The 288,358-nt window shown below is 36.7% G+C and overlaps 1 protein-coding gene, 1 long non-coding RNA gene and 1 pseudogene across 3 annotated transcripts; 2 read left to right on the top strand and 1 right to left on the bottom strand.

The window, feature by feature from the left end:
* Positions 1–8,612: 8,612 nt before the first annotated feature.
* On the bottom strand, positions 8,613–50,861 carry LOC119872361. Its single transcript, XR_005360433.1, has 3 exons — positions 50,727–50,861; positions 49,126–49,251; positions 8,613–12,626 (listed from the first exon to the last, which is right to left on the bottom strand). It is a non-coding gene; the product is annotated as an uncharacterized LOC119872361 (long non-coding RNA).
* A 49,808-nt stretch (positions 50,862–100,669) lies between these two features.
* On the top strand, positions 100,670–102,040 carry LOC100684278 (annotated as a pseudogene).
* Positions 102,041–146,465: 44,425 nt separating this feature from the next.
* PKN2 (protein kinase N2) lies at positions 146,466–276,541 on the top strand. 2 transcript variants are annotated; one of them, XM_038541458.1, is made up of 22 exons: positions 146,468–146,748; positions 194,572–194,872; positions 212,101–212,255; positions 220,520–220,637; positions 220,952–221,097; positions 221,183–221,396; positions 236,910–237,095; positions 238,244–238,353; positions 254,533–254,676; positions 254,973–255,048; positions 255,859–256,033; positions 256,271–256,397; positions 257,093–257,223; positions 257,306–257,381; positions 257,459–257,550; positions 261,643–261,819; positions 265,189–265,251; positions 266,181–266,257; positions 269,851–269,993; positions 273,171–273,278; positions 273,493–273,573; positions 273,659–276,541. In XM_038541458.1, the coding sequence occupies exons 1-22, from the start codon at positions 146,701–146,703 to the stop codon at positions 273,860–273,862; spliced, it is 2,952 nt and encodes a 983-aa protein (XP_038397386.1). In that variant the 5' UTR covers positions 146,468–146,700; the 3' UTR covers positions 273,863–276,541. The 2 variants fall into 2 exon arrangements, with proteins under 2 accessions (XP_038397387.1, XP_038397386.1); XM_038541459.1 differs by lacking the exon at positions 254,533–254,676 and having other exon boundaries at positions 146,466–146,748.
* Positions 276,542–288,358: the final 11,817 nt, after the last annotated feature.

The raw sequence follows: 288,358 nt of genomic DNA, 5'->3' as shown, positions 1-288,358 counted from the left end.
AAATGAACCAAATCTATCAGTTGGCCAATTGCACACTCACTGCCTCTAAGTCCCTTCCTGTGTCCTAAGCACTCAACAGACATAATTATTTTCTGTACATAACTTTTTTTCATATGACAATATTGGTTAATAAAGCAATATCACATTAGCTATGTGCTAAACACTAGATATTACACAAGCACTTGAGACATATTTTCTGATTTGCTTTAAGCACAATTTTGTTTCAGGATTCCATTATAATATCTCACAAATTTTCACACTATTGAACAAAACAAATTCATGGAAAATATTTTCTTGTTAGTTATTAGCTAATTTAAATAGGTGTCTCTAAAACTTCTTCCCCAGTCCAATTATGTCGTGTTGACAAAGATCCATGCCAGAGTGCTATAATGGTATTAAGGATACACATGCCCAGTTGGACTCCTGCCATCATTCTATAAATCATTGCCAATTATGCCAATAAAGCAGCCTGGGCAATGATTGATTTCTTAGTTATGCAGTCAGCTGTTCTTCAACACTTTGTTTTCCTTCAAATGTCTCAACCATGGCCTCATTTCCTGAAATCATGATGGTTTACATACCCCCAAAAAAGAGACATTTGTACACATCTGTTGGTGAGAAAGAGTTTAGAAATTCAGTGAAACCTCAGTAATTCCATCTAACTGTTGGGGAGGATAATCCAAATTTGTGAAAACCGTGGATTGTGAAAGATTTTTTTTTTAAATACAAAGTCTTTTTCTTCCCTGCTTTTATGTATCTATAACAATTCAAATTAATCTAACAAAGAATCACTTTTTGAAGGGTGCAGAGTCTGTGACATATATATAAGTCTATACAAATATAACAAATATTTAGAATTACGATGACAGTTTACTGTTAACTAGGGTCACTCCTTCAGCAGCAAAGAAAAGCATATTATTATGGAATCTTTGAAGCAATCGGCTTTTATTTTTAGTAGAATTATTTGCCAAAACTTAAATGTGTTTTTGATCAAATATCATGGATCAAGCCTGGATATTTGATATTTATTCAGATATTAAACACTAGACCCAGCTGGAAAACAAAGTGATCGAGCAGAAAGTGCATAGACCCTGAAGCCAAACAGACTTGGATTCAAATCCCAGCTCTATCCTTCACTAGGTCTATAGGATTTATCTGTTAATTCAGTCAACAGATATGTATTATACAGCTACTCTGGACTTCAGATACAGTGGTGGTAACTAGACTAAAGTCCCCATTTCATGAAGGCAAAATCCTCTAGGTTAAATTCCCTCTAGTGGGGAGAAGAAAATAAATAAAGGAGGAAAATAATTTCAAATAACATTAAATCTGTAAAGAGTGAGTAGAGGGAGGCTGCAGTGGGATAAGATGGTTAGGGAGTTAGGGAAGAGCTCAAGGAGATGATACCCCAGGAGACATCTAAATGACAGGAATGCAAAGGCTAGGAAGGAGCCGATTATTCAAAGCAAAGGGAACAGCACAGTGATCCTGAGTTGAAACCAGTTTGGTGTGTTGAAAAAAAATGAAATAAGGCCACAGCACTGCTCTCTGAGTGACAACTGTCTTCAGATATGAAAAGGAAATAGCAATAATGCTAATTTTGCAGAATTATCATTAGAGATTTTCTTCTCAAAATCCCTCAGGAGTGCCTAGCGCATCTTAGACACTAGAAAAAAAGTAAATGTTATTAACATTATCATTAATGTTTAGGGCCTCTGAAATCCTGTAACTAACTCAATATCTGCAAAACCACAAGAGGTTCACCACTCAGAATTACGGATAATTTCTAAATAATGCCAGTGAACTGTGTTTATCTAAAGTGCCCAAACTGAGTTTTGCTTTCTCTCCTCAAAGAGGCAGACATTCATATTTAATTTTAAATACCCATGAATATAGCTTTTCATTTTAAATACCCTTGAATATTTGTCCACCATGTTCAAAATATTTTGATAAAAAACAGCATTGAAAGGTGCTCTGCAAATCTTGTGGATATGCAGTAAAAATTGATATTGATAAACTGGCAATGTGACCACCTGGGTCACTTATAAATACACATATTCTCTATATTACCAATACACAAATGTTCAAGCGTGTAGACTGTGTCAGAATTGCATCACTGTGATTAGAATGAAGTGTTTGTAATATACTTTCTAAAGTGGCCGCTTAAAATGGTTAATTGTCCTAAGCATAATCAAATGCATACACATTCCTCTTAACATTGAACTTTAAGTCACCTCTGGGTGATAACTGACTCAATCATACTACTTCATAATTATTACCCTAATATTTACTGAGGCCTAAGCTACTGAATTTTTCCAAACAATAAAAATGTCTGCACACCAAGGAAGCTACTTTCAAATATGATTCAAGTTAAATAGGCAACACCTTGGAGCTCCAGAGAAAAAACAATTCAGTAAGTAATCCTAATTCAGTAAGAAATATTACCAATTAAAAGAAGCTATCATCTTTATTTAAAAATGCTAGCTAGTTGTCTAGAGATTAAATGAAAACTTGCCAATACGCATTATCTTCCCTATCTAGGTTCTTTGAGACTCTCAATCCACAGAAAATATAAGTCATCTCAGTTCCACTTAAACATCTTTGTCTTAAAATCAAAAAAGAAAACAGGGGCACCTGAGTGGCTCAGTCGGTTACACATCCACCTTGATCTTGGCTCAGGTCATGATCTCTTGGTTGTCGGATAAAGCCAGATGCCAAGCTTTGCATGTTCAGCAAGAAGTCTGCTTGGAATGCTTTGTCTCTCCTTCTGCTTTTCCCCCTGCTCGTACTCTCCCTCTTTCTCTCTCTCTCCACCTCCCTCTTTCAAATAAATAAATAATGGCACCTGAGTGGCACAGTCAGTTAAGCATTGGACTCTTGGTTTCAGCTGGGGTCATGATCTCAAGATCATGGAATCCAGCCCTGCATCAGGCTCCATGCTGAGCAAAGAGTCTGTGAAGTTTCTCTATCTTCCTATCCCTCTGCTCCTCCCCACCTCACACATTCTCTAAATAAATAAATAAGTCTATCTTTTAAAACAAAATAAATAAATCTTTAAAAAAACGAAAATAAATTTGGGCAACAAAATAAATGAAGTACAATTGGATTATAATCCAAAATATAAAACAGATATGCATGAATCCATATTGGTATAAATAAATGATTGAATAAATGAGAGAGAATATGGGGCACCTGGGTGGTTCAGTCAGTTAAGAGTCTGCCTTCAGCTCAGGTAATGACTCCTGGGTTCTGAGATCAAGTCCCACACCAGGCTCCTGCTCAGAAGGTAGTCTGCCTCTCCCTCTACCCCTCCCCACTGCTTGTGATCTCCCCCCACACACACCTCTTTCTTACTCTCCCTCTCTTAAATAAATAACATTTTGGAAAAAATAAATGGAGACAAATCTCCTCTGCAAAAAATTTCCAAATAATTTACGTAGATATTCCATCCTCAAGAAGATGAAGCATTACTCTGCACTTCTTAATTGTGGGTTATACATAGCAACATCCTTCCAAAGAGCAGAGTTTGGAAAGTGGACAAAAGAATAACATGTTAGTGGAAAGAGTTGACAAACACTACCTCAGCCAGGTGATCAAGGTGAACATCAATAGTGATGATTTATGTTAATAGTATACATCTGAGAGATGATGTGTTGGGAATGGTACTTTGTAATCTTCTTTCCAAAAATCTATAACCCCAATGGAATTATGAGAGAAACATGAGACAAATCTCAATGGAGAGATGGCCTAAAAAATACCTAACTAGCACTCCTCAAAACTGTCAAGGTAAGTCTGAGAAATTGTCACAGTGAAGAAGAGCCTGGGACATAATAACTATATGTAATATGGTATCCTGGATGGGATCCTAGAACACAAAAAGGACACTGGGTAATAACTAAGGAAGTCTGACTAAAACACGGGTTTCAGCTTAAAAAAAAAAAAAGAAAAGAAAAGAAGGTACATTCACAAGTCTCCTAAATCCTTTGAAATGAGCTAAAAGAACCAGGAGTCAAATATACTATTTTCATTCATTGATTTTCCTTCTAGCACAGGTGGTTGGCTAACTCAACAGAAAACCACTACCAATAACTGAGAGGTAGCATTTGAGGAAAACATCAGAGCTATTAATACTGTATCCTCATAAATTGTTTTAAAAGTTTACTGATTTAAATAACAATGGTAACATGTGTAACTGATTTGGGAAAGCAACAAAAAAAACCTCAAGAGTCTCAACTACCCCTTAGAAATTGCTTTTTTGTGAAATGCTGCCCAGTGTGAACACAAAATAAGTTTAATTATTGGCAAATTTTTACCTATCTCATACTATCTACAAGGAGTCATTATAAGCCTTTTATATATATTAAGTCATCTAAGTCTCATGACATCATCATTATTATTATTTATCTCCATTGTACTAATAAGGAAATTGAGGCACTGAGAGGATAAGTAACTTGCCCAGTAACAAGACTAGTAAGTGATAGAGCTCCCCCCCCCCCTTTTTTTTAACTGGGGCAGGATGGTTCCAGAATCTGGGCATGTTCTAAATGGGCTGCATATCATCCCCACTTGGTTCTTCTGAGGGCTCTTCCTGAACTGCTGGAAGTCTGCCCTGAGCACCTCCCTTGCCCTGCACCGAGTGTCCCCTTTGTCGGCCACCACCGCCACTGCTGGGAAAATTCTGCAGGATTTCTGAAGAGGCAAATCAGTTTCTTGTCCATAGTAGTTTACTTCTCCAGGAAGCACATTCTGAGATAGAGTTTTGCACACAGAGTGTTGATTACAGAGGTCCCTCAGTGCCTGGAGAAGAGAGCTGGAAAGCACAAATAGGCAGAAGGAGAAGTCAAGCTGTCATGCAGGCCCTACCAACCTCAGCAGACTCACAGGGGCTCTGGGTATAAAATGGCCCTCAAAGCCATCTCCAGGTGGGCCAAGATAGCCAGGCTTTCATTAATTGCATGATAAATAACCTAATGGCCCTACCTAAGACTTGCTACACTCAGCACTGAAGAAACCAACACTTTAGCCCTCTCTGTAGGCATGCCTATTCCAAAGCACGTGTGCTGCAATCCCTGTGGGCAGCTTTGCCCAAGCAGAGCCCATTTGGAGTAGGTAGTAATCAGAGTGATTTCATCTGACAGGTATCTCTCTCTCTACCTGTCAAGCATGAAGTTTGAAATTCCACCATTAGAAATTCATTCTTTTTTCTATTTTGAACCTCTTTTGTCATCAAAACGCTCTCACTAAATTGCAAAAAAAGCCCTCCAAAAAGGCAATAGAAAGCATTTGCAGCTACTTCTGGTGGAACTTAATTGATTGTAGCTGTAAGCAAAGAAGAGAACACTTTGAAAGAGAAATGGGACACTAAAAGAAGAAGTAAGAGGGTGCCAAAAATAAATACTACCTTAATTCACAGGTTTACTGACAGTCAACTCTGCCCCCTAGTAACAAAGAAGTTACTCCCCTTCTCTTTACCTTCAGGTTATTTTAGTGCCCTCAGGATTCTAGGAAATAACATAAAGATATTTCATGGAGCATCGTATGTTTCATAATTGCATTGTAGTGCATAAACTAGACTCTAATTATTTCTCTGAAACCAATCTCTTCCCAAATGGACAATGTTTATTCCTACTTAGACCTTCTTGATTTCTATTGTGTAATGCCAGGGGGAAATATGCCTAGAGATCTCCTTAACACACACTTTAGTCCTATCAGATCATGGGTTCCCACAAATATAACTAAGGACTTAATATATACCCTTATATTTATGGATGTCAATGCAAGATGAAGATGTAAAAATTACTACAAACCAATTTACAGCAGCTGAAGCAAATTAGGGCTTTAGGGCTCATTGCAAAAAAAAAAAAAGAGAGAGAGAGAGGAAAGAAAGAAAAAAGAAAGGAAATAATGAAACAACCAGCTCTAGGCAAACCATATGTGCCATCCTGATTCTTTATTAATGGAAGCATAGCTACACGTTAAAGGGAATTTAGTTCCTAGGGCAAAGATGCCAGTAGTGATACACATAGATCGTAACTTTTCTTAAGGTGAGGTACCAAAAAATTGTACAGTGATTTAGAAGCAGTTTCGACAGCGCCATTCTACTCACATGTGTGAAAGACCTCTACATTATTCTTGACAGTGCCCCAAACTCAGTGCAGTCTTTGAAATTTGGGGAAATAATACATTTTATTTTGCCAGTATTGGAAAACTTAATTATCTACAAAGAATACTCAAGATAGTTGACATATTATGTCTTGACTACAACTGAGATCTTTACCAATTACCACAAAGATACTAAAGCTTGAAACATCGGTCATAGGTCAAAAGCTACCTTCTTCTAATATTAGTAGTCTATATGTGGTCACAATTTCCATAAGTTATGAGAAATTGGTTGGAGAATGTGGCATCCCTGAACAAAAAATGAAGACTGAAAGGAACTTTCTTCTCAGATGACACCAAAAATGAAGCTTCAAATGAACAAATCATGTATTAGCTTTTATCAGTGTCTAACAGAGATAAAAAAAAAAAAAAAGATATACAGCAAACATGTCACAAAGGTCAACTTGACCTCACCAAGTTTTAAGGAGTTGGATTTGTGACTCATAAGCCTTGCTCAACTCTTGAACAGATCCACCCATTTCAGAGTTTCTCTGAAAGGTTCTCCATCCCCAAATACTCACATCTTGCAAAAGTTGGTTCAGTGCAAAAGCAAAAACATGGAAACATCATTGTGAACAAGAATTGGGTCAAAACCTACTATGTCTTTGGCTCATCGGTATGATTCTCTTCTGATTCTCAACCCATGTGCACATGCTTCTTCATTTCTCCGGTTGACCTTTTTAGCTCTCCAAATCACCAAGTGTCTCTTAAACTTACCCAGCCAGTGACTAATCTTACATTTCAAAAACTTTATTATCAATTACATTGCATTATCATTTTGAATTAAAATATCATTAAAATAATATTGGAAAAGATCCAATTACCCAATTATCCCCATTATTTATAAATTGCTATTATGAGTAAAAACTACACTATAATTCTTATAATAATGCCCTAATATTAGTAATATTAGTACAAGTCTGTGTTCTTACCTACCATATTTGAAGTGGACTTGTTGATATTCCTTATCATTACCTACAATTTAGGTAGGTAACTATGATAATGAAACATTATCAGAGTTTGACCCTATAATTCATTTTTTTAAGAGGAATCAGCTACTCTTTGATTCCTCCAACTGCTAGTGATCAAGGTTGCTCTTTAACATTTGAAAATACCAGAACAAAACCCACCAATCACTAATCATCCATATACATGTCTCTCTGGAACACTCCATTACCAAGGCAATAAAAAATGATGGTGCTTTTGAGTACAGCATCAGTATTTATATACTGTAGATAGTTTTACAGTTGAACATGTTATTATGTTTATGCCTAGCAGTTATAGCCATGTTCCCTGCTTAGTGATGACACACTATAGGTAAGTACTCACAGTAAACTGACTAGAAATAATTCATATGCTATCATCATGAGATGGACAGCCTGACACTAAAAGTCCTATTAGCTATAACATTAAATGATCCTTTGTATATTACTTACTCCAAGATTAAAATACTCTGAGGTCAACTAATTCAAAAATTTGACTGCCTCACGATTATGCTAGCCCCTTTTTCCTACTTAATATGTTGATCTCAATGTGTGGCTTTCATTATATTGCATTTTTAAATGATTAACATGTAGTTTGTCTAAGTTATTATGAAACCACAGAAGTTTTGATCCATGAGGTATATTGATCACATAATTGCCTAGTCATGTAATTCCCATAGTAGGTGTCTCACAAAGTTCTCTCAATTCCTTCCTTTCTTTCAATGTGTGTGGTACAGAATTCTTTCAACACGTGGTATGCACCTATCAGAAGTTGCACTACTCTGTTTTATTAAAAGGATGGAGGGTGTGATTTCCAATCCTTTATAATTTCCGGATTTACTAATTAAATTGCTTCAATCGTGTCAAAGGCACTTTTTATCACTTAGAATATTAAAATCAGCCCTTTTTGGAGAACAAAGTCAATCAGAAAAACTCTAAAAGCATGAAAAAGTGTTTCCTGTGTTCAGATGACTTAAAAGGAGCTCAAAGGAAATTCACCAAATTTAAATAAAAATTCATTATCCTAAAGAAAATAAGCCTGCAAATTAAAGCCACAGCAGCCAGCACCCTGACAACAAGCCTAGGTAAGAGGCAGCCCCACCTCCAACGGAACATTCTCCTACTATTCTTATTGCAATCTTTTTTCCATGCCTCTAATCTGTTTAGATGGATAGCAAATTCTTTATCTGATGTGGTCAGCAAATGGAGAGTTTTGACTAATGTGTTGGACAAGGACAACAGGAATTAAACATTTTTGACACCTATATGTGGCAAGCATGTTCCACTTTATTTTACATCATTTAGTTCTTACAGTGTTCTGCAAGGTAGATATTGTTATGTCCATTTTTTAGATCCAAAGACCAAGGGTGAGTGATGCTACAGAACTCTTCTGAAATCACTGGGCTAGCACATGAAGAGCCATGATATAAATCAAATTGTTTGATTCCAAAGCCCCTACTTTTGCATTTACCATGTTGAATATATATGTCATACTATATACAAATTACTACTACTTCCCAGGGAATTAGAATATGATAAAAATAAATTTGGGTCCTGGGAAATGTAACTTATTCTCTTTGAAGATTCAAAAAGCATTTAAGAATTTTGTCATGCCTCAGGGTCATCATTAGAAACATTAGTCATCCTTTCATTATCAATATATCAGAAGTGCCTATTAACAGAAGTTTATGGTTAATGGCATGACAAGGAATATATCTGCATATGTGCCTGCTTTCCATAGGAACATGACAAATTTCAGACTTCCAAGGCTATCTAAGTAATCATTTCATGATTATACATTAAAATATGATTTCTCATTAAGCATGATTGTACAGAGCTGTTTGCACATTGCCCTCACATGAAGCCTTTGGAAATTACTCAATGCACAGAGCATGATATGCCCATCATCATACTTACCCTTTAAACTCCGTGGCACATTAAGTTCAGGCTTAACATCCAAATCCCCAGAGAGCTACTGCTTTTAATCCCTAATTAGGGAATGATCTCAAGTAGCCCCTAACATCATCCAAGGGAAAGGATTGTTTCAATTGTTTTTCCAATTTGTCAGACTAATAATAACCCTAAATAAAGTCACTTTCATCACATTACCACCATAGGGCCAAATACTGCTCAGCTCCTCTGAGGATATTTTGGGTTTTTGAAGAAATTTTTAATGATTAAAAGTTTTCCTGACCCAAAACATAAATTCTCTAACAACAGCCTTTTGAACCATGGCTTGTGGGTTGAAGAAAGATTGGGAAAACAAAGGCCTCCCTGGGCTTCCTTCACTCTTCATAGCATTTGGATGGCCTCCTATTCTACCAGGCTGATCTTGATTCATTCCCTACACCCCAGACTTGAATCTCAGTGGACACCGGATCCCATGCCAAATACAAAGTTTGAATCATCTGTTTCAGTGTCTTTGTATTTCTTCATTGCTATGGAATGTTAGAATGGGCAAGCTTATGAGAGAAAAATAATAATGTACAGCCTATGCATATTCATAGTCTAAATGAATCTAGGTCTCTTGGTATTTCCTCCCCAAGTTCCATTTTAAATGATACAGCTCCCTGTCATAGATGGAAAATATTCCTTTTCAGATGACTTAGCTAAAACTATGATAAAGAAACCCTTTCTGATTTATAGTAACTTCCTAAAAGATCTCCTATTTGATATGTTGCAAAAACTAGGAAATATGTAACTGTTAATATCAGAGAAGGAGGTAATCTGGGAAAAATCATATGGTTAGATTTATTGGTGGTCTAGGAGATGCAAGGAAAGCAAACAAACTTGAAAGTTTGCATAAACATGAAGCTTAGAATATATTTCAAACTTTCAAGGGCCAGTGATACTTGGGAAGGAAGAATAAAAATTTAGAAAATCAAGATAGTTGCATTAGTTTGCTGATATAGCAAAGTAACACAGAATGGGTGGTTTAAACAACAGAAATTTATTTTCTCACTGTTCTGAAGGCTTAAGTCTGAAATCAAGATGTTGCAGAGTTCATTTCTTCTGAGGCCTCTCTCCTTAACTTGTAGATGGCCATCTTCAACCTGTGTCTTCCATGGTCTTCATCTGTGCATATCTGTGTCTGAATTTCTTCTTATAAGGATACTAGTCATATTGGATTAGAGCCCATCCCAATGGCCTCATTTTAATATAATTACCTCTTTAATGACCCTATCTCCAAATACAGTCACATACTTAAGGCCTAGAGTTAGAATTTCAACATGAGGATTTTGGGAGGACACAAGTCAGCCCTTAACAGAAAGGACATGAAAAATATAATCCCATTCCAAGACTGCCTGTGCCCTCAGATGATTTCTGTTATGAAAGACGCAGAGCAAAGTGACCCATTGTGGAATGAAAGACCAGGACCTGAAGTATAGATACCAAAGATGTTGCCATGGTTACATGAACAAAGGCAATATTAAAAGCAGCCTGAGTAGATGGGGCAATAATTTAATCATGAAAACTCATAATAAAAATTGTGAGGTTTGATATAAATTTTATAGATTTTTAAAGAAAAAGCACATATGATCTTCTATTCAAAATATGGTTCTTATGTTCAAATATACATTACAGATGCTTTCATTAATTTTATTCTATGTTTATTATTGACACCCTACTACATGCTGTGCTATAACCAAAGCCCAAATAATAGCCAGTGTTTTGTCTTCTGGTGAATGATACCAATTCAAAAGTGAGCCTTTTGTCAAGTCAGTGTTAAACCAGTTTGCCTTTTGCTTTTATTGTTTACTTCTTTTAGTTTTTATCAAGAGTGGGCAACATAAATTTTAGCTAGCTTTCAAATGAAACACATAGGAAATAATTACATAAACATATGTATGCCATTGTTGTTTGTAGTCAAACATACCATGGCTAAAGCAAAGGTTTTCCTGGTGCTTCCATGTGTTTAGACCAGTAATTAATGAGTGTCCTTTCCTCAGTGGAAATATTTGGATTAGCAACAGTCACTATCAAGATCTGGAACCCTCACTGGTACCATGAAATTTATACTCAGATTGTGCCACTTAATGGCTCTGAAGATTTATATCTGACTTTTCCCTTAGTTCTATATTTGAATAGCATTTCTAAGGAAATAACAAAAGGATGTCTGTAAATCAAGACATCCTCCTGAAGCAGTTTATCTTTATACTAAAAAGAAGTAGTAAGCAGATAGTCATGACTAAGTAAGGTCCTTCCAGGCTACCAGCTGGCTGCTGGCAATTCCGTGTCATAGGCTTTCAGGTAGTTAAATCCAATGTTCAAAATGTCATCTTAAAACACCAGAGCTTGGTAGGAAAGTTATAAAATCCACAAAGGGAGAAATCACTATAATATAGGATATCTCTGTTCAATCTTAATGGATTCCTATTACTCAAACAGATCATGTGACTTTAGAAAGTCTTTGTCTGCATTAAATTGAAGGATGGTTTCAACAAACTACAGATGCCATGGAGAGTAAAGATGGATATTTTTTTTTTCAATCTGAAAACATGTAATGGTTGCCTAGTACAGACATAAAAATCTGGCTGATCAAGTGACCCAAATTGACTTGTAAAACTCTTGAAAACAAACAACTTTTCATTACACATCTCATTTCTCATCTTTAAGCTTTGCCAGTGAGTATTCTTTCTTTGGAGAGCTGGTCTGATGAAGAACGCTTTTACTGCTCCATTTCATGAAAACCATTGTTTGTGTTTCTGAGTTCAGTGAAAGTCAAAATTAGCCAGAGAGCGGGAAGAGTTAACATGCCAGTTCCAAAAATCCTCTAGAGATTATTAATCAGTTAGATGAGAGCACTGCCTGTTCTCCATGGAATCTTTTTCTTATAAGTGAAGCAAGTCTGGCATTGCCAGCAAATGTCAATGCCATGCAGAGAGAATAGATAAATTTAGAACAAATGATTTCCCAGTTAAATAGGGACCAACAGTGAGTTTATAATAAAACAATTTGCACACAGTTCGGAATATGACAATGGCAATTGTTCTTATGTTGAAAACAAATCTCTATTGATGTGTGCTTGTGGCAGAGTAGAGCATGTCCTAATATAGTCCTTCCCACATCTATATACAGTACCAGGAAGGCCATTTATAATTTGTAACACTTGCCCAGCTTAGACAAGATCATAACACATTGGGAGGCATGATTACACACAAGAGTTTTCAAACCCTTATTTTGAGCTGGAAAAACAGTATTCAGTACCAGACATTTGAAAGCAGAGAAAGAATGGAATGTCCTTTCATCTTCAGCTGGTGGTTGATGTTCCTGTTATCTGGAACTTCTGAAGATGTTTTAATCCTGCCAGAGCACTGACTCTCAACTGGCTGGACAATGAAACCAACTGAGGAGCTTTAATAAACTGATGTCCGGAATCCACCTCCAGAGAGCCTGATTTAAGTGATTTGGGGTGTGGCCAGGCATTGGAATATTTAAAAGCTCCCCCAGGTGATTCTAAAGAGCAGACATGATTCAGAAATTCTGTTGGGGAAAAAAAAAAAGAAGGAAATTATCCGATGGTGTTTTGTCATTTATAGCTATAAAAGTTAAATCTACCTAAATGGTTCATATCCCATCTTTACTAGCATCATAATAATCATCCAAATCATCATAGAAACATGAACAATATAATATCTGAAACCAGAAGGGACCCAAGAGGTCATTTAGTCTGAAGATTCTCCAACCAGGGGTTCTTGGGTTCCTGAGAGTCCTTTAAGTAGTATGTCAACCTCTTAAAATTGAAGCTAGGTATGGTTTGTTTTTTGTTTGTTTGTTTGTTTTGTGAAGAGTATCCATAGATTCCATCAGCTTCTAAAAGAAGGCTCTGGCTTCAAAAAGGTTAAGAACCAGTTATGTAGTCTAAGTCCTTCAATTTGCAGACAATGATACTGAAGATCAACATGAAAACAGAAAAGAATATATTTCCTCATCACTCCATCTCTCCTCTCAGAACCAAGCTCACGACAGTCCATATGTTTTTGTACAAAACTGATTAAAAGCCAAACCAAAAAATGAACCCCTTAAAAAGACTGACATTCGGACTAAATAAAGATTTCAATCAGGTAGCTGAAGTGTCCAGAACTGCAGAAGTGGTAATATTTTGGAAGACTTTCTTAGACTTTACAGAGAAGAGTTCCACAGAATGAAGCCCCTGGCTAAGAACATTCCCCTCAAGGATTTCTCAGATTAAATATGAAGTCAAGAAGTGAGCAAATGTTAGCCAAGCCCAACCAGAGATTATGTAATGCCCTCAATGTAGTGTTGTAACCTCAATGTGATTTCTCCAGAATTTGTATCATGTTTAATTTATACCATTCCATAACCCTAATCAAATGCGGTTTCTATGTATCTTCATCGATGATGACCTCATCTGAGTCCACAGCCATTCACGAGAAAAAGACTCTTCTCTAAGGGAGGTTACTGATATGTCTGCATTTCACTTACATAACACATTACAACTTTGGGTAGTAAAGATGAGAGGCTTTTTCTATAACAAAGACCCCGTCTAGACAGAATGATCATAGAAAGTAGAACTTTATATGACATTTCTTTGTCTTTAGCTGTTGCTGAGACTATTGGGAATTACTCTAATATTTAATGTCTTCAATTTTCTAATTGTGGCATATGCTGGCAGAATTTTTTAGTTCCCTCTGGTAAAATATACATAATATTAAATACATATTATTAAAACTATTCTTCACTCAGTATCAATATACAGAGAAATCTATCAAATGAAACAGGTATAAGTTAGTAACTTTGAAGGTTGGAGTCAAACCTGTCTACCTAACTCTAGTTATGACTATGATACACTACAATGAACATGGGTTTTAGAATCATACTTTAATTCTCAGTCCTACTTTGGGGCAGCTAGGTGGCTAGGTCAGTTAAGCATTGGACTCCTGGTTTCAGCTCAGGTCATGATCTCAAGGTTGTGAGATTGAAGCCTGCATCGGGCTCCATGCTGAGTATAGAGTCTGCTTGAGGTTCTTTCCCTCTCCTTCTACCCCTCCTCTGGCTCAAAGTCTCTTTCTCTCTTTCTCTCTCTCTCTCTGTCTCTCTCTCAAATAAAATGAATAAATAAAATCTTTTAAAAAAATAAATCAGTTCTGCTCTGTACTAGCTATGCGACCCTAGACAAATACTGAGTCTATGAGACTCAATTTTGCTTCCATAAAATAGGATTAATTGTACCTCCATCAGAGAGTTGATGTTAGGTAGAGGCACTAACTACTATAGTGCCTTGAATATTACAGATACTCAAATGTGATTCACCTTCTCCCACTACCTTCTAAAGCTCATGTTCTTTGCACCAAACCAGGTGACTTTTAAGAAATTTTCCTATTTCTCTTCCTTACTACTAAAACTGAGCATTTTTTTTTTCATTCCTAACCCATGGCAGCCTCACTTAAATGGTCTTTGATTTCTTGATTGTCTTTTAGATAGTCTTTACATTTATTCACTGAAGCTTTTAAAGTACTAAGCAGAAAACATTGCATTAATGAATAAAAGATGTTGAATACTTTTATTCCCATGTGCTTTGCATTCTTACTCCAACTGCAATAACAGGTCAAAAATTAATATTATGAATTGAAAAAGGAAAGGGAAGAAGAAAAAAGAACCAAATCTAAGGGGAAACAAAGAAGAAATTTAGGAGAGAAAGAGGCATTTTGGCACCTAGTCATAATTCTGAGTTGAGATTTATTTACAAAGTGGTACCCAGTTTGTTCACTCATTCACTAAATATTCTCTGGAGAAAGTAAGTATTAAATGGAAGACTAAAGGATCAGAAAATGTCAATCTGTGAAGCAAAGGTAGGAAAAGGATCTATGCTAGTGGGGTAACATCCTAGGGTTGAGACTTGCTCAAGGAGCGTTTAAGAAACTAATGTCTACCAGCTGGTGTTTTGGAGTCCTACGAGATAAAGCAGTAAAAGGATTTCAATGTCATGACCATGTCACGTAGCCCTTGGACATTTTCTAATCTTAGTAAGTACATCTAGCGATAGAAGAAGAAAAAATAATAGAAATAAAATGCTTCAGAAGTACCCTAAGAACCTAAAGAAAATCGAAATAAAGAAAAACCTAAAATAGGCCCATTTTAGGTTTTCCTCTGCTTTTTCACATGTAGTAACTTCCCAATAATTTGCAAAATGCTTTAGAGTTCCAAACAAACCTCAGACTATACACAAAAAGAATGGACAAGCCTATGCTTCAGTTTGGTGATTCCAGACTTGATGTATAATTTCTGCTCAGCATTCGACTGCTCAAGTCACTTGGATGTATTCTCTTATCTTTTAATTTATCCATCATTTTTAAAGCAGCAGACACAAAATTGTTTGCCAAAGCTCACAGGAATTTTTTTTTCTAATGGTACATTGTTCCACCTGGCAAAAAGAGAAGCCGGTTACCGACTACCTCGTCCATAGATCTTAAGGATTGTCAGACCTCCCCGGGGACTCCCATCCTTGAATGTCCTACACCAGTAACTCCCTAGACTGGAGACGTGGCTTAGGCCTCGGAACACTGTCAGCGCCTACAACGCCGTTGAGGGCTCATTTAAACTTGCACACTAGGACTTCACACGAACGATCCCGTGTGCGCAGAGAAAAAGGAACTAAATGGCCTGTTGCTCTCGGCCTCGGGCCTGCGGCGGGCTGCCCAGGACACCGGCCCTCCTCCGGTCCCCGGGGACTCGGTACACACTTGACGCCGAGGGATCGCCGGGCCCCAGCCAGCAAGACCAAGGGTCATGACCCCGGGAGCGCCAGCCTGCCTGGCTATGGTCGAACTCGGCGGGCAAGGCCCAACGTTGTGACGTGAACATCCACCTCCTTGTAGGTGGCAAAACCAGGGGAGCAGGAGCTAGTGAACGAACGAACGAAATAAATAAATGCAAGTGGGAATGAGTAGAAACGATGTTAAATATGAAGAGAAGGAAGCGAGTGAGGAGGCATAAGCGATACAAACCGTATGCTCCTAGGAACAGAGCGGGCGTTGGGCTGGTGATGCTAGGGATGCTGGGATGTTAGGGATGCTGGGATGCTGGGATGTTAGGGATGCTAGGGATGCTAGGGATGCTGGGATGCTGGGATGCTAGGATGCTAGGGATGCTGGGATGCTGGGATGTTAGGGATGCTGGGATGCTAGGGATGCTGGGATGCTAGGGATGCTAGGGATGCTAGGATTCTAGGGATGCTGGGATGCGGGATGCTGGGATGCTAGGATGCTAGGGATGCTGGGATGCTGGGATCCTAGGGATGCTAGGGATGCTGGGATGCTGGGATGCTGGGATCCTAGGGATGCTAGGGATGCTTCCAGCAGCGTCAAGCACTACTCCCTTTTTCTCCTTTTTTTTTTTTTAAATGATATTGTGAAATATCTTTTTTTTAAAAGATTTTATTTATTTATTCATGAGAGAGAGAGAGAGAGGCAGAGACAGAAGCAGGCTCCATGCAGGGACCCCAGGATCACACCCCAGGCAGAAACCACTGAGCCGCCCAGGGATCCCCTCTTTTTTCTCCTCCTTAAACTACCATGGGCACCTCTGCACAAACTGCTATCTCCCTCCGAAGCTGATCACAATATATCTTAAAGGCGTCTTCCCGGTTAATGCATCTTTACAATAAACTCTCCGCAAAGTGTAAAGAACTGAAGACATAAATTGAAGTGGCTTTTAGTGGTGGCCGGGGGCGGGGGCGGGAGGCGCGGATTGACAGCTTTGGAGATAGACGGCTTCTCTCCTCTCCCACGAGAGATACAGCCTGAGAAGCAGGAGTGTAGGGTGTCCCCGCCTGCTTCCCCTGCCTTCACCCTGACCAAGTAAGGGCTGCGAGAGGACAAGTCCCCTCTCCCAGCCAGCTCTCGGCTGACGCCGCTCAAGAACTGCCACCAGCACCCAGGCGACAGGAGCCTTTCCCTTCCCGCCGGCAAACCAGAGGCACCGCTTATTGCGCTTGGAACAGTGAACAGTGAAATCAGAGGGTACTAACTCTTGATACCCTCAGCCCCACTGGATCCAAGGCGCAGAACCTAAAGTGGAAACCAACTTGAGGTTCCCATTACGATTTCCCACGGCCATCGAGCCCTCCGACGGTCCCCAGCGTTCAATCAGGTAAGGCAGGAGAGTGTCGCTGTTTTATCCGGTTCTCCCCAAGATATTTGAAATGAGTACTCTGCCATCCATGAAATCAAATGAATCTCAGGGACATTTCTATTTATGCAGTGTGAGGGGGATCTTTCAAAAGAGAAAGGAAAAGCATAAAAAAGGATGGAATGTTTCCAAGAGAACAAGTAATGTACATTCTCCCTTCGGAAAGAAAAGCAGCAAATACGTATGAAAAATTGAGGGGCCTGCGTTAAAGTGGAGTCTTCACATCATTTATTTATGTACTGAACTTGAGAACCACTAAAGTCATCTTCATCACATCACCTTAAAATGAGCAGAGACCAATATAACAAGACTATCAGATTACAGTCAGTAGATGTTAGGAAACATACGCTTTGTTTATCTTACACTTTCCTAAACAATCATGCGCAGCTTTCTTTTGTTCCAGGAGTCATTCAAGCATATAATAAGGGTTCCAGCAAGTTGAAACCCTTGTATCTGGTTATTTTCAGGCAGTTGTAAACTTGCTGCCTCCAAGTCAGTAGTTTTCTTATGTTGTCAGCAAGGATTTAAAAAAATGCCATCATCCCAGTTCTTGTTAGTAAAGAGCTGCTCCATCTTTAGTCCTTCCCATTAACCCTCATTAACAGTTTGCACTTACTTTTAAAATAATTTTAAACATCTCTGATGCTTTCAAGGTAAAAAAGCACTTATACCGCAGTGTGCAGTTCTCACTTCTTGCTTCCTTAGCTGTTATAATTTCTCACCCCGGCTTTTTTTCTTCTGTACCTCGAAGCAAATCTCCTACCATCCGCCTTATGGACCCTGAACTGGTTTTCCCATACATTTCAAACTTTGCCTTGTCTTTGGTCTTCTGTTGAACGTGCATGCATTCATTCACACAACAGACATTTCCATAACACCTCCTCGTGTCCTTACTTGTCCTACACATGTGTTGGATCGAATTCGAGATAAAATATTATGCAACTAAAAAGGCACTAGAACAGAAATCCTGGATCCTAGTGTTAGCTCTGTCATCCATCAAGTATGTGACCTTGAACAAATCACTTTCCCTATATATACCCCTGTCAATAGGGCCTGGGTTATATCATATCTAAAATCACTTACAGCTCTGAAATCCTACAATATCATTGTCACCCCAGGAGTCAGTGCAAACAGACAAATCCATACCACCGTGTCAGTAACTTTGAGATACCAATTTAACTTTGAATCCAGGAGCTCTCCTAAAAGGAAAGTAAGGAAATCCTGACTTTGGTATTTGGGGCATATTAATGAGCGAGTGGAGGAGTCCTTGAAGACAGAGTGCTCAAATCCCATTTCAGAGACTAGTCTTGACTCTCTGCAATTCATCTACTTGCGATCTGTAATTCATCTCCAACCGTTCTCCCTTAACCCTTCACTTCCACACAACCAATGACTGCCCCCCTCAAAGTTACCAAAGGACTTTCACAGAGTTAGATCCACGAGTCTACTGTTATTCTTCATCTATCTTGACATGTCATCATCATCATCTGACATATTTGACCACTCCTTTCTCTGTTGGGCACCCACCTCTCTCCCTACCTCACTGATCACTCCTCATCCTTCTTTTCTGATTTCTCTTCTGTACCCTGAGCTCCTAATATTGACTGCTCCCAGCTCTGAGCTGTTGGCCTTTTCTGTATGTGCTCACTCCCTTGGTGATCTTATCTAATCCCTTGGTTTTAAAATCTATCTATATGCCAAACCCAAGACCTCTTTCCTGAACTTCAGACTGGTATATGCAGATGGCTAATAGACTTCTAAAAAAAGGAGTCCTGATGTTCTTACCCAAATCTAATCCAGACAGTCCAGTTGATGTAAACTCCATCTTTTCAGACGCTCTGTCAAAAAAGTCTTTGGAGCGTTTTAGTCCTTTTATTTCTCTTATACCCTACATCTAATCTATTAGGATACTGGCTCTAGTTTAAAAATGTAGCAGAATTGAATCACTTCTGGGACACCTGGGTGGCTTAGTGGTTGAGCGTCTGCCTTTGGCTCAGGGCATGATCCCAGCCCCGGGATCAAGTCCCACATCGGACTCCCTGTGAGGAGACTGCTTCTCTATCTGTCTGTGTCTCTGCCTCTCTCTCTGTGTTTCTCATGAATACATAAATATAATCTTAAAAAAAAAAAAAAGAATCACTTCTTACCTCTACTGCCATCTCTCTCCTCGAGCTGCAATAGCTTCTAAACAGGCCTCCCGGCTTCTAGACTGGCTCCTTAGAACCTATTCTCGAGACAGAAGTCAGAGTGGTCTTTTGAAATACTAATTCAAGCCCTCCATTGGATCACTAATGTTTTCACAATGGCCTACAGGCCTTCCATAATCCCTCTGACTTCACCTCCTATTGCTTCCTCCCTTGCTCACTCCACTGCCATCAAGTAGCCCTTCTCACATCAAACACAACAGGCATAGCCTTGATGCCAGCTCTTCTGCCTACACACATCTGTACAGCCAATCTCTTCACCTCCTTCAAGACTTTGCTCAATTTTCATCTTTTCAGTGAAACTTGATCATTCTACCTCAATCACGTACTCCTGATTTTCCTTATCTGGATCTATCTTTTCTTTTTCCATAGCACTTACCACCTTCCCATATTCTATATAATTTACTTCTATTTTTTGCTCATTTTCTGTTCTCCCGAACTAGAATGTAAATCATGGGAGGTCAGGAACTCTTTCCTGTTTGTTCATCGATGTACCTCAAGTAACTGGAATCATATTGGGCACCTCAGAAGTGTGTTATATTTATTAAATAAATAAATAGATCACTGAGTTATGGGTAAATAGGAAAGAGTGGTTCTATAGCTATCAGATTATAGCCAACATCTCAAGAAGCTACATATGAAGTAATAAGCTTAATATAGCTTCATTCTAATTATTTAATCAATGCCCAACCCTGCTGTCCCTTCTTGATCATTTGATACCCCTGATGGATAGAGAATGTTTGGAGTTCACTTCTCACTCTGGAGACCCTTGTCATTTGTCCACCAGAATTCTCAGAACAAATTACAACTTTGGGCTGAAGAGACCTGAAGAGTTCTATACTCATCTGGCAGACTTAGAATAAAGCTTATAAAATAACTATTGTATATCTGCTGTGAGAAGTATAAAAGAGAGGAGTAGTAATTAACAGGTATTGATATCTAAGCCTATGACAGACATTATTCTAAGGTTTCACAAGTATAAACTCATTTCTTCCTTGCAACAACCCCTATCTCTTGACCTCACACCTCTCTCCCCATTATTGGATGTGATCCATCTGGACAACAACCAGAAAGTGACAAAAGTGCAAGTGGGTTAAAAGGGAAGACACAAAACTAAAGAAATAGACCATGACCTTAATAACTCCTAAGAAAAATGTTATCTGTTAAGCACAGCTTCCATATCTCCATGAAGCCAGGTTGAGAAAACATTCATGTTGACACATTGAAGGTCGAATATTCAAGGGTAATTAGATTTCTCCAAGGTGAATCATGGAGATGACCTACTTAGAAGTAGATATAGAACTTTCGCTGTCCAGCCATAAATCAATTCTAACATTCTTAAGCACATTTCTAAGCATTTTTGCTTGTAGCTTCATCAATTATTTTACATATTTCCTGTTACTAGTCTTTTACAAATTTCATTAGGATCACAAAAAAATTTACTAACTTATCCATCCTCATCTTAGTATTATTTCTTATTTTTTTATTTGAGAGAAAGAGAGAGAGAGCATACGAGCATGCACACATGCACAGCGTGTGAGTGGGAGGTGGGGCAGAGGGAGAGAAAATCTCCAGCAGACCCCTGGGCCCTGCAGAGCATGGAGCCTGACAGGTGGCTCAATCTCATGACCCATAAGTTCATGACCCAAGTGGAAACCAAGAGTCAGAGGCTCAACTGACTGAGCCACCCAGGTGCCCCTTAGTATCATTTCAAGTAGTTTTTTATTACCCTACTTTCCCATATCCATAAATACGAGGGGAAAAAAAGGAATTTCAACTAACTTCTTTGGCATTACCCTTTACCTGCTTTCAATCGTGGTAACCTTCTCAGAGTTGAAGACCTCCACTTGCTCAGACATTTTCATCAACTCGTTCAGCATACATTGGTTGAATTGCAATGACAATGCTAAGCATAAAAAGGTGTGATCCACAGTCCCTGAATCAGGGAATTTAGTGTCTAATAGTAAAGGAAAAACCAATACACTGAAATAGCTTCCTATAAGAACCTCAATGTCCAGAAGCAGAGGATTAGAGAAATAAGATATTTATGTTGGTGAAATGGAATACTACAGTTTAAATGAATAAATTAGATTTCCATGCACCAATATGGCTAGTTTTTAAAATATATTGAGTGAAATAAGGCAAATTTTTAAAAGATACATGCAATAATTACATTATGTTCTTTAACAAAACAGATTATAAAATGACATTTGCACTGCTTACAAATATACGGTGTGTAACAAAAAATAAGAAACAGAGCTTGAGAGGTTAGGAATCAAATTCAAATTAGTGGTTACTCCTGGAGAAGGAAGAGGTGAATGGGATTGGAAAACGTGTAATGTGAACCTCAACTTGATTGGTAAGGTGCTATTTTTTTATTTAATGAAAAAATATTTGAAGCTAGGATTTTTAAATGGTAAACTTTATTTATTTGGGGTAGTAGGATATATGGTATTTTTCTATACTTTAATGATTTTTCCCCCTAATGTCTTCCAAATTTAGAAATGAGAGAGAGGGGAGAAGGAAAGGTGTCACACTGAGAACACTACTCACAAAAATGGGAAGTGACAAAGGCTACAGAGAACATACCAGAGATATATAAGCAAGCATCAACAAGGGAGCAGTACTAAGAAGGGCTGTGAGGTGACAGAGGGGAGAAACCAGAACGTTCCTGGGAGTCTTCCTAAAAATGCCTAGAGTGGAGTCATGCCTGAAGAATGACCATTGGGAAAGTTACTTAATCTCTCCAAAACTTGAACATGGGATAATATCTCCCTGGCTGCAGGATTTGCACAGGCTAGAGAAAGTATATTCAAAGATGCCCGTGTATAGTAATATAGTAATGCTCACAAATGAAGATAGTGATTAATGATTATCACATGGGACAAAGACTCAGGTCTCCTGATTCGGGAGTCAGTGATCTTTTCATAACACCACATTGCTGATTTTGCAATTTACCGTTATTCTATGTTCATGTGGCCAAAACTTTCATGGTAATAAAGCAAGAGACCTCAGTGGAGTCCTGGGCAGCTCGCTGGATCTCAGTTATAAATTATGCCTCTTTAAAACAGCAGGGAAGTTCCTCAAAAAAATTAAAAATAGAACCACCATATGATCCAGCAATTCCACTTCTGGGTATTTATCCAAAGAAAATCAAAACACTAACTCAGAAAGATACATGCACCCTCATGTTCACTGCAGCATTATTTACAATAGCCAAGACTTAGAAACAACTTAAGTGCCCTTCGATGGATGAATGGGTAAAGAAATTGTGGTGTATATATAGCTGACCCTTGAACAACACAGATCTGAACTGAATGGATCTACTTATACGTGGATTTTTTTCAATAAATACAGTACAGTACTATAAATGTATTTTCTCTTTCTGTAGCTCATTTTATTGTAAAAATACAGTATATAATAGTTTAACATACAAAAATACGTGTTAATTGACTGTTATTAGTAAGGCTTCCAGTCAATAGTAAGCTATTAGTAGCTCAACTTTTAGGGAATCAATAGCTATACATGGATTTTTAACTTCATGAGGCGGGGACAAAGGGAGGATAGCAGTGCCCCTAAACCCTACATTGCTCAAAGGTCAACTGTCTACAGTGGAATATTATTCAGCTATAAAAAAGAATGAAATCTTGCCATTTGCAATGCAGATGGACTTTGAGGGCATTACGCTAAGTGAAATAAGTCAAAGAAAGACAAATGCCATAGGATCTCTCTTATACGCGGAATCTAAAAGAACAACAATAACAAAAACCCCAAAACTGATCCTACAAATCTGGAGAACAGATTGGTGGTTGCCAGAGGAAGAGGTGGAGTATGGAAGGTGGGCAAAATGGGTGAAAGGAGTCAAAAGGTACAAACTTCCAGTTGTAAAATAAGTAAATCTTAGGAATTTAATGTATGGCATGGCAATCATGATTAATAATATTGTATCGCATACTTGCAAATTGCTAAGAAAGTAAATATTAAAAGTACTCATCACAAGAAAAAATTCTATATGTATGGTGACAGATGTCAACTAGACTTATTGTGGTGATCATTTTGCAATATATACAAAGATTGAATTATTATGTCATACACATGAAACTAATATAATATTGTATGTCAGTTAAACCTCAATTTAGAAGAATATCTCTTTTTAGTGTGCAAAACATCTGCAGACTCTACCTCTCACTCCATGCTGTTGATGGTTCTCTGGAATATTTCTAACTATTTTTGTCTGTCCTATATATGATCGTGAAACAGTCAAAGGTGGAACTTTTGGTCGATTGGCTTCCCAATTGTTGAGTCAGCTGCTGGCTGAAATTTGGAATACCAAATTTGTCTCAGCCAGGGAGTTAAAATAGGAGGTTACATGTTTCATGCCTTGGGGTCCCTGGTCTCCGATGTTTACAAAAAAAAAAAAAAAAACAAGTGCACAGTACTTTGCTCGCATTGCTTTTATTGATAAAGCATTCACAGATTTCCTCAAAAGACTCTAACATATTTTTCATTTTATCTAGGCTGTTATGCTTGTTATGAAAGCAAGTTTAAAGAGCATTTTTTTAAAAACACACTTCATAAGACTTACACAATGCTGTGTTATGTGAATGGTACACATTACTCTGAAAGTCCCCAGGCCTCTTTTATCATATCCAGTATCAGTAAAGGGAAGCTCCATCCACATGATTCCCAAGCACACCTCACTCCAAAGCAGATTGATGGTCCCTTGCCACTCTACTTAGCCAGCTGCAGCATGAGCTAAGCCCAAGTTTGGGTGATTGAATTATTTTTCTCAGTGAGGTTTTAGCAACCATTATCACTATCCCAGGAAGTTGTCCTTTCTTGGAGATAAATTGCCATAGGAAACTGTGTTCTCTCTTTTAGCACATATTTCCAAATTTCATTGCTCTGCATGGAGGGGAGAAGCATATGTTCCGTCTCAACACCACTCACTTCAAACAACTGAGAAACACAGGATTGTTTAGGCCACAGGAGCCATGGACATACACCATCCAGAAATCTTCTTTTGTCTGACAAAATGCCACAAACTTGCATTGATAACATGCTATTTTTGTCCACCATCAACCCATTACCATGGCCACCAACCCTTCAAAACAACATCAGATTTCCAATCTCCCACACTTCTCCTATACCTTTTCTTTCATCTCCCAAAGAACAAAGAAACAGTTCTGTGATCTTATCGGGGTTAGTTAACAAAATTAATTAAAGGTGCTAACTCTATCACATTGTTTTTGGTTGCAGTAATGTGGTCACAGAGGGGATTTGAAATGGTCTAAGATGACATCTCAGCCTTTGAGAAAAATCAACACAAAGCCACAGCCAGGATTGGTTCTAGTGGTTGACGTTTGGGTCTTCATTCTAGACAAGGAAGCCAGAAAGAGGATAGGCCAAGAATCAGCAATTCTTTTAACTCAATGACCTTCCAAAGCAATAGGGAAGCAATAGGGAGCAGAATATACCACCCCAAAATGTGCCTCTTTGGCATAGGATTATTTTCAGCTTAAGGTAACTGAGAAGAAACAGATACAAGAAAACCTCTCTGTCCTCCCCCATTCACCTAAAAGCAGGATACACATTTGTAAAGGCATCCGCTCTTCCCTCTACCAGGAAGGACAGATATTACCAAAGACAACTCTAGACCCTTACCAGCCTAGAGAAGGCACCAAAGGATTCTATATAACAAATTCCACTAACTAGAATTTATCTGCTATGAGTTCCCCATATATTAACCTCACCACAATTTGCTACCCTAGAAATTGAGTCCTTTTTCTTAGTCTTGTGCCTTAGAATGTTGTTCTTTTCTTAAGAAGTTATATATGCTCAAGTTCTAACCACTCCTTCGAGTTACTCATTACTGAGTACTCCCATGTGTACATAAGATGCACTTGTTAATAAACCTGTTGGCTTTTTCTTGTTAATCTGTCTTTTGTCAATCTAATTTGCAGGGCCCTAATCAATGAACCTAAGATGGGTATAAGGAAAGAGAATTATTTTCCTCCCCTACAAGAGCATACTAGAGGACAAAATGGGATGGTAAATTGCCTTTTTCTATTTGCTCTAAAGAGATTGCCCTTCACTGGGTTTATTGGTCTAGTGTCTTCTATGATTATAAAGCCTTCCAATAATTACAGGTAAGGGATAAATGAACATAGGAAAAACCATGATTTTCTTTCCACTTCCAATCTTGGAAACTTCTGAAATTAAAGGTATCTTTTCTCTTTCTTTAAGAGAAGCAGAGACCAGTAGGCACAGTATCTCTGATAATGCCTTAAAGGTAACACTTTGGAATTCATCCCCACAGATGGGCTAGGAAACAGCAGAGAAATCTGTGTATGGGACTTCGATTAGCCATCATAGTTTTTCATTTTATTTTTTGATTAACTTTTCTCATGCATAGCTGAAAAACACTAAACAGAATGAAAGGCAAGTTTTGTAATTAGACTAGATTGCCCAAGGCAAGAGAAAAAGAGAGACAAGCAAATCCTGTAATTCAGCTCCTAAGTAACATCCTCCACATGAGTTTCTTCATACATTTTTTAATCAGCTTTTAAGGTTTTGCATGTATACATTGAAATGAGTGTTTCTTTTGGGAAAATGCATTAGTTTGCATCAAGGTTTTCATTTTCTCTTAAGCACACCTTCTCCCTCATATTTTAAAACATATAGTACATCAAGATGTGTGGAGGCAGGGAGGAATGGGAAAATATCATGAGAGAGAAAAACATGATAAAGCTTACAAAGATGGAAAAATGTGGACTATGTGATAGAAGAGTTGAAGGAGCATACCCAAAAGAGTATTGATGGCTCAATGTCACCCTGGCGCAAGGTTTCTCTTTGCCTTTGGCCCAAGAACCTTTCTCATCAATAAGTTATGTAAAAGAATAAGCACAGCCTATTGGTAACGAGCACACAAACTGAAAGGAAGAGCAAAGATGGTAAAATAAACATATTAAGATACCAGAAGGATTCAAGAAGTATAGACCAGAACTAAAAAGATGTAATTTAGTAAGGATAATCCAGTAAGGTATCATTCTACCCTGGGATAAAAACCTCAGGTGCAAATTCAAAAAATGGTGGAAAACTAGGAGTTCGTGTCTGTATTAGAAAAAGTCCTGAATACGGAATTAGAGAACACCTGTGTTTTAAGTCCATTTAACTCCTTTATCTCCATCTGTTTTCTCATGGAAAAACTGGGCATAACAGCATCCACCTCTGGGGATTGTTAGGCCATTAAAATGAGATAACATGTGAGACCAAATCTTAGAGCCATCTATGTGGACCAAGGACTTGTGAGCCCACATGCAAAGTCAGGATCAGGTCAAGCGGTATCACAGCTCTACATGCTCAGAATTGGTCAAACCAAGGGAATAATAACACTGTGATCAGGAATAGGGGCCTTGATTTTAGAGAAAGGAAAGTCAGAAAACATTTATTGTGCCTCCATTTATGTGTGTAAGAGGAGGCTCTGAGGATATTCATGAGAAGCCCTGATCTCTACCCTCAAGGGGCTCTTAATCTAGAAATGAAGGACAGGAATGTTCCAACACACTGAAGTTGGCCAGTGTGTTGCCAGTTCGGTAAGCAAAGTCGATGAGAAACAGTTATCTGAATCACCCCAATGTCACCCACTCCATCTAACCCAGTGTTTGTAGCTACACAATAAACATTTTTTGAAATAATGAGTGATATAAATTTTGCCTGGAAAGGTGAAGATATAGGGAGAACAAGAAAACTCTCTTTAATATTTTGAAATTCTAACTTAAGAGAAACATGTGATAAAGCTTACAAAGATGGAAAAATGTGGACTATGTGATAGAAGAGTTGAAGGAGTGTTCCCAAAAGAGTATTGATGGTTCAATGTCACCTTGTTGATCTACATTTCATAGCTCCAGAGAGCAGAAGAACAGAGGCAAAAGGTTGGGGTGCAAGGAGGTAGATTACAGTTTTCTACGGAAAAACTTTCTGCTAATGAAAGCTGCTGAAATAGAAGGGACTAGATTAAGAACTGGTAAGTGCCCCATCACCGAGTGGGTCCGACAAGGGGTTACGCAGGATTGTCAGAATGCTATACAAGAAATTCCTACACTGGGCCATTGGCAGCTGAACCATGTGAGAAAAAATTACTTTGCATTTTAAAAGGGCTCATCAGAGGATTAAAAGGCTATAGTCTTAATATCCTTAGTGCCTGTTTGCAAAGCCCATCACATTAAGGGCTGGGAAATTAGACTGGGCAATATAGCACTTGGTTCAAACAGTCACAAAAAGCAAGAGAGATGACAACTTAAAAACTACCTTAGGTTATGATGAGGACTCCACTAACTGTGTGGCATCTGGTATTGGTATGTAGAGAGGTACAGTCCAGTCATCATGCACCACGACAGAAACTTCTCCTGGAGTCCTTGGCTCCATCATGGAAGTTGGAATTAGAACAGCTGTTCCATAGCTGGGCAAGTCCATAAAAAGGAATTTTTGCTAGTGGGCTTGCCAGAGAGTGTCATTGCTTCCAATGTAATAGCTCATGTAACAATTTCCAGATGCAAATTCATGTCCCCCAAGACAATAAATTCTCTATGTCTACCTTGAATGAAGTGATCCAGTGGAATTAACCCCAGACCAGAATGAAAGGTACACTCATTCATGTCTTCCTTAGGGGCTGCCCTAAGTCCTTATACCTGGACACCTTGGGCTGAATCACCCATAAGAAAATTACTAAGACTAGCACTACCGGTACTCACTCATGGCAGACACCGTGAAGATGCTACATGAATGTCCTATATTTGATAAAAATCACTCTATAACAGTAAAAATATTTATTGCTGTCACATTAGTTAAGGTTATGTTATCTGGGCCTGAGAATCCTAAAGCTTGGACTTCTTTGTGTGTCTCTGTTCAAAGATCACAAGCTGTGGTATCTTTTGTGAGATATTTACATACACAATTAAGACAAACTCTCTGAGAACTTAAAGTAAGATTTGAATGGTAGATTTAAATCACCCCTTCAGGGAATTTGTATACTTGTCTTCCTGTAAAAGTTATATTTTGTTCTGTTGTGAAAAAAAAAAAAAATCCCCTTAGGATACAAGAAGAAAAAGAGAAAGGGAAGGAGGAAAGGAAGGCAGGCCGGCCAGCTAGACCTTTCTCTTTCCAGGCCTCATACTTGAGATCCAGGGTTTATGGACATCTGACAATGTAGGATCCTTTGACTGGCCCTGCTCTTTTACGTTTGATACCATATCAGGGTCACCGATTGTACATTAAAATTAATATATCTGCTTATGATTCTTAATGGCTGTTATGCACTGTTGCTTCACCTCCGGGCCTGCTGACTAGAATCAAGGTAAAAAGACCAATCCCAAGTTTTCTATCCAGAGTCGACATAGAAACAAAACCGAAGGCTTAACACAAAAGGGAAGTAAACCTGTGAAAGGTCCATTCCCAAAATTAACAGAGAAAGCCTGAAAACCACCTACCCCGGGGCCCCATTTTGTCTTCAAGAAAAATCAGGATCTCACTTTCCACTCGGAAGTTTCCATCCCAGGCCACTGCGGCAGCACAACGTTTCAATTCCATTATTGAAGGAATGGTTTGAAATATTCCCCGGTTCCGTTTAACACATCCCCAAGCACATTTCCACGTGGGTAAGTGTGCTGCCAAGACAGCCAGCCCTGCTGCACACCAGGTGGGGCGGGGAGGCCAGCAGGGGAGGCCAGCAGGGGAGGCCAGCAGGGGAGGCCAGCAGGGGAGGTTTGTTTGGCAACTTCCCTGAGGCTGTTGGGAGTTGAGACCAGGAGCCACTAAATGAGAAGTGCCTCTTGACGTTGGCAGTAAACTGAGCAGGACAGCAAAGGGCACAGCCCAGGGCCGGGGACAAAGGACAGAGTGGAGCCACCTGAAGCTGCTTCCGCTCAGCAGGGTCCCCCACCCAAGGGCTGCCCCTCGCCCCTCCCTGGCCTCCTGGATGGAGGCCAGAACCCAGATCAGGGAGCCACACAAGGCCCTGCCATCGCCTCCCCGGCCTACGTTTCATTGTTTCAGTAAACACGGTGAAAAATAAATGAGGTCGTGCTTCAGCTGTCCAAGGCCGCACAGCCTCACCTCTCTGGAGGAAGTTCTGACTGCGTGGTTCCACCTTCCCGCCACCTCCGTGGGCCACGAGTTGTCGTGATAAATTCAGGCCCATAGCCGCTCAGGCTTTACCGTTTCTCATTTAACTTCTTTTTTTTTTTTTTCTCACTTAACTTCTAAACATTAAGATAAACAGAAACCTCATCAGTAAACATTGTGACAGTTATCTTTTTAACTGTCATTTATATAAACTTTTGCACACCCCTTTCTAAGTCAAGCTCAGATGTATCGGTTGTTCAACTATAAACATATTTAGCAGAATTCTGTTATTTCCCCATATGTATATTCATTTGTGGGTGACTCATGTCATCCATCCTCATAAGCCCGAGAAGCTGTCTGTTGAGTCATTCACAGATTCAGGCGGTGATGCCGGTGGAGTGGGAAGCAGGTCAGCAAGGCGGGGGACGGGGCCCAAAGTCACGGTTCTGGGCTCATTGTACTCTGGCTTCGGGTCCAGGAAGTGGCACAGAGCTTCTCCTGAAATAAAATCATCCCTTTCCCTTCGCTTGTTTTGTACCACCTAATCCTCTGACTCTTTATTAAACATGATCTTTCCCATCTGCTCTGGTGAACGCTCAACACCTTGTGGACCAACTCTAGGCTGATAGGGTTTTGTGGGCAACATGATCTCGGTTTTATGCACACACTTAGGATTATCCCAAGGACAAAGAGGATGAACAATCCATTAACTATAATAAGCAACTAGGCATCTCCAGGTAGCTACAGCATATATTTGATTTCAAAAGAAAAGGCTGAATTAAAACATGTCCCAAAACGTCTAACCTCCAACATCTAGAAAGAGCGTTTTCTGTTCTCCATGCTCTGGTGAGCGGTGCCACTAGAAATCACGGCTCAGTCTCACTCAATCAGACTCTCCAGCCCTTAAATCTTATTTTAAGATCTGACACTACAGCAAGAAAAAGATCCTCTTGAAAGCCCTCTTCCTGATGATCTGTGGGCAAAGCGTGCAGAATGTGCACGCACGCACACACACACATGCACTCTTTTAAAGGAAAAATGCATTGTAATTGCTTTATGTAGGAAACTTGGTTCTTCAGTAACTTTATAATTACATGTATCCCGTTGCTTAAATTTATAAAACCTCAGTCATTACAATTTAGTCAAATATTCAGTTATCTGAGTCAATTTATATACCTAGCCAGTGTTGATTACAGACATTGGAAAATCATTGCTATTATTTACTCCAAAATTTACTGCAGTGCAAAGTAATCTACCAGGACCTCGTTTGCCCGCATTATTGTAAAAGTTTTTCCTTACTTGATTTTGATAAGAATTCCTTCTAAGTACTCATCTTTGTGCCGCTGTTTTATTGATGAGCTCAGCCTACTTCTTTGACTGACCTTTCAAACAAAGATACTTGCTTTTTCTGTTACTTCAAATCTTTATGATCTTGTAATAATAACGATTATGATGGCATCTGATCACACTGTATATACTAATGACAAGACATATCTGGCCACATGTCTTCACAGCTTACTGATCTCATTGATGAGAGCTGTCAGGCTGCCTCCTTGCAACTCGCATTTCAAGGTAATTAAAAACTAGCTTTTTTAGCAGCTTGAACTTTGTTTTGCAGTGAATTGGAAATATCTCATGCTGCAGAAATCGAGAATGTACCAGTCACCTGCTCGGCTTTATGCAACGGGAGGTGTGAAAACCAGGTACAGGAGTTAATCATGTACCCAGAGTGAGGGGCTTTCAAGCTCTTGCAGGTGTTTCTTTAGTCATTGTTTTCACTTTAAGGAAAGAATGCTAAAGTGCAGAGCTGAGTGTTATCTTCAGATTGCAGCATAGGACCTTACTTACCAGGTCCAAGCCAAGGTGATGCCAAGATGAAGAACGAGACAGGTAGGCATACATGAGCACAGGCTCCGCAGAAGAATGCACAAGCCAGCAGCACTGACCTCCGGGGACAGAAGAGGGGTGGGGTGGCAGGAAGAATGATCCTTCACTGTGTTCTCTTTTGTTCCATTTGAACATTTTACCTGATGTTCATATTGCCTTAAAAACAAACCAACCAAGCGCTGGCTAAATAGTCTTTGCCCCTCACCCTCACCACCACCCCCCCCCCCAGCACTGGGACAAGCCACACTCATCCCCAAGATCAGCACTAGCAAATGGTGCCAGGGCCACCACAGCTGTCTCCCAGAGGCCCAGCTCCTCCCTTCGTTTCCTCTCCACCTCCCACCTCAACCAGTGTCCTCAGACTCTCACCCGGCCAAAACGAGTATCAAAGAAAACACCTGATTAATGAATACAGATGAAGGATAGCAGTTGTGCTTTCAGACATGCACATTAAAAAACAACGACAGAGAGAAATCCATGGAAGTCTTCAGCGTTGAGAATGTCAGAAACAAATTTTCCTAGATTATACAATCGATCGGGGAAGATGCCTGTGGTGTGTTCTGGTTTGGAGGGAAGAGGAGTATGTAAGCAGGGAAGAGGAGGGCTGTGATCATTGTGATCATGAGCAGAAGATGGGGTCCTGTTCTGGAGGATGGCCCACAGGGCACTCAGCTGGGCCTGACCAAACACACCTCTGTGCAGAAGCTGGACAAACGGGGTCCTTGATCCCAGTCCCTCCAGATGCTGCTGGTGTCTCCAAGAGCCCTGAGCACAACGATATGCACAAAACCCTACCACTGGGTACCTTCAACGTGGTACAGCAATTCCACCTGCAGAACCATGGGCTAGTGGAAATATTTCTGCAGGGTTCTTTTTTTTTTAAGATTTTTATTTATTTATTCACTGGAGACACAGAGAGAGAGGCAGAGACATAGGTAGAGGGAGGAGAAGCAGGCTCCATGCAGGGAGTCTGATGTGGGACTCGATCCCAGGACCCCAGGATCATGACCTGAGCCAAAGGCAGACGCTCAATCACTGAGCCACCCAGGTGCTCTGCAGGGTTCTTTCAACTCTCTCCATGAGATTGCTCTAACCTTGCTTAGCTGCTTGCTTTTAGTCCGTTCTGCCTTTCAATGCTCTCTTTGAACCCAAATGTTCTCCTTCTAGTCACACAAGCATGCATTAGAACACAGTAAGACAAAAAATTGCCTGCTCGAGGATTAAATTTTTCACCTCTAGGCAGTTAGCAAGGCCAAACTCATTAATCTCCTATTTGCTGTTTCTTGCGGTAGAATTTCATGGCACCGGCCAGTGAAAATGCTGGTAAAAGGCTTGTGTTCTGACTCTGTGGCTACACTGCATGCCCAGGTTATTCTGCAGAGAAGTTGGCATGGGAATACCAGCTCCTATAGCTGAATATTCCATGCAAGATCTACTCTAAGACATCTGCTTTTGCCTCCATATGGGAAATTACTACATTGAGATTAAATATCATTGACCTTTTTTTCCAAAATGAAAACATCTTTATCGCTTTTGCTGGTTGTAAAATAATAAATACCTTACCTGCTTTACAAAACTCTAACACCAGAGAACAGGACAAAGTTGTGAATGAAAGTCCTCTTCATAATCTTCCCTGGCCGGATATCTACTGTTACCAGTTTGGTACATATTTTTAGAGAGATCTGTTATATACAATCATTAATGAACATGCTATGCTAGACTTCTGTTCCAAGGGACAAAATCTAATGCAAACTATCTTCAGCACAAAAGGTTTCACATAACCTAAAAACTCCAGCTAGCTTCAGGCATAGCTTAATCCAAGGACTAAAATGATATTACCAGGATACACTTTCTATCTACCTCTCACTGTTGCCATTCTTCATGATGGTAGTATTCTTGGGGTCCATCTGGTGTCTACCAGCAGCTCCAAGATCAACTGTCCTAAGATTAAATTCTAGCAACAAAAGGCAGAGACTCTATTCCTACTATTTCTTACACAAGTCGTAGGATCTGTATGGATCAACGTGGCTCAAATGATCATCTCCAAACCAATCAATATGCCCAGGAAAATGAAATACTCTGATTGACCAAGCCTGAGTCTCACATGAGCCCCTGGAGCCAGTTGTGAAATCAACTACTTCCTAGTCACATGGACTAAGGACAGATGCCTCCCAGAAAATCATAGACTGTTGACAGAAGAGTGCTGTCAACAATGCTAAGAAACAACAACAACAAATGTAGCAAATATATTTGCTTCTTTCACCATCAGCATCAGGGCCAGCTAAAGGATTTGTGAGGTTCAGTTCATCTGAGGGGATCGTGTTCAAAAAGTAGTAAAAAAGTGACATTAAGTACTAAAATATAAATCCGTTTCTGTTCTTCTGCAGTCTTTCCATCAACTGATCATGGGGGGTTTTTGTTTTGTTTTGTTTTGCTTTTTGTTGTTTTTTTTTTTACTGTGTGATATTCTAAGCAAAGAAAAATTAAAAATTAAAATTATTAGCATGGATATGACCATTCATATATTTTCTGTATCAGTTTCAAATGGAAATATACAGCTTTTAACTCATGTATGAATTACCAGAATTATACAACTTGCATTTTACAGCTCATACCTGTACATGTATAGGTGGAAGCTAACTCAACTGTATTAATTTCACCCCTGGATAGGTATACCTTCTACAACACTGTCTACCTTCAGCTTACCAGTAAGTTAGGGAAGACTTAGAGGAAATGTAATTATGTGTTTCTCTTCTCTCCCTTTACTTCTATGCCATCATTTCAGCACAAGTGGTTGGCAAATACACAGGTGTAAGACATTAAAACATGTATGAAAGGACATGATAGGGTTTCTTGTCATTCACCTTTCTTAGAATGCCATTATATCTTTCTGCACTCAAAGCAAGTTTTGGTTTCCATGGAACACAATGGTCTCTTGGAGCTGTTAGGGCCCCCACCTGCTCAGCTGGAGATGGAACTCCCTTACCTTGTACCCACTTGAGTCTCACTAAACTCCACATGTGGTGGCTTAACTGGAATTCTGTGCTCAGAAGCATTGAGAATGCTGTGTGCCAATGGGATGGGAAAGGAGGCCAGGTGCATTCACTGCATTTATCTTTTCTGCTCATACACAGGTTCCATTATCTTATCAAAGTTCACTTATGAAACACAAATTCAAAAATAAAATTCTTGGGACACCTGGTTGGCTCAGTGGTTGAGCATCTGCCTTTGACTCAGGGCATGATCCCAGGGTCTGGGATCGAGTCTCCCATCAGGCTCCGCAGAGGGTGCCTGCTTCTCTCTCTACCTATGTCTCTGCCTCTCTCTGTCTTTCATGAATAAATAAATAAAATTTTTTTAAAAAAATAAGTAAAATAACATTCTTAAGAATGCCAAGACAGCAACAGCCACATACTAAATGAAGTTCAGGACCTTCTGAATACCAGACTTGTACAACTGCATGGGTCACAGACCCAGGAAGCTGACCTTAGGTCTCAATAAACAGAATGAAACTATTTAAATGACCAAAAGTGATTGAAAAGTTCCACAAACAGACTGAGATGTGGTTAAGCGAATCTGCTGCTCAGAAAGAAAAGGGAGGTTCCACAGAGAGCAGTGGTAACAGCTATGGGGAAAAAAATAGAAGCCATTCAAATATCTGCCCTGCAATTTATGACTACTCAATCAAACCCATTACACATGTAAAATTCATTCATTTTTAATGATTACGTAGTATCCCATTGTATGATTGCACCATAATTTATTTTAACAGTCCCATATTAACATTTAGGTTCTCTACAATTTTTCAATAAGACTTTTATGAATATTCTTGAAAATTCATCTGATTATTTCCTGAAGATAAATTTCTAGCAGTAGAATTGCTGAGTCAAACAAGACGCATGTTTTAAATTTTTATATACATTACCAGACTGCCTGTCAAAATGGGATACCAGTTTATACCAGTAGTAGTGTATAAGAAAGCCTGTTTCCCCAAACCCTACACAGGATATTACCATTTGTTTTCTTACTTGCCAGTCTGAATGACAGAAAATGGTATCATTGTACTTTTTTGAATCATGGTTGAGGATAGGCATCTTTTTAGGCTTACTGTTAGATTTCATTTTTAACATTTCTGAACATTCAAATTCTACGAGGCACCCCACCCCCATCTCATATTCAATGAGAGATGAAGGAAAATGAATGGACTGAAGCAGTATGCTATTATTTCCTACCAAAATGAGGGATGATAATAATAGACACCAGGGGTGTCTTGTGACTTCAGTTGGTTAAGCATCTGACTCTTGGTTCAGCTCAGATCATGATCTCAGAGTCTTGAGATGGTGCACCCACCCCCTTTCCAGGGCTCTGTGCTCAGCAGGGCATCTGCTTAGGATTCTCTCTCACTCTCTCTCCCTCTGCCCCTCCCCTCCTGCTCTCTCTCTCTCTCTCTCTCTAAAATAAATAAATCTTAATAATAATAATAACAGCTACCATTTATTAAGTGTTTACTACACACCTCATGCACTTTATACACATCATCTCTTCAAATCCTCACAATTTCATTGAGTCCTAGAAATCAAGACAATGGTTACCTCCATTTTACAGAGGAGAAAACAGAGATTTGGAAGTTTTAAGTAACAGTTAAGTGGTAAAATAAGGTCTCTATTGGAATGTGGTTCTGTCTGAAACCAAAGACCTTAAAATCCCCCCTAAAGCCCCGCTAAACAGCTAGATGCTCCGAAACTCCATCTAATGTTTCTGTTTTCATATTAATATGGCAACTGTTCTGCATCTGGTTGAATTAGAGCATAAAATAGTCCTTAACCACAGAATGGCATTGTCTAATACCTAGCAACTCCTGAGGATGTTAACCAAAAGGAAGAATGTTACCTAAACTCTATCTGTCTGGCCAGAAGCTGAAAGGCAACTAGGAAAGCTGAGTGTGCATCACTCATCTTGAAGCCTCGTAAAAGAAGGGAAATTGTATTTGCAAGTCCAATTTCTGAATGTTTGAGGAAGCCTCGCAGGAACACTGCAGTGAGGAGTTAAAATGAGGACCCTGAGAGGGGATGTGGATAATATAGTATGTGGGGCTCTCCACTGCAGGGTATGTAAATACTTTATACACTAATTCAATTACATTTTCAGATTATGCAGGAAGACTGATTTAAGCAACAGCCTGCACTGCTGTTCCATCACCCATGCATACATGCAGGAGAACAGAGTTAAGAGAGCTGGGTCGACCTTAACTCTGGATTTCTTGACTTTTATGGGCTTAAGTTGGAACTTTAATGTTTTATTAATGTCAAGTTTTTGGAGTTGGAATTCAAAATGTTTCAAGCAGAGATAAGATAGGTCTCAAAGACCTGGAAACTGTTCATACTGGCAGGTAGTAAAAAAAAAAAAAAAAAAAAAAAAATCCACTATGTTAGACAAATTATCAACCACTCAAAGAAATCAGTGGGATTATATTTGCATAAATTATTAACCCTGCATAAACTGAAAATATTTAACCTGCCATTGTAAATGCATGGATGGTGTATATAACTATGAACTTTGAAAGTCCTGTTCTAATGTATAACTAAATACATTCTTAAATGAATCATCTTCAGATAAAGGGCAAAAAGAAACCATAAATAAAGAGATTTGCTCAAAGCACAAAAGAAATGAGTGAACCTTTGCAAATGCCTCAAAGAGTCAAAAAATTCTAGGTATCTTTCATATTATTTATATCTCATATTGATTTATGCAAGAAGTCCCCTCCAAAACCTTAAGGCCCAGCCTGATTCTATGTATGATTTTCTAGAAGGAAATTCAAAGATGACCCAAGGTTGCAATCTGTGGTAATAAAAACTTTCCTATCAGACTGGTTCTCTTCTTTTTCGAAAGGTTTGGCCTTTGGAAAAAAGTGAGATTTATGTAATATATTTTTGAGGGAAAAGGAAAGAGCTATATTGAGGGTTAATTTCAGGGAGTTTTTTTTTCATCTGAATAAATAAATATATTCGATCTCTATATTTTCCTTGAAAATATTATTTAATGACAGATTACCCTTTGAGAGACCAAGGATCAATGTGCTGCAAGCATTTTAATCAGATTGCTATCATTAATGAGCGTTGGCACTTCTCCTCAGTGTTACTTCTGTGTCTACTGTTGTTTCTATGACTTGCTTTACTTCTGTCCCAGTTCATTTGCAATACCCACAGGTTTTATTGGGGGGATTTTTATTTTTCTGGAAATGGAAGATTTGGAGTTACATGGTTTCATATTCATAAATGTCTTGACTATGAAGAATAAAGGGAAAAGAGATTTAAACTGGGCAAAAACACCACTTATAAAACACTCACGAATAATCATCTCAACTAAAACAATTGTTTGTGTGAAGACAAAAGGGGCCAAATTCTGTCCTTGGATGTGCACACACAGCTCCCATTAGCTTTTGAAAACAGCTACGTGAGTATAGCCAAGGACAGTATTTAGCCCAATTTGGTCTAATTTATCCAGACCACCGCAGCCATGAAAGATAAAGACAGATTATAAGACATTTTGCATGTCAGTGCAGTAGCAAGCTCGGGGTTTTTCCAGTCCTCAGGGATACCTTCATCAGGCCAAATGTCAGTGATCACATCTAAGAAGTTTTGAAAAGCACAGAGATCAAATTTACTTGCAATGCTGCTGGCCAGAGTTGGCAGCCCTATCTTAGAGAATGCCATTCTTTCTGTGTTGGGGACCAAACTCTCGCGATTTAAATTTACTAAAAAGAAACAGACTTAGTCATATGCAAATGAAATTAAATGCTAAGATAAAAATAAAAGGACATTGATTTTAAACAGTTTTTTTTAAGGTCAGTCAAGAGATATTGAATCAATATGTTTTAGAAAGTCTTAATGCCCTAGTTTACAAGATATATTCCAAGAAGAGTGTTTTCTTATAGTTTGCTAAATTAAGTTTCCCTTAGAAATGCTTATACCTCTATACATGGCAGTCTACACTGGCCATTTACTACACGATGGGGCTGAAATACTCTGAGCCAGTGCTTAGAAGGTTGGTCAAAGAAGTGTCGATTGCCCTGCCAAAGTGCTGCCTTTATGCAGCAGACATACCTTGACTATCAGATGGCCCATTCTCATTATACAATATTACACAATTATCCAACAATGGGACTACCAGCCCCCTCTTTCTTCTTTCCCTGACATTTTATATGGAAAAAAAATAGTTTGGCAATCTATTTGATACATCCATGTTGAAATCAAACTGTCAAATGCACTCTGTTTATTACAGCTAATGGGTACCCAGACATATTTGCTTTCATGGTGGCCACTTATTTGACACCTCTTGATTCTTGGGCACCTTTACAATGCTTTTTGTCTGAGAGCCTGATCCAGGCCTTTTACATGAGTTAAATTCCTATTGACTGTCAATAGAATGTTGGAAGGAGTGCAAGATGTATCACTCAGGCCATCTCAGAACTTTTCAGGGCATTGTAAATACGGATTAAGGAGACAATACCTGGCATGTTCTTACCTCTGTGGCTTAGGAACAATGTTCTGCATATTTTTGCCAATTTCTTAATCTGTGTTTCAAAGCTAATAATAAATGTACCAAAGTGTTTCAAACTTTGGGGGAGAGTTTGAGAAGTATGTAGAAATGCTATTTTTTTTGCAAAATCAGTCATAATAGCAATGATAGTTTCCATTTATGAAGCACAGATCATGGGCCAATTAAGATACTAGATATTTGACACATGATTTCATACGTGTAGCATTCTAGAAAACAGGGTTTTCCTGTTTCAGTTGTAAAATTTTTTTCTAAAAAGTGAGGGTTCAAAGAGGGTAAGAAACTTGCCCAAATTCATACAGCAAATGATTCGAGACAGAAGTGGCAGGTTGTTCTTCCTGCATGAAAACTGGACTCGGTTTGTGCTGGTCAGATCCTGGGGTAATATGGATCCAGGGTGAAATCCTCATCAAGAAGCACACTATGCTTTACTCCTATGCCTGCCCTTTTCTACAGTCATCAGAAAGATTCCTCGTTTCAGAAATACAAATTTATCTGCTGCCTTTTCTCAGTATCTTCATGGCTACACATGTTTTCTGCTCCTTATAACAACAATAGGTGTTGTGGATTTCTCTGTTTTTGCTTTTGTTTTTCGAAAAAACAAAGAAGAAATGGAGAAACACTCACTACAAGTTTATATCCACAAATAAAGCTGAATTGAATTCATAATAAATGACCTCTCAAGCATTGTTTTCATTTGCTAGTGCTGTACCTAATGACTGACAATTTCCTCATCTTTATTCTCAAACAAGCTCAATGGCATTGGTGTTCTTTACTCTGTAGCAAAGAAAGACAAAGTCAGGAATTTGCTTTATTTGACTGTCAAACTGATTTTTCAAGATTGGCAATTTGTGTTCACACTTTGATATTGTTTGGGAACTCATCACGGGCCTCAGTTACACCAAACAGGTGATAACACAAAAGCAAAGAACTATTAACTGTTTATCATGTCACCAGCTATGTTCTCAATATGCCATACAACCAACTGGATCTTTGCCAGCTGAATATTTAAAGTCATCCCTGAAACTTTCTCCTTAGGCTATTGTTTGTGATTTCTCCCTTTCTTAACGCCAAACCTTTTGAAAAATGAAAAGTCACTAGTGTTTAATCAGAATAATTTTCCAGCCCTATCTACCCCTAGTCCTATATCCCTGATGAGTCAAACTGGTAAAGGCTAATTCTTTGGAATCTCTCCTTGAGCCCTCAAAATTCAAGGCTGCTCTTCAAGAAGAAAGGAAGATTGGTATGGGAAGCTCTCTGAGTACAATGATCCATGAGAAGAGATGACCACTCCCTGTCTCTCTTTTTTTTTTTTTTTTTTTGTCACTTTACTCCTTTGATCATTAAAGTATAAAGCAACAAGAAGTCCTGAGAAGAAAGGAACTTGGCATGCATTTTACACCACTCTATTCTTGATGCATAGAATAGTGCCTGAGAACCTGGTAGATGATCATTAAATACTTAGCTGAATAAGTGAAAAGGCATTCTGAATATTAGGGTTATCAGGGAATTTTGATTATCCAAAAAGTCATGATTCTTTATCCCTCATGAAAACAAAATCATGTAATTAGTATGATTACAGCAGGCTCATACTGCCTGTCTCCTTTCCCCTTCCCCATAACTAAAAATCTCCTCCAAATGTTTCAGGTCACAAAACCTGATTTTCTTCATGATTGGGACATTCCTATCTAGGCATGCTCCTACCGAAGATCTGATCCTTGCCCCTTTTAACACAGTAGTTTCAGACGGAAGGGTGGAAAGATTAAACAAGTAAATTTAAAATATCAGTAGGTAACAAATTTTATGTATTAAAAGAGATGGGACATCTCTTACCCAGAAAAAACCATGCCCAACACTACTGATTAGTTTACATAAAACTGTATAGTGGTTTCTATTTATAATTTTTTCCAGTTTAAGATAAGCATGTAGAGGGAGACAAGATGGCAGAACAGTGGTCATCATTTCATCTGGTTCCCCAAACTTACCTAGATAACTTTCACACCATCCTGAACACCTCTGAATTCAACCTGAGATGTAAAGAGAAACCGTTAGAAAGCTACAGAGAGAAAAGTGATCACTTCTTACAAGGTCATGGTTGATATTTTTGACTCTGCTCACTCATACAGCCATTCTGCACTGGAAAAAATGACTAGATGGAAGAATTCACCATAGAAGAAAGAACCAGAAGTAATACACTCTGCCACAGATCTATGGATATGGATTTAAGTAGCATATCAGAGATACAATTCAAGGGTACAATTATAAAATTACTGGTGGCTCTTGAAAAAAGCATAGAGACCTCTAGAGATTCTCTTACTACAGAATAGAGATCTAATCAGGCTAAAATTAAAAATACTTTAACTGGGATGCAGTCTAAACTGGATACTCTACCTGCTAGGGTTAATTAGGTAGAAAAGAGAGTGAGTGACATAGAAGACAAGTTGATGGAAAGGAAGGAAGCTAAGGAAAAAAAGAGAAAAACAATTAAGAACCCACAAGGAGAGGCTTTGGGAAATAAATGATAGTTTGAGAAGGAATCATATTCATCTTATTGGAATTCCAGAAGATGTGGAGAAAGAGAGATTGGACCACAAAGTCTATTTGAACAAATCATAGCTGAGAACTTCCTTAATCTGCGGAAGGAAAAGGCATTCACATCTAAGAGATAGAATGGACCCTCCCCAAACCAGCAAAAACCGATCAACACCCCAACATGTAATAGTGAAGCTTACAAATTTCAGAGATAAAGAGAAAATCCTAAAAGCAGCTTGAGACAAGAGATTCCTAACTTCTATGGGGAGAAATAAAATAAGGATGTAGTAGAGAGAATTTCTAAAATGACCACCCAAAGATGCCCCACCCTAGTCCTTAGAGTGTGTTTATGATGAAACACCACACCCATGAATATGTTACAGTGCATGTCAAAGGGGAATCTGTAGATGTAATTCAGGTTACTAAGCAGATGTACTTAAAATAGGAAGATTATTCTGAATTATCCAGGCAGCCCCAATATAATCAGATGAGTCCTAAGAAGCTGAGAGCAAGATTAGAAGGGTAATTCAGAGAAATCCAAAGTCCACAAAGGACTTAACTGGGTAGGAAAACAACCTAAGTGTTCATCAACAGATACTGAAATGAAGAAAATGCGGTACAAATATACAAAGGACTATTAAAACAAAGACAGAAATCTTTTCATTTGTGACAACATGATGAACCTGGAGAGCTTTATGCTATGTGAAATAAACCAGCCTGAGGAAGACAAGCACTGCATGGTATCACTTATATGTGGAATCTTAAGAGAGAGAAGAAGGAAAGAAGGAAAGAAAGAAAGAAAGAAAGAAAGAAAGAAAGAAAGAAAGAAAGAAAAAAAGAAAGGAAGGAAGGAAAGAAGGAAGGAAGGAAGGAAGGAAGGAAGGAAGGAAGGGAGGAAGGGAGGGAGGAAGGAAGAAAGGAAGAAAAAAGAAAAGAAAAGAAAAGAAAAGAAAGAAAAGAAAAAAGAAAAGAAAAGAAAAGTTTAACTCCTAGAAACCCAGAGTAGAAAAGTAGTTGTCGGGGGGCGGGGCTAGGGGTGGGGGTAGGGGCAGTAATAGGATAAATAGGGAAAGGCTGATGAAAGGTTCTAAACTTTCAGTTATAAAATGAAAAGGTGTAAGTATCTAATGTATAACACGGTGACTATAGCTGATAACACTGTATTGTATAATTGAAAGTTGCTAAGAGACTAGAACTTAAATGTTCACACCAAAAAAAAAAAAAAAGTGATGTGATGGATGTGTTAATTTACTCAATGGGAAGAGTTCCTTCACAATACATATATATTTATTTATATATAACGTATACAAATATAAGAGTGTGTAGACATAAAACATACAAAAATATAAAATATATTAGAAATAAAAATATAGAGAATATTAAAAACATATTGAAATATATTAAAATATTAAAATAGATAATATATCAAATATATTTATATGTATATAAAATCATCATGTTGTAAATATCTTACCATTTTATTTGTCAACTACACCTCAATAAAGCTGGGGGTGGGGGGAAAGAAGGACCTGATTTAACATTGCTGTTTGAAGATGTAAGAGCCATATGAAAAGGGAAGGAGGGTGGCCTTCAACAGCCATAGGAGCATTCCTGGCTGACAGCCAGCAAGGAACCCAAGACCTCAGCTCCACAGATGCAAGGACCTAAAGTTGGCCAACAACCTAAAGAGCTTGGAAGTGAATTTTTTCCAGAGCTTTCACATAGAAGTCCAACTCAGCCAACACCTCGATTTCAGTTTTGTAATACCCATAGCATAAAACTCAGTTAAGCCTACCTGGACTTCTAATCTCTGTGTTTGTGGCAATTTTTACTTCAGCGATAGAAAGCAAGTAAAAGGACAATAGGATATTTGCCTTCACATTATTAAAAATAAACATTTCTAAAGAGTTTCAATGGAAGAGAAAAGTTTGATTTGCAACTTTTTAAACTTAAAATAAATGAAGCAGTCTCCTCCGTGGAGACGTGCAGGAGGGTGGCGGGGTAGGGCTGATAACCTGGGGAGAAGTGTACACTAAAATTAACAGTGAGCATTACCCAGGGAAGTGGAGTCACTCAAGTCGGATGGCACTTATGTTTTACCTGCTAGCCACAAGGTATCATGCTGTGCAAAGGGGATTGAAATTAATCAGACAGAATCCTAGTAAAAGATCTGGTAAGTAATAGAAAAATAAAATTAAAAGTGAAAAATGCTATAGTTTCTATAGGTTAAAGTGCCATGGTGAGATAGCAAGGAACTGAAGATAATTACAGAGGATAATTCGATCAGCTGCCAAGCCTTTTCCATTATTCTCCTTAATACCATTAAAATCCATCACATCTTTTTACCTTTTGCTGTCCGCATTACTGCTGGCCTGTATGAGGCCATGACCATCTGGGCTAGATTTCCATCACAGCCTGTCAACCAGCCTCCTGTCATCCCTCCACTACCCCTTGACTCATTATTTATTCAGCAACCTGAGTGATACTTCTAAAATATGACTCAGATCATGTCACTCTTCTGTGTACTAATTTTCAATAGCCTCTCACTGTCTTTACATAATTTCCAAACTCTTTCAAATGGCTCTCATGGCGCTCTATGACCTGGCCCCTGCTCTGTCCAGGGAAGAGCTCTATTTCTTACAACACACTCGCCAAACTTTCCACTTCAATCACACCAAACAGATTGAAGTTATCTGAACATTCATGTTTTCTCTCTTTTGGACTTTGGGCCTCTTATCCTTGGCCCCATCCTACCTAGGTAGCTCCTAGTCAAACCTCAGTTCAGAAATAAGTGAAGTCCTCTTTGGCCGTTCAGGCCCAGGAATGAGTAATCTTCCATGCACAGACTTTATTTACTGATTGTACTTGCCTATTTGCTTGTCTTTCTTCTCCTTACATTGTAATATCTTTGGGGGCAGAGACCACATATTATGCCCCTTTGTGTCTCAAAGATTAGAGCGGTATGGGATGTCTCAGTGGCTCAGTCAGTTAAGTGTCCTCCTTCAGCTCAGGTCATGATCCCAGGGTCCTGAGATTAAGCCCTACATTGGGCTCCCTGCTTGGCAGGGAATCTACTTCTCCCTCTGCCTCTTCTCCCTTGTTTGTTCTCTCTCTCTCTCTCTCTCTCTCTCTCTCTCTCTCAAATAAATAAATAAAATCTTTAAAATAAAAAAAAAACCAAGAGCAGTAGGCATTCAGTAAATATATGTATACTGATAGGTGTTCTGGAAGCATCAAAAAGTCAAAAGGGTCAACAGTGTTGAAAACTGAGAAAATGTTGAGGCACCTGGCTGGCTCAGTCAGAAGAACATGCAACTCTTGATCTTAGGCTCTTTGAGCCCCATGCTGGGTATAGACATTACCTTCTTTTAAAAAAGCTGAAAAAATGTGGAAAATTGGAAATGGGGCCTTGGATCTACAGGAAGTCATCAGTAACCCTAGCAAGACTAGGTGGTTCAATGGAATAAGAAGAGAGTGGGAGCTAAGGAAGTAGAAACAGTTTTCAAAGTATTTCAGAGTTCAGGAGAATGTCTGAGACCCCCTTTTTTTGGTAGAAAAGGCCAAACTTTAGCCCATCAGGTATGATTAGGATCCAGGATAAATGAGGAGGTACACAGAAGCAACAATCAGGGAAACAGGCAAGACTAAAAATTGAGGATCCAGAAACAGGTCTCTAAAATGGGGTTGAAAACAAGGAAATAGCAGGAATGATGGGCTGGGAGAGGAGAATGAGGCAAGATGGGCAAGAACTCCTAGGTGATTACCAGAGGCAGGTGTGGGCTTTTCTCCTAATGCCCACTGCCCAGTGAACAGGGAGGAGGGTTGTAGGTGGAAAAGAGAGTTGGCTGGACACAGAGGGCCAAGTGTAGATAAGAAGGGAGCTGGGAGAGGTTAAGGTAGTAGTAGAATGTGATCATGTCTGGAGGCCAAAGAGAGGGAATCTGGGAAGAAGGAAAGAAAGAACTTGACATGTAGAAGAGAGGCCAGAGGAGATGGAAGCCAATGCACCCCAAAGGTTGACATTGGAATGAAGGTAAAACCCTCTTCCTTCAAGACTGAGGGAGAGACAGGTTAAAGTCTGTGTCCTTCCGTAGGTGAGTCTGTAGGTGGAAGCAAGGAATGTCCAAGGAGACTGCTCAGAAACTGCTATAGTCCCTGTGAATCATGAAGCCAGGCTAAAGCTGAGAATGAGAAGAATGACACAAGTTTAAAGGTTAGGAAGAGCTGCCTCACAAGGAATTTGAGGAAGCCAACCAGGGACAAGTAAGAAGATTGCCAGGTTGCACTGAGAACCCAGCTGAAGATTAGATCATTAAAGAATGATATTTTTCTGAATTTTAATTTCCATACACATGCAGGAAATATTGTCCTGCTTGTGTATGTTGCCCCTTCCACAAGAGAAAGAAACTGAGTTTGAAAGCAAGCAAGCCTGATGGAATTACTTTTTATTTATTTCTGTATTAAAACAGTTTTATAGGTATCTGTGGTTAATTTCCAAATATTGGAAAATGGAGCATTTTTGTAAATCACAACCATATGTATTTTCCGCTTGTGTGTGTGCTTCTACCTTTTCACATTTGGTTAAAAAAAAAAAAAGAATTACAGGTGGGGGGGGGGGACATCAGCCAACAGGGTTTTGTGGATCACACAGCCCCATGCAATTAAGGCGCCATTGTTAATTTTCAAATTGTCATAATCCATTTGAGAATTTAAGACAATCCAAAAAACAATTATGACTGAATGAAAAGTGAATTGGGCAATCAACTGAGATGAAATTCAGCCCAGAGAAACAAAACGTTGAGAAAAAAAACCTCGAATAAGGGAAGAATGAAAGGCATATGGAAGTGACTGATTATGTAGGGATGGTCTTTAAAGACCAAGGTTACTTGACAAGAAGGTGGTAGGGGTTTGTTTTACACTGAACGAGACTTAGTTATTTTGCTAAGTGCAGCAAATCTGGCTTTTTCATGCTTAAGTTGCATAATAAATATGTTGAAGCCTGCCCAGATGCACATGGATCTAGCTATATGTTGTTTACCTCAGACTCTTGTACAACAATAACTAAACAAAGCCAGTCCCCACAGACATTATGGAGCAGTTTGCGGCAAATCAGAATTTCAATTTCTTATTCTGATGCCATGAAGGGATTAATTTGTGGTGAATGTAAATGAATTATTTTACCCTAAGTCAGCAAGTTCAAATTATCACATCTTGTATCTTTTTGTTTTTGAATTTGAAATAAATGTAGGTAGCAGGATCACCTTCATCAACAAACCACTTGAAGACAGCCTGGAAATACTGTCTGGATGACTAGAGTAATGTGTGCTGAATGAATTTTTTTTTTAAGTGTTGATCTCTACAGTCTTACATTCCACCCAAGTAAATAGGCCCATGTGGAAGAGTCAAATATTGCATTATGGCTCCTGCCATTTTAAATTCTTGCTAAACCTTTATTCCCCACCAAGCCATTTCCTACTATTCCAATCTTTAGTCTATGCCTTTTTTAAAGGCATTAGCCAAGATTCGTCTCCAGTCTGATGCTTTCCTTGGCAAATCACATCCCATCATGATCTTTCTCAAGGTTTGAATTCCCTCTGAACTCATTCATTCATTCACTCACTCATTCATGCATCATTGTGCATTTACCATATGAGACCCGGATAGCATCAGGTCCAGTGTTCTCTGTGCAATCAAAGTGCATATATTCTATGCTTCCTTGGGGCCCTGGACCTATGCTAGGCACCATAAAGTTTATAGAAAGAGGAATATGTAATTATCTATTTCTTTCAAAAAGATTTAAAGCAACTGGCTGTTTAAAACAAATTACAGTACAGTAATAGTCCACAAAATAAAAGAAAAAAATCAAGTAATAAAGAGACAAAGAAAATTATATTAAAACTTTCCCTTGAGTTTCCAGCAGCTAAAAAAGGGAAATTAAATGGATCATAAAGCTCTCATTCTCTAATAAAAGAAATGCTACTACTAAAAAAAGATTCTGAGTTGAGCCAGGATGACAAAAACATAGCAGTATTGGTTCTATTACACAACCTCAGAATCCCTCTTTACACAGCATTCCAATGAGGAGCTACTAATTTAGCAGAGCCACCACTCAAAATAAATTCTTCTCCCCATTCTTTATATAAATGATACTCTTTTGCCTCAAGAAATTTGCCATTTAAAAAAATAATAATAAAGCACAGATACTGGTAAAAAAAAATTAAAGCACATTTTAGAACTAAACTGTGTGGTGCTAAGTCTTAATATTTCTTTGTACCCCTCGTAGCACCAAATGTAGTCCTTCCCCAGAGTGAAGGTATGAACACCCTTTGCCTGATTGACTTATTAATGTAGCATGAATCCAGAGGAGGAAGACCCTGGTGGGAGAAATCTGCATTGAAGACCAAGAACTGAAGCCAAACCTTGAAAGAGGAGTGTTTGTTGAACGAGCACACTAAGATTTTGAGTCAGTTAACCTTTTGAATAGATTTTCTTTAAAATCATAAGTAAACTTATTGAATCTCTACTCTTGCTTAGTGACTTTTCCACTGAAGGTGCATTTTCCAATAATCCTCTGTTCATCTCATACTGACACCCCACATTCTTCTCCTTTCAGCCTTTAATACATCAAAAATTCATGGTTAACAATTCAATTCTCTAGCCTCTATTAACCACCAACTCAAAAAGTTAAATGGGCACTTCATTGATATCCTCAACTTTATCTTCCTGAGATCCAAACACGTTCTATGTCACCTAAGGAAGGAGACGTTCCTTGTAAGGTTAAGTACTCTAGGGGCAGAGCCCCTGAGTGGCTCAGTTGGTTAAGTGTCTGACTCTTGATTTCAGTTCAGATTTTGATCTCAGGGACATGAGTTCAAGCCCTACACTAGGCTGTATGGTGGGTATGGGGCCTACTTTAAAAAAAAAAAAAAAAAAAAAAGGAGCTCGAGGAGCAAGAAAACCATTTTAATTGTATCAGTAACCCACTCAACAGCACCTACTAGATTTGTCTACAAAATCATCCTTCCAGTTTTCATCAAAAAAAGGAACTCATTCTCATTTCCTCCTGTTGCTTGTAGTTAGAGTTTGCAATATGCAAAAGCCTATATGCTGTGGACCCCCTCAAATCAGTAGTACTCAAAATTGTGTGCAAAATATGAATAAAATATTGATTTCATTAAAAATGTTAAGGACTACTTAATTCAAAAACATTTTATATGTTTGCATATTTATTTCTGAATTTGCATATTTGTTTGCATATAACTTGTAAAGATGAATGTTAATTATACTTTAAAATCATTTATAAATTGTAACTAAGAATGTTGTATGAATTTTTAAAACTGCCAAATTCTCAAGTACCACTAATTATAAAGTGTCATGTAAAGTACACTGGAGCAGACCTCATATTGAAAAAATATTGAGATCTTGACAAATAGAAAAGCAGAATTATTAACTGTGCTCGCTGATTAAATGATACCTGAGGCGAGTGAAACGTAAGTGACACTCTGTGCTTTTCCAAAGCATCCACTTACCTTCACTGAATTATGATGAGAAACCCATGCTCCGAACCAGACAAATATTTTACCTGGAGCCTCCATATCATCCCACATTTAAATGTGAGCTTCTGAGAGCTGTTCCACAGTCTAGCTGCACACCTTCTAAAAATGACAAAGAAAGTTAAGTAAATAAGAATCACGATAAGCGGTAAGGCTACTCTGCAGCACCCTGTGTCAAATGAGGTGGGCTGAGAAGATCTGACTGTGCACTAATTGGATTTGTAAAATGTTTCAGAGTCATTTAAAAAACATTTACACAAGGTCAGCTCTGAACTGGTTTCTGAAAAGAACCATAGAGAAGAATGAAATGTCCAAGTAATTACACTGGACATGTAGATCTCACACTCTCTCTATTAAATTGGGCATGAAATTGGACTTTTTAAAAGTACAGGAGGTCTTGCACAATTTTCTACATTTTTGATAAAATGTTTAATTATCCTGAGCACAGATATGCCATAGATGGGAGCTGCTGCTCATGTATTGTTTTTCCTAAATTAGCAACTACTGTAAGTCAATTTCTTTTGAAAAAGTTTTAAAGAGTTGCAGCTTATTGAAAATTGACTGGGTTTCAGAATATTACGTCACCTAGAGTCCTGCCAACAGAAAGGGACATTGTTACCAGTCTGGCCTCCTCTACCACCACCCGGCCCCTGTCTCTATTAGTCTGGGGTTGATTTGTAAACGACTTACTACAGGAAATAATTATGCTAAATTATTCCACGTTGTTATATTATCAGTATCCTATCTGAATCCATACTAATATAATTAGAGATAAAGTCGACACTGAAATAACAAGTAGCTCTTAAAGTTCCATGCATGTTAAGTAGCATTTACTGTGCTGGAAGAACAGAACTTAGATCTCGAAAATAATTTGATATTAAAAGACAAAAGTAAACAAATTAGATTGTAAGTTTGTTTTTTTCCCCTGGGTATTAATCAGCCCTAGTAAACCTTGTATTGTACTCTTCAAATCTGTGTTAATCAGAATTTAGGTTTTGAAAAGCAAAAGGAAAAAAATTGTCTCCCTCTGGTGGGGAATAGAACAAGTTTTTCTTTCTTTCCTTTTTTTTTTTTTTTTTTGGTAATTTTTTTCCCCTGTAGTCAATGTCAGATAAGTTTCATGATGCTCTAAAAGAATACTCTTGAAAAACAAGATTTCATCATCTTTTGAACAGGGCCAAGCATCAGAAAATCCAAATTCAAAAATGATCTTTACTTCTTTCACTTTTTTTTTCTGAAGAAAATAAAAGAATAAAAGAAGGAAAATATAAAACCAGCAGCAAGAAGCAGAAAGGCTTTGTATTTACATGAAATACTCAGCTTCTAATTGGATCGGGGTGCAAAAGTTCACTGTAGAATCTGTAGTTTTGAAATAATGCTGCTAAATAAGTAGTTTCATAAAAGGAAACTCCTAGAAGTCCCCTTTCTCCCTCACCAGATCATCTAAAGAGTTCACTGGCCTTTTTCCTGTCTTTATGATCCTGAAACACTTTCCCATTACATCACCTGTGATTTTGTTCAGATGTTAGTCTCTTCAGTAAGACTAGTAAAGTCTACCCCCCGGGGTAGAGACTAACCTTCTATATCTCCAGGTCACCAATGTTCAGCGTGGTATTTCACACAAAGTAAAACTTATGTTGTACAGGGCAGTGTCCAAAGCCTCAGACATAAACCATGGGCAAGATCCACCTGGTTCCTGCCTTGATGAAACTACAATCTAATGGAAAATAACGGATTAATCAAAAGTACATTTTACCATAGAACCCATACATTAAATAGGAGACACCAGCCACAAAGCCTACGCAATTCATATTGCAGTTGAAATGAATTAAAATTCCCCTTTATGTAGATTCATGCCTAAAAGCTCTATATTGTTATTCTTATTGTAATGTGTAGAGAGAATTTTGAGCTACAAAAGTTTGTAGGCCTGGATCGATGCCTTCAACAAACATTTATTAAATGCCTACTATGTGTCAGGCACTGTGCCAAGCCATGGAAACACATTCTGGTCAGGAAAGCCAGATTATAAATAAGTAAAAACAAACAAGCAAACAAAACAAAAACAACTTAAGTTGAAGATAACTTGTCATTTGTGCTATGAGGGGAAAAAAATAAGGCAACAGAAGAAGGGTATAGTGATCAGGGTTCAAGCAGGAAATTGATTTTATACTCGATGGAGTAACTGAGGAGAGTTTAATAAAGGTACTGTTTAAACGGTGTGTGCAAGGGCACCTGGGTGGCTCAGTCCATTAAGCGTCAGATTCCTGATTTCAGCTCAGGTCATGATCTCAGGGTCATGGGATCAAGTCCTGCGTCAGGCTCCATGCTCAGCACCAAGTTTGCATGTCCCTCTCCTTCTCTCTCTCAAATACATACATACATACATACATACATACATACATACATACATACTTTAAAAAACAAGCAGACAGTGTGGGCAAAATGAAGATAAGCCAACACAGAACAGTGAAGTACCTTGGGACTAAAAAAAAAAAAAAAAAATGGCTCCTTAAGCCAAGACCACCCCTAGATTTGAATGGACAAAGGAAAGGAGCAGTTAACCAAACCTGAAGAGAAAGTTCCACCTGAAGGAGGGTCTCCCAATAGGAACTGTGGCTTTTAGTAGTGAACAAGCCACCAAAGGCTTACAGTCATATTGCCAGGCCACCATGATAATAATAAATGCACTGACCTCAATGTCCTCCTTACTGCTAACACCCTGCCAAGTATCCCACTGGCTATACCCAACGAGAAGCCAGAGGGCAATGGAACTATTGATACTGTCTTTATAGGTCAACTCACTGGGGCAGGTAGAAAACAGTTCTAGAGGAGAAAACTGAAAACATGTCTATAGAGAGTCATTAGGTCACCCAATGTTGGAAGAGGTGACATTTGGAGCTAAAACCAGGATACATTTGGGTGGGGTTCTTTTGTTTGTTTTTTTAATGGAGACCAGTGCCAAACAGAGGTTTTGAGGCAAGAAAAATATTGGTTGTCTAACTCTAGAACTAACTAGATAAGTGATCTTGTACCAGTCACTTCATATTTGGGACCACGTCAGTAAAATGGACAGGCTGGACTATGATGATCTCTAAACTTCCTTTCCACCTGACCTATTTGAGGATCTCTGAATTTCCTGATTCCACTTCCTCTTATTATCTCTATCATGATGCTTCAATGGCATGAGCGTAAATTCAATGTTTATAAATTAGGACCTACTCAGATTTTCTAAGAGTTGACAGTCTCAGGGTGAGGGGAAAAGAAAATTATAAGAACTGCCTATACTGGTCTTACTCATAGGGTTTGGAGTACAATCTCTGGCTCATGTATGAGAGTCAATTAGGAGACCTGGCTCACATCACAACCAAAGTTGACACCTTCATGGAAAATGTTTTAATTAAAATTATCCTGAGTACAAGTTTTACTCCCTTTGAATAATTAAATAGTTTTTCCATTTTTAGTCAAAAGTCTTTCTAATCTGTATTTTTTTAAATATACATTTTTTTTTATTTGAGAGAGAATATGTGTGTGAGCAGGGGGAGGAGCAGAGAGAAAGAAGGACAAGCCGACTCCACACTCATTGATGAGCCCATTGCGGGGCTTGATCTCATGACCCTGAGAGCATGACCTGAGCTGAAATCAAGAGTAAGACGCTCAACTGACTGAGCCACTCAGGTGCCCCATAAATCATATTTTAAAGTTAGTGAAAGAAAATTCAAATAACATGGGTCTTTTTCTTATAACTAGAATTTTACTGTGACAGGCAAAAGTGAAGTGCGTTCCATTAAATTATTATTCTCGTCTCAACTGACTCCTTGGCTGCAAATGAGTTCATACCCCAGTATGTGGGCTGACCTGTATGACTAGATCACCTGACTACATCACATCAATTAGCATGATATTTACATACCAACTGACTGAAAACTGGAAGACTTCTTTTTTAATTTTTTCCTATTTTCAAGGAACCTATACCTGGAGTTCTACGTAGTATGTCAGAATTCAGCAGTAGAAACGTAGACATTTGTCAGCTCAAACTTTACACATTCATTCACTTATTCATTCAGCGTTGACTTACTAAATGCCAGGCACCAATGTTTATGTGTTTAATGGTAAAGAAGAGCCAGTCACTTCCTGTCTTACTGGAGCTAATTCATCTAGTGGGAACTGCCACCACCAGGTGTCACTAACTCCACCCCTTACCATTCACAGCTTTGGTGACCATGAGAACATCTTTCTAACACTGAAAAGCTTCGTATTCACTCATATTCATTCAAAAATAGATATATTTTATATTTTAATTGAAAAAATAATGGCACCTGGGTGGCTCATTCAGTTAACTGCCTGACTCTTGATTTCAGCTCTGGTCATGATCTCAGGGTGGCAAGATTGGGTCCTGTCTTGGGGTCTACACTTGGCAGGGAGTCTGCTTAAGATTTTCTCCCTCTCCCACTGTCCCTTCCCCCACCCCTGCCCTCTCTCTCTCTCTCTCTCTCTCTCTCTTTCAAAACATATTGAAAAATTAGGATGCCTGGGTGGTTCAGTGGTCAAATGTCTGCCTTTGGCTCAGGTCATGACCCCGGGATCCTGGGATCAAGTCCCATACCAGACTCCACAGGGAGCCTGCTTCTCCCTCTGCCTGTGTCTCTGCCTCTCTTTCTGTGTCTCTCATGAGTAAATAAATAAAATCTTTAAGAAAAGTAAAAAAAAAAAAAAAATTGAAAAAATGTGTATTGACACAGGTTACTATGAATTCAGTAATTCCTTCAATAAATTTGTATTTAGTCATCATAATAGTTTCTACATACTTCTGTGGGTTTTTTGTTTTGTTTTGTTTTAATAATAAATTTATTTTTTATCGGTGTTCAATTTGCCAACATACAGAATAACACCCAGTGCTCATCCAGTCAAGTGCCCCCCTCAGTGCCCGTCACCCATTCACCCCCACCCCCCGCCCTCCTCCCCTTCCATCACCCCTAGTTCATTTCCCAGAGTTAGGAGTCTTCATGTTCTGTCTCCCTTTCTGATATTTCCTACCCATTTCTTCTTCCTTCCCTTCTATTCCCTTTCACTATTATTTATATTCCCCAAATGAATGGGACCATATAATGTTTGTCCTTCTCCGATTGACTTACTTCACTCAGCATAATACCCTCCAGTTCCAACCACGTTGAAGCAAATGGTGGATATTTGTCATTTCTAATGGCTGAGTAATATTCCATTGTATACATAAACCACATCTTCTTTATCCATTCATCTTTCGATGGATACTGAGGCTCCTTCCACAGTTTGGCTATCGTGGACATTGCTGCTAGAAACATCAGGGGGCAGGTGTCCCGGCATTTCATTGCATCTGCATCTTTGGGGTAAATCCCCAACAGTGCAATTGCTGGGTCGTAGGGCAGGTCTATTTTTAATTCTTTGAGGAACCTCCACACAGTTTTCCAGAGTGGCTGCACCAGTTCACATTCCCACCAACAGTGTAAGAGGGTTCCCCTTTCTCCGCATCCTCTCCAACATTTGTGGTTTCCTGCTTTGTTAATTTTCCCCATTCTCACTGGTGTGAGGTGGTATCTCATTGTGGTTTTGATTTGTATTTCCCTGATGGCAAGTGATGCAGAGCATTTTCTCATGTGCGTGTAGGCCATGTCTATGTCTTCCTCTGTGAGATTTCTCTTCATGTCTTTTGCCCATTTCATGATTGGATTGTTTGTTTCTTTGGTGTTGAGTTTAATAAGTTCTTTCTAGATCTTGGAAACTAGCCCTTTATCTGATACGTCATTTGCAAATATCTTCTCCCATTCTGTAGGTTGTCTTTTAGTTTTGTTGACTGTATCCTTTGCTGTGCAAAAGCTTCTTATCTTGATGAAGTTCCAATAGTTCATTTTTTATTTTGTTTCTTTTGCCTTCGTGGATGTATCTTGCAAGAAGTTACTGTGGCCGAGTTCAAAAAGGGTGTTGCCTGTGTTCTCCCCTAGGATTTTGATGGAATCTTGTCTCACATTTAGATCTTTCATCCATTTTGAGTTTATCTTTGTTCTACATACTTTTGAAAGGAAGTACAGCATCCATTTGGGAGACATACTGGTTTGCTTATCAACAATACATCACATGTACGTGGAATTGTGGTCCTCTTGCCACAGAACTCAACCGTTCCCCCAGAAACCTACAGACTTCAGGAGCAAAGATTCTCTGTTGAAGCCTGTGATGAACTGATCATAGCCAGACTGTGATCTCTGAATTGATCTCCTACTGTGTGATGCTCTAAGAATAATGCCATGTACACATAGTGTTTGTATGTCAGTCTCGAGCAATTCTACTCTCTTGCCCCAGACATCTCACAGACAGTTTGTATGAAAACAGTTTCAGATGTTTCAGTTATAACCTCTTTCGTGTCCCACCACCTTCTGACTCAAACACGACTGGAGATGGGCACAAGGAAGGCTGAAATCATGAAGGAAATCCGTCCTCCTACCATAAAGGTGCTATGTTTTGGACAACGTGTGTGTTTCTGATTCTCTGTTTTCCCAACCTTACCCCCAACACCGGAAGACAATTCTCCATCCCTCAGTTAAGTGGACTACTAACAGGTCCACCTTGCTAGTATGGCAGACATGCCCAAAGACATCCATATCCCAAAGGAAAACACAGCTTGACCTGTCATCAGGATACTCCACCGTGCTAGGCAGTAGGTAACAAGTACCAAACAGGTATATGACCAAAGTGCTGGCAGAAAAAGAGAAGGTAGTACTGATTGTGATGAGGGAAGAGTTCCCAGAAAGGGAATTTTATTTTGACCTGAAAGAGGATAACTTCAACACTCCGTGGAAAGAGAAGGAAGATGATCCAGGCTGGGGGAAGATGGGAAGGGATCAAGAATACAGCAAGTGGCCTAGGGACTGGGGGGTTTAGTATGCGACAATTACTGGTTCACGCAGGTTATAAAGTCAGTGTTGACCATTGCCTGTAGAAAGAGAGGGCATGCCATTTGGGGAAAACAGCATCCCCCAAAAAGCAGATGGAAGAAGAAAAGAGAAAAATTCATGAGGACAGAACCTCAGGCAGAAGGGAGCTTCTCGTCATCCCAACCCTCTGGTATGATTCCTTCTGTTCTGATATTTATCACAGACTACCTTGCCGTCAGTCTTTTATGTTCTTGTCTCTTCTCTGCTGGACTATAACTAAACTCACCCAGGAGCAGCAATGGGACAGAGTAGAAATAGCAAAGGATTTGTAGATAAACAGTTACGTCCAAATCCTAACACTTCCATGTATGTGACTCCAGACAAGTCTCTCAGCCTCTCTTAGCCTGCATTTCTCATAAAATATGGATGGCAATGCTTACTTCTAAGGGTTGTTTTAAAGATGAAATGAACTAAGTAATAAGGCATGTGAAGGTCTCGCTTATATTAGACAAATAAGAAATATCTTTCTTCCCCGATCACACTTCCATCTTATGTCCTTAATGCTTACTTTCCTGTCTTCCACATAGTTGGTGCTCATTATGGGCTGAGTACAAAGCAGTTGCGCTGCATTCCAGATCACCCCAGATTATACTGCTTTGAATAATTTTGTTTGGTTGATAGTCTACAAAAAATTTACTCCAAAAATATTTATCAATCACCTTCAATGTCTGGCACTGCTAGGGCCCAGGGCCATAACTGCACATTCATCATGGGCCCTGTTCTCAAGGAGTTCAAGATTAGTGAGTCCTTCCTATGATGATTCATCCCCATAGAGGGACTTTTTAGGAAATAAGCCAATAGTACACTAAATGAAGCCATTAAACCTGAGTAATCCAAGAACATAATGTGAGAACCAGGTAGCTCCTGCATGAGAATGTTTTGCTAACATTATGAGGGTTTTAGGCCAAAATAGTGCCACAGTTAACATCAAGATTCTTAAGAAAACTCTGAGGAGAAAAGGTTTTATTCTAGGCTCACGAAAGCATGTTTGATCTTATTAGTGAATTGTCCTTTAGGTAGGATATTGATGAACAGATTTAAAACTGGTTCAAAGGCATAACCAAATGCTTGTGTACATACTTTTGTGTAACTTCAGCAGCTAGGAAATGGCAGCTGGTTATGATCCAAGACGAGGTTATGATCCAAGACGAGGTGACTTTATGTAAGGTAGCGCCAGGCAAGGTAGAAGCTTAGAGGAAAGAGGCCCAGTGACAGACAGCTGAGTCAGTGGCCACAGTCACCCCTCAAGGACAGAATTTTCCACTATCCCACAGAGAGTAGGACTAAGTAAGGTGTAATTACAAACACAACAACCTAGAGGCACATGATAGCAGGAAAAGATACGAAATCATAAGCTTGCCTTTGATCATCAAGACTAATAGACTGTCCCCTTAGAACTGAACTAGAGGAGCTCAAAGATCAACTGTATATGAAATTAGGGAGAAATCCTCTCCCTCACACTGTCAATAACCCTATTCTCTCTCCTTGGCTTCCCTCTTCAGGATCTCAACCCATTCTTTTATCCTGCTCTCTATCTGCATGGAGAGAATATTCATAGAATCCCTCATATTGGGGCACGAGGGTGGCTCAGTTGGTTAAGTGTTGGACTCCTGATTTTAGCTCAGGTCATGATCTCGGGGGCATGAGATCAAGCCCTGTGTCAGGCTCTGTACTCAGTGCAGAGCCTGGTTAAGATTCTCTCCCTCTCCCTTTGTGTCTCTCCCTCTCCTGTTTGCTCACACATGCACGTGCACACTCCAGCACACTCTCCCTCTAAAACAAATAGATAAAATCTTTTTTAAAAAAAATCCCTCACATAGGCCAGGTACTGTGCAAGATGTTTCACATACAGCATCTATTTCATTCTGTAATTACTCTAGGAATTAAGTACCACTGTTAGCTCCACTTTACAAATGAGGAAATCAAGTCTTTGAAAGTCTTCAGGTTCACCCACAACTCAATGTAAGAGCTGGGATATGAACTCAGGTCTGTCTAAGGACAGTCTATGGCTCTCAGATTGTTCATGCTTACAATTTTTTACAAATTTCATTATTTGAAATAATGAAAGGTTTGAACTTGAAGGTACTTACCTTTAAGTTACCTTCAAACAGGTACTTAAATTTTTAAAATTCATGTTTCTGCAACTTTCATTCATTAGAGGCCCTTGATAATGAAAATTCCTTTTGGACCCAAGAGAATTGCATTTCTAGTGGTGAGATTTCAGCTAAGGTCCAGAGATAACCAGAGGCTAGAGAGGGAAGGTGGACAGTAAAAAATCATCCAGGTTGAACGTGAATCATACACCATCAGTGGCTATCTCAGCCAAGTCATAGGGCTACACGTGAGTAAGAAAGAAAATGTTTGTGAACTTGCAACAGAGCCTCACAGTGGTTTGGTTGAAGGTGAATGATAGGGTTAGACAAAACTGTCTCCAGCTTAACCTCAGGTAAGGGAAAAAAGATAGGGATACTTTTTTGAATGGGAATGAGAACTGGTTGTACTGGCGCTGGATTTTCCTTCTTCCTAAAATACATCCCATGACTGTACTATTCAGGAGTATAAATGTTGTATAGCTTATTCCCAGTTTAAAAAAAAAAAAGCAATTGACCATATCCTTTCACCATTTTAATGTTGAGCCATTATAATCTCACATTCCAGTGGCCTTCTAACTGCATGGTTATAGTCTCCTTACACTTACTCTGAAATTGTTTTTCCATTGTTATCTTACATTATAGTCGCATCGTAATGTCATGTTTAAAGGTTCCCCATACACTTGTAATGAAATCGTTTTGCAGTTCAGAATGGCATCATATTGGCACTTTAAGCAGGGTATCCATCACCCTGTATTGATAGTTTTCACAACAAAACACCCTATTTTAGTGGCTGTGAAAGTAAATAGCTGTTGCCAGTGATCTGTTCTTCCATTTCAAACTTAAATGGTCTCATCTGTTTTATTTTACCTTGCAATTTTCACACCCACTCTGGTATGGGCCAAATTTATACTGTTTGCTTTCAAATGAGGACTGCCATTCCATTGGCTCATAAATGTGCCTATGACGAGCCACTTATCTGTTTTGGTTTGGCCTTTGTGCCATAGACAACTCCTTACAGTCTGAGAATCAATATGGTTTGGCCACTCCATTGGCAAGGCTAATGTGGATAAGTCTTCTGCTAATTGAAATCTGGAGGCAAATTATTCAGCAAATGTTTTCAAATCAAACTAACGGAGTATCGAAGTTCTTATATGTGATTCCTTCATCACATAGTAACACCAAAAAAAAAAAAAAAAAGAACTCTATTCCCAAACAGCCACATGTGAAAAATTTGTGTCATGTTTTGAGGCAAAGGCTCAAAGACAGGAAATCTGAGAAGAATACATGTTGCATTATTATAATTATTACCAAGAATTGGGCCTTTCTATGTAATTTTTTTTAAGTGCCATCATCACCTGTGGGTGGTTAAACTTTGAGAGGTTAACAATTTGATTTAAATCTCCATTTCAGAAATTAAATGTTACCCAACCCAAGCCTAATCCAAACTAACTCTCACTTGGAAGTCGGCCAGGGCCAGTGCAAGTCTCCTGACAATAGGCTTCACTTTTGAGATCTTTCTATTCCCTGCTGTTAAAAGAGCCATTACTGCCTCTGACACCACTCCTCTATGGCTGTTCTGACGTTTTTTCACATGTCCAGCCAGAAGTCGGAGGAGGAAAAAGAGAATAGAAGCGATACATTTTTCCAAGAAAAGATTTCTGCTAGCATTTTCATACTCAAAGAAATTTGGCATTCAGTTGGAGCTGGGAGCAAAGCTTCAGATAAGCCTTTATTTTATACAAAACTACTTCTCTATCTTTAGGAGCTAACACAGATAATGAGGATGACGCAGCCAGCAGATCAGTCCGGCCCAAGTGTTAAACACTGTAAATCCTCTTGTTTTAGGCTTTTTTTGCCTGAGCTAATGCTCGAATACATTTTCTGTCAGGAAGAAAGCAGAAACAGCCACAGCAATGATTTTGATTCTTGGATAACCCAAGGTGCCCAAGAAGTGATAGCAAATTCTTTAGCATATCCCCCTGAATTTGAATTTGCTTTATGTAAAAAAAACAAATACATGCGCTCTCATTCCAAGAGATTATGGCATGAATGGGAAAGCCAAACAAAATATGAGATAGGGTTAAGAATCCCTCCACAGCGTCCAGCCCAGGCCACCAACTCAGTGTGAAGCCCTCTTGATTCTCATTTCAATGCATTCAGAATGAACCCGAAGAGAACCATGCGTACCCGAATGACCACGCATGAAAAACCTGAATGCAGTTTTAAGATATAACCTTAATTATAAGCAGCTGAGCACTGCCTGAAAAAAATCTCCTATAACCTTGCAGAAGGGCATCACTACACATTCATGGTCTCTGAATTTCTCTGGCTTCAGGCTCTGATAAGCATTTTATCACCTTATAATCAGCTCCTTCCCCTACTCCTGAAAGTAACTGCTAATTCCAGATCTTCTCCGGCCTCCTTAGAGGCTCAGCCCCGCACCTCTCACTCACAGGAATGGACACTGCCTCCCTCCTCACCAGGCAAATGGAATCCACAGGCATAATCTCACCCTCCAGCTTTCCACCCCACTGCAGCCACATTTCCTCAGGAGTCTGCCTTTCAGACTCATCTCCCTCCTCTGGGACCTCATTTCATCAGTTGAACTCTCCCCCACTTATATCTCAACTTAAGCTCTTCTCTCCCTACAGTCTCCTCTTTTGCCTATAAACATATTCAAGTTGCTCCTGTTATTTGAAACAAAAAGCAAAAAAAATCTACCTCGAATCTTTGTCTCCCTTGTTCCCGTACCCCCTTCAGCTACAGTCCCAGCCTCTCTCCTCTCCCCACCATATCTCCAGCTAAACTTGTCGAAACAGCAGTGTCCATTCATTTCCAGCCGGAGCTCCACTGCAATGTCTTCTAACCCCTCCTTCCTACTGGAGCCACCCTAGTCTCAGAAGTCATCTTTCTCTGTCCACCGAAACACACCGAATTATGTTGATAATTCCTTCCTCCTTAATGACCTCTACCCTCTCTTCAGAGCGATTCTACTATCCTCTCCTGACTTGCTTTAGTGCAGTCTAACTATCCTTTCTCTCCTTTTGACATGGGCTCCTCTTCCTCTGCCTACCCTTCCAATGGTGTTTCTTCCCTTCCTGAATGCTAGTCTTCCTCTGCCCTTCTGTAACCTCTTCCACCCTTGTGACTCCAGCTACCACATAAAAGAGATGTGTTCTCTGTTCCCAGCACTGATTTCTCCCCTGAATTTCATACGATACATATAACTGCCTCCTAAACAACTCTATCTAGATGCCATGTAGACATCATAAACAGCACGTCTAAAATGGCATGTACCATCTTCTCCCAAATCTCTCTCTTCCTCCTGAATTCTCTTTCTACATTGTTATTACCACAGTCCCCTGAGATACCCAAACTAGAAATTTAGGAATCAACCTTGACTGCCCACTTCATTCTCTACATTAACCAAGTGTTTCTGACTTTATTAAAATGTTATTGAATACCATACCCTCCTCCCCATTTCTACTGTCACTTCCTTATTCTAAGCCCTGGGAATCAGAAACTAGTCTACTTAGTAGTTTCCCCATGTGTCTCCCTTTAGATAGCCTTGTCACCTGCAAATGATCTTCCACAAAACCACCTTAGTTTCTGTCCAAAAAAAAAAAAAAAAAAATTAATCACATCATTTCCCTTCACAAAAATTCTTTAATGGTTCCCTAAGCTATAAGATATTTTGTAGACTCCTTCTCATTTCTTACTTGGCCTTAAAGAGCTTGCCCCAGCTGACCTCCTCAGCTTCATCTCTCCCTGACTCATATTTTATGATCTAGGAACACTAAATCTTTCACTATTTCTCCAAATACCACATAGCTTCACACATCCATGACTTTACTTGGGCTCTAGGGAAAATACCTAGGGTCCTTTCTTTAAGTTGACTTTGATCTATAGATCAAACAATGTATTTATTGGACTTTTTGGATGATACACTCAAATTACCTCAGTTAAAGGGGATTTATTATAACATAACTAGAGAAGTGAGAGACAGGAAATCCTATAAAAGCAACATAGAACCAGGTTTGTGAGAGAATGAAAATATTCTAAGTACAATAGCAACTCTAGTAAGATTACTCATAGGAACACTCCGCTGATACTCATGGAGATTCTCCTCCAGAAGATGTGTCTATGGCTCTTGGCTCAATTGTTCCACCATAGTAGCCCAGCTTTTTGTTTTACTGCTTTTGCTGCAACTTACTTGTTTACCATTACCATATTATGGCTCCTCTCTACTCTTCTTTCTAGCCCTTAAATGCTTGTTGCCTTCTCTTCTGTATGTCTTTCTGCTTTTACCACTTTCCTGCCTTATCAGTTTCTATATGCTAGAATTTAAACTTCTCATAGAGAGGATCAGATTAGTTGGCCAGATGCCATCGATACAGATACCATAGATACTTCTTTGAGTAGTATTGTCTCCCTTGACCATTTTATAAATGTAAGTTTCTTTTCCTGGGTGTGAGAGTCACATAGAGAAATTACGAAGATTCCTGAGGAAGTTGCCACCAAGAGGATTGTAGATGTAAGCGTACCCTGAGATTTCACAAAAGGAGGTAACAACTGGCAGAAACTCTCCATGACTCATAAGTTCACTTTTTAAATCCTTACAATAATACACCATCATAATAACACCACTTGTTGAGCAACTACTATATGACAAATAGTTTACATACATTATTTTTAATTCTTACCAAATGCTGGAAGATAGCCACTCTTAACACTTTGTTGAGTATCAGCAGGGATAGCTAGCATGCTTGGGGGTGCACAAAGGACCTAATAAATGGTCAAACCATTCAAATCCAAAAATACCTGGCTCCAAGGAAAATGCTATTCCCTCTGAACTTTGCTCTGTCTAGACGATATTCCTCCAGCCTCATGTCTTGAATTTATTACAGACCACTCTGTAATACCAGCTACCTCAAAGTTTTTCTTATTCCTTCGCCATTTCTTTGTATAATACAAGAATGAATTTGCATCTTTTGACACATGATAACTCAGTCTCACTGTCTAATATATGTGAGAACCTCTTCTCCGAATTTCTGTCTGTATCACGCTCAAAAATTGATCAAAGTTCAAAATTGACAGTACGATGTCCTCATTAGTCCAGTTCTTCTCTCGAGAAGATGGCTTCAGTATAGAAATAGCCCAGCAGCATTTTTTCTTTAGAATGTGGCTATACATTAAATATACAAATATGCTGACATCTAAGTAATTTTAAAAAGAGAGAAATGAGCATGTAGTTTTAACTTCTTTTGGCTCAGTAAGGAGGATAGAAGAGTTCATACTTTCAACAAATGTATGTAAAATAGACATGTGCATTTGAACAGAGTAGTAAAAATTTGTTTGACGGTGGGAATGCAAATATTCCCTTCTCTTTTTTTCTATGTGGAGTTTTTAAAACTGAAAACCTAAACACCATGAACGACTATGCACATCCCAGCTTAGCCCAGTTCAAATACCACTCAGAGGTGCTGAGCTGAGATCAGGGTTCTATTCAACTAAATGTGATTTCCAACATTTTATTTCCACCTTTCTTTTCAAATTGCACTATTCCCACAACTGCTCTCTTCCATTAAAGGTAAGGGCAATAACATTTCTACTTTTAAAACTACAATGATATTACAAAAGAAAAATAGTCAAAATTTGCAAAGTTCTTTTGGAATTCTCAATGGAAATGGAAACCAATCTCTGTTTAACTTGTCCTATAGCTGGCATCCCCCAAATCACTACCTGAGAATAATAGCTTACAAATTTTAACATTAAATAAATGTAAAGCATTAGAACTGATGTAAAGTACCATTATTGTGACATACTCTAATTTGAAAAGGGTAAATCAATTTAAGCCATTTTTGTTTCAAATCAGCTACTTAAACTGTATACTCATAGTGGTTGCCAAGTTTCAACCCAAAGTGAATGTTAAGGTCTATGTTATTAACCCTTGAAAAATGAGCTCTATCATGGAAACAATGACAGACCAGGGGACTACCAGGTGCAGCTGCTGAAGCTGACAGTCAGTCAAATAAGAGTAATGCCTGGTTTCTTCATATGCAAATCACATAATATGTGCTTACCTTTAAAGGGCAATGTCAGATTATTGTAAAAAGTGTTTAGATATAAATACCTTTTTTTAAGAAACCAAATTCATTTATACTGAACTCTCTATGGCTGACATACCATGATAAATCACCTCATTACACAGAAAGCCACAAAGATGGCTATTGAGGATGAGTGTGATTGTAAATGAGCCTGCTGGAATTCTACTGTGGCTTGCAATGACCCTCAGTCAAAAGGTACCTGTAGATCATGGCAAGAGTTTCCCTTGGAACTATCTGGAAATGGTGAGCAACTAGTACCCACACTTACAATGCTATCCAGATAAGTTTCCTAGGTCTTGGATTTTGATTCTTAAAAAGAGGGTATTGGGATAGATTTTTCTTAGCAACGCCTATCAAACAAATGTAAGCCTTCTTCTAAACGTGTTTTCAAGAGATTGAGAAAAGCACTTCAGTGAATCTGTATGTCAGGAAGAGTCACATGGTAGCCTCTGGATGCTGATATTCTAAATCTTTATCTAATAGTCATTACAAGGAGAGTGTGCATGCAATCACAGAGCTGCACACTGGAGAGCTGTGTACTTTGTTCTCTATCAATTATTTTGTGACTTTTTAAAAAGTCAAAAAGCAAAACAGAACATTCTGACATCACTGTATCATTTTTTCAAGTGACAGCCTAGGACGAGAACTGCTAATACAAACTTTTAAGTGTCACTTCCCAAATTGGAGATCTGCTCGGAGCTCTCCTCTCCTGCCCTTGGCTCCTGAGCCTTTTCATCTTCTTCCTATGGAAAGATGTCAAGGTAGAATTTTCCCTGGTGTGAATTTACTATTCAAATCCAGAATCGTGCATGCTAAAGTGAGATTTCCAAAAAAGACTATAGTGTTCTTATAGAGAAGGAATAAGATGAGAAGTTGTCCAGACAATGGGGGGTGGAGGGGAGAAGGGTGGGGGACAGAGAAAGAAGGGGAAAAAAATAAAATGTTCTGAAGGACATACAGAGCTGGAGATAAAAGATCCCTGGTTTTTCCATCCTCAGGAGTCTTGATCCTCAGTTCACCTTTCCCACCACTATTATAGTCTTATAACTTGCACCTCTTGCATCTGCCTCCCCCCCTCACCTGCTCAATCGCCAGCTATAGGACAAAAGGAACTGAGAAGTCCCCAGCTGTGCTGTCTGCCCGAGACAATGGGTGCGGTAACAATAGCTCAGCCTCATGTTTAACCATCAAATCATCCCTTTGATTTTCAATTTATTTTCAAGTTAGGAACTTTTCTGGTTCCTGGTAAAGAAAACCCAAAGCATATTCAACACCTGTGTTTATGTATGTATGCAGACACTTGAGTGTATGCTAAATGTGGCTTCAGGAGCACACGCTGTTCCCTATTTAATTCATCCAGCCCGACAGAGTTGGTAAGAATGAACGCAACAATAGTAATGTTTCATTTAGATCCACTGGCAGTTCTCATGATGTACACTAAAAAGATGTAATATATATTACAAATGTGAGAGCCAGTAGATACACAAGCATGCGTTTTACTCCAAGGTACATTAATAGAATGATAAATTCCATGTATTCAATCTACAAGAACCAAAATACTCTGAGTGAAGACATCTGTACAGAATTAGGTGCCAAATGAAATGTCACAATCAAATAAAACATCCTTTTATGAGAATCATAGGAATCTTTAGAGCTGGAAGGTTTGCTCTAATGTAGAGAAAGATTTGCTCCTTGACAGGCATCTAACCAATGTTTAAGAAAGATTAAATGACTTACACAAGGTCACACCTAGTTAGTGGAAAAGCCATGACAAGAAATTTCCTTCTGTAGGCAGTGTTCCTTCTGCTACACTATTATGGCAACTGCTTGTGAAACAAAAATTCACATGGGCTCACCATAACATCCTTGTGTGCTCATTCAGTGTGCCCATGGCTGTTCTTTGTGATGCGTGTTTACAGTGTGTCACACTTCAGCTAACTTAGGCACACTCTTAAAGACTGAGTCTGGAACCAAACTGGATTCTTCAGACCTTTGAGTAGGTAATACAAATCCACAGCCCTGTGAGTACTCAAATGGTTGGTGATGGAGCCAAACATTGGCCATTTATGTCCTATGTGGACATACAGGGCCAACTTCTCCAAACAAGCAAGATTAAAATTATATTTATTTAATGTAGTACCTCTGTCCCAGCGAGACCAGCATAACATGAAAGCTAAAATTAAGAGATATGTTACAACTCAGAACATTCCCACATAGAACTCAGAACCAAGGTGCACAGATGCTAGGGCATCAGGGAGTGGGAGAAAGTGACCATTTTAAGTTTCCAGACCCAGAGCACATCGGGTGAACCCCCATCAAGCCACAGCCACCAAAAGAGCTCCAAATTGAATCACAGTTTTAAGGGATGGTCTAATCGCTGCAAAGAATATGGATTTTGAAGGATATCTGACTGACCCAGTCAGTAGCATATGCAACTCTTGATCTTGGGGTCATGAGTTCAAGCTCAACATTAGGCATAGAGCTTACTAAATAATAATAATAATAATAATAATAATAATAATAATAATAATAAAGAATGTGGATATCAAAACTGCAATACTTCACCAAATAAATATATGACATGAAATTACCAAAGTCTCAAGCTGAAGGCCAGAAAGAACATTAAAATAAACATCCAGCGTTGCTCCTGCCCGGTCTGCCTTTGAGAAATTAAGTTTGAGTAACACAAACCTCAGCTGACCTTCTGTACAGTAGCATACAAGTCAGAATCTATGACTGTATCTCAACAAAAATGTTGCATGAGCCAAGCATATGGGCTTAGATTCCAGTTTAGACAATACATTCTTAAAACAACTCTCAAGGACAGTGGAATACCACAGTAGGAGGTTGCTAACTAATACAAATGATTACAAGAATCGGTGCAAATAATTGCATTTAGGAAATTATCAAGGAAGCAAAAGAGAACCAAAAAAGCCAGGTTAACCCAGGACAGGTTGTCTTTTGTTCTTTTGTAGAAACGTGTAGCTGGGAACCACTAGCTGCACTGCCTTGGACACTAGTAAAATTCCTGTAGAGTGTTTTATAAAGGTAATGAACTTGTATGTGCCTCACTGAACAGGCCTGCTATTAAATCTTCCCTAAAAAATGGGATGAGATTGCTGGGGTGTTTTGTGAGCAATGTGAGCTTTGCCTGTAGCATAGTCAGGAATTTTAATCGCTGGCCCCAAAATTATGATTTTCACTAAGTAAAATAAAATTGAAAATAACCCAGTACACACTCCATATCATCAATTTTTAATCTGCCTTATTTTTAAGATTTCCCTTGTTAGGAGTAGATTTGGGGGGAAGGAGTAAAGAAGAAATCTCAAATGACAAATGTCCAGCCCTGACAACCCAATCGCAAACAAATTAAATGTCCATCTCTGTCACAGCTGGCAACCCCAGCCTGGCCTGGGGGAAATCCTCTATGTTGTTCAGAACAAATGTATTGGAGGCTAATCAAAATCTAATGAATCCCTCAGGAAAATAGCTTCCTTAGTCCACATCTAGGAGAATTATACTCAATTTGGGGGAGGTGTCTACCAGTTGTTTTCTGATACAGCGATTGTTTTGTGAATAACAGAACTAGACACCCCCAGAAAGACATTTCAGCCAAGTCTATTATTCAAATCTATGCTTCACTCACCGAAGTGTCAAGGTGATGCATTTGCTGATCTGTCTCACAATACATTTTATTACTGACATGTACAGAGTAAAAGACCAGAGGAGGAAAGTCGGGCAGGGCAAAAGAAGCAATTTTTGACTTCCAAACAAAGCCCGCCTATAACTACTTGGACTGACCGGCTCTGCCAGTTTCTTTTGTCTAAAAGAATGAGAAAGAAAAAAATAAAAGAGAGGGGCAGATAAGGGTGAGTTTGGAACATTAATGTAATCTACAGAGGGCAAGAAAGAGGCACCGGAGAGTCATCACCAACATGAAGCAGATTTGTCCTGCATCCTGATTCCTTTCTGGACCTCTCTCACTGCTGGGAGACAAGCTCTTTCCATACAAAATAAAGGCTGTCGTAACTGTGTCAGATATTTCTCACATGCCTCCTAGGTCCCAGGCACTTTACACACTAAATCTCACAATCACCTGGCAAAGAAGGAGTTACTATTCCCATTTTATAGATGAGAAAACCAAGCTTCAGAGAGCTCAAACCTTGCTGAAGGCCAACCACAGAGTGATGAAGTGGCAGTGCAAAATTCAAACCCAGAGCCTAAGCCACTACCATAATTGAATCCTTCCCCACCACCCCACCGCCCCAAGCTTCTCAGCAGTTCTCTCTCAGGAGGTTCCCATTGCTTAGAGTTCCATGTTCGAGGCAGATTCAAAGCTGCCTCATAGCAAAGCATCCCTACTTACAAACCATGTCATCAGTAACATAGGTAAAAATCACTTGCTTTCCTACTTTGCAGATTATATAATTAGTCAAAGCAAAGTGGGGCAAAGGCATGTGGAAGCAAAGAGCAATTTAGGGTTACACTTCTCTTACGTATATTCAGCCTTTGCACAAAGACTTATTGTTCTCACCTTTCTTGGCAGATGGAAAAGTGCTGGGTTCCAACATCATTTTAAGGTTTACAGTCCCTGGAAGGGCTCAGATGAAAATGAGGCAACATCCATATGGTTCTAGTTTTTTATTTTTTTTTCTTTTGGTTTTTTTCTTTAACAAAGAAGCCTACTACATACCTCTAATTAAAGTATATACATTAGCATTGGAAATGGTAATTAAAGGATTTAGACATATCTAGAGTCTTCTGACAACACACTCATTCATGACTATCTAAATGGTCGATTTGTTTCCTTGGGAATTTATAATTTGCATGCTATTTTATGGTCCATTCCAAAGACATGTTTTGAAGGGAGTGGAGACATCTCTGAAAAAAAAATCTAGAAATTTAGCTTTGGGCTGATATGAATTTCTTTCTTAGTTGCCTGTAATCTTCCCAAGTACTGTATTAGTAATCTTTGTTAAGAGCCATGTGGCATCCACATACTAGCCCCCTTAGGAACCATGTGGTATTGCCGAGTGGCACAGTAGCATGGGAGAAAGAATCTGGGAGCTAGAGTCAGAAACACAATGGCCTCAAACTCTAACTTCTCTTCTTGCTGGCTGTTGATTTAGGGTACATTATTTTAATCCTCCCCCCCTCCCCCAGTCTCAATTTCCTCCTGTGTAAAGTGAGCTCAATAAAAATCACAGGGTGATCTTAAGGATTGAATAAGGTGAAGTATATAAAGCCCAACAGAATGCCCAACAGCAAGGTCAAAGGCTGTTCCACTCTATACTTTTTTTCTAGATTCTAGTAATATTCATTCAGTCAGTGTTCAACAAAGTTTGCACTTCTCCTAAGTAACAAGGCACAGGTCTAAGATTCTTAAACAGGTCTAAAATTCTAACTAAAATGAGTAAGTTACTGTCTTTTTTTTTTTATTCTTACAGAGCTTATGGACTAGCAAAGGACTTATTTATATACTACTTACACATATATAGAAATGTTTCTCTTAGACATGTGATAAGTAAAACTAATTGCTAATATTTATTGCACACTTTCATTGTGGCAAACACTGTGCTTTATACTACATGGTTTAATGCACACAACCTTAATGTTATGGAAGATAGAAGTAAAATGCTATGAAATCCCAGAGAAGAAAAGTTATTCATACTAAGAAAAGAAATAATGAAGTCTCTTCCAAAACATTTGCGATATTTAAATCAGGTCCTAAAAGATGAGTCAGACTTTAATAGCCTGACATGTTTAATAGTCTAAGAGGGGAAGTCTGTTCCAGGTGGAGGGAATAGCAAGAGCAAACGTAAAGATCATAAAAGCATTCAGAAAACCACAAGGATCCCAGAGTGGCCACTGGACAAGGAGACGAAGCTGAAAAGATAGACTACAGAAGGCACAGAAGCCATGATAAGGACTTTAGATCATTCCCCGTGGGAGAAACTGTGAATTGCCTAATTGGATTTAACTTTAGAGAAAACCTTGGCAGGGATAAGGCAGATAAGAGAAGGGACTAACTGGATGTAGGAAGCCCCAGCCTGGGCCTGGAAATGAGGGTTAAAAGAGTGCATATGTTCACCGCTGTCTCTGCCAAAAAGTGGGGGTGAATACAGTTCCTGCCAGTGGTGTTGGTGTAGAGAGGGGGAAATAAATGATTTGCACTGAATTTGTACCTGTTACTGTCTTCCAGAAAGATCAGATTCCTAATAGCCTATACTTTGGATTTCAAAGGCCTCCTGTGTGAAATCCAGTAGGCAAAGAAAAGGTGTTTTAATAGAACTTAGGAACCAGAGAGTAGATATGAGCCAAGTATAGGCCTTATGAAGATTCATACTGAGATTTTTAAACTTATCTGAGGCTTTTTAGTACACATCCCACTAGTAAAAAGCCAATCACTGCAAAGCATTACCTCCTCAAGACTTTATGACTTTTTTTTTCATGTTTGCGGTAGGTGGAAGGGTAGTGGATATCATTTACATGTTGAATATCCCTCAGCTCCTCAAGGAAAGGTTCTGTTTATTGCTATTCTTGGTACCCCAGCCCCTACACCAGACATGGGACACGTGGAGAATGTTGCATAAGTCCCCTAAGTGTTTAATTATTTAATCAATCAATTCAAGATACGAGACAGTTATAAGTTCCCCCAGACTTCACCTGGATCTAGTAACATGGAAACCACCCATTTAGCATTTCAGACGAGGGGACTCGGTAAGGTCCATTTCTAGGCCACCTGCATCTCTGAAAAGACAGTTCCCAGGAGAAGGCTATTTCCTCCCCCAAAGCTCTGTAATATGCATAAGACAGTACAAAAGCAGTGGAACACTTGTTCCTAAATATTAGCTATTTATTCCACTCCTGTATACCTTCTAAGTATTGGCATTTGTGTGAATTGGTCTCTCCTAAACAAGTAAATGTCTGATGTATGGTAACATATATGATTTGTATATCTTTTTTGATAAGCAAGACATGTACATGAAGTCTAGAAGTTGTTGCAAAACTCATTTGCCTCTTTGAGTTTTCTATCAGTCTATAAATGAGTCCCTCCTCTTTGATGTCCCTCTATCTTCACCTTCCATTTATGCCTGACCCTTCCACACAGTGTCCTGGCTTTTCTTCTCTTTACCTTGGACATGGTGTTTCAGTCAAGTGGTTCCATCCAATTTTCTCTCTACTAGACCTATGTATGGCTCTTGTGGTTCTAGGGTAATGGAGGAAATGAAGGAAAATAATCATGCCTAGACCAAGCTCAAAGTTAAATATGTAAAAGACAAATCTCTCTTTTAGTTGATTGCATATTAAAGCAGAACTCCACTGTTATGTATATAGAGTCTTTCTGATTTGTTTTTTTTTTCCAAAGAATATCTTTTGTCATCATCAGCAGGTATGTGCCAGGGTTCCAGCAAGTACGATTAGAACCCCAGCTCAAGAAACGGTTGGAGGAGAAAATTTGGATGCAATAGTATAAAGATATAAAGTAAGCAAAAATAATACAATGTTTTGTGATCTTATGATGGGATTGCTCGTATTTTAAGATTAAACATCTATCTAACAAATACCACTCAGTGGCTGTACCTTAAAACTCAGCTTAACCAGCTGGGATATACCATGAGCAGTGCTGGCATGCTTCAGCTAAATACATGGGCTCTGATGTGGCCTTAATTTCTATAAAAGGACAAAAAAAGAGCGAGGGCACAGGAGACTTTGGGTAAAATTATGTTCCATGAAGCACGGCATTACTTTTAACTTTGCCCTCACTGGATATTTTACAGACCAATTTTTTTTAACAAAGGATAATTGTTGATTTATCTCCATATTTAAAAGAAAAAAAATGAGGAAGTGAGCTAAATTTCAACTGAAAAAGATTTAAAGTTTTAAGTATTTTAAGTATAAGGTAAAATTTTATGGCTGAATTTAAAGGTTCTTTAAAGTCTAAGAAAAAGAGAGGGACTAGTCACAGAGAGATAAGACTTCAAGGCTTGTAAATACCTAAATCACGTTGGAGGACACAGAAGATTAATCATAAGAAACAATGCAAGGAAGGCAGTTCCTTGAGCACCCTAAGCTCCTGCCCATTCCATTCCTACTACTTAAAATGCCTTTCCCACTTGGCAAACTACTGTTGATCCCTCAAAACCCAGAGCAGATGTCACCTTCTTTAAGAAGCCATCCTTACCCTTTACCCTGGTCCATAGTTAATCACTCCTTTCTCTGTCATCCCTGTACTGTGAACATAGTTATGTTATTGCACTTCGTCTACTAAGTTGTATTTGTCTGTCCATATGTTGACATCTCTCCCAGAAATATTAATCCCTTGAAAGCAGGCCAATCCCTTATTGATCTTTGAGGAAGTAGAATATCTGAGACCCAACAGGTATATTTTTCAAATTGTGTAACTGAAGAAGCAATAATTCAATATGCAAAATTGCTAAGCAGTTCTTCTTGGAACACACTCTGCACAGCCTGAGAAGTCACAAGAGGTTTGGTCTTCAGCACCCTTAGTCTCCTTTGGCAATTTCTTTCAGTCCTCTGATGTCAGCTGTTTTTCTTATGATTACTACATCTCCATCTCCAGCCCTGAACTTTTCTCCAAGTTCTAGACTCACATCTCCAACAGCTCGCTGAACATTTATTTCCACACGAGTAGCCCATGAATACCTTGAATTTCACTATACCCAGAAAAAAACTTTTAATTCCTTTGCCACAAATTGACCCATCTTGCTGTGCTCTCTCGCTACTTGGGTTCATTTCCCCCTGGATGACAAGCTGAACACCCAGAGTCACTCTATTATCTACCCTCTTCATTCAATCGCCAAGTCCTTTCAATCTGCCTGTCCCTTCTCCGTCTCTCTCTTACTTGGGTCTTCTCTTTTCCACTTCTACTGAATTACTTCAGGCTCTCAATATATTTCTCCTAACCAACACGCAATAAACTACTCAAAGTCTTCCTGCTTCCAGTGTTTTTAACCCAACATTCATTATGCTGCAAATTACTTTCCTAAAACAAAGATAGATCCAGTCAGTTCCCTGCTAAAAACATCACTGATGGCTCCCCACTGGTACAGCTACTTCTGGGGCCCTAAGCCCCTAGCGGTCTCTCCTCTTCCTGTCCATCCATCATTTTCTCATCCTTCTCTACACAGTGTGTGTCCCCCCCACACACACACACCCCACGGCCATACCTACCTACTCTTCAAACCCTCTCTATGCTCAGGCCCCAAGGTCTTTGCTCAGGCTATTCTACTGGACAGTCCTCCCTCCTCTCTATCTCCATGTTCCTGTCAATGTTCTACTCATATTTCTTTTTGTAAGATTTATTTATTTACTTATTTGAGAAAGAGTGTGTGTGTGTGTGTGTGTGTGTGTGTGTGAGCAGGGGGAGGGGCAGAGGGAGATAAATAGACTCCCCACTGAGCACAGATCGCCCATCTCAACCCAGGACTTGATCCCAGGACCCTGAGATCATGACCTGAGCTGAAATCAGGAGTCAGATGCTTAACTGATTGAGCCACCCAGATGCCCCCTCTTTCTCACATTTCTAAGCCACAATTTCTTAAACTGTACTCTGGATCCTCAAAGGGGCCAGAGATCAAATTAAGAGGATTTATGAACTTGGATTAAAGAAAAATTACATCTTGACTTTCACTAACTCCTAACTGAAATGCAGCACTTCCTTCTATTATGAATTTAGGGGACAAACTATAGAAACACTAGAAGTACATGTGATTTTGTCACAAGGAGAAATCAGATATATCCATATCACATTACAGTCACTGCGAATATCTTGAATTATCAACTTATGCTCATCACTACTTCAAAATTACAATAGTTATTAGATCTGCAACTGGAAATTTTTATTAATGCCTTTAGAAAGAAGTGTACTTATTACAACTTCACAATTTTTTTTGATATTTCAACAGCTGTGTTTCAATAAAATTGGTTTCCATTATAATCTTTGTGTCTTGTTTAATATGTTTCAAAACATTATTCTGGGAATGGTCAATAAGCACAAGAAAAGGTTAAGGAGGCCTCTCTGGGTTTCTCTCAAATTCTACCTTCTCGAAGAAGTTTTCCCAGACCACCCCACCCCCACTACACACACGATTTAAATTAATATTTCCTTCCAGCTTAAACCCAACAGCTAGTTGAAACTCCCTCTGGGGCACTCATCACCCTGCCATCCTTTGCAGTTATTTATTAGTCATTTACTAGGTTTTTAAGGTCCTGAGAATAGGAACATTTATTTCCCACTTTTGAGTCTTTCCTGGAGTGTGTGTTCATGGTAGGTGATGAAACTGAATTGCACTGAATGCGTTCCTTTTTCAGGGAGCATTTTAGGTTAAAGGAATTCAAATTGAGAAAATAGATATGTTGCTGATGTATTTCTGTGGCTGACGTGAGCTTGCCAACGTGTAACTTGAACCAAATAGCCTATCCCCCTACCTAATTTCTACATCTCAAAGCAAAACAGGGGAACATGGGCAAGGACAAAAAAAGGTGACTCCAGAAATTCTCTTTTAGTAATCCAGACACATGACAATGAATTATACACACACACACACACACACACACACACACACACACACACAATGTAAGGTTTTCTTTCCAGTTCCATCACACAACTAACAGTATAAATGAGTTGGATTTGGACACTCACAAGATAACAAGAAAATATTTGGTATATAGACCATTCAATGGCCATCTATACTGCAGGGTCAAAAAAGTATTTTTGGAACAATGATTTTTATTGTTACTTGCTATTGCATGGCATAAGGTCTTTGTGTGAGGATATAAAATATTTCCTCCCCAATGAAGATATTTTATGTTCAGTGATACCCAAATCCATAACCTTAATCATGCGGTTTAAAGAAATAATGTACCATAACACAGGCAAGGGATACTCAGCTCTGAACAATTAAATGAGATTGATAAAAATCAACACCAGATAAACACCTTGATAGGCCTTATTATATGATGCTTGAGAGAAACAGAAGTTGCAAATAATAAAGCAGATATTTAAAAAATGCTGTGAAAGGGGGATCCCTGGGTGGCGCAGCGGTTTGGCGCCTGCCTTTGGCCCAGGGCGCGATCCTGGAGACCCGGGATCGAGTCCCACATCGGGCTCCCGGTGCATGGAGCCTGCTTCTCCCTCTGCCTGTGTCTCTGCCTCTCTCTCTCCCTGTGTGACTATCATAAATAAATAAAAATTTAAAAAAAATAAAAATAAAAAAAAAATAAAAAAAAATAAAAAATGCTGTGAAAGATTTCAATTTAACACAGAGATAAATATTACAACTATGTGTTTAACCAATCAGGAATTTGGTCTTTCTTGTATTGTGTTACTAGTACAAAACCTAAGACATAACAAATGGTCCCAAAGCAGTGTGCCAGGAATATACATTTGCATATGCTGATATTTTATGATTCACAGTTTGTCCTTACTTGTGCAAACTCCCTGCTCATTTTCTTCTTCCAGTTTCATCTATTTTAGTGTTCCCTGACACATTCTTGTTTCTTCTGATGAATGGCAAAGGAATTACTAATACTGGTATAATAATAATAATGACATTAAATACCCCATGTCTGTATAATATTTTATAGCTGTCAATGCTTACCTACTAATATTTCAGCTTAAGTCTCACAAGAAAACTGTGAGCAGGACAGGATTATTATACTAAATATATGGATAGAGAGACTAAAACTTATGGAAGTCAAGTCGTTTGCCCCAGTTCCCACAGTTTGTAACACACAGTCAAAGCATATATCTAGGCCTACTGAATCCAAATTCAGTTTTTTTTTTTTTCATGTTTCCATTCTAATTCAGGAAAGAGTTGAAAATCAAATAACTTTATTTGGATGATTTTTGAATTGAATTTCAGCCTTTCACCAATGATTGTGGTTAAGGGTGTGATAGACCAGCAGGCACTTAATCATTTATTCCTCTACTTACATAATGAACAATTTCTTAGTACTTCATATTTGCCAAACATATAAAATCACATGGCAGATCCACTTGTCCTTAAGAACTTAAGGCATTGACATTATATGGATACAACTTAGATTGGTGTATTTTTAACCTTTCAGTATAATTTTCAGAGGGAAGTCAGCAAATATGTGCTTCATGTTTGCACCCACTGTAACAGGGAGAAGGTGGAGAAGCATAGCACATGGAAAATGAAAGGCTGTTGTAGTGAAGACCATGGTACACAACCCAGATGCCACAGTCCTCCCCACACCACCCCCAAGACTGATATACTCATTGACCCCGTTGTTAAGAGTAATGACAACAGACGGCTTGATGCTGAGTGCCTCAATAGTGGCTGCCCTTTGTTGACCAAGGCTAACAGTAAAAGATTCCATTACAAAACCAGACTCCTTGATAGCAGATGTGATAATAAGACACCAAAATTATAGAGGCCAGGTGGTAGAAGATAATCATCAAAATTAAGGTGGACATAGGAGCAAGATTGGAATGGCAGTCCAGAGGGTTTGACCCACAGACCCACAATAGAGATGATTATTAGAAATGAAATTATTAGGGGCAAGATAGATGGGCAACCAAGAAAGGTACTACTCAATCTGTACAATTAAAAAAAAAAATCAGAGACAGGTGATCAGGAGACTGATGACATATAAAAAGTTGCAATCCCAGGATCCCTGGGTGGCACAGAGGTTTGGCGCCTGCCTTTGGCCCAAGGCGCGATCCTGGGGACCCGGGATCGAGTCCCATGTCAGGCTCCCAGTGCATGAAGCCTGCTTCTCCCTCTGCCTGTGTCTCTGCCTCTCTCTCTCTCTGTGTGTGACTATCATAAATAAATTAAAAAATTAAAAAAAAAAGAAAATGTTAAAAGGTCATTAAAAAAAAAAAGTTGCAATCCCTTACCTAATTTTTGTACCTGTAGCAGACACAGGGTATTAGCAAATATTTTGAAGTATTTTTGATCCAGGATCCATGTTGACATCTATATCAAGGACCCAAGATATCATTCACAGCCATCTATTAGAGTGGGGTTGCCTGAAGACCAGGTAATTTTAAAAAAGAAAAGAAAAGTTCCATTCACCAAAGGTGTAGTGGGTTCATAGACCCATAAATAGGTCCTCTAATTGGAAGAAACTTTCATGGTGGTTGGTACAACCCCAGATTGGTTTCTTGGCCAGCCAAAATAGTAAACCAAAAACAACTTTACATCCTGAGGGAACTGGTGGAAGTTGGTGAAGTTGGTGCCACCCTTAAAGGCTATAGGACTAAAGGGGGGTGGTCCCCACCCTACCTCTATATAATTTGCAAGTCTGGTTCCTCCAAAATCAGATAGATTCTGGAGGCTTAACAGTAGATCACCACAAACTCAACGAAGCAGTCTCAATTGTAGTTACTGTGCCAGGTACATATCTTTGCCAGACCAGATGAGCACAGCCTCAGGCACATGGTATGCAGCCATTGATCTGGCTTATGCATTCTTTTCCATCTCTATCAGAGGCAGTTCTCACAACAGTGAACATTCACAGTCTTGCCCCAGGGCTATGCTAACTCTCTCACCCTATATCATAAAGTGATCTGAAAGGACCCAGATCATCTGAGATGCTGCAGAACATCACATTTGGCCTTCTATATTAATGATAAGTAAATTGAGCTGGAATATTGACAAGCAGCAGTATGTTGGAAGCTTTAGTAATAAACAGAACCCTCAGGTGGGTAAAGATAAACCCTCCAGAAATTAAGAGATCTGCAACATCAGTAAAAGATTGGAGGCCCAGTAGTCTGGAAGCATGCCAGGATATCCTCCCAAAATAAAGAAGAAATAATTGCATCTCCTACCTCCTACCATGAAGAAGAAAGCTAAATGTCTGGAAGGCATTTATGAAGGCCTGGAAAAAGCATATTTATTCTACACTTACACTATTGTTCTGACCCATATACCAGGAAACATGAAAGACTGCCAGCTTTGAGTGCACCCCAGAGCTGCCAAAGTGTGTGTAGCAGGTCCAAGTCATGGTACAAGGAGTTTTACCACATGGGTTAGATTTAGAGGACACAGCAGACTTTGTGGGCTTACAGGTAACTGGTGGAGTGGCAGAGGGGAAACACTGTGTCACACCACTAGCAGTGAACAATTAGACACCTTTCAAAAACACAGACACACACACACACACACACAACACAGCTCTTAGTGTGCTGCAGGGCCTTGGTGGAAATAAAATGCTTGAACATAGGACAATAGGAAGCACACTGTTAGGACTACCCACCATGAGCTAGACTCTGTCCAGCTGCAACAGTCGGAGCTATGGTTCATCTCATTAACCTTCCTCTTGAAAGTTTCCATGATGAAAAGAGGGCCACCAAAACCCTGAAAGAGCTATCTCTAGAACTTCTACAAGACAAATGGACCTGAGTGGCACAAGGAATGGACCTCAACTTGCATTCACTGACTGGTCAAAGAAGGTATAAAAAGCTCAATCCCCTTGGCTCGCAGCCATTTTAGATTTGGAATTCTAGTAAGGGTCAGCTGAGGTCTGTTTTTGACATTAGAGTTTTCATTTTCCCTCTTTCTCATCCTGCATTCTTCACTCCCTTACAGGTGTCAATTCAAGAATACTCCCTAGTAAACTTTCTGCATGCTAATCTCAGAATTTTTTTCCCAAGGAATCTGACTTGGAACAGCTGTAATTAGACCAGTGATCTTTCCTTGATATACTCTCTTTAACAAGAAAATCATTCTTATAATACGAGATTTAAGGAGAGTCTTGAAAATCAAAACTCACATAGCTATCCCTAGTGGTCAGTCCACAATTCAAGAATTTAACCTTGAATTGAATTGTCTTTACAAAACTAAAGTTAAGATTAAGAAGTCAGGGGATCCCTGGGTGGCGCAGCCGTTTGGCGCCTGCCTTTGGCCCAGGGCGCGATCCTGGAGACCCGGGATCGAATCCCATATCAGGCTCCCGGTGCATGGAGCCTGCTTCTCCCTCTGCCTGTGTCTCTGCCTCTCTCTCTCTGTGTGACTATCATAAGTAAATAAATAAAAAAAAGAAAAAAAAAAAAAAAAAAAAAGATTAAGAAGTCATCTAGAACATATAAATATTTATACTTTATGTTGTTGTAGCTCTTTATTTAAAAAGCGATTTCATTACTTTATAAACACATTTTCCATTCTATAAAATCAGCATCACTGCTACATTTTCATACCTTTCTTCTTTCATAAAAATATAAAACCAAAGACTTTGATTTCATTCAGCCTCTAAATCTTTCTTTTGAGAAATAACTACAAATGCCTAAAACTCTATTTGCCAATATTACCAATCCACCACTAGAGCTTTTGATGAAAGCAAACATTAAACAAATAATGACATAAATGATTATTTGAATAACAATTGTGATAAGTGATTTTAAAAAAGTATGTTGTATGCACATGCAAAGAAGGCCCTAACATAACTTGAGGTATCTGGGTTTCCTTGGGGCTCTGGTATTTAAGTCTATCCAAAGAATGGATGAGATTAGTAAGATGGAAGAGGGGAAAAGCGATGTACAGCAGAGACAAGAGAATAAGATATAATAGAATTTCAAGATGGATGGAGGAGATGAATATCTTTCTTAGTGCTTCTTTCTTAGCCCTTCACAGTATGTTTCCAAATACACTGAACACTTAGGGTTAAGCGGCCTCATAAAACTAGTGACAGAGTATTCCTCAGTCTTTGGCCCCATGGGCAAAATGGTATGAGTCACCATTTCCTTTTGAAACACAGGAAATATCCCCATCTTTTTGGGTTTTAAAATATCATCACCACAGACCACTTTGAACATGTTACAATTTTGCAGCCACAGGGTTTAATTGCTTAATAGAAGAGCCATGGTCTATACTCTAGCAGTTTAAATGCCAAGGAACAAAGAATATACATTATACAAATGTGGAGATGCTCCATCACATTTGCTTTTCTGTATTAAAGCAGAATCCCATTCCATCCCCTCTATATACTCTGTTCCTTAAGGACAAGAATCACACAGAAACCAGGTCTCACCCATCTCTGTATCACCAGCACTTAGCACAGGACCTGACACATAGTAGATGCTACATCTAATGAATCAATTAAATCAAAGCTTTAACAATAGTCATTTGTAATGAATCATACATTGAAATACTAACAGTGATAGAACATGGCAGGGACATTTTATCAACTCCAAAACTTAAAGAATCTTTAGAACATTTTTTAAACTTAATTTACAAATTTAAAAAAACCTTCTATGTAATAATTTGTGATTAGCTATTGCTTTTGTGTATAACTAGTAACAGATACATAGACAATGCTTTCACCTGAAATCAATCTCTTGAAATGAATCCAAGCTAAAATAATCCATCCTGTTGATTCCTTAGCAGAGATTTCAGTAAAGAACTCCTGGAAAACCTTCAGTGTCAAGTTATGCTAGTGGAGGCCTAGAATATCTGGATGATATTTCAGCTTTTCACCAGCCTGTCCATCACTCCACTCTCAGATGACAGGTGCGTATCTCCTGAAAGTGCCACCACACCTTTTTGTTAAAGTATGGAAACAACTGCTACGTGATTTCAATCATTGTCCTGTCATCACATTCTCAGCAGGTTATTTGGGCGCCAAGTGGCATTTTGTACTACCATATATATTTCAGCAAAGTGTAATTCTCTTTTTTAGTGACTGCGTACTATAAAAAGGGTATCACAGAAGCCATCAGTATGATATTATGATAAAAAGAGTTTTATTTTAAGGGAAAAAGAAAAATCACTGCAAAAGTGAATACAAACTTTCTTTAGAACAAAACAAAAAGTAATTAGGACAATAAAAGCATGGCATATTGAAGAGAACTTCAGGCAGGACAATTTGACAGAGAAAAAAAAATATCCTATATCAAAATTAACCCTAAATATGTGTGTCCTTCAAATCAACTATTAACAAGTGATCCGGTAAGCAAGCAAGGTCAAGTTCTCTCATGGTTCTTAGGAGAGACTGTGAAACATATTAAAGTTAAATGATGTTTTAGACCATGGTTCCATGAATGTGTACTAGCACTAAAATCATGGACAGGAAAAATACAAGCATAGAAGTTACGGTGGTCTATGCCCTACTTAACAAAATAACTGATAAACGGTATTTCTCTCTCTCACTCAACTGTAGAATTATACATACTAATACGTATAATGTATTGTACATTATATGTATGTACACATAATATATACATACTGATTTAATAATAAATGAACAACTTGAAAACAAATTGGAAATTGATTTAGGCATTCTGTTTCAAAACTTGAACATAACATACTTTTAAGAGTGGGGCACTTACCGTCACACAGGAATACTTATTGAAACACACATTTTTAACACCAGGGCAGAGCAGACAGCTTCGATTACGAAACCTAGAGGATATTTCATTTGATTGCACCAAAAGATGAAAAGGCAAGAAAGAAAAAGGATGAAACAATTTCAGATGCTTTCAATGGCATTTATCAAATCGGAATGAACTGCTTTTGACTGTGGGTGTAATAAGTCAGAAGGTATTCACTAAACCAAAAGGCAAGAACTTCTGTTCCACTGTGACTAATTCAACTTAATGAAATTATTTTTTTAAAAAAACTATACATACGAGATACAAGAAGAAAAGGGAAGATGATAGAAAGGCAAGCAGCAGCTAGTATAGTTCATGAGAAGACAATGGCCTCAATTTTGAACCGATTAATGTTAGAATTTCTGCCTGACCTTGAATTTGACAAAATTCAATATAAAGGCCAAGCTTATAAAAGGACTTCAATTATAAGAGGTTATCTAAAAAGTGCTTAAACTGGTTTTCAAGATGAAATACTAACTGAAGTTTGTATTTATTTCGTAAACAACCATGTTAACCTTGCTATTTGCACTGCCAATGACATCTTCCCAAGACTATAGAATCCCTATGCTATAAATCTTTATAGATAAGCAGCTCATTCCTTGTTTGTCAAAGTGTGGTAGGAAGTTGTACCAAGAAAATAATATAGAAATGAATCAAATGCAATACTGTATATTACAAAAACAAAATATAGCACATGCCATATACTTCATAATAATCCCTTATTCCTTAGAAACAAAACTGACATCATAGTAACCAACACTTAAACCTCTGAGAATGATCTTAAGAACTAATAAAAGTTAACAGTATTAATCATTTCTTGCATGTGCTTATTGCTTTATAGTTTAGAAACCTCTTTGGCCAGTGTTCTCTGAGTTGATCTTTGCAATGGCCCTGTAAACAGGTAAGGCATCTAAGACAGAGAGGTGACTTAATTTGCTCAAGGTCATATGGCTAATAAGAGGCAATCTTAGAATTCAAACAGAGTCCATTTTTTCCAGGACAAATGAACTATTTCTCTGCAGTTATTGTGTCTCTTCCGGGATAGGAGATATGCAAAAAGAGAATTTTGTAATGTCAACACTCGTAAGATTTAATATGATCTGTTATAAGGGAACAGAAGACCACAATTCTTTCAGCATTTAATATTTCCTCAAATTACTTCTACAGATTTAAGGTTTCAACCAAGCAATATTGCATAGAATTTCTTATATAGTAGGAGACTTCTTATGAAACATAATCAGGGCCAGTATTAAGTTATTAACTGAAGAAATCAGTGAAAGTATGAAATCATTAAAAGATAATACTTTAAATATTTTATTTTGTTAAAAAATATAAATGTTTTACATGTTTTATATAAAACATGATATAAAATATTTATTCACCAATTTATTAAAATGTAGAACCAGAGGCTTGTGTTTGAGAATGGATGGGCCCAGTGATTGTCATCCTACATATCTGTCTTATAACAACTCCATCTATAATTTATCATATACAATTTTCAGTTTCAATTTATTCAATTTTGAAGCAAGAACTTAATTAGTTGAGGAGAAACTAGATTTGCCTCGTCTCAAAGTATCTCACCTGAGACAGATATTACCTAGAAAGGGAAAGATAGAGACTTTATAGAAATCCAGCAGACACCACCTTAACCAAGTGATAACAACATATGCCAACATCATGAACTCTTTGATGTGATGCACTCAGGATGATAGAACATCATTTTTGTGGTATTTTTGCCCAAAAGGCCCCAAATCATTGCATCCTGAAAAAACATGAGACAAACCCAAATTGAATGACATTCTACAAAATAACTGATTGGTTCTCCTTAAAAGTATCAGGGTTACTAAAAACAAGGGCAGATTGTAGAAAAGTTATAGAGTGGGGAAGATTAAGGAGTAACAGCTAAATGCAATGTAGGATCCTGGATTGCATGCTGGAACAGAAAAAGGAAATTAGTGGAAAAAGAGGTAGAATTCAAATAAAGTCTGTAGTTAGGTTAGTAGTTTAGTAGTGTTGTGCCAATGTTAACTTCCTGATTTTATAGATTGTACTATGGTTATATGAGATTAACACATTAGAGGAAGCTGGTGAAAGGTACACAGGAACTCTATGTACTATTGTTATAAACTTGTAAGTCCAAGTCAAAATAAAAAGTTCAAAACAACCAATGCACAAAAACATTTGCAAAGCAATCTAATGGCATACCAACAAGAAGGCAGCCAAAACCCCAGGAGAAGAAAGAAACAGAGTGGAAAATGAAAAGGAAACAACCAGACAGTAGTAAACACAGAGAGAAAAGATTCTAATTCAGTAGTTGATCAAAGTAATGCAACTTAAAACAATGAGATATTTTTGTCTTCATATTGGCACATTAGTTTTACATGTAAAATTCAGTATTTCATGTGTACTGTTCAGTGTGTGAAGATATGGTGAGAAAGGGATTCATAACCACTACAGGTGAGCATGTTAATTGGTAAAAACTTTACCGGGAGAAAAAATTAAAATTTAAATGTGTATATGCTTAGGACCAGCTTTTCCATTTCCTAAGACTTTATTTTGAAGAAATAAATGTCAAGAATACAAAAGATGTTCATTGCAGGGCAGCCCAGGTGACTCAGTGGTTTAGCACTGTCTTCGGCTGGGGTGCAATCCTGGAGACCTGGGATCGAGTCCCACGTCGGGCTCCCTGCATGGAGCCTACTTCTCCCTCTGCTTGTGTCTCTGCCTCTCTCTCTCTCTCTGTGTCTCTCATGAATAAATAAATAAAATCTTAAAAAAAAAAGATGTTCATTGCAGTGTTATTTATAATCATGAGAATTTTTAAACAACCTAAATTTTATCAATAGGAAAAGGTTAAATTATTACAATGTACCATATAATAGAACATTATGCAATAGATTTTAAATATCTAGATTTATATTCATTGACATAAGGAGAGTTACATGAATTATTATTATGTGAAATATGATTATAAAAGAACATTTATTATAATTATCCATTATAGTTCAATTTACAATATAAAACATTAATAGTATGTATGAATATATAGAAAATGTGAGCATGTATATGTACGTGTGTGTGTATGTATGTATATGTATGCACATATATACACATATGTATGCCTGGTCTTTTTATTTTTTCTTTTGTAATTATATCTTTTATCTTTTCTGTAATTGACATGTATTAATTTTGCAATAAACTTTTTCTTAATTCATGGCCCACCTAAGCTGCAGTTACTTTTCAAGGATCTAGGTTTGTGTGAGGTGGATCACCATTTCCATTTAGGGACAGAAGGGAAAACCATCTATGGGATGTGCTTAGGCTTTCAGGAATTGGCACTAGGTGGTACACTGTTTCTCTAGCAGATATTCAGACTTTAAGACTTTTTTTTTTTGAGTAATTTTTACACCCAACGTGGGGCACAAACCTACAACCCTGAGAACAAGAGTTGCATGCTCTAGCAACCAAGCCAGCCAGGTGCCCCCAAGATATTTTAAGTTTCTAAACATGCTTAGTGCTGTGACCTCAGATATAATAACCAAGTTCCATATTTGTCTCTTTCATTTAAAATTTATTTTACCTTCTTCCAAATTACTTTAACTTGAGTCAATTAAATTGACTTACAGTAAGTACTCCATTGCCTTACAGTTGGCACTCAAGAATTTATTTGTTGGAAAAAATAAGGCATAATTAAAAATAAAAATGACAGATATGTCAAAAATTGCAGTTTCTTCACATCATTTTGTCACCTTTCTAAACAAAGTTGGACTTGTTTCATAGGGCCTTTAAAATGATACTTTGCATTGTGAATCCAAGGAGAGGAGCAGCATTTCCCAAATGTATTTCAATTCCTTTTTTTATAAAGCATCTTTGAAGGAATGACATTCCAAGGAATACAATTTGGGAAATCCTGTCCTCAACGCTTGTCTGTCTTATTTAATGTAATCACCCTAGTGTCAACCCAGCTGAAGTTTCAATCTTCCTCACTCCTTGTTGTAGACTTCATCTTGGCTGCATCCGTATTCCCCACAGCCACCCAGTCCCATATTGGCATTGGCTGTTACATTGCCAGCCAGGTGCTGGAGTCTGTCAAATACAAATTCTCTGTACTTAAAGCACTTCTCTCTGACTGTCACCAGGCTCCTTGCAGGTGCTGATTAAGTAGATCTTGTTCCTATTCATACCTGATTTCCAGTCTAAACTGAACTCAATTTAAAGGCAGAAACATGCCTACTCCCCAGCTTCTAGTTCATGTGAGATAATAAAATCTCATTTCTCTGGAATGCCTATGAAGTAGAGCTAAGAAAGTTGATCTACCACTCATCAAGGCACACAATGAAAATGTTCTCATTATCTAAAGAAAAGAAAAAGTCAACCAGGAAGATATGCATCCTATATTACACATCGGGTAGTCTTATCACTACTAAGTAATGGTTTGCAGAAGCATGTATTATTGCCCAGCTACTTGTGTGTCTCTTCCATTAGACTGTGAGCTTTTGGGGAATAGGAAATATGGGTAGCTCATCTCAGTTCCCCCGATAACTAGCATGGCATCAAAAGATTATAGTCCTTATTAGATATTTGAAGAATGAATAAAGTAATTAATAAGTGAGTAAATGAGTGCATAGAGTGATATGCTTGTTAATAAATATTCAAAGGAGCAGCTTCGTTCTAATAATACCAAAATTAAAAATCTGTATAAATATATGCTAACATTAAAATGGTTTTCTCATTCATTCATTCATTCATTCATTCATTCAAAAATGCTTATTATGTTCATACTGTATTTCAGACACTGGGCTAAGGCTACCAAGACGAATAAGAATTAAATCTGTCTTCAAGAAGTGCACAGTGTAGTGAATAGAAATAACTTGCATTTACCAAATGCTTTTTCAAATACTTTCATGTTTGGTATTATAATAATCCAATGAGACTATTATCTTCCATAACTGCATTTTAAATCTTTTTAAAGTCACCTGTAGGTACAAAAGAATCCTTATAAAAATGTGTAAGGCAAAAGGCATAATGGTATAAAAAGCTTTTTTGTAGACACCACTCAATTTAAGAGCAAGAATATTTAGGTCTTCTCTGTCTTATTTCATTTCCTCTAAGAGGAAATACAATCCTGATTTTTCTCTTTATCTTTGCCTTATTTTTATTTATACTTAACTATGTTTGTATTATTAAGAAATGTATTATGGAGTTTTGCATGGTTTTGTACTTTGTTCAAGTGGAAACATACTGGAAACTTACTATTTCCGTTCAACATTATACATTTTGCCTTGTACATGTAAGTCTTAACCCACGTAGATTTGATTTTTTTGTATGTGGTGCAAGATAGGGTTCCAATTTCATCTTTTCACATTCAGATAACCAATTGTTCCAGCAGCATATACTGAAAAGGTTATATTCTTCTAAGCAATTTGCAGTGTCATCTCAGTCATAAATAAAATTTCCATTTTTGTATTGTTCTGTTTCTGGGCTCTCTTCGCTTTTTCATTGGTCAGCCTGCATAGCTCTGCACCTAATCCCAGGCCTTCTGAAGAAATAGAACTTTGTAATAGATTTCTAATTACTGATAAGGAAGTTTTTCCACCCTGTACTTCTTTATTAGGAATGTCTTATTTATTCATAATCATCTGCTCTTGCATATAAATTTTAAACTCAGTTTGCCATATCTCCTTTTACATGTAATTGAGCTGAACCTCAAAGTAGCTCAAAGTGAATTGTGGTGATGCCAAAATTTGAACCAATTCTAGGGCTTTTTCTATATAATACTCAGAGAACTACTCTTAAATATCCCTATCAAAAAATAAACTAATAAAGCTACTTCAGAATGTATCATGCAACTAACTTATCAGGAGACCCATCAAAATGCAGTATTCTTTAAAGTAAGAGGTTCCATGGCCCATTCTAAGGTTCTTTAATGGACTGTATGGCAAGATTGCTAAGTGTTTATTCAACATCCATTAATTCTCACATTGTTACTTACTGATAGAACATATATTTTGCTGGACAATGAGGGCAAAGTGCCCAGCTAATAAAAACTAAATTCCCCAGCCTCTATTGTATAGTTGTATATATGAACAGAGGTATCTGTATGCCAGAGTTTCTGGCCAAGGAGATATAAGCAGGTGTCTGAAGGCAGGAAAAATAAAAACCATTTAAGAAGAGGGGACAGATTCAGCTGGCATGCCCTTTCTGCCCTTTGTGCTCTTTTTAATTTCTCCTTCATGCATCCTCAAGGGCGGGTATGATGGCAAGTCCCAGAACAGCCGCTTGCATTTGACCACAAAGGAAAGGCTAACAGGAATTGCAAGAATCTTAGAGACCTGATATCTTTGAGCCTCTGTACCATCCATAACTTCCTCCAGAAAAATAAACACTCTCTTGCTTAAGTCACTATTGCCTGGGTTTTCTATTATACATAGCCAAAGGTAATCTCTACTTGATGAAAGAGTAATCAAGTGCACATTTACTCAAAATTATATCTACTTAGAGGTATCTCGTCAATTCTATATATTACAGAGCTTTAAGGCTTCACTGGCCCATCATATCAAAGCTCTTTTCCAGAACACAAAGGAGGCTCCACCTACAAGCCCTCCTACTACTTATGCGATGGGTTACTCACCTATTGAAGTGAGAATATATGCCTCACATAAACTTCCATTGTTATTCCCTTTCAATTTCCCTTATGCTGGGTTTCAACATATATGACTATTCTAGCAAGCACATATCAACACTTCAAGTACCTTTCAGAAAATTTGTAAATCCTTAGAGGTCGGCAGAATGGTAGAAGGCATTTAGCCTAACTTCCCTTGCAATGCGTGGAAGCACAGATGTCTGTCACTGTACAGACACTGACCATCTGGCAAGACATCGTGCTAAGGATGTAAGGGATTCAAATGTTAAGATATAGCTCCTGTTCTGAAAGACTTGGTAATAAATGTGATAAAGAAAACAGACCTACTTGGTGATTCAGCCTTCTGGGGTTAGTACTCAAATAACCTTTGGGATAAGAAAATGAGTGCCAAGGTCGATGGGAACCTGTTTGTTTCTACCAGCTACCCTGGGCTCAAAAAAGAAAAAAAAAAAAAAAGAACTGTGGTAACATTTTGCTTATCAAAAATGTCAGAGAAAACCTATGTCCTTAATTTTATATACAAGATCTCTGTTCTCTTTTATCCCTATTCACCTTATTTTGCCTATGAGTACTCCCCACCTCATTCAACCTGTAATTTCTTTTGAAAAAAAGAGCATAAACTGATTTATGTGTTACATTAGAGAGACCGTTTGTTTTTGAATCCCAAATATTGGTTTCAAGACTCATTAGCTACATGATCTTTAGCAAGTCATTTAACGTCTCTGAACTCCATGTTTTCCCCCACAGCCTGAGGTTAAAGCCGCTTACCATGCAGTGTTCTTGTGACGGTCAAAAGATAAAAATGTGAATTCAACAAAAAACAATTAATTACGGGGCTATCATGAACAAATACTATGCAAAATACAGCAAAAAACAACAACAACAAAAGTCCCTATAGTCCCCACACACATGTAATTAGAATATAGTGACTGAAAAAGGTATGTATAATAGTGTCAACAATGAGTGTTCATAAGAAAAGGGGGTGTGTAATTATCATCATAATCAAAGACAGGGCATTAGGAGGTTAGGTGCTAACTTTTCAGTAGGCTCAACAGAGGAGCATCATCTGAGCAGTCCTGTATGAACTGAGGGAGTGACCTTGCAGGTATCAAGGAGGAAAACAATTTCAAACAAAGAGACTAAAAAAAGCAAAGGCCTAGAGGCTAGAATGTGTTCAGTGTGTCAAGTACCAAGTGGGTATCCAGAACGTGAGTTCCTCTGCAGTAGTGATATTTCCAGCTGCCAAAGCTGCACCATCTCTCCATCTCCTTTATTCTAGATTCTGTGGAGCATGTCACAAGTTCTCTTTCTTCTAGATTCTCATAACACACTTTCTGTCTTTCCTTCTCTTACTTTTAGCCCCAGCCTAGATTGTCTTTACATATGCTTAAAGTTTCTCTTTTTTAAGTTAACAGGTTCTGAGAGCTAAATATGTGTCAAATATTTAGCTAAACAGTTTGTGTATCTAATTTGATGCTCATGAAAATCCTACCATATGGTTATTAATCTTGCTCCAAATGTGGAAACAACTTCGGGGGGTTAATATGGTCAAGTTTGCAAGGCTAATGAGAGGCTGAGATGGACTTGGAACCCAAGCCATCTTAAATTATGGCTAGCAGATTAACCACTATCATCTGTCCCTTCCTTGTTAATTGAAGAAGGACCCCACAAACCTATCAATGAATAGATTTAATAGAGTCTTTTTCAGGGAAAATCAATTTTCCTAAAGGGATGATTCCCAACCCCAGCCTTCCATAACTTCTAGATGTTCATCTTCTTTCCTTCTCCCTCCTTTCCTTCTTTCTTTCTTTCCTTCCTTCCTTCCTTCCACATTTGTTGAGCATCAATTATATGCAAGGATTATGCTAGGTTCTAGATATACAGTAAGTTGCTAAAAAAGAAAAAAAGAAGAAAAAAAAGGCCTCTGTCTAGTGAGTTAAAGGGATACGAAGACCCTGAGAATGAAATTTATTTGCTCTGTTTTAAGAGCACATGATGTCATACAAATAGAATAACAAAATAATTATAAATAAGCCATTAATACCAGCATCCCAATTGCATAGAGAGGTTGAAAATCACCTCTCTGAAGAAGAGGCAGTCTAAAGTAGTCTGCCTCTGACATAATCAGGTCCTGTTTACTACTCCCATGAGAGTTCTCTCTACAATAGATTTCCAGGTATCCCATCCTAAGAATTAAGAGGCATTAGGTCCAAATGTGTTATTTATTGAAGGTTTCCATATATGTGCATTTTTACTACTTGGTGGTTGAAAGGCTACAAACTAAATTTCCAAAACCATAAAAATTTAAAATGCTACTAACTTACAGAGAACTTACTCTTTCATTTCCTGCCTCCTTCAGCCTTATTGGAGTTTTATCTTTCCTCTTTCCTCTGTGCATACTGGGCTCTGTGTGCCTATGTGAGTGAGTGGCTAGCAACCAAGACTGTATTGGAATGTTCTTATGCTCCACAGAGGAAGAAGTCTTGTCCTTCAAATACAGACTGCAGGCTGTCAAAACCAAGAAACATTCAGGATATCATAATCTGTAAGGCAACAATGAATTTTGTAACGTTTAAATGATCTCTAATGACTTTGGGGGAGAAAATTCCAGTTAACACAATCAGCATTGTAGAACAGAATTTTCTGGGGATGATGGAAACATTCTGTGCCTGTACTGTTCAATATAGTAGCCACTAACGATGGCAGTAGAGCATTTGAAATATGACTGGTGTGACTGAGGACTTGAATTTTTAATTTCATTTAATTTTAATTAATTTAAATTTTAAAGCCAGCATTTGGCTGGTGGCTTTCATATTGGTCAGCGGAGACACATTAGAGAAAGATTTTTCATTATTTTTAAATATACTTAATGGCTTTAAGAACTCTAAATTTCTAAACTGATTTTTTTCATAAAACAGTAACTTCATAATCCCATCTTAGGGTTTCTACTGCTAATAAAAAGGTGGCAGTAATTTGATTTATTGTAAAATTACATTTTCTTCTTGAATGGCAATTGCAGATTTTATAGCTTGTTCGTTAATGTCACAGAATTAAATGCCCTACTTTAAAGTGTTTACATTTACCAGAGCAAGATTTGGGGGGCACACAGAATTTAGTATTAAAGATGAGATTCCACCTAAAAATCAGAAAAAAAAATAAAAGCATTTCAGTCCACCAATGAATGAATAACTAAACAAAATGAAGGCTATACATACAATAGAATGGCATTCACCCTTAAGAAGGAAGGAAACCCTGACACATGCTAAAATGTGGACGGACCTTGAAGACATTATGCAAAGGGAAATAAGCCAGTCATAAAAGGGCCATATGATTCCACAAATAGGAGGATCCTAGATTCATAAAGACAGAAAGTAAAATGGTGGTTACCAAGGGCTGGATTGAAGGGGTAATGGGTAGCTATTGATCAATGGGGACAGGATCTCCGTTAGGGAGATGAAGAACTCCTGAGATGGATGGTGGTGATGACTGAGCAACAGTATGAATGTAATTAATGTACACTTTAAACGGGATAAAATGATAAATCTTATGTATATTTTATCACAATAAAAAATTTAAAAGATTTTATTTATTTGAGAGAGAGAGAAGGAACATGAGCTAAGGTGGGGGGTGCAGAAGGAGAGGGAGAAGCAGACTCCCCACCGAGCAGGGATCCTGACGCCGGCCTCAATCCCTAGACCCCATATTATGACCTGAGCTGAAGGCAGGTACTTAACTGACTGAGCCACTCAGGCACCCCACCATAAAATCTTTTAACAATTCTAAAAAAACAAAAAAGCATTTCAGATTGTGAACTCTTGCAGAGCAAGTGCACGTTACAGGGTAGTTACCCCTCAGTCTGACTAAAGCTTATGAAGAAAAAACAACTACTAGATTTAGCAAATACTAGAAATCCAAGATTCCTGATAATTCAAACATTCTTTTTTTAAAGATTTTATTGATTTATTCATGAGACACACACACAGAGAGAGAGAGAAAGAGGCAGAAACACAGGCAGAGGGAGAAGCAGGCTCCATGCAGGGAGCCCAACGTGGGACTCGATCCCGGGTCTCCAGGATCACGCCCCGGGCTGAAGGCAGCACTAAACCTCTGAGCCACCCGGGCTGCCCTAATTCAAACATTCTGCTTGAGAGTTTGTGACTGAATAACTTTTACTTTTTGCCTCAGAAAAATCTTCACCAGTAGGATTGACCTACACAAATATTGAGTTGCCTGAGTACACACCACTGGCAGCAACTGGGTGGCAGAGAGATTCTGATCTAACTTAAGAACTTCCGAAGAAAGAATGTACAAAGTACCCAATTCACAAATTGATAATGTGGAGGAGGAAGAGGGAGCTGTCACCGTAGCACCTGTTAGATCTTGTGAGTAGGGTCATGTCAGAGGTCCTCACAGTGGCAACTCTAAGACCCAGAACATACCTTTATGTAGTGGACATTCAATAAAGGTGTGGACTGAATAAATAAGTGAAAATAATGAATGATTGAGATGTATGACTGAATCAATAAATAACAAAGAATTCCAATTTGAGCCTAAACTGGATCTCCACATGTTTGGACTGGTCAAGAAAATTTATGGGATATTATACAGGAAACCTATTTATATATGAAACTGAGAAATAGTTCTGGGAAATAATTCTGCTAAGCATTAAACATACAAGCTTGATTCAATAATAAAGTTTCAGGGGCGCCTGGGTGGCTCAATTGGTTAAGCATCTCCCTTCAGCTCAGGTCATGATCCCGGGGTCCTGGGATGGAACCTTGCATTGGGCTTTCTGCTCAGTGGGGAGTCTGCTTCTCCCTCTGCCCACCCCTCCACGCCACTCTTGTGCTCATGCTCTCACTCTCCCTCTCTCTGTGTACCTCAACTAAATAAATAAAATCGTAAAAAAAAAAGTTTCAGTCATCAGAATGGAAGAATGATTTTGAGAACATCAAGGTTTGTGTTACTCAGAATTGTTTTCTATCCCAACACTTACAATCTTTCCATGAGTCTTAAGGAAAGAAGAAACCATGTTGAAAAGTCAGATTTACTGAAATGTCTAGAACATGTTGAAAGCCCTCATCATGTCTAGAACATGTTGAAAGCCCTCATCAAGCCCTAGAACATGTTGAAAGCCCTTTGCCTGATACATCATCAGGACCAAAGACTGAGGATAGGAAGAGATTTATAATGAAGTTGGATGGCCAGTAGTTTTAGTTAATGCCAATCGCTTTAGCATTAATGGCAGGCATAAGGGTGCACCAACAGCTTTGGAGAAAACGCTTTGAGAGTGACTAGAAATTACATATGTCACAGACTTTAGTCCCCTCAAAATGGACATCAGTGAAAATATTATTTGTAAGACACTTGCATATAGTTTCATGGATTTCAAGTTTCTATTGTCATAGTCTAAAAGAATATTCATAATTATGAAATACATCCTAAAGAGTTTCAGAAATGTTTCAGGGATTTTTTGTGGATTCCTGGAAGTGGATAAATGCAAAAGTTCAATAAGTATTCTCCGTTATCATATTGTGCCCTGGATTGATATTGACAGAAAATGGGTAGTTACTTGAGCACTGACAAAGAACGTTAGTGGTCCCATTTTTGATGGCACATAGCCATCAAGGAAAAAAGAAAAGGACCACACTTCCCAGTCTCCCTTGCAGCAATGAATGACCACATAATTCAATTATAGCCAAAGAATGTGGGCAGAAGTAAAATATCCCCCCCACGGGGAATATTTGGCAAATCTAGAGTGATTTTGGTTGTCACAGCTGGGAGAAGGAAGATGCTACTGGCATCCCGTGGGTGGAGGCCAAGGATGTTGCTAAACATCCTACAATGCACAGGACATCCTCCCTTCCAACAAACAATAACCTTGCCCAAAATTGCAATAATCCCAATGTTGAGAAACTCTAAATTAAAGAGGAGAGACATTTTCTCCCCTTCTTTACCCCTGTCAGGTTGGAATTGGAACATAGTAGTGACCCATGTTGGACCATAGAGATGGAAGCCACACCCTGGAGATGACAAAGCAAGGCAGGACTCTGGTCCTTTAGAATTTCACAGGGCAGAGTCACCACACTATCTCAGCTTTAAACAAGAGTGGGAGTAACCTTTATTCTTTTTAACCTACTGTTGTTTTGAGTCCCTATTTCACACACCTGAAGCTATATGCTAACCAATGGAAAAGCTAAACTTTACTGAGAGTCCTTTTAAGTGGAATGCCAAAAGAGAAGAAAAAAAAAAATCAAGGGTAACAAAAATCTTTTCTTTGTTATCAAGCATCCATTTCCCCATTCATTTAGTAGCAGAACTCTCTTTGGGGAAATCTTCCCATCTCGATTCTCTGGCAACTCAGTTGGGTAGGAATGGTCCCACTCCTCACCTCCATGGAGGACCTTGGTTAAGTTAAGCAAAATCTAACAACCCCAGCTCCTTGGCCATGGTTATTATCTCTGAGAAAGACAAGCCTTCACTGTTCCATTGAATTTTATAGCTGAAAATATGCAGCTCAGAAATCCTGCCACCCTCTCATCTTATTAAAGAGGCAACCCACAGATGAAGCTGGCACACAAAGGAAGAAAATTTGAGAAGTAATAAGAAAACCGTCTTTCGATTCCCTGGATAAAACTGCATCCATGACAAGTCCTACCTCTGGACCTTTAAATGTATAAAACAATCAATGTGATATTTACACAAATTTGTACTAGGTATTCTGTTCACTTGCAACTGAAAGTTTCCTAAAAGATATAGAAAGGTTTATGGTAGAAAAAGTTCTGATAAGAGAAGGTTCACATTTTGGGCCTTTTGATTTCAAACTCAAGGGTTTGAACCTCATCTGCAAAATTTCCTGTGGCAGGAAAATAATTACAACAGAAGTTCTGCTGTTGCCTGATACATCTTTACTAGGGGAAGTGTGTATGAAGATATTTGAATCATTAATGTCTCTTGGCATGATATACATCTCTTAGACTTAAGAAATAGCACTGCTACCTTTACATGTGACATAACAGCTTCGCTTCACCATACCTACCTACACAGGTATTCAAATTGGAGAGACTATTTCCTTTGCTTTGTCATCCTTGTGATTAATTGTTGGCCAAGGCTGGAGATGCTTAGCAATTATTCTGATTATGTTTACTCAATTTCCCTAAGGATCATAAATTGTCAGCCCTACATAAACAGAAGTTTGTACTGGGGTTTCTTAAACTTCCACTTCATTTGCCCTTTTCTTATTTCACAGTTCCAGGTTTCCAACCATTGCCTAGGACCCTGTTTTGAGCTCTACTAGTTGTCAACTTCAAGGGAACGCGAGGAAACAATTCATGCTTTCAGGACTCAACTACTCTAATAATAGGACTTTAGGAAGAGGTCATGGCAGGTCATATCGACAATGATTTCAGACTAGAGGACTTGATCCATCAAATGAGACAAAGAATATGCTTTTGTCCATGATAAGAATTTGAGTAGCCTTGTTATTCTGTATTGTTAAAGGTAGTAGTCAGCCCGCGTGTTTGTTCTTGATCTTCACATATTCTAGTGGTTATGTTGCTCCTGAGGGACTCAGGACCACATATTAGAATCAGGTCTAGCCTGTATTTGCTTTAGCAGCTGTGATTTAATAGCTGTGGAACCAGGAAAAGGTATTTGGCCTCTCTGCAACCCAGTTTCCTCCTCTTCAAAATGAGAAGAGATCGGATTTTTTTTACTGAGTACTCTGACAATTGCAGTGTTTCAGTTCAAATGCCATGCCTTAAAAACCAAAAGCTTTAGATTCTTAGCAATCCACTTTCCAGAGGTTGGGGAAAGGAAAAAAAAAAAAAAAAAAGACAAAGATTGCTGCCACGCATAGTACAATTCAATCTAAGACTTGAGGCCAAAGAACAGCTGCAACTGTATAAACTGCACACCTTTCACATGTCGGATATTCTATGGAACTAGCTACTATACTGTTCATAAATAATTCAGATGAAGATTTCTCACCTGGCAGAGCAGCTACCTTGAAACTTCTGTTGAACTACACTGACTCTTGCCTCAGGGCCTTTGCATTGTGTTCTTTCTACTTGGAACATTCGATCACCTCTCTTTGTCCTACTACCCATACTTCCCATGATCCTTAACATATTTCCCATATTTTCTCATGAGAGATAAAAGATCAACTCTCCCTCCAGGTACCATTTTTGTGGAAAACTTTCCCTAACCACAGCCCTACTTGATCCAACCATCCCACAGTTCTCTTCTCAATTATAGCCTTTATCAATCTGAATTTAAATGATCTATGTAAAAATAATAATAATAATAATAATAGTAATAATAAATTGTCTATGTACTATTTACACAAGAGTAAGTTCTATGAGGGACAGGGAACATGGACATTATAGGCAAACATGAAGTACTCAATAAATACTTGTTGAAAGAAGGAAGGATAAGACAGATGGATAGTTGAATAGTGGGAAGGATAAATAGATTAGTACAGTGAATCTCCTCACTCTTGCCCTTTGCAAATTTAAAAGGTGACAGGCCAACCTACAATTGGAAAGCTTGTTTCATTTTTGAAGTATTTTCACACCTGTTACTTTATTTTACCTTTCTGACTGAGAAAGAAAACAAGGGAAGACCTCTCTTTTAAAATAGGAGTATAGGATACCATCCTTGGTGCCTCGGTACCATGTCTTCTTCTCCACTCACTGTCAAGGAGGAAGAAAAGCACCCTCTGGACTTAACACTGCCCTCTTCAGATTTCCCCACCAGTGTCTTGGGAAACCAATGAGCAAACTAACATGGCTTCTTACTCCTATGAACCTCTAGAAGATTTCAAACTCCTCTTCAAACAACAATGAAATGTCTCCCTGCTTGGTGCCCAAACTCCATCAATATAATGACTTCACAGTGACAGATGATCCTATCTACTAAAGGAGGTTCATATATGTTGTCCACGTTGGATTCAGCTGCCTCTGCCCTTTGTAACTCCTCTCTATGTTTCTCAGCTGACCAATATTGACCCATAGATAGGGACATCTCTATGCCCCTATTCAGCAGGAAGGAATTACAGAAGATAAGACCTTCCACCTTCATCAACTCCTAAGGATCAAAATTGTTCAGGGGAGAAATGATGAGAGGGCAGAAGGTAAGCTGAGGACAAAGCACAAGGACCCCATGGATGAGGAATGTGAAACATTCTTCCAGGAAACTTCCAACTATCTTAACATTAATGCTTTGCTAGAGGGAAAAACAACCTTGATATAAACAACCTGATAATAGCAAGGCCTCCAGTATCCTGAGGGTCTGCTTTAGTATATGAAAGTCCTTTTGGACATTATCTCTCCCCACCCCGTATTTTAAATCAGCCATTCTTCAAAACCCCAGTGCAGCAGCTCTTTCTGCCCTGTCCTGTCCCTGCGCTTTAATAAAATCACCCTTTTGCACTAATAATAATAATAATAATAATAATACAATGTGAATGTAGGAGCACCTGGCTGGCTCAGTCAGAAGAATGTGTGGCTCTTAATCTTGGGGTTGTGAGTTTGAGTCCTACATTGGGTGTAGAGATTATTAAAAATAAAATCTTTTTTAAAATAAATAAATAAAATAAAACAATAAAATAAATTGTGAGTGTAAAGATTGTTTAAAAAATAAGAGAGTGCAGAAAGCTTAAGATGACTTAAGAAAATATAGCTATGTATATGGAAGTCTGGGTTTGTAAACTCTTTATGTGTTTTGTTAATCCACATTCCTCTCAAGTCTTTGAAGCTCAGGGGTTCTGGCACTAAAGAAGGCCACTGAGAAACCCAAGTGGTGTGACTCTCTGTATACAACATAAAGTTATTCTACTGCCATCTTAAAATCTTCAATCATTTGTATTAGTAAAAATGAAGATATATTCAATGATGTTATCAAGAAAACAAAGTAGGTTAATTGAATATAACCTACCTATAAATGTACATGATTGCCTGGACTTACACAATGGTCATGTGTTTTGCATATTGTTGTTTTCTAAGGGAATGTGGATTGAAGTTTTGATTGATTGTACTAATTCTCAGATTCAAACTGAGAACTATGTAATTCCTAGGCCCCTTTCATGTCCTCTATAAGCCTTCCTTGGACGTCTTGAAAATGACTTTCAAACACTGAAATTAGTTTTCTTTCTAATCCCCTAGAGACCAGTGCAGTGAATTTCATCATGCCATAATGATTAAAAATGCTAAAATGAGTCATGATATAATTAGGAATTTCTTTGTCCAAATCAAGCCCCATGAACTCCATCTAACATCGGTTTCATTTATAAACACAGTCCGTCATCCATCTTAATGCTGAAGATGAATTTTTGCAAGGCGACATAAATATATTATAACTTTAGGTATATTTATTAGTCAGCCAAAAAATTTTTAAGGTAAATGATACTAAAGTATCTCAGGTGATTTGGCAGCTTAAAAAAAAAAAAAAAAAACATAGTAGGAGAGAACAAGAAAAGCTATAATAAGAACTACAGGGAAGCCAGTATAGCCGAAACACAGGTGACAAAAGGACGAAAGGCTTACTGTCTTAGCAGCTGGTAGAACAATTTCTCTAGGATTGTAGCACCATATTTTTCAAGAAATATTTTAACAAGCTACTTGGGATGAGAGGTGAGACTCCACGAGAAATATTCAAGCTAAAAATGATAGCACTAAGCAAGAATGGAATCTCAAAATAGAAGGACACTTTGTTTTGTTGAACCCTTGGATAGAGTTGGGAATGTACATTTATAAACAAGAGCTGGAGCAAAGCCAAATCACTCAGGATAATAAAGAGATGAGTATAAAGAGCTTGGTGCGGGGGCGAGGAAAAGGGGGAGTAGATCCAGGAAGGCTGTATACCTTGGAGGAAAAGTAGAAACAAAGGGGGAAACAATCCTAGAAGTGTCAGAGCTGAAAAGGAACTTTGAAAAAGAGATGTCAAATTTTGAATTGGGGGTTTGTTACTATACCATACATGCTAGAAGATCCCTTTCATCTTCTCTGTGAATTCTGTGTTTCTTACCAAGACTTTTGTAGAAGTGGACTTAAGATAATGTGAAGATATGCAAAAGTTCTATGTCCATGTGGGTGTAAAATTAAACAAAGGTTGCTTTTGTAGAGGAGACAGCTGGCATCTGGGCTTATAAGCCCAGAGGAAAATGTAAGAGGGATGAGCCTTGAAGAATAAGTAGAATGATTTCACGAGAGGTTGTGTGAGTCATTTTAAAATGTATAACCCTTGGAATACCTGGGTGGCTCAGCCAGTTAAGCATCCAACTCTTGATCTTAGCTCAGGTCTTGATCTCAGGGTTGTGAGTTCAGGCCTCGTATTGGGTTCCATGCTGAGCATGAAGCCTACTTAAAAATATATATATATGCCCCTTATCTTAGGGCAAATAAATTTCAAATACTTAAGGAGAAAAATAATATGATCAGGATTATAATTTAGTAAGATGACTCTAGCAGCAATTCAGAGAATGGGTTGGAGGAAGCAATGGTAGAGGCAAAGGAAAGTTGCAAAGCATTGCAGCTGTTGAGGCAAGACATGTTAATGATCTATGCTGGTTAGAGTAACCAGCATAGGGATCCCTGGGTGGCGCAGCGGTTTGGCGCCTGCCTTTGGCCCAGGGCGCGATCCTGGAGACCCGGGATCGAATCCCACATCGGGCTCCCGGTGCATGGAGCCTGCTTCTCCCTCTGCCTATGTCTCTGCCTCTCTCTCTCTCTCTGTGACTATCATAAATAAATAAAAAAAAAAAAAAATTAGAGTAACCAGCATAGAGTGGAGATGGGGAGAACTGGACAATCTAGACACATTAAAAAGCTAGAATCAATAGGTCTTGATGATTGATAGGATGTAAGTAAAAGATTATCAACCTCACAGTTTGCCCAGGACTAACAAGGTTCCCAAGACATGAGACTTCCAGTTTTAAAGGTAAGACAGCTCCAGGCAAGCCATTCAAGTTTTCATGAAACTATGGGGATTTCGTACTAACACCAAGAAAGCTCTAGGAAAATGGGGATGAATTGGTCACCCTAATGGAGGTTGAAGTTATGGGTGAGTGAGGGTGGCATCTAATTTCTGGCTAGGGAATGGAGGTACCAATCACTGAGATAGGCAAGGCAGGTGGGAAGAAAATGCTCAGTTTTATTTGGACATGTTGAGTTCAGGGGCTTATGGAACACCAAAGGAGAAATGTCTAGAAGACAGTTAGGTCCTTTTAAGATGCTGGTACCTGGCAGTTTCTCTTACATTGACCACCTAATAACCACCTAAGAGTCATACTGTAAGAAGCAACAACCTCTTCTCTTCCTCTCTGCCATCTGCTTGGCAGCCACAAAGCAGCAACCATGCATGAATGCATCTCCATCCATGTTGGCTGGGCTACTATCCAGATTGGCAATGTCTGCTGGGAGCTCTATTGCCTGGAACATGGCATTCAGCCCAATGGCCAGACGCCAAGAGACAAGACCATTGGGAGAGGAGATGACTCCTTCGACATCTTCTTCAGTGAGACAGGTTCTGGGAAGGATGTGCCCAGGGCAGTGTTTGTAGACCTGGAACCCATTGCCATTGATGAAGTTCTCACTGGCACCTACCGCCAGCTCTTCTACCCCGAGCAGCTAGTTCATCACAGGCAAGGAAGATGCTGCCAATAACTCTGCCGGAGAGCACTACACCATTGGCAGGGAGATCACTGACCTTGTCTTGAACCAAATTCAGAAACTGGCTGACCAGTGCACAGGTCTTCAGGGCTTCTTGGTTTTCCACAGCTTTGGAGGAGGAACTGGTTCCCAGCTCACCTCCCTGCTAATAGAATGTCTCTCTGTTGATTATGGCAAGAAGTCCAAGCTAGAGTTTTCCATTTACCCAGCCCTACAGGTTTCCAGAGCTGTAGTTGAGCCCTATAACTTCACTCTCACCACCCACACCACCCTGGGGCATTCTGTGCCTTCACAGTAGACAATGAAGCCATTTATGACATCTGTCATAGAAACCTCAATATTGAACACCAACCTACACTAACCTAAAAAGGTTGGTAGGTCAAATTGTGTCCTCTATCACTGATTCTCTTAGATTCGATGGAGCCCTGAATGTTGATATGACAATTCCAGACCAACCTGGTGCCCTATCCCCACATTCACTTCTCTCTGACCACATGTGCCCCTGTCATCTCTGCTAAGAAAGCCTACCATGAACAGCTTTCTGTAGCAGAGATCACCAGTGCATGCTTTGAGCCAGCAAACCAGATGGTGAAATGTGATCCTCGCTATGGTAAGTACATGTCTTGCTACCTGTTGTACCATGGTGACATGGTTTCCAAAGATGTCAGTGCTGCCATTGCCACCATCAAGACCAAGTGTGCCATCCAATTTATGGATTGGTACCCTACTGGCTTCAAAGTTGGCATTAATTACCAACCTCCTACTATGGTACCTGATGAAGACCTGGCCAAAGTACAGCAAGCTATGTGCATGTTGAGCAACACCACAGCCATTGCTGAAGTCTGGGCTTACCTAGACCACAGGTTTGACCTGATGTATGGAACACATGCCTTTGTTCACTGGTATATGGATGAGGGCATGAAGGAAGGAGAGGTTTTTGAGGCACATGATGACAAGGCTGCCCTTGAGAAGGATTATGAGGAAGTTGGTGTGGATTCTCTTGAAGGAGAGGGTAAAGAAGAAGGAGGAAAATGCTTTTTATTATGGGTACCTTAGCTCAAGTCTTTTGGGAAACACACCTGAAGTGAGGACTAAAATACTATTCTTCATGGAGCAACTGGGCAGCACAGTCAAAAAGCCAATTCTTGGTTTCAGCTCAGGTCATGATCTCAAGATCATGGGGTTGAGTTCCATATTAGGCTCTGTATTCAGTGCAGAGTCTGCTTGAATTTCTCGTTCCCTTGTCTTCTGCCCCTTTCATTCATACCCTCTCTCTCCCTAAAATAAATAAATAAATCTAAAACAAAACAAAACACTGTTCTTCATTTGTAAGATGCAAGCCCAGCAAATGAGGGTAAGGAAAGGAGGAACAACGCAAGGAGAGACTCAAACCAATGTGATGAGCTGCACCAAAGCACTGACTGCCATCTTATAATGATCTGTGAAGAAACACAATAGAATGCTCAGCAGGTGTAACTGCAGGCCTTTTTGAAGGGCTGTACAAAGGAGATACACCTCAGAGTAGTCCACATGGGGTAGATGGGAGCATTGGGAATTTACTTTATCCTTTGCGACTCTTGAATCTCATTGGTCAGTATTTCTCCTATTAGAAACTTACTCCTCCACACTTTCAGGCTATGCCACCCAATCCCCTTGCAGTCATCAGGAAGTTGAATTCCATGCCCTGAGTATAGTTATTAATGCAATCTGAATATAGTCTTTAATGCAATCTGAATAAAACATTAAGCATACCCTGGAACAGAGAGCTCAGTGTTTGGGCCATGGGAGCCATGCAGGCTCAAGTTTCCAACTCAGACTGCAGCCAGGGTGCAGCAATGGCAGTGGTGACAGACAACACAGTCCAGAGTCAAGCAATATCTTTATTTTTAAAAGTAATCACAAGAGTCTAAGAAGATGCCCAAAATTAGTTTCAAATTAGTAGACAAGATTCAACACATTTAAATGTCATTGAAATTGAATCAACAGAGAAGAAATTGAAGGTATAGGAGAGAAGGGATCTCATTGACAGAAAAAATAGGTAGAGATACAAATAATTTCACAGGAAAGGTGAAAAGTGATTGTAAATTCCTTACATAAACTCTCTTAAAATCCTTCAGTCCAGAAACATATTTATTTCATGCTCACGTCTTGAGCTGGGCACCATGAGAAAATCTATACTGTAGCCCACTAACCTTGATCTAGCCTTCCTCTGCCTTTAGGAATCATATGATGCAAGTTAAAGCCTTGTGCTTTTGAGAGCAGAGACAGAGATATAATTTGGAATAAGCTATAATAATCAAATGGTATCAGTTGAATCACTATATTGCACACCTGATATAATATAACTAATGTAACATTGTGTGTTAACTATACTCCAATAAAAAATTCTTAAGATAAATAAAACCCCTGGTCCAGAACAGTTGGAACCCTTAGAGCTTTGGCAAAAGCAAACTTGAAACTTTTCTTGGGAATCTTCCCAGGACCAAGGACTCCCATGAAAAACAACACACAGGAAGAAGCAATCCATGTTGAATAAAAAAAAAAAAAACCCAAAAAACAGATTTTCAGAGTTTTCATCCTTAAGAACCAGAGAAAAAGAAAACTCTGAGAGAAACTTTAAACATATTTAAAATGTTCAAAATGATAAAAGAATAAAATAGAGGAATAAAAGGACTATTTTTAAAAAACAGATGATAACACAAAATTTCTGGAAATGAAAAAATACAATCATTAAAATCAAACACATAATGGATGGGTTCAATTGTAGACACTGCTGAAGAGAAAACTGATGAATTAAAAGATGGAACCTAGAAAATCAGCCAAAATACAGCTTAGGGGAAAAAAATGGAATACATGAAAGCAGAATCAAAAGAAATCATGGATAGAATAAGAAGTTCCAACAAACAGTTCATAGGGATTTCAGAACATCGAGAATCAGAAAGATAGAATATTTGAAGACATAGTGGCAGAAAATGTTCTAGAACTGAAGAAAGATCCACGTATGAAGAATGGTGCCTCTCAGTCTTAGCTACCTGTCCTACCTATCTCTTGTTTGAGCTAGTGTTGCACTGATTTAACTTTGTGCAGGCACAACCTTATTACACCTTATCTCCTGCCCATGCTGCTCACTTCTCACTTGTTGCCCTAGGTGTTCTGTGTTGATATAACGGCAGAGATGCTGCAGTACCCATATACCCCCAATATGGTGTCAAAAGGAAGCTCTGGTAACACCACCAGACAGCAGTTTTTCGTCTAAAATTTAGGTTTTGTCTAGTATTCTCAATACATGGGCTAGGAATCATTGTTCCCATCACGGACCCTAGGGCTACCGTACACACCTGATCATGTGAGGAAACATTTAACTATCCCAAGTGGTATTCATTTCATTTCATTCATCACAATAATTGCTACAAACCCTTCGATTCCACTTGAAACAATGGCAACCTGTGTTTGGACAATACTAGCTTCCTGATCTTTATCAGAAAAAAAGATGCCCTCATTGTCATTTGAGATTGTAATCGGTTGAAGGATTTCATACTACACTATGGGATGTAATACAGTCCTTCCAGCTTTTTAGTTAAACATGATTTTATTCTTAAAGGAAAAATCATTTATAATTTTATATTTACTTTTTCAAGAAACAAGTTTATATTGTTTCCATAAGACAAATGATCAAGATAGCTCCGATACCCAGGATACAAAATCTCAGGTGAATTAGTACCACGTACAGCAATGAGCTAAGGAAGTCACTTTCTGAAGGTTTCCAGTGTCCTAACTTGCAAGTCACCTCAAGGAAGAGATAGGGGAAGTGATAGGTTTATTCTTTGTGTACCTTAGGGAGCACCAGAAGGGAGGTTTCTTCCTCTTCCTTTCCTCCTCCTCCTTCTCTCAATTCTTTTTTTTTTTTAATATTTTATTTATTTATTCATGAGAGACACACAGAGAGAGGCAGAGACATAGGCAGAGGGAGAAGCAGGCTCATCGAGGGGAGCCCATTGTGGGACTCGATCCCAGGACTCCGGGATCATGCCCTGAGCTGAAGGCAGGCCTTCAACCACAGAGCCACCCAGGTGTCCCTCCTCCTTCTCTCAATTCTACCAGATGGAGATGTTGGTGATCTGGTAATCCCAGAAGCTCTATTAAAAAAGACAAAAACTTTGAATTGCACCCCATCCCACTCCCAGTGGAAAGTGCATCCTGGAAAAAAGTTACAAGTCAAAATCTATTGAGGAGATTCCAAACCAAGACACAAAACAATCCCTCTTGTAATCCTCTAGAATCTCAATAACAAGACCTTCTCCCTTTCTCCCTTTCTCAAGAACGTCCTCATCCCAGAAGAGGGTGCTATCTAGGCCACTAGAAACATTTCCACCCAATTCCTCCTCTTATGCTCTAGAATCTGAGAGAAATTGAAGAAAAAAAAAATGCATGTGACGAAGACACAAAGATATGGGTGGAAATTAAGTATATTAAAGGTAGTATATTAAATTTATTCAGGGACACCAAAAAATGAATTTTATTTTCTGATAAAAGACTCAAAACTAAATTCCAGAGTTCTTTTCCCTTTCCCTAAACTCTCTTAACTGGCACAACACATTAATTCACGTTCTCTGTCCTCATTCTAAAATATAAGACTTATGACCGAGTACACCAAACATTCCTGGCTATTGGACTATGTTCTCCCACACCTATACCTTCTCTTCCCATCAGCCAAGTTGTCTGTTTATCAAAAATCAGTTTATTGAGCACCTGGGTGGCTCAGCAGTTGAACATCTGCCTTTGGCTCAGGGCATGATCCAAGGGGTTCTGGATCAAGGCCCACTGCCTGTGTCTCTGCCTCTCTCTGGGTGTCTCTCATGAATAAATAAACAAATCTAAAAAACAAATAAAATAAAACCCCTAAAACTTTCTTAAAAATCAATTTGTGATGTGTTTTCCTTACTCTAATTGCTTTATTGAGTTAAAAATGTTATAAACTAATGAAGTATGCGTGAGAAAAGAGAGGTAGATTTTGGTGAAATTTAAACTGAATGCTTTGTAAAAACTAGATAAAGGCAGTTGCTAAAAAAACTGCTGTCAAGTTAAGTGAGTGAGATAAAAGATTGGTGAAAAAATTAAGATCTCAAGGGATATTGCACTAAGGTTGATTTGCAAATGTCTTTAAAGTTTTGTTCAGCTCTCAAGAAACCAAAACTGAAAATTATAGACAATGAATTACGATTAAGATTAAAGCAAAAATAAAACAACTTAGAACAATGAGGGGATTCACACATAAAAAAATAAAACAAGGCACTGGCCTAATATCAAAATATCCATGCATGTATGTATATCTTGGGGGTTTAATATAAAATAAAATGTCAATGTGTGTCACATTTTGAAAGAGTCCCTACTTTGAGTCTTTAAATTCATTACCATTCTCTAGAGCCTTCCACTGTTCGATACTTTCATGCTTATCTTCCAAATGCTGTGTTCATTGGCTTCCCAATGCCTGCCCACCAAATGAAACTCTGGGGTCATAGAAAATTCTACCTAATTTTATCTAACTTGATTTTTTAATTTTATTTTCTAGCGGTATAATTTATGGGTACCCCAACCAGATTCACAGTTCTCTGAACCCGTGTTCTAAATTTAAGCTCATGCTAGTCTCTTTACTTGGAAGAAAGAGAGGCAGGCAGAGAGGGAGGAAAGAAGGAAAGAAGGCAGGGAGGGAGAGAGGAAGAATTAGCTGGATGAGGAGGCTCCAGTGACAGGTGTGAGGCAGTGATGATTTCATCCCATCACAGAACCTCTCAAGGCATCTGACCTCCCACTCAGCTCTAGCTACCCCACTCAGTACACGGATTCATGATGATGTGCTAAAGTACTGCTAAATGTGGCAAGCATGGGGAATACATCAACAGACATAGATGACATCAATCACGGAAGAAACAGAATTCAAAAATACTATAAGCAGAGTGTAGGTAGCTAACCTTAAAAGGAATAGATATAAATTTTGAGTGATGTAGAGAACTAATGTTCACTTGACTGTCTTATTCTGTAAATTTGCTCAAGTTCACAATAAAAGGAAAATTTTGAACATATGCAAGATGCTCTACAAGCTGAAGACGTTAGTTACAACGTGAATTAGGGGAAACTAAAGTGTTCTGGGTTGGGAAGGAAAAGACAGGACCATTAGTTAGCAACCAGTTGAGCCCCAACCTGGGAGTTCTTAACCAACAGGCGATGTGATTTCAAAATAATTTCTAATATATTGAATCTTTTTAGTCCCTTCATTTCATTCCTGAACCAAGATGGAATTAATAATTCAATTATTTTTCTATCCTTTTGCTTTACTTTCCTGCCTGTAATTTTATTTTTCACTGATTCGATAAAGTTTTTCTTAAAAGTGACAGAATTATGAAAACTCTAAGCTAGAAAAGACCTTGAGCAATTATCTTGCACTTCCCTACTTTTAAACAGCATCACAATAATGCTATCCCAGGCAGATGATGAGCTATGTTATTTTTTTAAACCTCCAGAGGAGAAGATTCTAAAATCTCCCAAAGTTAACTACTCTCACCATCAGAAAATTCTCCCCTATATAATCTCTCTCATGCTGTTCTTCAAATCAGTTTCCACTCAGCAGAGCTGAGTCGATATTGAGAACAGCTGGTCCTTGGCCTCCACGTAGCAATTCCTCATTGCTGCCACTGTAACGTAATGAGATTGAATTTGCTGTATAGCTTCGATTTAGTCCTTAGCTTATATCTTTCTCCAAGCTGATTAACCCCAACTCCCCAACCTACCCAGAGAGTTCATTCATACTCTTACCTGTACTCCTGAATCACATTGTAAGGATCTCCACCAGAACATTATCACAATTTAGTGTGGTTATATGTTTGCCTGATTGGCTCCCCATACCTCCTTCTGCCTTATTTGTGTGCCTATCTCTGTGATTGGCATATAATAGGTCCTCAATGAGTGACTTGAATGAATCAATGAACTGATGAAATGGCATCCAGATAACCCATTTTCTTCTAACCATTCAGCCATGGTTGTGGCGGTCTTCTGTTAAGTTTCTTTTGACAACAAGGAACAGAAACCAACTCTAGCAGTTTGAGGAAAACCAAGGAATTTATTGCAAGAAGAGTGGAATATCTTACCAAATCTAAGGAAGAATAAACCAAGGCTCAGAAAGGGTTAGAAGTAGTGGAGTTCCGTGTATTTCTTCTGCAGGAGGTGGTAGGTCTTCCTTCCAGAGCAACTTCCAAGAATGCTGTTGCTCTTCTGGCAACATTTCCAGTTTATAAGAGTGACAAACTGATTGACTTACCTTAGGTAAGATGAAAGGCCTGTGCCAGTGAGCCATGGTCCAGGAGACTCTTTCCTAACATGGAGATGGCTGTCAGGGTGGAGAGAGAGCACAAACAGAGCACAGATCTGCGCATGGAGTGGCTCCTTCAAGACGGGAACCCTGCAATGTGGAGCCACCACAAGAGATGCCTCCTATAAATACTTACTGATCCTTCAGGCCCACTGTCACTGTTGAGTTCTTGGGAAGATGTGAGAGAGCTGAATAAACAAGGTAATTCAACCTTACTTTTTTTTTTGCCTATTTTTCTTCCAGCCTCTGATACCATGATTTAAGAAGATAAAAACCTGTCTTACTCAGTTGAAGTGTAAATTTCCTTTGAACTATGGATCAGTGCTTGAGCTAATGACAAATATTATCACAAGATTTATGGCACACAGAAAAATCTTTCTTTCTGAAATTTGGTGTACTTTGTATGTCACTGAATTGGTAGAAGACTCATACGTGAGATACTCAATAGCAAGGAATAAATAGGTAGTGGCCAAGACTTCAAACACCCTTCCAGTTGGCTCAGCAAGGTTTCAGCAACCTGTCTTGAGTTTCCTCATAAAGAAATCTGCACAAAAAAAAAAAAAAAAAAGGAGAAGGAGGAAGAAGAAGGAGAGAAGAAACAGTGAATGGATCAGCTACATACTAGTAACACTTGGCGATAATTTAGCAGTCTTCAATTTAAGTCAGATTCTTTTATAAACCTTATCTCATTTTGTAATTGAGTTAAACAGCTACAATAGGTGAAAACAAATTCTTTCTAGTTCTGCCCATGAAGAGGAGTCCATTTCCCACTCCTTGAATAGGGGCTGGCCTCAAGATTTGGTTTAACTGAATGAGGAAGTGACATTGTGTAAGTTCCAAGCCTAAGTCTCAGGAGACCTTGTGAGCACACCACATAAGAGGACAAGAAACCATGTGGGAACTTCTAAGTTTTGGGGCATTTGCTACATAAAAATAGATCACCTGTACACCACCAAAACATATAGCTAATATTAGACTATAGTAAAAGAACTACGGGTCCAATAAGGCATTTACAATATATATATTTTTCAAAGTATCTCTTGCCTTTTGCTTGGTATGGAATAAATCTACAGTCTTCTTTCAAGAATTTTAATTATTTACCCACACACACACACACACACACACACAAGCCTATATGCATATTTTTATAACCCATCAATTTAAAAACATGTTAATCTTGATTTCCTAACATTTGGAAATAACGTTCCTGTTCAGACTGGCTAATGCAGGATCATTCTTCTCCAGGTTTTTAAAGACATTTAGACAGTCTATAAAATCTTCTTCAGAATGTAAGACCATTTTCAAAATCCTCGCTACTCTTTTTGCATCATTTACGGAGAGAATTAAACTTATGTTTTATATGTTTCCAGTTCTGTTCTCCTGAGTGAGTTATCTGAAAGTTAACTGGGTAGTTGAAATCGATGGACCATCTCCCTGGTTGTGGAGACTTGGCTTCGTTCCACTTCATCATCCCTGACTTCTTGATTTGGAGATCTGTCACAAGCTCCTGCTGTGAGATCTTCTTTATTCTGTTTTCCTTTTATCTTTACCCAGACACTTTCAAGAATTCTTTGTTCTTCCTATTTCCATAGTTACTTTGGCATTTGAATATCCTCCTATGCCTCATCCTGCTAGATAGAGAAGTCTATGGATGCTTAGTTTGAATATGGAATGAGAGCTGGGATACTTAATAAGTAGCACAGAAGCCAGCCTGGAAATTCCCACAGCTGGCCATATCATATAGCCTCTGTACTCCTTATTTTACTTTGTTTTTGATAATATTCTGCTTCTCAAAGACTTAAACAAGTCACAATTTCTTGCCTTAAAAAATCATATTCACTTTGTATGACTCCACCTTTTATTCATTTTTAATCTAATACCTTTATTGTCCTTTGTAAGTTTCCACTTTCTGATTTTCTTTTTTCCCATGATGATTTGCTTTCTATTCCTCACTCACTCTACTCCCCTCCCTTTTATCTCAGAAAAGTAATCACCCAGATAAACCATAGACCAAAAAACCAAACTCTGTGGAACCAAGTTAGAACATTATTTTAGGATAATTCTTCAAACCCTACTATTCCCCCAGGCACCAGTATACCATAGAACCACATCCTTCTCATCACATTCACAGCTTGCTCTTCTAGGAAAAAAATAACGCTTTTATGGAAGAGGGGATGGTAGGGTGCTTCATGAGAAGACGGAGTCACTATTGACTAAAAATATTGAAAAGAAATTCTTCTAATTTTTTATATATGGAATTTAGATTAGAGGGGAGGGGAAAGAAGGAAAGACAACCATTTGATCCCATTCTTCAAAAAGCACTACCAAGCACCTTGGCAATAACACACTGTATTCCAATGCCTCAGTTTCTAATATGCTTTGCATAAATCGTCCCATATGTGAAGAGGGTAAGGAGATAATAAACGAACTTTGTACATGAAAAACTAATTTTAATACACTATACAAATGTAAGAAAAAGTTATTTCCTTTTTACACATAAGCAAAAGGAGTCTGAAAGCTGAAAACCTGCCCAATCTGATACGCCTGGTCTCCTGACTGCTAGGAACTTTTGCATCACACTCTCTTCCCACAAGGCAAGGATATATGGAAATCACTGACTTGAAAGAGTTTACAATCAGTTATAGAAAAATGTCATACACACAAAAGAGCAAATAATATCATCATCATCATTTAGTGCTTTGCCTTGTTCTAGTCATTGTTTTACATACAATGATTCCTTTGATTGTCTCTATGGTCTTCTAGAGTAGAAGTAACTCCAGTACAGAGAGGTTTAGTGACTTGACCAAGGTCACTAGGAAGGTGAACGGTAACACCAGGATTTGAAGTCAGAGCTATGCCTAGCTCCAGAGTCTATGTGTTGGACTGCTATGTTCTACTAACTCTCTATGAAACAGTATATAGAGTGCATTCCATATTCATGGTTATATATATTCATTTAATAAGCATGGTAGAGTGTCAGGGAAATTCATATTGAGGGAAAGAAAGAAAGAAAACAAAACACAGGCAAGCATTCATCTCACCAAAAACAGAAGAAAAAAAAAAAAAAGAAACAAAACAGGGATGCCTGGGTGGCTCAGTGGTTGAGTGCCTACCTTAGGCTCAGGGCGTGATCCCGAGTTCTGGGATCGAGTCCCACATGGGGCTCTCTGCGAGGAGCCTGCTTATCCCTCTGCCTGGGTCTCTGCCTCTCTCTCTCTGTGTCTCTCATGAATAAATAAATAAAATCTTTAAAAATAAACTAGTATAGAACAAGAAACTAGGATAAGATTTTTATTTAACTGGCAGAAGCTAAGAAAAGATCATAGCAGAAAACTGAAAGTCTGTGCTTGGCATTTTCAGGAACTGCCAATTAAACTACTCCGACCAAAGCAGAGGATCTGGGTAAAGGTATAAGAATGAAGTCTTAGGTATGTACATGTTGTGGCTGGTGTACAATGAAAAGTTAAGTTAAAACTCAGTAATAAACAATGGGAAATCACAAAGGCTTCTTAGTAAGGAGCTAAAGTCCTTACTAAAATGTGATGTGATAAATGGACGAGATTCAGGAGGGGAAGACACAAAATCTGCAGGAAGGAGTTCAGCAACTCTTGCAAGCATCCTGATGGCATGAGGTAACAAGGACTGGTACTAGAGTGATGTGGAGGGGGAGGGGAGGATGAAGAGGCCAGAACTGACATTATTCACAGAACATTCACAGGTCCTGGTGACAGGATGGGGAAAACCCTGGATGTCCAAGACATGACCCAGACCCTCACACAATACGTACTGTTCCCTGTAGAGCTCCTGTAGCATTAGAATTTGCAACCTCTCAACTGTATAGCTCTGGGAGAGTTCAGCAAAGGCATTTGCCTCAGGAGATGGAAAACCAAAGAACTGTGGCCCCACCCTAAGCCAACGAAAAGGAATAAAAAATGAAGGAGATGTCTAATAACCAAGAGAGGATTTTTTTTTTCGAATAAAGGGGGCTTTAGTCATTAACAGCAACACCTTGAACAAGCAATTTATATTTTCTGAAACTCAGCTTCCTGGCTTGTAAAATGAAACTAATTTCCCCCCCCAAAATTGTTGATGCCATTTAATGAGTCATGCTGTATACAACCCTCAGGATAGTGCCTGGCATTGAGTAGATACTAGTAAATGACACTAATTATAATTGTAGGTATTCTTTTCTGAGGCAATTACAAACTTGAGGTGCAAATGCAAGCTAGTGTTTCTGTGTATTTTATTCATGCATGTTTGCTGGTCACCTACTAGCTCTGTGCAAAGCATCAGAAACACATAAAGAATAAAATTAGTTTACATCCTTGAGAAATTCCTTGGTAAGAAGTAGAATAGGGTGAAATGTATTAATAGAAGCATTTCTGAAGTGGACAATACCATCTAAGAAGAAAAATTGTGAATCAAAGACTGGGAAGAGGGGATCCCTGGGTGGCTCAGCTGTTTGGTGCCTGCCTTTGGCCCAGGGCGCGATCCTGGAGTCCCGGGATCAAGTCCCGCGTCAGGCTCCCGGCATTGAGCCTGCTTCTCCCTCTGCCTGTATCTCTGCCTCTCTCTCTCTCTCTCTCTCTCTTTGTCTATCATGAATAAATAAATAAATCTTAAAAAAAAAAAAAAAAGACTGGGAAGAGACAAAATTCAAGACCAGAGTCAAGAAGAAAGTATATGGGGAAAATGTCACAAAAGGTGAAAGTGAAAGAATAAATCTTAGATTATGTCTTAGATACAGAATTTGACATTTCTGGAAAGATACAACATTTCCCACTCCACAGAATAATGACTATCCACAAATAATAGCTATGTAACAACTAACTCATGTATCACTTACTGCCTACCAGGCACTATTCTAAGAGCTTTATACATATTAGTTCACTTAATTTGCAGAACTTTTGACATAGCTTCTATGCTTTCACTTGTAAAAATGAATAAACAAAGGCCCACAGAGGTCAGTAATGTGTCCAAGATTAGTTGACTACTAAATGGTGGAACTACAACTTAAAACTAGGCACGCCTGGCTCCATAGACTAGGCTTTTAGGGGTATCTACTGTTAGATCCTGGAAGAAGGGAGGTATTTCATGGCATCTTACATCTTACTCTTACATCTTTGGAAGAGTAAAAGGAAGTGTAATATGGCCAACCCAGTATGCTGTTTTCCTGGAATATGTATGCAAGTAGCTTGATGGAATCTGTCTTTCCACTTTTTCTGATCAGACTTTGCTATCAGGAAAGACCAAAGTAAAACCATGGGTCTGAAGTTCTGAGGAGAAAAGTAACAAGCCTTGGGCATGCCTAGGAGCAAGGCACGCCATCCCTGCTTTCCAGGTGAGTGCTGGAATTCTGGGACACAAAGCTGAATTGAGGAAATGAAAGACTGACCATCAAAATGAGGTTACAGAATGGGATATGGGTTGCTGTTACACTTAAGATATTGCAATGAAGACACCCTCCCAGAGTGAGTACAACGCCGCTGAGTCAGGGAAGAAAGAGGTCCCCGATGGCTTGCCAGATGAATACCTGGCTCCTTGATACAATTCAAGTACACATCAGATCAACACAAAGAAACCCCTGAATACACAAAACAAAGTCAGTAATAATACCCAGAAATTTTTATCGAGTGCTTGTTCTGCATTCGATACAGTTCCAAGTGCCTTCCATGCAGTGTCTAATTTAACCCCACAATTCTATGTGCTGCTGATGAAACCGAGATACAAAGGCCACACAGCTTATGAGTGCTGCTGTCAGAATTCAAACCCAAGTAGCCTGATCTAGAGCCCCTGCTAACTGGAAAAATTTATTACATTCAGGTACACAAGTAATCTTTATCTTTTTCACATTTCTTCTATACCTGGAAGTTTGTACCTCTTCATCTCCTCCACCTATTGACTAGATTGATATTTTTCACACAAGTCAGAGCACTTTTCAGACCTTATTAAGCCCTGAGTCAAAAACCCATGTTCTTAACTGGAAAAGAGCTAATCTCTTCATTAGTCTTTGTCTCCCACTAATCCAGGTTAGGCCTAAATTTTCTTATATTTTCAGGATGATATATGGGTTAAAAATACAGTTATAGGTATAGATATCAGCACTGATATCTATAGTTCCTAGACTGATTGAGGAAGAAACAATGATTTAAAATTTGAATTGGTTAGCAAATATGTCTTTAACTCTATGTAGATTCATTAAGTAATGATTTTTTTTCTTCTTATGTGGAGTAATTTTCTATTAACTAAAGTGGGACAATAAGACAGGGAGCCTATTAAATATTTTTTTCTACCTACCAGGACAAAATTTGAATAAAACCTCCAACATGAAAAACTAAAAGCTCTTCACTGAAGTCATATAACGGTTCACCACTAGATGGAGCAACTAAATTTTACATTTTTCACTCATGGCAAAACTTTAAGCTTGTTTTGAATTTAGTCCTGATTTCAGGTCACTCATTTCTTATCTGCTCCCTTTTCTTTTTCTTTATCAGATGTTTGGACACTTATTATAGTCACTAGCAGAGAAAATTTAATAAAAACATCCTGCTGTTAGTGCATTTGATGCTCGTAAACCTAAAGCTCTGTGTAAAAAAGATGGACCACAGGGAAACAAAAATTCAGAATTTCAAGTAAAATAAATTAGAAATTCAACTTACACAGATTTTAACATGCTTCACAACTATATTAGCTGCTCTCCTATCTGTAATCTGCTAGTGAACAATGTGACCCATCCCGTTGAACCAAGGAAAAATTACCTCTGACCTACCAGAACAAATGTCACACTGTTTATGTATAGATGTCCTCATGTACAGATGGCTTTGTGTTAAACAAGTGCACACCCGGCTGGAAGAGCTGGGATGATGTCTGGTAGTGTGGCATAGGAAACACAACAGTTTAGAATCGATAATTTCTGCCTATTTCAGGAGAGTTTTTCTAGACCATGTGCATTATTCTCTCAGTGAAAGCCAGAGCAATCAACCATTCATTTAATAAATATTTATTAAGATATTATTGATTATATGCTGGGCATTATAATCTGCACTCACTTTTCATCTCAGGGACGGAACCTTGTCTCAGAATTAGGCCCAGGCTGACTGTGCACTGAAAATTTCAGCATCACATGGGTCTGTTCTGGAAAAACAAGATAGAAGGACAGCTAGAATGAGTGAAATAAGTGCTGAGACATGATAACAAGGGTGATAGAAGAAGGGGATTGAAACCAAATGGGGACACTTTCCCTTTATCCACTACTGACTATGGATGTCAACAATCCTAGACATAGATACTAGAGATCCATGTCAGAACCACACAGAACATTAAGATTTGTTTTGAGCATCATTAATAAGTGCTTGTTAGTTATATGTTAATGTTTCAGGTTGAGCCATTTTTGTCTAATTTTTTTGTCATTATAAAGACTTTGAACCAAAGACTACTTTTACCACTGTGGAAAACAGTGTGGATGTTCCTCAAAAAGTTAAGAATTGGGGCACCTGGGTGGCTAAGTTGGTTAAGTGTCTGACTTTCAATTTTGGCTCAGATTTTGATCTCACAGTCATAAGATCAAGCCCTGATCGGGGGCCTGAAGCCTGCTTAAGATTCTCTCCATTCTTCTCCCTCTGCCCCCCTCCTACTCCTGCTCACACTCTTTCTCTCTCTCTAAAAAAAAAAAAAAAAAGTTAAAAATAGAACTACCCTATGATCCAGCAATTGCACTACTGGGTATTTACCCAAAGAATACAAAAACACTAATTCAAAGGGACACATGTACCCCTAAGTTTATAGCAGAATTATTTACAGTAGCCAAACTATGGAAATAGCCCAAATGTCCATAGATTGATGAATGGATAAAGATGATGGGATATATAATGAAATATTATTCAGCCATGAAAAAGAATGAAACCTCACCATTTGCAATGACATAGATGGATCTAGAGGGTATAATGTTAAGTGGAATAAAAGAAAGACAAAAACCATATGATTTCACTTGTATGTAAAATTTAAGAAACAAAACAAATGAGAAAGAGAAAAAAGAAAGAGACAAACCAGGAAACAGACTCTTAATAATAGAGAACAAACTGATAGTTACCAGAACAGAGGCTGGAGGGGATGGGGGTGAAACAGATGATGGGGATTGAGGAGTACACTTGCTGTGATGAGCACTGGGTGATGTATGGAAGTGCTGAATCACTATACACTAGCGATATACATTAGTTTACACCTGAAACTAATTATCACACTGTATGTTAACTAACTGGAACTAAAGTAAAACCTTAAATTTTGTTTTAATTCTTAAAAATAAAAAATAAAGAATACTTCTGTATAACATTAAAATTCTCTGTCTAGACCAATAACAGGAGTCAAGATTCTATTGATCAGAAGAAGCAAGTCAGGTAAGCAGCCCTCTTGACAGAATGATACCTCATTAAAGCTTTTCCTGCCTGAAGGGGACAGCTGCGCTAATGCTCAAACACTTTCCTCATGGGCTAGTTGGGTAGGCATTCACCCAAAGACCATTTAATTTTATCTCATTTAGTGTATGAATAAGCCTGATTATTTGGCTTCTTAGTCCTTAGCATATCTGAGATAACAAATGAGAAAGAGAATGACAGTAACAAATATTTACTGAGCACTCATTACTTTTCCAGGCATTGTTCTAAGCAGTTTTATTTCACTTAATCCTCACAACAACCTCATGAGCTAGGTGCTATTATGATCCACCAGTTCACACATGGGAAAAACTGAAGAGCAGAAAGGCTAAGTAACTTGCCCAGGGTTACATGTGACAGATCTGAAGTGTCCACCCAAAGAGCTGGGCTCCAGACTTAGTTTCAAGATCACTAACTACTGTGAAGAAGGGCTGGTAATTTGCAGGCCTGTAGGAAGCAGCAAGAAATGGCCACAGCTAATCTGACACCAAGAAAAGAGAGATGTGTGGAGGGCGGCTATACAAATTTAAAATGCACAATAATCTGAAGTCATTTAAAGTACCAGTAAACTGCTCTTTAATTACATATTTTCTGGATTTTTCAGGACACTTCAGATTTAAGTATGCTTCCATAACCCCATAGGACTACTCAATATTTTCACACTGTTTTCCCTAATTTTCAACTCAGAAAATAGCTACCCAAAAAAACCTCAAACTTAATCAGCATTAAATACAGCCTAGCAATGATTATACTGTAGATCAGAGTTCACAAGAGTTGGTTCTGAATGTGCCTGTGTCAAGTTATCTGAGAGTAATGTGTGCCCCAAGTACCAGGGACCATGATGTACAGAGCAGTATTTCTTCTGGACTCTGAAGAGCATATGCAGATGGCCTCTGCTAAGGGGAAAGCTTCTTAGAAAGAAGCTACCATAAATCTCATTAGGATGGCAGGCCATATGACCCATCCCCAGGAGAGCCAAAGTTACTGGAAGTGTGGGAGTGCTTACTAAGGAGCCAGGTCTCACTGCCAGTCTTGTGGCTTAACCCAGACCACACATATATCTCAGATGAGGATAGGGAAAAGCTGTGATAATACACACTGTCACCCCCACCTGTAAGTCAAATGGACACAAAGAACCCCTGTATAATCCTGCTTGGCTCCACTGGGATCAACGTCCCTAGCCAACTTTTCAGGGCAAGTCTCCCTTTCTTCCAAGAAAGGAAGAACTAGAAAGTCTTTGGGGAGCTCTGTCAACTTCCCATAGGAAGACAAAAACAATACTTTAAAAAGTTCAGTGTACAAATGATTCTGAGAGTGGGATGGGTACAAGGGTGGGTGCAGGTGTTATGATACCTGTTGTTAATATGATTTGGGACTGCCTTTAAGAAAAAGAATCCAGGGATCCCTGGGTGGCTCAATGGTTTGGCCCCTGTCTTTGGCCCAGGGCCTGATCCTGGAGACCCCAGATCGAGTTCCACATCAGGCACCTTGCATGGAGCCTGCTTCTCCCTCTGCCTTTGTCTTTGCCTCTCTCTCTGTCTCTCTCATGAATAAATAAATAAAATCTTAAAAAAAAAAAAAAAAGAAAAAGAATCCAAAATCATGAATATAAAATACTTAGGTTAAAAATGAATATTCATACTGAATAAGAAAAGGAACTGTAACAAATGACAGATTTTGAAAAGCTGACAAACATTCCCAAATCCAGAAAAATAACAGAATATTTTACTAGTTAATCTTATGACATAATCTATAATCTTTTTTCCTGTATTTTTGGCTGTATAATCTCTGATAACATCTGTAAATGACAGTAATTTTACAATATTATCTATAGAGGAAATTGAAAGATAATCTTTCCTCTAGAACAGTTAAGGTTTTCTCACTACTGATAGATTAGAAAAGTTTCTTTCAACTTCACAGCTCACCATTCCCAATGTCATTTTTAGGACTGTTGTCAAACTTGGAAAATATCAAGTTTTTATCATAAGCAAACTGTAAGATGGCAGGGCAATTCAAGTTTTCTTGGCAGAGACACACTAAGGTACTCTTTGAATTCATGACACTAACCTATTCCTGGGGCCTTGGAAGGAGCCCAACAGGTGGTAAGCCCTGAAGCTTAAGCCTTAATAACTTCATGATAATGCCACTTCTGGGTGAGCAAATAATTTCCAATTCTGATTTGAGGAGACATTGAAAGCTCAGTAGAAAGTATGTGTGTGGGACCATCTCGTAGTGTAATACTTCCACAAGTAGCCATTTGGAGACTTAGGGAATCACTTGTAGTCTCTAAACAACTAAATCCCACAGCATAAGCAACAATTCAGAAGCTTCCTCTGGGGGATAAATCTCTGCAAGTAAACTAAAGGAAGCATTGCATGAATCTGGACCATGTCAGTCGGTAGAAAGAATGGCCTGAACTATTATAGAATATCGCCCAAGGGCAAAACATACACTTTCTATTTCCTTCCCTAAGACCTGATCCCTTTATAGTGGGTTAACAAAGATGCAGAAGACAAGAGCGCATCATAATGGGTGGTTTTCAAAAATCACTGCTTCACTTCATTTATAGAAGACCCAAGAAACATGGTATAGTAATAGATGGTGTTTGGAGGTCCCGCCTGATAAAACAGTGTATGGGCTTTGGAATCAAGGGGACTTAGAAGCAGATCTCACCACCCAGTTTTATAATTTATTAACTCATGCTAGCCTTGTCTCACATATACCCCCAACACACATCCAATCCCCTTCACCTCCACGCAATTTTTAAAACAAATTCTGGAAATTGTTGACTATTCATTGGTAAATTTGCTAGAAGGTAGAAAAAAGGACTAAAAGAAAGGACTTGTCTTAATCAGCTTGGCTGCTATAACAGGACACCATAAAATGAGGAGCTTATAAGCAACAGAGATTTATTTTTTTTTTAATTTTTATTTATTTATGATAGTCACAGAGAGAGAGAGAGAGAGGCAGAGACACAGGCAGAGGGAGAAGCAGGCTCCATGCACTGGGAGCCTGACGTGGGATTCGATCCCGGGTCTCCAGGATCGTGCCCTGGGCCAAAGGCAGGCGCCAAACCGCTGCGCCACCCAGGGATCCCCAGCAACAGAGATTTATTTCTCACAGTTCTGGAAGCTGGAAGTCTGAGATTAGGGTGCAAGCACAGTCAGGTTCTAGTGAGAGCCTTCCTCCAACAACCAGTTGAGTCCTCACATGGCAGAGAGCAGAGCAATGATGTAAGCTCCCTCCTGCTCTAAGGGCATCAATCCCATCCAGGAGGGCTCTACCTTCATGTCCTCAGCTGACCCTGATTATCATCTAAAGGCCCCATCTCCTAATAGTTTCATATTGGGAGGGGGAGGAATCAACATAGGAATCTTGGGGGAAACAAAAATTCAGTCCCTGAGAAACTAATAATAACCAGAATATCACTATTATACTTTTGAAATAAATAGTAGTTCTGTAACATCAAGATCTAGTCATATACTTCTGCTATCAATGCAAAAAAAAAAAAAAAAAGAAAAGAAAACTAAAAAAGTTGAAAACAAAAGCCCCAATGAGCTGACAGTGAAAAAGATTGTGTTTAAATCTGAGTTTTGCCTAGTGTATGACCATGACAAATTCTAGACTTTGATTTTACCTCTCCTAAAATGAAGAAAATGCCTGGCCCACTTAACTCTCATTCTCTTGTCATGGTTACAAAGAACAAGTTAATTAACTTCTCTGAGCTTTAACAGGTCTTGTATAAAATGGGAATAATAATAACCACCTTATAAGGAAGTCATGAATATCGAAGAAGACAAAACAGATGAAGTACTTGACGACCGTCACTCCAAAAAAATTATATTACTTCTCTTTCTCTTTTGACTCCCCAAATCAACTTAAAACCCCACTGTTCCATTTAATAGTATACAATCCATGCTTTGATTTTCTCCCTCATGTATTCACAACAACCTGGAAAAGTAAATAGCTGAGGTTGTGTGTAATCTAAGGCTCAGAGAGACAGATGGACTTACCCCCGGGGCACAGCTGTTAAATGCCAGAACCAGGATTTGACTAGAAAAAGCTCCTGGCTCCTCCTTGTTCTTTTGAACCTGTGACAGCAAATGAAAGGCAAAGCTTTCTCCTGAATATTCTGTTCACAGATGTAGGAGAACATGTAATAGTCCTAAGGAAAAGTTCCATCTAAAAATGTTACATATTTTAACTTGTTTGAACTAATGGGGAAAATTAAGCTATCTCAAAAACTCATTTCTTTAGGTGTTTAGGACACCAGAGGTTTCAGTGAACATGAGTCATGTGAAGGTTTTAAAAAATTAACTACATTGAAGCTCAAATGCCCAACTTATTACACATATAAGGTAAATTTCTAAGCCTAATGTTGAGTGCCCTTAAATAGATAATCACATTTAAAATCTATTAGTGAGGATTCAGTGAGGATATCAGGCTTAATTTTTTAAAAGATTTTATTATTTATTTATTTATTTATTTATTTATTTATTTATTTATTTATTTATTTTAGAGCAAGAGCAAGGGAGGGGGGGAGGAGAAGGGCAAGGGAGGACTCCTAGCTGAGCCCAGAGCCCCATGTGGGGCTCGATCTCACAACCCTGAGATCATGACCTGAGCTGAAATAAGAGTCTGACACTTCACCTACTAAGCCACTCACGCACCCTTGTTTTTTAATTTCTAAACTAAAATGCCTATATTTTCTCATAAACAAAACTAGAAACCATTGTCTGTAAGAAACAAGGCAACCTGGCCAAATGCTTATTTTAATTAGTGTTCCTATTGTAATTCGGGTTGCAAGTGACAGGATACCCTCCAAGTATTCTTCATTTTGTGGATTTAGAAGTAAAAAGTCAGTGTTGTGGCTTCCCACCCTTCCCCTAGGAACCCAAGCATTCATTTACTTCATTCACTCACCATAATGCCTTCTTGGTGAGTGCGAAGTCCTTCTGAGCTACAGAACCTGTGCAAAATATCATTTCATAGCTCAGTAGTTTTGTATGTTTGTTTATATGAGTCTTACATGTTTCTTCTTAAGCTGACTGCTAGATATTTCATGTAGTTTGTTGCTCTTGTGGGTGAAATCTCCCACTTTAGATTTTCTCACTGATATATAAGGAAATTGTTGTGAGCCTAGGGTAGACCTGGTTGAGAGGACAGAAGCTATGTTGTCAACTCAGTGTTCTCAGACAATGGATAACCATTATCCACGAGGCTGCATCAGAATTCAAAATGACCCTGGAGAAGAGTTGGAAACAAAGAGCACAGTATTGAGTGGAGGCAGGTACAACACAAACAAGGACAAACTGAACTATCAAAAAGGAAAGGCAGAAAGGGACTGTGGCTAGATACACATATAGCAGCAAAATGTGTGGGGTCAAAGTGAATAATTAGCTGACCACGAATGAGCAATGAAGCACTGCACTTTTTTCTGGTATGCAAGGACCATCAGGCCAGTTTCCTTGTGTGTTCCATGCTAGTGGATCCTCTACCATGACACATGCTAATTCTGACAACAACTTCTTTTTTTGAGGGTTTTTAATCCATTTTATTTCCAAATCAACAGTGATTGATACTACAGAATAGTAACTTAACAACTCTCCAAATGTTTCAACTATAAAGGACAAGGCATATTTTATCCAAGACCTGTCTCCTCAGTAGATTGAGGAGCTGTTACCCCTGAATCTAAGTTTGTTTACTGTATTAGATACTCAGGGGAAATAACAAACAACAGCAGCAACAACAAATATCCCTGGGGGAACATTTGTGCCTTCTCTTCACACCTGGACCTTATTTGTAAATGACCTTCCTTTCTCACCATGACCCCTATTGTTGAAAAAACTCCCCGTCCACTCCTGGTATCCTGTGTTAGCTACTGCAGTTCCGTTCCTGGCTCCCATTCATGTTAATCCCTTGATGGTACTCTCCCGGCCACCAAAAACTTCTTATACAAAAATTTTCTCTAGTTTATTAGGCATTAGTCTGCACCCTGGCAGACTATATTAATATTAAATATTACTATATTTACTGGTTGACCCATTAGCTATGTAAAATATATATATTATATATATATATAATATATATATATTATGGGTTTTTTTTTTCACCCAAAGACATTTTGTTGAAGAGGATTTTAATATATTTTTTTAAGTTCCGGTATAATAAACCTACATTTTCAGATGTCCAATATGGTGATTCAACAATTCTATACATTACTCAGTGCTCAGCACGGTAAGTGTATTCTTGATCTCCTTCACCTATTCCCATCTCTCCACCCACCTCCCCTCTGCAACCAACAGTTTGTTCTCTATAGTCAAGAGTCTGGTTTGTTGTGGTTTCTTTGACAGCAACCACTTTAAGAGCAAAGTAGAAATCTTAGAACCAAAGGTGACATAAGAGCTAGAAAGAAGCATATAAAGTAAAAAAAAAGAAGAAGAAGAAGAAGAATATGGAATTACAGACAAGATAAAGGAAAGGCTCTATAATAACAGGACAGTGGCCAAGAGTGGCCGTGTACACTGATGGCAAAACAAGAAAAAACAGGCTCAACCTGTGACTTGAAATCATGCCATAAATGGCAATGTTTTTAGACAGCAGATTTATTAATCATTAAAATGGATTACTACATGAGGTTGTCAAATGTCCTGGTCTAAAAGTATAATTTATTAAATTTTTCTGTTGTGCTGCTTGATTCTAAGAATACTGACAACTTTAGTGATCTCGGGCTGTTTTGAAGATGCTAGTGGCTAAGCTATCCACAGCTGAGAAGTAAATAATTCACCTTACTCCTGAATACAAACAAAAGGACATTATAGTCCAGATAGTGAGTGGCTGGGAACAATTAGAATGTTTATCTTACAGTGTTTAGTAAGAGGGACACAGGGTGTTTATTATGCCCAGCAACCGTCCAGGACTTGTCTGTGGTGTCTGCTGTGTTTCATAAGGGAAGACAAGGAGAAGCAACTTGGAAGTAAGGTAGGATCTTGTTGGATCAAATTCAAACCTACCTCTTAACCAGCTCTGAAAACAGACACAGAAGGGATACCCAGCATCTGAAAAACAAGCATTTATGATTTTCTTTTTTAAAATATTTTATTTATTTATTCATGAGAGACAGAGAGAGGCAGAGACATAGAAAGAGGGAGAAGCAGGCTCCCCACAGGGAGCCCATTGTGGGACTCCATCCCTGGTCTCTGGAATCACACCCTGAGCCAAAGGTAGACCCCCAACCACTGAACCACCCAGGAGTCCCAGCATTTATGATTTTCAAACCAATGCTGGTAGAGAGCGGCAAATCTGCTGAGAGAGGTTTGAGATCAGGTACTTGAGTTTAAGGTTAGTAGAGCCTCTTAGAGAAAACACTAAGACCCAGTGGGGAAAGACAATAGCAGTGCTAAAAATTATAGTAGAGCCTAAAAAATTATTCCATGCTCCATTTAAAAGTAAAGAAAGAGGGCAGCCCGGGGGCTCAGCAGTTTAGCGCCGCCTTCAGCCTGGGTTGTGATCCTGGAGACCCAGGATCAAGTCCCACATCAGGCTCCCTACAGGGAGCCTGCTTCTCCCTCTGCCTGTGTCTCTGCCTCTCTCTCTCTCATGCTCTGTGTCTCTCATGAATAAATAAACAAATAAATAATATTTAAAAAGTAAAAAAGAGTATAGCTTTTCTTTGATGGTGTTCTCAGGATTATTTGAGCTATGGCCTCTTGAACTGCCCTTGGTCAGTATAACATTTTTACTCTCTCCCTTCTTAACCCCCAGGATGTTGATTACTCAGCTTTTTGTACACATCAGTATGTTTTTCCTTTCCTATAATCCTATGTTCTTTCTTTTGTAATATGCTTTTTTCTTACTTAAGACTTTTTTTTCAATTTATTACACTTACGTTACTTATTGCTTCCTATTTTTTGAAAGTGAACTTAATCTCATGACAATGTGCAGACAGATCTGTAACGCAAACTGACTTTTCCTAAATTGGCTGTCTTATTCTTTTCCCACTTTACTTATATCATTTCTTGACCTCTAAGATCACAATGCTAGCAATACTAAGCAATGATACTATGGAAGGCTGGATGCAAAATTGGAAATACATGTGGGAGCGTCAAGTGAATAATTATAGAAGGAATACCTAGGATACCTACAGCACAGAGGGTTCAATTGGTGTGGATTTGAACAAAACTCATGCTCCCCTCTTGAATACAGGGAAGTAGTATTTTCTTCCTTCAGTTTTCTTTTTCAAATCTTTCACAAGATGTGCTTAGAGTATTGGGTCAATCCTGACCTGGGGCAGGAGAGAAATGCTTCCACTTTTTGCATCTTGCTGAGAATGGATCTTTGCACATAGGTAATAAATTATAGGATAAATCAACATATCTCTGCACAGAGAACAGTGACACACTTTTGTTCATGTTCACAGGGAGTCTTTGGTTTGGTTTGGCTTTAATAGTTTTTGAAATATTTTGTGAAAGCCCCAAATTTTACAGTTAATAAACAATAACAAGATAGTATTTTTAGAGCCATTTTCAAAAGATGAAAATAATGCAATATTTAATAGTTCAATGAATCTAAAACTATTAGATTTGAATCATGGGATTTGGCAGGAAGAGCAAGAGATTATTACTCTGAAAAGTTATACCAGATTACAAAGGGCACTTATGTTATACCAGTAGATTGCACTTTATCTGGGAGATAATAGGGAATGGACTTGGGAGTACCAAAATCTGATTTGCATTTTAGAAATGTACCTCCAATGGCAGTGTAAAAAATGGATTATAGAAAAAATGAGACTAGAGACAAAAGCTTTTCAGGAGGCTTTTTCAAAAGTCTAGAAGAGATGAGAAGCACCTAACGGAGAACCGTAATGCAAAGGCCATAATGATTATGAGAAGAAAACTAATCTGAGAGATGTTTGAAAAGTAAGTTCAGTACACATTAGGTGATGAGTTAGATGACAGGTAAAACACAGAAGTGAGGACAATCCTGAATGTCCTGGCTTAATCAGTTAGGTGGCTTGTGGTGCCACTAACTGAAGTGGATAATATAAAAGGAAAAGCAGATTTGGGGAAAACAAACAAAAAAAAAATCAGCTTTAAAATATGTAGGGTTTAGGTAGAAATACTTGGTTGTTTGTTGGAAATACTGTGTTCATTAGGCCGAAGATTTGAGCAGGATATATGTGTATGTGATCACCTAATGGGAGCTGGTGAATTAGTTGGCTACATGGGAACACTGGGTCCTGACCAATTCCCAGCCCAGCACACCTGCATGTTACATCACAGCCCCATCAGTAACTGTGACAATACAGTGATTTTTCAGAGATGTGCATGTGCTCTCAGCACTCTCCCCTTTGAGTGTTGAGAAACAAACCCAGTGATAGAATTCCTAAGGGTGGCAATATTTAAGGCACTACTGTTTAAACTTCAGTGTGTATAAGAACACACAGCAAGCTCACTAGGAAGATGCTTGTGAACCCCCCCCCCCCCCCCCCCCCCCCCAGTGATCTGGATTCAGTGTGTGGTATTGCAAAAGCAACACCTGGTGTTTCTTAAACATATTGAAGTTTGAGAAGTTATTTTAGAAGATCTAATAAAAAGGAAGAAGAGAAAAGTAGTCAGAACTTTACATATGTGAGGTTTGCCTTAAAAACAACCATGTGTTTAACTCACATCAGCTTATTTCTTTTGGTTTTAAAGTTCATGGTTTCAGTCAAAACCTAGAGATTCGTTTTCCTAGAAAAGTTTATAACAAATAAACTTGCCTGCTTTGAGTCATAACAGCATATTTCCCTAGGCTGAACAAGGGAAAAATTTAAAGTTAAAAACAAAACAAAACAAAAAAGTGAGAAGCAACTGATTTACAAAATTTGAAAATGACTAATTTAAAATTGTGGATCATTATGTTTAATGGAAAGGGTCCAGAACTGAAATTCAGAAAATTTGCATTACTTGGCATTACTACTAACTTTGGGCAAGTCTTTAGAAATTTCTAGGCCTTCCTATTCCCATTTATCACAAGAAAAGAGTTGAGCTGGAAACATAAGATTCTGGATAAGATTGATATGTGGTCTTTTAACTTGTATATTAGGCTGAGCCAAATGAAAATGATATTAAACCAAAAATGGCAATTTCCTATGGTCCAACATATTTAGAACAGAGCTGAGCTTTTAGTCCAGGGGCTTTGTCCACTCGATCACACAGTCAGCTTGCTTCATTTTGTCCAACTACAACCAACCTTTCCTCAGGGCCAAAGCAGACCTACCTTCACATCATTCAGGCTCTGTGATTTCCGAGGTCAATAACTCTTTTCACCTCTAAATTGAAAAATCCTGGAGCAGGACTCAGGTTGGCATAGCTTGGATCATAGACTTACTTCAGCCAAATGATTCTATCAGAATAATATTACTAACTGGAAATGGATCATTTTCCTACTCCACTGACCAGAAGGCTAGAATAGTGTAAATGGCAGCTGTCAGTTCCCTAAGGAGGTGTGGTGGTGAACAGACAAAAATTAGATATCCTTTACATTGTCTGTATGTCTCTGGGTGTGTCATGATTTAAAATATATTTTATTCACTGGAAGGAGACATTATGACTAAACTAAGCCAGAAGGAAGATTTGGATTTAAAATCTTTGTGACTCGGGAAGTTATTTTCTTCTTTCAAATCTATTCTCTCATCCAAAAACTGTATTATAAATACTTCAAAGGGTTACCATGGGATTATATGAAATTACACGTGTGAAACTTCTTTGAAATTGTAAAGCACTGTGGAAGTTAAGAAATTTTTCATTCAATAAACATGTATTGAATGCCTACTGTGGGTTGTGACCTTTAGTAGGTGCTGAGAATATTAAGACAAATACAATATGATAGTATTGCTCTTTATAACATCACATAAGATCTGGATAATATCCAGTATGTAAATAAGTTCAGTGCATCTTAACTTTTTAAATATTTAAAGTAGACCAAATACTTGACAAGTGAGTCAGCGAATACAGAAGTTTAACAAATGCAGGGATAGTTTATATACTATAGACTAAAGATATTGTTCAAAATTTGAGTGTAATATGAATTTCTTTAAGTTTTATTTTTAGTAATCTCTACCCTCAATATGGGGCTTGAACTCATAGCTCTGAGACCAAGAGTTACACATTCTCCCAACTGAGCCCACCAGGTGTCCCTAAAATTAATTTCTTTCAAGCAAACCCTCCACTTTTTTTAACCTCTATACTTTCCATAGCACTAGGTTTGTTTCTGCTTGCCTTTTTTTTTTTTTTTTTTTAAGATTTTATTTATTTATTTGACAGAGAGAGAGCACAAGCAGGGGCAGCAGCAGGCAGAGAGAGAGGGAGAAGCAGGCTTCCCCACTGAGTAGAGAACCCAAAGTGGGGCTCAATTCCAGGACCCAGGAATCATGACCTCAGCCGAAGGCAGACACTTAACCAACTGAGCCACCCAAGCTTCCCACAGCTTACCTTTTGAACAGATCATTTCTTCCCCAAATTTAACATTGATTGCCTCAACAGTAGCTTTTTTCAAAACTAATCCTGTGGCTAATACTCTACTGAACCTGAATACAGCAATTCTTACCCACAAAGTCTCCCTCACATGCTATCCTCAAACTATTTCCAGACACATCAATTTTGAACTTGATTCATGTTAGTTTCTATTTTTATCTTTTCTTGGCATAGTTCTCCTTTAAATTGTGTTGTCCCACTCAAGCTCATGCTTGGGAAAGGGTTGATAAAACTGAGACTTGTCTGTGAAATGATCTCACAGTTCTCCAGCCCTTCTGAATTTAAATTACCCGTTATCATTTGGAACAGCCAAACTGATTTCTCATAGTGGTTTATATTCCCATCATCCTGAAATACATTTTGAAATATGACTTTTTGAAAATCTTAACAAGATTAAACAACAAATTATGAGAGACTTTTCAGGAACTTCCTGTTAAAATAATATTTGCTTGTTACGCACACAAGTTTATATGCCTGATTGGCATATAAATACATGTTTATTCAGCATGAACGGCCACATTGCAGTAAGTTCCCGCCTCTACCACAACTGTATAAAATTCCCCAAACTAAGGCTGGCTTAGTGTCATAATGCCACTACTTATTACTGGTAGGTTATACCAATTGCTCTGAGTTTTGTCATGAGTTCTTGAAATTCTTTGACTGGCTTTGTTTATTCATTTCTTTCGTCAGCAGATATTTACTGAAGGTTTACTATATGCCAAGTGCTGTTTTTGGCTGGGTGAGTACAAAATTAATAAGGCACAGTTTTTGCCTTCAAGACCCTACAAAGTAAAGGAGACAGAACTAAAAAGACAATTACAATACAGGAGATGCAATGGACAATGGAAATGGAAACTGTAGTTTGTATCTGCCTTCTTCTAGTTCCTTCAGACAATCCCTCCCCCACTGCCTTGGTCTGAAAGGGTCAATCACAGTGGTTCAGGAATGGACACATAACTAATCAAAGATCTCCTCAGAAGTTTTCTGCTGGAGTTAGAAGGAGAGGAGTATTCCTAAGTTACTTTTGGATCACAAGATCTAAGAGTAGGGCCTGCAAATGATTTCACTATTCATGTTAAGTTCCAAATGAAAAGTTGCTGATACCATATTTCCCCCCATGTGGGAAGAACCAATATAGGAGATACCAAAACTAACATGCAGAAGCAGGGGAAAGCAAGACCTAAGAGATGGAGAAAGCCTTGCTGGGCTATGGGTCTGGTATGCCCAAGGCTGTCACTTCTGTAGACTTAGAGCTATGCTATGTGTGGTTGCAGGCAGTCCTGCATTAGTATAGTGGTTCCATGATCATCGGAAATCCAGGTTCCTTCTGTCTTTCTGCTCTGCAATCCTTAACAATGACTTCCATCCTCATGTAGCAACTGCATTTTTTAGATGGGCAAAAGACTCCACCATTTCCTATAGTCCCCATTATTCCTTAATATCTCCCAGACATGTGTTCTGTGCCAGGTGTCATTTATTCTCGAGCTCACACTGTTGTTCTCTTTATGCTCTCTGCCTACTTCATTCGTATATGTAACTTCAAGACTACATTCCCTGATCAAAAGAGAGAGAGACCTCTACTCAAATATATCCCTACTGAGATTAAGCAAGAAGTCCAACCACTCTTTTCTTGTAAAGCTTTTGGAGAAAAAAAAACAACAATGACAACTTAACCCACTAATGGTAGTGTTCTCCATTTCAGTATCATGGAACAATGCTGTATTTACCTTTTGGGAAGGATATGTGGTATATTCCAAATAATTTCTAGGATATAAATGTACTATTATATACTTTTAGTTTGCTGATAGTACTCTTTTTTTGAGAGAGAGACAACTTAAGGTCCTTCCTATGATAACATCATTCTCTCTTGGATTCCTATATGCTTTATTGAGTGAGACAAAAAAAGGGGGGGGGGTCAGAATTACTGGTTAATTCACATAGTTTGAAGCCCATTTATTAGTATATATTCATATATTTATGAATGTGCCACATATTTGGACTTCCCCAGCAGCAGAATGTTGAAACAGCAGCAGCAGCAGAATGTTGAAAGTATAACTACGAAGCAGATAGACATTATGGTAAAGCTCTGAATGGGATAGGAAGTAGAAGCCAATTGTCATCACTAAACAAGCAAATGATTGAAAAATTTACATTAAGTGCCAAATGAGGTTAGCATGTTGGCCAACTGGGGCCCTGTGTGAACTTTAGAATATGTTCAGTAGTCTCTTGGGAAAGAAAGCCCCACTTTATGATGAGGAAGAGAAGACTGAAGTTGGGTTTGGAGACATGAGGGTTGTGGGTAAGGAGAGAGAAAGAGAGAATAATCTACCTTTGAGACCACAGCTCACTCCTCTAGGAATTCAAAAGGAACAAGCTATAAACACAGAGGATCTAAAGTTAGGTGAGAATTCCAAATGAGAGATGGTGGTGCCAGAGATATAAACTCTGCTACAAGATTTAATGAATAGAAAAAAAAACCAGAAGGAATCTGGGCATTCAGGTATAGCTCCTAGCCCTAATGATGGAAAAAAAAGAAAACCAACTAAGAAAAAAAGTGCAGGAGAAAGAGTGCCAGAGAATTTGATGCTAATATTGTCAACAGTAAGTAAGTAGATCCCAAAAGAAGAAATTGGGCAGGAATAGCTGATCCAAATATCCTGTGATTTTTCGGAGAATATTTAAGTATGAGATATGAGCCTATGAAATATATTGGGGATCTTGACAAGGGAAGTGGCAGTGGAAAAAAATAAGGGATGGATATAAGAAACACTAATGAAGTAACAAATAGACAAAACTTGACAATGGACAATGGATGAGGTGGGAAGGGAGAAGAGAGGTAGGAATTAAAAATCACTAATTATTTTAGGCTTGAATAACCAAAAGAATGAAGATGATCTTCACAGAAATAAGAAAAACCTGAAAGAGAGACGAGTTTAAGGGGAAAGGTGATGTTCTCAGCTCTAGATAATTTAAGTCTGAGGTATATGTGAAATATTCAGAATATTCAGTAGGAAGTAGGGGGTCTGAGGCTGAAGTTGATGAGAGAGGTCAGTCTAGAATTCTAGATTGAGAGCTGTCTCTCAGTGATTTTAGTAGAAGCAGGAAAAGTAGATAAGATTACTGAGGGAGATGTTAAGGGCCAAAGATACTGTGCTAACCATAATCAGGCAGATTAAAGATATTAAATCATTGCTTTGAACTGGTGATCATTTATTGCCTAGACACTAGGGATCCTCGGCTTGAATATGAATTTCAAAAAGATTAATTCAGTAAAGAAATTATATATAAAGAGTAAGAATATTTGAATACCAGAAAGTTGCTCCTAACTAGCGTTATAAGCTAAATCTAGTGTCAGGTACATCAAAATTTAAGATTTCCAGCCAATACTGAATGAATAGGTGGACGGTCTCCACATAACATTTTTCCTTAAATCTATTTGCAATATGTTTTTTAAAGAGAATTTCAAGGGACACCTGGGTGACTCAGTGGTTGAGCATTTGCCTTCGGCTCAGGGCCTGATCCCGGAGTCCTGGGATTGAGTCCCACATCAGGCTCCTTACATGGAGCCTGCTTCTCCTGTCTGCCTCTCTTTCTGCCTCTCTCTGTGTCTCTCATGAATAAATAAAATCTTTAAAAAAATCAAGAGAATTTCAAGATCATTGCTCAATTTTCTTATTTTTATAGTTTTAAGTTATGCAAATGAAATTTGTTCTTTCAAGTATAATGTTTAAAGAGTTTACTACACGGTATAATCCAAAATACCTGTGCTAATGTTTAATTGTATAAAAAACATTATGCAAATGCTTAACTGAATAAGAAAATAAGATGCCATTATTAATGACTTGTGAATATAATTAGAAATGAGTAATTAGGAAAAATATCATAGTAATAAGAAGTATATTTCAAAAGTAGTACACTTCAAAAGTAGTACACTGGGCATTTGAAAATAAGCCCTTTATATGTCCTTTACGTACCAGCAGAATGTACACATGGTGTTCCTGCCTATAAAGATGCTTTGAGATAAAAAAAGTAGGGGTAAAAAGGTCACAGTGGTCTCCTAGCTCCTTTGTAATTTTACTATAAAATACTACATTCTATCTATTACATAGATTTGAATTGACTGGGGATCGAATAAAATATATCCCCAGAGAAAGCCTTATCCACTGTAAAACAGGCTATAATCTTATCCCCAAAAACCACATGTATAAAGGAGTTTAGTGCTTTTTATCAAAGAGGAAGATTTTATTACTATAAAGGAATATGTAGTCAATAAATATTAGAGAAGTCTTGAAGGCATGGCCTCATCTATCTGAAACTGAGCCCTGAGACTGTACCACTGGGTCCACGGTCAGAAAGTAAGATTCTTGACTTATCCCTTATTTGTTGTCTTATAGCTCCAAAAGGTCCCAGGCCTTCCTAGACAATGAACCAACAAAGAAATGTTGGATGTCTACTATAAGTAGGTGTAACAGGGAAACGAAAATAACCTAGAGGAAGGTATTCAAAATGGTGTCCACTGTAGCTGAGGACGTGACAGAAAATGGAGAATTACTCTAATGACGTCTCAAATCATATTTTCCTAGGAACTGCCTCATTCTTCTTGTTTGGCTTCTTCTGCTCATGTGTTCTGCTTCAACCCATTAGTAAATGGATTTTAGCATTCATAGCTGTATCAGTCAGTTACTAGCTTTAAGAGAGCATTAGGTGCTGGAGTCAGACAGCTTTGGATCCATTCTGTCTCTTCCAGCAGTGAAGCCTTGGAGAGTTCATTTAACCCCTCTGAGTTAGTTTCCTTGCCTATAAAATGTAAGTTAAGTACTACTGGTACTGTATTGGGCTGTTGGGAAGATAAAATATAAAGTATTTAGAATATTATTTGGCATAAATGTTTACTGTTACAATAATAATATTATCATTACTGTTGACAAACATAAAAACATATTTGATCCATGCAAATACACACACTTGCAAGTCACGTGTTGTCAAATATGATGGTTGGGTCCAATAAGTAAATGTGTGTTTTATTTAACTCCTAGTTCTCCTGTAGTTTCATCCTGTAGTTCTTTATTCTTTACCGTTTACTCTTTGTGGTTCAGTTAAACAGATGCCAAGAAGGTGAGACAGAGAGGTACAAGATAGTGCAACACAGGTAAATCCAACAACAGAAGAATTGTAGGGGCAGTTTTAACTAAAGCTAGAGCTCAAACCTTAGACTCTGCTTGTTGGAAGTGGAAATGAACTTTCTTTTATGTACCTAGTCTCATCATGTTGATCAGATCTACAAGATAACTCAAAAGAAGAAGCAAATGGGGCCCTGAGGCATTCCCTTGACATTTAAGAAAATTGAGTTTTTATTACCTGTAAAGAGATCGACAATTGCTGGACAGAGTTGAATAAGCCATCCAATTAATCTAATTCTAATATATACATATACCTGAAAATTATTTCTCTTGTTTTCAATTGTTAAATGTAAAAATCAGAGGGCTATTCTATTTTTAAAGATGAGAGTAGAGAACCGATAAATTTGATTGAAAAAAAATGTATAGATTTGAGACAAGGAAGACTTTTAAGACTAATTTAGAAGGAAAATATGGATATTTTTTCCTTCAAAAATTTTAAGGTTAAGATTGTTTTCTTGGGATAGGTTAGGTACAAATCACCTTAGAATTATAAATCCAAACCCTGAAATGAATAGAAGCTGTAGCTGTGGGATATTACCCATATTCTACATGTCTTACTTCACCAATCCATTTCAAGTAATTTCTAACCATATGGGGTAAAGAAAGAGGTGAGTAGGGGAGGCCAGGGGGCCTATGTCAGGGGAGGGAAATGATAGTATATTGAAAAACATATTTTGCCACTTAAAGATTTAACTACTATTGGTCTCCAAGCTATCCCCATCAAAGAGACCACATCAGTATCACAGCAAGTGTAAAGGGAATGAATATGTAGAAAAAACCCTGACTATCACACTTCAAATCTTTCCCAGGAATGTCCTGCTTTTTATCCATTAACACTGCCTTAGGCAGAGGATGTCCTGTATGAACTGCATACAGATAACAAATCAAATCTTTAATGCCCTGAGTTAGCTTTGCTTTTTATGCAACTCTTTATAACTTCGGGCTTCATTTACCTTTCAAAGAAAAACAAATGAATTGAATATACCATTATAGCTATGATTTGAATCACCCACATTTTGCTCTAATAATGAATTTAAATTCTTAGAGCATTTAAGTGATAGGAGAAGGTCCAAACTGAAATCACCTTTCACTTGGTAGCTAGGGCAAGTAAACAGGTGCTAATGAAAAATAACTCATTCAGAGTTGCCATTACTAGAATTACTAGTCTATATCAGGAACCAGTGAGAGGAGAAAAATGTGTTAGAAAGGTAATGAATGGCTTTGGAAAGTTAAAAGTAAAAAATGTGAGACAATGTAAAATCTGTTAAATAATCAACAGGCTGTAAGAAATTATTTGCTTTATTATTCTGTTAACTATAACCACATAAGGCTAAGCCAAGAAGTTAAAAACAAGAAAGTCTAGCTTCTCTACTTGTTATTGTAAGCAAATATTACTGAATTTTAACATTGTACAGCTATACCTGAATGATGTCTACACAGTGAATTTTGACATAGTCGCGACGTAAATGGTATCTTTTAAAATAATGGAGTAAAATTTTTTAAAAAGATTTATATTTATTTGAGAGAGAGATTGCGGGAGAGTGTGAGTGGGGGTGGTGAGCAGAGGGAGAGAGAGAAGTAGACTCCCTGCTGAGGAGGGAGCCCAAAGCAAAACTCCATCCTAGGACCCTGGGATCATGACCTGAGCCAAAGGCAGGCACTTAACTGACTAAGCCACCCAAGCACCCTCACTAAATTTTTTTTCTCACTAAATATTTTTAAAGAACATTTAATTTTCCCTTATTTTGATTATTGTCTATGTGTCTATACTTCTTTGTCTTTTTCACAAATTGATAACTATACTATATATAGTGATTTCAAATCTTAATATGGCTTACTCAGTATCAAGTTATCGTATACTCGATTAATGTAACATATTTTATTAACTTTCTCAGTACAAATAATTATTTTTGAATTGTGTTTCAATCAGGAAGGCATGCATACCTCAGGTGAATAATTATTTACTCTAAATACAGATTTTCTCAGCATAAAAAAAAAAACAGTGAAAGAAAGATATTGATAATAAAGGCAAGCCATTTACCAATTTCCATGGAGAATTTTTACTAAGATAAATATAACGCAGAACAAAATTAAAAGCATGTCATAATCTTTTGAGTAAAGGCCCTTAAAATATGTTTATATATATACATATACCTACAATAGGGGGAATAATGTCATTATATCTACAATACTATAGCCTTTAATAAAAATTAACTTGTAAGGTTGGCCATTTTCATTCTTTGTTTTAATATACTGTTTTAGCTTTCCGTTCTTAGCATGTAAAAAATAAGAATTTTTCTATGTAGAAAATGAACTCATGAGAAAACTCTTGTATAAATTCTCTGCAGCCCCAATCTCAAGTCAATAGATTAGGTGTCCACATTGTTTGCAACTAAGTCACAGCTGTCTAAATTGCTTCAGAAATGTTTAGCAGATTGCTTTATAGCAGGATAACACAGTTTGAACCCTAGTTTCTTGAATACATCTTGCTGAGAGTTTATCTCATTCAAATGATGAAGGCAGCTGAAGCATGGTATTTGAATCACCCACATTTTGCTCTAATAATGAAGAACTTTAGGATGCCTATCATTGTGATAGGCAACACACTAAAGCAATTGAAATGTGGATCTTATATTTTACACCATTGAAACTGCTTGCGTATGTGGTGTGGTGATAAGATACTTTAAAAATAAAATTTCATTTGGTGAGAGGCTTACAGTTAAACTGTAAAAGCAATACACAGATCATGTGAATTACCAGCATATAAAAATAAATATGCAAATGACTGTAATACTCTTCTCCAAAATAGCATCTTTAATAGGAAACCCTTCATAAGAATCATTATAAAGTGACATATTTTAAAGCCATCCTTATATTTTATAAGTACTTATAACTAGCAGTTCTTAGTTTTAATTAGAAAATACATGTGTTTTCAGCTATACCTGAATAAACTGAATACCTGAATAAAATATGAACATGAAGAATGGGTACACATATACACTTCTACTATAAATTTCAAAATTATTATCAATCAAACAAGTTATCATCAAGTACTGTCTACCTATAATGAGCTTTACATATGCTAAATGCTGTGGAGATTACAGAAGTCTGTTTTGTTGTTTGTTTGTTTTTTTCCACTCAGGAAGCTTTATATCTACTTGGGAAACATAGGAGTGATTATAACTGGGTCCTAAGGTGTGTGGTTTACAAATATAATCCCCAGTAATTTATAGGTACTCTATAAAATATTGTCAAATGAGTGGAGGAATTAGAAAAGCTAAACTTTGCTTTTAATTGATCAGTTTAGAGAATTTCGATTAAATATTTCAGAAAAAATCTATTAATGGCAAGTTTGGGAAAAGGGCTTATCTATATATCCAGCTTGGAATGTATGTTCCAATTTTCTATTGCCATGTATATCTACTGCTTCCCCTACCCCTAAAACAAACAAATTCTTACTATGCTTACAAATTTGGTTCAGGAATTTGGACAGGGCAAAGCAGGGATTGTTTGTTTTCCTCCATAATGTCTGTGGCCTCAAATAGAATGATTCCAACAGCTAGTGACTTGAGCAGATGCAGGCTACAATGGCAGAGAATGGGTTTGTTACCAAGATGGCTTCTTCACTCACCTGTTCTGGTTCCTGGCCTGGAATGATTTGAAGGCTGAGCTCAACTGGGACTGTTGATCAGAACACTTACATATGACCTCACCATGAAGCTTTAGCTTTTCAGAGAATGGTGCTTGGGTTCTAAGAGAGCTTACAGGGAATATTCTAAGAAAGCCATCATTTAAACATAGGAACACTAGCTATGAGTGTTAAAAAACGTATGGTCCTTTTAATTTTTTTTAACTAACACACAAATGTATTTACTCTGGGACCTAGAGAATCTGACAGTTATAGATTTGGAACTTGTATTTTAAAGTTTGAGAAACAGAACACTTTGCTGATTGCAAAACACATTAGCTAAAACTCTATGCAATAAATACTGTGAATTGTCCATCAATGTCCACCCTGCCCCTCTTGTTCAGTAAATGAGTTGTGATTGGGCCATGACTAGTTAGAAAGCACATTTCTCAACCATGCTTGAAGCTAGATGTGGTCAAATGAGGACATTTTCATGATGGAATGCGAGCAGAAATGATGTGTACTACTTTTGAGCCTGGACCTTAAGACATAGGACATTAGATCCTCTATGTTCTCTTTTCCTTTCATAAAGGTAGATTATGGAGTTCCCTGACCTAGCTTCAACCATGCAGTTGAGAATAATGCCATAGCAGATAGTAGAACAGTAAGAGAGAAGGAACCTGGATCCTTGGGTGGCCTCATGGAGCAGAGCCAGTTTGATAACTTAAATTGCTTACCTTGTGCAATCCTCATGTGTGACAAAATAGCAAATTTCTCTACACCATCTGTCTGGAGCCTCTTCATTACAAAAGTTTAGCTTTATACTTATTCAAATAGTAGATACATTGTTGAATAATAGCTGGGTGCTTAAGAAATGACAGATGAAAAGCTACCTCCTTGTTGTCCATGTGGGACCAACCCTTTAATATGTATGGTGTAACCAATGTTAACTTCTTTGTACCTATTAATTTTTATTACCACTGTATAGTTGCAAAAAAATTTTCCTCTAAAGGAAGCACAAGTAGTAAAATAATCAGGTGCATAAACTTTTTCATATTATATACTTTTATCATTTTGACAAGGACAACTGAAATTCCTCATACACCATACCAATGTTTCAACTAAAGGCCCAAAACCTTGCAATAATTTTAGCACGGTCCTAGATCTTAAACTCCAGAAGCGCAGAGATCACATTCCCATATCCACATGTAGAGAAACTTTACTAATCCAGAATCATCAGAGGCATCCTTCTCAAAGTGCGGTTCAGGGGATCTGCAAAGTCAAGTTCATTTTCATTATATTAAGATGTTACCTTTTCACTCTTATTCTCCCATGTGTATAAGATAGTTTTTCAGAGGTTTTATGACATAAGATGAGGTTTTCATAATGAAATATGAGTTTGTCTCTTATGTATCTTAAAAATGCTTTACTTTTAACTTTGAATACAGAAACATCAGAAGATATAACCCATAAAAACAAAATCTCTTTGGAGTCTGATAATTTTTTAAGAGTATAAATGCATCCTGAGGGTTAAGATAAAAAGTTTAACTTCTCAGTGGTTGTTAAAACTTACTTTCTTTTTCATTACTTCAAATACATAAAACTCAGAATGTTACCATTCATTTGGTGATTAGGCTTACCAAGCTAGGAAAGTGGCATTTTCCGGTATCTTTTTCAGGATAACATGTATATTTGGGGGAGAAAGTTCCAAACAATCTTATTTGTAATAACAGTTAAGAATCAGAAGAACCTGAGTATGGTCAAACTGTAACAGCCTGGGAAAGGAGCAGGATTTGCTTATTAACCTATTGAGGGTGGAAAACCAGAGGTAGACCCAGATTCAAGAGGAAAGGCATCACATCCTATAGTGTGAATCCCCTTAAATCTTTGGTACCCAGTTAATGTATTCACAAAAGCTTGATGAGAGTTGGTATTGAGTAACTGGTCATGGGTTGAGCTTCAGGTCTGTATCAATATAGACAGAACCAAGGGATATAGGCAGTGGGGGGAGTACTGTGGGACTATTTGAAAGGGTGAAAGAAGCAGGCAAACATGTGTAAATAACCTCTCACAGTTCCAAAAATTGGATTGGGGAAATAGAGGCTCAACTTTAGAGGCTATGACACAAGCTTATCTAATTTTCTGAGGGACAGAGGAGTCCCTAGCTGATGGCTATCCTAAAATACTTCTGTAATACATACAGAAACACACACACAACTCATATGCTATCCACTCACAAGAGATACTATTGTAGGCCATATAAGACACATGGGCTCTTTCTAGTGACTTTAGGTCTAAAAAGAGAAGAAAAAATTTATACAAGACTCCACAAAGAAATGCCCAAATTGATGTATCAGGAAAGTTTTGTGGGAAGATTTATATCAGGTTTAATATATACTCCTTGTTTGTAGCCTGTACATTTGCTGATGTTGGGGTCTTTGAGGAATAATAAATAGACTGGATAGAGGGATCCCTGGGTGGCGCAGCGGTTTGGCGCCTGCCTTTGGCCCAGAGCGCGATCCTGGAGACCCGGGATCGAATCCCACATCGGGCTCCCGGTGCATGGAGCCTGCTTCTCCCTCTGCCTGTGTCTCTGCCTCTCTCTCTCTCACTGTGTGCCTATCATAAAAAAAAAAAAAAAAAATTAAAAAAAAAAAAAATAGACTGGATAGAGAAATAATCATTGGAAGAGGAGAAAGCACAAATTAGACTGGTTCTACCTCCTTCTACCCCATAGCGAGAGCCATGGTGTCACTTTCCTCTGATGGTTCTCAACTTGGCTGAATGGTCTAGTTTGGGCTGTTTGGTTAATAACACACACACACACACACACACACACACACACACACACACACACAATTAGCTTCAGTAAAAAGGGAGACTTATTAGGAGAACACAGAAAACTCAAGAACAAATAGAAAATAGAGTAGCTGGACTTCCTAGAAAACTGGAACCAGCAAATTGTAAGACATCAGAAACCAATTCAGCTATATTTCTTCCACCATCCTAGGACTACCTAGTCTCTCACTGCTGCTTCTTTTTGCATAGCATTAGATCCTCCTATCTTTTAAATCTCTTGGCTTCTCTCAATTTTCAGCGGCTTGACCCTATTATAAAGTACAATCCTTTTTTGCCTGGAAAACTGAAATGACCTCCTAATTTTTCTCCCCAAAACTACTCTTGCCCATTTCTAATCTGTTGTTCTGACCACAGCCAGAGAGATATTTTCTTTTTTTTAGAGAGAGAGAGGGTGGAGGGGAAGAGGGGCCAAGGTGGAGGGAGAGAGAAAATTTTAAGTAGGCTCCATGCCTGTCATGGATAGAGCCTGACACAGGGCTCAATTTCATGACCCTGAGATCATGACCTGAGCCGAAATCAAGAGTTGGATGCTTATCTGACTGAGCCACCCAGGTGCCCCTCAGAGAGATTTTTAAAAATATTTAATGGTTTTCCATTGCTCCTAGGATGAACATCAAAATCTTAAACATGGTATGGAACTGGATTCCTATTCACCCACATCCAGTGCCCCCCCTTTTATAAGATTTTATTATTTATTTATTTATGTATTTATTTATTTACTTTTGAGAGACGCAGAGAGAGAGGCAGAGATGCAAGAAGATTTGGAGAAGCAGGCTCCCCTCAAGGAGCCTGATGTGGGATTCGATCCTGGATCCCGGAATCACACCCTGAGCCAAAGGCAGACTTCAACTGCTGAGCCACCCAGGCATCCCTCTAGTGCCCTTTTTTATTGTGTCCCTCTGTCAGAGGATTATATGGTCTTCCCCTGTTACTGTCAGGTATGGCAAAGGTTTTGCTGATGAAAAGTGAAAGTGAAATGTAAGCAAACACTTGGAGAACCAGCAGGTGATTTACCAGTTTTCTTTTCCTTCTGCCATGACAATGGCAATGTTCCAGATAAAGACCACTCTGTCAGCCAGAGTACAGAGTGAAGATGACAGGCAGCAGAGCCTTGGTGGCATGTAGCATGAGAGATAAATAAGCCTTATTGCAGGCCACTGATATTTTTTGAATCATTTGTTATTCAGCATAACCTAGCCTATCCTAATTGATACACATGGTCTTATTGCTCAATCTCTTTGATTGCTATTGTTATAGCCCTACTAGCCTTTCAATGCTTACACAAGTTTCTCCCCCCTGCCTTAGAACTTTATCTGTTATTGTTTCCTTGAAAAGTTTTTTACACCCTTTTTTGCCCAGTTAATATTTACTCACCAGTGAGATCTCAGCTTAAGTGTGAAGTACTCAGGAAAGGACTGCCTGACCCATGTTCAAAGTACTCTGAATTCTAGGTGCCTGGCTGGTTCAGTCGGGAGGAACATGCAACTCCTGATCTCAGGGTCATAAGTTTGAGCCCCACATTGGGTGCAGAATTATTTAAATAAATAAAACTTAAAAAAAAACACACAAAGTATCCCAAATTCACCTTCTTTGCCATTATGTTTCTTTAAAGTTCCATGAAGACAAAGACCAGGTATGCCTTAGTAAGCACTGTATTTCCAGTGACAGCAGGTGATTTTCCAGTGGTAAATCACCTGCTGGTTCTTACTTCTTTTCTCTTTCCAAAGAGCTGATTTTTATGCATCTTTGTACATATGACAGAAAATGGCCATTCTAGTCCTTGAAACACCACACCTCCCACTCTATGGTCACCAATTGATCAGTATTCCAATATTTTATTTCCAGACTCTTGGAGTGAGAATCTTGTTGGCTAACCTTAGACATGTTCTATCATGATCCGCCTATAGTTTACTGGAAGATCTAGGTCAAGCAGAATCAACATAGCTACAGAGACTTCTTCTCAGGGGAAGTTCAAGAGGAAAGGAAGTGTGCAGACATCCCCAAAGTATCTGCTTCACTCACAACAGCTGACTCCGTTGTGACTTTCACTTTAACAATCTTGCTCTCAAAATTATCCTCATCCATACAAGGTAACGATCTCTACAGGGGGTTCCTTAATGAAGAAATTGGTGACCAAGTAGTTCTGACTGTCTGAGTTTTGTCTCTCTTATGGAGTCTGTCACTTGATTACCACTGCTACTTCACTTTGATCCCCTGGGAGCAGGGGGTTACTCTTCACCTGTTATATTAACACTAACACTGAAACAATGGTAAACAAAACCCAAACCAAAAAACCTTTCCCTTGATAGTCCATAATGTTGTTGGGAGAGATAAGATGGAATTCTTAAAAACATTTTAATAAATATTAAGCAAGAGCAAAAGGGAAATGGAAGACGTAAGACAATAAAAACACTGTAGCTCACAAAGAAAAGGTTCTAACTCTTTCCCTGGATATATAGGTCTTATCTTATTTCATTTAGGATCAAAGGGAAAAGAGCTTTATCATCTGAATATCTGAATGTTTCTCACCAACAGCACAGAAAATAACAATGACAAAAAAATAAAGTTCAGCTCTACTAGGATTTTTCCTGTTACATTTCTTCTACTTACAAAGGAAAACAGGGGTGCCTGGGTGGCTCAGTTAAGCATCTGCCATAGGCTCAGGTCGTGGTCCCAGGATCCCGGGATCAAGCACCACATCAGTCTCCCTGCTCAGTGAGGAGTCAGATTCTCTCCCCACCTCCACCCCCACTGCTCATGCTCTCTCTCTAATAGATAAATAAAAACTTTTTCAAAAAGAGGAAACAGAAAATAACATTTTTTATCTGATTATTGTTAATTGAAACTACTTCAACATGTTTGGTCATTTCTACCTTTTTTTTTTTTTTTAGAAATATTTTAAGTAATCTCTACACCCAACATGGGGCTCAAACCCACAACTCAAGATCAAGAGACACATGCTCTACTGACTGAGCCAGCCAGGCATCCTGGTCATTTCTATTTCTTAAAGACCAAGAAAATATTTTAAAGGCACCTGCATAACTAGTGATACAGTCCAGATATTTTTTGGTTTTTAATTTCTTACACGGATGTTTGTTTAAAACAAGAAAAACAGCAAAGCTTTTTTTTTTATTGTTAATATAAATTAGAACATAACTTGAGGTAACATATGTAGGATTCCCTAAAAACATTGGCAAATAGGGACGGAATACAATTCATCTGAATCAACATGTTTCCACTAAAACCTTTTCACATGTGCTTCATTTTGATAAGTATGTCCCATGTCCTATTACATTTTTTTTTTCTAAACATAGACTGTGAGCTGGGTTGTAGTTTTTAGCTTAAATTAAACTAATTTATTGTTTAAACTGTCACATTTTCCAGATTGTCATGCAGTTTTTATATTATCTGGGCCTCCCTTCTGTATGCACTATTTTCTCCAGCATACCTAATCAGAAATAATTCCTATAGCTTTAAAAACTTTTTATATTTGTTACATTTACATGTGATATATAAAATTAAAATTATTATCAATATCCTTTGAGTTCTAGAAATACGTAAAGTTTAAAGTCTTTTTCTGTGGTAAAAAATAATGAGAGACTATAATGCTTTGAGTTCAGTTTAAATGAGAATTCTATTTTAAAGTATTTATAGTATCACGGTGTAGGTTAAAACAAGGCTGGGACTGGCAAATACATTTAGGTTCAGTCTCATCTCTGTCATGCTCCTTATTAGTTAAGTAAATTATGGCCTATTTTCTTTACCTATATTAAGAGTCATTGTGGATATTTTAAATCTCTTCTAGTTCAAAAATTCCATGGTGCTAAAATATGAATATTTTCTTATACCTGAAATTCTTTTTTAAAAGAATGCTCATTAACTTTGTTTCTAACTCTTTACATTGGTAAATTTTTTAAAGATTTTATTTTTAAGTAATGTCTACACCCAATATGGGGCTCAAACCTACGACACCAAGATCAAGAGTCATATGTTCAATCAACTGAGGCAGCCACAAGCCCCTTTACATAGGTAATTTTTAATTCCATCATTAAGCCCAAACTATATGCATGTCAGGCATGTCAAATCCATTCTGAAGGAAGGCAGGGCAAAAATAAGCAAAATATATCTGCATGCATTTATTTATTTTTTAAAAAATATGTTATTTATTTATTCATGAGAGACACAAAGAGAGCGAGAAGCAGAGACACAAGCAGAGGGAGAAGCAGGCTCCATGCAGGGAGTGGGACTCTATCCCTGGACTCCAGGATCAGCCCTGGGCTGAAGGTGGGCGCTAAACCGCTGAGCCACCCAGGGATCCCCTCTGCATGCATTTAATGCACTGAATTGTACCTTTAAAATGGTTTAAATGATAATTTCATGTTATGTGATTTTTTTTTTTTTTTTTTTTTTTTTTTATGATAGTCACACAGAGAGAGAGAGAGAGAGGCAGAGACACAGGCAGAAGGAGAAGCAGGCTCCATGCACCGGGAGCCCGACGTGGGATTCGATCCCGGGTCTCCAGGATCGCACCCTGGGCCAAAGGCAGGTGCCAAACCGCAGCACCACCCAGGGATCCCCTATGTGATTTTTTTTTAAGATTTATTTATTCATAGAGAGAGAGGCAGAGACACAGGCAGAGGGAGAAGCAGGCTCCATGCAGGCTCGATCCCGGGACCCCAGGATCATGCCCTGGGCCAAAGGCAGGCGCCAAACTGCTGAGCCACCCAGGGATTCCCATATTATGTGATATTTTATCACACACACATTATATATATGTATACATATTTGAATACAGTGCTTCCCTAACATGTTGTCCCTGCCATTTAGAATTGCATCATATTTATTTGGACACAAGTCTGTTTCTCCAAAAGACTCAATCACTCCAAGGACAAGGACTCTCTTAATCTTAGCTGTAACTCTAGGGCCTATAACACTGTCTGGCTCTTAGTTACCAAAAAGGGCAATCATGTCCTGGCTTTTCCAAGTGTTGCCATTGCATATATTTTAATTATCATTTCAATCAAAGCAATGCATGAAACATTTAAAATGCTGCAAAAAAAAAAAAAAAAAAAAACTAAAATATACAGCCGAAAAATTCCCTGTCGCATATTAGGAGTTGGAGTTCAAAAACCCAGTGGCCACAGACGCTAGATCTTCAATAAATGTTTGTCAAAGGAATGCAGGAGAATTGAGAAGACAAAGAGATGCACCAAAGTGCCAGCATCCCCCCCCAACAGATCTATCTCACGTGGAATGTAAGCGAAGTACAAGACTGAAGTACAAGATTTCTCAAGAAGTATGCCAATTAAGGCTTTCAAGGATAACTAACCCTTAGCGCTTTCTCCAAGTAGCTTTTAACAAAGACGTGGTATTCCAGCCCCAATCTAAAGTGAAGCAGCTGCCTGGAATATCCATTCACTGCTCAAACAAAAGGTACCTGTTTGGGCACTTTATTGACATTCCTGAGTACTACAGTGTCGTTTTCTTCAACCACAACTTAACACTATCCCCTCGCAGTACGTCACCAAGAGACAGGTGAGCTTGGAGGTTGCCCGCGGTAAGGGCAAGTTGGCTGTTTTCCATTCGCGGGAACTGCCCCGCCCCGCCCCAACTCCTGCAGTTTGCACTCGGTTAAAACCGTCCAAGACCTTGCGGATCAGATTCTAAAGTCAGTGGGGTTCCACGGCCCCAACCTTCCTGGGCAGGTCAGCGCTTGGGGAGGCGCACTGAAGACGGCCAGAGATCCCGGGGGCCTTCAGTTCTCGGGGAAGTCCAGGCCGCGCCCCGGTGAGGGCCGCGGTGCACCTGGCCCGGCGGGAGGGCGCGCGGGGCGCGGGGGGCGCGGCCTGGGGCAGGACTAGCAGCTTGGGCCGACGGGAGGGCCCGGCAATAACCTGCACAAATTGAGCCCCGAAACTCTTTGGCCTGTGGAGGTTAGAAAAAGCGGCTCGTTTACGTTAGGCCTAAATAAACTTCGACAAGTGGAGCTGCGGCGGGGGGGGGGGGGGGAACAACAACAACAACAACAAAAAACCCCAAAGAGTAAGCTCCCGAGTTGTAGTGTCCACCGTACGGCCGTTAAGCGCAGCAGAGAAGCGGGCGTGTTCTTTTTTTTTTTCTTCTTCTTCTTCTTCTTCCTCTTCCCGCCTCCCAGGAGACGCGAGGCCAGTCCTCTCCCCTCGTTTTCACCCCGGCAGGGTCCAATGGCCGCCCCGCCCGCGGGTCCTCTCCGCCCCACCTCCCCCCGGCCCCCGCCTCGCCACGGGAGGTAGCGGCCGCGGCCGTCACGTGTTCTGGCAGCCGCCAAGTGAGGCCGCTTTTGCGACGCAGTGACAGCCAAATGGTGCGACAGGAGGAGCCGCAGCTGCGGCAGCAGCGCCCCGCACCGAGGAGCTTGAGGCGGCTCCTGGCGTCGCCCAGAGGGAGCGACTGAGCGCACAGAATCCGGCGCGGGCGGGCGGCGGCGGGCGGTGGCGGTGGCGGCGGCGGCGGGCGGGCGGGCGGCGAGGGGGAGCCCGCTACGAGAGCCCTCGCTCCCCGCCGCTCTCCATGAACCGGGCGAAATAAGCCGCGCCTCCAGCAGGGGCTGCGCCTCCATGAATCCCTAGGCTTTTTTTTTTTTTTTTTTTTTTTGCCCCCTTTCTTTCCCCGCTCCTCGCCCCCCCCGCTCCGGGTCCCGTCCCGCCTTCTCCCCTCGCCAGCGGCGGCCGCGGCCAGGTGCGGAGCGCAGAGCGGAGCGCAATGGCGGCCAACCCCGAACGGGGGGAGATCCTGCTCACGGAGTTGCAGGTAAGGGCCGCGGCCCGGGCGGGAGGCGCTGGCGGAGGCGACGGGGAGAACGTGTGGCGCGGGGCCGGGGGCCCGGGGGCCCGGGGCGGGGGGGGGGGGTGTGCGGCCGCCGCGCCCCTGACCCGCTAAGTGCGGAAACTCCGGGATGTCACCCGGGAGCGCCGGCCCGCCGCCGCTTGAGTCCGACCTGCCTAGCATCCCGGAGGCGGGGGCCGCGCGTGTGTGGGCCGCCCGCTCCCCCCGCTCCCCCCGCTCCCGCTCCCCCCACCCCGGCCCGTCCCGGCCCGGGAGCCGCCCCCTCCCCCGGGTCCGCGCGGCCCGCGGGCGCCCCCCGCCCCGCCCCGCCCCTGCCCGGCCAGGCCCCGCCCCGCCTTTCCCTCGCACCCCGCTCCTTAACCTCCCTCTGAATGACTCCCAAGCTGCTTTCTTGTCCCTCCCCTTCCCCTCCGACTCCGCACAAAGAGCGCCCCCATAACTCCCAGCCCCCAAAGTTTTTTCTTTTTCTTTTCTTTTCTTTTTTTTTTTTTTAAAGCGTGTCATACCGAATGCTTGCCCCCCTTCGCTAGCCCGTCTCCAGGTGACGCCGTCTCTTTCCCCTGCTGCGGGGGCTCCCTTTCTCTCTCGGCCCCTCTAACCAGATGACCGAGCTCGGCGATCCCCTTCTCTGCTAACTCCCGGCTCAGATCCGGAAGCTCCGCTCACAGATGCTGATGCTTTTTCAGACTTTCGTTTTCCCTCCCGGTTTGAACACCAGAGAAAAGCCGCAGCAGTTGTTTACAAAAGAGCAAGCAGTAGACGGAGGGGAAAGGTTGGGCTCCACACGCCCGCAGAAAGAGAACAAAGTATGTCCCTGAGCTAGTGAGGTCTCTGCCGAGTAGCAGGGTTATTATCGTCTTCCATTTGCGGCTGAATATTTAATGATGTAGGCAGGAATTTTGTCCTTAAGTCTGTGCTGTGCAAGGATACCTACGCTCCTCTATGGAGATTATTATTCTTATTATTTTTTATAAACCGGGGGTGTCCCAGAGATGTTCACATCTGGATTAAAGTTTTACCCTTGTTTTCTTGACTTTTAGGTTTATTTTGGTGTGTTTTACTGTAGACACCTTTAGCTATTCGAATATTGAAGATAGGATTTAAGACAAGAAAAAATACACATACCTTTCTTTCTTTCTTTCTTTCTTTCTTTCTTTCTTTCTTTCTTTCTTTCTTTCTCTTTTTTTTGTGGTGCTTTGGGCGGTTACTTCTTCTTGAAAGACTTAATCTAGATACTGAAGGGTTGATTCTTCGTGATATCAAAATTAAGTATTGCAACTGCTAATTTTTCCCCCCGATAGATCTTTTTATTGTGCAGTTAGATGTAAGCTTGAAGGCATTGTTATAATATTTGACATTTAGTGACCAAAAGTACAGATTTCAGCAAAGCGTACCAATGCAGGCTTGCAAATTTGGAATCCTTTGAATCAGCTTTGAATTTCATGTCATTGAACATGTTGCCATATAGTAGTCTAATTACTTTCACCCTTTTATGACGTCTTACAGCATACCACATTTACTAACTGAATGGAATTTATGGTTTTATTAATTAACGTGAGCTTTTAAAATGAGGTTTGTTTGAAGCACCTCCGAAATGCTTTCCCGCTGCCTAGTTTTGAAATATGAAACACATACTTTGGTTCTGAGAAAAATCCACTAAAATGGACAGGAGCATTTTTTCTTTGAATGGATTGGCTTCAGAATTAGGATGTATTTGGCATCCTTATTTGTATTTTATAGAAAACTATAATAGAAGACACTCATTTTGACACTGGACCTGAAAATATGTTTTCAGATGTGTTATAAGTATACTTAGGGACTTTTAATAGGATCAATTTTGACGTGAAGGAAGCAAGTCAAAGAGAGAAGAAATTTATATATGAGTATTTTAAAAATGGGATCAAAGTAGGGGAACACCTAATCTATAGTTATATTACTTTTAATAAGTCTAACTCCTTCCAGAAAAAGAATGATTTTTAGTGTTACCTTATAAGTTGATAAGTATATCCAGAGCATTTTTCTTGGTATATTTGACTCTTGGTTTTTTGTTTGTTTGTTTTTAAAGATTTATTTATTCATTCAGAGAGAGAGAGAGTGAGAGGCAGAGACACAGACAGGTAGAGGGAGAGGGAGAAGCAGGCTCCATGCAGGGAGCCTGACATGGGACTCGATCCGGCGTCTCCAGGATCACACCCTAGGCTGCAGGCAGTGTTAAACCGCTGGCTGCCGCACCGGGGCTGCCCTTGACTCTTGTTTTATTTATTTATTTATTTATTAAAAATTTTTTTTTTTTTTAATGACAGTCACACACACAGAGAGAGAGAGATAGGCAGAGACACAGGCAGAGGGAGAAGCAGGCTCCATGCAGGGAGCTCGACGTGGGACTCGATCCCGGGTCTCCAGGATCGCGCCCTGGGCCAAAGGCAGGCGCTAAACCGCTGCGCCACCCAGGGATCCCCGACTCTTGGTTTTAATAAAAGTTATTGCATTTGGACTTTATCATATGTATTAAATTAATTGAGAACATTATTTATATTTACACTTAAGATAAAAGGTGATAAAATTTGCTTCAAGTATATCCATCTAGGGATCCCTGGGTGGCACAGCGGTTTGGCGCCTGCCTTTGGCCCAGGGCGCGATCCTGGAGACTCAGGGATCGAATCCCACGTCGGGCTCCCGGTGCATGGAGCCTGCTTCTCCTTCTGCCTATGTCTCTGCCTCTCTCTCTCTCTGTGTGTGACTATCATAAATAAATAAAAATTAAAAAAAAAAAAGTATATCCATCTATTCAAATCTTTTACTGTTTCATTGGGTCATGGAACTAGTATATAGTAGCCAAATATTTATCAAACTTGTTTGGAGAACCAATTTTTTTTTTTTTTTTTTTGAGAACCAATTTTTAAGAAGCGTCTACGTTTGAATTTATTTCAATTGAGAAATTAATACGTAGTTCTTAATGCCTCTCTGACATACTGATTTTAAGTATTATGTGGCAGGTTTTAAAACTGGTGTTTAGTAGTTAAAAACTGTTACTTTGCCATATCTTGTGTCACTCTGAAAGTTACATGTTACAACCTAGTTTTAATGAAAGTGATACTTACTTTTTGAAACATTGTATATCCAACACTTTACAACTATTTCTCAAGTTATATTCCAGGATTTGAAATACTTTATTATTTGAGTTGGAATTGGGTTATTAGTAACCTTAAGTAGTGGAAAGACAAAGCAAAATCTGAAACCATAGTGTTTGCCTTTATTAATTACTGTAATATTTCTCTGGAGTAATGTTTCTAACTCTTGCTAGTAATTTAGGAGGATTATTCAACAAGGAATCATTAATAAAGTACACATAAACTTTGATGGCTAGAGGCTTCAATGTATAAGGAAGAATATTTGCTCTAGTAAAAATAAAAATAGGCTGTTAAAAATATGAACTTAATTGGCAGTTTCTAGTTCCTATCTTTTGTAACCAGCTTGTTTTTATCTTGTTCTCCTTGTTTTTCATTTGAAGTAGAAACAGATTTTTTTGTGGGGCCAAAGAAATTAAAGTTTATTCTTAAGGAAACTTGATTAATGAAAACTATATAAAGAATCTCAAAATGAAAATATTGGCTACAACAGTAATTTGGTAGACTGCAAGCCCAGATATTGAATACCATACTAATAAAGTTATCTTGTTGATTTTTTTTTTTAAGATTTTATTTATTTATGACAGACACAGAGAGAGAGAGGCAGAGACACAGGCAGAGGGAGAAGCAGGCTCCATGCAGGGAGCCCGATGTGGGACTCCATCCCCGGTCTCCAGGATCACACCCCGGGCTGAAGGCGGTGCTAAAACGCTGGGCCACCGGGGCTGCCCATATCTTGTTGATTACCAGTGATTTATCTTCATCAAATGCCTAATAAAGTATTGGGCCAAGCATCTTAAATTCCATTCTCAGCAGATTTTAAGTAGAGGGGACTTGCTCAAGTGGAGGGTTGAGGTAGTTAGCCTTAAACTACAGGGATTAATTTCAAGAAACATTTATTATCTACAAAATCTATTACATATTATAGGATATACAGATGAGAAGATATGACTAGAAGAGATTACAAATAACATTTATGGAACATTTGCTATATATCAGTCCTTGTACTTGGTGCTCTAAATACCGTTTTTAACCTTTATGATAGTCCAGTAAGGTGGGTGTTGTTATTTCCATTTAACAGATCAAGAAACTGTTTAGGAATGTTGGATAGATAGTTCATGGTTACACTGTAAACCTGAGTTTGAAATCACATCACTGTTTTCTACTATACCATTTTTTTTGAGCTGCCACAGTTCTGTGGACCCATAAATATTTTGCATTGCAATGTTATGTGTGAACTTTCAAAAAATTGGCCAAAAATGTAATTAACTATAGTTAACTTTAATGCAAATTTTATACTCTTTGTTAGGTTCCTCTATAACAAGGAAAAATGATTTATACTGTCTTTTGGTAGTCTGTAACTTAGTAGTGCATTATTGTTGGGAATTAGGTGTAATATTCTATAGAGACTAACAGTACAAAATAACCTTTTTGCAGGTTTTCATCATTTAACAGTTACTGTTTCTGTTGAAAGTTGAATGTTTGCTGAAATCCTTTCAGAAGATTTTGCATTTCTTTGTAGTCTATCTGTAAGATAAACTTAGCTTTAAAATTTTAAGCTCATGTGTAACCAACCAAGCTATGTGTTTGGCACTTAGTAGGCACTCAGTAACATGTTGATGAGATGTCCTCCATTTGTCACCTACAATGAGAAATGTCTTGACTGTTCTGACTGAAGTTGATGATAATCATTGCTCTAAGAAATTAGTTTTCTTTAATTTACATTTTGAATCCCTTGTCCACAAAATATTTCCTTGAAAAGTTCAAAAGGGATTTTTGCAATAGTTACATTACACCTACGTACAACATATTATTTTACCCATTTAGTGTGAATGGGTAAATGGATGTCACCTAATTTTGCACTGATGCTGGAAAGTAGAACATCTCTGTTGCGAGGATTAAGATTTTATGGTGGGTTGGGAATGTAGTATGAGAAAGTAAGCAAGATAGTTAAAGTGGATTTTACAGTTCTTTTCTTTTTTTTTATAGAGAGCACAAGCAGGAAGGGCAGGGAGAGAAGAGATGATCTTAAGCAGGCTCTACATTCAGCACGGAGCCTGACATGAGGCTTGAACCTACAATCCTGAGATCATGATCTGAGCCAAAATCAAGAGCCATTTCTCTAACTGGTGCTTAACTAAGTGCCAACTGAACCATCCAGGCATTCCTGTAGTTCTTTTATTGTAAACATAATACATGTTCATTGTAGAAAATCTGGAAATACAGAAAAGCACAAAGAAAATAAAAAGTGCTCATAGTTCTGTTACTCAGAGATAACTGACAAACTATCCTAGCTTTTAAGTCCCAAGGCATTTCAGTCTATTTCCTCCCTGTCCCCCTCTTTCCTAATTGAGATATATTTGATGTACAATATTGTGTAACTCGAAGGTATACAATGTATTGATTTAATACTTTTCCTCCCTTTTCTCCACTTACTAGAATTTTTTTTAAAGTCTTATTTATTCATGAGAGAGACAGAGAGGCAGAGACATAGGCAGAGGGAGAAGCAGACTGACTCCCTGCAGGGAGCCTGATACAGGACTCATTCCCATGACCCCGGGATAATAACCTGAGCTGGGGCAGGCGTTCAACTATTGAGCCACCCAGGCATCCAACTTATAAGAATTTTAAAGAGAAATGAGGTTCATGACATTTTAAGATAGAAGTAGATATAGATTAAGAAAATTTCTTGCCACTAGTTAGAGATATGTGGATATAGCTGGCTTTATTGATTTTTTTATATCAAAATGTTTTGATTTGAGTCAATACTTTAAGATACAGTTGAGAAGAAAAGTGAGGAGTAGAGAATGGACTTAGTAATAGACAATGATACATAGCATCAACTCTGAATAATTGATACAAAGTGGTTTTGATACAATGTGGTTTTTCAGCTTAGATTTGGTTGTTACTACTCTTACAGAATGCTACATACTTTATTGAAGGCATGTCCTTATTTTTAAATTTTTTATTCGTGAGAGACACACAGAGAGAGGCAGGCTCCCTTTGGGGAGCCTGATGCAGGACTCCATCCCAGGACCCCAGGATCGCGCCCTGAGCTGAAGGCAGATGTTTAACCACTGAGCCACCCAGGAGTCCCCTCAGCCATGTCTTTAAGTGACTTGCCAAATACTTTCTAATTATGTAATAATCTATACTGAAACTAGTGTTACAAGATGATGGCTCTAAATAGATTGTTTTTCTGTCATCTCTAATTAGTGTAATACAGATTATTTCTAGTTTTGTACAACTTTACTGTTCAGATGTGATCAGGGTTGAAATGGAGAGGTAAGGGGCCACTTTCTAAGCACTGTCTCTTTACACCCCAGGGCTTTGTGTTTGACTCCTTAGGCTCTTTTTTGCTTTTCAAATTTGGCAACAGTAGATTTTTATGCCTTTTATCAAGTTATTCCTATGTGCCCCCTTTTAAACAAAATAGTGGAGTAGTAGTTTATAGAGATAAATATCACTTAAACTTACATGTGTATGTGATATTTTAATAGAATAGTTACTTCTGGGGCACCTGGTGACTGAGTCGGTTAACCATCTAACTCTTGATTTCAGCTCAGGTTATGGTCTTGGGGTCCTGGGATTGAACCCCGCCTTGGGCTCTATGCTCAGCACAAAGTCTGCTTGTCCTTCTGCTCCTGCTTCTGTTCCTTCCCCACTCATGCGCGCGTGCGCTCTCTCTTTCTCTCTCTCTCTCTCATTGACTGTCTCTCAAATAAAATCTTTAAAAAAAAATGGTTCTGCATCATTTCCTTGTAAGATATACTGCATCAATTATCAAATGTCCATTGTATTTCAAAAACCAATTTTCTATGAAAAAAATCGTAACATTTGATATGATTAACTTTTGATATAGAACAGAGTTCATACTTGGTAGCAAAGTTGAAAAGTAGTTAAAAGCTTTAGAAAGATATTTAAAATTTTGAATAGGAAAACGTACTAATGAAAAAGTAACTTCTAGTATCTTAGAAAAGCAGAAATAGAAAACATTTATTTTGATACATGTCTAGTATCCCTTAATTTTATCTAATAAAATTTTACTTGAAATTAACTACTGTCATGTTTGGTTTTTCACAATCTCACAAAAATTGTGTAATGTTATGTATATAAATATTGTCTTTAAAATTAACAGGAAAGCACAAATAAGTATATTTGATCAGAATAATAAATACCTTAGATTTGAAGGTAAATGTTGGTGTTACATTATAAAGATGAATGGATACATAAGAATTACATAACATATACTGTTACTAAGATCTATTTTAGAAACTTGGCAGTGATTTTCTTTTAAAGATTTTATTTATTTATGAGACACACACAGAGAGACAGAGAGAGAGAGGCAGAGACATAGGCATAGGGAGAAGCAGACTCCATGCAGGGAGCCTGACGTGGGACTCGATCCCTGGTCTCCAGGATCACACCCGGGGCTGAAGGCAGCGCTAAATCGCTAAGCCACCAGGGCTGCTCCTGATTTGCTTTTTCTAATTAGTTAGAGTTTTGCTTTCCTGGCTCACAAACACCTTAATTAATTAATTAATTAATTAATTAATTAATTAATTTTTGTATATTTTTTTATTGGAGTTCAATTTGCCAACATATAATATAGCACCCAGTGCTCATCCCGTCAAAGTGCCCCCCTCAGTGCCCATCACCCAGTCACCCCATCCCCCCCGCCCGCCTCCCCTTCCACTACCCCTTGTTCATTTCCCAGAGTTAGGAGGCTCTCATGTTCTGTCTCCCTTTCTGATATTTCCCACTCATTTTCTCTCCTTTCCCTTTTGCTCCCTTTCAGTATTTCTTATATTCCCCAAATGAATGAGACCATATAATGTTTGTCCTCCGACTGACTTCACTCAGCATAATACCCTCCAGTTCCATCCACGTTGAAGCAAATGGTGGGTATTTGTCGTTTCTAATGGCTGAGTAATATTCCATCATATACATAAACCACATCTTCTTTATCCATTCATCTTTCGATGGACACCGAGGCTCCTTCCACAGTTTGGCTATTGTGGACATTGCTGCTATAAACATTGGGGTGCAAGTGTCTTGGTCTTTCACTGCATCTGTATCTTTGGGGTAAATCCCCAGCAGTGCAATTGCTGGGTTGTAGGGTAGCTCTATTTTTAACTCTTTGAGAAACCTCCACACAAACACCTTAATTTATTGGAAAGTTGTTATGACAGAATTTGGAATTTGTTTTAGATTATAGAAGATGTACTTACGTATCTAAATGTCATACATACATGTGTTAAATGTCATATTTTACACATTAACCATTTTGTTTTCCTTTTCCTATAGTTGTTATCTTAGTGGTTCTCTGAGGAGGTGCTTGTTTTGCCTGTTTCAGAATTTTCATTGAACTAATTTCATTAAATTTGGGTTTGGTTTTTTCCTCTTTTTTTTTTTTTTTTTTTTTTTTATTTCTGATAGTAACAGAGGGAGAGAGAGAGGCAGAGACACAGGCAGAGGGAGAAGCAGGCTCCATGCACCGAGAGCCCGACATGGGATTCGATCCGGGGTCTCCAGGATCGCGCCCTGGGCCAAAGGCAGGTGCCAAACCGCGGCGCCACCCAGGGATCCCTGGTTTTTTCCTCTTATTAAACCTTAGGCATACTGCATTGGATTAATTATCCATCTATCTTTCATTATAGTAAGCACCCATGGAACACCACTCACTCCCAACCTCCCCAAAAAAGCTAGGACGTTAACCTACCGCTATCTCCACCTTCTTGTCTACTAAGATCGTAGTCATCTTGAGGCCTGTGTTCTTTCTCTTGTTTGATATATATACCTTTGCTGGATATGTAATTTGAAAAGGTGTATCTTTTATTTTAGTTGCTTTTGTATAATTGTGTTGAATATAATCTTTCTGAACGTGATTTTTCACCTGTGACTGATTTATTTTGTTATTGCATGTTGCTATAGTAATTTTAATTTCTGTAAAATATTTCATTGAGTAAACTATTAGCACTCTTCCCTTGTTGGATATTTGGATATTAATTCACTCTTTCTTGTTGAGCATTTAGTTACTTTCTGGTTTTTGTAATGGGGAACGATGAATGCTACTATGGATATTCTGTGCATCTTTCCTATTATATACATATAAGAGTTTTTATTATATACCTGAAGGTAGAATTGCTATCTTACAGGGTAGGTGAATGCACAACTCTAGAAGATGATGCCCGGCTTACCAATATGGTTGCACCAATTTATTTTCATATCAGCAATATATGCGATGAAAGATCCTTTGATTATCCATCTTCTCTGACATTTGATACCGTCTTCTAATTTTTACAAATCAGAGGAATGTAGAATGCTGTCTTGTGGTCTTGATTTGCATTTTCCAGATCATCACTGATGTAGAGCATTTCTTTTTATGTTTATTGGCCTTTTATGGTTCCTTTCAGTGAAATTCCTATTCATGTTTCTTGCCTATTTTTCTCTTTTTTCTTATTGACTTATAGGAGTCGTTTATATTCTTCACGTTAATCCTTTGTATATATTGTGAATATCTTCTCTTAGTTTGTAACTTTTCACTTTCTTTTAGCGAGTTTGTAGGAGGGACGGTTTTAAATGTTTTACCATTTGGCAAATATTTAGAATCATTTATATCATTGTGATCAGCAAGCCTGCACTTAATCTCTATTCTAGATTTTCTATAGAAAGGGTAAATAAACTTCTATGGTTTTGACTTGTGGATTCACAAATTGTCCAAATGAACAACTGTAGAAAGTTGTATAAAATGTTGTATCACTTAACACATACCAGGCACTCAAAGGTTAGTTGATTCAATTAAAGCATGAATTTATAAGCAGAAAAGTAGTGAAAATTATATAGTAAATAGTTTATGAACTGCTGAGTTTTCCCATTCCATATCTCTTTAGTGCAAACTAATTATTAACTATTATTTCTTTAAAGAACAAACTGGATCAGTTATTTAGTTATGTACATAGATTGTTAATAAAGTACTAGAGTTGATTAGATTTAATACTGGAGGGGATCCCTGGGTGACTCAGTGGTTTGGCACCTTCCTTCAGCCCAGGGTGTGATCCTGGAGACCCGGTATCAAGTCCCACATCATCGATTCCCACGTCTGGCTCCCTGCATGGAGCCTGCTTCTCCCTCTGCCTCTCTTTCCCTCTCTCTCTCTCTCTCATGAATAAATCTTTTTTTAAAAGAATAAAATATTATTTTTAATTATTTTATTTTATGGAAATAAAATATTGTAGAATTTACTGGTATTTACAAACCTGGAATCTTGTTCTTGTCACTGCTGTGGTATCCTTTTTTTTTTTTTTTTTTAATTTTTATTTATTTATGATAGAGAGAGAGGCAGAGACACAGGCAGAGGGAGAAGCAGGCTCCATGCACCGGGAGCCCGATGTGGGATTCGATCCCGGGTCTCCAGGATCGCGCCCTGGGCCAAAGGCAGGCGCCAAACCGCTGCGCCACCCAGGGATCCCCCCCCCCTTTTTTTTTTTAAGATTTTATTTATTCATGAGAGATGCAGAGAGAGGCAGAGACATCGGCAGAGAGAGAAGCAGGCTCCATGCAGGGAGCCCGATGTGGAACAAAAAACCCTCTAATTTTAATTTTAGTTGAATTTGTCAATCTTCTCTTGTTATAGTTACTTGCTGTGTAAGAAATTGTTCCTTACTTTGGGTCTAACAGTCAACTATTCTTTCTACTAAGAGTTTTGGAATTTTATTTTTTATATCTAAGTCAACATATCTAGAGTTGATTGTTGAATACAGTGTAAAATAAAGGTCTGAATTATTTAATTTTTAAAATATGAAATACGTATCAATATTCCTTATAATGTAAACTTAAAATAGAACATTTTTCAGTTTTTAAGGCAGAAACATTTCTGAATAGCCTTATTTAATTTTTTGCAAGTTAAAAGTTAAGGGTACATCATATTAGGTTATGTAACAAATTATACTTGAAGTTATCCTTACCTAAATCGTAGTAACTTACTTTTTCCTTACAGTACCAGTTTGTGGTTTTTCTGTTCTCTGTTATAATCCCCTGCAGCCTTTGGTCAATAAGAAACTTACTTGATTTACTCCTTGTTAACTCCCTGTCATTTTCCTCAGATAAAGCTCAGACCTTCTATATTTCCTAAGTCGATCCATTCCTGCTCCTTTGTTCTCAGCAAATCACTTAACCTAGTCATTGCCTCTACTGCGTGGTGCATAGTATTTAATAATGTGAGTTTCCTCAACTTTTTTTCACTTGGCTTTAAGATTTCTTGGAATTTTAGCCATTGGTTTTTGTTGTTAATCAATTTTAAGGAAAAAATGTTTGATCTCACTGAGGTTATAATGTTCTAGACTTCTTCCTTTGGAATATCATTTCATTCTTTTGCAGGATGAGGCTTTCATTTTCTCTTTGCCTAAAAATAACTTCATATCTCTCCTTTTTTTTATCAGTACTTTTTCTTTAATACTGTTCTTTCAAACTTATTTTTATTTTTTAGAGATTTTATTTATTCATGAGAGAGAGAGAGGGGCAGTTCAACTTTATGTAAATGGCATCATTCTCTTTATGCTCCTTTGTGTCACTTTTTCATTCAGCACTGTATGATCCATTTATGCTGTGCCCTGCAGTTCATTCATTTTTACTGCTAATGTGATATTCAGTGGTGTGAATCTACCTCATTATGTTCTTTTTTTGATGGTCATTTTTTCTTAAGTTAAAATACACATAACGATGTACCATCTTAACCATTTTTAAGTATGTATATCAGTAGTATTAGATAATTTACATTGTTGTACATAATATAAGACATAGGCAGAAGGAGAAGCAGGTACGCCATAGGTAGTCTGATGTGGGACTTGATCCCAGGATCCCACGATCACAACCTGAGCCAAAGGCAGATGCTCAGCCACTGAGCCACCCAGGCGTTCCTCAAAGTTCTTTTAATCTTCACCTACCTTAAATTTCTTAGTTATGTTTGTATTCTACTACTTATTTCTTAACTTTTAAAAATATTACTTCTGTCCCAATTATTCTGTTGAAATTATTCTCATAAAAGTATCAGTGACCTTCTCCCTCTAGTCCGTCGAGGCAATTGTTACTGCTTCAGCTTCCTGAAACTCTCTTGTCTAAATTAAGCTTCATGGACCCTGCACAAAAATTCAGAAATTCAGAAGTTGGGAGTGCCACTTGGGGGCCCTATGAAAGAACAAATATATAAGAGTTATAAGGCAATATACATACTTGAAGAAGAGATAGGAGGACAGGTAGCCCTAGAAAGCAAGCAAGCCTCTAGTTTCCTATTCAGTAGTCATGGGATAGGGACATGACTGCACAATATTGGCTACTTTTCTTTTGTCATAGTCTGCCTATATTTGCTACTATTGCTATCTTTTGATGACTCATTTCCCTAGTTTAAATGTTCTACCTGTTTCTAGCCTATTTGTCCTCTCATTTATTCTTCAGATTAACCACTCAAATTAGCCAACTTGCTTTTCAGGATTGCATGAAATAGAAACCCATTTAAATTAGCTTAAACAAAAATTGGATTTACTAGAAGGCTACAGGGACGTCTCACTTTATGCAAAGGTGGGATATGTCCCTATCCCATGACTACTGAATAGGAAACTATAGAGGCTTGCTTGCTTTCTAGGGCTACCTGTCCTCCTATCTCTTCTTCTTTAAGTATGTATATTGCTTTATAACTCTTATATATTTGTTCTTTCATAGGGCCCCCAAATGGCACTCCCTACTTCTGAATTTCCATGAGCTCTACAAGTCTAATATCTACAGTTAAGTGACTCACTAATTCTATGCCACAATTATAAATTCTTAATGAGAAAATTTGGCCCCATACAGAACATACACGCCAGGTCCAGTAAACTCTGTGGAGGAATGCAGTTCTCAGTACCAATAATGGCTGCAGGGACCCTTGTAGGAGTTTGGGATGGGAACTATTCTCTAAGAAGGGAGTATAGGTTAGAAAGCACATCTGTTGAAACCCTTTTAATGATCTTCCATTAATTTTACAATAAAATATATTAGACCTTACATTATCCAGCCCTTATCAGTCTTTTCAGATTTTTCTCCCTGTATATTATTCTGTCATATTAAACTATTTGTATGTAGTTCTTGGAACTACACTGCTTTTACACCTCTGTGTCTTTGCCTTTGCCGTTTCTGACTTTAATCTTTAATAGTGGCAATGATCATCTGCCTGGAAAGCTTTTGGCAAAATCTAAAATTTACTAAGAAAAGCATGTATATTGATTGAATATATCCTATACTCAGAAATTTTACTTCAGATACATTTTTGATAAGTGAATTAGTGATTGGTCATGCAGCATTTGATCCATTGGCAAATTAGCCTAGTCACCATTTTATGGGTCCTGTTAACTGAATATATATCACTTAATTAAGTTCTATGTGTGTCTCTTTCAATGCAGGAACTAGGTCTTATTCATCTTTACATACCTAGCACCTGGCCTACTGCTTATGCTTGATAAATGCTTGAATAAATACATGACTGATTTCTATTACTGATTTACTATATCTGACTTCTCTATATTTTTAAAGGTTATCATTCTTCCCCTGGTTGCCCATGCTAGAAATCTACTGGTCATTTTTATTTGACTATAGTCAGTTGATTTTTTTTTTTTTTTTAATTTTGTAACTTGAATTCATTCATTACTTTGCTACTATCCAAGTTTGGGCCCATATTATCATGTGGCCACTGCAGTGTTTTGATATTCCACCTCTTTAGGTTCTCTGTCTTCTTTAGATTATGTATGACTGCCAGATTCAGAAGTTGTCTCCAATATTCAGTGACTCCTTACTGCCTCTGAGATACAGTCCTAATTCCTTAGCACTGATGGGTGTCGTTGTTGTAGTCCCCAAATACCTTTTAATTCTTGACTATTTTCACGTAAGCAGCTAATTTTTCAGGCACTCCACGATTAGTAATGTTTCCTTACTATTTTTTCTTGCTATATTCTGTCTGTTGGAATGCTTTTTTAAGGCCCAATTCAGATTTTTTTTCCATACTTAACCTCTCATCATGTATAATGTGTCCTCAAAACTTAAGTAGGATGTTTTCTATCTCATGATATTTATCGTTGCATTGCACTGTAGTTGTTTATATTCTACTTCATTTTCTCTCCTTAGTTGAGTAAAGTTACTGAGAATATCTTACTGTTTTCTTTTGCCCCTTTAGTTCTGAACAGAGCAACTTGTTCATAGCAGCTACTTATCAGTGTTTGTTGAATAAGTCTCTTGTCGGAAAAGCCTCAGGTTTTACATTTATTAGTTTAAACTTTTTTCTGCTTTTGTTCTGGTATTTATGAGGGAACATAACTGCATTGCATCATTTTTCTTTAGGTAGAGCCACTTGACAGGTACATAATTTTATTACCTTCAGTCATAATATTTGAGTTCCCCATCTCAGACGGAGAATTTTCCATTGGCAGAAGGGGCTGTGTCTCAATGGAACTGAAGCAAAAACAATAAAAGTAACAAGTTTTGTTATTAAAAACAAATAACTAATTCATATTGGTCTTATATCACTTAAGACAACTTTACTGAAGTAGTGCTATTATCACCACTTTACAGGCAAGAGAGATAAAGTTCAGAAAAGTTAAATAACTTCTCCATAGTCACAGATTAGCCTAAACCACAGTCTCTGCCTTGAGCGCACAAATTCCTCTTAACCCATATGTTTTAGTTCTTTCTTTTGGCATTTTTCTCTACTTCCTTTTATCCCAGATGCATCTCTACTTCAGTAACCACAACATATCTCCTGTCTGCCCAGGTCCTTACCCTAGCTCTCTACTTTGTGCAGCATCTCTTGTATCTTTCCTTGCCAGTATTTGCTTTTTCATTAGGATTGTTCTTGATAGCTAGCTAGTTGATCTGAAAAGCAAATTCATGTTGAAATCTTACCTTCAAGCTTTAGGTAAGATAGGTTTGAATTCACAATCTTACACCCTTGGAAATCCTAAGTCTATTCAAGATTTCTCTTTTCCTGGTGGTGGGCACTCAAGTTTATGGCACTCTCTGCTCCCTGGGTTTTTGTTTCTACATGTTCATTGACATACAAATATTTAACTGATTTCCAAAAAGATAACCATACTTAGTCCTTTCCCCCATGGTATACTCAATTTCATTTCCTGTACCTGGCTCCCCTCTCCTTAGCTTCATGTCCTTTCTTCCTTATTTGCCATCAAAACTCCAAATTCTCTCCCTAAGGAAGAACAGTCTCCACGGATTCCTCCTCTCAGATAGCATAGCCAAATTCCTCAAATATTCATTAAACATAATGATTTTCCTTCTCCGATTGACTTACTTCACTCAGCATAATACCCTCCAGTTCCATCTACATTGAAGCAAATGGTGGATATTCATCGTTTCTAATGGCTGAGTAACATTCTATGGTATAGAGACTCCTAACTCTGGGAAACGAATAAGGGGTAGTGAAAGGGAAGGTAGTCGGGATGGGGTGACTGGGTGACGGGCACTGAGGGGGGCAATTGATGGGATGAGCACTGAGTGTTATATGTTGGCAAATTGAACTCCAATAAAAAATATACAAAAAAAATTAGACATCACCAAAAAAATATTCGTCAAACAAAAGGAACTTACATATTTAATAGGATAAATTCTTAGAAAGTAGATATACCTTTACATAGCAAAACTTCTTGGTGAATCAGTAAAAGTTATTTATTCTCTTGGGAGCTTTGAGGCAGAAGAGGGATTCTTTTATCTGCTAATGAGCCTGTATCAGAAGTACCTGTTACAATAAAGATACTTGAGCCTATCTATTCTTGATGCATTATCAGTTTGGTTACTGAGGAAAAGGAAACCTTATTGAGCTTAAAAAAAAAAAAAGAAAGTAAGCAGTTTTTGAAGATACTCAAGCATGTTAACAACCACTGGGTCATAGACCAGTGCTGTTCATGATGATATTTTCATGTTAAGGACAGCATTTGAGTATGTATTCTGAATATACTGATAGAAAATTGTGAATTTGTAAGTGGGGGGGGGGGGGGTTGACTCTCCATTCTGAGATTTTTTGCCTTTTCTACTCTTTCTTGATGTTAATATCTACTGTCTTTTAAGAAATGATGAAGATAATTGATAGTAATATCTTAACTGGCAGTATAATAAATCAGTAACTTTATATATACCTGCCAAATTTCTTTTTGAAATTTACTGATCAATAATTTGAAGGCCTCATTAAAATCTGATTAGTCTAGTAGGTAATTCAAGTTTTGGACTCCTATAGACCTAGATGTAAATCCCATATTTAGCACATATTAGTGATCTGGCTTTGGTATGTGTTATTTAGCAACATGAGGCAAGTTTTCATGTAAAAATAGGGATAATTTCTGGCTCAGAAGGTTACTGTAGGGTTTTTTTTTTCTTCTTCTTTTTTTTTTTATAATGATTTACATTGAGTGCCTGGGATATAGTAGATAGTAACTCCTCCCGCTGTCAGATTCACATTTTAGGATTACTTCATTTTTTTTACCTTTTTAATTTTTTTAAAAAGATTTTATTTATTTATTCATGAGAGACACAGAGAGGCAGAGACATAGGCAGAGGGAGAAGCAAGGTCCCTGTGAGGAGCCCGATGAGGGACTCGAGGATCCTGACCTGAGGCTAAGGCTGATGCTCAACCACTGAGCCACCCAGGCACCACCCCCCCACACCCCCCCCGCCCCCCGGACCTTTTTTCTTCTTTCTTTAAATACTGAAGTTGTGTGGCTGACAGACTGGTTTAAGTTAGTTGTAAGAGACATAGAGAGCTGATCATACTTTTTTGGCTAATTGTTTTCCCATCTTTCTTCTTTTGCACCACAGAAGGTATAATGAGGATAGCTGTTTGAAAATGTGTGTATTTTCATGGTTGTCTTCATTTAAAATAACAGTATGCTAAGATTATGTGTGTAAGGATAAAGAAATCATAGGTTTATGCATAATGAACTTCTAGGGTTGAGCTTTCATTTAAGAATCTGTGGTGTGTCAGGGAGGGTGGGGCAAGATGGCAGAGGAGTAGGAGTCCTCAACTCACCTGGCCCCACCAACTTACCTAGATTACTTTCAAACCATCCTGAAAACCTATGAATTTGACCTGAGATTTAAAGAGAGAACAGCTGGAACGCTGCAGAGAGAAGGGTTTTTGCTTCTAACAAGGTAGAAGGCGGGGGGTGGGGGGAAGAATCTGTGGTGTGGGGGTACCTGGCTGGCTCAGTCTGTAGAACATGTAACTCTTAATCTCAGGGTCATGAGTTCAAGCCCCGTGGTGGGCATGGAGCCTGCTTTAAAAAAAAAAAAAAACAGTGGCACGTTGTCATGCAGGAAATATTTATTGCAAATATGGAGGTATGGAAGTATTCAGTGATTCTGTGGAACTGTTTAAATAAATTCAGATCTGTATTTTGTTCTTTCCCAGAGGCTTTTAGACTTTTTATAAATCTGAGCTAAGATTACATATCTGCAGAGTCCACAGTAGTCCTGCACATTTCAGCGCTAGAGAAACAGATTTATGGTAATATTCAGAAGTATATTAATAAATATATCAATTCTGTAGTTGAATATGCTTGAGTTTTGTGTAAATTACAGTAACAGTCCAATTGTTTGTTGCTTATTGGTTAGCATAACTGACTTTCTTCCATTTTGTTGCTATGGAAACCTTATCTCTGAACTCCAGCATCCAGAATATGTTCATTTTACTATAAATTTTTGTTCTGGTGCATGTTTTCATTGTGTTAAAAACCTCATAAAACTCTACACAACATCCTACAGTTAGTTTTGATGTGTTCTTTTAAGGGTGGTGGAATAAGCAACAGGAACCTTATGTCAAATCTAAAGCAAGATTCTTACTTTATCGAATCCCTAAAAGCACTACACTAATAAAGGAGGCAGGTGAGGGGGTGAATACCTTTCCTTTTGCTCTCTTTGAGGTTGGCAAGATGGTGGATAATCCTTTATTTTAGTATAGTTTAATGGTAATTATAGAGAAGGAACTAGGGTTGGTTATAAAGATACCTCATAAAATAAAGAGAATGATGTTGAAATAATAGTAGTGTTACTAATAGTTATATGTGAAGAAGCATTTTTGAGTTATAAAGCACTTTCACTGGTATTTCTTTAGTTCTTAAAATGACTCTTTGAGTTAGGAATGGGGAGGGATTTTTATACCCAGTTTTCAGGTGTTCATTTTTCCTCAGCCAATGTCTCCTTTAACCTAAACTCTTCTGATTCCCATTCCTCATTTTAGTACTCCACACAATTCTAGTTTTATTAACTTTTAGAGTTGTCGTTTTTTTCTTTAGTATACCTAACAAATGTTAACATTTTCAAAGCTATGTTAAAAGTGAATGTGAAAAATACTTTTTTCCCCAAGAAAATTGAAAATAACTATAAAAGAGACTATGTAATTTGCCACCTAGTTGTAAGTATTCATGGTATCATCAAAGTTCTTTGAGTAATTTTTATAGCAAAAAAATATTGTAGAGGTATGGTGATTCCAGCAGAAGAGTGTGTAACTCCTGGAGAGTTTATCATGGTTTAAAAGTACATGTAAAATTTAATATTAAAGCTGTTACTGATGAAGTTGAATGATGTTTTCTATATTTGTAAATTATAGAATTATATATAAATTAAAAGAGACCAATCGTGTTACCTACAAAATAGACTTGCAAAGAGTGTTTTATACACGAGATATTTTAGTGAAGTGGAAAAATACTCATGCTTTATGTCTTTTAAAAGAATAATTTATTTATCTTGATATTAAAATTTAGTCTGTACTTATTTCTCATTTATGTCTGGGGTAAAGATCCTATAAATAAAAATATTTCTTAAAAAGCTTAAGAATAAACTTTTTATAAGCCCCTTCCACATGAGCATCTAACAGCTTTCCTGAAATATTTTCTGTAAGATGTTAACACATAGTGATCATAACATTTGGGTCTAAATATATCAGATAAATTTATGAGGAAAAGGAGGATCTCTTTTGTTTTTGTATTCTACATTAATTTTATCCTTCTTTCTTGTGTATGAGTTACTTAGTTATTGTCATCCCTACCCTACTTTTCCCTTGCTATGCTCTTTACCACCTGAGGGTGTACTTTTATTATGCCTTTTCACTAAAATATATGCCTTTCCACTAACTTAAAGAAGGTAAAAATAACTGGACACAAATAACAAATAATACATTTCTGGATTCTATTTCTCTTGTTGCTCAGTGTGTGACTTGCTCAAGGCCAGCTCTGTAGACTGTCTCTAAAACCAAATCAAACCAAACAACAAAACACCAAGCACTCTACAATTCTGCTTTGACTTTACTTTGTCTTGTGACTACTTTGTCTTGTATACTAGTCCAGCTTGATCCTGTAGAAGTGGAATGCTCAGCTTTCAGTTATGATGTGGTGATGTAGTACAACTTGATTCACTTTGGGTTTCCTATAGCAAATCTGCTATTGCCTTCTCTGAGAAACACTTTATTCCCTTTATTGGTGACTTCATATTTTCATTTAGCTGTATTGTCAGCAGTATTTACTTGGTCAAGTTGTGATGTGTAAACTTTTTTAAAATTGTGATAAAATATGCATATTTACCATCTTAACCATTTTGAGTATGCAGTTCTGTAGCATTAAGTACATTCATCATATTGTGCAACTATCAGCACCATCTACCTCCAGAATTCTATTATCTTAGCTGAAACGCTGGTCCTGTTAAACACTAACATTCTATTATCCCACTCCCCAGGTCCTGGCAAACACTATTATACTTTTTGTTACTGTGCATTTGACATGTAAGTGGAATCAGTCAGTAAATACCCTTTTGTGACTTGCTCATTTCACTTAGCGTAATGTCTTCAAAGTTCAGCTATGTTGTAATATCTCAGAATTTCCTTCCTTCTTAAGCTTGAATAATATTCCATTATATGTATATATCACATTTTGTTTATCCACCTATCCACCAGTGGATACTTGGGTTGCTTCCTTGATGCTTTTTTTTTTTTTTTTTTTAATGGGTATAGCACTTTTGGAGGTTATTGTACCTAGTCAGAATCATTTGATAGTAACTGTTGTTCATTACTGTAGCCACAAGCCACATGTAGCTGTTAAAATTTAAATTAATTAAATATAAATAGAATTTAAAATTTAGTTCTTCAGTCACAATGGCCACATTTTAAGTGCTCAGTAGCTACATGTGGCTAGCAACTGCCATGGACAGCATTGATACATAGAATATTTTGATTATTGCAAAAGACCTATCAAACAGCCAGGGGTAATGAATGCAAAAGCCTATTTTAATACCTTCAATTTAGAGAAGACAGAATAGTCCTTTATGGACTATAGAAATACTTTTATTTACATTTGAATAAGGAAATTTATAGTTTAGCAAATAATTATATTTGTTTAAAAACCTTTTTGCAGTGAGTTTAGTGGTTTTTGTTCACACTCTGAACTGGAACGTGTTAAAAATACTTTGCACTAGATGAATTTTAAATAAACTAGTTTTTCAAGTGAAGTTAATTGGTAATCAGGGTCTTAGTTTATATTAAAAATGTGTAAACTAAGGATCCCTGGATGGCTTAGCAGTTTAGTGCCTGCCTTCAGCCCAGGGCGTAATCCTGGAGTCTGGGGATCGAGTCCCACATTGGGCTCCCTGCATGGAGCCTGCTTCTCCCTCTGCCTGTGTCTCTGCCTCTCTCTCTGTCTCTCATGAATAAATAAATAAAAATCTTTAAAAATATATGTAAACTGTCATGTATACGTATATCAAAGATTTACAGAAAAATTGTTTGAGTTTAAACCCCTATTTTGCACCCATCATTCTTTTAGGGGCATTTGTATTAAGTTACATTCTTTTCTAGGACTTGAAGCTTAATTCATCTCAGTTGTAGAAGACAGATGATTAGTAATGATTTGTCTAATTTCTGCATGTTGAAATCTTAGAACAGCTTATCCTCAAATTGTTTTTTAAAATTTTTATTTTATTTTATTTTATTTTAATTGGAAATTCTGTATTGGTAAACATTTTTACTCATGGAGATTAGATGAAGCTCTTTCACCCTCCCTCCTCCCTTTTTTTCTTTTTGTCAACCTCAAATGCCATCTTTAGGGGGAGAGGAGTATGTTGTATATGTGTGTGTAGCATTCCCTTTATCACTCTGGATTGTATGTTTTTATTAATAACTGTTTGTTGACCTATCTTAAAATTACTTTTAAAAAGATACCACAAGACATTTTTAAATGTTTGAAACCGTTTTTGAGACTGCTTGTTTAGAATTATTTTAACTCAGTAAAAATTGCTTAAGCTTGAGAATGCATTTAAATCTAGCATTTTTTAGGTAATTAAAAACTACTAAATCCTTGAGTATATTGGGGCACCTGGGTAGCTCAGTGGTTGAGCATCTGCCTTTGGCTCAGGTCATGATCCCAGGGTCCTTAGATAGAGTCCCTCATTGGACTCCCTGCAGGGAGCCTGCTTCTCTGCCTCTCTCTCTCTCTGTGTGTGTCTCTCATGAATAAATAGATACAATATTTAAAAAAAAAATCCTTGAGTATATTGTTTGAAAGAGTTTAAGCCAAAAGAATAAAATCCTTTTTTCTAAGAATAATGGTTTATCTATTTCTTATCAAAAGTAAATAGGAAGTTTAATCTTAGTTTTGGAAATTCAGTAAAAATTTTTTTTTAAAGATTTTATTTATTTATTCATGAGAGACACAGAGAGTCAAGGACATAGGCAGAGAGAGAAGCAGGCTTCATGCTGGGAGCCTGATGTGGGACTTGATCCCCGGACTCCAAGATCATGCCCTGGGCCAAAGGCAAGTATGTGCTAAACCACTGAGCCACCCAGAGATCCTCTCAGTAATTTTTTTAATATCAAAACTTCTGTTATTGCATTAACTTAGAAATAATTTTCAGGTAAAACCAATATTAAGGAATAAAAAATTAGGCTGTTCTGATCTTGTGGAAGGAGAAAAGAGTGGTATTGATAATAAACAACTCTGAAATAGGTATCTTTTTAGGCTTAATTACTGGCATTGAGCTAAGAAATGGTACCAGTTCATACTCCAGCTCTTTGAAAGACAGAAATTTTTGTTTTTCTGTTAATAATTTGGCTTATGACAGTTACAGTTAATGAGCTAGTATAATAATAATTGGCTGAAGCTGAGGAAAGTAAATAATTTTTTAAATCTAGATATCATAACAAAACCTTCAACAACCAAGAGAGTAAGATGGATTTAAATGGAAAGGAAAGTGTTCTCTCACTATAGATATTCTTCTATACAAATAGCAGATACAATGAGTTCAGGAAAAGTTACTAAACCAGAATTTCACAGTTCAGTTTTTGAATACTCACATTTTGTTTTTATCTGATGACACTTGCAACAATTTTTTTAAATATCTAGGTGAGGATATAATTCATTAGTCAGTTGGAATGCCTATTGTATACCTGCTATTGTAATCAAATATGAGTAAATGAATTGTGCTAATATTGTGAAGTTAAAACAAACACATATTTTTCGTTTCAGTAGTTCCAAGAGAAACTTTCTTTATTAATCTCCAAAGTTGCGTTATTAAGATGTGTCTTTGGGAAAGTCATCCTGAGTGGATGATCTAGTTCTTATGATCAGGCAATCTTATGATTGGCAAATAGACATCAAATGAAAAAAAATTAAGATTTTATTTATTTATTCGTGAGAGATACAGAGAAAGAGCTAGGCAGAGGGAGAAGCAGGCTCCCCACAGGGAGCCTAATGTGGGACTTGATCCTGGATCTTGGGATCATACCCTGAGCGAAAGCCAGACGCCCACCCGCGAGCCACCCAGGCGTTCCTGGCCTCTTCCTTTTAGAATACGTTGTTCATTAAAACTTACTAGGATGAGGCGCCTGGGTGGCTCAGTCGGTTAAGTGTCTGCCTTTGGCTCAGGTCATGATTTCAGGCTTCTGGGATGGAGCCCCTCATCAGCCTCCTTGCTTAGGGGAAAGTCTGCTTCTCCTTCTGCCCTTCTCTCTGCTCTTTCTCGCTCTCTTTCAAATGAATAAATAAAATCCTTAAAAAAAAAAACCAACAACTTCCTTGAATGGTAGAAATCGTGTATGTGTGTGTGAATGTAAATATACATGTATCCTTCTAGACTTAATGGTTATGAATATTCCCTTAATGTGTATAAATGTTGAATCACTGTGTTCTACATCTGAAACTAATACAATGTGTCATCAGCAGTTCAATTAAAAAAATGTTGTAATATCTATTGGTAACAGTTTAATATGGTAGACACAAGGGACATGAAATTGTGACTAATACAGCTGAGGAACTAACTTTTTAGTTTAATTAAATTTAAATTTAAATATATGTAGCCACAGGTGGTTAGTTACTAAACTGAAAGTGGAGGTCTAGAAACTAAATTCAGTTGCTAAGACAATCCTTATTGTCCATTTTGAATTCTTTTGTGGTAATTACCAATTACCTGGTCATATTCTTCAAAATATTGAGGGAAAGCAACTCTAATATTTTGCATTTCCTTATCCCAGAGTGCTCTAGATAATGGCAGAAGCAATCCATATATAATTCATATTTGGATTAGTAGGGTACCTGGGTCTATAATTTTTCTTGTATTTTCCTTAAAAAAAAAGAAGAAAAAAAAAAAAACATGATCCTTGAACTCATGACCCGGAGATCAAGAGTAGTACACTTAACTGACTGAGCCACCCAGATGCCCTGTTAAATTTTACTTTTGATGTGTTTTTACTTGTTTTGTGTATTTGAAGGAAGGCCAGTTTATTAGACAATATTAAGGAGTATGTAAGAACAAAACTGATTATCATTTGGTTATATTCAGTAGCATGACTAACACTAATGCTGATTGCCATCCTGGGGGTGGAGGGGCTCAGATTATTCATTATTAAGTGTTTCCTTGATACATTAATGCCTTAGTGACATCCCATAGATCTGCAGTGGTAGCCTACCTGTTATCCTCTATGGTTTTTGTGGTTCAACCTGTCTAACCTGTAATTCTTTTGTTAATGGGAATAGAAATAAGGAAACTAGTTATGGGTATTACTGGTTCTCTGTAGGTTTTTGTTACCTAACCTCACCCATAATGGACTAAGTCATTTTATAAACTTTGTTCCACTTAGTAATAAAGAGTAAGAGTTCAGAGTCTTATGTGGCTGTTTATCTTCCTTTGCAGTGCTGCTTATATCAGAACAAACCAGAAGTTTGTTCTTCATTTTGAAGTACGTGACCTGATGTATTGTGATCTAATAAGTCATACTTCAAAATTATCAATTCTAAATTGTGATTAACAAGTAGTTTTATTAAATATTGATTCAAATTATAATGCCTCAATAATGGGGGATGAAGTGTATTTTCCAAATAAATTAGTCTTAATACTTTAAAATATTGATATTTAAGACTTTTTAGAAATTATGTAGTGTATGTCACATTTTGTCCCTGATTTACCTAATATACATAGAAAATTGGACTTTTCTTAAAGTATGTAGCATTTCTTACTCCTGTACCAAATGGCCTTAGTGGTTAGTATGATTTTTTTTTTCTTTTCAATCAGCTATTACTTCTCCCTTAATATGTCAACTTTGAGCAGCCAGTTTTCCATTCATTCAGGAAATATTTACTGACTACCTTCTATATTCAAAGTATTATTCTGAGGCTTGGTAATATAATAATCAAAATATTTAAAAATGACCAAATGTACTTCTCTTTTCTTATGGAACTTAAAATATGGAGAGGAAGATAGACATTAAATAATTATACAGGTGTATTGGGACTCATAAGGGCTGGTGGATATTGGGAACTGCTGAATCAAGATAATGAAGGGAAGAAAGGAAGTCTAGAATCCCAAATTATCATTAAAGCAAAAGTTGTTTATAGGATTCAGAATGGACATCATGTAAACTTTGAATTAAAATTAGAACCGGGATCCCTGGGTGGCGCAGCAGTTTGGCGCCTGCCTTTGGCCCAGGGCACGATCCTGGAGATCCGGGATCAAATCCCACGTCAGGCTCCCGGTGCATGGAGCCTGCTTCTCCCTCTGCCTGTGTCTCTGCCTCTCTCTCTCTCACTGTGTGCCTATCATGAATAAATAAAAATTAAAAAAAAAAATTAGAACCAATTACTGTTTTGGAAAAGAAACCAAACGGTTTAAGAATTTGCTATGAATATTCCAGCAAACCAGTGACAGAACCATGACTAGAATTTAGGATTTCTTATTCATAATCTTTCTTTCTCTCTTTCTCTTTTGCCTTTAGTATCCCACTTTTGTTGGATCCTTCTAGGCACTTTGGTTGTGAAACATGTTTCTGTATTGGAAGCATTTGAGAGCCTGAGATTTGTACATATTGTCTACTAAAATAGAAATTTTCAATTCTAGGGCAGCCCGGGTGGCTCAGCAGTTTAGCGCCGCCTTCAGCCCAGGGCCTGATCCTGGAGACCCCGGATCCAGTCCCACGTCGGGCTCCCTGCATGGAGCCTGCTTCTCCTTCTCTACCTCTCTCTCTCTCTCTCTCTCTCTCTCTCTCTTTCTGTGTTTCTCATGAATAAATAAATAAAATCTTAAAAAAAAAAAAAAAGAAATTTTCAATTCTAGTTTTGATAGAGATACCATTTTTACCAGTAGTAAACGTGAGATAGGATTGGGATGCAAACGTGATTCCATATTAATGAAGTAATTAAACCATAGGTATTTAAGTTATTACTTTGGATATATACAATGCATTTTAATAAAAAGAATATATATTTAGAATGCTGCTTTTTTTTTTAAAGATTTTATTTATTCATGAGAGATGAGAGAGAGAAAGAGAGAGAGAGACAGGCAGAGGGAGAAGCAGGCTGCATGCAGGGAGCCTGACGTGGGACTCAATCCTGGGTCTCCAGGATCAGGCCCTGGGCTGAGCCACCCGGGCTGCCCTTAGAATGCTTTTTAGAATGCTTATAAGATCCTTTACAATTGGAGATAGAAATGTGATCATAGGGAAGCCCAGGTGGCTCAGCGGTTGAGCACGTGCCTTCACACCCAGGGCATGATCCTGGAGTCGCAGTATCGAGTCCCACATCGGGCTCCCTGCATGGAGCCTGCTTCTCCTTCTGCCTGTGTCTCTGCCTCTCTCTCTGTGTCTCTCATGAATAAATAAATAAATAGATGAATCTCTGCAAGTTTCAAAGCTATAGGAGGAAAATGAATTTTGAGGTTTGAATTTTGTTAGAATTTGAGGAGGAAGAAACTATTTTATGTAATTTTCATTACCGTTTACAGTTCTAATATAAACATATGTATGAGTTCTTAAAATTATACTATGTATGAGTTCTTAAAATTATACTTGGTATGTTTATATATGTCTAGGCCTGGTAAGAGAAATGGAAACAATGTGGAGAAATCATTTTTAACCTACCTTTTTTTTCCCCTTATGAAGACTTCATAATTTTATTAAGAGTAACTTGTGACACATTATTGACTTAAAAATTATTTGTTTTATATATATTAGTGATTTTATGAGCTTAAAAATCACATTTTTCAAGATAATATGACTCTAGTTTTTAAATAAGTTAAAGTAGATATACATCCGTGAACTTACATCTCAGCCACCAATTTATAGGAAGCATGGCTTGATCATCCTTGTATCAGTATCTAGAATAGGACTTTACACATAGTAGATATTTAATAAATTGTTGCTGAATGAAATAATTTAAGATTTTATTTAAATATTTGAGATAGAAGGAGAGAGTGCATAAGGGGGGGAGGTTGGCAGAGGGAGAAGGAGAACCAGACTCCCTGCTGAGCAAGGAGCCCTATGTGAGGCTCTATCCTAGGACCCAGGGATCATGACTTGAGCTGAAGGCAGATGCTTAACCAGCTTAGCCACCCAGGCGCCCCTGAATGAAATAATTTTTAAAAGCAAACCAATATCTGAGGTGTAAGATGGAAGATAGAGTGTCTATATGCTGCCAAAGCTGAATTATCATTTTTATCTGATCAGGCTATTGGCCACCCCTTCCCATATATGTTCTTGTAGTACCTCATAGAACATGACTTGTAGGAGAAATGTGCTTGGCAATTACAGGTATTATATTGATGATAACAATTATTTTATGGTGATATTATTATTATACTATAAAATTTCAAAAGAACTAAAGCACACCATATTCTGAATTGTTAAGAATGTGCAGGATTTCTTTAGATGTGTAATTCCTTCAGTTTGTTATAAATAATTAAAAACATTATATTAACATAATATGCCATGAAATATAAAGTATTTTAAATTAAAATTAAGTCGGAATCCACTTAGGACACCAACTTAGGCAGATTTTACTTGACCCTTAATATTATTTGTGCCATTTTATTGTATTCTGATATATTAATATTTGTGGACACTAGCTTTACAAGAAGAGAAAAAATGAGATATTACTAAGAATTTAAGTAATAGCTAAGAGACTTCATTTTTAGGAATTATAAAAGAAGCTTATATATTATATTGGGTATAAATTTAAATATGCTTAATATTTCTTACTTATTGAAATATACCCAGTAACAGTTTTAAAATTCTTTTAAAAAAATTATTATTGAGGGCAGCCCGGGTGGCTCAGCAGTTTAGTGCCGCCTTCAGCCCAGGGTGTGATCCTGGAGACCTGAGATCGAGTCCCACGTTAGGTTCCCTGCATGGAGCCCGCTTCTCCCTCTGTGTCTCTGCTCTGTCTTTCTGTCTCTCTCTGTGTTTCTCATGAATACATAAAATCTAAAAAAATTATTATTGAAATATAATTGACAGGGTGTTAGGTTTCAGGTGTACAACATATTGATTCAACAATTGTGTACATTACTCAGTGTTCACCATAAGTGTAATTACCGTCTGTCACCATACAACTTTATTACAGTGTTACTGACTGTATTTCCTACGCTGTAGTTTTAATCTCCATGACTTATTTATAAGTAGAAGTTTTTATCTCTTAATTCCCTCTGTTTTGTCCATCTGCCTAACCACCTCCCTTTTGGCAAGCACCAGTTTATTCTCTGTATTTAAGTGTGTTCTTTTGTTTGTTTGCTTGTTCATTTGTTTTTTAGATTCCACATAAAGTTGAAATCAAATGGCATTTGTCTTTCTCTGCCTGACATATTTTTCCTAGCATATATCATCTAGGCCCACCTGTGTTTTCATAAGTGGCAAGATTTTATTCTTTTTTATGGCCGAGTAATATTCGTGTGTGTGTGTGTGTGTGTGTGTGTGTGTGTAAATACATCTTTATCCATTTATCTGTTGATGAATACTTGGATTGTTTCCATATCTTACCTATTTGTAAATAATGCTCTAATAAACATATTGATGCATGCATCTATTTGATTTAGGGGTTTTGTTTTCTTCAGATAAATCCTCAATAGTGGAATAATGGGGTCATGTGGTATTTCTCATTTAAGCTTTTGAGGAACCTCCATACATTTTTCCACAGTGGTTACACCAATTTACCGACCTTTTTTTTTTTTTTTAAATCGACCATTCTTAACATGTGTTCAGGAAAGTGTATTCTCAGAGTAGAAAAATTTTTAAGAGGTTGAGAAGCCATTATCTGTACTGTATTATAGAAATACCAGACAGAAGACTGTCCTACTTAGATGGCTTTCTGGGAATTCTACAGATTACTTTTATCTACTCCCCCAATAATGGAATCCAGTGTCTTTACTATTAGATATCTTTGTTTTTCTTTATTTTTTGTATTATTCCTTTCTTGTTTTGTTAAAAATATTGTAGAAATACCAAAAGATGCATAGAGAATAATAAAACAAAGCACTGATACTCAGTTAAAGATATAAATATTACCAGTGCAACTGTCTAAGGGTACCTCTCTAGAACTTCTTCCCTTTTACCCCCAACTACTATAATAAATCTAGTATTTATCATTTCCATACCAGAAATTATTCCTTGGTGAAATCTTTAACTCTAAGATTCAACCTCATAGTAATTATAAAATACTGTATCTTGTGTCATCAGTGGACACGAAGACCAATATGAAGGAGAGTGGGGATGTTGAACTCAGTTTGGTACACCACATTTTTATCTAATTACTGGTATAATACTTTATCATTCACTAATTTTTAAGTTGTTTCAACCAAGTCACTTGGCTCTTTGTTTCTATTTGTAAATAGTTGTAACTTATCTTGCACTTAACTAGTTTTACTTCCATAGGGATGTTCTGTTGCATTGTTTATATAGTTTCATTGTGCCTTCCCTACCTCCCAACTCTCAGTAAATGACAACTTGCTTTATGTTTCTTCAACTTAAAACATTATATAAGAATCTCAAGTTTGATTTCCTCCTTCCTTCTCTTTCTCTTTTGGTATTTCAATGATTTAATCACTTTAGTCCTTTGAGACAAAAACCTTAGTTCTGCTATACTTGTAGGTTTCATTATTTTATTAGAACCTTTTTTGTCACAGTTCTCGGCCTCTGCCTGAGTCACTTCTCCACCTGCCTGCCTCCATTTTATTGTAATCTTCACAGCCAGAATTTCCACATTTTTCCAAATGCCCTGGGTTGGTGATAAAGCCCCTATTGAGAAGCTCTGGCCAGGAGAAATGACTTTAATTCATATTTAGAGGTGAAAGAAAACCATAATGTAGAAGTAGACCCTTTTTTTTTTACTTGTTTTTAAGAGTCTCGTTAAAATATAATGATTACTGATGAATGTATGAGATTATTATTCTTGTTTCTTATATTGTTAGGACCATAGACACAAAACAGCTTATATGGTTTTATCTCCTGGGAAGTTGAGGAATGGAGGAGGTTCAGAATGAAGAAGATCCCCTGCTTTACCTTCAGAGGTGTGCAAACAAATAGGATCTAGGCACTGAGGAAGATTTCTCTGATCATCCAGAGCTCTGCTTAAATTTTTAACATGGTTAATTTTGTACAAAGGAAGTTAATTTTGTATTCCAGGAAGTTAATTAATCAAAATTTTATTTTATGGTTTTTTGTGAACAGAGTATATTTCCTAAAAAGTCTTTTTTTGCACACTAGGCTCCAAAGAAATAGCTGATAGCTAGAAGGAAATTGGTTGACAACAGGCTTGACCTACGTGGATTCTGAACTTTGGATCCTTGGATGGATTTAGGGATCTGTGAACCTCCTGAAACCTCTTCCCTCTCTGTGTTTGTGTACATGTTTGTTACACACAAAATATTCTGAGTCCATTGCTTTCATCAGTATCCCAGTGTAGACCTGTAATCTATGCCCCCACCCCTGACCCCAACTCCACATAATACAAAAATATTTAAGAATCACTACTAGTGGAAAATTGATAAAATTGATCAATGGGATGGTGATTAGATGTTCCTAGAGTAATTGGTAGTTCTGGTACCTGTCACTTGATAATGAGCCCCTTGATTTAGAATACTGACAAGATAACGTTTTTTCTATTTTAAACACATAAAGGTGTAAGAATTTAGAATGTAAAGATAAAGTAACAGGAAAATTAAGTAGTCATTAAAAGGACAATTACTAACAATTCATATTTTGTTGCTTACTATATAATTTTCTTTTGTGTTTGAATATGCTTGTGACTTAATTGAAAAGAACAATTGTGACTGAAAGCCCTTTCCATACTATAAAATGTAAAGATTATCTTGATTTCTAACTCTAGATGTTTGTATTCCCAATACTTTTTTTTTCTTTTTGTCTGAAACTTTTAATATACCTAGCACTTTTTTATTGGCAAAGTGGTAGAGTTTCGGGTTTGGATATAGGGGATTATTAGTCTAGCTATGGAACTTGAAGCACATTCCTTTTTTTAATGTCCTCAAAAATATTTATTGATGAGCTATGATGTGTCAGACACAGTGCTGGGGACACAGTTGTGAACAAGATAGATGCTGCACCTGCTTTTAGAGAGTTTATCCTACTGTCAAGCAAGGAAGACAAGTTAAGGTATCATAATTAAGGATGTGATAGGAAACAGACATGGGTACTGTGTATCACCTCACAGGAGTATTGGGGCAGTGGTTGTAAATGGTATTGTGTTTTTAACTTTGATGTCCACATGGTCATTGTGAGTCCACAGAAGTATGATTGATTTTTTTTTAATTATGACTGATTATTTTAGTGTTTTTGTAACCTGTAATATTGCGAATTATTTTATTTTAGTAGTTTCTGGTAAATTTTTTAGATTTTTTTTTTAAATGTAGATGACCATTTAATCTGCTACTAGGGACAATTTTACTTATTCTTTTCCAATCTGTATGTCCTCTGTTTTATTGAAATGGTTAGAATGCCCAATACTGTGTTGAAGAACATTGCTGAGAGCATGTGTCTTTATCCTGATCCTGAACTTGGGGGAAAGCACTTAGTCTTTCAATATGTAATATATGCTAGCTGTATTTGTAGAATCTGTATCAAGTTTAGAAGTTCTCTATTCCTAGTTTACTAAGAGTTTATAATTATGAATACCTGTTGAATTTTGTCAAATGCTTTTTGCATCAGTTGGTATGATTGTGATTTTTCATCTTTATTCTTTTGACATGGTCGATTATATTGATGGATTTTTGAATATTGAACCAGTCTTGTATACATGAAATCTTTCAGGGTCATAATGTGTAATTTTCTTCATTACTGGATTCAATTTGCTTTTTTTGAGGATTTTTACATCTAAATTCATGGGATAATTTGATCTTTGTGTTCATTTATTCTATTAGAGTAACACTGACCTTTTAAAAGGAATTGGGAAGTATTCCTTCATATTTTCAGTAAAAGATTGTCTAACAGTTTTAGGATTGTTCAGATTACATATTTCATATTGGGTGAGTTTTGGTGGTTTGTCCTTTCCAAGGAGTTGGTTCATCAGAGTTATTGGTTGATATAATTAGATTTATTTTTAATTCTTTCAATGGCTGTAATATTTGCAGTGACATTCACTGTTTTAATCCTGGTACTGTATTTTGTGTCATTTAGATCTTTGTCAGTCTTGCTGACAAAGAGGTTTACCAGTTTTATTGATCTTTTCAATCAACTTTTTCATTGTTTTTTTTCTGTTATTTTCAATTTCATTGCTTTCTGCTCTGACTTTTATTGTTTCTTTTACCTACTTTTGATTTATTTTGCTCTTTTTTCTATTTCTTGAGGTGGGAGTTTAGTGACATCCCTCACATTTTGTTACATTGTATTTTAATTTTTACTCAGTACTATGTATTTTTTTTTAATTTTATTTATTTATTCATGAGAGACACAGAGAGAGAGAGAGAGAGACAGAGGGAGAAGCAGGCTCCATGCAGGGAGCCCGACGTCCCCAACTCAATCCCGGGTCCCCAGGACCATGCCTGGGGCCGAAGGCAGGCGCCAAACCGCTGAGCCACCCCAGTACTATGTATTTTTAAAAATCTCTTTGTTAAATGGAGTAATTATAAATTTTTAAAATTTTAATTAAAAAATTTTTGATGGTGGTGTTTAATTCTTCTTGCTGGTTTTCATCTTGTAATTCTGTTTTGCTGAGAGAAGAGTATTGAAGTCCTCAGTTATAATTTTATGTTTTTCTATTTTTCTTCTGGGTTCTGTTAGCTTTTGTTTCTTATACTTTGAATCTATGTTGTTTCTACACTTAGGATTACTATGTCTTCTTGATAGATCATTTTATCATTTTGTAATGAACATCTTCTGCCCTGATAATTTTCTTTGCTTTGAAGTCTGCTTCTCCTAATGTTAATATAGCCACTGCTGCTCTTATTTTGATTAATGTTTAAATGGCATGTACTTTTCATTAAATCTACTTATGCCATGATAATCAAATTTAAGGTATTATAAATAGCCTATAGCTAGATTTAATCCATTATGCCAATCTCTGTTTGGAATTTTTATATTTAGAGCATTTACATTTCTAGTAATTATTGATATGTAAGAGCTTAGGTCTGCTAGATCACTGTTCGTTTTCTGTTTGTTCCTTCTGCTACTTCTGCCTCTGTTTCCCTTTTGTTGTCTACGTGTGGTCTTCCTGAACATTTTTTAGAATTCCATTTTAATTTTTTATAGTACTTTTGAGCATTTCACAAGGTTTTTCAGAGTGGTTCCTTTGGTTATTACAATATGCATGTGTAACTTATTTTAGATACTATTGGTATTGATTGACACTTTACCACATTTTGAAAAAAAAAAAATTTATTTGACAGCACCTTTGAGCACACAAGCAGGTGGAGCCACAGGCAGAAGGAGAAGGGAAAGCAGGCTCCCTGCTGAGCAGAGAGCCCAAAGTGGGGCTCAATCCCAGGACCCTGAGATCATGACCTGAGCTGAAGGCAGATGTTTAACTCACTGAACCACCCAGGCACCTCACCATTTTGCCACTTTGAGTGAAATATAGAATCTTACTTCTACTTAGGTTCTGTCATTTTAAAATTTGTTTTATTTTCCTCTACTTTGAGCACATCAAATGATCATATGAAAATCCATGAGGAGAATGATAGTCTATTACATTTAGCTCTATTTATTTTGTCTTCTTTCTTTCTGAAGTTAATATATCTCCCTCAGTTACCATTTCTTTTTAGTTTGGAGAACTTCTTTTAGCCATTCTTTAAGACTACTGCTGACAATTTCTCTTAGTTTTTTCTTTGAGAATGTCTTCATTTCCCTTTAATTTCTATGAATATTTTCACTGGGTATAAAATTTGAGGTTGACAGTTTTCTTTCAGCATTTAAAATTATACTGCTTTCTTCTGGCATCCATGGTTTCTGTTGATAAATGCATCATTTCTCTCTAGCTGCTTTTAAAAATGGTTCTTTGTGTATAGTTTTCATAAATTTGATTTGATATACCTTGGCTTTCTTTGAATGTCCTTAGGGTTATCCTTTCTAGGATTTACTGAGTTTCTTAACTCTATAGATTTATGCCTTTTGGCAAATTTTGGAAGTTACCCCCTGCCCCATTTTTTTTCAATATTCTCTCAAACATACACTTACTCTTCTCCTTTTGGGACTCCAGTAACACAAATGTCTGATCTTTTGTTCTATAGATCTCTGTGCTTTGTTTTTTTCAATCTGTTTCTTTTCTGTTCAGATTTTCTTCAAGTTTAATGAGTCTTTCTGTTGTTATCTGACTATCAAGCTCATCCAGTGAGCTTTTTATTTTAATTATATTTTTCAGTTTTGCAATTTCCTAGTTTTTTCCCTATCTTCTATTATTTGCTGAGCTTTTCTATTCATTTTTAAAAATTTTCCGTGTTTTTCATTTATTCAATTGTTGAAGCATTTTTAATGATGATTGCTTTAAAATCCTATTAATGAACTTCAGCATGTGGTATGTCTTCATTTTAGCATATATTGATTATCTTTTCCCGTTCAGTTTGTCATTTTCCTGGTTCTTGGGTGAGTGTTGGTTTTTTGTTTTGTTTTCTTTTTTCTTTTTATTGTTATTCTGGACATTTTGACTATTATGAGACCTTGTATCCTATTTAAATCTTCTATTTTAGCAAGTACTCACTCTTTTTAGGTTTAGCACATATCTCTTGGCCTAATTTTGTGGGCTGTAGTTCCAATGATTATTCCTTTTCCAGAGCCCTCACAGTATTATTCTGGTCAGCTCTGTGTACTACTTGAAGGCTATTCCAAAAAAGTTGGGTTTTATGGTGTAGTCTATTTCTCAAACTTTTTTTTTTTTTTAAGATTTTATTTATTCATGAGAGACACAGAGAGGCAGAGACATAAGCAGAGGGAGAAGCAGGCTTCATGCAGGGAGCCAGATGTGTGACTCAATCCCAGGACTCCATCCCAGGACTAAGGGATCATGCCCTGAGCCAAAGGCAGATGTTCAACCATTGAGCCACCCAGGCATCCCTTCTCAAAACTTTTTGCATATGAATTCTGGTCAGCTTAATCTGTAGATTGGTTCTGCCAAGTCATGGGTCTGTGCAGGACTTCTTATGCAGGCTTAATGGGTTCTTTTCTCCAGCTCTCTCTACTAAGGTCGTCTTTTACTCCACTGTCTTCTTGGGGTAGTGAAGAGGACTGCTTGTTCCTGCTATATAGGAGTAGAATTCTTGACTTGGTCTCCACTTGGTCTTCATTGACAGCACACCATTGGAAGAGATGATTGCTGTCTCAGATGATTGCTGTTAGATGAGGAGCAAAAGCCCAGAATCCCTTTCATTGTCTGATGACACCATGCAAGTGGTAGATGGGAGTTTCACCTTGTCTTGTCTTTAACTATTGAACATGGGGGCAGGTCTCTGCTGACACCACATTGATGAGGGAAGGGGGCATCATCCTGATTCACATACTCTTATTGAGTAAGAGTATATATTCTGTGCTTAATCTCTACTTAGGCTGCTTTGACTGGGAAGGAAAGCTACATACCAGGCCCTCTACTACCTCAGGGTAGGGAAAGCAGACCACACTCCCTACTTGGTCTCTGTTGATGCCTCTTCCTTGATGGGTAAGAGGAGCCCCTTTCTGGACCTTTATATTCCCTGCTGTATCCTTCAGTATACTCACTTGAGCTCCACTGACACTGTACTAACAGAAGAGCACTGCCTCAGGGTACTTGGTGTTGCCATTCTACCCTGAACTGTTTACTGCTACCAATTAAGTCCAGACGCCTCAGATGGGGGGCTATCCATGGTGTGTGGCTGGGATAGGATGGGTGTTGTCAAAAAAGGTTTCTGTCCTGCTGGGCTGTTTACTTTCCTTTCACTGTTCTAGAGAGAGCAGACTCTTTTTGACTTTTTTTTGTTTTTTTGTTTTTTTTTTTAACTTTGGCTTTGAAGGTTCTTGTCTGGTACCCAGTGTGGATAAATTTTGATAAAAAGAAAATCCAGAGAATTTACCACCTTGTATTCCTCAAGACCTGAAGTTTCTAAATGCTTTGCCTTTTTTTCACCTCTCAGAGTCTTATGATTGCTGTTTATTTCCAGAGTGTTTAGTTATAGGTATCAGGCAGGAGAGAAAGAAGTGAGCATGTTCCATCTTGTCCAGAATCAGAAATTTGACAAGTGTGATTTTTGTTTTAGTTTCTCAAGCAGGAACACCTCTTCCTTTCACCTTATTTGGATAACTCTTAATCATCTCTTGGGTCTCAGAATAAAATTTGCATCCTCAGCCTTAGGGAGGCTTTCCTCGATGTTTTGTGGGTTTTTCATTGTTCTGTCATGAGTTCTTTCATTGCAGTTATCCCAGTTTTTTAGTTGTGGTTTACTTGTTGAATGTTTGTCTTTTCTCTAGATATAAGCTCCTAGTTAATGAATCTTATTAGAAGGTAAAGTCCACACTTCACTCATTTATATAATTCTCAGTTTCTGCACCAGCATCCCATCCTGGATGCCACATTACATTTAGTTGCCACATCTCTGTAAGCTCTTCTTGGCTGTTTTAGTTTCTCGGACTTTTTCTTTCTTTCTTTCTAAAGTGATCATAACAGTTTTGAGGAGTACTAGTCAGGTATTTTATACATACCCCTCTACTGGAATTTGCTGTTTTTCCTTATTGGCCAGAGTTGTGGGATTTGGGAAGGTAAACTACAGTGTTAAAGTACCATTTTCATCATATTGTGTCAAAGTTATATAATATCAACATGATTTATCACTGTTGATATTAACCTTGATTACCTGAGGTAGCATTTGTCAGGTCTCTCCTGATTATAAAGTTACTCTCTCTTTTTTTTTTTCCCCCCCTTTTCATACTGTATCCTTTGGAAGGAAGTCACTATGCACAACTGACATATAAGGAGTTGGGGAGGTTAGGTTATCCTCCTGTTTGATGGCAGAAATACAAACACACACTTTGCCATCAAAGAAGAGGAGCATAGGGATCCCTGGGTGGCGCAGCGGTTTGGCGCCTGCCTTTGACCCAGGGCGTGATCCTGGAGACCCGGGATCGAATCCCACGTCGGGCTCCTGGTGCATGGAGCCTGCTTCTCCCTCTGCCTATGTCTCTGCCTCTCTCTCTCCGTGTGACTATCATAAATAAATAAATAAATAAATAAATAGATAGATAGATAGATAGATAGATAGATAAATAAATAAATATTTAAAAAAACAAAGAGGAGCATAACCTTATATGTTAGTACATTATATGTATTGTACATGTGTATAACATATATACATATACACATACACACTATCAAAGAAGAGAAGCATAACCCCCCCTTCTATGCCAATTGTACATGACTTCTTCCAAAGAGTACAGTGTGAAAAGGAGGAAATATTCATATATATCTCTAAAATGTGTATATGTATACATATATATTATTTTGAATTCTTATGTACAAGAGATTTATGCCATTAATTTGATTATTTATTTATACTAGAATGGACTGATATTTATTTTATACTTGGGATTATAATCCAATATTACCTTATTTTGTTACTAAAATTGTTCTAGCTTTGGCCAGCAGTGGGGGTTGGGGAGGCTCTTCCAGCTGGCTCTTGTGTCCCTCTGACATACCTCCATCAGTGTTGCATTTATTGCTTTGTTTTGAGTACTTTACTTTCTTGGACTGCAAAATGCTCCAGGTTCATTTTGAGCTTTTTCTTTTCTTTTTTTTTTTTTTTTTCTTTTAAGATTTTATTTATCTGACAGAGAGTGTGTGCAAGCATAAGCAGGGAGGAGCAGCAGCAGAAATAGGGAGAGGGAGAAGCAGGCTTCCTGCTTAGCAGAGAGCAGGACGTGGGGCTCTATTCCAGCACCTGGGATCATGACCTGACTGAAGGCAGATGGTTAACCGACTGAGCCCCCCAGGTGTCCCCCTTTTTCCACTCCAGTCCTGAAATCAACCATTTCTTCAAGGAGTCCATTTCTTTTATTGGAAACTAGGGTCAGAAATCAAGATCTGGGCACTGTCACTAAAAGTAAGTAAGTAAGGTAATGATTAGAAAATAATCGTTTAGGGGGTCAGAGATCTGAGAAAGGAATGCAGGCTGTTACAACAGAACCAAAGTGCATTATACATATTTATATGAAACAATCTCACTGAAGAAAGTGGTGGGAAAAGGTGCTAACCTAGGTAAACTTGAAATTGGAGGGAACCTGCAATACCAAAAGCAAAAAAGGTGCATGTAAGCACTGTACTGTGATTAAGATATGGGCTAACAATTCTGATCCTGCTATACATGTATGCTAGAATTGAATAAGTAAGTGGATGGCAAGTAGTAGAAGCCAGGTTTCTTACTGGAAGGAAATTTACAGGTGAGCAAGAGAAAGAGGCTAGAATGATACATACAGATTATGGATTAGAGTTGGGGATGTCATTAAGTCCTAATACAGTATAGATGTCCTTTTTTTTCCTTCACTGTGGATTCAATATCTGTGAGAGCACACATAATAGGTATTCAGTAAATATTTGGGGGATGAATGAATCAGTCATGTTTGGCCAGGATGTGGGACACTATGGTTTAGCTTAGTCAGATGTCCATACTTAAATCATTCACCTGTTGCCAGGGATTATAGGATTATGTAAAAACATTGACAACCTCACTAGAATCACATAGTTTGAGATAAGAAACATTTCCCAGAAACTCAAGGGAGAAAAGTGTGCAAAATAAGACCAAAAATGACTAGTAGCTTCCTTTGAAAGAAAAGTAGAAATCTGCTCCATTAGGTTCAGTTTTGTGGTATAAAATGAGGTTATTTTAAGTGGTAGTGTACACAGCCACTTACAAGGAATATTGATCTTGATATTGGGAAAAAATCACCTGTATAGATCTGGAATTGCAGTTATCATTACTAAATTGATAAAGCTTCATGTTTCAAAGTAGGAAGCCAGATGTATTATTTGGCACTCTGATTTGTGATAAGAGAAATCTTAAGTCAAACTAAAGCAAAAGAAGAATTGGTTAGCACTGTAACTTAAAAGTTTAGGGGTATGGGAATATAAACATGATTGGATTTAGATGCTCAGCCTGTGTCCACAATGATCTTTTTCTCTTTGATTTTCATCTTTTCTCTGGGTTAGTTTTGTCTTGTGGTTATCTATAAGAATAGCACTTATCTTCATCAGTAACTTTAAATTTTTATCATGTTTGCAACTAGTGTTCTCTGGAGAAGGACTTCCTTATCAATTCCCTTGAAAAGGACATCTGAATGGGCCTACTTCAATCACATAACTAATCCTAAATCAGTCATTGAATATAATCATGTACATGCAGCTTATGCTTAATTTTATCACAGGGATGGCGAGGAAGTAAGGCAACTTTTTTAAGTAAGTCTATTTTAAAAAGTAATGATTTTATATTTTGTTTTATTTTTTAAAGAAGAAGATTGTTGTCTCCACCTACATCCTTCTTGAAGTATGGCAGGGGGCATAAGGTGGGAAAGAAAAGGAAAAAAAAAAACTTTAACATAATAACAGTGTTATTGACATCCTCATTACTCAAATTAGATTGTTACACTTTTTATCTATTGGGATTAAATTAATTGTTATTGAAGAAACTTTAAAGTGATCATTATTTCTTGCCTGGATTACTGCAGCAACCTCAATCTCCTATCTGTTAAATGTAACAAACTCCTTTCAAGATTCTGTGGGTATCCTAGGTGTTTTGTTTTTGTTTTTGTTTTTTTCTGTTGATCTTGCCTGTGCTTACTTATATACAGCTGCATTCAGATGGTGCCTAAACTGGACTGGAATGTCCACTGCAGATTTACATGTCTAGTGCCTTAGCTGCAAAGGCTGGAACAGCTGGAGTGCTTTGATTCTCTTCCACATGGCCACTCTCCACATGGTTACTCTCATCTCCCAGGACACTCTCTCTAGCAGAATAGTCTGGACTTCTTTAGTATATGTGCTGCCGAAGCAAGCACAAGTCTGGACTTCTTTAAATAGTATTTGGGTTTTTAAGAGTGAAAACAGAAGCTGTGCTCCTCTTGAAGTCCATGCTTGTGTCTCTTTGTCTATTACCACAATGTCACTATCATCACACTCTCAGAGTAAGTTGAAAGGCTGGTTTTCAATTAGTGTGAAAATGGGGCTTGCATAAAAATGCAGGGAGGCAGGATTCATCCGAGACTGTTTTATAAGCGTCCACGATAATTTCATAAAATGGGTTTCCCTGCTTTGCCCTGCTTACTCCTAAGTCTCTTAATACAAGAAGTCATAGCATATCACTTATTTGCTTAAGGTCTACCCTGTTTCACTCAGTAAAAACCAAAGTCTTTATATTGTGTACAGGGCCCTATGTGATCTTTGGTCAGATAGAAATTTATATTCTATCTAAAACAAATCCAAGGTAGACAATGTAGGACTGAATAGCAGCAGTTCAGTAAAGCCATCAGGGTCCCAGGTTCATTCTCTGTGTTTTGCCATCTTTAGTATGTTGGGTTTTGTCCTCTTTGTCCCCTTATTGTCACATGATGGCTCCTTCATCTTCAGGCCTTAGGTCTCCATTCTAAGCAAAAAAAGAGAGAAGTAGATGCTTTCCCCAAAATACTAGGCTGGCTTCTCTTTGGAAAAATTGTCATATGGCTACTTCTAGCAGCCAGAGAGTCTGGTGAAGTGAGAATTTCATGTGTACTTTGCTGCATCTAGTAGAGTGGAAGTTTTTTCAGTAAGGATAAAGGGAAGATGGATATTATGTAGGAATCCAGTACTATCTGCTTCAGTGCTATGTGCCAGGAACTGCACTGTTATTATGAAAACATACTTCTTAGTCCTAGACATAGCTATCATGAGACTTAGAAATAATATAGTCAAGGTAGTTGTAATAATTCCATTTTCTAAGCTTTAGCATGGTTGCAGTATCAGAATACACATAGCCAGTTTGACTCCAAATGCTTAGTTCTTGCCATCATACTATATTCTAATTGAGCTTTCTGTTATACGTACATACATAAACACACAATATGGCCTACATTTGTGTAAATCTGTGTTACTTCTTCAGATTATGTTTGGTTTTCATGACTACCTTAAATTGAATACCCGAAAGAAAGCAGGATTGTGCTCTTTTCCATTGCCTGGCATTCAGTGAACATTTTGAATAAATGAAATAAAAAAAAAATACCTGGAAGATAGGAAAGCCAAACATCATTTTGCAGATGAGCAAACTGGTACAGGGACATGGGGATAACGTACTTGAATTGCATAGCTAGTGACATAGAGCTGGTGTTAGAACTGGTTTCTTGCTTTCTGGCTGAGAGCATTCTCCCCTGAGACACAGGGATTGGATTAGCATGAAATTAGAAGAATTATGTCCTGCCAATATTCCTGATTTAAGGTATATAACATCTGTTAATTAATGCAAATCAGGCCAAGATGTAGTTCAAAAATAAGGCAGTGGATACTCCTAAGATCTCCTCTAAGAAGCACCAAACTGGGAGTCAGGAGACTGGTATGGTAAACCTAGCAAGGTCACTGACTTTTCTTTACGACCTTAGGCAAATTGCTTAGCTGCTTTGAATCCACTTTCCTCAAAGCTAAAACAAGGTAGTTAGGCTACTTGATCTTTGAAGTTCCTTCTATCTGAAACATTATATGAGCCATTGTTCCCAGTGAGTTTTTTGGATACTCTAGCATTTCTTGGCATCTGTCAAGTCAGACTGTTTGATCTATAGTGTAGAGAAAGTAACAGCTTTTTTACTTCTTCTCTGGGAACTTGGCCAGTGAGAAGTAAACATCTTTCCTATCTCTCCCTAAATGAAGTATTTGATCATAAGTGACAGACTTTTTTCTCCAATTTGTTCTTTGAATCTGATTGTATTCTTATTTTACTCTCCTTCTTAACTATACTGTTTGTTAAAATGTAATAATTTGAAAATACCAATTTATGTTTTAGTCTACAAATCAGAATTTCATTATTTTATAAAATAGTTGTATTTATTAAATACATTTAACACATCTGTGTATTTGAAATATTTGGCTCACACATGTTAATGGTGTAATTAGAATGGATCATGTAGTCTTTTTGCAGTAGGATTGTATGGACTCAAAATAACCTACATAGCAAATATACTATAGAGTATCAGATACCTGTTTAAAATTTACATTTGCCAAAACTGAAATACAGTGAAAGTTATTTCGGGTTTCTTTTAAATAATGTTTTTCCCTCCTTATTAGATAGGCAGCATATGTTCATTGCTTAAAAAAAAATAGCAAATTTGGAAAACTTTGAAAAATAAAATGAAAATACCCAGAAATATTAATATTTTGATTTTTTTTTTTGCTAGCCTTTTCTCCCCCATTCTTAAACATAATTTGAAATAAAACTGTGTGTACATAGTAGCAGTGTATGGGGCTGTACATACTACTGTGGAATAATAAAGGGTGAAAATAAGAGAAATATTTTCTTATTCCTTAGGCTGTTTAAAATTCTTTTTTTGAACACTTAGTAGCATCCTGAATTTTTTCTTTCTTATAAATTGGTTTAAACTCTGCTACTTGTAAGTCCATGCTTGTAACATTCCTTGCATATATTATTGATTATTTTAAAAATTATTGAATTGACCATTCTATACAGTAATAATTTCTAATTATTACTTAGTTTGTATTCCTAGAATTAGAATGACTAGAAGAAAGAAAATGACTATTTTTAAGTTTCTTATTACAGATTTCCAGCTTTTATAAAGACTTAGGGTTTACATTTGGATTATTGCTAACATTATGATTAGAAAAACCTTTGTTTCAGAGGTAACAGTGGCACATTCTCTTGTGCTGCAGCACAGTTTTTTCTTTATATTAACACATACATGATTAATGAACAGGAGAATGATGTAAATGTAATATGAACTTTGGGTTAGTTTATCTGTAATTTTTCCCAGAATGTTAATATTTTGAGGCAGTTAAAAAAAATTTTTTTAAAGAAAGCCTTAGCAATATATGAAGACCTTAAGTTAAAAGCTCAAAATCTTACAGAAGTTTGATAGTTTGGGCCTCTGTTATCACTAAGGAAAAGTCTTTTGTTTCTCTAATGATCATTCATTTGTTGATAAAGTGCCTTTCTCTCTGTTTATTTCTGTTATTTTCATTTATCTTACTTACAATTTGGTGTGGCCTTCTAGTCCAAGGATTTATATCATTTTTCAATTCTGGAAAATTCTCATTTATCTTCACGCAGTACTTCTCCCTCATTTTCTTTATTCTCTTATTCTGGAGCTCTTCCTAGATGGATCTTGGATCTTTTCATTTTATCTTCCATGCCTTTTAGTTTCTCATATCTCTATATGTTGAATTCAGAGTAACTTCCTCAGTTTTCTGTCAGTAAGCTAATTCATTATCTTGGTCTAATCTGCTATTTAACCTACCCACTGAGTTTTTAATTTATTTTGGTTCCTTTGAAATTCATCTAATTTTTGCTCTTTGTTTCTTACTCATTAGAGTCTCTATTCCTTTTTTTATTTAGCCACTTGAAACCTGCTTAACTAAAAATCGTTTCGGTTGATAAATCCTGAGGGTATTAATTTTACTGATGGTTTTCTTTTGTTTGGATTTGATCTGATTAAATGCATTAAGCATATGGATAATGTAAAATTTAAAATAGAATTAACCATGAAAGACCTGACATATTTTTTGAACAAGTATTTTGTGATGGTGGATTTAAATAGATAAATAGGGTATAAGAAAGACAAAGTAAAATGATGTAAATAGCAAAGTGTTTGATTAATTTGACTAGAATGGAATGGCTAGCTTAAGATTTCAGTGATAAAAGATATGAGAATTAAAAGGTTTCTTTTATGTGTAGATAATTGGAGCATCATGAACATTGTTAGGAGTTTGGTTTTATGCTTAGGACTAGTTCATTTTTTTTCTATTTATCTATGTACTTTCTGAGCATATTAATGAATTTTAAAGGGAGTTTGTGATTAGAGGTTGGATCTAACTTTGTTTTGAAAAGATGAAAAAAGATACCTACTGTTTAATTTGGGGGTAGTCATGAAATTTTATAGAGTAGAAAACAGTTGTGAATGGTGAATCAAAGTGTTAAGCTTGTAAACATGATATAGACAGTTATTATTGTCTGTAGTAGAACCTACTGAGACAAAGATTATCACTGAAGGTTTTTACTGGTTAAATAGCTATTTATTTTCTGAGGCTAATTTATTTTACTTCTGTTGGGAATATTATTTCATTGCCTAGTATTAATTTTGGCATTTATGATATAATTGTTTTATTATTTTTTTAGGGTAGAGACATAATTTAATAGATAAAATATCTCATTTCACTTGTTTCAAAATCAAGAAAATTACATTTTCCAGTAAATTTCACAGGTTAGGGCAGCCTGGGTGGCTCAGCGGTTTAGTGCCACCTTCAGCCCAGGGCCTGAGCCTGGAGATCTGGTCGAGTCCCACATCAGGCTCCCTGCGTGGAGCCTGCTTCTCCCTCTGCCTATGTCTCTGCCCCCACCCCCCGTGTCTCTCATGAATAAATAAATAAATAAAATCTTTAAAAAAATATTTCACAGGTTATTGCAACTCACATTTTTAGGAAAGGAGTAATAGTACTTTCCTGTCCACAGAGGGACATTTGGTTATCTTAAATTATTGATTATATTGTAGATATCTCTTGCTCCTATTCAAAAAATATTTAAACCATGTCATAACAAAAGATGGGAGTAAAATATGGTTACTTAAAATATAGGCCTATGAAAAGGAAGAGGAAGCCAACATGCTAACCAGCTATGGTTATATCTGTTTTGCCTTTGAGTTTCCTAAAGTATAAGTTCTCTTTATCAGAAAGAGGAAAGCAGGAGTTTCTCAGCAGTGACAGATTTTCCTGAATTCTAAAAGAATATTAAGTAATATAATGGACTAATCATTAAGAAAACAAAACAGAACTACTCTGCCAGGTATAAGCCACCTTACACTCAAATTGCTCATGGTGTTTGAGGTAGTGAAGAGAGGCATCTAATCTAAATTCAAAGAGGGCACAGTCAGGAAATTCTTTCCCAGGAAAAATTGGGGTCAACTGTGAAACAAAGTGAAAGTTAGCAGAGAAGGGACTAGGAAGTTAGTTGAAGAAAAGAAGGAAAGATGGTATATTCCAAAGATGCAGCATGTATTAGTTGCTGAGCCAAGAGAGATTGTCTCTAGCCGTAAATTCTGTAGTTTGATAGAATTGGAATTTAGTGAGCCAATTAAAAAGAAATGAGAGTTGGTTGAAGTAGGCAAAAGACCTTCAAGGATTCACATCAAGTACTGATGCTATTTTATATTGCAAGAGTTTTTTTGTAACCACCTTCTATATTTTAGTATCACAGTTCTCTCTGAGGCTAAACTCTCTGTGGTACCTCAGCAACACTCAGGATGTTGCAGTGTATTTGAAAATTTCTAGGGTGACAAATAGTGACACCATTTGTTGGAAATCATGTAAACCAACTGGAGTCAGTTAAGTTTCAATATTAGATTATCCTACATTCCCTTTGTATGGAGGAGCAGGAATTGAAGGTGGGAGAGTCTGATTTCAATCTGATTTCAAAGTTTGAGAAATGGTGAAAGTACTACCATTAATACGTAACTATAGTTGCTAAAGAATGAAAAAAAATGTAATGTTTTCTTTCAGTTTATGCTATTTCAAATAGCTAAGTTGTTATAATTTAAGTATTAAGTAATTAGGGCATTGCTATTCTGTATTTAGTATTTGTATTCTGTATTTAGTACAGAATTGTTAGGTATTTCTCTTGGCCTATAGGGCATACGGAAAAAATTACTGACACACTAAGGTCACCACAAACCAAGAAATTTAGGGAATCTCTAGCTTAGTACATAATCTTAACAAATTTATGAGAGCAGTTCATGTTTTCTAAGTCTGTAAGGATTGAAATAAAAATATCTGAAGGAAATGCAGTTAGCTTAAACTTTTTCATCTAATCATTATTTGCCTTAATCGACTTTACCTGAGGCCAGATAGCAGAAATTTGGCATTTAATTTTTGACAGTGGTCATGTGCTGTTCTTGATAACCAGCCAAAGGTAGATTCATAAACTTTGGAAACTGAATAAATGGATGATAGGATTTATATTTCACTATAAGTAATGAAAAATCTAGATGCTATTTTAGCCCAGATAGAAGATAATTCTATATCTACATAAATAAGGATCCGAAATTTAAGGCCAGTTAGATATAGATCACTTATTTCAGGAATTCTTAATCTCCAATCCTTGGAACCTGGAAATTGTATATACAAACATGAAATTTTCTTTGTTTTACTGTTTGTCAAGAGTTCAGAAGGGATTCTTGGCCCTAAAAATGTCAAGAATAGATTTATCAACTACTTCATTTTTTATATTGCATGCCTTTTGGCACAAGGTAAATTGGTCCAAAGCCAAGACTAGAGCCCATATCTTCCCATCTATTAACCAGCTGTTCTGCAAGATGACCTGGTTTTTAGCAGTTAAGAATTAGATGTAAAAAGTATTTGCACCCAGGAATTTAAACAGAACTTACTTATTTGGTTATGATGAATTCCTAAAGAAATTAAAGAAAATCTTTTTAATTAATTGGATCTGTGGTTTAAAAGGTACATAATAAGGGTGCACAGTGAAATGTCTCTTTTCTAGAACCTTCAGAAACTCAGTTCCTTTTCCCAAAGGTAAACATTACTTCTAATGTTTATGTTTGAGAAATTAAAAATTTAAAAACCAGTAGCATTATAATAATGGAGTTTAAAATAACAAATGACATATAAATAGCAAGGACATAGTTTTGGTTTGTTTTAAATGTAGATTTGATGTGCTTACCTAATCTGATTTTTATTTTAAGATGAATACTGATAGTGTATATTGTCTTAGCTTCTATCAGTAGGACATAATTGAGACATATTTTCCAGTAATGATATTTTTTTTAAAGATTCTATTTATATATTCATGAGAGACACAGAAAGAGAATCAGAGACACAGGCAGAGGGAGGAGAAGCAAGCTCCATGCAAGGAGCCTGTTGTGGGACTCAATCCCGGGACTACGGGATTAGGCCCTGAGCCAAAGGCAGATGCTTAACTGCTGAGCCACCCAGGCGTTCCATAATGATGTTTTTGTAGTGAGTTAACAAAGTTATCAGTTGGGATAGTTAGCCACGAAATAATATAGAGTTCTAAGTATAGTCTTTCCAAATCCTAATGTGTTTAATTCATTAATCAAAAAGTGGCCATAAATTTACAACTTTATTTTTGCCAATATTAGTTTTTTAAGAGGTTTTTTTTTTATAGCAGATTAAATAGGATTGTATCTTACCTATGGAATTTAGTAATAATTTTCACTTATTGAGTGACTGACTGTACAGTGGGCCAAGAATTGTAGTTGGAGCTTCACATAAAATCTTTTGGATTATCACAGTATCTCTGGAAGGTGGCAGTATTATGTAGATTTTATGGACAATTAAACTGAATGTTTGAGAAGTCAAGTAACTTGCTCATGATTCACAGTGTAGGTGTTAGGATCTAACTTGGGTTTATAGGATATCAGAAATCTACTGTCTTTATACAGCCCTAAGATGCTTTTGTGTGTAGATGTGTTTACTTTAATATAAATTTATCAGATAATGTTTAGTGAGTGGGCAAAGTTTTTGAACTTAGGATTTTGTATGGTGATATAAAGGTAACTAGTCTGTTGCTTATTAAGGAAGTAACTAAATGTAATTAAATGTAATATACTTAATAAAGAATCACTGAATACAGTTTTGTTCTTGTGCTGAACATTTTACTGAGCAGCTAACTTTCCTAAACTACCACATTTATATCTTTTCCCTTTTTTCTGTAGGGAGATTCCCGAAGTCTTCCATTTTCTGAGAATGTGAGTGCTGTTCAAAAACTAGACTTTTCAGATACAGTGGTGCAACAGAAACTGGATGATATCAAAGATCGAATCAAGAGAGAAATAAGGAAAGAACTGAAAATCAAAGAAGGAGCTGAAAATCTGAGGAAAGTCACAACAGATAAAAAGAGTTTGGCTTACGTGGACAACATTTTGAAAAAATCAAACAAAAAATTAGAAGAACTGCATCACAAGCTACAGGAACTAAATGCACATATTGTTGTATCAGATCCAGAAGACGTTACAGGTATATATGTATTTTATTTGATATTTATATAGTACATTAATAAGATTTGTATCATCTTCAAAATGAATAAGCTTTGTTACATAATATTTTTTAGCTTTTAGGAACTATATTTTCTCTGATTGTTAAGGTTTTGTTTATATTCTATTCAGAAGTGCAGTGAATTGATGAATATGAAAATTGGAATGTTTACTTAGAGATGAATAACACTGCTGTCTTTTCTCTTACCCTCTGTCAGTAAGACATCACTGAGAGTTATTTTCCAAGATTAATGTTTTGTATTGAGTCAACCACATGCTCTTACCTGATTCATCCTTGTGATCAGCAACACAAGTTTGCCAGATGACTTTTTAAAGTTAAAAATGTATCTGTGACTGAGGGATATTTTTATTCTTTGCAAACGTAATTAATCAAACCTATGACCTTTGTTCTGCGTGCTCTAATAACTAAGCCACCAGACATATTGTTTGAAAAGGAAGAAGAAGAAAATTTTAAAAACCAAACATTACTTTTTTTATTAAACATAGAAAAGGAAAATATAACCCATAAATAACTCCAACCTAAGATTTTTAAACAATGGATTTAACAAATGTTCATATTGGAAATTTTTCAGTGGTACAGAAAGTAAAAATAGAAAAATTACCTCTCTCCACCTAGGCTCTCCTCCCTAAAGGTAGCACTTACTAACTTTTTGTATATCTTTCTAGAAGAAAAATTCCCATATTTGTACCAATATTTATCCATTTATATATGTATTCTTTCTAAAACTTTTTATTTAAAAAATCATATAAGACACATTAGTCTAATAGTTTTGTCTTTGCAAAGATAGTATTTTGAGCAAAGTTTGTAATCTCTATAATCTTCGATGTCTTCATTTGCAGATAAAAGGAGTGGTATATGTACAGTAATGTATCCAACATCATAGAAATTTTGGAAGTATCTGTGAGATTAGTTAATAAAATATAATAGATATAAGCAAAAATGACTAAGAACCTCAAATTACCAATCTAAAACATTGGATAAAATACTTCAGATATTCTGTGTACTTAATAAAACTTACTTTAATGCATCGGTTTCAACATCTGGGATTTACCTTAGGGATTTCATTTGGAGACTCTATGTAGAGATTTCAACCTCGTAAGAACAACTGAATCTTAAAAATGACAGAAATCATAGAGAAATCAGTCTTCTTATTTTATTTTTTTTATTTTTTATTTTATTTTTTTAGTCTTCTTATTTTAAAGCCAAAATAATCCCAAAGATGTGAATTAATTTTCCCAGAATAATAAAGTTAGCTAAGAACTCTTAAATTCCTCATCTAGTATTCTCTTACCCCACACATTCAATAATTATATATAAATGGAAATTCATATTATGAAAACGCTTTTCTTAGCAATATCACATAAACTTAGAAATAGCTTGTTCTATTGGAACTCTGCCAAGCTCTGCATTTTTTGCCCATTACTTCTTTAGGAGAAGTCTAAAATAAGAAATGGCGCTGGAGCTTTAAACTCTGTTTATTTAGAGAAAACATTTTTTTCCTCACAGAATACTGATAACTACCTTGTAATTGGAATATTGAGAATTTTTGCCAAACAAAGTGTAACACATTTGGTTTCCCCAGTCCCTTTAAAAAAATTAACTTTACTGAAGTATAAGTTACATATGATAAAATGCCCATCGGTGGTACTCTTGTATACAGTAATTGTCAGTTAGGCTCCAGTCCGCATCCCTGGCTTTAGGCTTTAGGCAACCATTCATCTACCTTCTATAGGTTTGTCTTTCTTAGAGTTTCATATAAGGAAATGACCTTGAAGTCCTACTATCAAATTATTTTTCTTTCTCAAAAGCCAATTCAGATATCACTGTGAAATCTTCCCGGACTTTCTCTGATTATCTTTCTTTGTTCTGCTTTGTACATTCATTGTTGTATCATGTTACATTGTAATTGAACATGTTTAAATCTTTACATGTTTAAATCACTAAACTGCATGTTCCTTGAGGATAAGACATGTTTTTATTCACCTTTTTTCAAGGCTAATCATAGAGCCTGGAACATAGTACCTGTTTAGTTGTGTATCTCAAAAAAAGAAAAACCAGCAAATAAAACTCTTGTATTCTTATAATTAATAGCAAAATAGACTTTATCATAGTGCTTTAAAAATTTAATAGCTTAGGGAACAAAGCCTTGAATAAAAGTTTTAAGTTAAATCAGTTTTCTTTACTGATCTTTCTTTTCTTTTCCTTTTTTTTTTTTTTTTTTTTTTTTTTTTGAGCCTAGGGGCCTGTGGGTGGGCCAGTGCAGAGGGAGAGGGGGAGTGAGAATCTTAAGCAGACTCCATGCCCAGCTTGGAGCCCAATGCAGGGCTCAGTCTCACAACCCTAAGATTATGGCCTAAGCCAAAATCAAGAGTCAGACACTACACTGACTACATGCACCACCCAGGTGCCCCTTTTACTATCATTTAATATTGAATTTTCATATAATTGCAGGGCAAATGTTATATACAATATAAATTTCTACTATGATTTCTTAATACTTTAAGTTTATGTGGAATAAACTTGACAATTTTGTTAAAATTGGAGTTCATTAAAAAAAATAGTTCTCTTTGCAAATGGTATAGTCACACAACTTGGTAATAAGTTTTTTTTTCTTTTTTTCCTCATTACTTAACAACAGTAAAAGCAAACAACAACACAAGATTATAGGTGGTTCAACATTAATTTTAGGTTAGATTGCCATAAAATTGTACGTGTTTTATATTGTGTATTAAGGTAAACAAAATCATTTATTTTAGATTAGGTCTGACAAGATTCAAAGACATAGTTCTTTGCTTTTAGTTCTCTAAAGTGTGTGGAATAACAAGTGTTCCTCTCATCTTGGTGGTATGCAAGCAGAATGACTCAAAGAGGGATAAAATCTAAGTCTGCATTGTGTGAAAAATTACTATGTAAGTAGTTAGGAGACCTGCTTAATTCACCTCTGCAATAATTAACTCTATTAATCTTTAGTTTCATATTTGTAAAATAAGGATTTTTATTCAAGATAAACTTCAAGACTTTTAAAACTCTGAAATGTTGCATGTTATAATATCAAGATCTGAACATTTGGGACTGTTATTGGTAAAATATATGAGAGTGTTCATTTATCCTTAAGAGTAGCAAGAAATTAATTTTTTTTGATGTTTTCTTCATGCTTATGCCCTCTTTACCTTTTATATACTTCAAGATAGTCTCATCGGTATTATTATCCCACATGGGAATTATACAGATATTGTTAGAATGAGGCTGAATGCATCTTATGAAAAGATTACTGGATCTTTGTAAAGTGGAGTGGCAATCTAAGTCTTAGTTGACACTTGAGACTCCTAAAGGAAATATTTGGGAAAGAACCAGTATCTTGAATATTAAACTTTTGTGTGTCATCCCTAAAGAAGAGAGTAAGAATATTTGTCATATTTTGTTAAGTATAGCCCAGGCCCCTCTGTTTTCATCTTATTTCCTTTTCTTCTACCTCTACCTGTTTCCATTTTCTCATGTTACACCAAACTTAGACTGTTTTTTTCCCTATTGAAGTAATGGATATTTTCTTTACTATCTAGAATATCCAGAAGTGAAATACTGATTTAGTATACAACTAATAATATTGATAATTTTTTAGAGTTAACCTTAGAAATTCCTCTAAATTCTGAGATAATGACTATGTTGAAGGAGTTTTTCTTAATGACTAAGGTGCAGTTTATAAAGTCTTTCTTGAATAGAAGTAAAAATTTAATTTTTTTTTATTCTTGGCCTATCCACATAAATGTGGCATAAAAACTGTAGTTGAATTTTATATGTATCAAAATATGTGTGAAATCTGTGGCCTGGTTTGTTACATAATTCTACATATTTTTTGTTTCTGACTGAATTTCTCATTCTGAGGTAACCGTACTTTGTATTAAGTTTTGAAGTCTTAAAGGATTGCCATTGAGTAATTGTGATCATTAAGTAGCAAGTCACTTTTAACATTCATAGATTTGGGGAACCCTGGGTGGCGTAGCGGTTTAGCGCCTGCCTTTGGCCCGGGGCGCGATCCTGGAGACCCGGGATCGAATCCCACGTCGGGCTCCCAGTGCATGGAGCCTGCTTCTCCCTCTGCCTGTGTCTCTGCCTTTCTCTCTCTCTCTGTGTGACTATCATAAATAAATAAAAATTAAAAAAAAAAAACATTCATAGATTTGTTTCCTCATCTTTAAAATCATGAGATTACATGATTTGTAGATTCCTAATACTTAAATTCTTTGATGATACACTTTTCTAAAACTAATATGCAGTAAAATTGATTCTTTTTTGGTAAACCATTTCATAAATTTTAACATATGCCAGGTTTATCTAACCACCACAATCAGAAAAAAGAACAGGGCTTTTTCTTTGTAGTCAGATCCTCTCCCCATTCAATATCCCTTGGTAACCTCTGGTCTATTCTCTGTCCAGATTGTTTGCTTTTCAACAATGTCATATAAAGGAAGTCCTAAAGTATGTAATCTTTTGAGACTGCTTCTTTCGGAGTATTGCATTTTGAGATTCATCCAGGTTTTTGCATTTATCAATAGTTTATTCTTTTTTATTGCTGAGTAGTAAGTCTTTTAGATGGATGTACCACAACTTGTTTATCTATTATCTAAGAACATTAAGATGGTTTTCCAGTTTTTGTCTATTATCAGTAAAGCTACTAGAACTACGCATTAACAGGTTTTTGTGTGAACATGTTTTTAATTCACTTTAGTAAATACTTAGGTGTGTGATTGCTAAATCATATTATAGAGTATATGTTTAGCATTAGAAGAAACAAAACAGATGAACATAGAGGAAGGGAAAGGAGAGAGAGAGGGAAGCAAACCATAAGAGCAAACAGAGTTGATGGACGGAGGTGGGCTGGGGATGGGCTAAATGGGTGATGGGAATTAAGGGAGGGCACTTGTTATGATGAGTACTGGGTGTTGTATGTTAAGTGATGAATCACTAAATTCTACACCTGAAACCAATTTTAACCATATTTGGTAACTAAAATTTAAATAAAAACTTGGAATAAAAAAATAAAAACTTCAAGATGTTTTCAGTAGTTGCTATATCAGTTTTCATTCTCATCAGGAATATATGAGAGCTCTAGTTCCACATCCTCTTCAGCACTTGGTATTATTAATATATTTTTTAACCAGTCTTAACAGGTGTATAGTGATTGATGACACACATTATTGTAATCAGAGATAGGAACAAAGAAAAGTAGCAACGTCTTTAAGAGAATTTGTGAAAGAGATATGCATGCCTTAGGTAGAGTTAGGTACAGAATGAAAAAGTTGTCTCTACCAGGAGATACAATATGCAGTTTTCAAACTTCAAGGTGTAATATAACAGATAAAGTGATTCTGAAATTTTTAATGCCTCATTTGCCTACCTTAAGTATTACAGCTCACAATCTTATCTCTGCTATTTTTGTAAAATATTAAGCTAAACCAGAGGTTGTACTAGTTATAGAGGATCTCAGCAACATTACTTTAGTTGATGACATATGAGAAAGGTCATCCTGAATATACAAAAGAACTGATTAAGCATCCATTAATACTAAATGAGCATTTATTATAGTCTGAGCAGGTTCTAACAGCTGTATAAAGTAAGCATATTTGTTTAAACACAAATGCTTAATTTGGGGAGAAGTATGAGTTAATATAACTGTAATACATGGCAAGATTCTGGAGCAGTTTATTCTTAAAATATCAATTTATAAGTATCAGGTGAAAACCAGAATGTTGGCAAGTGAACAGTAGTTAAGACTTCAGATGGAAGTTTGTGAAGGAGATAGATAAATAGTATGCAGATGCTTCAGCATACTACTCTGATTAATATAAATTTGGCTAGGTTTACTTCAACTATATTCCTCTTGCATTATTTTATTTTTAAAGATTTTATTTATTTATTCATGAGAGACAGAGACAGGCAGAGACAAAGGCAGAGGGAGAAGCAGGCTCCATTCAGGGAGCCCGGCGTGGGAATCCATCCCGGGTCTCCAGGATCACATCTGGGCTGAAGGCGGCGCTAAACTGCTGGGCCACCCAGGCTGCCCATATATTTTTCTTGTTTGTTTTTTTTTTAAATACAGTAAGTAAATAGCCTGTGTTCTATAAGCAGACATCCTGGTTGTACAAGTAGCACTTCATTAATATTGAGCATTGGAAGCCAGCTGGGTATAAAATAAAGATCAAAGCTTATATGATCTGAGATCTCATCCACATTGGATCATTATTTAATTGTGTGGTTGTATACCACTTGCATCTCCTCCAGGCCTTGTTTTTCTCGGTTGTGAAACCTGAGGATGGACTATTTATGTCCTTTCTAGGGTGTTTTGTGAATAAAGTGTTTTTAATAGCCTGATGGAAGGTCAATTATGAGCACTTAAGCTCTTCTAATGAAACACCTTGTTGGACGTAAGTAGAGTCTGAGAAAGCTTTCTTGGGCCTGGGAAGACTCGGGTCATACCTCCAGAAGAATCAAGGAACCAGTTTAAGGCTGGCCCTTAAGTAATCAGGATCATTTTAAGCATATGGACTGCTCCTATATTCTAGAACTCTAATTCATCTTAGAAGCCAACTACTCAGTTGTGGTTTTAGAGAAAATATTGAAAGCACCAAAACAGCATATCTGTTGCTCTACACAGTGTTGGCAAAACTAGTAACAAATTTAATTTTTACTCATCATTCTGGCTCTGGAAAATCTCAACGCTAGGGATATTTTAACTACATCGTGTTTTTTGATGACTTCCAAAGTAGTACACCTGACTAAGCTCTTTAACTTTGTTACTTTTTTGTCCTTTGTCCTTTGCATAATACCTGGATATATATGATATACGCAGTTCCTTGTGTTATATTCCCTTTGATTTCTGTTTATCAGCTAGACTCTGAGTGATTTTTTTTCCCTCTTCCCGTACCATACATGCAATACTGTAACTCCAATTTGCCTAACTCCTCTTAATTTGTAGGCCATTGCTGTCCATATTCTAGTTCTATCATTTGATCTTCAGGTCCACAAATTAGATATAATTATTACCTGCATTTACTGTTTCTTTTTTTTTTTTCTACTTTCTACTCTACTGAATCTGGGATTTGCATATTTCATCAGTTATGGTAATTTCTTAGCCCCTGGGTTTTTTGTTTTTTGTTTTTGTTTTGTTTTGTTTTTAATATTGCAGCTCCTGTATTCCCTCTGATCTTTCATTTTGGAACTCCAGTTAGATACATGATAATTTCTTCAAGTCTATCTCCATTTCTCTGGTATTCTTTTTACCTGTGTCCAGTTTGCTCTTGATCACATATATTTGATCACATATATTTCTGATTTCTGTTACATATTTTTTAATACTAGAAGTTCTGTTTGTTAATCTTGGTAATTTTTGATAGGTCTTGTCCTGATCATTCCTTTGATACCCTTTGTATTTAGTTTTACATATTAAATATGCTTTTTTACATTCAGTATAAAATAATGACAATAAGTGAAATTTTTGCCGTACTACTCCTGTAGCTTTTTTCATTCATGGCGAATTTTTTTTTTCTACCTGAGCTTTGTGGTTCCTAATTGTGTACATACTTTCACTAGAACTTTATCTGTGGGAATTCTTCTAGGTCTAAATTAATTCATTAATTATGAGAGAGCACAAGCAGGAGGGACAAGGGGAGGGAAAGGGAATTTCAAATAGACTCTGCACTGAGCACCAAGCCTGATGTGGACCTAGTCCCATGACCCTTAGATCACGAACTGAGCAGAAACCAAGAGGTTGTCCAGCTGCACCACACAGGCGCCCCTTGGTCTGAATGTTTTCAAAGAAGATTTGCATTTCTTTTGGTAAGATACCTGAAAGTGTTATCAATTAAAATAAATTTAAGCCAAGTTTTTGGGGACCATGTAGACAGTATGATTTTCTGTGTCAAACCTACATGAGAGTAGTAGGAATTTAAAGAATATCCATTCTCCTTCACCACCATCATCCCAAGCCAAAGACAAGTCAACTAATAATTCGGCCATTGTGGATGGTACCTTTTAAGATGTCTGTCTTTAAGTTTTTTCTTAGATGCCTGGGTAACTCAGTGGTTGAGCCTCTGCCTTTGGCTCAGGGTGTGATCCTGGAGTCCCGGGATCAAGTCCCGCATTGGGCTCCCTACAAGGAGCCTGCTTCTCCCTCTGCCTGTGTCTCGTCTCTGCCTCTCTATGTGTCTCTCATGAATAAATGAATAAACTCTTTCTTAAAAAAAATAAGTTTTTTCTGATCTGATTGCCCACTTTGTAGGTTTTTCCCACATCCTTTTCTTGGGCTCTTACTAAAATCCAAGCTTTAGTCCACCAGGATAATAAGAGCTTAACAAGTCTCTTTTTATCAGAAAAGCAAAAGCATTCTCAGAAAGGTAAAGCTACAGATGTCTACTTGTATCTGCCCTGGAATTTGGTCACATGCACCATGTGCCTTCTTCCTAGCTCCCAACTGTGAAACTGAGAAATTTTGTTTTCCCCCTTAACTTGCCTCTTATTTTAAGCAAGAGAGATGGAGCATGGAGTTTGAAGTTAGTACTTAACGAAGTGCAAATATTTTTTACTATTTAGGTGTCTCATAGCATTTTATTTTTTTGGTTTTTTATTTTTTTATTTTTTGGAGTGGGGGGGCAGGCGTGCAGGGAGAGGCAGAGGGAGAGAGAGAGAATCTTAAGAAGGCTCCACGCCAGCACAGAGCCTAATGCTGGGCTTGATCTCAAAACCCTGGAATCATGAACTGAGTGGAAATCAAGAGTTAGACGTTTAACTGACTGAGCCACACAGGTGTCCCAGCACTTTGAATTTTATAGGAAATTCTCTTTTTAAAAAGTTATTTTTGGTGAAATTAATTTCTTAAAATATTCTCCATTTAATATAATTTTCAAATTTATTGATATAATTTATATAATATCTGTGTTAGCCATTTAAAGTCAGCATATATCTGTAGGAATATTCCCTCTTTCATTCCTAATATGGGTATGTTCTCCATTTTTCTTCCTTGACCACTTTTCTAAGACTTCTCATTATTCTGCTTCTTTACAAAAAAAAAAAAAAAAATTTTTTTTTTCACCGAGCCTTTCTTCTGGGTATTTGATTTCGTTAATCTATGCCCTAATTTTTAGTACTTCCTTTCTCCTGTTCTTTTTGGAATTATTTGGCTATTTTTAAAAAACTAACTTGAGACAGATGCTTAGAACTTTAAATTCTCTTTTCTAATATATCTTCAGGGTTTATGAATATCCTCTCAGTATTACTTAACTGCATCACAAAATTTTCCGTATGTAAAATTTTAAAAATTTATTTTTCTTAAAAAAAAAATAAATAAATAAATAAATAAATAAAAATTTATTTTTCTTGATATGTAATTGGCATGTAGCATTATGTACATTGAAGTTTACAACAGTGTTGGTTTGGTACATTTCTATATTGCAATATGATTACCACCATAGCATCAGCTATTATCAAATCACATCTTTTTTTGTGGTAGGAACAATTAAGATCTAGTCTCTTAGTACCTCTGAGGTTTATAATAAAGCATTATCGTCTGTAATCACTCTACTGTGCGTTAGATCTCTAGGACCCATTTGTTTACCAATTCCATGTTTGTACCCTTAACACATCCTCAATTTTTTCACCCTCAGCATCTGGTAACCACCATTGTATATTCTATTTTGTGATATCTCAGCTTTTTTAGATTCTACATATAAGTGATATCGTACAATATTTGTCTTTCTGTGTCTACTTACTTCATTTAGCATTATGCCCTCAATATCCATGCCCTAAATGGCTGAATAATACATATTCCATTTTGCATGTGTGTATATATACATACATGCAGTATACACTCAACACCTTCTTTATCCATACTACTATTGATAGATCCTTAGGTTTTCTTTTCTTTTTTTTTTTATTTATTTATTTTTTTTATTTATGATAGTCACACAGAGAGAGAGAGAGGCAGAGACATAGGCAGAGGGAGAAGCAGGCTCCATGCACCGGGAGCCCAATGTGGGATTCGATCCCTGGTCTCCAGGATTGTGCCCTGGGCCAAAGGCAGGCGCCAAACCGCTGCACCACCCAGGGATTCCCTCTTAGGTTGTTTTCAGATGTGATTAGGCGCATTCAGGGTGGTATGGCCGTAGACTTTAGGTTTTTTTCAGATCTTGACTATTGTGAATAAATGCTTCAATAAACATGGGTGGTGTGCACATATCTCTTAGATACGGTTTTATTTCTTTTAAATATATACCCAGGAGTGGGATTGCTGAATATGGTAGCTCTATTTTTTATTTTTTGAGGAAACTCCATACTGTTTTCCATAATAGCTAAACCAATTTATATTCCAACCAGCAATATACAAGGATTCCTGTATCTCCACAGCCTTCAAGGACACTTTTTCTTTATTTTTTTTTTTCCTTTGCGGAACTTTTTAGTTTATGTAGGTTGAGTTTATTTTTGCTTTTGTTGTTACATCCAAAAAATTATTGCCAAGACCATTATTGAGGGCTACATTATTTTCCTACATTTTCTTCTAAGAGTCTTATGGTATTAGGTCTTGTGTTTAAGTCTTTGATTCATTTTAAATTACCAAGATTTGTCTGCCTATTACTGGGGCTAATGTGGGCGAGACTGCTTCCAGGTCCTTTGGCCTCTGGTACTGGATACCACAAATTCAGCAAAGGCATTTCTTTTCATACATGGGTGTCTAATTTATTGTTAAAAAAGGAGGAACATCTATGACCCATGATGCTGATACCACCTAAAGTTTTAATCAGTTTGAAATATTTTCTCATTATCATTATGTTTTTGTTGTCTCATGAACTATTTAAAAGTGTATTTCTTAGTAATTAAACATGAGACTTTACAGTTATCCTTTATATATGGATTTTTTTCTAAATTTTTTTCTAAATTAATTACACTGTAGTCCCTTGAAATTTGCTGAGACTTTATGTTCTGTGTGTGCCAAAAAAAAATAATGCATATTCTCCAGTTGGTTGTTATTCTTAGTATATTTATAGGTTAGGAATTTATTTGTGTTAAAATCTGCATCTTTACCTGGGTTTATGTCTGCTTATTCAATTCATTACCAAAAACACTATTAATACTTAGTGGAATCTGGAGTTGCTGTTTTTTTTAATTCTTTTAATTTTTGCTCTTTTGTGGTCATGTTTTTGAGCACCTACAAATTTAGAATTATCTTTCTGGTGAATTGAACCTTCTATTGTTATGACGTGAATTTCTTCTCTCCAGTAATTTTTGTGCTGAAGATATCTTTTGCCCATTATAAATATAGTTTGGGGGTTGGGATTATTGATGGCATGGAATATCTTTACTCTTTTACTTTCAGCTTTTCTGTATTACTATGTTTTAGATAGTCTCTTGTAAACAACATATAGTTGCATTTAGTTTTATTTGTTTTTACCCAGACTAATTTTTTAATCATTGTAAGATCTTTGTCTTTTACCTAAATCATTTAGTCTATTATATTTAAATAATTACTGATGTAATTGGGTGTGTATTTTGTGCTTTCAGTGTTTCTTTTTCTTTCTTGCCATTTTTATAGTCAATTATTTTGGAAAATTTGGTTAATTTAGTACAAAATGCATGTTTATTAAAGACTAGTGTTAATCACTGTTCTTTCCCATCTCTATATAATTCAGAGGCCTTAGCATACCTCGGCTTACCCATATCTGTTATTGTTGGCTTATTTTTTATTCTTGCTTTCTTAAAACCCTTACACGGCTTTTTAAATTGATTTATATAGTAGTCATTTAATGTTTCTCACATGTAGGGCAGCCTGGGTGGCTCAGCAGTTTAGCACTGCCTTCAGCCCAGTGCGTGATTCTGGAGACCCAGGATCAAGTCCCATGTCGGGCTCCCTGCATGGAGCCTGCTTCTCCCTCTGCCTGTGTCTCTGCCTCTCTCTCTCTCTCTCTCTCTCTCTCTCTGTCTCTCATGAATAAAGAAAATCTTTTTAAAAAATTTAAAGTTTCTCACATGTAAACCGTTTTCTGTGCTCTTCATTCCTTATTTCTCTTTTGATATACCAATTTGTGTATCACTTTGAGTTTTCTTTTTAAGAGTTTGTGACATTCTTTCCATCTTGGTAGTGTTTTAGTTTTTCTTCATTCTTGCAAGGTATTTTCACTGAATTTGCAATAGAAGCTTGATAATTATATCTTATAGAGAAACTCATTCTGTTTTCTAGCTTTCATTGCTATTTTTGAAAAGTTCTCTGTCTATAGTAGCTTCTTTAAAGGTACTCTTTCATAGACTGCTCTTAAGATTTTCTCTTTGTCTTTGATTTTTTTTTTTTTTGAAGTTTTACCATGATATGTCTAAGTATGAACTTTTTTCCCTATATATATCTGCTTAGAGTTGATTGGATAGCTTTAAGTCATGGATTGGTATCTTTTATAAGTTCTGAAAAATTTGTCTTTTTCTCTTCACAAAAATGTCTTTGAATCATCATATTTCCTTTTTTTCTTCTGAAATACAGTAAGATATATTTAGATATTTTTCAGTCCTTTGTCCTTTTAATCTTTTATTTTCCATTCCCTCCACTTCATTTTTAAGCTTATGTATTTTTCAGTACTAGTGTGCTATTTTTCTGTGTCTAATTTGCTGTTAAACTAATCCATTAAAATAGTTAAGTCTAAGTCCTAGCACTCAAGATGCTTGTAGTCTCAGAGGGAAAACAGACACAAAAATAGACCATTTTAATACTGTATAATATATATATTTCAGTGAAGGGAAGAAAAAAATACTTAAAGACATATTATAAAGGGCACCTGATCAGATTGGGGGATGGTTAAGGAAGAAAAAAATCTTGCCTAAGCTGAGTTAACAGTAGCATGAAGGAAAACAGGTACATTGCATTTTGGAAAGATAAAGATTTTTTTAAAGCAAACATAGAATTTGACAAAAAACAGTAATAGAAAGTTAGCTTAGAGCTAGTCAGCATAAAGCCTTTATTTCAACGCCTAGCTATAAAAGTAGGACCTTATTTGGGACTCTTTTGATCTAATACATAAACATTATACTAAAAACCTTGTTATCTGGGGTATCTGGGTGGCTCAGACACTTAAGCGTGCCTTAGCTCAGGTCATAATCCCAGGGTCCTAGGATCCAGCCCTGTGTCAGGCTCCCTGCTTAGTGGGGAGCCTGCTTGTCCCTCTGCCTCTCTCCCTGCGTGTGCTATCTCTGTCAAATGAATAAATGAAATCTTAAAAAAAAAAAAGAAAGAAAGAAAGAAAGAAAAACCTTGTTATTTGTATAAAATATATTTTAAATTGTATGACAATGTTTAGAAGATAAGAAGTACAAATAATTCCTGTAATCCCAACCACTACCACCACCACCACCACCACCACCACCACCACACACAACTGGTTTGGTAGGTACAGCAAATAAATGCAGCAAATGGAGATTTGACATGATTCTCAGTCATGGGGTTTTTAAAGTGGCAAAGTATGTACTTAAGAATAGATTCAACATTTGCTCTTCTTAGAGTGGAAAAATAATTTCATCTTACAGAATTTTTTTACATTTCCTTTTTTGAAAGGAGAACATTAATGGGGAGTTCTGGTTATCCCTGTTTTGAAATATGTTTCACCATGAAGAAAAGTTTAACTAATATACTGGTACCCATATGTTTTATAATGCTAGAATTTACCGTAACCTATAAGAAAGGGAACTAGAGAGAAGAAAAGTAGTTCGTTAAAAGGAAAAATAAGCAAAATCTGAGTGGACAGCAAAATGGTTCTCTAATTTCTAAATAAGTAAAAACTGGGCTTTATAAAACTAGACCTATCTAAAGTTAAATTTCTGCCTTGGCATATAGTTTTAAGACTTTTGCAAATTACTTGATCTAAGTTTTAGTTGGTTCTATTTGTAAAATAAGGTTGTGTTACAAACTTGTGAGTTCCTTTGAAGATTAAATGAGGAGAAATACCAGCTACTTAACTGTGCCCTGACATGTAATTTTATTGAGCCCTAAACATTGGCCTAAGCACTATGCAGGGTTTATCTTCACAATAACCCCCAATTTGTGGCTGAGGAAACTGTAACAGAGAGATGTGAAGTAAGTATATGATCAAGACCACACCAATAAGCAGTAGCCACAGGATTTTAATCAAGGCATTCTGACCTCCAGAGCCCAGACCCCTTAATCATTATGTTATTTCTTATGTTTTTATAATCCTTATTAAAACTGAGGACATAGTTTTCCATAAAAAATAGTGTTAGGTTTTATAATATTACAAATTCACAGACTATTAGAATCAATGTATCTTTCCAGTGTCTTAGTACAACCTGTTTTAATGTGCAAGAATTTCTTATATAGCGTCTTTAACAGATTATAATACAGCTTTTGTGTAAATGCTTCCAGAAACAAGGAATTCTATTACATTCTAAGGAATCTTTTCATTGTTAGATAACTTAAAATGTAAGGAATTTCTCTTTATGATAAAATTTTTATCCTCACTACCTTTACCTATTTGTTCTAATTCTTTGCCTGGTGGGGAAATAGTAAGTGGATAGCTTCTTTCATAAGCATATAATTAAATATTTAGGCAAGAATCTTTTCTCTTTCTCACCCTAGGCTAAACACCATCAACTATTTTACAGACAACACATTTCCACACATTTCTCAATTGAGGGCCTTCTATGAATGCATCCCAGTTCTTTTTTTTTAAATGTGCTTACTATAAATTAACTTTATACACCAAATTTTATGTGATTTTGATTTCTTACAAAAGTATCATTTATGCTAAAAAGAAGAGGAAGAAGAAGAAACCCTAACTGTTCACAGATCTGAATACACCTAACTTTTTAGTCATTACTGTAATGTGCAATTCATTTATGGACACAACAGGAGATATGCTTACACTTCATATAAGGACTACTACTAGTTAATGTTTATTGAATATTTACTGTGCACCATACGTTTTTCTAAGCTCTTTAAATGTAATTTATTTAATCACAATAATCCCATGAGCTTGATGCTATTTTTACTGTTTCAATAAGGACAGTGAGGCACAAGAGAGCTATTAAGTAGTTTTACCCCCTATTATATGGTTTGTACTAAATCTCAGTTCCAAACCTGAGATTCAGACCTAGGTACCCTTAACCACTCTGATATATATGTCTTAGTTCAGGCTGCTTCAACAAAATACCATGGATTGAGTGGCTTAATATTTCTCACAGTTCTGGAGGCTGGGAACTCAGATCAAGATGCCAGCAGGGTCAGAGTTCTGGTAATGGACCTCTTCCTGGTTTGCAGACAGCATCTTTGTATCCTTACATGATAGAGACCATCCTGATCTAATTACTTCCCAAAGGGCTCGCTGCCAATACCATCACATTAGGGCTTTAACATGTGTATTTGAGGGAACATTAACATTCTGTCCATAGCAGTATGTTAAGTAGTTCTTTTGTGAGCCTGATCTGAAAAGTTATCTATGCTTAATATTAGATTTTTAATATGAGTATGTCACCTATAAAATCAACGTTTGGACCAGCTATTTTGTAATGTGGGGAATTCAGTTACAATAAAAACTTTTCTTGAATTTGAATCTCAGCTAGTAACTGTGACTTTTCTGTTTTGTGATGTGTAAAACGTGGATAATATCTGTCTCAAGTTATTTTAAGGATTAATATGCATACATATACATATGTGTATAATTATACTGTTATATATGTAAATATGCACACGCAGAGTCTAGTATAATATTTACAAGGTTTTTAAATGGCAAAGAGGCAGCATAGCACAGCAACTATTAAGGTAGACTTTGATATGGAACTGACTTACTAGATCTATGACCTTGGGCTGGTTTCTTAACCACTCTGTGCCCTAGTTTTCTTTTTCTATAGTATGGGTAGTGCTTATTATAGAACTGTTTATGAGGATTGATGAGTTTATAGAGCCCTTACATCAAGACTTACACTTTGTAACATAGTATATAAATGATAAAATGGTATTTTATGTCAGTATCTAGCATAGCACCTATATTTTTGCAAGTTAATTGAATTATGTTGAGTTTTTAAAGATTTTTTTAAAGTAATTTATTTATTCATGAGAGACATACAGAGAGAGGGAAGACTGGTAGAGGGAAAGACAGGCTCCCCACGAGGAGCCTGATGCGAGGCTCTATCTCTGGATTCTGGGATCATGACCTGAGGCAAAGGCATACATTCAGCCACTGAACCACCCAGGTGCCCCTGTTGAAATGTTTTAAACTCACTAATTTTTTTTAAAGGAATGTAAACACTCATTAAAATCAGTTGATCACACCATCTTTTATTGCACTTAACCGTGAAGCAGAAAGGTTAAGTAACTTGCACTTTAGATAATTTTCCAATGATAGCCAAGTTACTTGGCTATAACTAAACCAGGTCTAGTACCCTAGTCTTCTAGGTTCTTTTTTTATAAGCAAGGGACCTATAATAGATAAAACACAAGATGATGAACTTCAATATAAAGAATTTTAGTTATATGGTAGAAATAGTTCAACAATAATGGGTTACCCAAAATAATTAGAAGGTTCTATTTGAAGTTTTTGTTTTTATTTTAACAATAGAAGCACTTCTGTATGCTTTATAAGAAACCATGGACTTGAAGCTTTAGATATCCCCCAATCAGCAATGTGGTATCATTCAATCGGTATCCTTGAAACACTTTCCATTGTGAACATCCTCCTAGTAGAAAACAAAATGTGAAGTCTTTAATACGTATGTTTAAGTTATTACTATAAAGAATGCTGGCCTTCTATTTGAAATACCCCTAGTCCTATTTACAAAGAATTACTTTAGAGGAATTTGTATAATGTTTAAGTATGCTTTGTTCTCTAACCAATCAGGTAGTAAGTAGAGATTTAGTTCAGTAGTTGAATAGACGAGTCAAATTATTTTATTTAATTTAAACATAATAGTTTTGGGAAAACTTGAGGCAATGATCTAATTCAGTTACAGACTCAGTGTATTCCTGGCAGATGATCTTGCAACTCTGAACATTTTCTTGGCTTGAAATCTTGCATTATCTGTAAGCAAAAGGAGATTCCCTTTAGGTGACATTAAGCTCATCTCAAACCTTATAATTCTTTATTCTTTGAGAATATTAACTTTTCATTTTAAGCCGCCTAATTAGTAATTTTGACATACTATTTAATTTACAGATTGCCCAAGGACTCCAGATACTCCCAACAGTGATCCTCGTTGTTCCACTAGCAGTAATAGATTGATGGCCTTACAAAAACAGTTGGATATAGAACTTAAAGTAAAACAAGGTGCAGAGAACATGATACAGATGTATTCAAATGGGTCTTCAAAGGTAAGTACTATAAATGTAAATGTATACAGTCAGTCCTCATTATTTGCAGATTCCGTATGTGTGAATTCACCTACCTGATAAAATTTATTTGTCACCCCAGCATCAGTACTTGTGGCACTTTCACAGTCATGTGGACATGCACAGAGGGCTGAAAAATGTGAGTTGTCTGATGTGCATGCTCCCAGCTGAAGTCGAACAAGGTGCTCTATCTACCTTGTTCTTTAAGGTCCTACACTGTAAACAAGTATCCTTTTCATGGTCTGTAGTACCACAGTTTTTACATTTTTGTGCTTACTGTGATTTTGCTGCTTTTACACAATGTATTATGACTTCTAAGACCATTTTAGCCTTCAAATTTGAAAATATTGACAATAGAACAAGTTAGAAAAAAATAGTTTTTTAAATTATGTTTTTAAAATTGTTTACTCTTATCAAAACCAATCAAGAAAAAAAAATTTAGCTATATGAGTTAAGGGTACACAAGAGCTCTCCATGTTTGCAACTTTCCTGTGAACCTAAAATGTTCTAAAACAAAAAGGTTATTTTTTAAAATTTAGACTTTAATGAATTTTCCATCACTATATACAGGTTTTTAGGAAAGGACAAATGAAAAAACAGGACATTCTAGTGGTAGCGATTGTTTGGAGTAGAGCTGTGGGTTCTTGGGGAATCTGGAATGGGCATGTAACTCCTAATAGAAAATCATTTTATAACAAGCAATTGTTACTAATGGAAATATGTCCTTATTCTGCCATACAATGTAGAAGAGAAAATGCTGGGAACCACTGATCCAGATTATTTTAAAGGTTCTTTCCAATATAAGGTTCTATAACTAAATTTCCAAAAAGTCTTAGAAAGATGCACTTATAAAATTTACTTTGTTATTCTCAACTAATTTAAAGTTCTTGCCTCTGCAAATTAATGTTTCTTTCATATTTTAATAGATATTTCCTAAGTAATTTCAGAATAAAAGTTACTAGGTTGTATTTTTGTTTTGTTTTGTTTAAGAATTTAAAATGGGGGGGGGGTTTACTTGATTCCATGCATCCTGCCTACTCAGCCAAAGAATCTAGAAAGATGCTAAAAAAGAAATGTGTCTATGTTAATAATATTTTTTAAGTTTAATAATGAAAATTAGATTACATACCATATTTCAAATGAATTTATAAGTTATTTTTAGAGAAATAGATTTGCTTCTACTTGGTTTATTATATGAGACTTAATAGCATATTTTATTAACTTTAAACACTCATAAGGTATGGTAGAGTTGTTTCCTCTGTTAGGTTTAGTATTGACCTTTAATTTTGAACATTTTTCATTTTTATCAAATGTTATTTTGGACTTTTTGTTTTAAGGCAAATACTATGTTCTTGGAACTGTGAATGCATCATATTATGCTGGGTGTTTTAAAATTAAATTTATTCAGGACACCTGGGTGGCTCCGCAGTTGAGCACCTGCCTTTGGCTCAGGGCATGATCCCATGATTCTGGGATCGAGTCCCACTTTGGGCTCCCTGCGTGGAGCCTGCTTCTCTCTCTGCCTATGTCTCTGCCTAAGAAAATCTTTTACGTTACGTTACGTTACATTACATTACATTACATTACATTACATTACATTACATTACATTACATTACATTTATTCAGGAGCACCTGGGTATACTCCGTTGAGCCACTGACTCTTGGTTTTAGGTCAGGTCCTGATCTCAGGATCATGAGATTGAGCCCTGCATTGAGCTCCACGCTGAGCAGTGGGTCTGCTTAGGACTCTCTTCTTGCTCTCCCTCTGCCTCTCTCTCTCTCTCTCTCTCAAAAAAATAAATCTTAAAAAAATTAAATTTACCTAGCTACTACCATTTGGAGTAACATTTTAAAATATAAAGTTGATGGATTAGATTGATAAGTTTATGAACCTTTTGAAGTTAAAGGAAAAGTGAATGTGTATATTGATAGATGGATAAATGAGAAGGCCATAGATTTCACTGTATTCCCAAAATGATCGGTAATTGCCCCCACTCCACCCCCAATTTGAACAGGTTTATGGACATGTTAAAAGTAAAACAAATAGGTAACTTATGATAACCACAGGTCCAAAATGAACAGAACTATGAGCATTCTACTAAAACGAGATAATTTTCCAATAGCCTTTTTTTTTAACGACTTATGTATTTAATTATTTGAGAGAGGTGGGTGTGGGGATAGAGGGAGGAGAGAGAAACTTTTAGCAGACTTCAAGTTGAGTGTGAAGCCTGATGCAGAGCTCAGTCACACAACCCTAAAATCACAACCTGAGCTGAAATGGAGAGTTTGAATGCTCAACTGACTGTGCCACCCAGGCACTCTAATAGCCTTTTATTTTTAATTAGGAGATTTATTAACTTGAGAAGGGGTCAGGTGGAGGTCCAGATGCTAAAGGCCCCAAGGTAGACCTGCTAGTTATTTCTGTGTAGATTTGGTCTTGTTTTCATTTCTCATTTTTAAACCTCTCAGAGGGTCAAAGTCTATCTCTATGAGATTAGGGAACATTGTAAACTCTGAAGTTATGTGGAATATTAATTTATTTGTTAAGGACTTAACAGTTTGTTAGCTATTTTGCTGGGCCCTGGAGTATAAATGTAATAAAATTAATGCCTTATAACAAAGTAGGTACTTAACAGATAATTACCCTGCTTCAAAAACTTCACTATCCAAAAAAGGTACATGTAAATAATTACATTATATAATAGTGGTATGTTTATGTTACTTTAGAATCAGTGAATAAGAATCACTTAACTGCCATTAGAAATTATTAAAGTCTTAATATGAGATTTGAAGAATGGTTTGGAATTTAAAAGGTAATTACTTTCTAGGGAAGATGATATGGGTAAACCCAGTGATACAGAGTAATGAACTATTGAAGAGCACGCCTTAGTCTAAGAAATGGAAGTGCTTCTCTATGGCTATAGGAGGAACTCTGAACTTCTTTCTTACCCAACGTATCTGAGGTAGGTAGATAGACTTAACAGTCACAGGCATCTTCAGTGGAAGGCCGTGCCCTCAGGGGTAAATGAATCTCAATCTCCAGAAGAAAGTACATTTATTTTGGGAAAGGCTTCCAGATTATTCCAAAAAGACTCTCCTCCTGCCCCCTATTCTCCACCAGTAAAGCTTTAAGTGAGTGACTTACAGTGAGAGGTGTAGCATAATTGAAAGACAAACCAGATTATAAAGTACTTTGGACAAAATTAAGCAGTTAATATTCTATCTTATAAGATACATGGAGCTACCAAAAGACTTTTTAGCAGAGTAAATACATAATCATATGTGAAATTTAGAAAGTTCACAATCATCTTTCTCAGACTTGAAGAATTAATTAGAGAAGGGTCAAGTATTTAGGCAGCAAGTTTAAGTAGGCTTTTGTAGGAGTTCATTCCCCTTGTAATAGCAGTGAAAGCAAAGAAGACAGAGTCAAGCTATTTAGGTAGAATAAGTATGTGGTGTCTGGTTATGAGAAAGAAGGCAGAGTCAAAGATGATTCTTAGATCGAGTATGTAGGCAGATTGGTCAATGCTGGTGCCCTTCACAAGGATAGGTAATTTCCAATGGGGAGCAAATGTAGGGACAGGGATAGCGAGTTCAGTTTGGTGGTAAAAATCATCTTCAGGACTCTGGTTATTGAATTCTCTATGACAAAACTACTACCCCAGCACACATGATAGCCAGAGGTGTCCTTCTAAAAGCCAAGTCATATTTTCACACTCTTGTTTCAGAACCTTCAGTTGGCTTTCTGGCATGCTTAGAACAGAATTCAGAGTCCTTATTGTGGCTCTGCAAGTTCATACATGATTTACTCTGTCTACTTTCTGATTTTATCCTTTAAAAAACGCTTTCATTCTCTCTCATTATACTCTAGCGATATCATCTTCTTTGCTATCTTTTGAACATATCAAGCACACTCTTACCTCCAGAGGCTTTGTATTTACTGTGTCTCTGCCTAGATGTCTCTTCTTTCAAGTTCTTTCATGGGGCTTTTTCTCTCCCTTCATTACAGTTTCTGCTAGGTGCTAACACTCCAGCAAGCTCTTTACTGCTACCCTGTATAAAATAGCAGCCCCGTCTCTCCTTATCTCTTTCATTGCATTACTAATACCTGAAATTATAATTTCCACAATTTCTTTATCATCTTTATCAATATTAGAATGTAAATTTTATGGCTCTAAGTAGCACCATGGGTTTTCAGAATAATCTGAGGGCTTGATAAGACATTTCAAAGAGGGGCACCTGGATGGCTCAGTGGTTGAGCCTTTGACTCTGGTCATGATCCCAGGGTCCTGGGATTGAGTCCTGCGTCAGGCTCCCCTCAGGGAGCCTGCTTCTCCCTCTATGTCTCTGCCTATCTCTCTCTCTCTCTCTCTCTCTCTGTCTCTCTATCTATCTCTTATGAATGAATTAATGAATAAATGAATAAATAAATATCTTAAAAAAAAAAGACCTGTCAAAGAGATGTTTTCCATTGATGTATTAAGATGACAAACCCAAGGTATTTATTAAAATATGGGGTTCTTGTTAACCTCTTTAAATGCATCCAAGTCTTTTCAGACCTTTTCTTCAATTGGAAATATCTGACCATCTATCCCAGTCTCACTCTCCTCATCTGTATTAATATCCCATAAAACCTTTCTGGTTTCCCTTAGCTAAAATTTATCCATCCCATCTTCCTTTGAATTTTCTTGGGTGCTTTAAACATTCTGATACATACAATAATTATTTGTGTCTGTTCAACCAAATTATAGCTTTTAAAAGATAAATCCTGACTGATCTTTGTATTTTCACTGGATGTAACCACATTAAATACATCCAAAGTAAGCCATAAATATGTGATGGAAAAATGAAGATAATGATTGGCTTATTTATTTCAGAAATCCATGTGTGATGTAGTTTATTTGTTAGAATGGTCCCACTATGACTTAGAAAATAATAACAATTACTTTTTATAAAACAAAATATTATATAATGGAATATATTATAAATGTTTTAACTTATAATTTAAAAATGTTGTACATTCAAAATATAACTCAGGCATTGTAGAATGCTAATTACCAATAGAACTATATGAAATTGCTATCTTTGTAGTTCAGAATTGTTCAGGTATTGGCATTTTCATGATTCAACCTATTATACATAAAAATCTTTCCAAAGCCTTAACATAAAAGCAAATATTTCTGTAATTCATAAACCAATTCATATACTTTGGACCTTCCTTGTCTCTTGCTTTGAATGTATTAGGTGCTCAGTAAAAAATCCATTGAATTCATAGAAGCATAAAACTGACCATAAAAATTTATTGAATGCTGGAAAGCATAAGACTGACAAGTAGTAACTGTAAATCACCTGTGATTGGTAATGTCCAATGTCACATTTAAAAGCCTTCATCATACTTTGACATCTGTGCAGATCTCTCAGAAGTTTGGAAAAAGTTGATTACTTTTAAAATGAACTATTGCTCTTCTTTGCATGTTGAACTGAAATAGTTAAGAAAGCATTTCCAAAGAAGTACATGACAGAACTACTGTCTTCTCACATGGTGGTAAAACTGTAAAAGGAGTGGCTTAATTGAAAAGCATGGTATTATATAGTTTGCTTGATATTTATACATTTATATTAGGACTTCATTGAAATAAGATAATCATCTTTATTAATCTGAAACAGAACATTTTAATGCCAATTATGTGCTAAGCAATAGAATTTCAGTTTTATCTAATGCTTACAAAAGCTCCGTGTTTTAGAGGGGCTTCCCCATTACATAATTTCTGCAAGAAACCCAAATCTTGCAGGTTAGATAACTAACCCTAGTTTAAAAAGACAGTAAGATTTGGACCCCAGTCTATCTGATTGTGAAACATATTTACCTCATTAAATTAGGAGCTTTGGAATACTAAAAGTTTTTCTCTTACTCTTTTTTTTTTTTTTTTAATTTATGATAGTCACACGCAGAGAGAGAGAGAGAGGCAGAGACATAGGCAGAGGGAGAAGCAGGCCCCATGCACCGGGAGCCTGACGTGGGATTCAATCCCGGGTCTCCAGGATCGCGCCCTGGGCCAAAGGCAGCGCGCCAAACCACTGCGCCACCCAGGGATCCCTTTTCTCTTACTCTGATGAGATTTCAAAGAAACAGAAAAACTTTCAAATCTTCAGTTTGTCTGATGTACCTAATACTGGAAAGGAGGGATTAAAGTAAGAAAAATATTTTCATTTTAAATTTGGAAGGTGAATAGGTATATTCTCAAAAGCATATATATAATTAGTCATAGCCAAACACCAAACTCAAGCAAGTATTTTTAATGGTAAACCATAATTAACAAATACAGTATATGTGTTTACTTCATGGTGTAAATTGATATTTAAGAGACTTATAGTAAACTATATGGCCCAACTCCTTCAGTGTAAAATCTGAATATTTAATAAAGAATGAAATCTGACTAGAAGATCTTTATTGAATTGACTGGCCTTCAGAGCAGGAAAGAAATGGAAGAAAAAATCATAAATATGCAAACTGCTTTTTCTTCCACTGTATTTTAGCCAACCTAATTTGGTATTTATCATAAAACATATCAGCTCACTTTTCTTTTCCTTATATAATGGCAGTATTATCTTTCTCCCCTCATATCTTCATTCATTTATACTGTGTCATCTTCTTCATTTATACAGTGCCATAATATACTGTGTGTTTTTATTGAAATGGTCTGCACATCTGATGCTGAAGACTAGCTTCTAGTCTTCAGAGAGTATAGGTTGATTATATCCTATTTTATTTCCAAATCAGTACTGATTACTACCTTAGTGATAAAAGTAGAGGGTGCTTAAATAATAAGCAAAAATTGGCCTTTTTCGTGAATAAGTGCTTCCTAACTTGATGCATAGTTTTGTTTATCATTTGTTTTTTTGTGGATTGAAGCCTACTAGACTTTGACAACTAATATAACTAAGCAGGAGATGGTATTAACTTGTTATTTATTGCATACAAAATTTTTGGAAAAAAAAATTGCTGTATTAGTTTTCTATGGCTGCTGCAAGAAATTATCATAAATTTCATGGCTTAGATAGAGCAACATAACTTTATTATTTTACAATTTTGTAATTGAGAAGTCTCATGGATCTCACTGAGGCTAAAGTCAGGCATTGGAAGGGCTTCATTCCCTTCTGGGGGATGTAGTGGAGAATTTGTTTCCTTGATCTTACTAGCACGTAAAGGCTGCCAACATTTCTTAGCTTATGGCTCTTTTCTTCTTGGTCTTTGAAGCCAACAACGGTGGGTCCAGTTCTTCTCATATTGCTCTGCCCTCCTCTTCTGCCTTTCTCTTCCACATTTAAGGAGGCTTGTGATTACTTTGGGCCCACCTGGATAATCCAGGAAATGATCTGTGTATTTTAAGGTTGGGTGGTTAACAACCTTAATTCCATCTGCTGTCTTAGTTTCCCTTTGCCATCTTGGACATCTTTGGGTGGATCATTATTTAGCTGACTACAATTCCAAAAATGGTAAGTTTTCATGCCTCTCCATCAGTAATGTTCATTGTTACTGGAACTAAACTGAGATATGGTAGTAGTGTTATTTCATGTAATTCACCTTTCTTGAAGTTTTAAAAAATAACAAGTTTATTCACCATAATTTCCTCCCTTGCTTTATTGAGAAGGTCTTATTTTTTGACATTCAAGAATTTCAAGAGAGACTTTTCTCATTATGTCACTAATGTTGACAAATGCTGTTTCTTGTTTCCTTTATCAGATTTAAGGGAACACAGATACCAGCTATGATTAGTTATTTTAAAAATTTGCCTACATATGTGAAACTATAAGAATTTAACTGTAATTTTTTTTAACTGTAATGTTATAGAAGAGGAAGAGATTTTCAAAATGTTTAGGCTTAGTCACTGAGGCATCTCTCTGTTACATACAATGCTTCTGAGTATGAGATTATTGACCGTGGTACAGGAAAATTCTTTATATTTTGTATAAAGCAAAAAAGAGAAAATTATAAATGTGAATTTGGAGTTTTTAAAAATAGTAATAAGACTCACTTGCTTTTTCTCAAATTGTCTTACTGAGTTGTTTTTCTCATTTATAGCCCTATCAGTTTGGTGGCTTTTTAAAATAAATGTATTTACTTAGTGTTCTACTAACTCTATTTTTCACTTGCTGCCAATCATTTGACCTTATTTAGAAGCTATTGAAAATGTTTTATTTTTTTTCTTTTCATCTGCTTACCATTTCAAACTTATTTTAATAGGATCGGAAACTCCATGGCACAGCTCAGCAACTGCTCCAGGACAGCAAGACAAAAATAGAAGTGATACGAATGCAGATTCTTCAGGCAGTCCAGACCAATGAATTGGCTTTTGATAATGGTGATGGAATAGAGATAAATTGTCATTCTTATTATTCTGGGCATGTAAATTTTATGTAGGAAAGAAGCACTGGTTCAAAATTAAAGAGGTGGAGGCATTATGGTTTTGTCTTGAGTTTTGATGGCTGAAATGGAAGGCTTTTTATTTCAACATTGTGTCTAAGTATTACTTCAATGTTTATTGACTTCTTAATAATGAACTTTCTCTTAAGTTGTAAGAAATCATTTCCTTTTCATGAGTTTTAATCACTAATCACTACACATGAGAATACCAAATAAATGGTTCAATTGCCTTTTTTTTTTTTCCCCCTCTAGCAAAACCTGTCATAAGTCCTCTTGAACTTCGAATGGAAGAATTAAGGCATCATTTTAGGATAGAGTTTGCAGTAGCAGAAGGTGCAAAGAATGTAATGAAATTACTTGGCTCAGGAAAAGTAACAGACAGGAAAGCACTTTCAGAAGTAATTTTAAATATTTTAACTTAATAAATACATTATTCAAAGAATGTAATTATTTTAAATGACAACTGTCTTTTCCCTATTCAAGGCCCAAGCAAGATTTAATGAATCAAGTCAGAAGTTGGACCTTTTAAAGTATTCATTAGAGCAAAGATTAAATGAACTTCCCAAGAATCATCCCAAAAGCAGTATTATTATTGAGGAGCTTTCACTTGTTGCATCACCAACACTAAGTCCACGTCAAAGTATGATTTCGACACAAAACCAGTATAGCACACTATCCAAACCAGCAGCCCTAACAGGTAAGTTGCATACATCTCCTAATTATTTTTGGTGCATCTCTTTATTGTGTACATCTGGTCCTGTTTTAATAAATGAATAAGAAAGTATGCACAGATTTTTAAAATATTGTGATAAGATACACATAACAAAATTTATTATCTTAACCATTTAAAAATACATAATTCAGAAGTATGTATGTATGTATTTATTTATTTACAGTGTTGTATAAACATCGCCACTATGTAGTTCCAAAACATTTTCATCATCATAAAAGGAAACCCCATTTCCATTGAGTAGTTACTATTCCCCATTCTCCCAGTCTCTGATAACCACTATTAATTTTCTGTCTGTGTACATTTGTCTGTTTTAGATATTTCCTATAAATAGAATTGTATAATTTGTGGCCTTCTGTGGCTTCTTTCACTTAGTGTACTTTTCTCAAGGTTTGTTCTTGTAGTATATATCAGTATTTCATTTCTTTTTATGGTAAATAATATTCCATTGTATGTGGATATATACTAAGTTTTCTTTATCCATTTACCAATGGATGGTATTGGGTTGTTTCCACCTTTTTGACTTGCGGATCATGTTGTTATAAACATTTGTGTTTTTGTTTGAACATCTATTTTCATTTATTTGGAGTATATACCTAGGAGTATAATTAGGAGGTCATGTGGTAATTCTGTGTTTATATTTTTGAGGAATGGTCAAACTGTTTGCCACAGTGGCCGCATTATCATTTTATATTCCCAAGAGCGCATATACTTACCAACACTTGTTATTTTCCTTTTTTTTTTTTTTATTATGCCATTCTAGTAGGTCTGTTATTCAAAGTAGGGTAGTGAAATCTCCAATTATTTATGTGCCTATTTCTCCTTTTAATTATGTAAATGTTTGCTCCATATATTTTTGGGCTCTGTTGTTAAATGCACGTTTGTAAGTTTTTTATATCTTCTTGATGGATTGACTCATTCATCAATATGTAATGTCCTTCTTTGTCTTCTGTAACAGTTTTGGATTGAAAGTCTATTTTGTCTGATATTAGTATAGCCACCCCAGCTTTCTTTTCCTTGTTATTATTTGCACTGAATGTCTTTCTCCATCCTTTCACTTTTAATCGATGTCTTTGGATCTAAAGACATTCTAAAATGAATCCTTTTAGACAGCCTGTAATCATGTTTTTTTTAAATCAGTTCCTTTTACTTAAACAGTGTAATACATATATATTTTAAGGTAATTACCTATGTGGCAGTGCAGTTCTGATGCTGACTCCCTAGAGTTGGGTCAAATTTCACGTGTTAATGGCACAGTCCCCACAGACTGCCCTTCTTTCTGACACAAGTTGTAAACTTGGAGTTTCCCCAATGATCCACACTTCTGACAAATTGACTACAAATTCAGGGGTTCCGCTACCACCTCAGGCTCAGTAATTTTATAGAACTCATTCATGGAACTCAAGAAAGCTCTGCTTACAGTTACAGTTTTGTTTTTTGTTTTTACAATTACAGTTTTATTATTTATTATAAACACAAATTATAAAAGACACATAAGGAGAGATCTGGGGGGGTCCCAAATGTGAAGCTTCCTGGTCCTCAGCATGTATCGCTCTCTTAGGATATCAATTTCTGTTACCAACTAAGAATCTCACTTCAGCTGTGATTATCCACAGTTTTTATTGTGGCTTCATTAAGTGGAAGTGATTGGTTGAATCATTCAACCATTTGTTTGAAATCAGACTCTAGTCCCCCACCCCTCTCTGAAGGTCAGGAGGTCAAGCTAATATTGGCACCAACCCTCTAATCATATGGTTGTCTTTCTGACATAGCCAGCCCCCATCCAGAAACTGTCTAGGGGCCCACCATGAATCACTTTGTTAGTATTAACTCAATCTGATACCTGAGGAACCCACCGTAAATAACAAAGACACTGCTATCACTGGGGAAATGACAAGGGTTTAAAGGCTCACTCCCAGGAGCCAGTAACAAAAACCAGCCAAATTCTTTAACATACAACAAAAAGGCTTACTTCTGCCATTTTGTTATTTGTTTTCTACAGGTCTTAATCCTTTTTTTCTGAATTCTTCTGATAATGCTTTCTTTTGTGTTTGAATTTTTCTAATTTACAATTTGATTCCCTTGTTTCCTTTTCTAGTTCTGTTCTTAGTGGTTACCGTAGTGATTAATAGCCTGAATTTATAAGTCTTTTCCACTTTAACTTCAATAACCTGCAAAATTCCCCTCCTATATAGCTGTTTCTCCCTGTTTTTATGTTGTTGTATCACAGGTTACATGTTTATACACTGTGTTGCCCATTAGCTTACATTATAACTATTTTATGAAAAAAAAAAACTATTTTATGCATCTATCTTTTAAGGCACAAAGAGTTATAAACCAAAAACACAGTAATATTGGCTTTTATATTTACCTGTGTTATTTTTTTCTCCAATTTCAAGTTACTGTTTAGTGTCTTTTCATTTCAATCTGAATGACTTACATTAGCACTTCTTCTAGACAGATATCCTAGTGACAAACTCCCTTAACTTTTGTTTCCCTGGGAATTTTTTTATTTTCTCCTTTATTTTTGAAGGTTAGTTTTGCCATATGTGGAATTCTTAGTTGACAAGTTTTTTTCTTTTATTAGTTTACAAATGTTATTCCAGTCTGTCCTGGCCTTTGTACTTTATGATGAAAAATCAGCTTTTATTTTTTTTTTTAAGAATCCCTTGGAAGTGGTGATTTGCCTCTCCCTTGCAGTTTTGTAAGATTTCTGTCTTTTTTTTTTCTTCACATTTTGATTATAGTATATCTCAAATAGTAATCTCTTAAGTTTACTCTACTTTGAATCTTTGACTTCTTAATGTGTAGATTCATGTCTTTCATCATATTTGGGACATTTTTAGACATTATTTCTTTACATATTTTTTTCTGCCACTTTATCTCTCTTCTCTCATTCTGAAATTCCCATAGCATGTGTATATATATATATTCTTCATGGTATCCCAGAGGTCACTTTGTCTCTGTTCACTTTTTTTTTTTTTTTTTTTAAGAACAAATGTTTAGGGGGATCCCTGGGTGGCTCAGCGGTTTGGCGCCTGCCTTTGGCCCAGGGCATGGTCTTGGAGTCCCGGGATTGAGTCCCACATCAGGTTCCCTGCATGGAGCCTGCTTCTCCTCTGCCTGTGTCTCTGCCTCTCTCTCTCTCTCTCTCTCTTTCTCTCTGTGTGTCTCTCATGAATAAATAGATAAAATCTTAAAAAAAAAAAACAAAACACAAATGTTTATTGATGTACAGACATTTTAGGGGCCCAGAGACACAGGTAAATGCAAACACAGCTTCCATGGGTATCTGAAATTACAAGAGTAAGTCAAGCATCAAAAGTCAGAGTCTTCCTACCAGCAAGCTCCTATGAGACCTATCCACAAACATGAACCATGCCTCTCTGGTTTGAACTGTCAGGATTTCTCCCAAGAGCCTGGCATTAGTAGAGTTCAAAAAGAAGCTTCTCATAAGGGTCTTTAAAGTTATCAAGCCAGGCATCAAATTGGTTAAGTCAGTTACAAACTATCTTTAGTTTCATTGTTTTACTTCCTGCTTTTTATTTTGTTTTTAATTAGGAGCATACCCATTTAGTGTTGTTATATCATATTGATCAATTACACTATCATTATAAATATTCCATTTTATCTCTGAAAATATTCAGACACACAGTTTACTTTGTCTAATGTTAGTAGAGCCGCATTATTCTTCTCATGCTCAATGTAACCTAGCAAAATTTTTTCCTAGGATTTTTTCCATCCTTTCATTTTCAACCTATTTTTTTTATTTAAAGTGAAAATTTTATATTCTTTATATAGATGACTCTTCTTTTTATCTGTCCTGAAAATCTGAAGTTGTTAGCCTGCCATATTTTCCCGTTTTTAAACAGCTTTTTTTTTTTAATGTGACTTAAGCCGTGCTTTTTTTTTTTTTTTTAAGATTTTATTTATTTATTCATGAGAGACACAGAGAGAGAGAGAGGCGCAGAGACACAGGCAGAGGGAGAAGCAGGCTCCATGCAAGGAGCCCGATGTGGGACTCGATCCTGGGTCTCCAGGATCACACCCCGTGCTGCAGGCGGCGCTAAACCAATGCGCCACCGGGGCTGCCCTTTAAACAGCTTTATATACATAAATTGCCCACTCTTGATGAGTACAATTTGGTAACTTTTGATACAACCCCCAAAAGTTTCCATGTGCCCTTTATAAACTTTCTTTTAGTATTATTTTTATTCTTTTCTCTTTAAGTATTATTTTTAATATATATTTACTTGATGTTTGAATAGCATCTTTCCTGCCCTTTGTAGTTGTTCATAAAATAAACCCTCTGTTTTTCCATTTCATCTCCCATAACAGTCTTTTAGTTAGGCCTGTATGTGTGTGTGTGTTTATTGCTTTCTTTAGAGAATCAGATATCCATATTGAACTTATTTACAGTCTATGATCCCAATGTACTCTTAACTCTAAATCAGTTTAAGAATTTTATGAAGAAATATTTTCAGGGCAGCCCGGTGGCTCAGTGGTTTAGCGCCACCTACAGCCCAGGGTGTGATCCTGGAGACCCGGGATCGAGTCCCACATTGGGCTCCCTGCATGGAGCCTGCTTCTCCCTCTGCCTGTGTCTCTGCTTCTCTCTCTCCTCTCTGTGTATTCTCATGAATAAATAAATAAATAAAATCTTAAAAAAATATATTTTCAAATCTTTCCACTCTACCTTTTTGTATTCTTGTCGTAATATATTTTAGTTCTACATATGCCTTAAAAATCATCATCCTTGAGTATTTTCTTCGTCTTGTACTTAAGATTTTCTCTATTTCCTTTTAGCCTATAAATTTTCAGTTAGCATGTATTTTAAAGAAGGTGTGCTAGAGTGTCATTCTTTCACTTTTTCCTATATTTTTGAACTTCATGTTTTAAGGATATTATTAGTGGATATAGATATTTGTATTTTTTTTTCTTTTGGCTCTTTAAAATGTGATTTCATTTTCTTCTGGCTTTTATTTTTCTATTATAAAAAGTCAGCTGTAATTTTTATCAATAGATCTCTTTGTGCAATCCCCCTCATTACTCAGCTACTTCAGTAACATAGAATTGTGTTCACTTTCTTTTGTTTCTTTTCCCTCTCTGTTCCTATGACTGGGTGCTTTTAATTGACCCATCTTCGTGTTTGCTGATTTTTCTGCCTCCTCAAATCTACTACTGACCTTTTCTAGTGAATTTTTAAAATTTCAGTATTACACTTTTCAACTCTAGAATTTCATTTCATTCTTATTTGTAGTTCTGTATATTCCTTAATATTCTCTATTTGTCAAAATACAATACTCCTTCCTTTCTTTTGTTTGTTTCCTTTGGGGCTTTTTTTGTAGGTCTTTGTATGTAAGATAGTTGATATATAGTCCTTGATGTAAAATCCTTGTCTAGAAGATCCAATGACTTGGCTTCCTCAGTTTCTATTAATTTTTGCCTTTTTTGTCAATCATCCATGTTCCTTTATTTTCTGGCTTGCATCATAATTTTTTATGAAAAACTGGATATTGTGAATATTATAATGTGTAACTCTGGAAGATAATCCCCTTCTAGAATTTTTTGTTGTTGTTTGTGTGGAGTATAGTTGTTTAGGGGCTTTTATAAGCTGTTTTGTAAAGATTGTATTCACTGTCATGTATGGTCACAGAAGTCTCCCTTAAATTAGTAGTCTACTAGTGTTTTGTCAGACATTTCTTTTAATGCATGCAGGCAAAAAGAAAAAAAAATCGCCCTGCTTTTGCAGCTGGGCTCTGTGTTTGTGTGCTGGGGCATATCCTTAATGGTCAGTCAGGCATTGTCAACTATGCCTTTGCTCACACAGAACTCGAAGATCAGCCAGATATGAGAGCTTAGGGCTTTCTCAGGTCTTTTATGAGAATGTCTGTTTCTCCTAGCCTTCTAGTTTCCCAGTGGAAGCATTGCAAAGTCCTTATTTTTCAAAATGTCTTACTCTGTATTCTCTTCCAAGACTCTCTGGGATATCTTATTGTTTGTCCCAATTCATATCTTTTTCCCCAGGCTGCAGTGTCTGGTTCATTTGCTATTAAATGCTCTCCACTTAACTATTTCTCTGCCCTTAGAGATTTCCTAGATAGGCAAAATACAAATAAACAGAAAAACATACCTTTGTGTTAGTCCTTAAGGGAGCCCTCAGTTAGGTCAAAGCAGATAACCATACTTTTCTTGAGCATGAATTTTTATCTGTAGACTGCTGTATTGATGACCATCAACAAGCCATTTGGGTAGGGGGAGGATGAGGCAAAGGTAAGTTAAAATACCACAGAGCTCTCCTATTTAGAGTACTCATTGCTTTTTTTATTAAGCATTTGCTTGGCTACAGTAAACCTTTGACTGTTTTGCAAATGTCTCATACACTTGACCTAACAGTTTTTGCTACTTTGTGGTTGTTTTGTTTGTTTCCCATATTTCTGTGGAGAAACTGCCTTTGGACTTTGCTACTGCACCATTTTCTTTGACCATCAGCTACAAAGGTTTTTATGGTCCATTTTGAATGTGAAATATTTTCATTACACTGACTTCTCTCACCCCTAGAAATCCTTAAATTATCAATGGAAATGTCAACAAAGGCTTTTCCTTAAAAATGATGGTATTTGATATTTTGAGGATGTGACACTGTTCTTCAGAATTGCAAAGTGTACTGTCACATTTTAATAGCTTTGGGTATCATTGATCAGTTTTATATTTTGCCAGACTTCTATATTAAAACTTGAAGGACAAATTTATGGTTAAACTATGCTGTTGCCACTATTAGAATCAGTCTAAACCTATAGTTACCAAATTGAGTTTCTAAATCTAATGTATCCTAGGATGCCAGAATGAATTCACAAAGTACAACAGGATATTTTAACTTTTTGAGGGAAACAGTGTATTTTCACTTCCTCTGGTCACCAAAATACTAGCTCAAGGTACAGCATGAGGTGGAACTATATTCCTTTCAGTGATGTCATTTATTAACATGCCTGGGTTTTCTTGCATTGCTCTGATAATAAATACCATGTGAAAATCAATGTGGAATAGAAAAGAAGGTAGCAGTTTCCAATCTAGTTCCAGAGTTTGAGAAGCTGTACTGTGCTCATTAGGTACAAACATCCCATTAGGAGGTAACCATGTTTTTTTGCAAGTGAAATAAGATTATTTTCTTTCAAGTTATGTGTATTGTTTTTGTAAGTAGTTACTAGTTTGTTGCAGTATCCTTTGAAATAGAAATGTTAGGTATATTTTAGATTAGGAGCCCAGTGAAAAAATTGAGACACTGGGGTGCTGTGAAATAAGAAAGCTTGGGAACCTTTGGTCAATATCCTCCATTATATTTAAAATGTTTTAAATGTTTATTAAAGTGTTTATCTTTCCAGTCACATCTTCTATAATTCCTACATGAATCTTCTATCACAATTAAACTGGTTTGTGCGCAGTCCATGTTTAAGATCCCTGCCTTACTGTCCATCTTCTTACTGTATTTTTAAAAATTAGAACTGTGAAGAACAAAGACCTTATCATCTATCTACATGTAATCCTAGCCCCTAGCACAGGACACTTTATAGATTCAGAAGATACTTGGTAACGATTATTTGATGATAAGGAACTGTACTTATTACTTAAGTTTCACCATTGTATGGCCCATTGCTGAGCGCATTAATAGAGTGTTTCTGAATGATTCATTGATAAGATATGGTTGTCAAATATTTGGAAATCAACAATATCTCTAGAAGAATAATAAAGCTACGTTTTAGAAAATCAGCTGATATGACTGGAGATTTTTTTTCCTTTTCTTGTTGGCTCCTCTCCCCAATTCTTTTTTTTTTTTAATAAATTTATTTTTTATTGGTGTTCAATTTGCCAACATACAGAATAACACCCAGTGCTCATTCCGTCAATTGCCCCCCTCAGTGCCCGTCACCCAGTCACCCCAACCCCCCCACCCACCTCCCTTTCCACCACTCCTAGTTCGTTTCCCAGAGTTAAGAGTCTTTCATGTTCTGTCTCCCTTTCTGATATTTCCCACTCATTTTTTCTCCTTTCCACTTTATTCCCTTTCACTATTTTTTATATTCCCCAAATGAATGAGACCATATAATGTTTGTCCTTCTCTGATTGACTTATTTCACTCAGCATAATACCCTCCAGTTCCAACCACATCGAAGCAAATGGTGGGTATTTGTCGTTTCTAATGGCTGAGTAATATTCCATTGTATACATAAACCACATCTTCTTTATCCATTCATCTTTCGATGGACAACGAGGCTCCTTCCACAGCTTGGCTATTGTGGACATTGCTGCTATAAACATCGGGGTGCAGGTGTCCCGACATTTCATTGCATCTGCATCTTTGGGGTAAATCCCCAGCAGTGCAATTGCTGGGTCATAGGGCAGATCTATTTTTAACTCTTTGAGGAACCTCCACACAGTTTTCCAGAGTGGCTGCACCAGTTCACATTCCCACCAACAGTGCAGGAGGGTTCCCCTTTCTCCACATCGTCTCCAACATTTGTGGTTTCCTGCTTTGTTAATTTTCCCCATTCTCACTGGTGTGAGGCGGTATCTCATTGTGGTTTTGATTTGTATTTCCCTGATGGCAAGTGATGCGGAGCATTTCCTCATGTGCTTGTTGGCCATGTCTATGTCTTCCTCTTTGAGATTTCTGTTCATGTCTTTTGCCCATTTCATGATTGGATTGTTTGTTTCTTTGCTGTTGAGTTTAATAAGTTCTTCTTAGATCTTTGATATTAGCCCTTTATCTGATAGGTCATTTGCAAATATCTTCTCCTATTCTGTAGGTTGTCTTTGAGTTTTGTTGACGGTATCTTTTGCTTTGCAAAAGCTTCTTATCTTGATGAAGTCCCAATAGTTCATTTTTGCTTTTGTTTCTTTTGCCTTCATGGATGAATCTTGCAAGAAGTTTCTGTGGCCAAGTTCAAAAAGGGTGTTACCTGTGTTCTCTAGGATTTTGATGGAATCTTGTCTCGCATTAAGATCTTTCATCCATTTTGAGTTTATCTTTGTGTATGGTGCAAGAGAGTGGTCTAGTTTCATTCTTCTGCATGTGGATGTCCAATTTTCCCAGCACCATTTATTGAAGAGACTGTCTTTTTTCCAGTGGATAGTCTTTCCTCCTTTGTCGAATATTAGTTGACAATAAAGTTGAGGGTCCACTTCTGGATTCTCTATTCTGTTCCATTGATCTATGTGTCTGTTTTTGTGCCAGTACCACACTGTCTTGACCACAGCTTTGTAGTACAACCTTAAATCTGGCATTGTGATGCCCCCAGATATGGTTTTCTTTTTTAAAAATTCCCCTGGCTATTCGGGGTCTTTTCTGATTCCACACAAATCTTAAAATAATTTGTTCCGACTCTCTGAAGAAAGTCCATGGTATTTTGATAGGGATTGCATTAAATGTGTAAATTGCCCTGGGTAACATTGACATTTTCACTATATTAATTCTTCCAATCCATGAGCATGGAATATTTTTCCATCTCTTTGTGTCTCCCTCAATTTCTTTCAGAAGTGTTCTGTAGTTTTTAGGGTATAGATCCTTTACCTCTTTGGTTAGGTTTATTCCTAGGTATCTTATGCTTTTGGGTGCAATTGTAAATGGGATTGATTCCTTAATTTCTCTTTCTTCAGTCTCATTGTTAGTGTATAGAAATGCCACTGACTTCTGGGCATTGATTTTGTATCCTGCCACACTGCCAAATATTTGTATGAGTTCTAGCAATCTTGGGGTGGAGTCTTTTGGGTTTTCTATGTAGAGTATCATGTCATTGGTGAAGAGGGATAGTTTGACTTCTTCTTTGCCAATTTGAATGCCTTTAATGTCTTTTTGTTGTCTGATTGCTGAGGCTAGGATTCTAGTACTATGTTGAATAGCAGTGATGAGAGTGGACATCCCTGTCTTGTTCCTGATCTTAGGGGAAAGGCTCCCAGTGCTTCCCCATTGAGAATGATATTTGCTGTGGGCTTTCATAGATTACTTTTAAGATGTTGAGGAATATTCCCTCTATCCCTACACTCTGAAGAGTTTTGATCAGGAATGGATGCTGTATTTTGTCAAATGCTTTCTCTGCATCTATTGTCCTCTCCCCAATTCTTTAACCAGTTGGAGTCTCTCTTTTTCTGTTCTTCATTGCCTTACTGAACTTTATTCAAAGTGATGTAAATCACCAGTGTAAAAGGAAGTATCTTACAATTCTTAAGACATTTTGGTTTTTAAAAAAAATCCCTTTAAATTCATACTGAAACTTAGAATATTAGTTAATTCTTTTGAACCTTAAACTAAATGTAGAGTAACTAGGAGGAGAAATAGTATTGGGCTTAAAGGATTAGACACAATGAAGAATTATCATGGACAGGGCAGCCCAGGTGGCTCAGCGGTTTAGCGCCGCCTTCAGCCCAGGGCCTGATCCTGAAGACTGGGGATCAAGTCCCATGTTGGGCTCCCTGCATGGAGCCTGCTTCTCCCTCTGCCTGTGTCTCTGCCTCTCTCTCTTTCTCTGTGTGTGTGTGTGTGTGTGTGTGTGTCTCATGAATTAAAAAAAATTATCATGGACAAGTAGCAGGAGCATTTACCCTCCTGAGTTTCTCACTGCATGCTATTATTTGTGATTTGTCTTATTTATACTCTGATTTCTTTTGTGGTTGTATGGTTATAAATTGAAATTTGCAAATTTGGTGCTATTTTGATCTAAGGTATTAAATTTTTTGGTCCACATTTTGAGACATCTGTTAGTTTTTATGAAAGAAAATTTCCTCAGAATTAAAAAAATTGTCAGGTACTGAATTAGTAAAATGGATATAAAATAGTTTTTTTCAGAATGTTAAAAAACTAAAAAAGCGTTTACGTGTTCTAATGGAGTTCATAGCTACTGCTTATGAATATAAACATTTAGTTTTTGGATTACTTGTTTTAAAAATTTCATATTGTGGGGTATAAAAATAAATTAATTTTAAGCTATTTCTAATATGGTTATATACAATTGCAACTGTTGTCACCTCATGAAAAGAACTTCTAGATGCTTAATAATGAGCTTAAATCCCTCTAGATTTCTTTTTCCTAAATGGAAGTAGGTGTGCTGAGCATTGTCATCTCCTAATATATTGAAATTACTAAAATATTTAATAAGCTACCAGGGTTTGAAGTAGTGACCAGATGTTTTCAGTTTCCCCAGGATGACTTTTACAGCTAAGCATGTACAATGGAAATGAGCTAAGTTTGTCAGTTTAACAACAAAAAAGCAAATACAACACACAGACACAAGTTGATTCTTTTGAACTAAAATTAAAATGCTATCTATTGTATTTAATCTGCCTTAACACTTTACAATTAAAGAAGATTTCCATAACCTAACCAAACATTAAATTGGAGCTTCCCGCTCCATCTTTAATAACTTCATTGAGACATAATTTATATACTGTAGGATTCAACCACAGTTTTAGGGCTTTTAGGAAATGTATATAGTTGTCACCATCATCAACATCCAGTTTTATTTGAAGTGCATAACTTGAAGGTTTTTGTCATAATTTTACACTTGTGAAACCATCACAACAATCAAGATAATGAAAGTATCCATCATCCTAAAATTGTCCTTGTGTGCCTCTGTGTAATCCCTCTTTCCTGCTCTTCTCATGCTCTCCCTACCCACATCTGTCTCCAGGCAATCACTGACCTGTTTCTATCACTTGCTATTAGTTTCTATTTTGTACAATTTTATATAAATGGAATCATGCAGTTTATACTGTCTTCTTTTGGGAGAGGGATTTCTGGCCTTTTTCACTCTGAGCAATTACTTTGTTATTCATCTATGTTGCGTGTATCAATGGTTCCTCTCTACTATTAGTAGTATTCAGGTGTGGATATTCCACAGTTTATCCATTCACCCATGAGAGATATTTGATTTGTTTCCATTTTGTAGTTTTTCAAATATAGCTGCTAATAACATACTTGTGCAGTTTTTGTGTAAATGTATATTTCACTTGGGTAAATACTTAGGAATGATATGGCTATATCATATGGCAGCCTACTGATAATGGATTCTTTACCCATTTTAACATCTGAAGAGTCTTCATGTTTGGAAGATATCAGTGTGTCTAGAGTTCTAATTTCACAGTTTATTTGCTTGTTCATTTTCTAGTACTTTAAAGTTGTTGCTTTTCTATCTCGCTTTCATTGTTTCTAATGAGTAATCCACTGCCATCCTAAACTTTGTAACATGTCTTTTTTTCTCTGATTGCTTTTAATATTTTCTCTTTATTTGTTTAGAGAAATTTTTTTTTAATTTTTTTTAAGGTATTTATTTATTTATTTATGATAGTCACAGAGAGAGAGAGAGGCAGAGACACAGGGAGAGGGAGAAGCAGGCTCCATGCACCGGGAGCCCGACGTGGGATTCGATCCCGGGTCTCCAGGATCGCGCCCTGGGCCAAAGGCAGGCGCCAAACCGCTGCGCCATCCAGGGATCCCATTAAGATTATGCTTTCATGTGATTTACTTCTTTTTCTTTTGCTTGGTTTTCATTGAAATTCTTGGATACTTCCTAGGTTTATAGCTTTCATCAAATGTAGAAAAATTTCAGCCATTATTTTTTTCAAATATATTTCTGTCCCCAGTCTCTGCTCTTCTTCAGGGACTTAACTGCACATATATTAGGCTACTTGAAGTAAAACACATTTTACATATGCATTGGTTTGTTTGTTTTCCCCTCAAGTCTTTCTCTTATTTTTGATAATTTCTACTGCTTCAAGTTCAGTAGCCTTTTCTTTGCAATGTATAACCTGCCACCAATCCCATCCCAGTATATTTTTCCTTAAATCTTAAACATGGTAGTTTTTATCTCTAAAATTTTGTTTTGGGTCTTTTTTATTTCTTGTCTGTCTGTATTCAACTTTTTGAACACATGGAATATAATTGTAGGAATGTGCTTATCTGCTAATGCTAACATTTATGTCAGTTTTGGATCGATTTTTTATTTTTTATTTTAATATGGATCATATTTTTCTGTTTATCTGCTTGCTAGGCAAGATAGGCAGAATTTTAAGAATGATCCATGGAATCCCTCTTCTGTGAATATGATGAGATATCACTGGTGATAATATTATGTTATATGGCATAGGGGATTTTGCCTATGTGATTAAGGTTACTAATCAGTTGCTTTTGGGTTGATGTAAAGGGCAATGATCTGGGTAGGCTGATTATGATCATAGGAGTCTCCTGAAAGTAGAGAATTTTCTCTGGCCAGTGCCAGATAGGGAAGAAAGATCTGAATCATGAAAAGATTATATGTGTCATTGCTGGCTTGAAGATGGAAAGGGCCAGCTATGTAGTGAGGAATTCAGATGGCCTTTAGAACTTGAAAACCACTCCTGGCCATCAAGTAGCAAGGAAATAGGGACCCCAATCCTTTGTCTGCTAGAAATTGGATTCTGCCAATAACCTGAATGAGCTTGGAAGCAGATTCTTCAGAGCTTACAGGTAAGAGTCCAGCCTGACAGACCTGATGATTTTAGCCTTGTGAGATTTCTAGCAGAAAGTGCGGACAGCCTACCTAGATTCTGACCTACAGAATTGTGAGGTAATAAATGGGTGTTGTTTTAGGCCACTATATTTGTCGTAATTGGTAATTCAGCAATAGAAAACATACATTCCCAGTCATCTCTGACATTGAGTATTAGCTTCTTGGTGCTAGATATTTTGGTATTCCTGTAAGTACTCTTGAGCTTTGTTATAGGTCACAGTTAAGTTCCCTGGAAATAATTTGATCTTTTGAGTATTGCTTTTAAGGTTTGTTATGCAGACCAGAGCATCATTTAGTCTAAGGGTAATTAATCTCTATTAATCTCTGCTACTGGGGTGGGACTGAATAGCTGATCAGGGAAACCCTCCCCACAACTTAGTTCTTCTGTCTCTGGAGAGTTGTTTTCTTTTATTCTGCCTGTGAGTCCTAGCCACCTTGGTCAATTCAGTCTTCGTTCTGTGTCAGTACTCTCAGTTCTAACTCTTTAACCCAGGGAGTCCACTTGGCTGCACCTAAACTGCCCCTCCCTGTACTGTGTCCCAGATATATTCAAGGAAGTAAACTCAAGCAGTCTTAAGGTTCATCTCATTTGTTTCCCATTCCTTGAGTATCTGTGTTCTTCATTGCCTGACATCCAATGTTTTTAATTCTTTTTTTCACTTTAATTTTTTTTAGTTTGAATTGAGCATAAATCCACACTTTTTTTACTTTGTTAAAAGTCCTTTGGTTACTTTAAATAATTAAAAGTTTAAATAAAATGAAGCTTTAATTGTTTAAGTTTAATGAGACCAAGAAATACTCTTCCTTAAATGTTATTCACTGTCCAATATCTAAAATTTTAATACTGCAGCACCATCTTTAAATTCTAGTATACTAAGTCTATCCCAAATGATGACAAAGCTGTATCTGGATGGACTCACAGTTCCTCATTTTCTTTTGAGCAACTTTAGTATTTATTTGCCTAAGGAAATTGCAATTATTTTATGCTTAGATAATTACAGTCTGTAATTATTTCACTTGCTAAACTATTAGAATGGAAAGTTAATATTATTTTACATCTCAAATAGAACAGAAACCCATTTATTTATGCAAAAAAAAAACCTTATAAAGTTCTTTTCTGTGTTAACTACATAACTACTAAACACAACAGTTTTCCTTGTTTCTAATTTCTGTATGTTTATTCTAATAGGCATATTATTTGGCTTTATGTTTCTCCTCCCACATGGTCTGTGACATAATTCTGTAATTCTTCCATGTAATTATATAAATGAGTATTCAGATGTACAAGAGTTTATGTAACTTGTTTTATGCCTTGCAGACAGTTGTTTTTTGGGAAGTGCTGTTCTTTCCATAAAATTTCTTATAGTTGTATTAATTAAGAATTTTCAATAAGTTTCTCTAATTAAAATAGGAAAGATGATTAGTTACCTCACAGATCCTCTGGGAGAAGAGATTTTGTTATTTTAGCACATCACCCCTCCACCCCCGTTTCTTTTTATCAAAGACATAGTTCTATATTAAGAATTGATGTTCTGGGGCGCCTGGGTGGCTCAGTCAGTTAAGTGTCTGTCTTCAGGCTGGGGTGATCCTGGGATCCAGCTGGCTTGGAGCTCCCTGCTCAGCAGGGAGTCTGCTTTTCCCTCTGCTCCTCCCCCTGCTTGTGCTCTGTCTCTCTCAAATAAATAAAAAAAGCTTTAAAAAATTGATGTTCTGGGATCCCTGGGTGGCGCAGCGGTTTGGTGCCTGCCTTTGGCCCAGGGCACGATCCTGGAGACCTGGGATCGAATCCCACGTCGGGCTCCCAGTGCATGGAGCCTGCTTCTCCCTCTGCCTCTGTCTCTGCCTCTCTCTCTCTCTGTGTGACTATCATAAATAAATAAAAATTTAAAAAAAAATTTTAAAAAATTGATGTTCTTATTTGATATTTGTTGATGATAAACAGGTACTTTGGAAGTTCGTCTTATGGGCTGTCAAGATATTCTAGAGAATGTCCCTGGACGGTCAAAAGCAACATCGGTTGCACTACCTGGTTGGAGTCCAAGTGAAACCAGATCATCTTTCATGAGCAGAACAAGTAAAAGTAAAAGTGGAAGTAGTCGAAATCTCCTAAAAACCGACGACTTGTCCAGTTCAGTAACCAGATTTTTTTTTTTTTAAATCATATAACAAATTAAAGGGTCTATACAAAGGACATAGCAATGGGGACAGCAATGGGAAGAGCCAAAGTTGAACAAAAAGCTTTACAATTACGATTTCTATAATTTAATTTTTAAAATCTTAAAAGCTATACTGTAAGAAAAACAACCAAATTTATTGAAATTGTATTAGAAAACTGAATGACATATTGCATTAATTCTTTAGGAAGAATAAAATTTTGAATATCACTCTTTATGCCAAACTGAAGGTGTTCAAAGCCTATTAGACTTGATTCTTTTAACAGTATAGTGACACTTCTAAATTAACATTGAGATTTTGATAATCTTGGGACCAAACATGTCTACTAGGATAGTAGCTCAGTTAGCAAACAAATGGAGGCATGGATGGAGGTAGTAAAAGTATGATGCAACAGGTTTATGAAGCACTTTGGAGACATTCTAAAATGTAATTATGAACTCTGATACAAAGGTATAACTGGGGGGTAGGGGAAAAAAGGCCTGTGACAATTCAACCTGCTACAGAGTACAGAAGCGAGTATGTCAGTGTTTTCCTGTATATATAGAGAGATTTTAGGAAAGTTATGAAAATAAAAATTGCCTGAGGTAACAAGCTCTATAAATAGAATTGTAGAGGGGGAAAAACTAGATGATTCGTATTTACATACAAACATATACACATACAAAACAGATAGCATTTAATCTTTTTGTTTTTGTCAAACACAAAGGATAAGTTGGGAGCATCTAGTTGGGAGTGTATGTACGTATAAAAGTACCCAGTTAAGATTCAAAGCTTCTGGATAAAAGCCCTTACTTTCAGGGCACCTGGGTGGGTCAGTTGCTTAAGCTTTCTATTCTTGATTTCCACTCAGGTCATGATCTCAGAGTTGTGAGATTGAGCCCGGAGTCAGGCTTCACATTGGAAATGGAGCCTGCTTAAGATTCTCTCCCCCTCTTCCTTCAGCCCTCCCACCCCCTCCTCTCTCTCTCCTTCTCTAAAAAAAGAAAAGAAAAAAAAAACACCTTATCTGAGAGGATCATAAGCTTCTGTTGCTGTTAAACAGTTGTACCTCTATTTTAAAGGTTTTAAAATATTTAAACAAGTCTATAAATTGTATTACAGATGATGTATGTGCAGTTTTGAAGCTAGATAATACTGTGGTTGGTCAAACGAGCTGGAAACCCATTTCTAATCAGTCATGGGACCAGAAGTTTACACTGGAACTGGACAGGGTAAGATGAAAATATTTTACTTGAATTTTCATTATATTTATCATTCATTTTGAATGTAAATTTTATTTTTGAAGAAAGGCTTTGAAAAGTTTTGTTTTTAATGCAATAAAAGAAGAATCTAGGTATTTTTGACATTCCTCATCTGGTGAGTAATATAAGTCTACCTTAAGACAGGTGAACACCAGATGCTGCAGTAGCTTTTTGCTTGTGCAGTGATTTGAAAATGTCTAGTTTGTATTAACCTAAAGACAAGTGAGTGCTAATATTAAAATATATTTATTTTAGTAATGCACTCTCTAACAATTAAGGGAATTCTTTTGACTCACCATTTCTAGGTCATAGTATCAAAGTTGGATTTGAAATGTGCTAATGTGCTCACTTACACAGACTTCCATGTGTCTCAGTGGCTTTCATGAATGATGTGAATGTCTAGAATGCAAAATGTAGCTGTAGAATCAACCAGAAGTAAATTTGGTCCACAGTAGATTCAAGTCCATGTTGCTAACTTTCTTATTTATATTTTAATCCATCCACTGGGGTATAGGCCAAAAATATTAGAACTTAAACCTAATTTTGTCTAAAAACTAAGAAAGATATCAAGATTTTTATCATTTAGTACTTAGGTTGATACAGGTGTCATTTTTTAAATTCATATTTTACTGAAAGCAGATTTACAGTGCTTATGAGGTGGTGATTACTGCTCTACACTACTTTAAAAATATTTTTCCTATTTATTTTTTCCTTTCCTCATAGCCAGCATCCTAATCAGGCCCTCTTCACTGCTTTTCTTGATTCAAAAAATGCATATACTTGAGCAAAATACTTCATCTTTATGTATACCGATTTTCTTAGCTTTAATACCAACGACTTCAGTGAGATATGTAAAGATTAAATCCATGTAAAAATCTTAGACAAGTGGTAAGAACTTGATTAATGTTAGCTTTTTTTTTGTACTAAAGTAATTTACTAACTAGTCTTCATGTGTCTGAATACCAGACTGAATTTCAAAGAACACTACATTCATGTTGGCATTCATTCTCTCATTTAAGATCATTCATTTATTCATTAAAAATTATCTTGAAATTATTCACTCATTTACTCAACAAATATTCATTGGTATCTACTGTATTCCTGGCATTTCCAGGTAGTAGATTGGCAATGAACAATATAAACAAGGTCTCTCAAGGTTCCTCAAAGAACTTATATTTCAGTGGTCTTCAGTATATACCTGTTTAGTTGCATAATTTTTTACCATTACATCTGAAACTGTAAAAGTTTGCCACCTCATTTCCCAAATACACCTTTTTTGATGATTTCAGTTAAAAAGATGTTGAGGTCTTAGAATGCTAGGCTAAGGTGTTTATACTTGTTGGTATGGAAGATGGGATGGAAGAGACATAACGGAAAAGTTGGTCTTGGAATTTGTATGAAGAACGAATTTGACAGAGGAGGAACTAAAGGTATACAAATTGGCAGGCAGCTACTCCAGTGCTATAACTGTAAGATTAGGAGAGCTTGAAGTAAAAATTGGTAGTAGGGATCGAAAAAGATACATGTAGAAAACGAAGGGAAAAAATAGTATTAATGGGGCCCAAGGTGGCTCAGTTGTTTAGGCATCTGCCTTTAGCTCAGGTCATGATTCCAGCATCCTGGGATCAAGGCCTGCATCAGGCTCTCTGCTCCGCAGTGAGTCTGTTTCTCCTTCTCCTTCTGACCCTCTGCCTGCTTGCATATTTTCTCTCTTTCAAATAAATAATAAAATCTTAAAAAACAAAAACAAAACAACCTATCTAGTTGGATTTGAGTACAAGGGAAGGAATTTGTCTATAATTTGCAAAGAAAATGATGCCACAGTAATTGGAAAAAATCTGTATTGGAAGAAGATGGGTTCTATGCCTAATTACTTAGCAATTAAATAAAGAACTAGAGGTTAGGGCTAGATAAGTAGCTTCGAAGATCATTTGAGTAGAGGTCACAGTGAATATCATCCAAGTGGGTAAAGTCAATCCATTCATTTCAAAATATTTATTGAATGTCTCATATGTACCAGGCTTTTTACTATGTTCTCGATTTACAGAGATAATATATGCTCATTGCTGTAAGAGAACTCTTAGGTTTAACAATCACCGATTTTCTGTTCTGTGCCAAGCACCATTCTAGATACTGGTAATGATTAATGAAAACTCCAAAGTCCATATCCTTAGGAACCTTATATTCTAATGAGGGAAGATAATAGTAAACAAGTAAAAAAAACAAAAACCACCTATAAGTACAGTGAAGGAAGTAAATAGGGCAGTGTAATAAGGAGGTGGAGGCTACTTTAGATGGAGTAATTAGGGAATCTCTTTGAGGATGCTATATTTGACCTGAGACCTGGTGAGTGAAAAGTTACCAGACTTGCAAAGATCCAAGGGAGAGTGTTCCCAGCAGAAGAGACAAAATATACAACCACTGAGGTGGGAGAGAACCTGATATGTTTTAAGAATAAAAACTGGGAGACAAGATCAATGTAGAGTAAAGTAGATGTAGTTACATGCCAAATCACTAGGATCTTTATAAGTTAAGAATTGAGAGACAATTGAAGGGCTTTTAATAGCGGAGTTGACATCATTTGATTTATCTGTGGTACATGATCTGCTAGAAGTACCATGTACTATAGAAGCCAATAAAAGACTAACATATAATGAAAGAGTTTGTAAAGGAAGAAAACAAAGATCTGACAACAGATCTTAAGCAGTATCCCAAGGGTAGGAGGAGAAAGGTTTGCCAAAGAGAAATGAAAAACCTTGAGTTGAAACAGATCATACCTTAGATAAGCATTATAAAAGCTTATCCAGTGAATAATTGCAGGAATGGTGAGATGATGAAAACCCTGTTACATATCAAACAATTGAAGAAAAATGGGATTTTTAAAAGTCTGTTAAGGAAGAAATTTAACAAAGATTTGACAATTGTCTTTAAAGTTAGAAGGAGGAATGTGAGGATAAAGTTAGGGTAGTGAGAACAATGAGATTTCAATTTGTGTGTTTATTCTAATTGATCGGTAGTGACTTCCTAGACCTCACTGTTAAGGTTTACAGGATGGGACTTGGTTTTCAGAGGTTATATTGATCAAGCAGCAATGTTTGCCAAATTCTTGGAGAAGTAGCAAGTGACAAGTTGTTGTACATGTTGCATCCTTAGATTAACTATATACTTTGTGTCTGTGGAGAACAAACCAAAAGTCAATGGATGGCTGATTTTTTTTCATTACAAAGGATAATATGTTAAAAAAATGAAATGAGCTGCTATGGAAATTAGTAAGTTCTCTCTCAATAAAATTGAGTGAGCAACTTATAAAAAAAGATTTTCAAGGAATTTTTATATCAGAAAAAAAGTTATACATCTAAGATTTTTTTTCGACTTTGATATTTTCTCTTTCAGGGTAAAAGAACCAGCATTGTTACATGCTACAAATTAGCTGTTTAAATAGACCAATATAGGGGATCCCTGGGTAGCTCAGCGGTTTCATGCCTGCCTTTGGCCCAGGGCACGATCCTGGAGTCCTGTGATCGTGTCCCGCGTCGGGCTCCCGGCATGGAGTCTGCGTCTCCCTCTGCCTGTGTCTCTGCCTCTCTCTTTCTCTCTCTTTCTCTGTGCCTATCATAAATAAATAAATAAATAAATAAATAAATAAACAAACAAACAAACAAACAAACAAACAAACCAATATAATTCAGTCAAGCCCACTGAAGAGGGAAATAACAGTTGAGGTTGTTAGTATAGATAGATATAGTTTTCATGTCTTGGTTATATTTGTGACTTCTTTCTAAACTGTGTGAATACATATAAATATTTATCACCATAAAATGTTTCTTTCAGTTTCCATTCATTTATAATGTAATAGATTATGACATTGGCTTTGAAGCCAGGCAAGTTGAGTTCATTGTCTATCTGCTACTTACTAGCTTTTGATAGTAGACAAGTTACATAACCTTACTACTACACATTTGTTTCACCATCTCTGAAATGGGGATAAGACCTATAGTTAATCCTTGAACACCTGTTTGAATTACTCAGGCCCACTTAATACATGGATATTGTACAGTAAAGTGCTATAAATCTATTTTCTCTTATGATTTTTTTAATAACATTTTTTTCTCTAGCTTACTTTATTATAAGAAGATAGTGTATAATACATACAAAATACGTTCTCAGTTTCCAGTCAACAGTAGACTATTAGTAACATATTGGGAGTCAGAATAATCAGATTTTGACTGCACAAGGTTTGGTGCTTTAAAACCCTTCCATTGTTCAAGGGTCAACTGTAATCTTTGCAGAATTTTTAGAAAAACTGAGGTAGTGTATATAAAATCCCTTTTGTTGCCTGGCACATTTCTAACCACTTGATGGCATTAATTCTTTTTTAGCCCAAGGCTTTGATGTGTGGGTGGCTATGAATTTAAGTATAATAGAAGAGCATGGTAGGTAATGGGGAATTAATTGGCTGAATGTCATTTTCTTTCACTTCAGAGCCTATTTAAAGTAATTATAGGATTTTTGATGAGTGATATGATCAAAATGAAACTCAAAGAGGGACACTTGGGTGATTCAGTCAGTTAAGCATCCAAACCCCTGATTTCAGCCCAGGTTGTGATCTCAGGGTTGTGGGATTGAGCTTTGCGCTCAGTGGGGAATCTGCTCAAGATTCTCTCTCCCTGCCCCTCCCCTTGCTTATGTGTGCACCTGCTTTCTCTCTAAAATAAATCTTAAAAAAAAAAAACAAACTCAATTATGGTTAGAGGGAAAACAACTAGATAGAAGATTTCTCTTGTAGACACATTATTATGTTTTGTAGAGTTTTATATTTAAAATAGAACTTAAAAGTAACACATATATACATATAAAATTAATAAAAAAGAACTCAAAAGTAAGTTACCATCATTTTATAGTTAGGGAAACGGAGTACCAGAGTAGTTACATTTTAATAAATTTCAGAGCTGGTACTAGACCTCAATACTCTTCAAAATGGATGCTCTTTCCTTTAAGGTAATTTGAATGAGATAGATAACAGTCATGCAGAGAAGGAAACAATAGAAGAAGATGAAAACTTGAAAGAGAGAAAATAATTTAAAATAACCCACACTACAAGCTTCAAAAACTAGAAAGACTGTTTGTTGATTGGTTCCTCTCTACTTGCAGTAGTGATCTTCACCTAAAATTGTTTTTTTTTCCATGACTCTAGACAGTCTTCCCACTTTGGGTTCGTCTTCCCTTTCAAAGTTTGAAAACAGTGCATGAGCAAGTAAAGCTTTTCATCCTTGAGGCCAGCTAGACCTTCCAGGTTCCTGATAGGCATGTTACTTGTCCTTAATATGATTATAAACTTCTGTTTGGCAGAGACTACATTCCTTATCATGATAACTACTTGTGTTTGCACAGTACATTTCACTTTTTCATGTGACTTTTACCCTTTTACTTTATCCATTATATTTATAGAATATTTATTTATGGAAAATGTTTATTGAAATATTTATAGAAAATGTTATTTTCAACTGTCTGACGTGTTCATGCCTAGCATTTTGCCTCAAATGTCAAGTTTCTTTTCTACAGGATTCTGGAACTAAGTTATTTATACTATTTCTATCCTTTTCAAGATACAAAGATTCATAGGTCTTTTTGGAGTTATGAGATATTCTGAAAATGATCTAGACCTCGAATAATCTAAGAAAACCCAGATTATGTTCGTGGGAGGTCAGGGCTCTGTAGAATTGTCTTAGGGGGCAACACAGAGACTTTGTTTGTTTTGGTATCCTAGCTAAGATATCATTTGGAATTTGCCACTTAAGAAAAACAAAGCTTTGAAAATTGCTGATGTAATTCAGCCCTCTCATTTTATAAATTAATAAGGAGTATGGCTAAGGATTAAATAACTAGCCTAAAATATAATCCAGGATTCTTTTTTTAATTTTTACTGATGTGTAGTTGATACGGTATTACATTATTTTCAGGTGTACGATGTGGTAACACAGCAAATCTGTTCGTTAATGCTCTGCTCACCACAAATTCAACTACTTTGTCACCATACAAAGCTATTATAATACCAATGACTGTAACCCTATATCTACTACTCCCGGTAACCCATCTTGCCCATTCCCACAGTCCACCGCCATCCCTCTGGCAACCATCTGTTTGTTCTCTGTATTTATGGGTGTGTTTCCCTTTTAATAATAACCCAGGATTCTTTTTTTATTTTTAATTTTTTTAATTAAGTAATCTCTATGCCCAACGTGGGGCTCCAACTCACAACCCCAACAACAAGAGTCACTCCCCTCGACTTCCCCTTTTTATATTTTCTGATAAAACTTGGTCCTTTTTAATGTTTATTTTAATTGCAAGTAGCTATCAATTTCTCATTTTCCCTGAATTCCCTCAGTCTTCCTAGGGGAGCCCATAGAATAGGAATACAAAGACATTTTAACTTCTGTGTTTGAGCTGTCTGACATTGACCATACCGTTTAATCTGAGATCCTGTTTTTTAACTTATAGTGTAACTACAGGGGCTCTGAATGGCTCAGTCAGTAGTGCATGCATCTCTTGATGTCAGGGTCGTCAGAGCCCCATGTTGGGTGTAGAGCCTACTTAATTAAAAATTTTTTTTGATATTTACCATTCTTACCTTTTTACTGCCTCCTAGTTCTGTCAAATGACACATCATAGTACCTTCTGAGGCTATGACCTCTGCGACGATGAACTATATTACATTATCATCTGCTTCCCTCCCCCCCATCTCTATCATCTCTTGATCACCAGTTTCCAGTATTCTTTAAGGACTTTAATTCTTCGCTTCAACATTATTCTAGGGGATTGGGGTGGGATGGGGGGCTATATATGTAAATAACTCTCTTAGCATAAGATCATTTTCAGAGTTGTTTGAATATCTCTGCTACAGTATACCTTTACTCCTTGTCATTTTAGCAGTGAACTGTTCTGAAATCTTAAGTTTGATATGACAGACTTTCACCAAATCTTTTATTTCCCTAAATGAGATAGTTACATAAACTACCTATATTAATGGTTATGCAGTAAATGATAGCTCATGTAATTATTTGTTACTCCTCTGGTTCTCTTCCTTATTACCACAGAACTAGATATTTGATCAAATATATCCATTTCCTTGATTCTTCAGGAAGGGGCTAAAGAAGGGGCAATCAGCGCCTTACAAATTACATTTTTTCTGTGTACCCTAAAACTGGTGTCACCCTGAACCATTTCTTTACTGATGCCCTCACATCAAGCATCCTTCAGTCTTTTTATATCACACCTGTTGCAGAAAGCCTCAACAGCAAATCAGTCCTACCATCTGTCTTTTCTACTCTAATCTACTGAATGCTGCTGAAATATTTTTTTTTTAATTTTTATTTATTTATGATAGTCACAGAGACAGAGAGAGAGAGAGAGAGAGAGGCAGAGACACAGGCAGAGGGAGAAGCAGGCTCCATGCACCGGGAGCCCGATGTGGGATTCGATCCGGGGTCTCCAGGATCGCGCCCTGGGCCAAAGGCAGGCGCCAAACCGCTGCGCCACCCAGGGATCCCTGCTGCTGAAATATTAATCATACCCATTACTGTAAATTTTCATTTCTAATCTCATCTGGGCTTGTAAAAGTTGTCCTGCATTTCATATCTTAATCCCATTACCAGAAGCTTTTCTTTGACCTATCTTTTCAAGTCTTCTATCCCACCTTAGACACCTTTCCTTCTGTTTTATAGATAAGACTTAAGATCATTAGAATGCAGCTTCCTCAAATTCCTCCATCACCTGCAAATATTTCTGTATCTTCCTCACTAGTTTCAGAAAAAGAGGTTTCTCTCTATCCTGTAAGGAAGAATTCAATTTGTTCTCCAGTTTCCATTCTTTCTCATCTCCTAAATCCTGTTCCATCAGTTACTGCAACTGTCACCTACATATATATATATATATATATATTTTTTTTTTTTTACCTCCTCCTTTCTTCTCACCTCTGATTCTTACTGTGTCTGTTCACATTCCTCCCATTAAAAATTTGGTTTACTTCTTCATAGCTCTGTTGATAGACCTCTCTTTTATAGTCAAGATTTTTGAAGTGTAGTAATTTGTGCTCACAATCTGCTCTTTTTCTCCCTATTATACATTATACTGAAACTTCTGCTGTAATAGGTCCTAAACAACACACATTACATAGTGTCATTTAATCCTCACAGTAATCTTATGTGTATAATTATTATCACTGTTTTGGGGATTACTGAAGGTCCAAAAGTTAAATAACTTTTTTTGCTCACACAGCTAGAAAGTAGTGATTCTGGGAATCACAGAGGCATCTGACACTAAAGCCAAGTCTTACCTGAAACGAGTATGTTCTTTTTAATAGGCTAACACGTCTCTGTTTCCAGTATAAATTTTCTTAATCACATATCACATATGTAATAATAATAGTAGTAGTAATAATAATAAAAGCTGACATTTACTAAATAGTATGTGCTGAGTGTGTATTAACTCTTAATTTTCATACAGCCCTGGGTGTTTTATGACATTGTACATATTTTACAGATGAGCATACCAAGGCTCAAAAGGGTAAGTAATTAGTCCAGGATCACAAAACTAGTAAGTGATGTAGAGCTAAGATTTCAACCTATTTGTTCTACAGAAAGTCACTGTGCAGAACCAAGCAATCTTGGTTCTAGAGGCCTTATTTTTAACTACTATATAGCCTGATTTGGTCTGACCTCTACTCCTCTATATTTTAAATCCCTTAGTGGCAGCATATAATTTCTAAGTTAAAGACCAAATACCTTTGCAAGTCATACAAAGCCCTTTGTGACCTGTCTGCCCATCTTCTCATCTTTATTTCCCAAAGTATGCCTATTTCTATTCTAGGCTTTAGCTAGATGAAACTATTTCCTGCCCCTACAATATACTTTATGCATGCTTAACTTTGCACATTCTTTCCCCTTTGACTACTGTATTCTCTCCCCCTTTAATTTTGTAATTTGTATCTGAAAACCCAATTCGAGCAATTCTTATCTTTTCTGATTTTCCTACTACCTTTCCCTTAGGAAAAATTGGTCAGTTCTTCCTTTTGTGTCATTGTGCCAATTGTATATGCCTCTCTGTTGCCAGTATTTATTTACATTTACATTTCCCCAACAAAACTATGAAAAATTTGAGAACAGGACCATACATTGCTTCTCTTTGTATCGTTATCACAGTACTTACTATAGGTATTCATTGAGTATTAACAGAATGAATGAGAATAACTTCTACAAAAATATCTTTAAAACTAAAAAGCAGGGTTTTTTCAATTCCCACCCCACCCACCCACACACACTTCAGCATCCCCGGGTGACACTCTTGTTGGTACAGTGATTCCCAAATAGATTCCCAAAATGACACACATTAGAATCTGAAGGGCGGTGGCATACACAATTTGAAAATATCTTCTTTCTTACCTATTCCCAACCTCCCCCATACAACTGAGTCTGACTTATTTCCTAATGTCTTACCTGTTACTCTCCTATAGCACAGTATAGGTATTTTAGTGTTTTTCTACCTTTCTGATCTTTAAAGTAATGCTCAAAGGCCTATATTTAGCATTGTGAGAAATACAAAACAGTGAGAAATGTTCTTTCCATTAAAGTTCCCTATGGTTTGGTAGATTAAAAAAAAAAAAAACAGTGTAAGACAAAATAATGAACTATTAAGTTGTGTTTCAGAAGCTTAGAGAATTATGCCTAACATGAGCATGCATCAAAAATTTTAAAATACATGAGGATACAACCACCATCAGTAAGCATCAATAGATAATGGGATTATTTCTTGTAGAATATAAAATAAATGTTTAAATTATTTAAATAAGTAATAGAGGAATTTGGAAACCTGAGAAAAGAGTGAGTGACAATCTAGGTAAAGTTTTTTTAAAAATAAAATGAAATATAGTAGACATCTGAGATGTGCTTCAAAATAATTGGGGTAATGGTGGTAATGAAACATGATTGCCATTGGTAAATTGTTGAAGCTTGATGGGAAGCAGAATGAAATAAAACTTAACAGAAAATCAGAAATACAGGGATGCGTAGGTGGCTCAGTGGTTGAGCGTCTGCCTTCGGCTCAGGGTGTGATTCTGGGGTCCTGGGATCAAGTGCCGCATTGGGCTCCCCTCAAGGAGTCATCTGCTCCTTCTGCCTATGTCTCTGCCTCTCTCTCTGTGTCTCTCATGAATAAATAAATAAAATGGTTAAAAATAATACTAATAAATTTAACAAAAATCAGAAATACAACATTTGTAATTGAAAACTAAGTGGATAGGTTAAATAACAGAAGAGTTAGTAGTGTGGAAGATCAAGTTACAGAAGTTGCCCTAGTGAAAGACAGAGATGAAAACCATGAAAGAGAGGCTAAGAGACATAAAGAATAGGATGAAAATGACTAAGTGAAGTTCCAAGATGAGGGAGTGGAGAAAATGGGGCAGTGGTCATGTCTGAAGCAATAAAGACCTAGGATTTTCCAGAAATGATGACAAACATGAATCCTGAGATTTGAGAACACAAATCCGTAGAAAGATAAATAAAAAGTTATACTATCTAAAAACTCAAGGGAAAGACATACGAACTAGGTTCAGTCAAGATCGCCTTTGTGAGAGAGATGGATGTTGAATTTGGTCCTGATGAAAAGAAAATTTGGACTGGTACAAGGGAAAGAGCAGTTTGAAATATCATATGACAATATAGGTTTTGGCTGGGGGATAAAATACAGTACTAGATGTAGAAACGATGTATTTAAAAACACAGGCAGGAAAAATTTATAATAGGTTTGGAATAATAGAGTTTTGGAATTTTTTATACAATATGAATTAATATAAATAGGAAACAGTTTATATGTAAAACTGTTAAAGTACTAGCTTGTATCATAATTGTTTACTTCCCTTTTTCCTTATGAAGAGAGCATTTATGCACATCTGTAGGAGGCAGACTTTTCAAACAAAGATCACAACCGCATATTCTTTATTATCTCAGTCTCCAACTCTCCTCTCTGTATTTCCCATCCTCCTCAAAGATCTAAAATTTTCCCTCTTTTTGTCACATTTGGTCCAGCTGGAAAATCACCCTTATTGGACTCCTGAACTCAAAAGAGATATACCGTTTCCTGATGCAGTTGTTTCCTGTTTGCCCCTAGTGGATTTCAGTGGCTCCCTTCCCTATGCTGTGCTTTTCCCTGGAGGCTGACAGCTGTGAACTTGAACCACTAGGCTCTGACTTACAATGCAAGACATTGTTAGGAAGTATGAGACCAGGAGGAGAGGGAAGTCAAGGTGTTTGTTTCCCTCTTTCCTGGCCTATTTTCACAGCATTCATTCAACTATGGCCACAGCTCCTATTGTATAGTCCCTTTTCCAAAGTGCAGTTCTCATTGGTAATTATTGCCTCTTGCCCATTAAGGCCAGGGGTAGTAATGGATTTCTACTGTTGCTAGATGTCATTTGCTTCTCATCCTTATTGGTTCCTTAACCTTAATCAAACCTCCATAAATAGCCAATTTTTGAAATTCAAACTCTTTGGGGTGCCTGGGTGGCTCAGTCCTGGTATCAAATCTGCTTCTCCCTCTTCCACTGCCCCTTCTCCCACTTGCATGACTTGTGAGCACACACGCTTTCTCTCTCAAAGAAGATCTTTTGATAAATAAATAAAATTTACTTTCTTGAGTCTGCAGTTTCTTTGCTGCTGGGACCCTAACTAGTCTTTCTCAAGCCTGTGTGGTCTTCAGAAGCCCATGGAAGGCCAATTAATAGACGAATTAATGTGATATCTGCCATATTGTACATTTACAAAGTCTTACTTTCCTTGGCTCTTTAATTTTCCATGCTTTGCTTTTTGCCCCTTTGTTTTTCTTTTCAGCAATGAAGCATAGCTTTCATTTTCTTCTCTTAGAGGTTCCCAGACTTTCTCAATTCACAGCATCCTCAGTGTTCTAGTTTTGATTTGTTATTTTTTTTAATGATGTGTGACCAGGCCAAAAGAAATGTCCAACAATTCCATTTGTTAACAAGTACTTACTAACTGAAAAGCTTCTGTGCAGCAAAGGAAACATGAACAAAATGAAAAAGCACCCTACAGAATGGGAGAAAGTATTTGCAAATCATTGATAAGGGGTTAACAATCAAAATATCTAAAAAAGCTCCTATAACTCAATAGCCAAAAAATAATCTGATTAAAAAATGGACAGAAACTGAGTAGGCATTTTTCTAAAGAAGACATTCACATAGTCAACAGGTACATGAAAAAGTACTCAACATCACTAATCAAGGAAATGCAAGTCAAAACCACTGTGAGCTATAGCTTCACACCTGTTAGAATGGTTGTCATCAAGAAGACGAGATAATTGTAGACAAGGATGTGGAGAAAAAGAAGCCTTTGTGCACCATTGATGGGAATGTAAATTGATGCAGCCATTATGAGAAATAGCATGGAGGTTTCTCAAAAAAATAAAAATAGAACTACCATATGATTCATCAACCCCACTCCCTAGTGTATATTCAAAAGAAATTAAAACAATATCAAAGAGCTACCTGCACTTCCATGTTCATTGCAGTATTATTCACAATGGCCAAGTTATGGAAACAGCCGGTCTGTCAACAGATGAATTGATAAAGAAGATGTGATGTGAGATATATATGGAACATTAGTCAACCATGAGAAAGAGGAAATCTTGCTATTTGCAACAACATGAATGACCTTGAGGACATTATGCTAAGTGAAATAAGCCAAAGATAAAAATATTTGGATGGTATCACTTATATGTGGAATCCTAAAAAAAAAAAGTCAAACACCCAGAAATGAGGTGGAGAGGTGGTTGCCAGGAACTAGAGGGTGAGGAAAATATGGAGAGGTTGGTAAAAAAGTACACTTTTATTTATAAAATGAATAAGGTATGAGCATCCAGTTTATAACATGGTAACTATAGTTAATAACCTTGTATACATGAAATTTACTGAGAATAGAACTTGAAATGTTCTCAGGTATAAAATATTGAAGTGATAGATGTATTCACTATCTCCCATTGGGAGGAATCTTCATAGTGTATACATATATCAAAATATCATATTTTTAAAAAATCATGATATACACTTTAAATATGTCATGATTCATATAAAAAGTAGTTACTTTAAAAAATATATTTAGTATTTATGTCCTAAAAAATTAGTACTTTTTGAGTGAAAAAAACTGAGAGAAAACATTTTATTTTTATGTGACCAGTTATTTACTGGTCTGCCTGTTGTATACTATAGTTTCGCAAAGCATGGGATCAGATTGAACAAGGCACCCTTGTGTCCTCTTACACATTGATTTGTTTTATGTGGAAAAATCTATTATGGAAAATCCAGTTTAGCAAAGTTAAGATGTCATCAAAAGGAAAGCAGTACATTCTGATGTTGAAACTGAACTTAACCATGAGCTAGTATTTCTTAGAGTGTCCCACAGATGTCACTGTGTTTCCTTTGTAAAGTTAAAATATCCTCCATTGCCCCAAGAGTTCCTCACAGTTTGGGAACGTCAGCATTCTTTGTGCTTCACTTTTTATGTTAGATCTGTGCCAGGTTTTTTTTTAATGCAGCACATTTTTTAAGTTGTTCTCTTCTCTCTCCTACTTATAGGGCTAATTCAGTGTCTTTAAAGGTTTTATTTATTTATTCATGAGAGACCCACAGAGAGATGCAGAGACGTAGGCAGAGGGAGAAGCAGGCTCCTCATCGGGAGCCCAATATGGGAATTGATTCTGGACCCTGGATCACTCTCTTGAGCCAAAGGCAGAAGCTCAACTGCTGAGCCACCCAGGCATCCCCCCGTTGTCTTTTTCTGTTTACTTTCAGGCCTTATAGAGACTTCAGACAGATCAAACAGGTGCCTTAGATCTACCACAGAGTTTTCTCTTTGATCCTAGGTTCAAATTCATAGTAAGACCAAGTGAAGCACAAGCTGGAACAAAATAGCTTAGCTATTTTGGTTATGATTTTACTCCATCTAGAATTTTGTTTCTCTTAGAGTTTGACATTACCTAGAAGGATGTCCTTTATAGAACTGGCCTGCTTCATCTGGAAAGTTGCCAGCAATAGGCAGTTACACTTAGAGTTTAAATTCAATAAACATTAGTGACATCTCTTTATATAAAAAGTATTTTCCTTTTGAGGAGCTCTATTCCTGCTTTACCTATCCAAATCACACTGATGTTAGGGATTGAATTAGGTTTAGGCTTCTGTGAAACAATGTTAGAAGTATTGACATAAAAAAAACTTGTCTACTACAGGTCAGTCACCCTCCCCCCCTTAATTTGTAGAGAGTCCTATTCACAAGGAACAGTACAAAGTTACAAAAAGTAAAGAGCTTTATACCTAAAACCTCAGTGTAGAACGCCAGGAAAGCTAGCCTTCCATCTCAAATGTTAGCTCTTTTCTAACACCCTTCAGTTTAAAACATTGAATGAAGTAAAAGCAGAAACAGGAATGAATTGATATGTTTTATTGGAGTTGCTAGAATAAAAACACATGAAGTGACTTCTCAGCCAGAAAAAGATACAATCTTAACTTTGTGTTAAGTGTTGGCAGTGCCTAAAGTATAAGAACTTCTAACAAATACTAATTCCATCCCCAGTGTCTATACCCCTTGCGTCTGTCTGCCTAAGCTATCACAGGTCTTCCTTCCTGACACTAGAATAAACAAGAGAAAATATACCTCTCCTCTAGTCTGAAACAGTGTAAATTACCAGTCCCTGATTCAGTTATTCTTCTGGTTTATTTCCTACAATAAATTCCCAAAATACTTAAACCTTTAATTTGAATAGATGCCATTTGCTGATCTTTAAAGAATTATACTCTACTTATACTTTTGTGACAAATATTCTCTCCCACAGTAATTCTATTTCAGAGAGAAGAAATGAAGGAGGTGGGCAGCCCTGGGTTCACATACTGCCACAGATAGCTTTTTCTGATTAGTTAAGAGACCTTCTAGTCCAGTGTGTCTTGACTCATTTTTTTTCATGTTCTGTTTTTTATAAGTGTTTTTTTTTGTGTGTGTGTGTTTATTTGCATCAATTCATTTTATTATTTAAAGTAAAAAGATTTGTTATTGGGTATACTATATAATAGGCATAAGTTCCTAAATTGGAAGTTCTTATATAAAAGAAGTAACTCATTACTTTGTTGAGCCTAAGAGGGGGGAATGTTTAGCTCTTCTTGTGGATGGTCTGTGAAATCCTGAAAAAAAAGTAATGGAGAGGTCTAGTGCTCTCTAATTAAAATGTATGTAAATTATAACATATACGTAGAGGTCAGTTTATGGCTTGACCCCCCACCCAGTTTATAAACTGTGTTCTAATTGATAAAACTGTATGTTTTTCCACCTAAACATTATTTTTAATGGTTACACAGTATCTCTCATATGGGTATGGTATTATATACTTGTCTCTAGTTTCTGGATTTTCAGGTTGTTGCCAATTTGCTACCTTTTGCGGGGTGGAGGGGTTATAGTAAGTGGACATCTTTTTTTTTTTTTTTTTTTTTTAAACAAAACTTAGTCTGAATTTTCCTTTCTCACCTGCACAGGCCCCTGCTATCACTAGTCCTGTTATCTGGTGGTACTCTTTTGAAGATTAAAGGACCTAATATTTTTAAAGTGCTTAGCACAGTGTGTGGCACACTGTAATTACAGAATAAATACTGTCTGCAGACCTTCTCTGACTCAAGTTGGGACAAGGAAATAAGACAGTTTTGAAATGTATTCTTTGAAGAGAGCACTGAGGTCTTTCACTAGTAGCAGAGTAATGATACCAAGAGGAAAAGGAAAATCTGAAAGACTGAAGCTATGGCATTGAGCAGAGTTTCTGTGGTCATATATCTGTATTGGTTGTTCCTAGTTGTGTATACTTTATAAAAAAGGAATATCTTAGCTGGAGACTGTTGGAATGTAAATTTCTTCCTTAGAGTTAAAATATATAAGTTTATTAATATATAGTAGAGAAACATTACAAAGCACTCTTTAAAATAGTGTGACTTTTGTGTGTGTTATCTTTGTTTATTGTATTTGTATTTTATATTTTTTGTGATCTTTTATTCAAGTGTGTGTCCAATGATGTCTTCTGTTTTCTTTATTTTTTTTTTTTTAATTATCCTAGTCACGTGAACTGGAAATTTCAGTTTATTGGCGTGATTGGCGATCTCTGTGTGCTGTAAAATTTCTGAGGTTAGAAGATTTTTTAGACAACCAACGGCATGGCATGTGTCTCTATTTGGAACCACAGGGTACTTTATTTGCAGAGGTAATAAATGTATTTTATTAAATATGCATTACTATAATTGAAATTATATATGTAGGCAGCATGATGTAGAATGGAAAGAGTATTAGGCTGAACAACAGACAACTTGAATTCTTGGCCCAGTTCCACTACTGCATAGGTATTACCTTAAGACAAATCATTTATCCTCTATAGGTCTGTTTTCTCACCTAGAAAATGAGAAGTTGGGCTTAAATTATATCTATATCTTAAGTTTCCAAATTTCATGAACCATAAATCCAAAGCTATACTCATGTCAAATTGAATTTTCTTCCCTGCAGGTTACCTTTTTTAATCCAGTTATTGAAAGAAGACCCAAACTCCAAAGACAAAAGAAAATTTTTTCAAAACAACAAGGTAGTTACTAAGGAATCAAATACAGTGTCTTTTAGTGTATTCTTATACATAGGAAATCTGCATTTAAAAGTGATACCCATCTTTGTTTTTTTGTTTTCCTTTTATTTATTCGTTTCTAACTTTTTTTATTAAGGAACATTTCAAACATACCCAAAAGTAGAGAGATTAGTACCATGTACCATCACTTAGCCTCAACAACAGCTCATGGCTGATTTTATCTATATCCCATCCATATATACCTCAGATTACATGAAGCAGACGTGTATACTGGTTATACTGGTTAATCCATATACTGGTTAATCCATAAGTATTAAAGTTAGTATCTCTAACTTTTTTTTTTTAAGATTTTATTTCTTTATTTGAGACAGAGCATGTGAGAGTGCATGAGGTAGGGGAGAGGCAAAGGGAGAGGAAGAAGCAGAGTCCCCACTGAGCAGGATGCCCCATGTGGGGCTTGATCCCAGGACCCCGGAGATCATGACCCAAGCTGAAAGCAGATGCTCAACCTATTGAACCACCTAGGTGCCCCATTCTTTTTTTTTTTTTTTAAGAGAATTATTTCTTAAACTTTAGCCGCATATCATTGTTAGACTTAAAAAAAGTAACAGTGCCTACTTATTTATTTTTAAAACTATATTCACTATTTTGCACTAGCCTTTAATAACAAATAGTTAAGAACTATTTTTTTAAGTGACAAATTTTATTTGTTCTTCATAAATTATAAACCAATGAATATGGATTTTTAAATTATGGCTTTTGGTAACATATAAAAATTACTTATTCTATTTTCTTTATTCACAATATCCACAGGCAAAACATTTCTCAGAGCTCCTCAAATGAATATTAATATTGCCACTTGGGGAAGGCTAGTAAGAAGAGCTATTCCTACAGTAAATCATTCTGGCACCTTCAGCCCTCAAGCTCCTGTGCCTACTACAGTGCCAGTGGTTGATGTACGCATCCCTGAACTAGCACCTCCAGCTAGGTATGTGTCTAAGATTTTTAGGCATCGTTCTTATGAAATAGTTATTGTAACATTCATATATACTGATGACAATGAGTCTATTAAAAGTCTGATTTTTTTCCAAGTAGTATTTTGAAATTAATGTTCTGCTTACTTTAAAAAAATGTAAAAGATAAAATTGTTTGCTTTACTTTCAAAGCTATTTAGAATATATACTTTTGATTACTGTTTTTGGTGAATTACTTTATCTTTTGTAAGTGATTCTACAGTAACCAAGTTGGACTTTGATCTCGAACCTGAACCTCCTCCGGCCCCACCACGGGATTCTTCCCTTGGAGAAATAGATGAATCTGCTAAATTAAGAGATTTAGATACACCAGCACAGGTAAGGCATTTTAAACCTTGTATAATTCCTTTTACCAAATGAATTATTGATAAAAGCATCATACTGAATGAGATGTACCTTTCCGTTAATTAAAAAATTGCGTGAACTATGTTTTTATGTTTCTTGTGAGTGAAACATAAAACCTCTGGGTGCTCATGGGCCAGTACAGATAGAATAGGCTGCTGAAGCTAAAATCACAGGAACATGGTTGATATTATTTTTTTTTTATTTTTTTATTTTTTATTTTTTATTTATGATAGTCACAGAGAGAGAGAGGCAGAGACACAGGCAGAGGGAGAGAGGGAGAAGCAGGCTCCATGCACCGGGAGCCCGACGTGGGATTCGATCCTGGGTCTCCAGGATCGTGCCCTGGGCCAAAGGCAGGCGCCAAACCGCTGCGCCACCCAGGGATCCCCATGGTTGATATTAGATGATATATTGCTTCAAAAACTCTATCTTGTAACTTGGTTAACATGATTTCTAAATATTCATTGAAGATGACAGTAATGTGTTCATTTTTCAAATATTTTAGATAAGTGTAATATAGAATAATAACTAAGAATAAATATCCATTTTCTGAATTTTACATTCTTGCTAATATTTGTATTGGCTTTTGACATTTTTAAACTTTATCTTTACCAAATAATTCATTTCTCAATATTTCTATAATTAAATAAGTATGTAATATTTTATAGGATTCAGAAACTGTTTTTGATATTGAGAATGACAGAAATAGTATACTTCCGAAATCTCCATCTGAATATGAACCTAATATTCCTCAACCAGGCCTAGGATACAGTGGTATTCGAGAACTTGAGGATAGAAGGTAAAGAATATATATACAGCTTTGTTACTACATGTTGTGACCCATGGTTTTACCTTATTTTTAATTGACATACTGTTTTCAGATCTCAACAGATGTTTCAGTTTAATCTACAAGACTTCAGATGTTGTGCTGTCTTGGGTAGAGGACATTTTGGAAAGGTAATCTCTTAAATTTTCTTGGACTGACTACAAAGTAATAACTCAAATAGAAAATACTTATTTTAATCTCATTTCAGGTGCTTTTGGCTGAATATAAACACACAAACGAGATGTTTGCTATAAAAGCCTTAAAGAAAGGAGACATTGTGGCTCGAGATGAAGTAGACAGGTTAGTTTTTTTTTTTAGTGAAATTGTTTATTTTTCTGAAGTTCTAACTTAAGATCATGCAAATTGACGTATATATTGCAACAGCAAAACTTTCCATTTCCATAATATGTGGAGAAACTAAATTAATGTAGCTATACTTGTGTAAGGTAGGCATTAATTATTGTTTTTCTTTCTAGCCAACTTCTTATGAAGGTTTATTGGTTAGTGGCTACCAAGGAAAGATGATGAAATATTTAAGTTAATTGTATTAAGTTTTTTATACTTGGAGATGGTAAAGTGTTTATATGGAATAGGAACTGTTACTCATCTGTGGTTGGGGGAGACTATTTCCCATTTCATATTACAGAAGTAATACAGTGTCATTTATAGGTAATCTGCACTCAACTTGAATGGTTAATACATTCTGCTTTTTAAAATGCACCAAATCTATTTTTTCTTTCATTTTTCTTAAAGTGATATTTTTTGACCAGAACATCTTACCTGTCTGGGTTTAATAAATATAAATTGATATGGATACATCATTATATGCAATTTTTAAAATGCAAGGATTTGGGGGACAATATTATAATTAGGTTAGAGAATACCTTTAAAAAGACTATCTTAATAAGATGATTAAATATAAAATTATTGTATAACAAGTGACATATATGACAGAGACTTTCATTTGATATTTATAAGCAGTATTTGTTTTAAACCACTTGAAAGCATCAGTTGATATTAATAAAAGACAGCTCTATCTATGAAAAGAGCCTAGGACTATGAATGAAAAGACTGGCTTCTCTATTTGTGGTTGTTCCTTAATTAATGCTTTGACCCCAGGGCAATTCACTGAACATCTTTGAACCTCCATTAACCCGCATATTTTTAAAATATATATTTTTGGTAATCCTCACCTTAATGAATTGTATTAAGTGCTACACGCATACACACACACACCCCAAATTGCTATTTTACTTTTAATGTTTTTTTCCCATCACATGGGAAGTTCTTTCTTCCCTTTTTTTTTTTAGGTATTTATTTATTTGAGAGGTTGAGAGTGCATGCACACAGGCTGAGGAAGGGCAGAGGGAGAGAAATTCAAGAAGACTCTGTGTTCAGCACAGAACCCATTGTGGGGCTTGATTTCACAACCCTGAGATCATGACCTGAGCTGACATCAATAGTCTGATGCTCAAACTGTGCCACCCAGGCACCCCAGGAAGTTCTTAGAATTAGGATAGATTTTGAAAACAAAGAGAGTTTTTTATGTTAAAAAAAAATTCCTTTTTGGTTTGCCTATTTTTTACCTGTTTTCCATATCCCTCAATTACATCAAAATAAACTATTTCTTGATATGTAAAACTACCCAGAGAGGATTTCGTTGAATATTTATACAATATTCTGTGCACCATATGATGTGTATAGAACTGTATTTTTATTTTACTGAAGTAGTTGGTTAAAGCAAACCTTTAATCACACTGTCAGTATGTTTATAACTGCAATAATAGTAGGGTCAAATATTTTTCTTTGGAAGAAAGTTTGCTTTATTCCAGATCCGTGAATGGTAAATTCATTTTTTCCCAAAAACAATAGTAAGCTGGTACTACCTCTGTTAATCTTGGTGGTTTATATAGCTTCCTGCTACATTGTTACTACTTTGAGCCAAGTCTTTATAGAACACTTTCTAATTAAATCTAGACAGAATAACATTAATATTACTAATACTGAAGAATGTCCAGATCAGAGGATGGAGCTCTAGCCAGAACCAGAACCTTACTGAAAATTAATCCAGCCTTGGTGAAAAGTTGATAAATGATCCTTACTAACTTCAGTTATAAATCCACATATAACATGGAAGTAAAATAATCTTCAGTAGGACTGGTACAAAACAGAGAAATAGAAAATCTGTAGTGAGAAATAAAACTCACTGTTAGAAGAAATTTGAAGAAGGCAGCAAAAAGGAGTAATCAGAAGAAAGCAAGAAAAGAAAAGAAAACTAAAAAATAGATTAACATATTTTGAAAAGTAATATTTAAAAGATTTTATTTATTTATTCATGAGAGACGCAGAGAGAGAAACAGGCTTTGGCAGAGAGAGACGCAGGCAGAAACAGAGGCTTAGGCAGAGAGAGATGCAGGCTCCCTGTTGGGAGCCTGATATGGGACTTGATCCCAGGACCCCCAGGATCATGACCTGAGCCAAAGGCAGACACTCAGCCACTGAACCCCACCCTATTTTTTTTTTTTAATGTTTCCAAAATATTTAATGAGAGTTTCCTTTCTAAGTTTTCTTTCTCTAGGCTGGATTTTATTATTTAGCTTAGAAAACTGCCTTTTTTTTTTTTTTAACAGATCATAGAAAATTCCAAATCAACCTCTTTTTAAAATGAAAATTATGGACTAACTCCAAAGTATTAAGATTCATGTACAAAGATTGCATTCCCCACCTACCATTAGTAGAAAATTCTCTGTGAGCCTGTCTATGCCTAGTCCTGAGTAAGAATGTTACATTCATGTATGTCCCTGTAGTGCCTCTTCACTCAGCTTTCTTTTTTTTACCAGTTTATAATTCAAGTCAACAGAATATTAATTATATTGGTTGGAAGTATATTCTTGCAGTCATAGAACAAAAGCACAGCTGACCAGACATACATTGGGGCATCTAGATGGGTCAGTTGGTTAAGTGTCTGACTTTGGCTCAGGTCATGATCTCAGGGTCCTGCAATCAAGTCCCAAGTAGGGCTCCATACTCAGCGGGGAGTCTGCTTCTCCCTCTCCCCTTGCCTCTCCTCCTGCTCATGCTCTCTCTCTCAAATAAATAAATAAATAAATAAATAAATAAATAAATAAAATCTTTAAATATAAAGAAATGTATAAATAAATGTATAAACCTCACTCTCCCACCCTTTCTGCATACTTGCTCACTCTCAAGTAAAAAAACCTTTTAAAAAAATAAATAATATTTGATCTGATTTTCTTTTGAGTTTTACAGTCAATTTGATTACTAAATATTTTCAAGGAAAGGAAGAATAGTATTTTTTGCTATTTAGACATATTAATGTTCCAGAGTCTGTAAGGTTAACCATTGTTCTTTGTAGCAGCTTGTAAGAGTCATAAGCTGCTACAAAGGCAAAATCTGTGAGCTATAGATTTTACAAGTTAGATCATTCTCAAGAAGCTTCCTTGAAACATGTTAGTAGAATTCTCCATATAGCCTCTTTTTCAGTCAGCCTTCTAAATTTAAATTTTATGCAACATATCTTTATCTCTCAAATTCATATTTTATATGTAAAAATATTTGAATACTTTAGCCTGTGAATTATACATACTGTCCTTGAAATTACCTTCATCACAAATTTTATATTTTTAGAATTATTCTTGAAGCCCCTGGGTGGCTTAGTTGGTTGAGCATCCCACTCTGGATTTTGGCTCAGATCACGATCTCAGGGTCTTGGGATTGAGCCCCAGGGGCTCCCTGCTTAGTGAGGAGTCTGCTTCTCTCCTTGTTCAGCCCCTCCCCCATGCACATGTGGCATGTGCTTTACTCTCTTCCTCTCTGTAAAATAAACCTTAAAAATTTTTATTTTAGTTATTCTTTATTCTTACTGATTCCTGATAAATGTTCACAATTAACCTCTAAGACTTTTTTAATTAACTATGACCACTAGCCCTGTAGGTTCTACTCTAATACTATCAATGTGAACTCTAATCTTTATGTCATGCTAATCATATATTTTAGTTTTCATTAATATATTTCAATTAAAGGGGCACCTGGGTGGCTTAATAGTTGAGCATCTGCCTTTTGCTCAGGTCCTCATCCCAGGGTTCTGGCATTGAGTCCCGCATCAGGTTCCCCATGGGGTGCCTGCCTCTCCCTCTGTTTGTGTCTCTCGTGAATAAATAAAATATAAATAAATATGTAAATATATTTCAATTAAAGTTATGTATATCAAGTAGACCAAATTTTTTAAAGCAGAACTAAGGCACATTTTATGGTTTTAAAGTTATAATAGGTAAGAGCTTTGCTTATTTTAGAGTTCACTAATTTAAAGAATATTTCCAACTAGAACTTTTTTTGAAAAACCTATTGATTTTTAAATATTTTCTCTTACAGCCTGATGTGTGAAAAAAGAATTTTTGAAACTGTGAATAGTGTAAGACATCCCTTTTTGGTGAACCTTTTTGCATGTTTCCAAACCAAAGAGCATGTTTGCTTTGTAATGGAATATGCTGCCGGTGGGGACCTAATGATGCACATTCATACTGATGTCTTTTCTGAACCAAGAGCTGTGTGAGTATGCTTTAGACATTTCTCTTGAGTTTTTTCATGACAGATTTTATGCCAGGAAGGAAAAAACTCTGAATTTATTTTCTTTCCAAATGGAAAATATATTTTTGCAAAGAATATGAGAACTTCCCTCACATGCCTTTTTGCCATATATAAATGTATCTGTTTTACTGTTTTCCATGTTGAAAATTTTATGGATTACCCTAAATCATACTTGATAATTTAGATACACAATTTAGTAAAATTTCTTCCGGTTTTTCTATTGTATTTTCTTCCTAGGGAATGCCATCTAGAACCATGGCTTTAAATACTAATTATACTCAAAGTATATTGTTAAGTGAAAAAAGAAAGTAAAAAGGAGTCTCTTGTGTATTTGTATGAAATATTTATATTTGCATTTTAAAGGGTAATGAATTAAAAGGTATATAGTAAGTATTTGTTTGCATGTGCTTATGATATTTCTGAAAGGACATAAAATAAACTTTTATGCATATTGCATCCAGTGAAAGATACAGAAAGCAAACTTTTCACTCTGTTTTTAAAGTTTTTGAATTCAATATTACATGAAGGTTTTGCTTTTTGAAATGCATAAAATAAGTAATAGGAGATACTCGAGATTAAATATATCTTCCCCCCTTCTATTATCCAACACAGTTTTATAGCTCTTCAAGTAGTTGAAGCTAGGATTTGAATATGGGAAGGTGATCTGAATAGACATACACACTGTGTATGCTGATGTTTACCAACTTTCTATCTTCAGCCCTGACTTCTTACCTAATCTTCCAACTCTAATAGCATTCAGCACCAACTTGACTTTTCCATACATATGGCTAATAAGTATTTCTCTTTGCACACTGAATTCCTGATTTTTCCCATTTCCCCCCAACCTTACCCACCACTCCCAGGCCTGCTACTCTTCTAATCTTCCCCTTCTTCATAAATGGCAGCACAAGTTCAAACTAAAATATAGGGAGTCATTTTTTTTAAGGTTTTATTTTAATTACAGTTAGTTAACATATAGTGTTATATTATGCTTCAGGTGTATACTATAGTAATTCATACATCACCCAGTCCTCATCACAGGTGCCCTCCTTAGTCACCATCACCTATCTAACGTATCCCTCCACCCACCTCTCCTCTGGTAGCCATCAGTGTGTTCTTTATAGATAAGAGTCTTGTTTCTTGAATTGAGTCACTTTTTTTTTTTGAAGGAGTCACTCATGATCCTCTTTCCCTCACATAAAACATCTAAATTATTAGTGGGTCTGATCTACCTACTTTCAAAACATCTCAAATCATAAACCATTAATAAACCTTTACTGGGTATATTCTTGATTCATCACCTGTCTATATTCTGACAACTGACATTTGTGTAACATTTTCACTTTCACTCCTTTATTTGATTCTCAACATGATGATTAGAAGTATATAGAGCAAATAGGAGTACACTTGTACCTTCACATTTCAGATGAAGAAATAGAGGGATTAGTTCTGATGGTTAGTGAAGCTTTCAAAAAGAAGACAAAAGCCAGAAAGTAGAAGTCTTTACTGAATATTTAAGAATTAAAAGCAGAGCATCTAAAAAAAAAAAAAAAAAAAAAAAAAAAAAAAAGCAGAGCATCTAGACTATATCTAGCCTGTGCTAACTGAACATGGAAATTTGTTTTTATTTTGCTATGCTCTGCCCTTTTTAAAAGAAATTTAATTCAATTCTATCCTAAGGAACTTTGTTTATGCTGCAAATACAGGTCATATTACAAACAAAACTGTTAAGCCCAATTGAATATAAGAATAAATTGCTATATTGTAATACTTCAAATCTGAAATACTTCCCCTCTTATAAGATCCCATTAGATTAGATCAGATCTCACCTCAAATGCTATTTCTTTGAAATGCTTTCCTGAGTACCATATCAAAAATACCACTACATGATTAATGTCCAAATCAGATCATCCTATTCTATTTTCTATTTTATTATCTCCATCTCACTTTATTTCTACCTGGAATTATCTGTTTATTTTTTATGTTTTTATTGCCTGTCTCCCCTCACTCAAAGGGAGGATAATGTCTATTCTGTGTGGGACACCTAGAAGTGTGGTTGGCACATACTAGGTGATGAGTGAATTTTTATTGACCAAGACTGTAGTATCAAAAATAGTTTGTTTCCTAGCTGTGCACCATTAGACAAATGAGTTACTCTCTGAAAGCTTCATTTTCTGCTTTTGTAAAAGATTTAAAGGCTTGATTTGAAGGTTAAATAGGCTGATAAGTGAAAATACCCAACATAGTACCTGACACATGGTATATAAGCGTTCAGGGAAATATTTATTTTAAACAACATACCCATTATTTGTTGAGTATCATTTGGGCAGTTTGTTTGCAAAAAATGAAATAAAAGATAAATCAAGGTATTTTTATAATTGCTATAATATTGTTTTGTCACCAAAATAAGTTTGCTAAAAACTTAAGTATTAAAATAACTACCTTGGGACGCCTGGGTGGCTCAGTGTTTGAGCTCCTGCCTTCAGCTCAGGGCGTGATCCCAGGGTCCTGGGTCAAGTACCCCACAGGCTTCCAACCCTCTGCCTATGTCTCTGCCTCTATCTCTGTGTCTATAATGAATAAATAAATAAAATCTTTAAAAAGAAAAAAAAACTACCTTAAGCAATTTTAGATTCATATCTGTTTTAATGGACTTCAGCTGAATTCTTTAAACTTTCAACAAATAATTTTAAGAGCTAATGTATAATTATTTCTAAATATTTGCATTTTTAAATTCTCCCAAATTATGGTCCCATTTGGTGTAAATATGATCATTCTCTGATTTAAATTGTGTGATTCTCTATTGCTAAGAAAAGAAATTTCAGTATCCATAATATGACATTCAGGGGTCCTTCACAACGTTATCCCAGGGTATCTTTTCAGCCTTGTCTTCCACTTCTTCCCCATTCTTACTTCAGCCACAACAAACTTGTTATTGATTGTCAAACGTTATGCGTTTTACATCTCTTTTGCTTTCCCTCTTAGGGAATAAATGCCCTGTATTTAAGCAGTTCTACCTTTCACACTGTCCTCGTGCCCTTAATGTAGATTGCAATTTCTCAGGATCAAATGTCTACTCTAAGGATTTTAGTGACACCACCCCTAGGCAAAGTTAATGGCTTCCTTTGTAGAGATCGTATTTTTCTTACTTTTTAATTTTACCCCTGATATTTAGCATATATCTTACTGTGTCTAGCACATAGTAAGGACTAAATAAATATTGGTGAAATTAATTAACTACAGAATTCTGCTTTGAAGCATAAAAGTATAAACTGGGATTCGAGAGCAGTGGAATTTATTAAATTTCTTTTGATTTATTTCTTCAAACAGATTTTATGCTGCATGTGTAGTTCTTGGGTTGCAGTATTTACATGAACACAAAATTGTTTATAGGTGAGTAAAGTTTTGATACTTTCTAATGGCTTACCTTGGTGTGAATTTGAGTTAAAAATAATTTAAGAAGGATATTTTGTGTTTAATCAGCTTTTTAATTTTCTCTTTCAAATGATAAGTGACCTCTAAAAATGTTAAGTTCCAATTTTCAAAGAAATAGTTAACACAGTAATTATATGATGAACCTCTTTGTTCTTGTTCTTCTGCGTATTACCTAACTAAAAATTGTAAGTTGACCTATGACAAATTCACCAACAGTATTCATTCTGGTGATTATTTTATGTTCAACTGATCTACTGCAAAAAACTTTGATAGACCAATTCTACTCAAAATTTGTCCATGATAAAATAAGTAGCTTGTGTCAGAGTATAAAATATCTTCCTTAAGTATTGCTCTGAACTAAATACTGTACTTGGTGGCATACCTGATATATTAGTGGAAGTTCTTTATCAGGTTGCTAGTAACTATTTATTACTAGCCCAGTAGCCAAGCAATGGACTACATGTCGAATAGTATTGCTCTGGATTAGACAAATTCAGGAAGGCCATGGCGTAAGAATTAGAAAACTAAAAACATTAGTTTATTCAAACTTCTAACAATATTTTCAAGGTAAGGGTTTCCTCATGGTCTGAGTTTACTTAAAGGATAAGATATTTTTGACTTTTAAATCTATTAGTATAGATAGATAGCTTTCTCTTTACTTTGCATTATTCTCTTAGAAGGTTAAACCAGCCCTCTTGATACTTTATTAATAGTGTCAGCTTGAGTTTTTTCCTATGAGTGGTGTGTTAGCAAACTTCAAACTTAGTCTAAGTCAGATTTATCACAAATAACAAATTAATAGAACCAGAGTTAAAAATGCTTGAACTCCTTTTATGTTTTAAAATACATTTTCATTTTGCTTTTTTTTTTTTTTAAATCCTGAACAGAGATTTGAAATTGGATAACTTATTGCTAGATACAGAAGGCTTTGTGAAAATTGCTGATTTTGGTCTTTGCAAAGAAGGTAATTGGAGTTCCCTTTCTAATAGATTACTATCCCTTTGTACTTTGGTACTTTCCAAGTTTGTCTATGAAAAGTAAAATATATTTCTAACTTTAATTGATTCTTTACTAAGATGTTATGGACTGTTTGTGTGACTTGATTATCACATAATTAAAAATTTTTTGGATACGAAATAAGGTTAGGTTTTCAGAAATCACAGTATAAAACCTAAGATCCTCTTTGTATGATTAATGATTCTGTCACTACTCTGAAAAAACATTGGTTAAGTACCAAATTTTTTACTTTTCCGAGACTGTACAGAGTACATTACATAGGCCTAATAACTTTTCTCCAGCTTCTTAAAACTTAAAATGTTTTTAAATAAGAAGAAAATACACATATATTTCAGAATCCTTTCTCCATATTCAAAAGTGAATAAATAAATAAACTGGGGAAATGTGAATCAGAGGTGAGAAAAGTGTAAAGACTGTAGGCTTAGGCAACAGACAGCCCTAGGTTTGAATCCTGGCTTTGCCTCTTACTGTGTTTTGGGATGAATTACTTTGGAACCTCGTTCAGTTTGTGTCCTCAGATATAAAATGAATATAATTCTTCTTGTTTAAGAGTATTTTGAGAATTGGAGATATGTGGCATATAGTAAATAGGTACTCTCATCTTGACATTTAATACATTGCATTGTAGTGAACATTGTCTATGTCTTCCTTCTACACTGGGTAGCTTCTTGTTTCTTATTCAGCTTTGTTTCCATAGAGCATATATAACATAGTACTTGACACATCTTAAGTATTCAGTGAATGTTTGATTAATATAAGTAATTGGGTGAATGAATGAGTGAATTTGTAAATATATTTCCATCAGTTACCCACCAACCTCTTAATCTGAATCCAGTAATACTTTTTTTCTCTTACTGGATTTCCTTGTATTGAACACTGCTGATATAAATGCTTTTGTTCCCCAGAATTTGTCCTTAGCCTATTGCTCTTCACTGCTAGTTTTTAACTACAGGCAATATGCTAATAATTACCAGATCCATTATTCCTTTCCTAACATATATATTCAACTATCTACTTGACAGCTTTGGTCAGTAGTTATCTCTAACACTATACAAACCAAAATCATTTCTTTTTTTCAAATAGTCTAGTTTGTAGTTGATGGTGCCACAGTCTTCTCAGGCTCCCAACTTGAAAATGTGTTATTATCTTGGATTCTGTTCTCTTCACTTTTCCACATCAAATTAATAGCCAAACTGTGCTGACATCTGCCTTCTTAATATTTCTTAAATGTTTCATTTCCCCTCTACTATTGCTAGCTATCCTCTTGTTTGACAAAACTAATAGCCTCTTTGCCTTTCCTCTCTCTAGATTTTTTTTCTGCTTCAAATCAACCTGTCATGTAGTTGCTAAAATGGAAAAAGGGCCCATGTAAATAAAAATCTGACCATCGGGATCCCTGGGTGGCTCAGCAGTTGAGTGCCTGCCTTCGGCCCAGGGTGTGATCCTGGAGTCCTGGGATCGAGTCCCACATCAGGCTCCCTGCATGGAGCCTGCTTCTCCCTCCGCCTGTGTCTCTGCCTCTGTCTCTCTGTCTCTTTTTCCCTTTGTTCATTTGTTTTGTTTCTTAAATTCCACACGAGTGAAACCTTATGTATTTGTCTCTCTCTGACTTATTTCAATTAGCATTATACTCTCTAGCTCCATCCATGTTATTACAAATAGCAAGATTTCATTCCTTTTTATGACTAAATAAGATTCCGTATTGTGTGTGTGTGTGTGTGTGTGTGTGTGTGTGTGTGTGTGTACATCTTCTTTATCCATTTATCTATCAATGGACACTTGGGCTACGTCCATATTTTGAATATTATAAATAAACATAGGGGTTCATATATCCTTTTAAATTGTTTGAGTGTTTTTATATTCTCTGGGCAAATACCCAGTAGTGTGATTACTGGATCATAAGGTAGTTCTATTTTTAATTTTTTGGAGAACCTCCATACTGTTTTCCACAGTGGCTGCACCAATTTACATTCCCACCAACAGTGCATAAGGGTTCTTTTTTCTCCAGATTCTCGCCAACACTTGTTTCTTGTGTTTTTTAATTTAACCATTCTGACAGGTGTGAGGTGGTATCTCATTGTGGTTTTGATTTGTTTTTTTCCCTGATGATGAGTGATGTTGAGCCTCTTTTCATGTGTCTATTAGTCATCTGTATGTCTTCTTTGTAGAAATATCTATTCATGTCTTCTGCCCATCTTTTAATTGGATTATTTGTTTTTCAGGTATTGAGTTGTATCAGTTCTTTATATATTTTGGATGCTAACCCTTTATCAGATTGTCCTTTGCAAATATCTTCTCCCATTCAATAGTCTGTCTTATACTTTGGTTTATGGTTTGGTATAGAAGTTTTTATTTTCATGTAGTCCCAATAGTTTACACTTGCTTTTTTAAATTTTTTTAAAGATTTTACTTATTTATTTATTTATTCCTGAGAGACACAGAGAGAGAGGCCAGAGACACAGGCAGAGGGAGAAGCAGGCTCCATGCAGGGAGCATGATGCAGGACTGGATCCCAGGACCCTGGGATCACAACCTGAGCCAAAGGTAGACGCTCAACCACTGAGCCACCCAGGTGCCCCTACACTTGCTTTTATTTCCCTTGTCTCAGACGTATGTAGAAAGACTTTGCTATGGCTATTATCAGAGAACTTACTGCCTGTGCTCTCTTCTAGGATTTTTATAATTTCAGGTTTCACATTTAGGTCTTTAATCCCTTTTGAGTTTATTGTATGATGTAAGAAAGTGGTCCAGTTTCATTCTTTTGCATGTAGCTGACCAGTTTTCCCAGCACCATTTGTTGAAGAGACTTTCTTTTTCCCATTGCATATTCTTGCCTCTTTTGTTGAAGATTAATTGGCCATATAATTGTGGGTTTGTTTCTGGGGCTTTCTACCTGTTCCATTGATCTGTGTGTTTCTTTTTGTGCCAGTACTATAATGTTTTGATTACTATAGCTTTGTAGTATAACTTGAAATCTGGAATTGTGATAACTCTAGTTTTGTTTTTCTTTTTCAAGGTTGTTTTGATGGCTAACTCCTAGTTATCCAAGGATTTGCTTTTTTGGTATTTTCTATACCAAATGTTATTTTTCTAATGAACCAAATAAAATATTTGAAAGACTGAATTTGAAAGATAATAGAAATTGAAGCTAAAAATCAGTTTTTTGTTATAACTTCTTAGCATCACTTCTAAAGTAATGACAAGAGAGAAAATAAGTAAAATGAAATATAAAAATTTTATTACCCTTAATACCCTTGTTAACTTAACTTTGAACATTCTAAGCATGAATAAATTAGTAGCTGAGTAAATGATTGACCAAAATATTTATTTTTACCTATTAATTAAATAGTAGAGTTAACTATTGCACAGTTTTCTCTACACCAGTCCTAATATTTTCTTTAGAAGTCTGATATATCTTGAGTTTGATCACCATACACAAATGTGGAAATTTAATTTTGTTTCCTAGGGATATAGTCTGATGTTTTATCTATCATCTAGGTTTTTTCTTTGCTAACAAATACTTAAATTTTACCTTTTCAGGAATGGGATATGGAGATAGAACAAGCACATTTTGTGGCACTCCTGAATTTCTTGCCCCAGAAGTATTAACAGAAACATCCTATACAAGGGCTGTAGATTGGTGGGGACTTGGTGTTCTTATATATGAAATGCTCGTTGGTGAGGTAAGCAGTATAAAATAGATGAGAGAGAAATGAGGAAAGATGACTGAAAGAACAAAAGATGTCATTTATAAATGACTTAATGTCTCCCGCATAAGTAGAACTTAAGTTTTATACACATTTATAATATACTAATAATTGCCTATGATTCTATCTTGTACTCTATACCTCTATACCTGTAACAAAAAGTCAGCTGTGTGTTGATCAAAATACATATTATCTTCAAAAACAGTACCTCAGAGTTAAAAAGATTAACATTTTTCCCCTCCTGTTTTTTTTTAGATTAACTTAAATTTCTTCGGGGGAGGGGGCACCTATGTGGCTCAGTCGATTAAGTGTCTGATTCTTGGTTTCAGCTTAGGTCAAGATCTCCATCATGAAATCAAATTCTGCATCCAGCTCCTTGCTCAGCATGGAGTCTGCATAAGATTCTCTCCCTCTCCTTCTGTTCCCCCCCACACCCCTACTCATGCATGTGTTCTCTCTCTCTCTCTCTCTCTCTCTGAAAAAAATAATCAATTTATGGAGATAGCTTAGTTTTACACAGAAATTGTCACTCCTTAGGAAACGGTGAGTTATATCTAATAAAGCAGCAAGAATTGGCTAGTCTATTTTGTTATAAATTGTTGGAAATGATAGAGTGGAATTGGGAAAGGGTAAATATTTAGACAAGTCATTGAAAACTGCTTAGAGGGGCTTACTGATTTGGGGTTGTAAAAAATGAGGTTGGTTCATTATTTTGCAGGTTTCCCAGTACCAGCAATCTTCTTTGAACATTCTAAGCATGAATAAATTAGTAGCTGAATAAATGATTGACCAAATTATTGAATGTCAGAAATTTCCAAAGTATTATCATTTAATGATATTTGTTCCAGACAAAGGATTTTAATCCATCCAAACGATAGCCCTTTTGGTATGTCAAATTGGAGTGGATACTTAGAAGAGGAAAAGAAATAGCTAATTAAAATGTTTACCATGTGCCAGGCACTATTTTATTTACTTTACAAATATTAGCTCATTTAGCTTTTCAGCAAACTTTAACAAGCTCAATACTAGTCTTAGGCCCATTTTAAGGTATATAAATGGAGGCACAAAGAAGTTAATAACGTGCTTGAAGTCACAGAGCTCTCGTGTGATGGAGCTGGGATTTTTAAGGCTCTCTGTTTTAAGAACCTCTCTAAACCATTATGCTTTGCTACGTCAGAGTGTGGAATTAAGTTACCAAAAATTATATGCTTGCTTAAAATTTATTCCACATATTAGAGCTGATAGGCAAAAAATGTGAGTTTATTATAAAATACTACAGAATTAAGAACCAGTTGATTCTATCTCCTCCTATCCTAAAATGACTGGAAAACTTTGCAATGGACAAATGAAGCTCCTGTTCTATATTTTTTTAAAAGAGCCTCTAATTGATTAACCTCCTAATTACAAGAATATAAAAGACAAGGGATTCAGCTCTTCCATCACAAATTTTTATTGCAATATCCGTTCTCTTTAGCACCTTTGTAAGAGGATAGTTGGGATAAGAACTGAACTTAAAACTTAACCATCATACTTTATAATTTTTTTATACTTTATAATTTTATAGCGTTGGTAAAATTTTAGCAGTAACTACTAACTGTGATAAAAAGGTTTGGCTAAAGTTTATATCTAATTTCTCTATTATTACAAATAATTGAAAACTCACTGGATATATCATGCATTTTCAAATTTGTTTTTGAAATTTGTATTTATGTTTCTTTGGGTTTTGAGAACTAGAAAGACTCCAGGAATAAACTAACATACTAGGTCCTCTTTCCCAGTGCCAAATGAGAATGAAAGTATCAGAGAAGTTTAAAGTAAGCTTAGATACTGAACAGACCATTGCATTCTTTTTATATTTGCTTAAAACACATTTGTTAGCATTCTGTTGTTAGTTCTACTAGCTTATAATCGATTTGCAGAAACAAGGAACTTTAACACCTTAATGAATATGTGGGTATATCTTCACTATTCAAGGATTTGTATTTTTTAAATACAAAATTGATCAGAGAGACCAATGCTTTGTGTTACCACTTGAAATTCTGATTGAGAATCCATGTGAAATAGAATTTTCCTCTAATTTGCAGCTGCCTCAATCCCAGAAAGAAATTATATTATCCCACATAGTAGATATTTGATTTATCTATTTGATTTATCTATTCTGAGTGAGTGAATGAACAAAACTAAGGTTATGATCATTGAAAAGTTTGAAATTTCCTTAGATAAGAGCAATAAAATTGGCAGCTCAGCTTTAGGAAGTTGGGTTCTAAATTCATTTTCATAGATTCAGATCAAAGATCTTTCTCTTTCCAGTAGTATTGCTTTCTCTTTGGTCCTTAATCATTAATAACTTAACAGGAAGTAAGCCTGTAAAGAAGAAGTAAATCTTAAGTCCTCTCAGATTGTGAGGTAATAAGCCATATTTCATAGCCACATTTCAACATGGTTTAGCTTGTCCCTTTGTGCATCAAATGGTTATACTGAATGTAATTTAACTACTTTTTTATGACTTAGGGTCATTACTTTAAACTCTGCTTCCTGAGATACCCTAAGACTGGTTGTATATCAGGCTTAAGTTAAAAAAGCCTAATGTATGCTTTTGAGTGTAATTTCGTTGGCATCTGCTTCTTAGTGCAGTCATTATACCTTTAAATCTCCTATTGTGTTTTGCTAATTAATTTGTTATTGACTGTGATGACATTCAAAGCACATCCATATTAAATGTATTCCCACAAACTCTCTGCTTCTATGGTAACACTTATTACTGTATTTACCCATTTCCTTCTGTCTTTCCACAAGATTGAGCTTCTTGAGGAACATGTCGATAATCTAAATGATTTTCACTATCTAGTAGCACTCAAAATATTGACTGTTAGGCCAGATACATGAATGAAATAAAATAGAATGGAATTAAATGAAAGATTGTATTACTAATATAACCAAATTTGCTATTAAGGTCTGGGAAATAAAGTTGAAGAAGATTTCAATGAGACTATGTGATATATCATCTGGATAATAGATCTATCTATTCTGACTTCTTGTAGTCTTTGTTTGGTGTTTTGGTATTTCCTCACTACCTGGTTCTTAGCTGTACTTTGGATGAGTGATAAGATTTTTTGAAATTCATTTTGACTTACTCAAAGATATTTCTTCTAGTCTCCCTTTCCTGGAGATGATGAAGAGGAGGTTTTTGACAGTATTGTAAATGATGAAGTAAGGTACCCAAGGTTCTTATCTACAGAAGCCATATCGATAATGAGAAGGGTAAGAATTAATGATTTATAAACTGTTTAAATTTCTTATATTGAAGGACATTTCTCAATTAGAATTTTAGAAGGTTTTTATTTTTCACTTCATAGATGTTGCATAGTTTAGACAAACACATAAGAAAAAAACATTAAATCTTTGTAGGTTATGAGAATCTTTATCAACGAAGTCACTGGTTTTATTTTAACTTTTATACTTTATGTTGCATTAGCTATTAAGAAGAAATCCTGAGCGGCGCCTTGGAGCTGGTGAGAAAGATGCAGAGGATGTAAAAAAGCACCCATTTTTCCGGGTGAGTGTGAAAGTTTAAAATTTTTTGTGAAACTAGCAATTAGATATAGGAAACTAAACTGGTTATTTTATATTTTGCAATCTAGCTAATTGATTGGAGTGCTCTCATGGACAAAAAAGTCAAGCCACCGTTTGTACCTACCATTAGAGGACGAGAAGATGTTAGTAATTTTGATGATGAATTTACCTCAGAGGCACCTATTCTGACTCCACCTCGAGAACCAAGGATACTTTCAGAAGAGGAGCAAGAAATGTTCAGAGATTTTGACTACATTGCTGATTGGTGTTAAGTTCCTAGACACTGTGAAACCAAGCACACTAACTCACAAGAAGACCTCTTAACAATAGCAACCCTTCATTTGCTGTCTGTGCCACCAGTAGCTTCTGAGTTTTTTTGTTTAAACACATGAAGATGTCTTTAAAAGTACTATTCTAAAACCTTCTTGAAAGTGGCTTCTTAATGTATTTTCAACGTAAATCTGAGCACTGGAAACAGTTTCATGGAGTTTAAGTGGAATGAACATCGGCCATGAAAACCTATCACAAATGAATACTTTTGGATCAATAGTCTATTTTTTAAAGAAAGAAAAAAAACAACCACTTTTCCACAGTCCCTATCTATTCCTTATGCCTGCCTTAAGTGTAAGGAAGATTAATCATTTCATGTCATTTAGCTATATTTTACAAAAAAAGAACAAAAAGGGCTTGGGATGCTGTTATTATTCACACATAGTAATTGTTTGAATAAGGCAAATGCTCTTATTTTTTTAATGAAATTACTGTAATATCAAAAAAATGTAGTGGTAGTTTGTGCTCCTTTTTTGGCTTTTAAAAAAAAACAACTTGATATCTTGTTTTATAAATTTTCTATATTTATTAGGAGAAAATTTTTATTGCCTTATCTTTCCAACCATGTAATAGAGCCTCATAGCCTTCCAACAGAGCTACTTGCCAAACAATTTTTTGTTTATTAAACCATGTTGAAACAGGAACAACTAAAACATCAGCATTTACTTAAAATTTTAAGAATGAGGACTTCTGATTAGCCTGAACCAAGATACTGTATTACCCGTATGCATTCCCAAAGTCTAGACAGTTAATATGTTCAATCATACCTTCTTCCAAAATCAGTGAACTAATTACTCCTTTTTTGATATTCATTGTACATTTACCAACCCAATTTATCTGTTATGTCTACTGTAGAAGGGAACTATATCTGTTAAAACATAGGGATTATCATTGTATACATGCTGTGAACATGTATATGTGCAAGTTGTAATGTATTCTGTGTTGTAGGTTTATTATTTAATTTCACCCCTTCATCACTTTTGTACAGTGGCCAAGCAGACACCTCAAACTCCAGCATTTACGTTAAGTGCATTTGTACATTTTAGGCTACTGGATCCAGATTTTATATTGGCAGTTACTGAGGGCAAAAGCAATATATTGTAACAGAATGTATAAATATTTTTGATAAAACAGTCTATATTTTATAAAAACTATTATAACACTAAAGCTGTACCTCAAAAGTCTCAAAAATAATTTGATCAAATACCTTTTACAACTTTTCAGAGGATCCATTTGTGGCTTTTTTTTAATGCTCTTATAGGAAAGTCTTTTGGCAAGCCATGACTCTTCCACTTGCCTGGAGTTTTTTTGGTTTTTTCTTTTTGTTAGTTTTTTCATTCTTTTCCTCCTAGTCTATGACCTCACTGTTTTTCCTTAGTTCAATAATAACATCTTTGATTCCATGCTCAGCATGTTAGGATCACCATATCTCAGGAATAGCAAGTTGTTAACTAACCATACTGAATTAACCATTTAATCACAGTGATCTCATGTCTTAAAAATTATTCAAATTTAAATTCTATGAGAAACATAAAAGCACATTGATTTATAGAAGATTTATAAATATTTCAGTCTTGCTAGGGTGTGTTGGCATATTTTTGTGTACTCTGAGAACAATTAAAATTGTTCAGAGATAATTCATATTTCCATCCAAATTGATTATTACCCAAGATTCTTTGGGGGGGAATCTTAGAGAAAGAGGGAAGGATATGTTATTTAAAGTTATTTTAAAATGCCAGTTAACTTCCTCATTAAAGGACAGTAGAGGATCTTATCTTAATTGGCGAATTTACAGTGTTAGCACATTAAAAAAACACTAAATACTTTTGAGGTACAGTCTGCTCACCTTTTCTGGTTCTCAAATATGCATAGAAAGCAATGTCTAAAATAGGCTTTTAGCATTAAAAACTGACATAGCATTTTGTAACTACACAGTGTACAGAAATTTTTAATTAAAGTCAATCACTAAAAAGATTAGAGGGCAGGGTATATCACACAATTAAGCTGAAGAAAGCACTAATATTTTCTGTAGTTTTTAAAATATATATATATATTTTAGTCAGATTTAAAAATTTTAAACTATAGAGTGTAAATATATTTTGCTATTACTGTATGTGTAAGTGACTGCTCAAGCACTTTGTAAGGAAATTATTAGTATATTTTAGAATGGTACACTATGCATTCAAATGAAATGTGCCTTTATGTCATTCTAAGAAAAAGTGTTTTGCAGTCATAAATTACCACAAATGCACAAATTAAAGTTTAAATAGATTATAATTTGTAACTTTGGTTTTTAAGTATTATTTCCTTTTGGAAACTTCCTGTTGGTCAAAGTATGTCTTAGCTCAACTATACTCAAGATCTCAAAGACTAACTGCTTAGCTTTCTTGCAAGTGCTTTTTGTCTTGGTAGGGCAAAATCTGATTCAGAGCAAATTGTCCACTTCACTGTTAGTAATGGGGAAAGTTTGCATTCTACTTCTGTAAGATCAATAATGTCTTTTATTCAGTGGATATTATAGGATACCATCAGTGTGCTACACACTGAGGATAGAAAGGTGAAAAAAGATCAGAGTCTTAATAAATGAAAAACAGTGTGCATTAAAATGCAAGCACCAGTAATATATGTAGTATTCTCTTGTTTGAAGTTAACTTTATTTTAGGACCTGACCTTTCAGAAAACAGGCAAATGAAAACAAAATGCTAGTCATTTTATAGTCATCTTATTCAAATATTGCAAATGGAATATTTTAGGAATATAAAATGATCCATGCTAACCCTATAACACAAACTGAGGTCACAGTGAAATTTCATTATATGTTAATTAGGTGAAAGCTGATTCAAATCTAACAAAATTTTTACAGGTGTTGCTGATCTTCCCAAAGCAACTGAGGGTGAGTATGAGAAGCCCAAAAGAACAAATACCAATTCTTAGATCATAATCTTAATTAGAATTCTTACTTACTTTCTAGCTCTCTTTTGAAATCTAATGTATCTCTGAGGTAGTGGCCTTATATGTATATAAATATATGTATTTATAAATATACATATATAAATCTATACATATAAAATAGAGGTAAGTTCTTAAGTAACTTCAAAGTGTCAAAAATCTTGCATGATTTCCACTTCTTGTATCATGACTAAGCTCCTAAGACCTCCAATAAGACACATAATTTGAGGCACTGCTGGTCTCACTAAAGGTAAGAGTGGTGTCTGGCAACCCCTTACCTCAAAACAGACACACTTGAGATTCAATCTGGATAAGCTGGAGCTTTAGCACCTACGAATTAAGGAGTACTCAAGCACAAATATGAGAGCACTCACAGGTTGAAATTGCAAGCTGAGTCCACAGAGTGGACCAGAGAAGTAGGAAGTTGGAAAGAGGGTAAGAGCCAGAATGGCAAGGAGCTAGCTTTGGACATTCTGGCATTCAGGAAATGAATTTACCAAGGATGGATTCCTTATAGTTACACCATTATGAAGATGATAAACCTTGCAATAGCAGTACTTATGTTTTGAGTTAAAATCCTCTAGAGGCGCTCAAGTTCTAGTTTGCAAGTCACTATTTTTCTACTAGTAAAATGAAATGCTTTTTGAAGAAAGCTTCTCCAGAATGGGAACATAGGACTTCCACAAATTAAGACCAAATAATACATAGTTAAAGATAGCCAAACACACAAGAGACAGCAAACTAACTTGAATGAGAGCTTAACAAAGTAGCAAATTTACATATCCCCTCTGAAAGATTTCAAAGATTTGAATTCTCAGATATAAAATAGCTATGTACAAAATGTTTTTTTTTCTTTAAACATTTTTTTTAATTTATTTATGATAGTCATACAGAGAGAGAGAGAGGCAGAGACACAACAGGCAGAGGGAGAAGCAGGCTCCATGCACCGGGAGCCTGATGTGGGATTCGATCCCGGGTCTCCAGGATCGCGCCCTGGGCCAAAGGCAGGTGCCAAACCGCTGCGCCACCCAGGGATCCCCTGTACAAAATGTTTATATACCTAAAACTATGAGGATAAACAAGTAAAATGAAATTTTAGAGAAATTAACATTTTTAAACTCCAAAAATGAAAAATATCATTGATCAAATTTGAAACTTAGTAAAGGGTGGTTAACAGCAGAAGAGATAGCTGAAGAAAGAACTGGAGAACTAAATGATGTATCTCAAAAATCAATTCCAAATAGATAAAGAGATGGAAAACACGAAAAGAAGATTAAAAGATAGGGAAAATTGAGTGGAGACCCAAGAGGAAAGAATGGAAGCAAGATGGTATTTGCAGAGATAAGGGCTGCAGAGATTACTAAATAGTACAAAATAGTCTCCATAAAGGATAAATATAAATAAATGTATACAAAGAACCATTGTAGTGAAACCACGCAGTCAACACCTTGAAAACCCAGAAGAGAAAGAACTAAATTGTCTGTAAAGAAAGACTAACAGCTGATTTCTCAATATTAACAGTGAAAGTAGTAGGATATTCTCTTTAGAGCATTAGAAAACATCAGCTTGGAATTGTATAGCAAGTGAAATTAGGTTAAGAGCCAATGAAAGTTTTTTAAAGAAGGGTTTACTTACTCTCAAGAGTCCTACTCTAAAAGAAGTACTTCAAGAAGAAGGAAAATGATCCTAAAATGATGATCTAAGACCAAAACAGGCTTATGAAAAAATAAAATGGTAAAACACTTAAGTAAATAAAAATAAACACAACTCAATAGATGACTTGTTTATTTTAAGTCAATAAATTCTAGACAGCAGTAGTAAGACCGTTGAGATAGGGAAGATCAGAGATGAAGTGAAGTATTCTGTTGTATTGGGGTGTCAAGGTGTTGATTAACTTTAGTTAAATGTACATCATAAAACGTCAGGGATATTCATGAAAAGAATATCATGCATATAAATTTCAAACCAAGAAGATGGTAGAAATAAATTCAAATATACTGATAATCAAAATAATTGTAAATGGAGCAAACTTACTAGTTAAAAGCAAGATAGTTTCAAAAAGAAAACTTGGCTTTATAATATTAACAAGAAGATACATCTAAAATATAAGTATATTGGATCCCTGGGTGGCTCGGCGGTTTAGCGCCTGCCTTCGGCCTAGGGCGTGATCCTGAAGTCCTGGGATCGAGTCCCACATCGGGCTTACTGCATGGAACCTGCTTCTCCCTCTGCCTGTGTATCCTCTGCCTGTCTCTCTATCTCTCATGAATAAATAAATCTTTGAAAAAAAATAAAATCTAAGTATATAGAGAAATTGAAAGAAGGTATGACAAAAAATACACAATGCAAAAGCAAATCAAGGTATAGCTATCATAGCTCTACTTAATATTAAAACAGATTTTAGACCCATCATGAAAAAAATATCACCAAGAGTAGTGTTTCTACATAATGATAAAAGATTCAATTCACCAAAAAGATACTAATTCTAAGCATGTATATGTATTTAATAAAATAGTCCCTAAATACAGACTAAAGCAGAAGTTGCTAGAACTACTAAAAGCACCTATCAGTTGGAAGGTTTCAACTTGCATTATTGGACAATAGACCTTTTAAAGAGGAAACATACAGAATGTTTGAACAAAACAAAGTTTGATCTAATGGATATTTATAGAGTTCTGCATCCAGCAATTAGGAGATTACACATTCTTTATCAAGAATAGATGGAACATTTATAGAAGCTGAGCCATAAGACATCATAGAAAACTGCAAAGTATAGTAATACCAAGTGTGTTTTCTAACTGGTTAGAACAAATAGATTTTAATAGATAAATAGCTTTGAAAAAAATGTTAAATACCCTTTAATGGCCCAGAGAAAAAAATAATGGTGGTCATTAAATGCAGCAAAAGTGGTTCCTGCAGGGAACTTGGTAAACTAAATGCTTTTTAGAAAAAGGAAGGTAAAAAAAAAAAAAAAGAGGAAGGTTAAAAATTGCTGAGCTTAAAAAGTCAGAAAAAATAACAAACAGTAGAAAAAAACATATAAACAAACCAAAAGCTTATTCCTTGAAAATTCTAACAAAATAGAGCTCTGAAAATATGAAAAATGAGAGAGAAATGCTATTAAAAATTAAAATATAAAAAGATTCTTGAAAGTAAAAAAATACTATCAGTTATGCAAATAAATATTCAAAAATAAAGATAATCTGAAAAATATAAAGGAAGAAATTAATGAGTAATCTCATCACATAAAGAAATAAAGGCAGAAATTAAAAGTCCACAAAGAAAACATTGGATCCAGATGGTTTTACAAGTGAAATCTTCCAAACTGTCAAGGAAGAGATTATTTCAAGCATATAGAAAGCTTTTGAGGTAATGGGGAAAAGCTATAGTTCCTAACTCATTCTCTGAAGTCCCTATAAGCTAGAAGACAACATAGAAGGGAGAGTATGTTACTGGCAAATTTCACTCATGAATACTAGTAAAAGAAGATGAAACAGGGACACCCGGGTGGCTCAGTGATTGAGCATCTGCCTTTGGCTCGGGTTGTGCTCTTGGGGTTTCGGGGTCAAGTCCCGCATTGGGCCCCCTGCATGGAGCCTGCTCCCTCTGCCTATGTCTCTGCCTCTCTTTCTGTGTCTCTCATGAATAAATAAAATATATTTTTAAAAAGAATATGAAGCAAAATAATACCAAATCAGATTCAATGATATATAAAAATGGCACTATAAAATGGGCTTATGCTAGTAATACAAGATTTGCTTGATATTAGAAAATCTGTGATTGTCATTTGCCATACTAACAGATTAAAGAAGAAAATAATAGATTTAGAAAAAGCTGATCACATTTCTGCTTTTAAAGGGGTTGAGGGGTCCTTAAACTGATAAATGGTATCTATGTTAAGCAACAACAAAACTAAAATCAGTGCCATCATCCCATACATGGAAATACTGGAAGTACCCCCTTTAAAATTGAGGAATAGGACTAAGATGCCGGCCATTATTATTACTTTTCAACATTGAACTGTGCTATTCTCAGGAATATAGGGATTTAAAGAAGGAAACAAAATGGTTACTTGAAGATATGATTGTCTACCTGGAAAACTCAAAAGATTACAATTGACTAGCAATCATAGTTTACCCAAAATGCTTGTTAGAAGATGAAGATATGGAAGGTCCATGACATGTATACATACTACCAAGCAATTAGAATACATAATATTTTTAAAACATAACTTTACAATAGCAACAAAACTAAGTTATATAGAGATCTAACAGAAGATGTGCAAGACCTGTAAAAAAATTTTTTAGATTTTACTGGAAGACCTTAAAGAAGACAAATACATATTTATCTTGCGATGTCAGTTCTCAAAATACTCTGCAGATTCAACTCCAGTAAGAATCTCCAATTAGAATTTTTTGTAGAACTTGATAAGCTCATTCTAAAATATATATAGAAGAGCAAAAAGTAAAGGATAGAAATTTCTGAAAAACAGAGGAGGGGATTTGCCCCACAAGATATCAAGAGTTATAAAGGTATAGCAATTAATGAAATATTGATACATATTACAAATGGAACAGTAGAGCGTCAAGAACAAATCCACACATATATAGAAGAAACAAGTCCGGCAGCCCAGGTGGCTCAGCGGTTTAGCGCTGCCTTCAGCCCAGGGCATGATCCTGGAGACCCAGGATCAAGTCCTGCATTGGGCTCCCTGCATGGAGCCTGCTTCTCCCTCTGCCTGTGTCTCTGCCTGCCTCTCTCTCTCTCTCTCTCTCATAAATAAAATCTTTAAAAGAAAGAAGTCAATGGAGAAAGAAAAATGTTTCCTAAACAGAAGTAGGAAAAGTGGCTATCCATGTGGAAAGGGTTGAAAAATAATTGGGTTTGTCTTACCATAAATAATTAAAATGAATTAAAACATAGATGTCAAAAGCAAAACTTTAAAACATTGAAAATACATATATAGGAAAAGAGACAATATAAGAAAAATAGGTGAATTTATCACAAAATTAGGACTTATTTTTATCAAAAGACATCATAAAGTGAAGAGACAAGGCTCAAAGTGAAAGATTACTTACATCACAACAGAAAGAACGAAAGCTAATATATTAAAAATTACTAAGCCTCAAGAAGGAAAACCATAGTAAAGTTAAAAATATAGGAACAGACATTACACATGGACAGTAAACGTGCCCAGTCTAAACACTGATCAGAAACTACAAAACACTGAGATATAATTTGTACGCATTCAATTGACAAAAATTTTAAGTTCTAATAAGAGAAGATGGAGTGGAACAATGAGATTCCATATAAATTGAGGAGTATAAAGAAAGAAAACCACTTGGGAAAAATAATTTGGTTTTATCATGTAAATTTGGGCATTTGTGTACTTTGGTACTTAACAATTCCACCAAAGTGCTATATCCTTTTTTTTTTTTTTTAAGATTTTATTTATTTATTCGTGAGAGACAGAAAGAGAGAGAGAGGCAGAGACACAGGCAGAGGGAGAAGCAGGCTCCATGCAGGGAGCTTGATGTGGGACTTGATCCCAGGACCCTGGGATTGCGACTTGAGCGCCACCTTCGGCCCAGGGCGTGATCCTGGAGACCCGCGATCAAGTACCACGTTGGGCTCCCTGCGTGGAGCCTGCTTCTCCCTCAGCCTCTCTCTCTCTCTCTCTCTCTGTGTCTCTCATGAATAAATAAATAAAATCTTTAAAAAAAAAAAACACTAAGACAAACCAAATGAAACTAATAAAACGTGGGTTTTTTTGTTTTGTTTTTAAGCAAGGGAATGTAAAACAAAAGATAGTGATTGTCTGATGGAGAGGTAAAAGAATATGGTAGTAGTGGAATACATTCATAGGTAGTTGTTAGTATTTTAGGTTTTCATCTTGGTCAGTCTTCAGTAGGTTAAGAGCAAATAATATACCCCTCATCCCCTGTGAGTCCCCACTTTTCTCCTTTTCAGCTTAAATTGCTATATCCATAATCACTCATATATATCCTCAGCTCCCTGCTACTCTCTTGCTTCTTTGTACAAACCTGTTAACCCCACCCCCACCCCCATCCTCTCTTCAGTTCACCTCTGCATCCTAGCAGCCATGCTAACTCGTCTCACCACCATGAAGTGAACCAGTACTAAATTTCCTTAGTCCGGTGGTTCTTGAACTTCAGTGTGTATCATAAACCCTTGAAGGGCTTGTACGTGAGCCTCACCACCTAGTTCTGTTTCAGTAGGTCTGGAGTTGGGGCTGAGAATTTACATTTCTAATAAGTTCCCAGGTACTGCTGATTCTTCTGATTTGGGTATTAAAATGTCTCAATGAATTTTAAAAGATTAGAATTTTAAAAAATCGCTTTGATATCGATACCTACAATCCAAACAGTTTCACAATTATAACATGGTTATGTGGAAATTGTTTTCTTCTAGGAGCTTTGTTGCTAATGCAATAAAAATGTCAAGAATGTCATGTGGAGGCAAAGCTATTCACATGTAAGGTAAAGTCCAGGAAATAGAACTTTCCTTATTGGCTATCCATTATATGTAATCTGCTTAAAAAACACATAGTCACATATTATTCTTGCTAAAGTCAGCAAAAGAGTTAAAGTCATAAAGGGAATAATCAGACTAATGTACTAATGTTTTTAGTAACTGTAAACTAAAAATATGTTTCTTTTGTGAAGCTGTCAGTGCCAAAAATATACAGTAACACTTAATTCAGCAATATTTGAGGTAGTTCACAATATATGAATCTGCCTATATCTAAAGTTCAGTTTAATCTTATGCAATCAATATGCTTAGAAATTAAGTAAAACAAGAATAACTTACTCACAAAAGTACAGCCAATTTTGACTGGCTTATCAGAACATAGGAAGTTTGAAAAGTTCATTTTCTCACAATGTGTAACCAACTATAGGCACACATTTGCTGTTTGTGTCTTCCAACCACAAGCTTAATATATTTTTTACCTCCTTCAAAGTCTTGTAAAAAAAACTTGGTTCATCACATTATGGGATACTGGGTCATTTGATGCCATGGCTTGACATTTTTCCCTTTTCAAAATTTATTTTTATTGAGATATAATTGACATAACATTGTGGCAGTTTAAAGGTGTACGATGTGTTGATTGGATATTTATATATTGCAATATGATTACCACTGTAGCACTAGCAAATACCTCGCTCTTAGCAAATGTCTAAGGGACATCTGTGTTGTTCCAAATGGCAGGATTTCCTTCTTACTAATGGCTGAGTAATATTCCACTATATATATATATATATATATATATATATATATATATATATATATATCTCCATTCATCCATTGACAGACACAAGATTATTTTCGTATCTTGATCATTGTAATGTTGCAATAAAAAGGAGTACATATATCTCTTTGATATCCTGTTTTCATTTCCATTGGACATAAACTTAAGTGATGAAAATCCAATCAAGTAAGTTTTAAAGATCTAATTGGCTTTATTAACTCATGAATCGGGCATCATTCTCCGTGTCAAGTAGAGGAGAGCAACATAGGGCTGCAGAAAAGGAGTGGTTTTTAAAGGCAGGACAAGAAAATCCTAAACTGAAAAAAAAAACGGATTATTTTGGGTGAGGTCACCTTACTTTGAGACAGGTCTTACTTGGTGGATTACCTCATCTTCTTTAGGGAGATGGAGAGAGCCCCTGTGACAGATTAGCTTATTGTTGCTGACCAAAAATTTCCCGACTGGTTGATTAAGACTATGTTTCTCAAGGAAAATGAAACTGCAATTAGGGTAGGTATTAAGCTCATTTGGTGACATAACCTAGCATTAAGTATCTCCATTTGGGGCCTGTGTCTTTCTTTTTAACAGTACCCAAGAATGGAATTGTTAGATTGTATGGTACTTCTATTTTTAATTTTTTGAGAAACTTACTCCCATAATGGCTGAACCAGTTTGCATCCCCACCAACCATGCACAGGGCTTCCTTTTCTCAACATCCTTGCCAACATTTGTTATCTCTGGTCTTGATGATATCCATTCTAGGTGTGAGGTGATACCCCATTGTGGTTTTGATATGCATTGCTATGATTAGTGATGTTGAGCATCTTTTCATGTGTCTGTTAGCCATGTTTGTCTTTGGAAAATCATCTATTGGTTACTCTGCCCATTTTTTAATCAAATATCTAATACATGGTTTATGTATAAATATATTTAATATATAAATCTAATATAAATATATCCATAGTATATATGAGTATATTATTAATATATAGTATAATATTAATATTAGTATACTAATACAGATATATCTATATATAATACTATATCTTAGATATATTTATGTAGAGATATAAAACTAAATATCTAATATATGGTTTGCAAATATTCCCTCTCATTCTGTAGGTTACCTTTTTATTTCTTCTGCTGCACAGAAACACTTTAGTTTGATATAGGCCCACTTGTTGATTTTTGCTTTGGTGTCATATATCTAAAAAATAATTGCCCAGATACCAGTGTCAGGGAACTTCTTCCCTACATTTTCTTCTAGAAGTTTTGCAGTATCAGATCTTAATGTGGTAAGTCTTTAATCCATTTTGAGTCAATTTTGGGGAGTGGTGTAGGATAAGGGTCCAATTTCACTTTTATGCATGCAGCTGTCCAGTTTTCCTAATACCATTTATTGAAGAGGTTCTCCCTATTGCGTGTTCTTAGTGTCCTTGTAAATGTTAGTTGACTACAAGTGCAGAGGTTTATTTCTGGATCTTCATTATGTTCTATTGGTCTTTGTAGTGTTTGGTGGTGGTCATTGTTTTTTCATGCTAATACCATACTATTTTAATTACTAGAACTTTGTAGTAGTATACAGTTGACCCTTGAACAACACCAATTTGAACTGTGTGGTCTACTTAATAAGTGGATTTTTTTTCTATAAACAGAACAATACTATAAATGTATTTTCTCATGATGCTCTTAACATTTTCCTTTCTCTTAAGAATACACTATATAATACACATAACATACAAAACATGGGTTAATCAACTGTTTATATTATTGGTAAGGCTTCCCGTCAACAGTAAGTTACTAGTAGTTAAGTTTTGGGGAAGCCAAAAGTTATGTGTGGACTTTTGACAGTACAGGGGTCAGCACCCCTAACCCTGTACGGTTCAAGGTCAACCATAGTTTGAGATCAGGAAGTATGGCACCTATGGTTTTGTTCTTTCTCAAGATTACTTTGGCTTTTTAGGGTCTTTTGTGGTCCCATACAAATTTTAGGATTGTTATATTTCCATTTATTTTTTATTTTTTAATATACGCTCCCTGCCCAGTATGGGGCTTGAACTCATGACCCTGAGAAGAGACCAAAGGGTGCGTGCTCTACCAACTGAGCCAACTGGGCACCCCAAGATTGTTATTTCTATTTCTGTGAAATAAGCCATTCAAAATTGATACGGATTACATTGAATCTACAGATGGCTTTAGGTAATATGGACATTTTAACATCAATAATTTTTTGAATCCGTGAACACAGGATATCTTTCCATTTGTACATGTCTTCCTCAATTTCTTTCATCAAGTCTTGAGTTTTCATTGGAAAGACTTTTCACTTCCTTTGTTAAATTTGTTACAAAATATTTTCTTGTCCTTGATGCTATTGTAAATGGGATGTTTTTCTTTATTTCAGATCTTTGTTAGTGTATAAGAAATGCAACTGATTTCTGTATGTTGATTTTATATCCTGCAACCTTGCTGAGTTTGTTGATTAGTTTCAACAGTTTTTTGATTTGAGTCTTTAGCATTTTCTTTATTTAAGATCCTATTAGAAGTAACAATTTTACTTATTCCTTTCCAATTTGGATGCCTTTTTTTATTTCTTGACTGGTATTTTTCTCATTCTAATTTTGATTGCTTGCTGATGTTGTTGTAACCTTATTTCTTTATACTTTGGAGACAAATACTGTCTCTATATCAAAGGAATCAATTTGTCCTCCAGCATTGGAACACATTGCCATCTTTTAAGTTGAGCATAGGTTTAAGTGATGGGCTTGCATTTAGGAGCTGTATTGTACATTCCCGCATAAAAATACATGTGCATATGTTTATTGACATATAGATAGATATATCTCAAATCCTTAAGTGCTAGAATCACCTAGCACAGTGAGATGTACACACTGTGAAAGGCATGCAAAATTGAGACCAACCAAGGGACCATAAACTTGGCTCTCTTATGCTCACTCTGAAAGAAAGATTCATTGATAGATAGATAGATAGATAGATAGATAGATAGATAGATAGATAGATAGATAGATAGAATAGACTTAGGCAAAATTAGTCATAAAATGTAAGTTATCTCTCTTGTGTGTATATGCATGCCAAGTAGGTATAGTTGCATTTATGTTAATTATATACCTACTTCAGTATTTTTAAGGTAATACTAATTATGCAGAGTAGTTATAAAATATCCCTTCTACCTTCAAACAGTCAACATTGCTTATTTCCTAATCATGAACATACACAAACAGAAAACCAGAAGTCTGAAATATCAAGATCACCACTTTGGCAGCAGGCTTTCTACGGCACTTTAAATGTTCCTCCTTTTGCTAACTTTTTAGATCTTGCCTGTCTTTCCCTTTCTGCTCAGGTCTACTCAACTCATTTGTTCATCATCCTGTATTAATCAGATCTCTGACCTGACACCATTGTCTGCTTGTGACATGACCAAATTTTTCTCCTGAAGTACAATAGTAGTATTTTATAATTTAAAACATCTCCCATATATGATCTCACTTAATCCTCAGAACCACTCCTATGAAATTGGTAGAATGAAGTAAGCTGCCCTAGTTCACACAGCTCCTAAGTGGCAGAGCCAGCTTAGAACCCCTTACTTAAAATAAAAAAATAAAAATAATAAAAAAAAGAACCCCTTACTTGCCCAAGTGCTTTTTCCTGTTACACTACAAACCCTTCCTTTAAGTTGATTTTAGATTTAGACAATTTGTCAATAATCAATATACAGTCAATTGTCAACACTCCGCTCACCCCCCAAAAGTACGATGAAGGTAAAGTTAACACCCCTATCCCCAGGAATATTGTGTGAGTGATATTGCATACTTCTTAGTGTATCACATTAGGAGATCTGTAATCTCAAATTTTTACTCTTTGGTATAAGTTTGATCACTTGGTTAAAGTGGTGATTACCAGATCTTTATTTGTAAAGATTTATCTTGCCTTTGTAACTAACAGGCAATCTGAGATAATACTTGAGATCATTTAAATATTCTATTTCCCAACAACTTTCTAGTGGTTTTATCCTTTCAATCGATTAGCCTCATCTGAAAAAATTATTACACTAGAAGTTGCAAAAGAATTTTCCAACTCCAGTTCTCCTTCTACATACATTAGCTGCCTTTTATTTTTTTAAGTTTTCTCTTTTTTCCTCCTTCCCTCTTTGCCCCCTACTTTTTTTTCTTAATATTACTGTAATGCGTACATTTTTAAAAAT

The sequence above is a fragment of the Canis lupus genome, chromosome 6 (assembly GCF_011100685.1).
Source record: "Canis lupus familiaris isolate Mischka breed German Shepherd chromosome 6, alternate assembly UU_Cfam_GSD_1.0, whole genome shotgun sequence".
NCBI lineage: Eukaryota > Metazoa > Chordata > Mammalia > Carnivora > Canidae > Canis > Canis lupus.
The sequence above is the reverse complement of the archived record's forward strand: the minus strand, read 5'-3'. Positions and strand labels throughout refer to the sequence as shown.

Coding starts and splice junctions, on each gene's coding strand:
- PKN2 (XM_038541458.1), top strand. CDS start 146,701: ATGGCGGCCAACCCCGAACGGGGGGAGATCCTGCTCACGGAGTTGCAG. Junction 256,398..257,092: donor ATTTAGATACACCAGCACAG/GTAAGGCATTTT, acceptor AATATTTTATAG/GATTCAGAAACTGTTTTTGA. Junction 266,258..269,850: donor TTTTGGTCTTTGCAAAGAAG/GTAATTGGAGTT, acceptor TTACCTTTTCAG/GAATGGGATATGGAGATAGA.